The sequence below is a fragment of the Martes martes genome (genome assembly GCF_963455335.1).
Source record: "Martes martes genome assembly, chromosome: 10".
Lineage (NCBI taxonomy): Eukaryota > Metazoa > Chordata > Mammalia > Carnivora > Mustelidae > Martes > Martes martes.
The window spans coordinates 74,500,765-74,789,122 of NC_137898.1; positions in this window are offsets into that span (position 1 = coordinate 74,500,765).

Here is a 288,358-nt window from a genome sequence, read left to right on the forward strand (position 1 = left end):
AAATTTATGAAGCACTGGGAAGAGAACTGGAAGGGAACTGGGAACACTGAGGCTTTAGATTCAGTTCTGCTTAACTCCTTGTGCAGATCTTGTTCTACTACACCATCGTCATCCTCTGACTCTGGAAAAGTTGTTTATCTTTTCATATATATACATATATATAGTGACAAATGGGGTCAGAGATAGCTGTTATATTTGGTAAAAAAAAAAAATTCTGGTATAATAATGAACATGTGACATTGTTTTGGAAAAATTAAAAGTACCATACCAGCCTATTGTAATTTTTCGAAGCAGAAAATTTGTTATGAGATGAGGGCTATAATGGAAACCTTATTACTAGCTGAAGAAAAAATGTGTATTGCCTTGTTGCTGCAATGCAAGTCTTTTAGTGGTAATAAGCATGAGAAACTGCCACAAAAGGGAAGGGTAGCACTTTGGTACCTGAGGCACCCAAGTTTAAAGGTTTTATTTACTAATTTGAAAGAGAGAGAGAATGAGCAGGGAGGAAGAGCAGAGGGAGGAGGAGAAGCTGACTCTCCATTGAGCAGGGAGCCCAACGTGGGGCTTGATCCTAAGACCCTGGGATCACCACCTGAGCCGAAGACAAACACCTAACCAACCGAGCCACTAACATGCCCCAAGACACCCAAGTTTAAATCAGTTTATTACTGAGAACATATGTAATCCTCAACACATTTCTTAATCCCTTTAACGTTCAGTTCATCATCTGTGAAATGGGGAAATTAATAGCAATCTCTTGGCATTGTATTGAGGATTAACTGGTGCTTAACACAATGCTTGGCATATTGCTAATCCTCAACATGGTAGTTTTATTATAATTAAAATGATGGTATTTAATTCATTGGTGTTGCAGGTAAGAGGATGAAAAATAATTTAATTTTCTTTCATTTCTATGGGAGCATGAACATATTCAATCAGAGAATCATGAATCTCATCAGTGAAAGAACCCCAAGAGAACACCCAGTTCAATTTATATCCAGGTATAGAAGTTATTATTATTTCCAGTCCAATCTAGATGCAGGGACAGAAGTATTCTTGCTTCTAGCATACGAAGCAACTGATGCCTGAAGATGGTGAGATTCGGTTACGTAACTGCTGGCAGTAAAACTGAGACTTGATTCCAAGTCACCTGCCTTTTAATGTGTTTCATACATTTCTTGATGTCATTCTTATTATGCAAATGAGGTGCCATTTTGCTGATGGGAAATGTTGGCAGCCTACGTGGTTAGATGTTGCAAAGTTACTGAAATGGTTTTTTAAATAGGACACAAGGTTCTCATGTGCCATTCAAGTATCACCTCCCCCAATTTCGCTCTTCAAATGGAATAATTCTGTCTCTGAAATCGAAATCAGAGAAGTGCCATTTGATGATGATGCTGTTGTAACATTGTCAGTCTTCAGCTGTTGCCTCTTCCTTACTGAACAGGAATCCTCTAAGTAGCTGTAAAGATCATTGGACCAATTTCTCGCCTCTCACTCAGGAAACTTATTGTATCAAGGTACAGAAATTATGGTATCAAGGACCCACGGCTCTTATTCATTTGGATTTCAAACCAGTGTGTTAGCTCTACATGGCCTTAAAAGTTGGTAATTTTATATGAAGTAAGATTATCAATTCTTTCCCAGCTAGGATTCTGGGTTGAATAACATCCTCTGTCTCATTTAGCTGAATGTGCTTGATTGCTTGAGAAAAATGATTCTGTGCTGTTGCAGTGAACTGTTAAACAGACTACATGAAGGAATTACTATATGCACATGAAGTTTCGGAAAATTGAGCAGAAACTTTACCTGAAAGGAGTTTTCCTCCACAAGGTGATTGTATAATATTTCATCTGCTGACAACCTCCTTTCTATGTTGCTAGCAGATTGCATATTGTAATGCTAAACTCAGACAATAAAAGAACCACTAGTTCAGTGAATAGCAACCTTTTAAGTATTGTTATTGCTATTAAGATTTTATTATTCTGGATTCCTAGTTAGCCCTTTTATGGAAAACCAATGGCTTGGCATGGGATGAAGTTAAAAAATATTTTCTTATTCATTTCTAAGTGGTCATTCAAATCCTTTCCTCCTTAAAAAAAAAATCCTTTCCTTCTACTTGCTTGAAGAATTAATACATTAATTCACTTGAAACGTACCCTCTTCCACTGTATAATCCTCTGATAACTTTCACTTTCCTGGAAATGTTTCAGCATAATTAAACATCTCGTGATGATGATCATATATACACTGGTGACTTACCTGGACTCTGATGTAATTAGTCTCCACATATGCAAGGTTGGATGGTCCATATTGTGTCTGTCCACTTTCTATCAAGATGAAAACATGTGATCTAGTCAGCCATAGTATTCAGAAATGACATCTGCCCATTCTCAAGCTTTTTTTTTTTTAAATCAATGAATCATCTGCATTCCAGCATATATGAAATATAATGTATATAATATATGACAGATTTTTCCAGAATATGGCTTCCCATGGCTGAAATAGAGATATGACAAAGAAAATAAGGCTTATCATCTACAACTAAATGTCCTACTAAATAACTCACCATTCCCCAGTAGGTTTCCCTGCCTCTGATCCTGCCTTTGTTATCTTACAGGTAAATTTTCTCCTACTCTACTTCACACAGCCATTTTTATTTGGGGAAATCCTTCTACTATGGGGAATGTTGTTGAAAAGTGGTTACTGATAAAAATACTACAGCAAAATGACATTACTAGGATTTATTTGAGTATTTATTTGCAAAGAATCATGATTTTAAAAAGGATTCAGAATTTTAAATCAATAAACTAAAAATTTAATACATACTAAAAACAAAATGTACTAACATTTTATAAAACAATCAAAATTACATTAATAAAAGCTGTATATCCTAACCAGTATTTTTACGATAAAATTGTATATATGAAAAAATACATCAGTTAAGGAATTCAAACTATGAATAAAAAATATAATATGAAGTTATCTGATTTGAGGATTTAAAAAACCTACAATCAAGTGACAAAGTGTATCAGTGTTAGATCATTGTTGAATCTGTGGCATGTTTTTCATTATAATTTTTAGTTGGTCAACAAGGTTTCTGATTCTAGTCTAGTCAAGAAAATGGTGAAGAAGTTGTTATTAGATAACTCTAGATTTTTACTCTATTTAACAAGAAAATAAACCATTGTTTGAGAACTTTAAGGGCATTATTTTTGAACAACAATTTCCTTACTGATAGTGAGCTTTAGTTTCACTTCGAAGATAACATTTCTAGTTTGTCTTTGTCCTTCAAATTAATCATGGAAACACAGAGATTACAGAGCAGAGGTTCAGGCATAAATTTCGATATTTCACTTTTATATTCTACATGTTCAGAAAATCTTTGAACTTGCATCATCCTTTTAGAGAAACTATATATTGTGAATAGCTATTTTCTGCTTCTGCTGAGTATTATGTAGGCAATGGAGGATGCCTTTCAAATGAGTATTTTCTGATCCAAAATATCAATGTCAAGTATATCTCTCTGGTTATGATTCAAAATATAAATTATTCAAGGTTCACATTTTAAAAAGTACTGAAAAGTCAGTCTTAAAAAAATCAGTATTTTAGTACATATAAATAGCATAATATTCCAAATTACAAATTACTATAATTTGATATCCAAATCACTAGAAGCAATATTTATTTTCTCACCCATGATATTACAGGGCAGGTTTCTTCTTTTTCTCACTCTTTCACTTCCCAATTCCTAAGTCCAGACTGCTAGTCCATGACCTAAACTAGCTGAATGGATGCTTCCAGATTATCCCTGCCTAGGATATTGACTCTGGTGAGTGATATGAAGATTAAAGGCATTTACAACTTACAGTTTTTGTTATTATTAATATGATGATAGGTTAATGGTATTCCAGATGCTTTCTGGCTAGATTTTTCTTGTTGCCTAGAAAGATTCTAGCCAGTTTTCTAAACTGCACTTTTTCTTCCCTGTTTCCTGAGTGGGGTCCTTTGTCTCCTACTGATTCTCTCAGTTCCCAGTAACTTTGCAATATATTTACTTTTTTGCTTAAAGCTACATGGTCAGTTTATATGGTTTTTAATCACAAATCATAGCTCATACTGTTCCAGCTCTCAAATTCTTACTAATCCTTTAAGATCCATATCAAAAATCATTATCTTCCTTGAGAGCTTTCTTCATTTTCAAATTGAATGTGGATGATCCTTGTTCTGAATTCTCCCTGGTTCAGTTGTGCTTTTGTTTTACAATTTCAAATTATGCTATATTTTTACAGATGTCTTTTTTTATTTTTTTTTGCAGTTGTGTTTTATAGCTTTTCTACTACATTTTAGTCTCTATCAAGGAAGGTATTTTTTTCTTTTACCCATTTTTTTCCCCAAACACATACTCAAATTGGTCCTCTACTTTTACAAGCTGGTTTTTAAACACAATCATTACAATTTAAATTATATAATTTACAATTAAATACATTATTTAAAAAATCAAGGTGATATTTACTTAGAACTCTTTTACTTAAAACTCATCACTTCTCAATTAGTACATCTTGCTATAGTCTATGCTCTTGAATTTACGTCTGTCGTATCTCCTGCGGGAAGAATACATGATGCTATGTCACTACTGCTCATCTCCTCACAGCTTCACATAATAATTTCACCTCGGGGCGCCTGGGTGGCTCAGTTGGTTGAGCGACTCCCTTCGGCTCAGGTCATGATCCCGGACTTCCGGGATCAAGTCCCGCATCGGGCTCCCAGCTCCTTGGGGAGTCTGCTTCTCCCTCTGACCTTCTCTCATGCTCTCTCTCACCCATTCTCTCTCAAATAAATAAATAAAATCTTAAAAAAAAATAATTTCACCTCAGTGCTAATTATAGGACATTGTGGGACAATCAATACCACAGCTAACTGGCAAATACTTTAAAATAGTAGGAGATGGGGAACAACCACACCTGGTTGCCACATACTTAACAGCACACTACTGTTTGGATTCTATCTCCTCTGGTATATTCTTAAACTCATTATTTCCAGGGGCGCATGGGTGGCTTAGTCTGTCTAGCATCCTGCTCTTGATTTTGGCTCAGGTCATGATCTCAGGGTCTTGCTGGGCTCCATGCTTAGCATGAAGTCTGTCTGAGAGTCTCTCTCTGCCTTAGTACCCTCCCCATCTAAATAAATAAAGAAGTACACAAATAAATAAAATCTTAAAACAAAAAACACAAACAAAAAACATCCCTCAATATTTCCGGTGGTGGTTCCTGATTCTCCATGGTTCTGGTTGTGTCAGAGGTAGTAACTTCACTGGACCTCAAGTTCTATGGTATTCTTGGTGTTCTACTCAGAATCTTCAGCTTTGAAGTTTCTCCGCTAGTCCTGAAGCAGTTATAAGCATCATTCTTCTGTGTTGAAATCCGCGCTGCTTAATCCATCCAAGGCAGTGTGTATTTCCTAAACTGAGCCTCCATTAATACTGTTTCCTTAGTCATCACTTTGGTTTTCCTGTTGCCTTATTTGCTTTCGAGTCCTGCTAGTGTCTTCTCCCCTGTGATCTGATAGGAATGAGGAGTGTTGAAAGGAAAAATGTACATAACTTGGACTCTTCAAGGACACTGTTAATTTTACTCCTTGTTCAATTTTTCGTGAGGTAACAAGTTTCTTAACAAGACTTCCTTAGAATTCCATCCATGATGGTTGGAAGAGGGGAAGGTTGCAAGACAACTGTGGAGGGGGTACTATAGCATTATTGAATTAAAACTGCCTCATCAAAATTTTTTTCTTTTCTTTTTTTTATCGAGTTTAGATTGGGACACTGCCTGATTGCAATGGGACAACAGGTTTGTAGTTTTAAAAATTCTCCTAAGATTCTTAGGGGTATCTGGGTGGCTCAGTTAAGTGTTGGACTCTTGATTTTGGGCTCAGATTGAGATCTCAGGATCATGACCTTGCAATTCTACAATGGGCTCTGTGCTCAGCACAGATTCTTGAGACTCTCTGGCTCTCTCTCCCCCACCACAACCAGTGCGCACACTCTCTCTCAAAAATAAAAAAATCAATCTTTTAAAAAAATCTCCTAAGATTCTTAGTGGTAAATATTCTTTCTAAAGAGCTACAATACTAAACATATTTTACATCTTCTCCACAAACAACAACAACTAAAAATGAGAATGATACATTCTGGTTAACAGCGATATTCTGGTTAATGACATTTTCTAGCTGGCAGGGAAGGCATGTTTTAGAACCACACTTCTACCTTCTTAAGTGGAATTTACTAAACATAATTTCTAATTTAATAATAACTGATTTATTGACATATGGCCATTATAATTACGATGTTCTCAAAATTGCTGTAATTATAGTTATTGTAAGACTCAGACCTGAATAAATATTAAACACAATAAGAATCCAGGAAATTAAATTCTTAAAAGTATCTAATTAATCAACTTATAGGCAAATTAGTTACTTTATGAAATCTAAAAAAAATCAATAAGTTTTGATTAATTATGTTGGCTTTGTTATTATAACCTGCTAATGAGGTGCATTTTTACATATTAATTAATTGTCACCTTGTAAACACCTCATTATGAATTATAAATGCTTACGATCATTGAAGGACAAGTTTAACAAATATTTGTTGATCCCTTCTTATGTGCCACACATTTTTCTAGGCTTATGGTGTACCGCACTGAACAAAAAGTTTCTGCCTTCATGGACGTTAACTCTGACACCGAAGATAATGTCCAAACAGAGGAAAATGTGTTTTGTCACAAGGTACTAAACAATATAAAAAATGGCACATGAAGATGGAATGTGACAAGGTATTCTCTTTTATAGAAAAGGATTAGTAAAGGAGCCTTTCATAAAATATTTTTTGAGCCCAAACCAAGGAATTTGCAATAGTTTGCCATGTAAATGTGTGAGTCAAATATCTTATAGATAGAGAGATTTGCAAGTGGATTTTGCTGGCATTCTTGGTAAACAGCTAGAGACCATCAAGCCTGGAGCAAATGAACAAGACAGAGGGTGATGAGAGATCAGACGGTGACTGGGGACCTACATCACATAGGGTCTTCGACAACAATGAATAACAATTAATGGTTACACAGCACTTTGCGCCAGACATCATCCCAAGAGCTTTACCAGTTTTAAGTCAATTAACCCTCACAGTAATATTATGTATCTGATGCATCAATTATTAACATTTTACACATGGGAAATCTGAGACAAAGAAGATTTAAATAAGTAACTTAACCGAAATTGAAGGGGAAGACAATGAATGCCACAATTCAGACCTACAAGCCTAGCTCTAGAAAATATATATATGTATATACATATATATATACACAATCAGTGGCTGTTTTATGAGAGATATCAAATGTTTTACAGGCTTTTGAGCTGAGGAGAAATTGATCAGACCCCTCTTTATGAGGATTATTTCATTATGGTTGCTGAGTGGAGAACAGACTCCCAACAGGCAAAAAAGCACAGTGTGATTTACAGGGTTATTGCAGTATAGTGTTCCAGGCTAGAGATGAGGTTTGCATCGTCTAGGGTGGCACTGATGGAGTGGAGAAAAGCAGTCTACTTATAGATATAATCTAAAGATTTGGTTGATGGATTAAATGCTGTGATGAGAAAAAGAACCGTTTAGAGTGTAACTAAGGATTCTGGCCTCAACAACTGGACGAGTGGGGATTCTATCTACTCTGGTAAAGAATATGGGAGAAGGAGCAGGTTTGTGGGAGCAAAAAGACTTCAGTTTGGGGCAAGTTCAGTGGAAATTAAGGATTCGTAACATTAACTAGAAAATCAATGGCATTAGATATTGGGACTAAGGGTATGAATTGGGGAATAATAAGCTTATTAGGGAGTGAATGAGGGCCTTCAGCTTCGAAACTTTAGAAAGACAAGAAGGAACTGGCATGTATAGAAAAGGAAAATCAATGAATAGTGTGGTTTGGAGGCCATGAGCAATGCCTTTAGAAATGGGGTCATCACTGAAAATGCTATTGATACATTGTTTAAGGTGAAGTCTGAAAATTGGTATCAGAATTAGAAATGTGGGGTCATTAGTGATCTTGACAAAAGCAATGTCCTCAGAGGTTGTTTTTTTTTTTAATTTGATTTTTTTTACAAAAATTTGATCGATAAAGCTGTAAGAGAAAATAGAGAGAAAGCAGACAGAAGTACAACCAACCTTTTAAAAAACTCTGCTGTAAAGGAACGCATGGACTAGGGTGACAGCTAGAAATGAATGTGGTGGTAAAGGAGGGATTTAAAATAATTTTAAGATGATCTATATCACAGCATATTTACATATGGATAAGGATTATTTAGCCCCTACAAATCAAGAGAATACAACACAATAAAATAAATCAAAGGGTTCTGATAGAACATAGAATGCTCTAGAGACACAGAGGCACATGAAACCTGGTCTAATGAGTAAGGAGAAAAAGTGACTAGTCAGAGATTCCTAGAAGTAATACCCGAATTCAGTTTTGAGGAACAAGTGTGAGTTAATCATGCAAAGAAGAATGTAAAGAGCTTTCTAGGCAGAGGAAATCATTAAAAACATGTATTTACTGTACCTCTGATTTGCTTTGTAATATTCAATCTTTATTTTTCAGCCAAATAACAAATGCTTAGGCATAACATTTTATGCCTGGCCTTGAACTACAGTGAAGAAACCCAAAGTTTGCCTTTGTGGAGATTACATTCTGGGAACAATGAAATATGAACACACAGACTATGATAGTAAGATGGTGTGCAGAAACATCTTGCCAAGGCTGGCTAGACTGCTAAAGAAAACCTGCTCTGAAGAGGGGATTTGTGTTGAAACCTAAAAACTGGGACTGAGCCAAACCATCAAAGGACTGGATGAGAGGCACTCAAAGCAGAGGAATTAGCAATTGCAAAATCATGAAGAAAGGCTTGTTCAAGGAATAGAAAAAGGATCAGCAGGGCTGGAGTACAGGGTGAGGTTTGAGAGTAGCTTGCACTTCCTAAGAGCAAAGGAAAGCCATTCACTGTTTTTAATCAGGCTTGTGGAGCTTCCAGAATGCAGAAACATGCAGAAGCTCACCCCCCTCTCCCAGCCCATGCCTCCACCATTCCAACATATGAAGGCTATGTTCCAGGCAAAGCCATACCCCTCGGTTGAATGAAGTTGCCCCTGGCTCCAGCCACCTCTTTATCCCTGTCCTCCTGAATTATTTATGACTGTGAACTTCTACACTTAACTACATAACTGATACTAAAATTACTTTACATGACTTAAATGAAGTTAATTTTCTTAGTACTATACCCTAACCCCTGAAAGAGTTATTCTTTGAACAATATGCCATATTGAGGACTCTTAAGAGTTCTCTTTCACTTATTAGAGATACAAGTTATATGAAAATAACACATTATTCATTTTCTCCCTCATGCCAAACATGTTCATCATACTGCCTTTTCTCAGTAAAAAAATACCACTATTATCTGGCTGGTGGGAATGATTTTTTGTTTCCATTTTCCCTTCACTTCCCAGCAAATAACCCATCACCTATATATGTTATTTCTTCACCCAAAATGTATCACAAATCCCTCCTGGTCTTTTTATTTCTCTTGCAACCATGGTCCAAGCCACAATCTTCTTTCACACAGATTACTGCAAATAGTCTCCATGTGGTTCACTGATTCCATCTTTGACTCGCTCACCCATGTGCTATAAGCAGCCAAGGAAATCCTTTAGGAACACAAACTAGAAAACCGTACGAGTCAGGAGTACAGTTAATATATGTGTTATTGGTGTCCTCTGCCTAGAAGACAGTACTCTTCTTTGCCTGATTAACTCTTACTCATCTTTTACAATTAAATTCAGATATTCTGTCTAGAATCCTGACCATGACTTTTTCTTCTTTCTCACAAGAGACTAGGTTAGATATCAGTCTGTGTTCCTAAAGCATTCTATTCTTCCCTCCATCAAGAGCACTTTATTTCCTTTACTATGTTAGGTGTTGACTTGCCTACACACCTGTATTGCTCACTAGACTATGGGTTGCTTGAGGACAAGGTCTGTAACTTTTATTTATATGTGTATCTTATTACCTGAGAAAAAATTAGTGCTTAGTAAACGATGTTCATTCATGGCACTCATGAATGAGCACACAAATGCATGTGATCTCAGATGATTGGAAAAGGCTTCATGAAGAAGTTGATACTAGATTTCCCACTACCATTTATTGAAGAAACAGTCCTTCCCCCATTGTGTATTCTTTAGCCCTTGTCAAAAATTAGTTGATTGTCTATGCATGGGTTTATGTCTGGGCTCTCTAACTGCTCCACTGTCTATTTACCTGATTTTATGTGAGTGCCATCCTTTTCTGATTGCTACAGCTTTGTACACTATCTTGAAATCAAATAGTATAGTACCTCCAGAATGCTGTTGGGAAAACTGAAGAAACAGATGTGAAATAATGAAATTGGATCACTATCTTATACCACACAGAAACAAAACAAAACAACAATAATAAAAACCTCAAAATGGATGAAAGACTTAAATATAAGACCTGAAACTGCAAAACTCCTAGAAGGAAAAATAGAAAAAAAAAGATCTTGACATTGGTCTTGGCAATGATTTCCTTGATAAGACACCAAAATCACAAACTACAAGAACTAAAATAAACAAATGGGACCATATTAAACCAATGAACTTCTGCACAGCAAGGGAAAGAATCAATAAATTGAAAAGGCAACCTATAGAATGGGAAAAAATATTCACAAACCATATATCTGAAAAGAGGATAATATCCAAAATATATAAAGAACTCATATTATATTTCAAAAGAAATATAATCATAATCATAATCATAATCGTAGTCATCCATGGAAAACTGGGCAAAGGACCTGATAGAGATTTTTCCAAAGAAGATATACAGATGGCCAACAGGTATATGAAAAGTTACTCAATATCACTAATCATCAGGGAAATGCAAATCAAAACCACAATGAGGGGGCATCTGGGTGGCTCTGTCAGTTAGGCACCTGCCTTCAGCTGAGGTCATGATCCTGGTGTTCTGGGATCAAGCCCCATATCCGGCTCCCTGCTCATCAGCGAGGCCTGCTTCCCCCTGTCCCTCTGCTCCTCTGTCCCTTTCCCTACTCTGCCCCAATCTGCTTGTGGGCACTCTCTCTCTCAAATAAATAAATAAAATCTTTAAAAAACCCACACAATGAGATACTACCTCATACCTCTCAGAATGGCTAGTATCAAAAAGACAAGAGAACAAATGATGGTGAGAATGTGAAAAAAGGGAACTCTTAGACACTGTCAGTGGGATGTAAATTGGTATAACCCTTATGGAACACGGTATGGCAGTTCCTTAAAAAATTAAACATTGAACTACCATATGATCTCGTAATCCCACTCCTGGGTATATATCTGAGGGAATTAAAATCAGCATCTTGAAGAGATATCTGCACTCTCATGTTCGTTGTAGCATTACTCACAATAGCCAAGATATGGAAATAACCTAAATGCCCTTCATTGGATGCCTGGGTAAAGAAAATGTTTTATGCATGTAGGTATGTATGTATGTGTATAAGTATAATGTATTTATATATATAAAATTTATATATATAAAGAAAATGTTTTTGTATGTATGTATGTGTGTGTATCTGTATACATAATTTATATATTTAAAACTTATATATAACACACATGTATGTACATTATACATACATTATATATGCACATTAATATACGCATGTATTATTTATCCAAGCTACCTCCTGGAATAATGTGGATGAGGCAAGGGAATATTCTGATCAGATACTCCAGCTGCACAGTTTTTCTGAGTCATGTCTGTATCATGTTCTGGCCAAATTTCTTGCTGTGGGAGTTCAGCATCTTAAAGTAATTACCCTCAAAATATGTTCTACAGAGTGATTAAAATACTCTTCAGAACAGCAACCAGTGCACAAGAAAGCCTCTGGATAGGTAACAGCTCAGCTTCTTTCATGAGAGAGAAACTGTGCATTTTAAACCTTCATGATCAATGAGAAGATAATAAAGCCCACGAAACTGAATATACCACTCCATCCTTAGAGTAATGAGATTAATTTTCTGTATCTAATAGAGATTACAATTTACTACATCATATATATTTATTATCCCTAGAATTTGCTTCACCCTTAGGGAGAAATACTGGCAGTATGATGCAGGATTGCACAAGCAGAAAACATACATCTCGTAATTAAAGACAACATTAGATGTCTGAAAATAGGTACCTATGTGAGTTTTACTAACACCCTCAAAGGGAAAAGATCAGAAAGTATGGACATGCATATATACATGCACATAAATTCATATATATGCACGTTATCTATGTACACGTATGTGGACATGCATAGACAGATGTATGTGTGTACATACATTTCTATAATTTTTGATCTCTTAATTTGTAGTAATACATGTTCCTGACTTAAAATTTCAAATAGTAGAAAGTGGCATATGTAAGATTAAGATGCTTCCTGCTTTTCCCTCCATCCCACTTCCTTGAGGGGCACCCTACCCACTTTCTGATATAAATTTTTAAAAATTAATGTTATAGTTATAGCCATAAACCAAAATGTTATTACACCTTTATTTTTTTGGTCAGTATCATTTCTTCAATTGGATGCTGTATCCAGGCATCTTTTCATTGTAGCTGAAATTTAGCACAGTTACATTGTCTGCTACTTCTAGTTTCCTCTCCTTTCTAAGCTTTGTTTTTGTTTTTCTACTTTTTTGTCCTTCTTGTAGTTACATTTCTTTACTGTAAAATCATACACATTTCTACTTTTAGTCCATAATTGTTAAACACTATCTACTGATACGTTGCTATGTAAGAGGAGGAAGTGAACTAATACATAGCTTCCCTCCTCTGCTTGTCTTTATTCTGCCTTTTATCAGTTTTGACATAACTAGATATTTTCAGGGTCTCATGATTTACAGCATTCATGTTCTGTAACTAAACTTAACTCTCTTGAATATTTAGCCCACTCTTCATTCTGAAGATAGGTAACTAATGAAAACAATATTATGAATAGGTAAAATATATATCGAAACAAAAAATACTGTGATTTGACAAAAGAAAAGAAATTCAATTCTGTTTCCCGAAATCTTGTCATTCAGATAAGGATTTTCTACATGCCTAGCTATCTCTTCTCTTATACTCAAGTATTTGCTCAAAATTATATCACCTTTCTGCTTATTTCAAAATTACATACATAATTTTAATTTTTTTTAGTTTTTTAAAAACTTATTCTTTCTTTCTTTCCCTTCCTTCTTTCCTTCCTTTCTTTCTTTTCTTTTCTTTTTTCTTTCTTTCTTTCATTCAAGATTTTATTTATTTATTTGACAGAGAGAGAGAGCCCACATAGTCAGAGAGGCAGGCAGAGGGAGAGGGAGAAGCAGACTCTCCACTGACCAGGGAGCCTGATGTGAGGCTTGATCCCAGGACCTTGAGATCATGACCTGAGCCAAAATCAGATGCTTAACTGACAGAGCCACCCGGGTGCCCCAGGTTTTGTTTTGTATTTTGTTTTGTTGTTGTTGTTGTTTTTTATATTTTAAACGTTTTCCAGAGTTCTATTCTTTTATTTGTTTCTTGTTAATAAAGGAAATTTATGAGATCTTAATTTCCCTAATAACACAATCTACTGATTAAACCCAATTTCTTCCTATAAATATTCTTGCTGGTCTAATTTTGTAATAATCAGGGCATGCTAAACATTCACTATGTTAAGACCAGACCTACTTCTTTCCTTAGGTCTGATTTTATAAACACTGGTGATAAACCAAGTCTCATTTATATGATGTATCTTATGTGGGAAATGTCTGTGACTCTAGGTATCTGATCACTCTTGAGAAATGACAGCACTGCTAACGTAGTATCTTTCGAAGATAACAATTGCTAATTTAATGATTACCACTTGCCATTAAATGAATTATGAAAAAAAAAAAGACCACCTTCTTCTTACAGACAACTTCATGAATTCATTATTTGGTTTAGTTTGGACCTACTACTTTCTAGGCCTATTGCACATTGTCATCTCTGGTTTAAACTATTCGGTTTCCTGCTTTAGTTCCTACCGCCCTTGTATTCAATATCTTTTTATATCTCAGATGCATTTATCATTTTGTTCAAATATATATTCAAGGAAATTTTTTGAAATAGGTATCTATGAGACAAAATATCTGAGTCTGTCTTCTTTCTTTTTAAACTAAAAATTGGACTTGGAATCAAAAATTAAAGATCACTTAACTCTGAATTTTGAAGGCAAGGCCCCATTATCATCAAGCTTGGTTTGGGTGGCAGCCAAATGTGATCCCAATCTGAGTTCTTATTCCTTTGGAAGCAACTTGTTTATTTTTGCCATTCTGAAAGCTCATGGAATTTCTCTTCAAATTCGTTAATTTTTCTATAATATGCCAAGTTTAAATCTTTTTATCCTATTCGATTTGATGGTTAGCAAATTCTTTAATATAGAAAATAGCTTAAGATCACTGAAATTATATTTTTTATAATTTTATAATTTTTATAACTTTATTTTTTCTTAAAATTTCTGTGTTGTTTTAATTCCAGAATTTCTATTTAATGCATGTAGGAAAATCTGCATTGATCCTTTGTATTCCTTAATTTCTCTCATTTTCTCCATATTCTGAGAAAGTTCATCATTCTGTCATTTAAGATGGGCGATTTGATTTAAACCAGATCTATTGTATTATTTAGCCATTCTATGGACTTTTATAAATTTTAGGAATCACATTTGAAATTTCCAAAAAAGTTTAGTTTTATGTAATTACTTTTTCTCCCATTGCAGTTTTATGTAATTACTTTTTCTCCCATTGCAGTATTTACTTTTTATTGATCGTCATAATTTTTAAAGTTCTCTTTTGTTCCTTAAAATTTCTCTGGTTCTCTGTGTGTGTGTTTGTGTGTGTGTGTGTGAGTTCTTTTATTCATCTTTTCTCTTGCTCGCTATTGCATTTCCTCAAATGTTTGATGATGTTCGATGATTCTTGGTTAGACAAATTCATATTTATAAACAAGGGACTCAGCAGCTAAGTAAAGGGAGGTGGGTATTTCCTTAGGTTTGCTGGTCTGTTTTTCTGAAGTCCTATCCTCTCTGTGGGTAAGTTGCATATAGAATATGTGTGGCACATTGAACGGCAGGCGGCACATCAGGGTGATCCAGGGCAATGGTCAAGTACTCTTGAACCAGACTCTGTTTATGCTCAGCTCTAATACATTCTAGCTGTGAACTTCGGCAAATTACTTAATATTTCTGTGCTCCAGCCAGTTTCCTTCTCTCTTAGGTGATGATAATAATGTGACATACCACACAGCTGTTGTGAGAATGAAATGAACTAATTTAATTTACATAAGAATTCAGAAATGTATTGGCAATATCATTAGGGGGCAGGGAATGCCAATAGCAGTCAGATCAACTATCACACAAAAATAAGAAGGGCGAGATCAGGAATGGAGTGGTTGGCACCATTGCCTCACCTTTGATCCTCCACTGTCTCCCCACCCCCACTCCATGTTAAGTTTACTTTAAGTTACTTTGATCTTTTTTGCTTTTCTTTTAGGCAAAAAGACTCACAGCATTTTTTCCCCAGGCAAACTATGTAGTTTCTACAGAAAGCAGTCTTATGGGTTTACCTGGGAAAAATGCTAGACACCCCTTCCTCTGTTTGTGGTCACCCGTAGGAGAGGAGATACTCCCTGAGGAAGCTATTCGATTGGCAGTCACTAATTATCTTGACTATAGGCAAATATTTTATTTTTTTCTGCAGTTGCAGTTCTGGCTTTGAGCTTCTTTCAAGAGCCCACTAGGGAGAAGAGTTCCTGCTTTTGCTGATCATATTTTAGGTTTCAACCCTTTCTGCTCTGGTTTCTCCGTCAATATAATTGCATCCAATTATAGATTGCTCTAAAGAACCAACCTCTCTGATGTGCTAATGAGAGGTATTTTTGTTTTCAGGGTTGCTTATGATTATATACATCTATGCATCCTTACTACCATTTCATAGTTAGGAAGAGGAAAAAAAAAACCATATGTTCAGTGGGCCAGAACTCCTACACAGATGTAAACTTAGGCAAAAATACATTGCTTCTTAAGAATAAAAATAACATTTTGATAATTCTAACACTTTTTGTTTCCAGTTTATAGTAACACCCCCAAATAAATCTATTTCTTTCTTCTTTGTCATTTCCTTTTTGCCATAAAATTATATGATTTAAAGACTTAATACTCATTGTAGTGTGAGAAATTATTATGCCCTCATACAACTTATAATTCTGAAAATAGTGCCTACAAACATCTTTGAATTTAACTGAAAAGATGTGTGATTGACAAAATCGGATGTTATCTGTAATCAATCCATTTCATTCTCTGGAGAAAATATTATCATTGTGGAAAGTTCATACAGGAAGATACCAGGAGAAAAATAAAAACAAAAACAAAAGCAAAAAACCCTGAGATTTCAACCTTGCAAGAGAGAATCCATGATTCCATATAAGAATATAAGATAAAATAAATCTTTGGTATTAATATAAATAAACAATTAAGCTGACCACTGAAGATCTTAAAGATACAGAAGGTAGAGTAAGAGTGTGTACTAGCAAAGTAAACTTTGCATTTCTGTTCCATGCATGTGGTCAGCAAATATGATTACCTCTGAATCTTATCAGTGAGTCAGTGATATCTGGGTAATGTCTCCTTGTCACTCTGCATCATGTTTTCACTTTAGGAATCAAAGGCAAAGACGGCATATAGTTTCAGAAACACTGGAAAGTACTAAGTGTTATAAAAGTAGCAGTATAGGGGTGCCTGGGTGGCTCAGTGGGTTAAGCCTCTGCCTTCATCTTCAGTCATGATCCCGGGGTCCTGGGATTGAGCCCCCACATCGGACTCTCTGCTCGGCGGGGAGCCTGCTTCCTCCTCTCTCTCTGCCTGCCTCTCTGCCTACTTGTGATCTCTCTCTCTCTCTCTGACAAATAAATAAATAAAATCTTAAAAAAAAAAAGTAGCAGTATACACACACACACACACACCCATTATCACATACTTTTACTACAGCAAATAATTATACAGAAGTTAGTTTGCCATATTACAAAGAAAAGAGTTTTGCAATATTCAGGAGACATTTGCTTTCATATGCCCCTTCTCTTAGCACACACACCCTGCTGCTTAAGAACAAAATCATTGTTCCCATGAAGAATTCAAATGACATTAACTGTTTTTGTTTGTTTGTTTGTTTTTTTAGTTAATTGACCGATCCTGGTTACAAAGGATTAATGGTGCTGGACAAGCATAAAGTAGATTCAGTCAGCTGTAGAAACAGCCTTGCCAACACAGAGAGCTGGCCACTGAAGCTTCTCCCCTCCTCTAGCCCATGAAACAGGCACTGACCTTTATAGTAAAAACTCAACATGGGTGGAGGACTGATGCATTTAAAAAAACAAAAACAAAAGCAAAACAGGATGAATTCAACAAAAACATGTCCAATTGTGCTAGAGGTGGAATTTTCATCTCTATTCCATATTTATGATCAAGTGGTTTAAGTGAGCTTTATGAAAATAAACAAATGCCAGTATCCCTACATTATTCAAACCAAGGAAGGGGGAGGGGAGAACTCCAGGTGCTGCTAATTATGCTGATGTTTCAAGACATTAAGGTATACAGAGGATGGAGACAAGATGGCGGGGAAGTAGGAGGAGGCGCCTTTTCAACCTGCACCCTAAAGTGAGCTGATTACCTACCAAAGAACTCCGATCACCCATGAAATCAGCCTGAGATCAGAATTATACACGTCTGGATCTCTACGGGGGCCAGAAGACGCCAGTGGGCAGGTAAAGTGGAGTGGGAACGTCGGACTGATATCGGAAGATAAACAAAAGGGGGAGGGAGCCACCAGAGGCGACCGACTGGAAAATAATACCCCAATATGAGAGTGCCCGGCATCTGGGGACCAGCATTAACTTGGAGTCTTGTTGAAAGCACTCAAAAGAGCAAAGACTTGCGCGGGGAAATTGTGGGAATCGGGGCGGATAGGGATAGGGGCTTAAGTCCCCAGACCCAGGGCAGCCTCCCCTGGCGCTGAGCCAGAGAGTGCGGCGGAGAAACCTGGTCTTTGTCCCGGAGCCACCAGTGCGCCCGAGAATGGGTGGAGTCCGGCTCCCGTGAGGGGCTGGGAGCCACACCAGACGGCAGAACGCGCACCTTACTGGAGATGCTCGCGTGCCTCAACCTCCCCTGAGAGAGGTGCACGAACGCCCAGCCTGGTGTTCTGGGACCCACGCGGCGATAGACCCACGTGGCGATAGAGCCGATAGAGCTGGAGGCGCCGCGCCCAAACCATCCCCTGGGAGAGGTGCGCGCAAGCCCTGCACTCTTAGCCCCAGCCAGCGGGAAAATCTCAGTGTGCGATTGCTGCTTGGAACCTCTCTGGCGGTCTGGAGCTGCCCAGACAGCCACAGCTGCCTTGGTTTTGCGTACAAGCAGGAGATCCTGCGTCCCCAGGGACCGCGACTCAGAACCTGCTCTGCCAGCGGCCCAGCGGCTGCAGCACCTGCAGGGGAGCAGACTGAGGCTTCTCTCTGAGAGGGAGGTTGGGGTGTAGTTTTCTTTCCTCTAAACCTCCAAAAACCATCAAAAGCTGTCAAGGCGAGAGAAAAGAAGTGAACAAACATAAAAACCTCCAGAGAACAAAAACCTGAAAAAAACGTTTTTCTCAGAGCCCACCCCCTTGAGGGGGTCGGGAGGACTTAACTCAGGGAACATCATTGACTGAAAACCCACGTGGCAGCCCCCTCCCCCAGAAAACAAATCAGGAAAAAAAAAAAAAAGACTACAAGAGAACAACCACCACTACTTCATAGATACAACTTTTATTTTTAATTCTTTCCCACTATTCTGGTTCATTTTTTTTCTTTTTTTATATAGATAATTTTTTAACCTATTTACCATCACAGTGAGATGTCCAGTACATCAAATTCCATGATAAACTTCTAACCTGAATTTTTTGATACATACACATGTGTTTTTCTTTTGCTTTTCTATTTTCTTAATTTTTAAAAAAATTTTTAATTTAGTTTAGTCCAGTTTATTCCTTTTTTATTTTTATTTTCTAATATTCATATAGAGTTAAACTTCAAGGTAACCCCCTTTCTCCAAGCAATGCTACCCCTATAGGTGAACCAATTTTTAATCCCCCTTTTTCTTAGGAAAGTTGAGTCCTTTAACAAAGATATCAAGATACATCCAGGAAGAATCAAAATAACCTTCCTCGCCCACACCGAGAATCTATAACCATGCTCCCATCTTTTTCTTCTGCCAGTGTCTCTGTGTATTTATGTTTGTCCTGATAGTATATAAATCTTATACTTGGGGTTCTTCTTGACGAGGCTCCTCCTTTTTTTTGCTTATATATATATATATATTTTCTCTCATCATATACTTTTATCAGTCTTTTTGTTTGTCTGTTTTTGTTTGTATACGTCATAAACCTTACCCTGGGGCCCATTTGGGCTGAACCTTCACTTTTATCTTCCCTTTTTTTCCTGTCTCTCTCTCTCCCTCTTTTTTCTTTTTCTTTTCTTTTTTCTCTCATTTGGGTGGGGAATCCTGAGTGCTCAGAAGCGTTCCAGGGTGCACCTTGACTGCACCACGGTCAATACATCCAGCTACATCTGTCCAGTCATCTCTCACCAAAATGACTAGGAGGAGGAATCCCCAACAGAAGAAAAATACAGAGGATGGGCCTTCTGCAACAGAGCTAACGGCTATCAACATAGACAATATGTCAGAAAGAGAATTCAGGCTAACAGTTATCCAGGCAATAGCTAGGTTGGAGAAAGCCATGGATGACCAAACGGAATTGATTAGGGCAGAATTGAAAGCGACCAGAGAGGAGGTTCATAATGTTAGGGCAGAGCTGAAGGCCACCAGGGATGAGGTTCACAACGCTCTCAATGAGTTCCAATCTAATCTAAATTCTCTAAAAGCTAGGGTAACTGAGACAGAAGATAGAATTAGTGATCTGGAGGACAAACAAATAGAGAGAAAGGATCAGGAGGAAGCCTGGAACAAACAGCTTAGAAGCCACGAAAACAGAATCAGGGAAATAAATGATGCCATGAAACGTTCCAACGTCAGAATTATTGGAATCCCTGAAGGGGAGGAGAAAGAAAGAAGTCTAGAAGATATAGTGGAACAAGTTTTTCATGAAAATTTTCCCAATCTTGCGAATGGAACAAGTGTTCATGTACTAGAAGTAGAAAGGTCCCCCCCCAAGATTATAAATTAAAAAAAAAAACATCCAGGCACCTCATAGTAAAATTGAGGAATCATAATTGTAGATACAATCTCTTGAAAGCCGCTAGGACAAAGGAGCTCCTTACATACAGAGGAAAGCCCATCAGAATAACGTCAGACCTGTCCACAGAGACCTGGCAAGCCAGAAAGGGCTGGCAAGATATATTCAGGGCACTAAATGAGAAGAACATGCAGTCAAGAATACTTTATCCAGCAAGACTGACATTCAAAATGGATGGAGAGATAAAGAGTTTCCAAGACCGGCAAGGCTTGAAAGACTATGCAACCACCAAGCCGACACTGCAGGAAATATTAAGGGGGGTTCTATAAAAGAGGAAAAATCCTAAGAATAGCATTGAACAGAAATATAGAGACAATCGACAGAAAGAAAGACTTCAAAGATAACACAATGTCAATAAAAACGTATCTCTCAATAATCACTCTCAGTGTGAATGGCCTAAATGCACCCATAAAACGACACAGGGTTGCAGATTGGATAAAACGACAGGACCCATCCATATGTTGTCTACAAGAGACCCATTTTGAACCTAAAGATACACCCAGACTGAAAGTGAAGGGATGGAGAAGCATCTTTCACGCCAATGGGCCTCAAAAGAAGGCCGCGGTAGCGATTCTCATATCAGATAAATTAGATTTTAAACTAAAGACGGTAGTCAGGGATACAGAAGGACACTACATCATTCTTAAAGGGACTATCCACCAAGATGACCTAACAATTGTAAATATCTATGCCCCCAATATGGGAGCAGCCAATTACATAAGAAAACTATTAATCAAGATAAAGAGTCATATTGATATGAATACATTAATAGTAGGAGATCTTAACACGCCTCTCTCAGAAATAGACAGATCATCGAAGCAGAAAATCAATAAAGAAATAAGAGCATTGAATGACACATTGGACCAGATGGACCTCATAGATATATACAGAACATTCCACCCTAAAACAACAGAATACTCATTCTTCTCAAGTGCACATGGAACCTTTTCCAGAATAGACCACATACTGGGTCACAAATCAGGGCTCAACCGATACCAAAAGACTGAGATTATTCCCTGCATATTCTCAGATCACAGTGCTTTGAAACTGGAGCTCAATCACAAGGAAAAGTTCAGAAGGAACTCAAATACCTGGAAGCTAAAGACCACCTTGCTTAAGAATGCTTGGATCAACCAGGAGATCAAAGAAGAACTTAAACAATTTATGGAAACCAATGAGAACGAAGACACTTCACTCCAAAACCTATGGGATACAGCAAAGGCGGTCCTAAGGGGGAAATTCATAGCCATCCAAGCCTCCCTCAAAAAAATTGAAAAATCCAGAATACACCAGCTGTCTCTACACCTTAAAGAACTGGAGAATCAACAACAAATCAAACCAACTCCACACATAAGAAGGGAAATAATCAAGATTAGAGCAGAGATCAACGAGGTAGAAACCAGAGATACAGTAGAACGTATCAACGAAACTAGAAGCTGGTTTTTTGAAAGAATCAATAAGATCGATAAACCATTGGCCACACTAATCCAAAAGAAAAGAGAGAAAGCCCAAATTAATAAAATTATGAATGAAAAGGGAGAGATCACAACTAACACCAAGGAAGTAGAAACAATCATCAGAAGCTATTATCAACAGTTATATGCCAATAAGCTAAGCAACCTAGATGAAATGGATGCATTCCTGGAAAACTATAAACTCCCAAAATTGAACCAGGAAGAAATTGACAACCTGAATAGACCGATATCTAGTAACGAGATTGAAGCAGTGATCAAAAACCTCCCAAAAAACAAGAGCCCAGGACCTGACGGATTCCCTGGGGAATTCTATCAAACTTTCAAAGAAGAAATAATACCTATTCTCCTGAAGCTGTTTCAAAAAATTGAAGCAGAAGGAAAACTTCCAGACTCTTTTTATGAAGCCAGCATTACCCTGATCCCCAAACCAGGCAAAGACCCTACCAAAAAGGAGAATTTCAGACGGATATCACTGATGAATATGGATGCTAAGATTCTCAACAAGATCCTAGCAAACAGGATCCAACAGCACATTAAAAAGATTATCCACCATGACCAGGTAGGATTCATCTCTGGGTTACAAGGATGGTTCAACATTCGCAAATCAATCAATGTGATAGAACAAATCAATAAGAGAAGAGAGAAGAACCACATGATCCTCTCCATTGATGCAGAAAAAGCTTTTGACAAAATCCAGCATCCGTTCCTGATTAAAACGCTTCAAAGTATAGGGGTAGAGGGAACATTCCTGAACTTCATCAAATCTATCTATGAAAAACCCACAGCAAATATCATCCTCAATGGGAAAAAGCTTGCAGCCTTCCCATTGAGATCAGGAACACGACAAGGATGCCCACTCTCACCACTCTTGTTCAACATAGTATTAGAAGTCCTAGCAACAGCAATCAGACAACAAAGAGAAATAAAAGGTATCCAAATTGGCAAGGAAGAAGTCAAACTCTCTCTCTTCGCAGATGACATGATTCTTTATATGGAAAACCCGAAAGACTCCACCTCCAAACTACTAGAACTCATACAGCAATTCAGTAATGTAGCAGGATACAAAGTCAATGTCCAGAAATCAGTGGCTTTCTTATACACTAACAATGAAAATACAGAAAGGCAAATTAGAGAATTGATTCCATTTACTATAGCACCAAAAACCATAAGATACCTCGGAATAAACCTAACCAAAGAGGTTAAAGATCTGTACTCGAGGAACTACAGAACACTCCTAAAAGAAATTGAAGAAGACACAAAAAGATGGAAGACCATTCCATGCTCTTGGATGGGAAGAATAAACATCGTTAAAATGTCTATACTGCCCAGAGCAATCTATACTTTTAATGCCATTCCAATCAAAATTCCACCAGTATTTTTCAAAGAGCTGGAGCAAATAATACTAAAATTTGTATGGAATCAGAAGAGACCCCGAATTGCTAAGGAAATGTTGAAAAACAAAAATAAAACTGGTGGCATCACGTTACCTGATTTCAAGCTTTACTACAAAGCTGTGATCACCAAGACAGCATGGTACTGGCATAAAAACAGACACATGGACCAGTGGAACAGAGTAGAGAGCCCAGATATGGACCCTCAACTCTATGGTCAAATAATCTTTGACAAAACAGGAAAAAATATCCAGTGGAAAAAAGACAGTCTCTTCAATAAATGGTGCTGGGAAAACTGGACAGCTATATGTAGAAGAATGAAACTTGACCATTCTCTTACACCGTACACAAAGATAAACTCGAAATGGATAAAAGACCTCAACGTGAGACAGGAATCCATCAGAATCCTCGAGGAGAACATAGGGAGTAACCTCTTTGATATCAGCCACAGCAACTTCTTTCAAGATATGTCTCCAAAGGCGAAGGAAACAAAGGCAAAGATGAACTTCTGGGACTTCATCAAGATAAAAAGCTTCTGCACAGCAAAAGAAACAGTCATCAAAACAAAGAGGCAACCCACGGAATGGGAGAAGATATTTGCAAATGACAGTACAGACAAAAGGTTGATATCCAGGATCTATAAAGAACTCCTCAAACTCAACACACACAAAACAGATAATCATATTAAAAAATGGGCAGAAGATATGAACAGACACTTCTCCAATGAAGACATACAAATGGCTACCAGACACATGAAAAAATGTTCATCATCACTAGCCATCAGGGAGATTCAAATCAAAACCACATTGAGATACCACCTTACACCAGTTAGAATGGCCAAAATTAGCAAGACAGGAAACAACGCGTGTTGGAGAGGATGTGGAGAAAGGGGAACCCTCTTACACTGTTGGTGGGAATGCAAACTGGTGCAGCCACTTTGGAGAACAGTGTGGAGATTCCTCAGGAAATTAAAAATAGATCTTCCCTATGACCCTGCAATTGCACTGCTGGGTATTTACCCCAAAGATACAGATGTAGTGAAAAGAAGGGCCATCTGTACCCCAATGTTTATAGCAGCAATGGCCACGGTTGCCAAACTGTGGAAAGAACCAAGATGCCCTTCAACAGATGAATGGATAAGGAAGATGTGGTCCATATACACTATGGAGTATTATGCCTCCATCAGAAAGGACGAATACCCAACTTTGGTAGCAACATGGACAGGACTGGAAGAGATTATGCTGAGTGAAATAAGTCAAACAGAGAAAGTCAAGTATCATATGGTTTCACTTATTGGTGGAGCATAACAAATAATATAGAGGACAAGGGTAGATGGAGAAGAGAAGGGAGTTGAGGAAAATTGGAAGGGGAGGTGAACCATGAGAGACTATGGACTCTGAAAAACAACCTGAGGGTTTTGAAGGGGCGGGGTGGGAGGGTGGGGGAACCAGGTGGTGGGTATTAGGGAGGGCACAGATTGCATGGAGCACTGGGTGTGGTGAAAAAACAATGAATACTGTTACACTGAAAATAAATAAAAAATTTTAAAAAAAAAGGTATACAGAGGATTATAGGAAGCAAAATTATCAAGTAAGCAAGTACATTAAGTGGACAAAGATTTCCACATTGTATATGTACAAAATCTGATTTACAAAATGTTACAGTCTGTATGTTTAGAATCTAAAATGAAATACAAACAGTGCTGTTTTTGAGACTGTACTTTCCCACTGCACAAAGCAAATTAGGTATCTTTTAATTGTAGTGGTATTTACTCTGTTCAAATAAATTAAAGTTTTCATCCACTGGTTCACTTGACATAAGCATGCTTCACTGGGCAAAATGAAATGGAGAAGGGAGAGGAAGACCGAGGAAGAGAGGAACGTTCACAGAAGTGTCAAGGACAGGGAAAGTTACCTCATTTTACAAACACACACACACACACACACACACACACACACACACACTTGGACATCCTACCAAACAACCATAAAGACCATAAAATCTCTTTCTTTCCCTTTCCCTCCATCCTTCCTCCCTGCCAAATAAGATTATTATTCCTGAAAAAAAATTATTTACATCAACGAATTAATCCTTTGTATACTATACTCAAGGAACTGGACAGGGAAGCCAAGAAAAAATAATTTTCTAAATAAATACAACTACCAAATGTGTTATTTTGTGTATACACGCATGTTGGGAAGGTGCCCTCTCTGTGTAGGCTTCAGGTTTGTACGAAAAGCAAAACATGCAAGGCATCTTCCAGCTTCTGCTGACAGCAGGAGTAACAGTTAACAAAGCAAATGTTCTGCTGATGTTGGAGAAATCTAAGAAAGACTGACATTTCGCTCTGGAAAAAAAAGGAAGATGTGGATTATTTTTCTGATTTTGTGTCAGCATATCTGTGAGGAATCCACTTACATGGGGCTCATGCCTTTAATTGCTTGAAATAGAACATCTGGGTTGTCTATCACATTTTATTATACAGACGGCTATCAATCACCTCAAAGAATTACACCTAGTAAAGGTTTATCTGTGGACAGACTGATTAAAATCAATTCCTTGGAGGTCACTAAATCTGCATATGCAAGAGGTATATCCTTGGACAGAACTGCATTACAGTTATCATCTGGTTTTGCATATACTAATTAAAAAATTGCAACAATAACAGCTGATGTTACTGAGAACTTACTTTGTGTCAAGCACTGTGTAAAGTACTTTAAATGCCTCATGTCACTTCGTCTTCAGATCCACCCTCTGGGGCAAACATTATTATATTCCTCATTCCTGATGATGAAACACAACTGGAGTGGGTAGTAATTTGCATGAGCTTAGGCAGGCTGTAACTGGCAGGACCAGGATGGGAACTTGAACTCTTTCCTCCCAGTGCCTGCGTTTTAATACACTGCATAATACCTTGTCCTAGCAAATTTTGGCCAACTTATTTTACTTGTCTCTCTAAAAGACACTATAATTTTTATAATTTATCATAGAGGAGTTCTCTGCATTGGGGATTTTGCTGTTTCAGTAAGATCTAAAGCTATATTGAGTTCTCACTACAGAAGGCAGCCCTAAGAAGTTCCAAGTATTGAATAATGTAGGCAATTGTCAAATCACTATGAAATTAATTAATCACACTTCAAATTAATATATCATTTTATGTCAACTATACTTTAATAACAAATTTTTAAAAATGCATCAAATAAAATGAGATTAATTGGCGGGTGGTGGATAGAGGGATGGTTTGATGGGAAGCTGTGACAAAGCAAGTTTAGTAAAACATTAATTGTAGGATCTAGATGATGCATAAATGAGTATTCACCTAAAAACCTCTGGGTTTGAAAATGTTCTTAGTGAAATTTCAGGAGAAAATAAGTTATTAGGGGTGAGGACATCAAGCAAGGAAGTCACAAAAAAGTCCCCCACAGAAACGGATTTTGAAGAACAATCTGAGAAAGGACAGAAGGACTACGTGTCAATAACAGGAGGCAGAAATGTCTTCTTTGAGTGAGAATTGTAGAGATACTGCAAACAGAGATCTCCTATGGAGAGTGAGGGTAATTAAAAGCAAGCATCAGACAGTCATTTGACAAAGTGTTGTATTTCTAGGTGGTAACAAAACCAATGTTCATTCTATCAAAATATCTTGTCATTTTCTTTTACAGCATTTTGGTTACATATGTTTATACAGAGATTAAATATATGTTTGTGTAAAGGGTTTTCTATGGGTTTGTATAAAGGGTCTATATTTTATGTACAGTTAGTATGCCTTCGTATGTTATATCTATAACTGTATGTTGCTTTACAGGGGGAATGTTGGTGAACAATAGGGTTCATATACAGAATTCTCTTTTTAGCTATATTTAGAATGTTTTGTATTTCTAAGTAAAAGTCTGTAATTAAACTATCTTACTTGTTTTGTTACATCTCTGCATAAATGTATGCAGCAGTATTATATTTAATATGTGTCCATCTTTTGCTCCAAGATGATGTCGACAATGTTATCCTTTCTTCTGGCATTAGTCTTTGCACCCTGCATGTGTTTGCATGCAGGATCTTTCTACCTCCAACAAAGCCAGTAAATTATAATGCTAACCAGATCTTAGTGTCTCTGACATTGTCTGCTTTTGCAGACAAGAAGCTCAGAATAGCAGTAATTTGCTAACTCCCCGTGACTGGCTCACAGAGTCTTTGGCAGGGATGAGTGGAAGTGAGTAGGGGGAGGGGGCTGCTGTGGAGAGGGCCCAGAGGGAAGAACTCTTCCCCCATTGCAGGATTCATCACGTGGGAAACTAGTCATTAAACTGTGTGCACACTGCATACTTAGGCAGGACCATACTCCTTTTCAGGAGAATTTTCCTTGCTGTTTTTTTTTTTTTTTTTAAAGGATTTTATTTATTTGGCAGAGAGAGGTCACAAGCAGGCAGAGAGGCAGGCAGAGAGAGAGGGGGAGGCAGGCTCCCCGCCGAGCAGAGAGCCCTATGCAGGGCTCGATCCCAGGACCCTGAGATCATGACCTGAGCCGAAGGCAGAGGCTTAACCCACTGAGCCACCCAGGCGCCCCTTTCCTTGCTGTTTTAAGGGCACAAGTTCACAGTCACTCTGTGTGTAGTCCTAGAGAAAGAACTGTTGGACAAATGGCTGCATTCTATCAAGTGGGCAGAACAGGTACCAGCAGAATCCAAAGAATTGCCAGTGTCCTCTGAGGACCCTGTGGTATAAGGGAAATAACTTGAAATAATAAACTCTATCATTCTGGAGTGTGAATCAATGGGAAAACTCAACACGATGAAGTCAAAGAATAACTCTTTGGATATTTGTCATCATGAAAGCTTAAGTGATGGAACTCTGTGTTCCTTTTACTATCAATTCGAAATACTTGAATACCTAGCCATTTTGTGATTGCTATATGCTATTTCATATTATCCTGATTGCTTAGAATAATCCTGAGGTCTACTTATATTTTCCACATTTTATGAAGAAGTTAACTGAGACTCAGAGTGATGAAGTCATTTGTCCCGGGTCATAGTTATTAGTAGTGGTGGGATCCTTACATAAAACCTAGAGTCTTTTTATTATGCCATATTATTTCATTGCTAAAAAGAGAAGGAAATTATTTATTAACTGGGCTAGCTGCTTGATTTTCCTTTTAAGATCTTCCCTGTACAAATCTACCTGATACACTGCATGAGTGCACTTTTGATAAATGCTTTGCATTTCTGAGTAAAACTTAACCCCTCTTTGTAATTAATACTCTGACCTTATTTAAATGGTACATATAATGTTAGGGAGTCCAGTTGTCTTAGCTGGAGCCTTGTAAAGGTATAGCTAAATTTCTTTCTAATATCTCAAGAACTAAAACATTTGAGGCAAATCAGTGATTTTTATGTCAACCCCAAATTTTGAAATAATCGGTATTGCATGGGCATGATTTATGTTTCATTATATGGACCTTGGCACATTTTAGCAGCTCTTTTGTTAGGTACTGGTCTGCTTGCCAGCCCTAAGAAAGAAAAGACATGCTGATTAAAAAATTAAAAAAAAAAAAAACAACCCCCCCCCCCAATCAATCCTGGAAGTATGTGGCCAAAAGACACACTTGAGCATAAATTCACAATGAAAATATTTTCAAATGTCATGGTAAAATTTGTCTGTCATGGGATTTCACTGATACTATTCCTTGTTATTTAAGTCTGATTTTTTTTTTCCTTTTATTACGACTCTGTTTCAACGGGAGTTAAGACATTCGGCATTGCTATCACTCTCCCTCTTCTTAGGACAGGTAGCCTCTTATGCAGATCTCTATGATTTTCAAAAGAAGAAAATGAAAACCAAGAAAAGAATGTGGGAAGGCATTAGGGACTGTGAGAGTTCTCTGAACTAGGCAAACTGAGACAGAAAAAGAAGGAAAGAGAATCACAGTCAAGTACTCAGGGTTATTCCATTCTTCTAAGATTAGTTCTTCGGGTTTTGAAATATGCACTTCTTATCTTGCAAATTGCATGAGTACAAAAGAACCAGACATTTGTCTTTCAATGTGACAAGAATTTCGGAAAACATTACCTCTTGGGAATGCGGAGCAAAATTATTAATATTAAAACACAACTTTTTCTGAATCTAAGTTTTTTAGTTTTTTTTTAACTGAAATGCCATCAGCACCCCCTTTTGAAATTCATCTTTTTTTGCAAAACCCAGCTTCTATGCTATAATTTCCCATGCAATGCTTCCCTCATTTGCCATCCCCACCCCCAGTCTACTTCCACCAGACAGAATTAATTATAAGTTCTTTTTCTTTTTCCCAGTATGTAACTACTCCTTCCACTGAGTACTATTTAACTCTGCTTTGTATTATAGTCAGTTGTAGGTCTGTTTTCTGTAGTCCTTGAAAGCCATCTTTTTACTTAAGTCCACCCACCCCCAAACCTTAAATGCCTGGCATACAGTGGCTGCATGGTTTTTGCTAACTTTAAATTGAAATGAAATATAATTTCCAGCTAAATCTCAGGTCATTCTTAGAAAGCATAAAATGCAGAACTGAGGTTATTTAGCAAACCTGGGTGTTAAAATTCTGTGTTCCCATATACTCAAAGCCTCCCTGCAAATTAGTTGTGAAACTACTTCAAAAGCTGCCTGGGAAGCTTTTTAGCAACATATACTCATGGACCTCGATCTTCATTGCACCTTCTGATGCTTGTATTTTCAATAGGATCCCCTTTAGCTATTGATACACATCCAGGTTCGTCAACTAAGCAAAACACACACACACACACACACACACACACACATATATATAAATTTCTGCTTGCCAACCTAAAACTCCCTTTCTCTCACACAGTAGTTTTTCAAACTTTAATATGCATGAAAATAACTTAGGGAGCTGGAAAATATATTAGTTTATGGGTTTTCCTTTTCATTTATTTGATCTTGGTTGGGGAGAGCAGGGCAGCTCTGGAAGTAATTCTTAATCACAACCAGTGTTGAAAACATTCTCTTCAATTAAAATAAGATAGTCAAAATATCTGATATGGCACTCAGTATATTTCAAATTTGGACCCCAATTATTGCCCCAGTTTTTTCTCTCATAAGACATTAAATGCTATGCATGAGTCTGATTAGGCTTCTTATAATTTCCTAAACAAGAAATATTCTTCATTCTTCCCAGTAATTATATGTAATTCTCCTTTCCCAGGATACTCTTGTATCTCATCACCTGTATTCAATGAAGGTATAATTATGGCTCAAGATCTGGCACTAAAGGATATCCAATGCTATAACACCATTTCCTTCCATTAGAATTAATTACTCCCTTCATTATGCTCCCAAAGAGGGAGCATCCATTTCCTGAAACCATAATGTTTTTGTTGGCCCCTCCTATTTAAAGATCGTGAACTTGTTGAAGCACATATACATACATATTCACACGTCTCATTTTTATACCACTGTCTTTTTGAATACTAACAGGCACATGATAAATGTCCAATAAATATTTGTTGAATTTCATTAAAGATGTTTTACAATCTAGTACATGCACATATTTAACAAGAGAGTCGACATTATAAGTGCTAATTATGAGTCTATAATAATTAGCGGTAAGTTTGTAAGTATCAGACAAATGGATCTTAATTATGATAGTATGCATATTTTAAAAATAATAGTTTGGTAATTTTTGCATCTACTTTCCCAAATAATAGCTGTATATCTCTAATTGATTACTTTAATTCCTCTTATCAGTCAGCCAAGAGAGCAAGAGCATCCATTTATATTTTAAGTCATCTATGACATATATTTCCATAAAAATCAATCAAATTAGAAAGGTGAGTCTAAGTGTTAAATGTTTTAATTGGCACTTCATAAATGTTTGCTAAATGGATGACTGAATAAATTACTATTCTGGAACTATGTCTAAACTGATAAATCAGGTGGTTGCAAAGAAAAAAAGATCTGTGAAATGTTTTAAGCTTTAAAAAATTTTAATGTAGGGGTGCCTGGGTGGCTCAGTGGGTTAAGCCTCTGCCTTCAGCTCAGGTCATGATCTCAGGATCTTGGGATCGAGCCCCGCATCAGACTCTCTGCTCTGCGGAGAGCCTGCTTCTCCCTCTCTCTGCCTACTTGTGATCTCTGTCAAATAAATAAATAAAATCTTAAAAAAAATTTTAATATAACTTTCTGCTATGTTCGTGTTTTCCAAAAATGTGATTTAAGATGCTTCATAATAATTCAACCTATCTTTGGTCATTTTTAAGGGGGGAGGAATTCTTACAGCATGGTTTATTAAAAGTAATGGAGACGGATTATATAAATTATTTTATGATATTAGAAATCTTTTGAGGTAATGTATCTTTTTTTTTTAAGATTTTATTTATTTATTTGACAGACAGAGATCACAAGTAGGCAGAGAGGCAGGCAGAGAAAGAGGAGGAAGCAGGCTCTCCGCAGAGCAGAGAGCCCAGTGCGGGGCTCCATCCCAGGACCCTGGAATCATGATCTGAGCGGAAGGCAGAGGCTTTAACCCACTGAGCAACCCAGGCGCCCCAAGGTAATGTCGTAAATGTTTTATAGCCAATGGCAAAGTCTTTGTTTTGTATAGAGATACCATTTATAATGCTAGTGAAATTGAATTTAAAATATACATTGTTGTTATGTTTATCTCCTTTGACTCATGGTTTAGAGTGAATGTCATTAAATCGTTTATCATCTAAGATCACTACCTTTGAAAACACTATTTCTAATAATCCCCAAACCTATGAAAGATATAACCCAATTTATCAACTTGAAGGAATAAAATTTCTAACATGTACCAGTCATTAATGTTGAGTGACCATAGTGATCTCCTAGCAAATCCCACTCATTTTATAAAAGAGGAAACAGAGATCTAGGAGATCTGTGATTCACCAAAGGTCATACAGAGAATGTGGCAGAGCTGGGATTGGAATTCAGGATCCCAGTGATTCCTGTAGTGCTCTTTCATTAACTGATGCTATCTTTTGTTTCTATCCCACTTGCATGAGAAAAACCATTGATCTAGGTGGTACTCCAGTCTCCTCCATAATCAGTGTCTTGCTATTCTGTGGCCTCAGAGTTTTCTTGAAACTCACTGTTCAAGGAAAAAATCTTGTTGACTTTTGTTGTTACTTTTACTTCAAAGTTTATGTTTGGGAGGGGAGTTTGGCAACAAATATTAGCTTAAGTTAACTCTTAGAGTATGCCTGGGAGGGGCTTCCAGATTTTATATTATGCATACCAGTATTTGTTGCATATTTTGTAGCAGTAACTACTATATTACTTTAGGAATAAAAGTATTTAAGCTGAGATAAAGTTTATTCTTGCTTGGAACCCTTACCACGCCCACTCCAGGTGTTCTCTAGGTTAGTTTTTGTTATACGTTAGATGGCTTGCTTCTTGTATGAACTCATGGAAGAAATAAGCATTTAGGAAGAAGCCCTCTGTTTTTGCACTGCATTTTATTGTATGAAATCACAAATACTCCATAAACTATATAAATCTCTCTCCTAAATTCTCAATATCTTTTTGTTGTTGTTGTTGTTGATTATTTCCACTCAACCTGTAAACATAAGATAGTCTCATCCTGCAACAATTAAACCAAGCACCCACTCCAGCTCTTATTTGCCCCTCCCCCATCTCCTTAGTCACTCTAGCTGTCATGGGATCTGTTATGACCTTATGCATTTACACATCTTTAGAGCATTCAATGATGCCTAGCACATAGTGGGCAAACAGCAAACACTTCATAAGTACTCTCCTACTTAACTTTAGATTGTTTGATTTCTCTGTGCTGTTCACTTCTGCTAAATAACATGAACTTGCAAATAAATAATGACAGTGATGCAATTAATCAGAAGCTCCTTGTAAAGTAAGCACAAGTTTCAGATCACATCTATGAATTTGAAAGAGTTTTATATTTATTAAGATAAAAAGAGAATTCCAGATTTCCTATTAGGTACTCTCATAGAACCACTGACTTTCTTTATCAGAAACTATTAATCTGAAATTTAAAATGTTTTGCAAGAATCTTTGGTTATAATATGAGCCTCTCTAGGCAGGATGAAAGCTTTATGAGGACAAAAAAAACCATCCAACTAGTTTCATGTTTGACTGAAATTTCCTTGGGGAGAAGGACTCTACGAGGCACAGAGTAGGAGCTCAATAGTTAACTACTGAATGAATGAATGAATGAATGAACATATTGAGAAGACTTCAGGAGCTCACAGTACTAAAGTTAAACACTAAATTCATTTTTTTAAACTATTTTTCAAAGATTTTGTTTACTTATTTCAGAGACAGAGAGAGAACAAGCATGAGGGGTGGGTAGAAGGAGCAGCAGACTCCCCTCTGAGCAGGGAACCCACTGCAGGGCTGGACTCCAGGACCCTGGGATCATGACCTGAGCTGAAGGCAGATGGTTAACCGACTCTTTGGGGCACCCAGGTGCCCCAAAAATTAAATTTAGAAGCGGATATTCAGCATATCTGCCAATTAGATTAAATGTTGTATAGGTAATTTAGGAAACTTCCTAATGACTCTTGTGAATTGGAAAGTTGTTTTACTCTTGAAACTGATTCATTTGTAAATAAATTTATTAGCAAATAATTTCAAATATCCAAAAGCTTTCATATGGATAGCTTTTCAACAGGATTGTGTAAGCTTTTGTAAGCTTTCCCTTTTTCATTTCCTTTTTAAAAGATTTTATTTATTTATTTGAGAGAGAGACTGAGAGCATGGGGGGGGAGGGGCAGAGGGTGAGGGAAGCACACTCCTGTGAGTGGGAGCAGTGAACCCACAGACACAGGGCTTGATCTTCCGACCCTAGGATCATCTATGGGAGCCAAGGGAAAAGGATTAACTGACTGAGCCACCAAGGTGCCCCTCTTCTTTTCATTCTTTTAAGCTAAAGCTGAAGAGTGACATAGCCATTATTTCCTTACGTCTTAAACCCCAGCAAGTTACATCAAACTGTACTTCATTCAAGATGGAAAATAAATACTTTTACTCTGTGCTTTAGATTTACATTAAAGCCACAGAAACAGCAAGATTTACTCTGGATCTGTAAATTAAACCAAAAGCTCTTCCATCCTGTTTTTAGGATTGGTGTTTGCATTCGTCATGTTTCAGTCTATTTCATCTCATACAGATCTGGGAGTCTGTACTAGTGAAAATACACAAGCACTCTTTTTGTTTTAGGACGCTATTATTTTGCCACAGTTCTGTTAGGATTTCTACGATGTTCCTTTTTTTTTAATTTAATTTTTTAATTAACATATAATGTATTATTTGCCCCAGGGGACCAGGTCTGTGAATCATCAGGCTTACACATTTCACATCATTCACCATAGCACATACCCTCCCCAATGTCCATATGTGATGTTCCTTTAAATACAAACCACACACACACACACACACACACACACACACACACATACACATATTATTTCATGTTTTGAAAATTGTATTCCCCTCTTAATGCATAGGAGTTGCCTTCATATCTTTACTTTTGGGGTCTTAGTGCTTTATTTTCACCTTTAAAATACTTTTTTCCCCTTTTTATTAATTTATTCTGAAAGACATATGCAATTGAGAAATGTTCTTAATAATATCCAAATACAATTATTCTTAGTTGTGATAGTAGTCTTGTTGGTATCCTAGAATTTGACTAAGAAAATCTAGTACATAAACTGCATTGATTTCCACAACGTGCAAGTGAGAAGAATATTTTTTCACTGACATTTGTACCTATGATTTTCTGAGCCTTAAAATGTTTGCAAAAATCTTCAGAGTAATTGATCTATGTCTTTCCGTCTTTATTCAAGTGCCCTTCTTGTAACATCACAATACTGAACACTAGTATATCTCTTCATGTAAAAGACCCAAATTTTATTCATTATAGCATAATTCTTACACTGATAATTTTAATCTGGGATATTGGTGGCATATTGGGATTGTCAAGGCAGATGGTTAGCTCCAAGAACCTGGAGAGAAGATTTGAAAAATTTTTCCTGGAGTTAAATAATTTAGATAAATCTATAATAGCTAGAGACAAAATTTATGCTAGATTGCCAGGAATATTTTCTTGAGCTACAGTTTTGTTGATGATATTAACAAAGCTAAAGGACACATTTATCAATGAAGAACTATAACTAGTCTAGGAAAACATGTTACAGGGAAGGCAATTTCTTTTGATGTATGTGCATCAGGGTCTAGGACAGAGAAATATGGGACAAAGGCAATTCTCTGCCTATCATCTTTCATGATCAGTTAATGAGTTGTATCTTGCCTGATTCATCAATCTTACGTGAATTTAACTATTTATAAGAACACCAAAAAATAACTGATCTCTTCTACATATACTGATAAATTTTAGATTCTAGATTTTTAAGGCTTGGGCTACTCATTGTACTACTGAACTAGTGCATGCCTCTATTTAAAATTAAAATAGAATTACAGGTTATTAGAAATGAATAAATACAGAATAAATACAGAATTACAGGTCAAATAAATAAATCTTTAAATTTTTTAAAAAAATATTTCATTTATTTATTTGACAGAGAGAGAGAGTACACAAGCAAGGGGAGCAGCAGAGGAAAAAGAAGCATGCTTTCCACTGAGCAGGGAGCCTGATGCAGGGCTTGATTCCCGGACCCGGAGATATGACCTAAGCGGAAGGTAGATGCTCAACTGACTGAGCCACCCAGGCATCCCATAAATAAATCTTTAAGAAAGAAAGAAAAAAAAAAAAAGGAAAAAAGAAAGTAGAAAAATGGACAAAATAATTTTCTAACCTCCCACTTTCTTATATATTTTGGTCTTGATGGTGGCTTTCTCTGAAGGATCACTTACCAGGTAAATATATACTAATTGTGTTATTATTAAGAGCTCTTTAGTTATTTCTTTAAAAGTTTAAGTTCTTAAAAAAGAAGGGTGGTATTGGCCATAGCAGAGTAACAGATATTGATTTACTCCAGATTTAAACAAGTATAAAATTAAGTAAAGCTTATAAATGTTTTCCATTCACTAGACAACAAACAGCAGAAAGCTATAATTTTTGATAGAAGGGAAACACAAAGTGAGTTCCAAATTCAGCCTGACCTTCTTCCTGACCTTCTGACCTCTCTAAACTATGGCACAAAGCTGTGAACCAAAACAGATATCAGTAGTCTGTTTTGGTGAAGAGAAACTGAAGCTCAGGGCTACTGAGGTAGGTGGTATTTGTGAGGCAGGTATCAGAAAAGAGGAAGAGGCAGAGAAGTAGTATAAAGTCTGCATGGAGATTTTGGCAGAATACTAAACTGCATATACTTAAATGAAAATCTTTGAGGCTCAGCAAAGAACAACTGCCAGGAATCTTTGAGACAAGCATATATTCTGGAGGTTATATCGTCCTTGGAGATAGTAGACATCTTAGAAGCAGAGTGTAGAGATTTCACTAAAGAGAGTTGATAGCTCAACAATTCCATGCCTTAGCAATAGTACTAGTCCATATATACTTTAACAAAGCCTGAAAACAATCTTTAGAGGATCAAGTTGATCTATTACCAAATTTATTCCCAGAACAAATACCAAAATAACTGATATCAGAAAGATATGCAGATCTATATGCGTAAATAACTTGTGATAGATTGGAATATATGTGTACAAACATAAAATTTATTTCCTGTCTCTTATTTTTATAAAATACGACTATAGAAAAAAAAATAAATGAAAATGTACTGTGGGGTTTATAATGTGTATAGAAGTAATGTCTGATACTGTAACATAGAGAATGGACAAGGTAAATGGAAGACCTCTGTTTTGAATTTTTAAATTATATTAATTTACACAATATTCATTCAAATTGTACTTTAATAAAGTAGGGGTGCATATAGCAATTCCTAGAAAAAACATTAAAAAATAAGAAAGTAGGAGTGCCTGGGTGGCCCAGGGGGTTAAGCCTCTGCCTTCGGCTCGGGTCATGGTCTCAGGGTCTTGGGATTGAGCCCCACGTGGGGCTCTCTGCTCAGCAGGGAGCCTGCTTCCCCCCTCTCTGCCTGCCTCTCTGCCTACTTGTGTTCTCTGTCTTGCTGTCAAATAAATAAATAAAATCTTAAAAAAAAATAAGAATGTAGAACTGATAAGATAAAAGTAGATTGCTAAATAATGAATAACAGGACAGTTAAAAGGCTCTATATATTTTAATGATGGATACATGTCACTACACATTTGTCTAAGCCCATAGACTGCACAACTCCAAAAATGAACCCCAATGTAAACCATGGACCTTAGGTCATTATGATGTGTCAATAGATTTTATCAGTTGTAACAGATGTAATGCTCTGATGGGGGATATTAATAATGGCAGAAACTATACATGTGTGGGGCAGGGAATATGTGGGAAATTTTGTATTTCCCCCTCAATTTTGCCATGAACCTAAAAAAAAATGATCTAAAAAAAGTCTTAAAAATGAATAATCCAAAAGAAGGTAGAAAAGAGTGAAAGAATTAAGAAGAGTTGGAATAAAGAATATATAAGAACAATAAAATAAATTACACTCAATAATATTGAAGTAATCCCATTAAAAGCAATAAACTAAACACACAAATTAAAAGAGATTTTTATATTAGTTAGTAAAAAGCAATATCTAACTACTTCTTAAACAGACAAATTTTAATTGTAAAGATATAGATAGATGAAAAGCAAAATGATAAAAATAATATACAATAAAAACTCTCATTCTGAGAAATCTGGAGCGGCTACATTATTTTCAGAAAGAGATTTTAAAAATAAATTATTACCAGAGATAAAGAGGGCATTATAATGAAGGGTCAATTAATCAAGAATACGTAACAATCCTTGCAATGTACATACTCAATAAGAGAACATCTATATGAATAAAAATAACACTAACAAACTAAAAAGAGAAATGACTGGATCCTCAGTTATGAATTTTAATAGTCTTCCCTCAATAAATAATAATAAATAAAGCAAATAAATAATTAGTACAAATATAGATGATTTATACAAAACACACTAATCTAATCAAGATTTAAGGAACTTTATAAAATAAAAACTGAAAAATATATATTATTTTCAAGTTCACATGGATGACTCACCAAAACGGACCATATATTGGGCCATAAAGTAAATCTGTATACTTCAAAGGATTGTATTCATATACAGCCTGTTTTCTGACCATAATAGAATTAAACAGTAGACAATGACAAAAACATAATGGAAAAACATTACCACATATTTTGAAATTAAGTAACACATTTCTGAATAATCCACAAGTCAATGAAGGAATGACAGATGTAATTAGAAAATATTTTGAATAGAATGACAATTTAAAGACAACATATCATAATATTAAAATACAGCTTCAGCAGTGCTTAGAAGTAAATCCAAAGCTTTAAATGCTATATTAGAAAAGAGGGAAGTTAGAAAATCATATCTATACTTCCATCTGTAAATGTTAGAAATGTACATAATGACCTAAAGCACCTAGAATAAAGGAGATAGTAAAGGTAAGTCTTAAAATGAAAGACATGATTTTAACGGTAAAACAGCAAAACAATAAGAAAACAAAGTAGAACATTTTTTTTAAAAAAGCTGCTTTTTAAAAGATCAACAACATTAATAAAATCCCTGATAAAGGGGAGAGAAAGAGAAAGGGAACGAATATTCTAAATTACAAATCAGGAATAAATGAGGGGACATCTCTCAGCAAATATTAAAGAGGGGGCATCACTACAGATCATATAGGTATTAACTGAATAATAAAGGAATACTATGAACAAATTTATGCCAAAAGTTTTTGACAATTTAATTAAATGGATACATTCCTTAAAAGACACACATTAGTAAAACTGACTCGAGGAAATAGCAGAGCTGAATAACCACATATTTACTAAGAAAATTAAATTCATTATAAAAAACCTTCTCACATTCATACCAAAAAAAAAAAGAAAAAAAAAAAAATCAAAGCCAGATTGGTTCACTGGTGAATTCAATAAAACACTTAAGGAATAAATTATATTGGTCTTACAAAATTCTTCAAATAATAGTACAGAAGCTTATTTTTCAAAAGATTTTATTTATTTATTTGAGAGAGAATGGGAGGGGTGAAGGTCAGAGGGAGAAGCAGACTCCCCGTGGAGCCGGGAGCCTGATGAGGGACTCATACTGGGACTCCAGGATCATGACCTCAGCTGAAGGCAGTCACTTAACCAACTGAGCCACCCAGGTGCCCACAGAAGCTTATTTTTATGAGACCAGCAATACCCTAATACTAAAATCACACAGAAATATTTTAAGAGGAGAAAACTAGAGCTCATCATATGTTGTTAATACAAACACAAAAATTATTTTAAAATACTAACTTTTTTAGTCTAAGAAGTGGGGTATATCCCAGAACTGCAAATTTTATTCAACATTTAAATATTAATTTAACTAATCTTTTCAACAGAATAAAGGAGAGAAACACATTAAGATAACTTAAGTTAATGCAGAAAAAATATTTCACAAAATCTAACATCGAGATTAAGCAAAAGAAGGGAAACAAGAGGGGTACCTGGGTGGCTCAGTGGGTTAAAACTTCTGCCTTAGGCTCAGATCATGATCTCAGGGTCCAGGGATCAAAGTCCACATCAGGCTCTCTGCTCAGCAGGGATCCTGCTCCACCCCTCCCCAACCTGCCTTTCTGCCTGCTTGTGATCTCTGTCAGATAAACAAATAAAAGAAGGGAAACAAGAGAAATCAGACCAGGAAAAATGAAACAAAATAAAACAAAACTAGAAAGCAGAGTAGATCAATAAAATGATAAAGAGGTTCTTTAAGATGATCGATAAAACTGATAAATTTCTTAGAACAATGATCATGAATTAAAAAGGAAAGATAAAAGTTACTAATATCAGGAATTACTGGAATAACAATATAACATCCTACATATATTAAAATGTATATGTATACAAGTATTACATATATTATACACATATCATAAAGAACAGTATGACAACTTTTTGCCAATAATTTTAGCAAGCTAGATAAAAGAGACAAATCGCTTGATAGATACTGACAAAATATAACAAACTAGAAAGGTAAAGAAATGTACTCAACTCAGTAAAGGAAATCCATGAAAAATCTACAACTGACAGTGTTTTTTCCAAAGATCAAGAAGATAGCAAAGATCTTCATTTTCATCCTATCAGAGGTTTTAACCAGTGTAGTAAGGCAAGCAAGCATAAAAAAGGCACCTAGGTTGGAAAGGAAAAGCAAAACTATCTTTATTAGACAATGCCATTTTCATCTATGTAGAAAATCCTATGGAAATGAAATAAATAGTTTACCTAGATTGCATAATGAAAGATTATTATGTGAATTCAAATGTTTTTCTACAGGTAGTAGCACTTAACATTCAGTAACTGAAATAGAAAATCAGTACCATTTATGATAACATGAAAATACTTAGGTATATATCTGTCAAGAGACACATAACCTGTAGGCTGAATGAAACAAATCATTTTTAAGAGGTATTAAATGATGAAGGAGCAGGAGGCTGGCTGAGGGCAAAGCAAAAGCTGGCACCTTGCACCCCCTCTCCATCCGCTCCCCTCGGTGATGTGTGTGGCATTCCTCAGGTACCCCTGACTGCCAAAACAAATAGTTAACTTGCTGACATCACAATCCCGCAAGACAGGAGTCTCCCTTGGTTTAACAAAGAAGTTACATTATCAATAGCACAATTTCCAGAGGCAAATAACTCAGTTCCTCAAGCCTTAATGTCACCCTCCCCTCCATAAACAAAACTGAAGGAGGCTGGGGTAGAAAGAAATGTAAGTGAAGTTGTTTCTTCTATACCTAAATCTCACTAACAAAGACGCTTGATAGCAGGATTGTGACATTTCACCAGGAATCTCCCAACCATCTTGATGTTAATGGCTTGCCAAAAGATAACATTGATCAAGCCTCCGGTATCCCTGCACCTTGGAGGCCTCCTTTAGCATATGAAAGCTCCATCGAAACCTCCCTTTCCCTCACCTTCCCCCAACCACAGGGTACATAACCTGCCATCCCTCACAACCCGGGGCAGCAGCTTTTCCTGCCCACAGGTCCTGTCCCCGTGCTTTAATAAACCACCATTTTGCACCAAAGATGTCTCAAGAATTCTTTCTTGGTCATCGGCTCCGGACCTCAGCCCACCGAACCTCACCCAGGTTCTAGAACTTCATCATTAAAGACCTAAATAAATGTACAGATATACCAAATGTAGGGTTCAGAAGACTCAATATTGTAGTGATGTCAGTATTCTCCAAGCTCATCAACAGATACAAAATAATGTAAATCAAAATCCAAGCAAGGGTTTTTTTTTTTTAAGATTGTATTTATTTATTTGTCAGAGAGAGAGCACCAGCTGGGGGAGTGGCAGGAGAAGGAGAAGGAGACTCTGCAATGAGCGAGGAGTCTGATGAGGGGTTCCATCCCAGGACCCTGAAATCAGGGCCAAAGGCAGAGGCTTAACCCACTCAGCCACCCAGGTGCCCCTATTAAGGATATATATTAAGACAAATTCTCATACAGTGCTGGTAAGAATGTAAAATGGTACAACTACTTTCAAAAACTACTTGGAAATTTCTTTAAAAAATTAAACACAACATCTGCTATATGACCCAGCTATCCAACTCATTTTCCAAGAAAAATGAAAGTGTATGTCCAAGCAACAATTTGTATATTAATGTGCAATGCAGGTTTACCTATAATTGTCAAAAACTATAAACATTGCAAATGCATATCAGCTGGTGAATTGATAAACTATGGTTTATTTATACAACAGAATTATCAGCAATAAAAAGTAAACTACTGATATGAGTAACAAAATACATGAATCTCGAAATACTGTGCTGAGTAGAATACACATTGATGATTATATGTATAAAAATTTCTAAAAATTATCAAATTAATCTACAGTGAAAGAAAGAAGATCAATGGCTGCTGGAAGCCACTGTGGAGATACTAAGTGGGCAAAGATTAATGGACTTCAAATATGAGGAAAGTGGGTCTTATAGATATATTAATTAACTTCATTGGAGTAATATTTTCAGAGATGAATATATCAAAACTTATCAAATTTATATATTAAATATTATAGTTTTTAATGTTGCTATTTCAATAAAGCAGTAAAAATACAGTTAATATAGCAGCAAAACACAAAATTCTTGTGGATAAATTTAAATTTTTAAACAAATGATTCTATAAAATGCTCTGGAATGCCATATATTTATAACCTCAATCGCTATCACACACAATGTATAAATATTAATATGAGGTGGTTCATAGACATAGCCTAGAAGGCTAAAATTATAAAGTTTCTAGAAGAAATCATAGGACATTATCTTCTGGGCTTTGTGTTAGGCAAATAGTTCTTAAACAGAACAAAGAAAGCACTAACCATAAAAATAATTTATTAGATATTACACAAAATAAACATTGTCATAAAAGAAATAGTTTAAAAGATGAATAGACAAATGACAAATTGAAAAAAAAAATGTTCTCAATACATACATATGACACTGGACTAGGCCTGAGAAAAAATACCCTCCTAAATGTCAAAAATAATAACTATTTTAAAAAATGGATAAATGTTTGACCAGATACTTCACGAAGTACTTCAAATGAATGGCAATAAAGCCATAAAAAAGTGTTCATTAGTCATTGGGGAGATGCAAATTAAATCAATGAGATACCATACATTTATTGCTAAGACAAAATAAAATTAAACTAAACACCTACATCACCAAATTTGGCAAGGATGTGAGTGATACAATTGAGATTATTTTTTTAAAAGATTTATTTATTTATTTTGGAGAAGGAGAGAGAGAGAGAGAGCAGTGGGAGGAGCAGAGGGAGAGAGAGAAACTTAAGCAGATTCCCTATTGACCATGACCCCGGTGTGGGTGTAGGGGGCGGGGGAGGGGTGGAGGAAGGGGCGGGGGTAGTGGCGGTTTCAATCTCCTGACTCTGAGATAGTGACTTGAGCCAAAAACAAGAGTCAGATGCTAAATTGCATGAGCCACCCAGGTGCCCCTACAACTGAGATTCTTATACACTGATGGGTAGGAGTCAACCAACAGTAAACCAATTTGGAAAAACACTGGCAGTTCCTTATAAAGTCATACATACATCTATCTCTCAATCTGGTATTTCCTTTCCTGTGTATTTTCTTTTGATAAATGAAAAGGTATGTCCAAATAACATGGACACAAATTTTCATGGGGATTTTATTCAAAATAGTCAGAAACTGGAAATAACCCAAATGCCAACAAGAGACTGGATAAGACTGGGGTGTAGTCATATAAAAAATAGTTTTCATCAACAAAAAAAGATGAACTACCATTATATACCATAACATGGGTGAATATGTCAAATAAGGAAAAGCAAAATAATTCATACACAAAAGATTATATAAGTTATAATTTCATTCCTTTAAAATTCTAGAACAGATAAAATTAATCTATGGTGATGATATCTTAATAGTGTTTGTCCCTGGAGGGATGAATGATTAACTGGACAGGAAGGCTATTTCTCTTGTGATTTGAATGTTCTATATCTTGATATGAATGTATGCATTTACAAAACTTATCAAACATCAACTATGGTCTCTCTGGCTAAAAATAAATTCTACTCTGGGAAAACAGAGGGATTTTTCAAATATTATATATTTTTTCTCATATATAAAAGAAAAATTCTTACAAGTTTAAATGGAGTTTGAGATTTTAATCATGAATAAGGAACTCACAAATCAGATGCTTTCTCCCTAGCTCCAATTTGTGTACATCAATAAGTCTTATCACATAATTTTGTGCTTCCTAATTAGAGTGTACAAGTAATTGGAAGTATAAAAAAATAATTAGAATATTGATTTAAAAGTCTGTAATACTGTTATGTGTCACAACAGGAAACATATTTTTCTTCAAATTGACTTAAAATGTAATTGACCAAAATTCTTTAATATTTTCTTCATTGTTTTTATTTTTTTATTAAATAATACATATACATATTTCAAGAACTCAAATAATACTAAAAGCCTTCCAAGATAAAACAGTGGTTTCTTGCCCACTCTGTCTTGAAAATATGTATGTATTGCTCCTTCTTCAATTACCTACTGTAGATACATTCTATTGTCTTTTTAAAATGCTGGCCGAGAGGGTCTCTTTCTTGCATACGTAAGCCATCTGCACTTTTCCTATTCTCACTTTCCCACCATTCTTTATAAAGTTTTTTTTTTAAAAGATTTTATTTATTTATTTAACGGAGAGAGAGAGAGATCACAAGCAGGCAGAGAGGCAGGCAGAGAGAGAGGGGGAAGCAGGCTCCCTGCGGAGCACAGAGCCCGATGTGGGTTTCCATCCCAGGACCCTGAGATCATGACCCGAGCAGAAGGCAGAGGCTCAACCCACTGAGCCACCCAGGTGCCCCTAAAGTTTTATTTAATAAAGTGATAGTTAGGACTTAGGGTAGAATAATTATACATCTATTTATAACTACTGAATAGGTTTTCTCTTGAATTATTTTACTTTATTCTGTAGATACTTATTTTTGTTTGTTTAGTTTTTTATATACTAGTTAGTAATCCCTCCTGTATACTTTAAAATATTTTTTTCAACAGCTAGCAATGTTTTCTTTTCAATGTCCAAACACACAGGTGAGTTTTTAAAATTCTATTCCCCATACAGCTTTCGCCACTTCCCCTTCCTCTATCTGTCTGTCTTCCAGTAGCAAGTTTGGAAAGATTGCTCTTAATGTCCAGAGGACACTTGCTACCCCAGAAAGTTGCTGTCATTCTCCTTTGCTGGCTTGCCTAATATCATGATTTCCAGGTCTTTCTCTGTCTTCCCCTCTTTCCATTCTCTTTATTTTTGTTAACAGTTTTTTTATTCCCTTCTGTGATTTCAATAGATTTCAAAAAGATAAGCACATTGTGGTCACTATGCCATGTTTTAGACAAACTTCCTGAACATGTGTTTCTTTCATCCTCTAACACTGCTCTCTTAATGAGTAAAATACCATATCTAGGAACAAGTGGATAAATTATTCTGATAGATTTTGATATATGAAAAATAGCAGTCAATTAATGTTATTGAGTCCAAGGACATGGAACTACACATTATCTCCTAAGCCAACCTAAAAAGTGTCCTGAATCCATTTTTATCTGCACTCATTATTACACTATTAGTACTTTATGTTAAAGGCAATTAACTTAAACACAAGAATCTGGGAAGAGTGACCCACCATGCTATTTTTGTAGAGAAATACTTATGATTAAAAGTAATTGGGCAATTACCAGCTACATGAACAGAAGCACATTCTGTTTGTTATATGCACAATTAAACTAAAAGTTCCTTTATTGTTATTTTGAAGAGAGGTGAAATTTTGTTTGTAAAATGATTTTAAATGATAAAGTATCACTCAAAAATGGAGTTTGCTGGTGTTCAACACTGAACAAAAATATTAGTGTCATTAGCTGGAGTGATTTGTCTATAGCAAATGGAAAATAACAAGCTAAACTTCTTTTTTTTTTTTTTTTTTCCTATTTGGCAAAGAGATGGGTATGACAGATAAGGCTCAAAAGGTGGATAAAACCGAGCTGCTTCATGGGAAAGTGGTGGAGCACCTCAACCACCTCCATTTTGACCTCAGTCTGTATTTTCTAAGTGATTAAATTCTTTCCAGCAGGCAAAAGACCTGGTGGGCATAGCATCCCGTAAGGGAACCAAAACTGATGAGGGAACAGAAGGCTGGCTGAGGACAAAGCAAATGTTGAAACCCTGCAGCCTCCCCCTACCCCCACTCCTGGGTGGGACCTGTGTGACTTTCTTTAGGAATCTCCCAACTATGTGAATACCTTCTTAACAAGGGAAAAACAGCCCAGACAATGGCAAGGCCTCTGTTTTTGGTATCCTGTAGGTCTTCTTTAGCATATGAAAATTCTACTGAAACCTTCCTTTTTCCTTACCTACCCCCAACCCCATTGTATATAGTCAGGCACCCCTCACAACCCCTGTGCAGCAGCTCTTTCTGCCCACGGGTCATATCCCTGTGCTTTAATAAACCACCAAATTGCACCAAAGACGTCTCAAGAATTCTTTTTTGGTTGTCAGCTCCAGATTCCACCCCACTGAATCTCGCTTATATTCTAAAATGTCATCAAAACTAACCCCTCAAGCAACAGGAAGGTGTTGACACCAGCAAGATCCCCAGGGACTGACCTCAAGACAATGGTTGACCTGACCTTCACTGTCCACCTGCACGTCACCACCTATCTTTGCCCCACGTTTTCCTTATATAAACCCAGAAGTATTTTCAGCACTTTTGATGAGGGAGCAGAAAGAAGGCTGCCTGAAGACAAAGCAGAAGCTGACACCCCACATCCCTCCACCCCCATGGAATATATGTGACATTCCTCAGGCACTCCTGGCTGCCCTAAAGCTAAGGAAAAGAAAACAAATAGTTAAACTTACAGAAATCACAATCCTGCAAGACCCAAGTCTTCCTTAGTTTACAAATATCTTAGTGATCTACAAGAACAAAGCATTTCTATCAATAACCTGGCTTCCAGAAGGAAATGTAGATACAATTACATGTCCTTATAATCTGCAGCCCATTGACAAGATTCTTGAAGTGGGCAGAGTGCAATGTTTCTCCAGGAAGTTCCCAACTATCTTCAGGTTATGCCTTGGTTGAGGGAAAAACCACCTTAACTTGACAATGGCAAGGCCTCTGGTATCCTGTGAGTCTTCTTTAACATATGAAAATCCTTTTGAAACTTTCCTTTTTCCTTACCTCCCCTGACCCCATAGTCTGTAATCCGCTGCCTCTCACAACCCAAGGGCAGCTGCTCTATCTGCCCACGGGTCCTGTCCCCATGCTTTAATAAACCATCATCTTGCACCAAAGACTTCTTGAGAATTCCTTCTTGGTTGTTGACTCTCTAAGGGCCTATTTAGCCAGAGCGATTTCATCTCAGTTGAACAGCCATTTTGTTGTTTATGCAGTAAAACTTAAACTGACCCTGCCCCACCTCCCCCACAGGAACTTACTTAAAAGCAAGTCCGGGAAACCAGTAAAATGTGGTCAACCAGTCCCTGATAACAGAGCCCTAATACAAGGGCGGGTCTGGTCAGGTGGAGATAACAGAGCCCGAATGCAGGGATGAGTCAGGCCAGGTGGAGACATCCAATCAGTGGAGCGTGCATACTGTCTCCCTAGCTAAGAAGGAGTGTGGGCCCCGCCTTTTGGGCGCCTTTTGGGTGCCAATTCTGACCAAGGTGGTAGGCTAGTTCAAATAGCTACTATAGGGTGAATTGTAATTCAATTGGCCAACTGTGTGTGACCTAGCATGACTGTGCAGCTTTTTCTGTGTGTTGCAATCTCATTGGACATCTGTGTGTGGCCAGGCTCAACCACATGGCCTTTGCTCTATAAAAGTTACTCTGTGAGGCTGGGGGTCATCTACTCTGTAAGAGGTGGCCCCGAACGGTCAGTTTGATTCTCGATGCTTGGCGTGAAATAAAGCTCTGCTTGACCTTCGCTTTGTATCAGTCTCACTCCTTTGATTATGGAACCATCAGGCTCCACATCCACCCCACTGAACATCACCTATATCCCAAAACCCCATCATTTTGATGGGATTAGTTCACTGTCTTCCCAGTGTTGACCATCCTGCAATAAATTCCTTTCTCGTTTCACTACCAATCCTTTCTCTATCTTTGGATTTTATCAGCAGAGAGTAGCCAAACCTGGCCAGATGTTCTTGTTCCCTTGGGCCTTGGTTACAAAATGGATAAGTGGAGGTAAATAGGAGCTCAGTAATCTAAAAAGAAATGAGGACACCAGTTCCAAGTCTTCAGGAAGTTCTGGAGGGAGGGGTGACTGCAACTTGACAGTAAGTAGGCTATTGATAACTACTAAAATTTCAATGCTTTTCAAATGTATTTCCATTTTATTTATAAAAACAAGAAATTGATTTGTTGATCAAAGGCAGTTTTGAGATACATGACATTGTCTGAAATAGATGGATATGCAATCACCAGTCCTTTTCACGACTGCATGCAAAGCTGTGTGCTATTTAGAAGTTAAAATGCTAAATAATAAAAATCCATAAGTTGATGCTGTCTCACACAATACTCATTGGTAGTATATGGAAGTGTTATAACATCCATGTTATTGTATGTTTTTAGAATTAATTCTCAGCTCAGACCACTGAAAAAGAAGTGTAGGGGCTTAGGGCAGGTTGCCCCAAGGTGGGGCACTTGGGCATACAGATTACACTTGAGTTGAAAACAATCAAGGCCTGAAAGACTGGAAGAAATTTTGACCACCCCATCCCCCATCACACCAGCCTAAAATAATTCAAAGGACCTGCTCCAGGAAGAGAGCTACTTCCATAGGTAACTATACTTTTTTATTTTATTTTATTATTTTTTAAAGATTTTATTTATTCATTTGACAGAGAGAGCATGAGCAGGTGGAGGGGCAGAGGGAGACAGAGAAGCAGACTCCCCACTGAGCAGGGGACCCCAAGGGCAGGGCCGGATCCCAGGACCCTGGGATCATGACCTGAGCTAGAGGCCAACACCCAACCATCTGAGCCACACAGGTGCCCCTGTAACTACATTTCAATATGAACTAGGGGTGGGAGACAGGAAGGAATTTAGCAAAGTCGTTTTGTTAAAATTCCTCTCCCTATGCCATTGTTTCTGTATAACCCAGCAAACACTTGCTTACCAAACATGGACTCTCTTTCATCTTCCTGGGAATTGCATTTCCTCCCTTAGAAGTCTCAGACCCCTACTGTAAGCACAGAGTTGAGTTTGGGGAACTCCTTTGAGCTCCCAGCTATTTTCCATGCTCTATGCCTTACTGGTTATACCTGCCCTAGCACACTTCTTGCAGAACTTTCTAGGAGATGTCAGAATTACAAAGAAATGCAAAAACTTCAGTAGTTAAGGGTTTTAAGGGAACAAAGGGAATGCAAAAAGTAATAGTCTAGTAGGCTAGGAAATAGCCTAACTAGATTAGAGACAATAAATCAGTAGTAAAAGCTCCCAGTGTTGGTCCAAGTGTTCTTTCCTTGCCTGAGATAACAAGTGCAAGACCTCATTCCAGTTTATATCAGAACTTGAAGCATGCGCAGCACCTCTTTCCCTTGCAGACAGTTACCTCTGCTTCATTATAATGTTAAAGTCTCTGCCCTGGGAGGACACAAACTTCATTAACATAATGTAGGATGCACGTTTTTTAAGTATGCCTGCATAACCTTCTGACTACCTTTACATGCAATGAGAAAACTCCCCTTTCTGAATATTCTTCCTCATCCTAAATAAAAGAAACTCACTCACCCCTGCTCAGGAGTCACACCTTTGGCACCTACCCCTGATCTCCTTACTTGCACTAAATAAAGTTTCTTTGGTATGACAATACCTGATATAGTCAGCCTCTATCTGTAATTCACCAGGGAGCAAATTCATGTTATTTGGGTTATAATGCCCTCTTCTTAGTTCAGGATGACATATATACATTATTTTGCTTGTCTTTGGAATATTATGTCTGTGTGGATTCTCCTTACATGTGAAATTAAATTTGATTTTCTTCTGGCAATCTGTTTGATGTCCATTTCATTTTTAGTCCCACTAGAACTCTGAAGGGCAAAAGGAATTCTTCCTCCCGCACAAAAATATTGCTCCCTTTTCTGCAAATTTAAAGTAGAGATACAGAAGAGAGAAATAGCCGACCAGAGTACTCAAAATGAAGACAAGTAGACCGACATTCAATGGGCAGAAAGACCATTTCTAGGAACACATAACAAGTAACTAGTGATAGCATTTTGTGGAGTATATTGGAAGGATCAAATATATCTGCTGAAACTGCTTAACTAAAAATTAAGCAATTGCCAATAGTGAATTAAAAAATGTAGCGGTGGGCACCATTATAAAAGGCTTATCTAATGTAGAATTGTGTAGAACAAGCATATCTAAAACACATGAAACACAAAAATACGTCAACAAATGTGGGTAATATAGAGAAATTAAAAGTGGACCTAATAAAATACAAAAATTCTTTTATTCTAACAGTTTTATAGATTCCTTGGAGGAAGAATAGAAATTCCTTTTATATACTATATTATTGCTTTGTATCATTTTGAATAAGTTAATTATATAAAAAAATAGATATAATTATCAATGCCTGGAGATCAGACATTCTCAATTAGTTCTTAAGTCCATGTTCATTTATTTCTGAGATACTGTTAGAGTCAGGTATCTGTACTAGATGGATGGAATATGCTTATTGGCATATACAGATTGTGGTACCAAAAGTGGGCAAAACTAGATGCAATCTCATATATAGGAAATTGCCCTGATGAGATTTACTTCTGACTGGACATGTTCTATGTTGCATAGACAAAATTTGTACTTGTTTTTAGAGTCACAATTAGAAGTCAGAAAACTGGGGTGCTAGGCAAGAATCTCAGGTTTGGTGATATCCCACAGGTTGTCGTTATTGCCTATGTCTTTCTTTCTTTCTTTTTTTTTTTTTTTAAGATTTTTATTTATTCATTTGACAGACAGAGATCACAAGTACGCAGAGAGGCAGGCAGAGAGAAAGGAAGGGAAGCAGGCTTCCCGCTGAGCAGAGAGCCCGATGTGGGGCTCGATCCCAGGACCCCGGGATCATGACCTGAGCCGAAGGCAGAGGCCCCAACCCACTGAGCCACCCAGGTGCCCCCACCTATGTCTTTCTTTTATAGGTAGGGTATAAGAGTAGTGAATCACAGTCAATCTACAAAAATTGCTGGACTCAGAGAGACAGGCAAAGTCAGAATATAGGAGAAAATGCTAAGGCTAGGTTCTAACATTGAAAAACTGAACACTGAGACTGAATACAATCTATACCTGGAGGTGTTAGATGGAAATCTGAAAGCCATAGAGTCAAGAAACAGGATAAATAGAGGGAAACTATGCAAAATTGGGGCAAAAACAAAGGACAGGTGTTCTTAAGCAAATGTCTCAAACACTGCCTGGCAAATCTCAGTTTCATACATGCCTGGCAAGTACGCGTTCAAGGATGTTTTAGATTAGCTCTGATAGATATCACCTAGAACCCATTAGGGTGGGTATTATGAAAGAAAGAAAGAAAGAAAGAAAGACAGAAAATAATAAATGTTGGCTAAAATATGGGGAAATTAGAACCTTTATGCATTGCTGATGGGAATGTGAAATGGTGTCATTGCTGTAAAAAATGGTCTGATGATTCCTCAAAAAAATTAAAAATAGAATTACCATAGAATCCAGCAATTCCACTTTCAGATATTATGCATCCAAAAGAAATGAAAAACAGGGATCAAAAAGATATTTGCACAGTCAGTCACAAAAGGACAAGTATTACATGAGTCCACTTATATGAGGTACCTTGAGCAGTCAAATTCAGAGAGACATAGAATAGAAGGGTGGTTGCCAGGGGCTGGGGGAAAGGAGAAATGGAAAGTTAATGTTTGATGGATACAGCTTCAGTTTGAGAAGAGGAAAAAGTTCTAAAGATAGATGGTGGTGATAGTTGTACAACAGTGTGAATGTTCTTGATGCTATCGAATTCTACACTTGAAAACAGTAAATTTCATGTTATATATATTTTACTACAACATGAAAAAAGAAAACAAATAGCACCAACATTCAAAAAAACCCAAACAAACATTAGGTAGATCTAAGTTTATAGACATGAGGATTTATAATATATAGTTTAATATTTTAAATTGTAATACAATATGCTGTGATCTTATTTATTGAAGAAAAGACCTCTGCCATATGTTTGTATGATAGATAAAAATGTCCGTAATGATACTAATTAAAAATTAAATTAAAAAAATCCTCGGCTATAAGTGCTAAAAGCCAGATAAAAAACAAAAAAGGAAAGAGAAAAACAGAAAGAAATTATGTGAATAGAAGTTAGTATAGAAACATTAGTTGCAAATGGCAGCCTCTGACCCTCCCATGTGACTACATGGCCAACTGACTATGACTCTCTTCCCTTTGACTCCTTTGCCTACCGGCACTGTTTATTAACTTTATACTCTGACCAAGACTTCCTTTGATATTTTGATTATAACCAGACTTTTCTCTGTAATTATGTAAATTAATGGGTGGAGGGGCCCCATGCAGTGAGATGTATTCCTTACTTCTGCTTCCTACTAAAGCTGGTTGGGAAGTGCCCAGATGGCTTACAACTTGGTCTTTTCAGTGCCTATGAGATCTGTTGACCTCTTTGTTCAGAAAGAGCTACTTTGTTTTGCTTTTAATAGGTCAATGTCTGTTACTGCCTGACCAATTAGATGCCCCTGGGAAAAATCTAAAGTAACTCTATTTTAGCACACTCGCTTATTCTGGCAGTCTAACCCCTCCCATATGACCATCCAAGTCTTTTTCCCTTACAAAGGACTGTACTCTAAGTAGTTACAATTCTGGAGCCCCTTGGTGTGTGTGTGTGTGTGTGTGTGTGTGTGTGTGTGTGTGGTGAAGGGAAGGGAAGGAACTGTATAGTTACTGCTGGGGAATCTTGTCAGCCTTTCTCAAGAGACATGCTCCAGGTGGATGTGGTACTTCTACATCCTTCTGTAACTTCTATCTGGTCAATTCTCTCTACTATTTGATACATAAAAAGCAACTAAGTTATACCACTTAGAAAGAGGACATGGTAGGTACAGTGCATGAAGCCATATTGAAATTCATTTTATCAGTGTGCATTTAAAAACAGATTTTAGTGCTCTGTGAGTTATTTCCTGACTACCATTTCTCAAAAGAGCATTTAAATAGTTTTTGAATTTGTGCATTAAGGAATTGTCCTATGCACAGCAAGGAACAAAGATTTAGGATTCTGACTACCTGAAGTGTAGACTCTATTGGAAAACATGGTATTGAATAATAATTTACAGAAGTAATTTAATCTCATGAAAGATAAAGGATAGCATTTGAAAAGAGTAATCTGATGGAGCCACCTAGATAATACAGAGAGTGGGAAGTGAGTCTACATGAGGAAATTATATCTTCCACTCTCAGAAATGGAACAGTCTCAGGAGTTAGCCAAGGACAGGGATTGTGGTTGGAGATGGGGAATGTTACAGACTAACAGACTGGCAAGAGAATACATGAAGAGAACAGATTCACATGGATCTAATGTAATTAACAAAATTACCCGATGAGATAAAAAGTAGTAATATTCTATAGAAATCTTCATAGAAATCTAAGTGCCAGCTATACCCATTTACTTCTTCTGATGAAAGTATTCTGAGGGGTTCTTCCTTCATGAGCTTGGTGTATCTTATGCCATTGTGGTGTGAGTGACTACTACTGTGATCAGTGCTATCAGATAGCCTAAGGGACAAGGGAGAGATCAGCCACCTAAATGATCTGACATCCTTCCCAATAGAAAGATGACATTTTTAGAAGTTATCTGAAGGCACTATTTAAGATGGTTCTTGGCTGGAAGGCTCAGGAATGCCTAAAACTCTTTTCAAGCAATGGTGATACCCCCAAAAGACTTCTCAGAGAAATATAAGAAAACAGGGCATGCTTTCATTCTGATATGAAATATTTATTGAATTTTCACTATATACCAGGCACTCTTCTAGATGCTGGGGATAAAGAGCTGAATGAATCAGCTAATCACAAATGTTAAGTAAAGTGTCTTGTTATTCTTGGGCACACAACACATAACCCAAAAAGTGGAGCTTTCTGATAGTCTGATGAAAAAACTTTTGATAATTAAGGTTATTTGGCTGCATGCAATAGATCATTATTCTGATTAACCTAAGGAGATGCTGAAGGGGAATCATTTGCACAGCTTTCAAAAATGAAGGGAGAGAGATGGACCATCACACCTTGGGAAGATGACAGATTAGAGCAACTCCAGGGATCATAGTAGCAGAAGCTTCTGAATTACTTCTTTAAGAGGCTACTATCAAATAACTGAGTTTTAATTGTGTTATGCCTCTTTATACCTATATTCAAGATTTAAATTTTCCAGGAAAAATAAACCTAATTGGCTCAGATTGGGTGAACTCTGTGTTCAGAAAGGCACATCTCTGGGCTTAACAACTGTGTTAGAATCACATGGAATTGCTAGAGAGCTCTTATCCAAAAAAAGGGGTATGCGGAAGTAAGGGGAGGAGGAAGGAAAGCTAAGCACACACAAACGATTGATGTTCACTGCAAAACAGCATAGTATAGAGGTCTACAGAGTGCTACAGAGTGTGGTTTTCCTACTTCACCTCCTTTTGCTGCCAAGACACAAATACCTAGTGGAGTCCAGTACATACATGAAAAATTGAGAAGATTCAAAGCAGATACCTGGCTGAATGGACCTGCTTAAAGTACTCAGGCCTGGACTGCATATCTAGTTACATGGAGAGAGGCATCAGAAGTCATTAGCATTAAGTCAGACATTCATTTACCCTTTCAATGAATTTATGGAGTGATTAGTCTTTGGCACTGGGGTTGTATCTGCCAACAGAATGAACAAGATGCTTAATGTCAGGGAGCTTCACAGGGAGCAGAGAAGGTTCTTGGGCCATCTCCAAAGCTTACCAAGCCCTGTGCTCTTATCCTTTTTTATAGTAAAAGGGTAGAGAAAGCAGAAGAGGATGATTAAGAATGTCTTGGCCATGGAGTGAAATGGAAGACACTAGGAAGGAAGAAAAAAACACTGTTCAAATGTATGTTCCTTTAGCAGTTACTGTACCTGGTAGTAAATATGACCAAACCAGCCGAGGGGGCAGAGTGGATATTGATAATGATGGATATTGATAGGCTTACCTAAACAGATCCCTTTTGGAAGGATGGGGGTGTGGGGTTATGAGTATAAACTATACACAGAAGAGTGCATCATTATCACACACAGGTTGTACCCTGAAAGTTAAATTCATTTTCTTTCTTCCAGAGTCTAATCTCTTGGAAAAACAGAATCCAGTGTCTATAAGGTTCTAGAACTATTTTTAAGGATATTTCACTTCTTCTTTTTATTTTTAATTTTTTAAATTTTTTAAATTTATTTGACAGATAGAGATAGGCAGAGAGGCAGGCAGAGAGAGAGGAGGAAGCAGGCTCCCCGCTGAGCAGAGAGCCCGATGTGGGGCTCGATCTCAGGACCCTGGGACCATGACCAGAGCCGAAGGCAGAGGCTTTAACCCACTGAGCCACCCAGGCGCCCCGGGCTATTTCACTTCTTTACTCATCCTTATGTAACTCCCATTGTCACCAGCTTCTCCAGTCTGATCCTGCCAAACATCCTCCAAGCAAATTTCTGAGTTTTTCAGATATTGCCTAAAGATAATCCTAATCAAATCCCAAAGCATCCACTGCTCAGAAACTCATCTTGCCCCTGCATGGTTATCTCTGCCATAACCATAAGTGATTCCAGATACTAGTTTTCATTTGGACAGCTCTGACTCCTGCTGGTCTCCTTGGCTCCCACCCTACTATGCTCTGGGGAACAGTGGTGCCCATGTTTTCCCATAGAACTAATGAGACCACATTTTACCTTGTGAAAAAACTTACTTATGGTTTAGAAATAATAGAAATATAGACAAAAGACTTATTTATAACATTACTCAAAGTCACTAGAGTTAGAGGCCATGAGCTCAAACCTAATCTCAGAGTCCTAAACCAGGCTGGCTGCTTTTCTAGCTCCTGAAATGTCTTCAAATAGCAGAAATCAAGTTACTACCATGAATGCTGTACCACCTCTACTCCTCAGACCCCAGGCCCAACTGGACCCAAAGAAAGAGGACATCTTTCTACCCTTCAGTCTAAGGTCCAACACTTCAATGGACCAATAATTTGCTACTTTCTAGAATGATGATGGTTGGAGCCTTTAGAAGAAATCATCATCCTCATAAATGTGTAATTGAGTTTTATAATCTGCAGAAACAATAGTCTGATCCCACTTTTCTCATCCTTGAACTTATTAATTGTCAATAACACCAAGTATGAGACCTCACAGTATAAATTTCATAATGCTGAAGCCAGTTTTGAGGAGGAACATTGGATAAGGTTAAAGGACTATGAAGTCAGGTTGCTTAGGTTTGAACCCTGTCTCTATGACTTTTTAGATGTGTGACCACACAGACCTTGCCTCTCAGTTTTTTCACCATAAAATTAGGGATGACAGTACCTACTTTATAGAGTTACTGTGGGAATTAAGAGGATTAATGTATGAACTTACTCAAATTGTACTTAGCACTGTGGTCCAGTATGTTCGACTGTATAATAAGCACTATGGAGATGTTAGCTATTATTATCATTATTGTTATGAGTGTTTTCTTCTCTTGCATGAATTGATGAGGAGTTTAGGATTTACACATTTCCTGGTCCTGCTGTAGTCCAGTTTGTTTTCTTTTTTAAGAGTTATTTATTTATCTGAGGGAGGAGGGGCAGAAGGAAGGAAAGAATCCTCAAGCAGATTCCTCGCTGAGCCCAGAGCCCGAGGTGGGGCTCAATCACAGGACCCTGAGATCATGACCTTGAGCCAAAATTAGAGTCAGCTGCTTAGCTGACTGAGCCACCCAGGCACCCCTGCTGTAGTCTAGTTTTGGCTCTGACTACTCCTGTGCAAAAGTTCAGACATAAATTCATACATATATCCCAGAAAAAAATAATAATTTTCAGGTATAAAAAAACTTAAGCCCACATTTTGGAAAAGAGAAAAACAATTTTTTTCCAATTATGCAGAAATATAGTTATCAAACTACATTTAAATCTGAGATGTACTAGTATTGGGAGGCTGTGCAACCCTACAGATTTTTCTTGTAGAAAATTATGTAAGGAAGTATTTGTCTCACATCTTCATAAATAAGGGAAGTCAGCAGTTCAATATTTTTAAGAATCAAGGAATGCTCTGTCCCAAAATAAATTCCATTCTACAGAAACTGATTTGCAAACATCTGCATCAATAGAATTATTCTCATCCAAAAGCCTTAGCAGTCTCCCTAGCTTTGAGATAACTTTAATGTGAGGTCCCCTCTGGGCATTCAATGCAAATTACACAGTTTCCTTATCCCATCACCATCTGTGTATGTTCCTTCTTTGTAACAGAGAAGGCCCTCAGACTTTTAATACCTCTATTTACACATAAGGAAACTAAGGCACAGAGTGGTTAAAATGAGTTGAAATGATGGCATTCTTATCTATGTCTTCTGACTCCAAATTCAGTGATCTTTATCCATAAGACTCCCCTTAGGAAGGCTTGGATTCTTATTTTAAATTGTAACCCAGCTGTTTTTTGTTTTTGTTTTGGTTTTTTAAATATTTATTGATTTATTTGAGTTGGGGAGGGATGGAAGAAAAGGGAGGGCAAGAGAAAATCTCAAGCAGACTCCCTGGTGACCCTGGAGCCTGATGCAGGGCTCAAAGCATAGACTGATCTGCAACACCAAGATCATGACCTGAGCCAAAAATCAAGAGTCAGTCACTTAACTGACTGAGACACTCAGGCCCCCCATAACCAGGCTTTGTTTGTTTGTTTGTTTTTAAAGATTTTATTTATTTATTTGACAGAGAGAGATCACAAGTAGGCAGAGAGGTAGGTAGGGGTGCTGAGCAGAGAGCCCGGCATGGGGCTCAATCCTAGGACCCTGAGATCATGACCTAAGCAGAAGGCAGAGGCTTAATCCACTGAGCCACCCAGGCATCCCAACCTAGCTATTTCTTATCTTAGTTCTACAGATGAGAAAAGTGAACCTGATGGAAGTAACTTGTCTAAAATCCACATGGTTGGTAAGCCTTCAAGTGAAGTATGTGTATTCACTCATATATTCTCTTTCAGTGTCCCTAAATGTATGTGAAAGTTATCCTAGTTAGGGGAAAATTATTTGATCTTGGAATAGATTTACTCTTCCCCAATATATGGATAAGACACATGATTTTGACTTCCTGAGTACAGCCCTCTGATTGAATGACATAATCAGGGAAATTCTTCATTGATCATTACTGGTGTGAAGCTGCTATCAATTTATATTGAGCCCAAACCAGGCACAGAGACTGCTTATTAGTTGGGTGACCATATAATTTACCATCTAAATCAGGATGTTTTTGAGTGTAAAAGTGATGCCATTAAGATACAGGGATGGCAGAATTATCTGGACTGTCCCAAGCAAACAAGAACGCATGGCTGACTTTCAAGCAGCTTATGAACATGACTATTCGCTTGCAATGACTGCTTCTTGTAAGGAAAAGGCATGGTCATTGCAGGACCAAAAAATGTAAAGAATCCTACATTATGGAGGCAGACACTCCCTGGCAAGTTTCATCAAACAAGCTTTATTTACAAAAAGAGCAGGCTTCATATTTTAATCATAAGTACTTCCATTCATCACTAATCCCCGGAAGAACAGAAAGCTCCTGAAACGTGTTTTAATAATAAATATTTTCATGTAGCTTCAATCTCCTCACTGCTCCATTTATCTGGTCAGTGGAATCATAATGCTTGCCTTGTTAGACTGAATAGTTTCTTCTAGCCTGTCTCCAGCTATGTACTTACTAATTTCTTCTTGCTAGATGGCCTGCAGAGCTGAGCCCTGATTTCAAACACTATCTCCAAACAGAATGGCAGTGGGGGGGGGCCAAAGGAATCTACCAAGGAAAGCATATCTGCAGGATGTTTAAAAAAATTGTAATGGTCTCTCTTGATTTTGATGCTAATCTCATGTTAAACCCTACAGTGTTTTTTGAAAATAATGGCATGGAAATGAATTAAAGGAATTTTACTCTCCCTAGGACCTTCTCTTCCTTGTTAATGTATTTATTAGTACTGAACACTTAGGATTTATTAAACTGTTTTAAAATATTAAGCTGAAAAGACTGGTCTGTCAATTAACTGAAAACTTGAACAGCAGGCAGCTTTTATTTCAATGTTTATATCACTATTTCTTTCATTCAAGTTTAGCTGGAGGCAAAATTGTGGATTCAGCAAGGCTTTTCTTTCATATCCACCTAACCTCTTTCAGTGCCTGTTTCTTCCGTTTTATGTCTTCTGGGGCTCTTACTATTACCTATTATTGCAAGGTCTTGGTCTCTTTGCATTATCATGTGATAATTTCATTAATTCTAACTAATATCAGTTGAAGGTACTTCTCTTTCTTCACGTTTTTACTGTAGGCTCTTCAAGTTTCCCTCCCCTACCAGTGAAATCTGTGAGAGCAACATTTCAGACACTGTAATAAGCAATGTCAGTAACCTCTGGAAAGCTGTTACAAACTATCATATTTATACCGTGGAAGTGATACTTGCTCATGAAACAGATTTGTGTAATTTGTGAACAGAGATGATTTACAGATCAGAGGAAGAACCATACAGGTGACAGAGATGGCTTTCTACCAAGGGACAAATTGGCACCTCCCTTCCCCAAAATATTAATCCAAATCAGATATGAGAGACACAAACCAGAGATAAGACAGTTTATTGAAGGGCAGAGGCTATGTGTTATGTTGGCTTTCTATCTGTCTTTGCAAGATAGATGTGGCTCAACGGCAAGCACACCTAATTCACTCAGGGTTTTTTGTTTGTTTTGTGGAAAGACAGAAAAAAGGAAAAATAAGTGGCAGAGCTGAGATTTGAACCAGAGCTGCAGTTTTTGTCATGAAATTTCCATATAAAAGGTCTATTGTGGATTGATTGCTTTTGTTGTCTCCCTCCTTTTTGTTATCTCATTATATACTTGTGAAAGAAACCAAGATCAAACCTCATCACTGAAACAAGGTGATCTATAAAAACTGTGTGTTCTTTTATATATATATATTTTTTAAATTTTTTTGTTCACTAAACACGGTTTTTGTGTTTTTTTTTTTAAGATTTTATTTATTTATTTGACAGACAAAGATCATAAGTAGGCAGAGAGGCAGGCAGAGAGAGAGGAGGAAGCAGGCTCCCTGCCAAGCAGAGAGCCCGATGCGGGGCTCGATCCCAGGACCCTGGGACCATGACCTGAGCTGAAGGCAGTGGCTTTAACCCACTGAGCCACCCAGGCACCCCTATGTGTTCTTTTATAAAGAACTTTTCAAGTAGATGGTCTAAGGAGTTTCTATACTGAGTATCAACTTGAATCTTGAGATCTTGAGCATCACTTGTCTTGTAAGAGAGGTCTGAAATGGATAAAGAAGTGGGGGAATGAGTTATTCTAATACACAAACTCTCCAATTTCATCAAGAATAACTGTAGTTGGTTCTTCACTATTGGCTGATGGTTGAATGAATAAATACATGACAGAGGTTGTTATAAAAAATATGATATTCATTCTGCTCACTGGAATTTGCACTTTTACTATTTGGAGGTAAATTTCAGGATTGTCCTTCTCCACTTCTTAAAAGATGTGGCACTTTGGCCACTGAAATGTGACCTAAAATGATATGTTCCATGGTGACACAGGCACCTTTAAGATTCACTGTTTCTGGAGGGCCTGGCTGGCTCAGTCTTTTAAGCATCTGCTTCTTGATTTTGGCTCAGGTCATGATCTCAGGGTCATGAGACTGAGTCCTGAGTCCCTGTTCTCAGTGTGGAACCTGCTTAAGATTCTCCCTCTCCTTCTGCCACCTCCCTCCCCACCTGCCTCACATACGATCTCTCTGAAAGAAAGAAAAAAAAAAAAAAGATTCACTGTTTCTTCCCATTATCACAATGTTAGAGAAAGGGAAAGATGCCAGTTGGTGGGGAATCTATCATCTCATATTCCTGAGTGAGGATGATGTGAAACATTCAAACTGTAATGAAAATGTAAATCTGAAAGAAGCTTTTGCCAATTCAAGCCACTATGATTTGGAAGGTGCTTGTTATTGTAGCATAAACTATTCCAAAATCCAGTATAGATTGAACAGAAACCAAAGTTGACTGCCTTTAATTTAACTACCAAGTCTTTTCTAGCTAACTCCAAGAGGAAGAGAAATTCTTGCTATGATGAAATGAGCTAGCAATTTAATTCCAATGTTCTTCCAAATGTTACCTACACTATTTACTTGTATGGCAACTACAAAAAAAAAAGAATGCCAAGTTGCATTTCATTATATATATGGCATATTCATCTTATCTGAATCTTATAGCAACGCTAGAGATTATACCTGATAGGTATTTTTTAAATGAACATCTTATTTTAGAAGAATTTTAGATTTACAGAAAGCATATAGAACATACAATTTATAGAAACTCCTTATATAGTATGGTACAGTTTTTTTTAACAATTAATGAAGCAGCACTAATATATTATTATATTTTATTCATATGACCTTAGTTATTACCTAATGCTATTTTTCTTTTCTAGGATCCCATCCAGGATATTCCATTTCAATTAGTTCTGATGTCTCCTTACAATGCCTCTCAAATCTCAGAATATCCTTGTTTTTGATCACCTTGACAGTTGAGAGGAGTTAGATATTTTGTAGAATGTTCCCCAGTAGAAATGCCCCTGATGACCTAAAGTTTTTCTTATGACTAGACTAGAATTGTATGTTTTACAGAGGAAGGTTACAGAAGTAAAGTGACATTATCATCACATTATAACAAGGGCACATTCCACAACATGACTTATCATTGTTGATGTTGATTTTGATCATCTAGCTGAGGTGATGTTTGTAGGTCATATATAACTCCTCTCCTTAAGGAGTGAATTTCTACATAAATTTGGAAATATTTTGCATGGGAAATCTGTCTATTCTCTCTCAGTTATTTATCTGTTAAATGCTTTAGTTCTACCAGTTTAATACACTAGAGTAATAGCAGAGTAATAATCCAATATTACTTTGTCCTGGGGTGAAATCATTCCCACTTTGGCCATTACTACTCTTTCAATTGGCTCTTGTGTCCTTTCACATATATAAAACACTGTGGATTGTAGGTTCTATTTTATTTATTTTTTGAGCACTTCATGGCATCTGCAGAATACTCTAAAATCATCATGCACATTTCCTCTAGTCCTATAATCAGTTATTTCTCCAAGAAGTCCAGATTCCTTATATCAGAGAATGGCATCAGACAATAGGAACTAAGTCCTAGATGTACTTATTGCTACTAGGTGTCATTGATTTTAAGTCATCTCAAAGGAAAGAATAAGGAAATATTTATTTGTACACAAGCTCATGCATTCACACATATTGAAAATATTTCCATTATCATTTGTATTTGATATTAAGCTAAAATGAGTTCACACTAGTGTCTCCAACTTTCATCCGTTGCCAAATGGTTAATTCTAGTCCTTTTTACTTATCTGTAATATCTCACTCCAAGAGTGAGAAACCCAATTTCCAACCTAAGGTGTATTTTTAGTCTCATATTATAGATATGGACACTGAAGGCTAGAGAAACATTATGACTCACCTAAGATCTATAACCAGTTGGATCTAGCACTCAAAATCAAACACAGTCAAACTTTTTATGCCAAATCCAGTGTCCTGAATCTCTTCATCCTATATCATACTTTATAGGATTTGTGGATATTATGTGCAAATTGGGAGGTATCTTTGATATCATCTCTAAATATTTAAAATGAAAACATTTTAAATCTTTTATGAAATAAATAAAACATCACATAAATGTATATCATGAAGGTATTCAATCATACACAAAGTATCTATTATGGGATACAACATTTCAGGTACTCTTTGAGACGCTTTGGATACATTTGACATCATATAAAAAACCCATGCCCTCATGGTCAGTTATATATGTTCTAACTTGATATGTGAAAATGAACAAACACATCAGGATGGATTAGTATGCACTGATTAGGTTGCTTTGTCCTTTTGAGCTAACTAAAATAGAATGCTACCTGATTAGCTTTAATTTTTCTCTTTTAGTTGCCAGTTACTAATAATATTCATGAGATTAGGCCCTAGCTTAATTTTCTATGCATTGGCAATTTTTCGATACCACATGTTTTCAAAGTCTGACATATGTTATTTACACCTTTCTATCTGTATGATAAATAGATATTGTAGTTTTATTTTCCCTAGAAGATTGTTAAAGCTCTTTATTTCAGTCTATCTGAGTTAAGAATTCCTGTGATTATAATCTTCTTATTCTAGTGGCATCTTTGCATAAATTTCGGGCCTCTTTGGATTGTTATATCCACAGTCATCTGTCTGGCATGACTTGAAAGCAATTCTGGCAAGAGGCAGTGAGACTAACCTTTGGAAATCCCTTCAAACTCTGGGTTAAAAAACTGAAAAAAATGTTCTGGTGGATTATTTTTAAAGGGTAGTAAATTCCTTTCGTAAAGTTTATCAAGACCAGTCTATGGATTTAAGCTTCACCTCTGACTGAATGATACCTGAATATGAACGAATGTTCCATTAATCTCTAATTGCTCTTTTTTTCAGTTAGTTTGTAAGTGTGCTCATCCTCTCAGTCTTGACTTGTTCTCACACTGCCACTGCCATTATTCCTGTTGTCACCTTGCCTGTTTCTTAATCTCTCATTTCATGACATCTCTGCACCAGATTAATCTTTTTTTTTTTTAAAGATTTTATTTATTTATTTGACAGACACAGATCTTAAGTAGATACACAGACACAGATCTTAAGTAGGCGGAGAGGCAGGCAGAGAGAGAGGAGGAAGCAGGCTCCCTGCCGAGCAGAGAGCCCAATGTGGGGCTCGATCCTAGGACTCTGGGATCATGACCTGAGCGGAAGGTAGAGGCTTTAACCCACTGAGCCACCCAGGTGCCCCCAGATTAATCTTTTTAAAAAATGACTTTCATGGGGCACTTGCGTGGCTCAGTGGGTTAAATGTCTGCCTTCAGCTCAGGTCATGATCTCAGGGTCCTGGGATTGAGCCCCAAATTGGGCTCAGCAGGGAGTCTGCTTCTCCCTCTGCCTGCTGCTCCTTCTGCTTGTGCTCTGTCTCTCTCTTTCTCTCTCTCAAATAAATAAATACAAAAATTTTTAATTAAAAATTAAAAAGAGACTTTCCTCATATTGAATTCCCATGCTAAAACACCTATGATTCTTCATTTCCAGAATCTTGACCTCACTTCAGTTCAAAGTAAGATTTCTGTTTTCCTCCCATAACTTTCCATCTGATTCACTGAAGTCATTGAAATGGTCTCTTGACTGTCCCCAAACTTCCCGTCTTCTTATATTCAAGTCTTCCTATGCTCTTCCCAACCATATTGTAAATTTGCTACATGCCATATGCTCTCTGATTCTTGATCTTTACACACTGCCTTGTGAAAAGCTGAGAACATGACAAGTACTCAACCTAGACAATCCCCAATTTAAAAGTCCTTGACATTTGTCTTCACTTCTAATAGCCTATTCATTTGCTTCTGTGCCTGAGAAAGCTACTGTGAATTAATTGAGAGTTTGAGAGAATATCTGGCTCACAAATTTAGGGAAAAAAGCAATGTTTCCAAGTTATGGTATGGCATCATTTATAAAGACTTCTGGACTGGACTAATTATGCAGTATGTCACATTTCCTCTTTTTTCATTGTACTTAGTGAAAAGCATATGAGTTTCAGAATCTAAAAGACTTGGGGAATAAATCACAGGACCTCTTTCACAGTTGTATGGTTTTAGTTAATTTGCACTATATAAGGGGAAGTATTGTGAGTACCCAAACACAGGCTATTAATGTGTAAGTACTGTTTCTATTCATCATATCTAATATCTATCCTTCCTACTTTTAGTCTTTATGTTAATATGGATACTAAAACATTCTGAAAAATATTGAAAAAATTATTAAAGACTATTTAATCTATCCTCTATATTTTACAAATATTTTTTATATTTTACAAATGAGAGTCTGAAACAAGAGAGGTTAAACGACCTGTTCACATTCATAAAAGTAATTAGCCAGTCAGTATGCAAGCCAGATCTCTGGAGCCCTGGATCACTCTTTTCCTGCTGCTGTTTCCTTCCCACCATACTGCTCATTACTCTTCTCTCAGTTACTGTCCATGCCGCTTCCTCTATTCTACCCTCACATAGTGTTGCGGATCAAACTTTTCCCTCGCTTTGGTAGTGTTTAGGGAAAGGATCCTCATCACTCTTACTTTCTGTGCTATACATTGGCTTTTTTTTTTTTAAGATTTTATTTATTTGATACAGAGAGAAAGCACAAGCAGGGAGAGTGGGAGCAGGAGAAGTAGGCTCCCTGCTGAGCAAGGAGCCCCTTGAGGGACTTGATCTCAGGATCCTGGAATCATAACCTGAGCTGAAGGAAAACACTTCACTGACTGAGCCATCCAGGCGTCCCTATACACTGGCTTTGATGGGGTTTTATAGAGCAGTTTCTAATACTAAAACTAGGAATTTCATTTATATAATAGAATTAATAATGGAAAAAAATTAATAATGGACTGCACTGTGAATGAGATAAGAGAAAAGCATTTGAGCAATAGAAGCAATTGATACAATTATTCCCCAGAACCCCATCTCACAGATAATGTTTAGAACAGAACACAGAGTTACGAAAGATGCTTCCATGATTTTGTGTTCTGTAGTTGATAATATCCAGGTTTTAATTGTGTTTGGCACAAACTTTATTTATTTACTTGACAGACAGAGATCACAAGTAGGCAGAGAGGCAGGCAGAGAGAGAGAGGAGGAAGTAGGCTCCCGGCGGAGCAGAGAGCCCAATGCGGGACTCCATCCCGCATTGATCCCCGGGATCATGACCTGAGCCGAAGGCAGAGGCTTTAACCCATTGAGCCACCCAGGCGCCCCAGGCAGGAGAACTTTAATCAGGTCTTTCTGCAAAGGTATTTAAAGAAAATTTTGTAGTTTCTTGATAGAAAAGGAAATCATTTCGCAAGAGTAGCAGAATTATAAACTAAAAGAAACTGGAGGGGAAAAAAAAAGCACACTTGAGATTAGTATAATAGAAGCCATGAGCTACCAGCACTGGGATGACTGTGACCACTTTTCTTTAGATTTACTTACATCTCTTGGCTTTGGAGACCTTTTCTGTATGATGTTATGGGTAGAGCCCATGCTTTCCTGGGCATCGTTATTCTAATTGTTCTCATTAGTGTCTCCTCCCTCTTCACCTCCTACAGCACCTTTCTGGGTGAATTTCTTGATCTTTGTAGCAGTCCCTTTACTTGCTGCATACTTCACCACCCCAAAAGGTTTTCTCTCCTTCTGCTCTGATATTTCACATTTCTCATATTTCTAGTGCATTCATGAGTGAGACTAAGGAAATGCAACATAGATTTAGAGCTTATCTTTGCTTTTACAGTGATCATTTTAATGCCAAAGAATAGGCCATTCACAGGTCACTGGCAAACTAATGTACAAAGTCTTTTTTCTCTCCTTAGATGTGACGGAAGTTTGTGTACATGTGTTAGTGTAATCCTCAGTATCCTATCCGTCTCATAGGAAGCATATGGCATCTAAGCACTTTAGAGAGGCAAAGGCCAAATAAAATGACTACTCATTACCAAACTGTAATTCAAGACTCCTTACTATGTCGCTACTATTAGCAGTTTTCTTACACCATAATGTTCTCAAAAATGTTCAAGCAATAAATAAAAACCTTTAAGGGGAGAGGTGCGATGGCAAGGGAGGTAAGAAACCAATGACACTCATGAGGGACCGAGGAAAACATGTTAGAGGTTACACCATCTGAATGAGAATCCCAGTTCATCATTGACTACCTGTGGGAATTTATACAAACCACTTCACTTTTCTGAACTCCATTTTTCTGCCCACTGGTAAAATGGAAATGCTAATGTCTCCTTTGATGACTGGATGAGGTCAAGCACTGGACTCACTAGAGCAGGCGTGTAATTTATGATAGTTCACTGCCTTTACACCCCAATGATTAGGCCACTGATGAAATAAATACAAAGTCATAGTGTTCATGTAACCCTCAGGTTCCCTTTCACCAAATGTCTAGGCCTATTCTACTTAATGCCTATTTTCCAAAATACCATGTTTTTAACTCCTAAGTATTATGAATTAAAACACATATATGAAAATGTGACAAAAACAAGTAGGTACAATTTAATGAGTTGTCAAGTGAACAGCGAAATGACCTAACTCTGTTCAAAAGACAGAACAGAACTAGAACTTCAAATGTTTCTGCGTATCTCTTCCAAATCATAGCCCCTCCTTCCCTAGCAGTAACCACTGTCTTTTTTTTTTTTTTAAGATTTTATTTATTTATTTGACAGAGAGAGAGATCACAAGTAGGCAGAGAAACAGGTGGGGGTTGGGGGAAGCAGGCTCCCTGCTGAGCAGAGAGCCCGATGCGGGGCTCGATCGCAGGACCCTGAGATCATGACCTGAGCCCAAGGCAGAGGCTTAGCGCACTAAGCCACCCAGGTGCCCCAGTAACCACTGTCTTGACTCAATGAAACTTGATTTCTTACCTTCCTTTATAGTTCCAATTATGCATGCATACGTGTGTGTGTATGTGCACACATAATATATATTATTTTGGAATGATACAGACTATATTCTATTGATTCTATTGAGCTTGGCTTTTCCTCCTTGAGTCTTCTTAAGATTCAATTATATTATTAGTGTAGCTTGTTTCCATTACTATGCACAATATTTCCTTAATGTATAACACATACATTTTATGTCTTTATACAGTTGCATTTGGGTTGCTTCAGTTTGGGATTATTATAAACAATGCTTCTATGAACATTTACATATACATGTATATATTTATATCATATATTCCTGAGTAAAGTCATACTTTTCCATTGGTTATAACCTAAGAGTGGATGTGTATGTGTAGTGTATGCAAATATTTGTATTTACTTAATACTGCCAAGTGTTATTCCTAAAGTATTTGTACCAATCTATACTCTTACCAGCAGTAGATATATATTCCCACTGTTCAAAATCCTTCCCAACATTTAGAATTGCCATGCTTCTCAGTTTTATCATGATTATATATTTTTTTGTTTTGCTATTGTAGTATTTTTTAAAATCTTTTACTTCTTTATGGTTTTATCTACATTTCTCTGATTATAATTGTGCTCAAACATTTTTGCACATGTTTTGTGACTACTTGGATTTTCTCTTCCATGAAGTACTGATTGTCTTCTTATTGATCTGTAGGGGATATTTACATATTCTGGAGATGAGTCTTCCATATATTATTTATGCTGCAAATAACTATCCCATTCTGGGGCTTCCATTTTTTACTAAGTGATTTATTTTGATGGAAAATGTCTTAATTATAATGTAATCCATTTTCAAAATTTATTTCCTTTAGAGTTACTGTTTTTTAGGTTTTGTTTAATGAATCATATTCTACTCCAAAGTTATAGAGCTTTTCTTTTCTGCTATTTTCTAAAATATTTATTATTTTCCTTTCATATTTAAGCCTAATGCCAATCTGGTTTTTATTTTTACATGAAGAAGAATCCAAAAGTGTTTTACCATTTGGCTTCCAGTTGTCTCAGGTTCTTCATTAAAAATACCACTACTTTCTTGCCTTCTGTAGTGCCAACTTTAAATGTCCATACATGTGTGTTACATTTCTGGGGTTGCGATTCAGTTCCTTTGGTATATTCATCTATCTCTTCTTTAATACTATTGTGTTTATTGTAACTTTCATTTTTTAAAAAAATTTATTTTATTTTTTCAGTGTGCCAAGATTGTTTATGTACCACACCCATTGCTCCATGTAACACGTGCCCTCCTTAATACCCACCACCAGGCTCACCCAACCCTCCACCCCTCTCCTCTCCAAAACCCTCAGTTTGTTTCTCAGAGTCCACAGTCTCTCATGGTTCATCTCCCTGTCCCATTTCTTCCAACTCCCTTCTCCTCTCCATCTCTCAATGTCCTCCATGTTATTCCTTATGCTCCACAAGTAAATGAAACTATATGATAATTGACTCTCTCTGCTTCACTTATTTCACTCAGCATAATCTCCTCCAATCCTGTCCATATTGATACAAAAGTTGGGTATTCATCCTTTCTGATGGAGGCATAATACTCCAGTGTATATATGGACCATACCTTCATTATCCATTCATCTGTTGAAGGGCATCTTGGCTCTTTCCACAGTTTGGCAACCGTGGCCATTGCTGCTATGAACATTGGGGTACAGATGGCCCTTCTTTTCACTACATCTGTATCTTTGACCCTGCAATTGCGCTACTGGGTATTTACCCCCAAAATGCAGATGTTCCTATAACTTCCTAATAAATTGTTATGTTTAAGAAAGCAAGTACTCCCTTTTTGTTTTTGAGTCTTTACTCTTTTGGGACCTTTTAGCACTATACACACATTTAAAAGTAATTGTTCATTTCCACTGTAAAATCTCTGCTGGGCTCTGCGTTGAGTTCATATTGAATATCTAGATCAATTGAGAGATAATTGCTATTTTATAATATCGAGTCCTCTACTTTTTATAAGTACATCATTTAATTTTCCTCACTTCATTTTTATAGATTAGTCCAAAGAAGACTTTACATATCTTTTGTTAGATTTAGTTCTCAGAATGTGATATCATTGATGGTATTATAAATAACATCTATTTAAAATTACATTTTTAAACATTTTTTTATTTATAAAATAAAATGGATTAATGTATTTAATCTAGAAAAATTAATACATCTAATTTAGTTAATGTTTGGACTTCAAAATGTATCATCATAGTATATGAATATTGGCTTTTTATTTATTTCCAATTAAGACTTATATTTTATTTACTTAGTGTGCTAGTTAGGATTGTGACAATGTTGAAGAGCTATGGTGATAGCTAGTTTTATTCCCCTTCTCAGAGAGAAAGCTTTCATTATTTCAACATTGTATGATATTTCTACATATGTGTGTTTACATATATAGCTGTTCCTCATTATTTGCAGGTTCTGTATCTGCGAATTTGCTTAAGCGCTAAAATTTATTTGTAATACCTAAATCAATATTCACTTCACTTTGACAGTTATTCCCAGAAATGTGCAGAGTGGTGAAAAACTTGTCACCCAGCATGCAGGTTCCCAGCAGAGGCCGAATGAGGTGATTTCTACCTACATTTAGCTCTCCTATTGTAAACAGTGCCTTTTTCACAGTCAATTTGGTATCATGTTTCTAGCATTTTTGTGAATTTTGTTGGTAATTTTACTATTTAATATAGCTTCCAAATATAGTGCTGATGTGCTATTTAATGTTCTTTAACACATGTATTACTTTGCAGAGTACATCTGTATATTACATGTGCAGAGAAAATACATGTAATTTTGTAAACTTCTTTAAGGCACGAGTTATAGTGCTGTTATCTGTAACTTCAACGTTAATGATTCAACCATATATATTTATAAGGTTGTCCTTAAACTGAAACACACAATGCTTTGATGAAAATATTATGAAGTGAGGCTGCAGAAACAAACCTTGTATTTCCCCTAGGAGCAATAATTCAGTGTTCACTAGCTCAGCATTTGCAGTGACTTTATAGCACATAACTACTACAGATACTGAAAACTAACTGCATGTATGTGTGTGTGTATACTTGTCCATGTGTGTTTGTGTAGGCTTAGTAAATGACATTAAACAGAATAAAAAGGTCTCTTTCTATTCCTAGTTGGTTAAACTTTTTTCACCTTGCTTGTCTTTTGCCTTAATAATGAATGACTGTCAATTTTGTCAAAACTTCTGCCTATATTGAAATAATCATTTAATTACTCCCTTTGATATGAATGTGTCAAATTACACTGGCTAGCTTTTTAGTGTTAAACCAACTTTGTATTCCTGATATGGGCTCACTGTGGCTTTATAATATACCCTATTTATATTGTGCTAATGCTGAGCACAGTTTACACATATACATAGTTGGGGGCTGGTTCATTATGTGTTTTTTAAAATTTTATTAATTTCTGCTCTTATCTTTAATACTTACCTCCTTTTACTCTGAGATTATTGTGTTTATTTTTCTAATATCTTACACTGGACGCTTGATTTATTCGTTTTTAACCTATCTTCTTTCCTACTACATGCCTTTACATTATTAAGTTTCCCTTTAAGAACTGGTTTAGTTGCTTTTCATATTACTTGATAATGCAGTATTTAAGCATTTACTCAAATTATTTCTAAGTTTCATTATGCTTTCTTTTTCACCCATTTACTGCTAAGAAATGGCCCTACTAATTTCTGAGTATATGTGGATCTTTTGTTTGTATTTTTGTTATTGATTTACAGTATAAGTAGACTATTATCAGAGAATATTTTCTTATGAATTCCACCTAAGAAATTTTCCAGAGGGTTTAACTTTTTCTTAATCAATGCATTATCTTTAATCTTAAGAGCTGGGAGAAGCTGTGAATGTAAACTAGTAATCCAGGAACACTTGCAGAATCAAACTCTGAATCTGATTCTTAGTTCTATCAGACTTTAGCTACCAGGGATGAAAGATTTACTTTGTCAGTCATAAAGAAGATGGCTATTCCCTGGTGTAAACCCTGAGGTCTCCTGGCATTTGGAGCTGCTTTGCCTACACTGCAGAATTTAAGGATGACTTCAAGGGGCTATCAGTTACCCACAGCCTCACTCTAAACAGCCCTCCTTGCCTCCAGATCCATAAATGGAGTTAGATTCCTTCAGGATCAAGGGAAGGCAGATTAAAAGTCAGAATAGGATGAGTGTGCTTTTTATTTGTCTGAAGATGCTATATGAATTATATATTCATTCATTCATTAATATATATTCACATAGTATATTCATATACATTAATTAATATGTATTCATTATATGAAGAGGAAGCATGCCAGTATGCCAGTATGGTTATTCTCCCTCACTTTTTATCCTAATAAACACACAGGAATGCAATTATTTCTCTCACCCGTATATTCTGATCCTCCCCCATTTCACTCTCTGTCTACTGTTCATTGCAAAACCCTCAGAAGAGTCATGTATACTCAGAGTTTCTAATTCTTTTCCTCTCTATTCTCTTTTGAGTGCACCTCACCCTGAGGTGCACCATCCACCTTGAGTGTATGTCCCAGCTCCTGCCCACCATATGAAATCACCCTGTTGGGGTCCAATGACCCCTATGTGACTATTTTTAGTGATCAAACCCAATCTCAGTCCTCATCAATTTTGAACTATCAGCATCATTTGGCAAAAGCTGTCACTCCCACCTCCTTAAACACTTTTTCACTTGGTGTAGGGGTTGAATAGTGTCCTCCAAAAGTTTATGTTCACTTGGAACCTCAGAATGTGAACTTGTTTGGAAATAAGGTATTTGCCTGTGTAATTAGTTAAAATGAGGCCATACTAGATTAGGGTGGGCCTTAATAGAATAACTGGTGTCCTTATAGGAAGAGGAAAAACAGACACAGAGGCCCTCACAGAGGTAAGATGGCCATATGAATACTGGAACAACTGGAGAAATTGTGATGGAATGTAAGCTAAAGAAGCCAAGCATTGTTGGCAACCCTCAGAAGCTGGAAAAAACATGCTAGGATCCTCCCCCAGGGACTCTAAGGCAAACATAGCCCTGTCAACACCACCTTCATTTCAGACTTACAACCTCCAAAACTGTGAGAGAATAAATTTCTTTTGTTTGAAGCTAACCAGTTTGTGAGACTTTGTTAGGTGAGTCTAAGACTCTCATACATTTGGGCCTCTAGGACCTCATACACCACTGGGTGTGTTGGCATCCCATTGGCATTTTCCTCATCTCCTTGGCTGGTCCTTCCTCTTAGCCCTGATCTCTCACAATGCTGTGCTCCAGCCCTACTCCATGACCTCTACTGGTATGTGTCTACACTCACTTTAGTGATTTCACCAGTCCCATGACTATATGTGCTCACGAAAAACTCCCAAAGGTACATTTCCAGCATGGATCACTCTCTCCTCAAGACTGCCTGTTTGACATCTCCACTTGTATTCCCAGATAATGGAATATATTCTAGCTAATTTAAGGAGGTATATATTTAATATGGGCAATCCACACTGCTCCTCTCATCCCATTTGCTTCAGGTCTAAATCAGAGTCCTCTATAAGTACATCTGGTAAAATTTAAATTTATTGAATTATTTGTGCATTAATTCATCTAGTATATATCCATTATATGCCAATTTTGTGTTAGGTGTTTTTGTTTTTAGCAACTTCTGGGCTTTATTCTCTGGCATTTCCATTTATTGATCATAAGTATTTCCTTATATCTTCCTATCAAATTATTATTATTTTACTTAAATTAGCTAACTCCTTGAACATTTGGAAATGAGAATCCAGGTGCAACATTTCTTGAAAGATATCCAAATCTTATACAGATTTCCTGCAAATGAACTTTCAGCAGCAATAAATGGGATAAAATCTAGTTATATTCATATATACGGAAAACACGATTTTTCTAAAACTGCTACAAATAGGAATAATTTTGTTGATTTTTCTTTCTCAGTTTCCATAAGCCACCACTAAGAATATAAAATAATTTTCTTTAGGTAAGAGTGGACAATGATTTAAGTCCTGGGACATTAAATATTAATAGTTCACAAATTTATTCTACTTCTGAGCAAGCATCTTTATTGATCATAAGCATTACAATAAGAGTTAGGGTATAAAAAATGCATGTAGTCAGAGAAATGGTGTGCTTAGGGACACTTAAATTATTGTAGACCTTTTCAGCAGTCATATGGCTTTGTATTAAATGGAAATGCAGTGATAAAATATTGTGATGAAAAGTTTAACCCAGCAGTGCTATAGAAGTATACAATAAATGAAGAAGTAAACAAAATTGGCTGCAAAATCTTTTAAGACTAAAAGTGCAGATTAGAAACAGCTATTTAACTAGAGAACCCTTATTTTTAAAAGAACATAGCATGCTGAAAGAGGGCGATCTATTATTTCTGCAGACTAGAAGGCTATACTGAATTTTTGTTCTCATCCATATTCTGAGGACATATATTCTTTGTATTTTTTTGAAACCTATAAACTGCTGCATTTTTGGTTAGCATGCTGACTTAGGCCTAGTTTTGTGGTAAGATCAAATAATCTTGGTATTTGCAGAACAGAAATTAAAAATCATTTTTTATGATTTGCATAAGACTAAATAACCTAATTTTACTGACCTATCATAATCAGTTCTAATCTTTCTCTCTGCTAGGAAGGGAGTTGGCAATGTGTTCATTGTTCTGCTATACTGTCAATAACCTAATGTAACTTAAAGAGAAACTTCAGTAATTAATGTTTGTATGCACATACAGATTGATTATTGAATGGACTCTACAGAGAAGGACAGAACCAGGAAACAGATTAATTCTTTTTGTGTTCCATTCTGTGTCTCTTTCAGCTGTATGGACGATATCTACATCAGTTGTTATACAATATACTCCAGCTTAAAGATTTTTTATTTATTCATTTGAGAGAGAGAGGAGAGAAAGCACAAACAGGAGCAGGAGTGGGAGGACAGAGAGGGGGCTCAGGGGTGGAGGGGCAGAGGGAGAGGGACAAGCAGACTCCCCACCGAGGAGGGAGCCTGACCCAGAGCTGTGTACCAGGACCCCGAGATCACAACCTGAGCCAATGACAGATGCTTAACCGATTGAGCCATCCAGGTGCCCCCAGTATATTCGAGTTTAAACCAAAATTTTAAACTTAAGTTTCTCCTTCTCTCTAAATAATTCCTGGTCTGAAGTTTAGGGGGAAAAAGAGTCAATTGACTTGTTCTTTTATTATCCATGTTCTACTTCCTCTTAGATCTTCCCCTTTGATCTCAAGTGGAATATAGAGTTGTGACAGAAAGATGAGAGAAAAACAAGAAAATGAGCCTGCTTCCTCAGCTGTTGCTGACTTTGGCACCTGAAGGACTCTGTCATTACATCAAAATAGGCATCAAATGGAGGCTTGGGGATTCGTTTGGAAATCCTCCTTCTCAGGGTTTTGCTCCCTGACAAGTTTCATGAATATTTCTCTAGCTGCCTTCATGCTCCTTGCTAAGTCCTCTTCCCCTAGCTACGCCCTATGGCTTCTTTCTGTTGGGCAAGAGGCCAAACCTTTGGTGCTGCTTGGAACCCTGCTATAGTCCCATTTAGCCCGCAGGAACCCCCCCACATCTGAGATGTGGCTGACCCATGGACTGCCAGGGAAGTCTCTGCCACTGAAAAGATCTTAAGGACAATGCCAGAGTCTCCCAAAGGTTTCTTGTGCTTGGTCAGTTGAGATGCACACAGCTGGCATTCACATTTCTGCGTCTCAGCAAGTAGCTAGAAGAAGGTGGAATGTCCATGTTCTTTCTTGCAAACCTTAGTATTTACAATCTGATTCCTGGGAACCTCTTTATTTGGCTAGGATTAAGAAGAAACACTACCCTTTTCCTTATAGGAATTGCTCACTATTTTCTAAGAACAGTTTTAAGTGTATTTTATATAAGTTTTAATCTTGATGATACCTAATAAGAATGATCTCTGTCCCCTAAGTGAGTTATGAACCAATTTAGAAATATGACAGAGAACCAAGGAGACAAAAGTCTAAATTAAACCTTTATTAGTGACAAAGGCTGAAGGATATGAGTAATGTGAGAGCCCAATGGGTCCTCCTAATACCTGACATTGAATCCTAGAGCAAAACAGATGTACTAACTTGATCATGGACCACAGGATTGGGCCTCTGCATATGTGATGATGTTCCCCAGAGGAGCAGAAGAAGGAGTGTGCTCTCAAAGGGCATTTACTTCTCCAAGTAGGAACTGAAGTCAGTATCTTGGGTTCAGTAAAATGGTAGAGAGAGGCCAGAAGTGAGGTGGCAACTGAGTGTCCTCTTGGAAAGGATTATCGGAGGAAGGAAGAAGCATTCTCCTTAACGATGACTTAATGCATTTGTGCCTAATAATGACAAGGAAAGCTGAACAATTAATATGCAGCATAGTAAATGGTATTATAGGGGTACATACAAGATACCAGGAGAGTGCAGAGCATCTATTCTAAACTGGGAGTGAGGGTAATAAGGATAGAATAACATAATATTTGACTGTATTATAATTATCTTTGATGCCAGGCATATTTTATCCATGAATAAACTAAAGCTCAGACAGGATAACTTTCCCCAAGTCTCAAAACATGCAGAAAGTGGTAGAGTCAAGATTCAAATTCACATTGGTCTGATTCCAAAACCAACGCCTTTAGGTTTTCTGAGATGATGCTTCCACTGGATCCTAAAGGTTAAGTAGGAGCAGTAAACGAGGTTGGGAAGGTGGAAAGAAAACCATAATAAAATCAGTGTATATTTTAGCTTTTGCTATGTAACAGAATATCCTAAAACTTACTGGTTTAAAACAAGGATCAGAAAACTATGGCAATAATACATTTACTAGAATTGTAAATTAAGTTTAAATAATATTTTATTGGCACACAGTTATACCCATTCATTTATCTATTGTCTATTGCTGTTCTCTTGCTACAGCTATAGAACTGAATAGTTGAAACAGAGATCGAATGACTCTCAAAATCAAGAATATTTTCTGTATGGCCCTTCACAGAAAAAGTTTCTTGACCCGTGGTTCAAAGTAACACATCTTTATTCATTCTCACAATTCTTTGGCCTGGTTGGGTGGTTCTTCTCGTCTGATTCAGCTCATCTAGGGCTACATGGATTAAGCTAGTCTTGCACGTGGAGCTGAAGAGTTGAAAAGGTTTCAACTGGACAGGCTGGTCTCTGGTGTGGTCTGATCTCTAGTAGGTATGTTTGGATGTTTTCCATGCAGCAAGCTCAGGGCTCCAATGAGTAGCAAGAGAGGGTATGTCCCAAAGCACAAGAACATTTCAAGCCTTATCTCCCATCCGGTCTGTTAATGCCCATCTACTGGTGCAAGGCACATGGCTCAACATTTGCTCCATCTGCTTCCTCTCTTTTAAGCCTAAAGGGTTCAGAAAGAGACTTAATCTCTTTGTGGAAGTTGGCACAAACTCATATTTCATAGGGACATGCATCGAGGGATGGAATGAATTTATGGCTATTCTTGCTATTTACCACAATGGTATTTGGGGAAAGAATAAGAGGTATTCAGACACGGAGCTGGCTGTGCCTGGGTTATATATGTGTTTGATGGGACAAAAATGTTAGGTGGTATGTCTAAAAACCATGAAAAATTTCTAAAGTAAGATATTTATAAAGAAGGAAATGGAAATGAAATACTTCTTTGTAGAATGGGCACCTGACAAAATGCTTTACAGTTACCCACAGGCCTTTGTGCAGTAGATTCCAAGGACTATTATCCACCTGACAGGATGGTCCATGAGAAAACAGCCTCCCATCAGAGCAGAAGAGCTTCACCACGTTCCTGGAGTTGCAGTGGGCACTGAGGGGGGCTGTGGAGAAGGTGGCTTTTGTGTTGCTTGATGGGTGGTGAATAACAGTTTCCCAGGTGGCAGGACAGGAATAAACTCAGGTTTGATACACAGGGAGGTAAGGAAGAAGAGTGAGAGCTGTGATGAGGGCCCCGAGACTGTGTGGGAAGAGCAGGGCCTACCAGGGTCCAACATCAACTCTCGTGGGCTGATAGCATCAAGAGCAGTGACTAATAAGGGGTGCCTTAGGATGAGGACCCGTTCTTTCCTTCTCAAGGAAAGGTGTCCTAGTCTTTTTTTCTTTTTTTCTTTTAAAGATTTTATTTATTTGAGAGAGAGCATGAAAGGAGAGAGGATCAGAGTGAGGAACAGACTCCCCGTTGAGCAGGGAGCCCAACACAGGACTCGACCCCAGCACCCTGAGATCATGACCTGAGCTGAAGGCAGTCACTTAACTGACTGAGCCACCCAGGCACCCCTGTGTTCTATTCTTAAGGTAGTCTGCCCTTTTCAGATGCTTTTCGACTCATTTGTTTTCCTATTCAGCTTTGATATGTTTTTTCCTCTGTCTCTCTCATGGCTTCTCTTTACCCATGTTTTCTGCTCCCTCATAAATTATACTGCCTTTACTCTGAAAGACCCTTCAAGTTTTAAAATTTTCATTTTAAGTATTCTCTAGAAGTCTCACTCCAAACTCCTTAAGAGGGGATATAGTTTAGTTAGCCAGATGCCATGAGTGTAGGATATCTTTTTTTGTTCAGTTCTCACACTCCACACCTTCATGGCTGTGATTCTGCCTCTAGGTTGCTGCTGTCTGGTCCCACGGTGTAATCCCACAGTAAAACAAAACAAAACAAAACAAAAAACTAAAAAGCAGGATGCCTTTGAAAGGAATGCCTCAGAAAGGTGTTATTTTATATATTGGCCATTTCCAACAAATATGTTCCAAATAGGTTTAATTGTGCCCAGACTGAAACCTTCAGGCTGGGGTGTACCTGGACAGGGCCAGGGAAAATGCAATGCCTTGGGTGGTTACCTCTGGCCCTTAAATGCTTTCTCAGTTTGCACTAGGAAGTTTCCAGATATTCTGTGTGTGCCGTATGAGGAAGAAGAGTAGAAGCACCATGTGTGCTGAGTTGAGGGTTTCGCTGCTTTACCTGCTCAGTCAGAGCGTCTGTCAGCAGCCCAGACCTCAAGACCAGTGATATATATTCAGTGGACAATTTTCATATTTTTATTCCTGAAATTTTGTAACACTTTTAATATTTAGCATTTTATTTAAAACTTCTTTAGTGTGTTCCTTAATTGCCTCACTTAGTTACATAATTCACGGCTGTATTTCCACTAAAACATGTTTTCTTTCCTCAAGGAAAATGCAAGTGTTGAGAAAACAAGAACATTTCCTTCTACTTCCCTATATCCCTCAGAGCTCTTAGTGTAGTATTAGGCACAGGCTAAACATTTACTAATTGCTTTTTGAATAGAATTAAAAGTTTGGAAATAGGATAGGGAGGACTATAAATTTTGCAGACCATATGGGAGCATCAGTAAGTAAAACAGCATAGACCTGCTTTAGTAATTTGAGTAAGTAATTTGTCAACAATTGTATAAATTATGTAAATAAAACATGTTTGAATATTAAAACAAATAAACAAAAAAAAAAAACCTCTCGCAAGTCCTCACTCTAGGACAGAGTGGCTTTCCTAAACTCCTGAGAATTCTCAGATTTCAACGTAAGCAGATGATGCTCTCAGAGAGTAAATTCTTCAAGCAGGAAATTCTTTCACTTGGTTAGCTTGACTTCCAGTTCATTCTGAAAAGGTTCCTTACTCAGAGGTGACATGATGACATGGGAGACGTTGTATCTAATCAGATTCAGATTAACACCAGCTCTTTTACTGCCAATAATCTTATTTTTTTTCTACCACTATCAATCGAGCTTCTCCGGGGTCTTCTCATGTTTTAACAATTCATATTTCATAGTTATGATGTTATGACTATGAAATATATTCCCCAGATTCCCAGATGGTGTGATCTTGAAATTAGGTGGGATATGCAAAATTGCTCAGCTCTATGGTCAGGGCTACATTATGTTGCTTGAAAAATACCGTGCGTGCATATAGTTTTTGAAGAATGAAGAAGACCAAGAAAATCTGTACCCTTAGGAGTCCCACTTTAAGTTAGGTAGATACTATAATTACAGAGACGTTCTTCTAATCTGAACAAATACTGAGTATGAAAAAAAAATGGTGAAAAAGCCAAGAAGAGATCACTTTGGGAAGTACTAGAATGTTTAAATCCCTTACTTTCCTGTCCTTATTTTTGTCTTGGCCCGGAAACCTGCTGAAAATCCCAGGACAGGAATTCTGTCTTTTTCATGCTCCCAAATAACCAGGCTGATGTGGTGATGGTCAACATTCTGTGATAAACATTCTTTACTTGGGCATATAAATAGTTGCAATACAGCAGGGAAAACCTTAAAACTATATTCATGCTTTTCTTTGGGGGGGCACTTATGTCATTTTATTGAGAAAGAATCCACAGATCACACCATACTCTCTGAACTAAACATATTAAGAATAACACTTTATAAAAGTGCTAACCAACACAAAATATAATGTGAGCCAGAATCCCAAGTGACATACATGATTTTATATTTTATGGTAGCTACACTATAGAAATGGTAAAAACTGGTAAAATTAAATTCCATAATCATTTTATTTAGTCCAAGTATATGAAAAATATAATTTATATATAATCAATATACCATGTTACCATGTTACCATGTTACCATGGCTAACAAGATATTTTTCATACATTGGGCCACCAAATGAGTCTCAACAAATTAAAAAAAAAAATCGAAGTTACACCATGCATTTTTTTTTTCAAAAAACGAAAGTGATCACAAAAAAATATCTGGAAAGGGCACAAAAAAGTGGAGGTTAAATAACATGCCACTAAACAATGACTGGGCCAACCAAGAAATTAAAGAGACCAGAAAGAAAGGAAATGAAAACACAACAATCCAAAATTTTGGGAATGCAGCAAAAGTGGTTCTGAAAAGGAAGTTTATAGCAATACAGGCTTATCTCAAGAAGCAAAAATAATCTCAAACACCATATCTGACACCTAAAGGAGCTAGAAAAAGAACAACAAACAAAACCTAAACCTAGCAAATGGAAGAAAATAATAAAGTTTTTTTTAAATAATAAAGATTTTTGCAGAAATAAGTGGTATAGGAGTTAAAAAAAAAAAAACCCAATAGAACAAATCAATGAAACCAGGAGCTGGTTTTTGAAAAGAGCAAGAAAACTGATAAATCTCTAGCCAGACTCATTAAAACAAACAAAACAAACAATATCACCACAATACAAAGAACTGTAAGAGAATATTATGAAAACTTATATGCCAAACAATTGGACAACCTAGAAGAAATGGATAAATTCCTAGAAACATATAATCTACTAAAACTAAAGCAGGAAGAGATAGAAAATTTGAACAGATCCCTTATTAGCAAAGAAACTGAATCAGTAATCAAAAAACTCCCAAAAAACCAAGTCCAGAACCAGATACCTTCACAGGTGAATTCTACCAAACATTTAAAGAAGAGTTAATATCTATTCTTCTCAAACTATTAAAAAAACACACAAAAACAAAAACAAAAACAAAAAACAAAACAGGACAGGAAGGAAAACTTTCAAATTTACTCTGAGGCCCCTATCACCCTGATACCAATACCTAATAGAGACATCACACAAAAAAAGAGAACTATAGGATGATATCTCTCATGAATATAGATGCAAAAATTCTAAACAAAATATTAGCAAACCAAATACAACAATACATTAAAAAAAATCGTACACCATGATCCAGTGGGATTTATTCCTGGGATGCAAGTGTGGTCCAATATTTTCAAATCAATCAATGTGATACATCACATCAGTAAGAGAAAGGATAAAAACCATATGATCATTTCAATGGATGCAGAAAAAAACACTCAACAAAGTACAACATGCATTCATGATAAAAACCCTCTGCAAAGTAGGTCTAGAGGGAATATCTCAACATAGTAATGACCTTATATGAAAACCCACAGCTGAGGGGCGCCTGGGTAGGTCATTCAGTTAAACATCTGTCTTCAGCTCAGTTCATGATACCAGGGTCCAGGATCCAGTCCTCCATCAGGGTCCTTGCTCAGCGGGCACCCTGCTTCTCCCTGTGCCTGCTTTGCCTGCCACTACTCTGCTTGCGCTCTCTCTCTCTCTCTGATAAATAAATAAATAAATAAAATCTTGGGGCACCTGGGTGGCTCAGTGGGTTAAAGCCGCTGCCTTCGGCTCAGGTCATGATCCTAGCGTCCTGGGATCGAGCCCCGCATCCGGCTCTCTGCTCAACAGGGAGCCTGCTTCCTCCCTTCTCTCTCTGCCTGCCTCTCTGCCTACTTGTGATCTGTCTGTCAAATAAATAAAATTAAAATAAATAAATAAAATAAATAAATAAATAAATAAAATCTTAAAAAAAATAAGAGAAGAAAACCCCACAGCCGACATCATACTCAATAGTGAAAAACTGAGAGCTTTCCCCCAAAGGTTAGGAATAAGACATGAACGTCCAATTTTTAAAAAATTTTTAATATCTTTATTGGAGAAATATAAATTTCAAAATGTAATGTTTCCAACATTTGAAATGCATCACATTTGTTTTTGCCTCATGACATATTTTGGCATAATAATATATTTTCTCTTCATGATGATACTTTTCAATTCATTTTCTGACTTGAAGTCATTTTTTCTTTTTAGAACTTGGTTCAGGATATATGATTTGTTAAATGCTAATTTGCCATCTACATGTCTGGAAAAAGCATTTTTTTTTATCCTAAAATAGATGTCCACTCTTGGCACTTTTATTCAACATTGTACTGGAAGTCCTAGCCATAGCAATTATACAAAATAAAGAAATAAAGTCATCTAAGTTGGTAAGGAAGAAGTAAAACTCACAATATTTGCAGATGACATGATTTTGCAAATAGAAAACCTGAAAGACTCCACAAAAAAACTACTAAAACTGATAAATGAATTCAGTAAAGGCACAGGATACAAAATCAATGTATGGAGATCTTTTGCATTCCTATTCACAAATAATGAAGCAGCAGAAAGTGAAATTAAGAAAATGATTCCCTTTACAATTGCACCGAAAACAGTAAGATACCTAGGAATAAACTTAATCTAAGAGGTAACTAGCCTGTACTCTGAAAACAATAAAAGACTGCTGAAAGAAATTCAAGATGGCACAAAGAAATGGAAATATATTCCATGCTCATGGGTTGGAACAGCAAATATTGTTAAACTGTCTATAACACCCAAAGCAGTCTACACATCAATCCCTATCGACATGCCAACAGCATTTTATTTTATTTTATTTTTTACAGAACTAGAACAAAGAACTCTAAAACTTGTATGAAACTAAAAAAGACCCCAAATAGCCAAAGCAATCATTAAAAAGAAAAAAAAACAAAACTGGAGGTGTCACAATTCCAGATTTCAAATATATTGCAAAGTGGTAATAGCTAAAACAGTATTGTATTGGCATAGAAATAGATCAAGCGAATAGAATAGAAAAGAAAACCCAGAAATAAACCCATGAGTATATGGTAAATTGATCTTTGACGAAGGGGAATGAACATGCAATGGGAAAAAGACAGTCTCTTCTTGTTTGGTGTTTTAAAAATTGGACAAGAATATGTAAAATAACGAAAATGGACCACTTTCTTTCACCACACACAAAAATAAACTCCCAATGGATTAAAGACCTAAACATAAGACCTGAAAGCATAAAAACCCTTGAAGAGACACAGGCAGTAATTTCGCTAACATCAGCCTTAGCAACATTTTTCTAAAAATGTCTCCTGAGGCAAAGGAAACAGAAGCAAAAACAAACTATCAAGACTACATCAAAATAAAAAGCTTCTGGCACAGTGAGGAAAACAATCAACAAAATGAAAAGGCAACCTACTGAAATGGAAAAGATATTTGCAAATGATACATCTGATAAAGGGTTAGTATTCAAAATATATAAAGAACTGATACAAGTCAACCCAAAAAATGAATAATCCAACTCAAAATGGGTGGAAGATATGAACAGACTTTTTTTTTCCCAAAGAAGACACACAAATGGTGAACAGACACATGAAAAGATGCTCAATATCACTCATCATCAGGGAAATGCAAATAAAAGCCACAATGAGATATCACCTCACACCCATTAGAATGGCTAAAATAAAAACATAAGAAACAACAGATGTTGGTGAGGATGTGGAGAAAAAGAAACTTTCTTTCTTGATTGGTGGGAATGCAAACTGGTATGGTCTCTGTGGAAAACAGTATGGGAGATTTCTCAAAAAATTAAAAATAAAACTACCCTATGATCCAGCAATTGCACTACTGGGTATTGACATCCCAAATACAAAAACACTAATTCAAGGAGATATATACACCCCATGTTTATTGCAGCATTATTTACAATAGCCAAACTGTGAAGCAGCCCAGGTGTCCATCAATAGATGAATGGATACAGAAGAGGCAGTTTATAAAGATGCAATGGAATATTACTCAGCCATTAAAAAAAATGAAATCTTGGGGTGCCTGGGTGGCTTAGTGGGTTAAAGCCTCTGCCTTCGGCTCGGGTCATGATCCCAGGGTCCTGGGATCGAGCCCCACATTGGGCTCTCTGCTCAGCAGGAAGCCTGCTTCCTCCTCTCTCTCTATCTGCTTGTGATCTCTGTCTGTCAAATAAATAAATAAAATCTTTAAAAAAAAATGAAATCTTACCACTTGCAACAACATGGATAGAGATAGAAGAGTATAATGCTAAGCAAAGTACGCTAGTCAGAGAAAGACAGATACCATATGATCTCATTCATTTGTGGAATTTAAGAAATAAATGAGGAAAAGAAAGAAAAAAGAGAAAGAGACCAACCAAGAAACAGATTCTAAACTATAGAGAACAAACTGATGGTTACCAAAGGGGAGGTGGGTGGGGGGATGGGTGACACAGGTGATGGAGTTTAAAGAGTACACTTAACATGATGAAAAAAAAAAAAAAAGATTTTTCATTCTGAGTTTTTAGAACCTGGCATATAGTTTACACTTACAGCACATTCATTTGTGAATAGTCAAATATCAAGTGCTCATTAGCCATTATCTGGCTGATAATTAGCTATTATCTGGCTGAGGTCTACCAAATTGGACAGCGAAGCTCTCTAGTTTCTGTTTTGTGCTATCATTCCTCATGACATGGTTTCTTGGTTTTCATCCCACCCACAGGCTTTCAGTACCTTCTGATATCATACTCTCCCCTCTCCCTTCCTGCATGTCCTCCCTCCCTCCAAACTTGGAGAGGTACCACAGACAGCTTCAAAGTGCCCTGGCTTCAAAGCGGTTGCTTCAGAAAAGCACTCCAAGAGACTTCATGCTGCACATAACAGCCTGGATGTTCAAACTATTAAGTTATTATAGCAAAAATGTTACTAATATATTCTATGCAATATAATTGAGACTGATTTCCCTTCAGGTCTGCAACAGTATTACTCCAGATTCTTTCATTCATTTAAAAAATACATTGGGATTTCTATTTCTGGCCACAATGGAATTTAACAGGGGACAGATTAATGCTACCACTTGAAACAACCCCAAATTAAATAGTTTGCCAGACATTGACTATCTGGCAACAAAGGAAAATAAGCCCTTACAGGTGAAAAACAAATGAGCTCTGCCATTGTCCTGGCTTAACATCATGAATTTTCAGGCAGTGGCAGACAGGCAGCCTCCGAGGTATAGCTCACTGACTTCCCGAGTTGAGCAGACAGAGCTAAGAATCCAAAAATAAGAAGGTGGCTAGTGTTCTCAGAATAAAGAGAAGATAGCTACACAGAGAGAGAACTCTGGAAATCTGCAGAGAACATGCATCAGGTACATCAGGTCATGCATCCGCGATTATAGAAGGCCCGAGAAAGAACAACGTTAGACAATGTCATTAGAGGTAAGGGTGCCTAGCGCTAAATCAGGTCTGGGACAAATGCCTGTTCCGAACAGATTCAAAAACTTCATGACGCAAGGGGCACTGAGTAGAGGACACAGAAGTTTTTGCCTCAGAACGAGGAGAATATAACTCTAGGCTAAGTGCTGGATAGTTTCTGCTTTCGCAAGATAAAGAGCGAGACCTATAAGGATTGAACTCCTTCCCAGTGACTTAAGTGAGTCCCCAAATGAAGATCTTGAAAATTTGTAGGCATTTAAAATATCCAACTCCCAAGAAGGCCAATTCATAATGTCTGGCATCCAATCAAAATTTACGCAGCAAGCTTTACCAAAGATATTAGTTCTAACGTGTGTGTGTGTGTGTGTGATATCTTTAAGGTTTTCTATATATAACATCATGTCATTTGCAAAAAGAGACAATTTTACTTCCCAGTCCCAATTTACATGTCTTTTACTTCTGTTTCTTGCCAAATGCTGCTAGGGTTTCCAGTATTATGTACAATGAAAGTGGTGAAGTAAATACCCTGTTCTTGATCTTAGAGGAAAACTTTCAGGTTTTCACTGTTGAGCAGGATGTTAAGTTTGGGCTTTTCTTCTACATGGCCTTATTATATTGAGATATGTTCCTTCTATCCTAGTTTGTTGAGAGTTTTTATCATGAGAGGATGCTAAATTTTGTCAAAGGTGCTTTCTGCAACTGAGACAATCATGTACATTTTATAATTTACACTGTTGATATTTTGTAATTTTCATATATTGAACCATCCTTACATCTCAGGGATAAATCCCACTTGGTCATGGTGTATGATATTTTCAATGTGCTACTGGATTCAGGTTCCTCATATTTTGTTGAATATTTTTACATCTTTATTTATCTAGGATATTAGCCTGTAAGTTATCTTTTCTTGTGGTATCTTTGTCTGGCTTTGGTATCTGGAGTAATATATATACATGGATATTGGAGGAAAGTGAATGTGACAAATACATAATATTCTAATAAGGGTCTTCTTTGAGTATGAGATTCAAGGTGTAAATCAGTCTCTTACTGAGAAAATAGGAAACTAGTATCCTAGAAAACTGCACTGCTTCAGTTGAACTTGGAAAACATTGACACACATTTTACATTTTTTTTTAAAGGGATCGTTATGAGATTTTAAAGGGATCATTATGAGATCGTTATGAGATTTAGCCTTCAAGTCTTCATTTATAAATTGGAGATAATGAAATGTGCTTTTGCTAATATTTGCAGAGCATCTCAGAGACTATACTTTTTTTCTTCTCTGTACTTCTCTTTTTCATGCACATTTGTGTGTGTGTATATTCATTTTTCTGTTTGTGAAATACCAAGTGTGCCCCTGTTTTGTTTTAGAAATGACCTCCTGACGTGTGGTGATGATAGACTAGGCCATTTTAAATGCTCGTCTTGCATGGAGCACTGGGTGTGGTGCATAAACAATGAGTTCTGGAACACTGAAAATAAATAAAATAAAATAAAATAAAATGTAAAAAAAAAACGACCTTTTCTGGGCTCTTCCTGAAGGGTTCCTACTTGCTGTTTAGCATGGCCATCAAAATGTTAATTCATTATTTGGGTTCCTAAGAAAATGAAGTTCTTTGTGTCAGCGATTTATCATCAACTAGTATTTCTTTTTCCCAACTGTAGAGAGACTAATCCTGTTTCTGAGTGGAAAAAATTTACTAATAAGAGTGTAATATTTTTATCACTTTTATTTATTATAAATCTTCCCAACTAATTAGCAACATTCATACAGCCAACTTCCCACTTTGTACTCATGTTTTAGGGACTCAATTTCTGCCCTATTTCTTTGATTTTTGTTATATTATTTTATTCTGAGTAGTAATTTCTCTCAAAAAAATCTATCTAATTTGATACTGTGCCTCAAAAATAAAAATCTAATCCCTAAACTGTGATTATTTGTTTCTGGCCTCAGTGTTTAATGCAGGATATCTGAGGTGTCCATATTTGGAGAAGATTATTTCTTTTTTAATAATTCAGACAGGATATTTTAAAGTAAGTCACTTGATAGAATATTTCATTTCTCTTAGGTTTCTCAATTATTTGTACTTTTGAGGAGTTTCTTTTGAGCTTAAAAAAAATTAACAATTTAAAACATCAAGAAAACAAGCACAATAACAAAATGCAGTCCTATAAGAATAATTGAAAATGTATAAAATTTTGGATGGCTTAGAAGACTACTACATCTGTAAAATGGGCTTTTTTTTCACACATTATCATTTGTTAATTTTTTAAAAAGATTTTATTTATTTATTTGACAGAGACACAGCAAGAGAGGGAACACAAGCAGGGGGAGTGGGAGAGGGAGAAGCAGGCTTCCCATTGAGCAGAGAGCCCCAGGCAGGGCTCGATCCCAGGACCTGGGATCATGACGCCAGAGCGGAAGGCAGACACTTAAGGACTGAGCCACCCAGGCGCCCCTCATTTGTTAATTTTTATAAAGGGGCAATGTTAACCTCTCTGATTGATCCCTGGTTCTCAAATACTATAAACAACTTTAACCTTTATTGGAAAACCTTTATTTCAAACAAATCTTAAACATTTCAAACTCTCTAAAAACCATTAAGTGTGTATATATTTCTCCCCAGAGAAAGATTATTGGAAACACAGATAAAATATGGTTTTCTGACAAAAATATTTTACAAATGAGGTATAAAGTTTGTCAATTCTTATTTTCAGTCATTCCCAGAGTCTAAGTACTGAAATCAGACAAGGACACACATTTTACAATTGTGCATAACACTTGACTAGAAATTTACAGTTTACAGATCACTTTCTTTGGTTTGTTGGCCATGGAGCTTCTATGACATGAGTGAGAATATAATTAGAAATCTTAAATTACTTTAACAAACAATTTAGTCAACAGTAACACCCTAATTTAGAGTGGATGAAATAGAAGTTTCATCTAAAGAGGTTAAGTGAAATGGTGGCCTTGCTAAAGAACAAAAAAATAATCAACAAAAACAAACTATTTGTAATGTTGCTAATTAACTTCCTTTGATGCCTAAAGAAAACCAAATACCAAGAGGAACCTTTACTTTCACTGCGGCAAATGAGATTGTTCAAGCTCAAAACAATTATTCAACAGAAATTACAGCATAATATTAAAGATATGTGTGATAAAATAAAATGATAATAAGAAACATAAAGACATACAAAGGCAATACAATATTTGAAACAGGACTGGAAAAAAATAAAATGTAATTAAAACAGATAATGTATATTTTTAAATGTATATTTCACTGGAGATACGGTTGAATCTAGTATAGTCTTGGAATCCGACATAGATTTAAAGAGCATTTAATACAATAGTGCCAATGTTTTCTCAACTTAAGACTTTATCCACATAGTAACTAAGTTTTTTTTCCACCCCATGGCAATTTAGACTGCTAGAACTAAGGAATCTAATATCTTGACTACTCTAATGGGTATTCAATTGTATATTCAATATTATAATACTGTGTAATTGTAATAATTTATAATATTAAGGTAATTTATAATATTAACTTCTGTATTGAAATTAAGATACTTTTCTTATCTTTTTAATGGATTTTTAGAGCTAGAAAGATAAGTTCAAATTCAGTTTCCTAAAAACAGTCAAAATCTAAATTTTAATTTTCACTCACATAAGACAGTACAATACTCTGAAAATACCATTGTCTTAAATGTGGGTATTCTATTTCTTTTCTGTTACACAATTTTTGCTTTAGCTTCTTCAAATTCACTCATGAGTAATTTCCTTTATGACACTTATCCTGAAAGGAACTACCTGTATCCAAACAATATAATTAAAATCGAATCAAGAACTTTCATAAAATAATAAGGGCTTCACACACATGAAGTTTAAACTGTATCTTGTCTTTCACTAGGATTACTGGATTTGTAAGACAACCCTGACCACTGCCTCAATTTTTCAGGTAAAGAATAAAACTGCTTTTGTGGTAGACAGAAAAATGGGTCCCCACAGGTCTAATACCATCTCTAGAACCTGTGAATAGGTTAGGTTGCATGACAGGGGGAATTAAGGTCCTAATCAGACAGTCTTGAAAGGAAGAGATTATCCTGGATTATCTAAGTGGTCCTAGTAGAATCATAAAGATCTTTATAAACATGTGAAGGAGATGTCAACATGAAAAGGGGCTGGCTGATTTTGCTAGCTTAAAGATGGAGGAATAGGGCCACAAGCCAAGGAATGTGGATGCACCCTAGAAACTAGAGAAGGCAAGGAAATGGATTCTCTTCCAGAACCAGTAAACGATTGCAGCCTTGTCTACTGACACCTTGACTATGGCTCAGTGAGATTCTTTTCTGACCTCTGGTTCTGTAAGATTATAAATCTGTTTTGTTCTAAATCACTGAGTTTGCAGTAACTTGTTACATAGTCATAGGAAATTACTAACTGAATCTAAACTGTATCTTGTCTTTTTTTTTTTTTTAAAGATTTTATTTATTTACTTGACAGACTGAGATCACAAGTAGGCAGAGATGCAGGCAGAGAAAAAGAGAGAGGGAAGCAGGCTCCCTGATGAGCAGAGAGCCCGACGCGGGGCTCGATCCCAGGACCCCGGAATCACGACCCGAGCCGAAGGCAGAGGCTTCAACCCACTGAGCCACCCAGGCGCCCCTGTATCTTGTCTTTGATGAAGGTAATTTGAATTGTAAGAAGAACCTAAATGATGTCCTCAGTTTTTAAATAAATGAAAAAAATGATGTGGTAACCATGAATTTAGCTCTAATTTAGTAATTAATCTAGCAATTGTTTTGATGCTGCCATAAGCCTATAAAAATTTCAAAACATCAAGAAGATAAATATAATCAATAAATTACAAGTATCTGAGCAATTGTTTTTCAAAATGGTGTTTTGTTCTTTCCATAAATGAGGAACTCAATAAGACATGGGTGGAAAGAAATGACAGTGCTAAAGTATCTAAAAAAACATGCTTTGCTTTGATTAATTAATTAATTAAATAATTCATTCATTTAATTTTTGAGAGAGAGAGTATGAGTGGTGGTGGAAAGGCAGAGGGAGAGGGAGCAAGAGAATCTTAAGTAGGCTCCACTCAGAGTAGAGCCCCATGCAGGGCTCCATCTCAGGACCCTGATAATCATGACCTGAGCCAAAATCAAGAGTTGAACCCTTAACTGACTGAGTCACCTAGGCAGTTTTGCTTTATTTTAAAGGACACTTATATTTATTTTTTAGTGGCATTTCATCATTTTATATTTGTGTCTTTGGTTTAATTCATGTTTTCAATACGTTTTTTCCTGACAGCATTTTCAATAAATGGTGCTGGAAAAACTGGACAGTTACATGCAAAAGAATGAAACTGGACCATTTTTCTTACAGCATGACCAAAAATAAATTCAAAATGGACTAAAGACTTAAATGGGAGACCTGAAACCATAAAACTCCTTGAAGAAAAAATAGGTAGTGGTTTCTTAGATATCAGCTTCAGCAACATTCTTCTAGATATGTCTCCTCAGGCAAGGGAAACAAAAGCAAAAACAAACTACTGGGACGACATTGAAATAAAAAGCTTTTGCACAGTGAAGGAAACAGTCAATAAAACAGGAAGGCAGCCTACTGAACGGGAGAAGATACCTGCAAATGATACACCTGATAAAGGGGTTAATATCCAAAATTACATATAAAGAACTTATATAATTCAACACCCAACAGTAAATAATCCAGTTAAAATGGGCAGAGAAGGGGAACCCTCCTACACTGTTGGTGGGAATGCAAGCTGGTGCAGCCATTCTGGAAAACAGCATGGAGGTTCCTCAAAAAATTGAAAATAGAGCTGCCTTATGATCCAGAAATTGCACTACTGGGTATTTACCCTAAAGATACAAAGGTAGTGATCCAAAGGGGTATGTGCACCCGAATGTTTATAACAGCAATGTCCACAATAGCCAAACTACGGAAAGAACCTTGATGTCCATCAACAGATGAATGGAAAAAGAAGATGTGGTATATATATATATATATATATATATATATATATATTGCAGCCATCAAAGGAAATGAAGTTTTGCCATTTGTGACGACGTGAATGGAACTAGAGGGTATTAAGCTTAGCGAAATAAGTCAATCAGAGAAAGACAATTATCATATGATCTCCCTGATATGAGGAAGTTGAGAGGCAATGTGGGGGGTTTGGAGGGTAGGAAAGGAATAAATGAAACAAGATGGGATTGGGAGGGAGACAAACCATAAGAGACTCTTAATCTCACCAAACAAACTGAGGGTTTCCGGGGGTAGGGGAGTAGGGAGAAGGTGGTTGAGTTATGGACACTGGGGAAAGTACATGCTATGGTGAATGCTGTGAAGTGTGTAAACCTGGCGATTCACAGACCTGTACCCCTGGGGCTAATAATACATTATATGTTAATAAAAAATTTTAAAAAAATTAAAAAATGGGCAGAGGACCAGAACAGATATTTTTCTAAAGATAGACAGATGGCCAACAGAGACATGAAAAGATACTCAACATTACTCATCATCATGAAAATGCAAACCCAAACCACAATGAGACATCATTTTACACCTGTAGGAATGGCTAGTATCAAAAAGACAAGAAATAGTAAGTATTGGCAAGGATATGGAGAAAAAGGAATTCTAGTACTCTGTTGGTGGGAATGCAAATTGGTACAACCACTATGAAAGACATTTATGGAGGTTCCTCAAAAAATTAAAAATGGATGGGGCACCTGGGTGGCTCAGATGGTTAAGCATCTGCCTTTGGCTCAAGTTATGATCCCAGGGTCCTGGGATCAAGCCCTGTTGAGCAGAGAGCCTGCTCTCCCTCTTCCTCTGCTGCTCCCCCTGCTTGTGCTCACTCGCTCTGTCTAATAAATAAATAAAATCTTTCAAAAAAATTAAAAATGGAAATACCATATGATCCAATAATTCCACCACTGGGTTAAATATTGAAGAAAATGAAAACACTAATCCAAAAATATATTTGCACCCTCACGTTTACTGCAGCAATATTTACAATAGCCAAGATAAGGAAGCAATTCAAGTGTCCACTGATTGGTAAATGGATAAAGAAGATGTGATATAAGTATTACTCAGCCATAAAAAACCATGATATCTTGCCATCTGTGACAAAAATGGATGAACAGAGAGAGTATTATGTTATGTGAAATAAGTCAGAGAAAGACAAATACCAGATGACTTCATTTATACGTGGAATCTAAAAAAACAAAACAAATGAATAAACAAATAAAAAGCACATATAGACCCATAAATATAGAAAACAAACAGATGGTTGCTACAGGGGTAGGTGCATGGGCAAAATGGGTGAAAGAGAGTAGAAGGTACAGATTTCTAATTATGGGATGAATAAGTCACATGGATAAAAGGTATAGCACAGTCAGTGGTAACATAATAGCTTTATATGGTGACTGATGGTAGCTATACTTGTGATGCGCATAGCATGATGAAAGTGATTGCTGCATCACATTATATACCTAAAAACAATGAAGCATGTATCAACTATATTTTAATGAAAACATTTGTAAAAAAACAAGAGAATATGCCTTTTTCTCAAATTATCTTAAAGAGATAAGGAGAACTGTCATTTATTTTTGCAACTTTAAAAATGTTGGGTGGTCATTTCTTTTCTTTTCTTTTTTTTTTTTTTTTGCATGATACAAGTAGACAGTCTATGCAGAATTTCCATTTCCTCTGATACAATGTAGATGACTTCACCAGGTTTCTCTTTCTACCCTCTGTGAGAACGATTCCCTTTCCTCTTTGAGCTATAATTTGAGTCCTGGGTATTTCACAACACACAATTTTTACCTAGCCCCAGTAAACACAAACTTTAGGCTGTGTTGAAAAGTCTGTGCCCTATGTTCATAATCTATTTTTCCTCTTCTGCAAGGCATCTCCCTTCCCTCTTCTTCCCTCTCTAATGACACACATTCTAATTAGAATTTTCTATGGTTTGCATCAGATATTACTCCATAGGTTGTTTGTTCTATCTTAACTATTTCTCAGAAAGTGTTTCTAAACAACCCAGATGAAATGGAAAACTTAAGTGCTGTAACAGACTTCTTGGGGATTCTCAGCTAGAAAAGTAGTAATGCCTTCTAGAAGGATTTCTGGAAATTTTGATGGGCAGTTCTGATTTTCTCAATGACTGGAATGCTATTGGCATTTAGCAACCCAAGCCCAGAAATTCAAAACTTCTTATAATGTCCTAGACAGTTCTGCATGGCAAAGAGCTAGTCTACAAAACATGGGAATAGCTCAGAAACCCTGAAATGATTCTTTTTTTCCCTCTTTCTTTTCTCTCTTCCTCCCTCCCACCTCTCCCTCTTCATCCCTCCCTTCCTTGCATCCTTCCTTCTTTCTTCCTCCATACTTAGTACTTGGTACCTATTTATTTTCAAGATAATTAGTTCTGTGTTAGTATTCAGCCTTTGCTCTTAGGTTTCTTCTAGACCACTGAAGTGCTGCCTTTGCAGAAACTTTGAGGTGGCAGGAGTTTCTTTGAGTTTGAGGGTCTTTCTGCAGCTGTGAGCTCCTTACTCATGACCTTGGTCAACTTCTTTCCAATTTGGAGGGTTTTATTGAATATATTTAGGGCTATGTCTATACACGTTCTTTTTCTTCTTTTTTTTTTTTGTAGTTTCTAAAAAAACTTTTTTAGAGGGGGTGAGGGGCAGAGAGAAAGAGAGGGAGAGAGAGAGAGAGAGAGAGAGCGCGCGAGCGAGCGCACGCACCCACAAGGGAGCATGTGGAGGGGGAAGGGCAGAGCGAGAGGGAAAGAGAATTTTAAGCAGGCTCCATGCCAAGTGTGGAGCCTGACATGGGGCGTCATCTCACAATCCTGAGATCATGGCCTGAAATGAAAGTAAGAGTCAGGTATTAATAGTTAGCTGAGTGAGCCACCCAGGCACCCCATAATGATTTTTTAAAGCCCTGTTGAGCTTTCTAAATCTCTTTAACAAAGCTGCCATTTATGCGCTTTTCTTTGGAAAATGTCTGCTTGTGACATGCCCCCCCCAGCTTCAACTATTGTTTTTCAGTAGGTCTTTGTGAAGAGAATTTCTGTAATCCCGACTGCCTCTTTCTTCCTCACCTAGAAGATCTCACCAATCAGACATTGCGCAGTGATGGAAATGTCCTATATTCTGCACTTCCAATACCCTAAACAACAGACACAAGCAGCTCTTGAGTAAAAGCGGCTGATGTGACTGGGGAAATTATTTTAAATTTTAATTGATTTTAATTAATTAATTAATATTTAAGAAGCCACATGTGCCTAATGGCTACAATATTGGACAGTAGAAACTTGAAATCACATTTCTTCCCAGCCTAGCATGCCAGAACTCAACTGTAAATCATGTAGTGTTTGCTCACAAGATAAAGTCTCACTGCCATGCATAAGCCACACTATACTGTATCTTTCTTAAGAGTGGAAACATTATCTTATTTTCTGGTGCTCTTTTATCTGTATGTGCTGCTTATAGTGAATGCCATCTTACAAGAACTTCAGAGAGAGTTTTTAAATGAATGAATCCACATGTCATAGGCAATTGAAATTTTAATACAAAGGCTCATAAAAGGCTTTTTCAAGAAGCTGCATTTTATTACAAAGGAGCATACTTTAACCTGGTTTGCTTGTCAATTTTTAAGACTGTTGCATTCTCTCTTCCTCTGACTTTCTTCCTTCACTTGATTCTAAGGATGAAAAGAATACAGGAGACTTATTGAAGACATAAACCAACAGTCCTCAAAGTGTAGTCTCAGACTAGCAGCATCAGTTTGACCGAGGAATTTTAAGTTCAGGTTCTCAAGCCAGACCCCTAAGACTAGTGATTGATAAACTTTGGGGGTAGAGACCAACAATCTTTCCTGTAACAAGTCTTCCAAATGATTCACTGATGCATACATACTATTAACCCAACTACTGCTCTGATACAATAGCAGTAGTATATGAAAAACTGAGGAAAATGCAAGCAAGTTGAGGCAAGGTGTTTTATAAAAAACAATTTCCTATTTTTTTATGCCTTTAGCAGATATGTCCTGAAGACTGACTATGCCCCAGGAGGCCCTGGGTTCAGTGGTTACCGACCTCCTGTAAGTGGCTAATGGAAATGTGTTTGCCACTTGGAGCTTATGCTCTCAGCCTGGTAGCAGTTCTAATAATAATGTATTGCTTAAAATTAACCTCATAAACTCCTTCTTAAAGGGTAGAAACATAATTTGTCTAATAATAATGTGATCGTACTTTACATCTCAATTTTAATTGGTGGTAGAATTCCTATGCTTCTCAAACTGTTTTAGTCAATAATATGATAATATAAATATTATACACCCAATCTGTCACAGTGCCCACCTACTGGTTTACCTTGAGACCAAAATACATTTTGCTTGAAACCCCAACAATCACACATTTACTCCTATATTTTATTCTCTTTCATTTTTAGATTTTTCACTTTTTCTTTGTTTCTGTCTCCATCCAAGAAAAGAAGATACTGTGTGAGTTCCTTTATTTGTGCTTTTCTTAAATTGGGGCCTGTTAAACTCAAAGAAAAACAACATATATATTATACACACACACACACACACACACACACACACACAGTTCTTCAGTTCTTAGGAATCCATTCCTCATTTTCCCTTATCATTTCAATGAGATCTATGTGATTTTCTCTGTCCTTTCTAATCACTTCAGGCCTAAAAACACCATTCCGCAAATTAAATGGTTTTAAGCAATGGAAAAATGGCAAGAAAGAAAAAAAAAAAAAGGAATATTGAGATATTGAGATAAATATATAAAGTGTCACATATAGTTCTTGGCATGCAGTCAACATTCAATAAATGTTCTTCCTTTCCTTGACCTTAAACAGAAAGCATTTTGCAGAGTGTATGAGTGTAATGCATTTATATTCATGGAAAGCCATACCTCCTCAATTTCCTGCATTAGTAAAGATTTGTTCAATAGCAATTAGCCTCAGAAATTGGTAAAGTAATAGAAATATAGTTGCCGAGTTGCTGTGGTTAAGTCAGAATATTTGGTACTTTATGCACTGAAGTGTGTGTCATTGTAGACAGTGAGACTCAGACCTTGCCATAAGAGAGACGAAGATGAGGCATATTTTGTATAGTCGGTTCCAGTGTAGGGAAGAGGACTGAAAGAGATAAAGGAGGTTTCCTGTGAGCAGCCAACTGTCTATATTACCCATCTAAGATAAAACACCATATTCAAAGAATCCAAATTAAGAACAAAGTTACACAATAGGCAAGATTTCTATGTGGCAGTCTTTCTCAACAATATTTGGGCAGCTGTGAATTCAGAAGATGCATACCACTGAATTCGAGGGACTATAAACATGAGAACATTGTAGGGGAGGGATCTGTCATGAACTACTCTCATTTTAACTGGAAGTAGTCTAGAACCAGGAATTAGGGGCAGAGGCAATATGTCATGAGGTCAAACTTGTCCCTTGCACCATGAATCACAAGTAGGAAAGCTAAAATCCAGTGGGACCTATAACTAGCACGTCATTCATTTCAGATTCCTTTTCATTTCAGATTCCTTTTCTAGGGTAATAATTACACTAATTTTACCACAAGGTATATTTCTCTTTAACACAGGTGCTTGACAAGAGTGAGTCTACTGCTAGCTTGTGAAAGACGGACCAAATTGGGAGTAGCACTGAGATTTCTGGCTAAGAGATTCATAATAGCCTGGAGTGATGGTTCTTAAACTTTAGTACACATCAGAGCTATAGAGGTTTTTAAAACAGAAACCCTGCAATGCAGTCCTAGAATATCTGTTTCAGTACATTTGGGGTATGACCTAGATCTATATGTGTAACAAGTTCTCAGGTAGTGTTACCAGAATTAACGAATATGAATGCAGTTAAGCTGAATTTTAGATGAATAAAAAAAATAAACTTTTTTATGGTTCATGCAGTATTTAGGACACACTTATACTAAAAAAATTACTCATTGTTTATCTGAGTTCATACTGAACTGGGTACCCTGCATTTCATTTGGCAACCCTATTCCCATGTCATATTGTTGTCATTGTTCCTGGGATCACACTTTGAGAACAACTGTTGTAACTACACTTATTCACTGTAAGTGCTGGTTGTTCAGTCTAGAATTCTCTATAGATATTTTCTTGTAAGTTATTTAAATGGTAATACACACATATGCATAACAGTATCTTAAAGTGGAAGTTTTGGTTGGCACATAAAAAGGAAATTAGTATAACATTTTTTTTTAAAGATTTTATTTATTTACCTGACAGAGATCACAAGCAGGCAGAGAGGCAGGCAGAGAGAGAGGAAGGGAAAAAGGCTCCCCGCTGAGCAGAGAGCCAATGTGGGGCTCGATCCCAGGACCCTGGGATCATGACCTGAGCTGAAGGCAGAGGCTTTAACCCACTGAGCCACCCAGGTGCCCCTAGCATCACATTTTTAAAAGAGGCATTGGGCCATATGCAGAAATTACAAAGAGAATTCTTGAAACATAGTTCTTTATGTTTTACTACTCTTTAATCCTCAATTACATGCAGTGTACAAAAAGACTCAGTATTGGAAAATCTGGGGACAATTTTTATTGAAGTTTTCTTTAGAGAGAGCTTCTCATGAATCCAAATAACTACTCGAAGAGGGAAATATGAAGCATTATACCTCAAATCAAAGGCATCAGAAGACTTTCAAGAAAAAGGACTCAAGAGCACATAGGGATAGAGCTTTTGGTGTGCCCAAGTGTATTTGGCTTGTTACATCTATAATAGAAATAATGAATTGAAACTGTGACCTGAAATGACCCTAATGTGTTTTATTTCATAAGATGAACTAGACAAGTCATGGGGTTGCCAAAACTTGTTCTGGGGTCTATAAAGGAAATAGTTATCCAAAATAAGTAAACTTAAGTAAGAATGGATAAGAAAATTAAGTTGATTTTAGTGTTAAATCTCAAGCATTATTATTGTTCAAAGCAATAGTTATAGATATTTACTGCGTCAGCTTTGTTTATTCTTCAACATACATATATTTTGTGTATCTGTGTTATATGTATCTGTGTATCACAAACACACATATACACATAAGCCTACCTAGCCTATGCATCTACCTGATATATTTTATTCTATAATGTATACCAGGATACTCTCCAATAATTATTTTTTGTTGGCAATATAAAATCTGATATGAATTGTCTTCATTGAGCATTATGAAGAAGATAAAACTTTCTATTTCTGCCTGTGTTCTTGGACTCCTCAGATTCACCTTCCACACATGCCATTTTGCTTTCAGCATCTTCCTGCTGTTTATATTCAAGGGCATTGTATGATATATTTAAGCATTAACCTCACTGTTTCGGAGAATTTTAGATGTACAGAAAATTGGCAAAGATAGTACAGAGAGTTCCCACAGATCCAGCATACAGTTTCCCCTATCACTGACATCATATATTAATATGGTATATTTGTCACAATTAATGAACCGATTTTATGTGTTATTATTAATAAAACCCCAAGCATTATTCAAATTTTCTTAGCTTTTATCTAATGTCCTCTTTTTCTGTTTCAGAATCCCACCAGGATCCCATGTTACACTTAGTTGCTATGTCTTCTTAGGCGACTCTTGGATGTGATGGTTTACTAGACTTACCTTGCTTTTGATGATTTTGACAATTTTGAGGATTATTAGCCAGAAATTAAAAAAAAAATCTCTCACTTGGGACTTATCAGATGCTTTCATCATGATTATATTGAGGTTATGTATTTTGGGGAGGAGGACCACAGAGGCAAAGTGCTATTGGGATCACATTATGTAAAAAATATCTCCAAAAAATGTGAGCTATTACTGCTGATGTTGATCCTCATCACCTGTCTGAGGTGGTGTTTGTCAGTTTCTGCACTGAAAGTTACTTTTCCACCCTCCTTCCGTAATATATATCCTTGTCTTCGCCAGCAATTTTGCATAGGGTTTCTGTTGAATACAGATTAAAGTGTGTGGTGGCTGAATGCTTTTTTCTTTTTTTTTTTTTTTAAACAAAATGTGTGAAAGTAACTGAGCCTGGCATAGTTATTCAATGATCAATGATTCATTAACCTAAATCCATCATGGCTTCAAAAGATTATTTTAAAACTTTGGTGTACTAAGGGTGGCATCTTATAAGGTAAAGCGATCTTTCTCTGCAGTGTGATAACAGGATTCTCATATTCTCATATTCTGTAAAACTGTGCTCAACTGTGCTCATTTACTATGACACAGTCCTAATATTCAAACTGAGGACTTTCATAGTGATTTTACTTGTATAGTAGTTTGCCAACAGTTTTCTGTATTTAAAAGTAAAATTGATCTTCTGACATTGCTACCCTAGAGAGTGTTTAATAATTAGCCTTCCTTTCAGCAACTCATGCCTCCAGACTATTTGTTCACAGGTTGTTAATTCTTACTTTTAAATAATTTAAACACCAACCTGAATGTTGAGCATATTAGCTGCTGTTATTGGTAACAAGCAACTTTAAGAACATTTTGTATTTCCACAAATGCTTCCTCACACTTCCTGAGTTACTGAAAATATTTTCTTTATTTCATTAAGTTAAAAGTTCCAGTATTTTTCCTATGCTACTTCACCCTGAAGACAGGCAGCAACCTTATAACTTACTGGAGTTGTCAACAGGCTTCATGGAAAAAACACTAGAAATGGGTAAGGAAGGTGAAACATCAAAGTTTAATTGTGAAAAATGAATGAGTATTTAAAGGCTGAACACAAATCCAAAAGATAGAAACCCACAAAATTAAAGTGAGTAGACTTTTGAGTGGACTGAACTACATTCTAAGAAGGTTAATTGTCTAGAAATTTATTAGTGATTTTTACACTGATAACACCTGCATCAAATAATCTTATGAATTTAAGGATTAGACTGTCCAGATTCCTTACTAAGGTAATTTAACATTGAGAAAAGTTATTCTATGGGTTACTTAGAAAGCAAGTGCTTATTGAGTTTGTCTGCCAATTTTCTCACAATTTGGGGCTTAGGAGTTAACTTCTGGATAGAAAAACAAGCCAGTTAACAATATTAAATTTATCCTTATTTGCCAAAGGCCGACATGTTTTATAATGATCTCTAAGAGTAAGAAGGCTGCTAGAATAGAGTAGGCAGAATTTAAATCCCATAATTTCTTTTTTCTTTAGAAAAAATTAAAAAGGAAAAGAGAATGGGCAGGGGGTGCAAAATGGGCCATAAGTCATCAATGCAATATATGAGCCAAATTACGATAGGACAAAGTGTGGATCTTCACTAAATGGGTTTCTCTAATAAGTAATTCATACAAATAACAATATATTGCTCATCCCTTTTTGATTACCTTCTAGATGATGCAAATTACACATATGTACATGAGTGAAAGCTGAAATGATTATCTATTCCCAAAGATATACTCTTTTTTTTTAAAGATTTTATTAATTTATTTGACAGAGAGACACAGTGAGAGAGGGAACACAAGCAGTGGGAGAGGGAGAAGCAGGCTCCCCGTGGAGCAGGGAGCCCGATGTGGGGCTGGATCCCAGGACCCTGGGATCATGACCTGAGCCAAAGGCAGATGCTTAACAACTGAGCCACCCAGGTGCCCCCCAAATATATACTCTTAACACTTTTCTCTGTGTAATATGTGTGCATATGTACATGCAATGTGTGTGTGTGTGTGTATATGTGTGTGTGTGAGAGAGAGAGAGCGAGCCAACAGTCAGAGAGAGAAAAACAGACTTCTCTTGGTCAAAAATATCCTAAGAATGTGTATTTAATCTCAGTACTTTATTTGGAATAAATTATAATTCTAATTGTCCCTAGATTATTTTCCATAGATCCTTTAACTATTATCAGATGCTAGATACAGTAACAGTGTTAAATAATTTAAAGTAACATAATGCTCCTAGACTTCTGTTTTATAGGTTTGACATATTCAACATCCACGAACATTCAACAAATATTTATTGAATCCTCCTATGTTGCAAGCACCACACTTGATGTTAAGGTATAAAAGGGAGTATTCTAAACAGCCTGTCCAGGAGTATACAATGGCTGGGAGGTGACATTAAACAACAAATTACAAGTATAATTATAGTCAATGCCAAGCAAATACAGATGAATGAATGAAGAAACTATAAATAGAGAAGATAAAATACAGGTTATTGTAAGACCTGTGGCTGAGAAATTAAATTTATCTAGACAGTGAGGTGTGTCAATGGGAAAATGGTCTTTGAAGAGGTAACATTTACACTGAGAAAATAGAAACAATTAGCCAGGAGAGAAGATGAATGGAATAGGGTGGTCGATCTGGGTAGAAGAAATAGTTTCCTGAAGCAAGATAGACAGATGGTCCAAAATAAAAGTGATGGTTTGGAAATTAGAAATATAGTCAGAGGGGATGGTTCTAAAAGTTATAATTTCTTCTAAAATGATTGCAATCTCTGTAACAAAAAAGGGCTGAACAAAGCAAACATAACTGGTTTGGTTTTTTTTCAGGTGTTCTGTAATATGTTGTGCTGTTAAAATTTTAGTCCTCAAAATAAAACATCCTTAATAGGTTGATGTTAGGTACATTTTTCCGGAGGGGGGATTCAGAAGCTTGAAAATTCCATTTTCAAGATCATCTAGCTAGCAGGTGGCAATATGGGCATTTACACAGGATCTGTCTGATCCCACAATTTATTTTCTTCCCACTCTTTCACTCTTTAATTCTGGACAGTTATTTTCTGCTTTTTGTCTCATGAATTCAACACTCCTGACCCTTTATGTTGGCAAGTCAGTGTCTCTCTCCTTCCTGTTTGCAACTCACCTTCCCCTCATAATGAGGAAAAGATGTTATAAGAAGTCTCCTATTTGATTCATTTTAACTGAAATGCTTTACAATTGATTAATGCCATATGATTATGGAGAAGCAGAACGAACACTGAAACAGTTTAGTAAGTGAAGGCAGAAGACTTTTCCCAGAGCTCCACCTGCCTGAGATCATTTGATTTGTTCTAACCTGGAGGGATAGCTTCACGCAGATGATCTTAAGGGTCAAGGATTTATCTTAATCTTTCGATTCACTACATATTCACCTTAGTTTTTAAGGAGAAAAAAATATAAACGAAATTCACAGATAAGGTGATATACAATTGCTTGTGTGTATTTTTAGTTGATTAACGTGCTGAAGGATATTACATTCTTTGGTTGAGGAAAGGGAGGAACCTCCTTTATCTCCATGAGACTTCTCCACCAAAACAGTTCCTGATGTAACTGCTACCTGCCCATTAAAGTGAGTTTTATTGTCACATTTGTCAATCAAAATGAGCTCTACTAAGAATGACTGGATAATTATGCCTTTCTATGGGAAAAAAGAAATTGTAAAAAAAAATCAAGTCTTATACTTGATTTAGAAGCAATGGACGTTCTGTAGACTCCAAGGTGACCAACATATGATTAAGAATACTAATTAATTATAACATTTATTTAGATTCCCTGTGAGGTACCCAAATTGCTTGTGGGAATATAGGAATATTTTATATTGGCTTTAGAAAAAAAAGAAAAATCTTGTCATTTGTAACAATATGGATGAAACTTGAGAACATTACGTTAAGAGAAATAAGTCAGTCACAGAAGAATGAATACTGCATGATTTCACTTCCAAGAGATATCTAAAATAGTCAAACTCATGGAATAGAATGGTCATTGCTAGGGGGTAGGGGAGGGGAAATGGAGAGTAGTTCTGTGGGTATAAAGTTTCAGTAATACAATAATGAATGAATGAATGAATGAATGAATGAATGAATCAACTATAGAGATCTGCTGGAAAACGTAGTGCCAATAGTTAGCAATATTGTAATGTACACTTATAAATTTGTTGTAAGGGTGCACCTCATTTTAAGTATATTTACCCCAATAAAAAGTATTTTATATGCTCAATTTGTTTCGAGTTTTATTGAAAACTGTAAAAAAAAAAATTATGTTGGGTTTAGAAACTAAAAGAAGCAAGACAAGTTCTTGTTAAAACATTTTTCAACCTGAACATGTAAAGAAAGCTCTGGGTTCAGGCTGGTTTGGACAGTACATGGCAGTCTCAGGTTGTGATTTAATGTTTTTAAGAAAATATCCATACTAATGTGGAAAGACAAAAACCTCTACCTACAGTTTCATTTCAGTTTCTACTTTTGAGACATGAAGTTAATTCTGAGTTGGTTTAATAATCTCTGATAATTGAACAATAACCAACTTTCCAAATATGAGTATAAATTATAAAGGCAAGACTATGTATGTTTCCAAGCAGCATAAACAACAAATATTTTGAACGCTTCTCCTTGGACTTATCATAAAGGACTGAGTATAAACACTATTTTCTTTTTGTTTTCTGACCAAAATCAAGATCAAACAATTGTATATGGAAATGTCCTATCATGGTACTAGTTTTCTGTAGGTGTTGACAATATTATAATCTTAAAATCAGGATATGTGATCAGATATAATTTTTTTAATTTATAAACTAATTTGTCTGGAAAGTCTTAAAATATATAGAAATCAAATCACTTTAGTTATGCATTTAACAGACTGGTTTAATTGAAAAGAATGAAATTCTAGGAAACAAGACTGTCCCATAAAAACCAATACCTATGACTACCATCATTTTTATAGAATGATCCCCTGAAGAATAAGTTGTAGCCCTCTGCTCAATCTTATTTTAATTTTGTTAAGCAATGGGCCTTGTGCCCCTTCCCTTGGGGGACACAGTTTAAATGGATTCTTATGATTAAAAGGTTTTCTTTAATGTGATTCCTGCTGGCAAGTGGGCTCCCACTATATTCTGAATCTGGATCTTTCTGATGCCTAATAGTTGGAGGTGTGATTTTAGGAAGAGATAATTCAGTTGTGGTTAGAGGGCAAAAGAAAAGAAAACACACACACACACACACACACACACACACCTGCCAAATAGTACATTCAGGAGTAGTTCTCATGAAATTTTTAGAGCAGGTAATTCCAGCCCCCACACACTCCAATGGAGGTGAGACCCTAATGCACTGAGTAATGTTTTGAAACATGCATCATGGAAATACTTAAAACCTTTTCTTCAGCTATGGTATTAGGTCCAGTTATATTGTTATTTATGTAATGCAACTGACTGACGTCCCATAATTTCTTTCTCTATATAGGTCTTGCCTTTTGTAATAGCTATCAATGGGTACCATTTCTCTTGGACTAATCTTTATCTATAAAACTAGCCAGCCAGTCTGTCTGAAGCTCTCATACTCTTCTTGGGAGTTTTTATTATTTTGGGGGGGATCTCCCATAAGTTAGAGCCATCCTTAGAACAAAAGCACAGATAAATAAACTTATTAAAAATTCGAACTAGCTTCCATTTACTGAGCACTTACTATTGGATAAGCACATTTTTAGAAATGATCCTGAATTTTTATTGCAATGATAGGAGAAAGATAACAATGTTCCCAATTTTCTTGTTAAGGAAATTGATTTTCAATAAGATTAGCCAACCTGCCCAGGCCTATGTAGCCAGGGCATGGGAAAGCTAAGATATGGTTCTAAAATTTCAATTCTCTCTATTAGTCACAGGATCTCTTTTTAATAATACATTGTTACATGGAAACAACAGGAAACACATAGGTGGCAATCAGTTCTTTAATTATAGTTCTTTATCAAAAACAAAGCATCATGAAATAACACTCTTTTTAAAGAATGCAATAGAAAGAAAATAAGCCATTAAAACTGTGGTAAGTCACTGGAATTTGGAGCTTTTTTCTCTAAGCCTCAGTTTTTCACTTACAGAGAGATAAATGCTCACTTCCAAGAGTTGTTATAAGCTAGACATGCGTGCCTGCTTAGCCCAGTGCCTGACACACACAAAACATACATTTGAGATGCACTGTAGTCTAGTAGTTAACAGTATAGCACTGTTTGCATGTCAATCCTGACTATAACTTATTAGCGGAATATCTTTATGAAACTTACTGACCTCTCTGTAGCTCAGCTTTCTTACTAAGATGGATTTAATAGTAGCACCAATCTGATGGGGTTGTGAGGAGAAAATGAGTTTGGAAATATAAAACTCATAAAAGAGTTCCTCGTCCACTTTAAGGGCTCAAACTGTTAGCCACTAATAAATCACCATTGTTCAATGTAGATGCTTTTGTCCTGCTCTGTCTCAGTGCCCAACACCTCCTCCTCTTGTTTTTCTCCTTCTTCTCTTTCTCCTACTCCCCTTTTCTTATAATACAGCTTACGTACTACGTATTTGTATGTCTGTTTTACTTGTCTTTACCCGCCTCCATTTCCTTTCAGATACTAGCTGCCGCCACCCCCACTCCCTGCCCCGGTATTCTGTTATGTTTCTCATCTGTGTGGACGGGGTTTGAAGAGATGCCCAATAGATCAAGGTAAAGGGGAGACAGCCTTGCTCTACAGACTGTATAAATCTGTAGGAGCTGTTTATGGAGTCAGGAATCAGTCTCATTTAGTACTTTTCTTCTCAGTTAATTTGAAATAAGCTTTTCCTCTCAAAAACAAAACAAAACAGAAAAGCAAACAACAATAAAAAAAAGAGTCTCAGCATTTGAAAAATTTATTAAAAGAAAACCTCACTGCTATGTAAACCTTCAAATGGATTTGTTGCTGTTCAATTAAAAAGAAATAGCGACAAGGAAATGCTTTCTTTTAATTTTCCCTAGACTTTTAAAATAGTATTAAAAAGAAAAGGCAAGACATATTTTCATTGCTTGGCATGCTTATGCTTTCTTTTTTATTCTTTTGTATTGGGAGTTTCATTCACTATACTTTGGTGAATTTTTGCAGAATAAACCATATTTTAATATATCTATGGGGTACTGACAGAAAGTTTAATGTTTGGTGCTACACAGAAAAATGGATCTCTTCCATTTTCCCCCTCAATATGGGGAAAAAACAGAAATAATTAGAACCTATTTTTTATAATACATAAACCCGAGTGTCAGCAATGTCTGATTTTCTACACAAAAGTGTTGAAATCATAAGAGAAGCTAGTGGCACAAGTGTAGGGATCTTCTCCAAACTTCTTTTTGCTCCACTTGGAGAAAAGCACCTTGGAATTAGATTCTCACACTAACCAGAAAAAGTACCTGTAGTTATGCAAAATCAAAGCCAAGTAAACTGCCCAGACTCTAGGTAATTCATATGGTTCAAATTCTAGTTTTATTTGGGAAAAAAAAGAAAAGAAAAGAAAAGAGAAACATTCTTTCTACATTTATGCTATGGAATAAAATTCTTAGATTAGCTTTAAATACCTGTAAATAGTCAGGAAATGCTTTTTGCAATTTAAATTATCTTAACTTTAAATTTGTGCTTCCCATTTCATCATATTTCTCTAAGGTAGATATCAAATTTGTTTATACCCAAGCCATGTGAGTGAAATAAATTACATTTTAGAATCAGCTAGTTAACTATGCTAGAGAGAGGCAGCTTTTATTTTTGTAAGATGCACCATGTTCAAACTAATCTGCAATGCATGTAGATTCAATCATACAACAGCAGCTGTTGTAAAAATGCATCTTAAAATCAAAGTCATTTGTGCCGAACGCGTAAAACGAGTTGTAGTTTGGGAGGCAGAAATCAAATGTGATTTGTTTTGGTTACTTTATGAAAGCCATTTATTTAAGGGGGTATTTGATAAATAATAATTGTACTTGTCACCTTGAATAAAGGCTGGCAGCTCTGAATTAATTACATTTTGGTGGGTTTAGAAGAATCTTATGTGAGATATATCCTATTGACTATGTTTGCTGCTAGATGTCACTATTGTTTCAATGTTGTTTAACTGAGGGCTACTTTCTTGGATTGTGAAAAGGGAAGCATTTGGTTGGTCACCCTTGTTGGTCAAAACAAGATCACCAAACGAAAAAAATTTTAATACCATCTCTATTTGGTAAAAAAACAATTTAATACATACTCAGAGTGCACATGAGATTTAGTTGCCCTGGAGATTTCTTCATGACACTTTTGTTATCAACATGACAGAAGATGGTGGGGGCAGTAACTGGTGGGAAATCTACAGGTTTTTTTTGTTTGTTTGTTTGTTTTTTTTTTTAAGATTTGTTTATTTATTAATTTGAGAGAGAGTGAGAGAAGAGAGCATGAGCAGGGGGAGGCGCAGAGGGAGGAACAGGGAGCCCCAAACGGGATTTGAACTTAGGACCCCAGGATTATAACCTGAGCTGAAGGCAGTTGCCTAACTGACTGAGCCACCCAGGTGCCCCAGGAAATCTACAGTTTTGACTGTATTCCAGACTCCATGCTAATTTAGACTATCTTGAAATATCAAGCACAAATGTATTTTACCACTGTACCTGTTTGGTTGTTTTTTTTTTAAATTACCCCAATATGTTTATATATTTCATTTACATATATATGTATATATTAGGTATATATGAAAAGATGTGTGTGTGTGTGTGTGTGTGTGTGTATACATATACATCTTTTTTTCTCCTACACTGGGAGATTTTCATAGGTTATTAAATATATTGTTCTGACATAAGTTACTGAATGTTCCTCTAGTTCCCTCCGGTTGGAAACCATCTATAATACTTGGACTGTCAGTATAATGTCATTAGCACCTTGGGGGATAAAAATCTAAACATTAGTATATTTTCCAGTATTTATGAATAGAAATTTGTCCTACAGAATAGGAGTTGCACATAATTGAACACTGCTCATGACTTTAACCTAAAATCATTTGATTTCATTGCCTTGTTAACAGCTTACTACTTACTTATAGGGTTATGAGAAGAGTCATTTGGAGTTCATAGCACTGTCTTATAAACAATGGAGCACATCATTAAACCAAAATAGAGTTATTATTTTTTTTTTAGAAAAACAATTACGAACATTCATGGAAGGCTCCCTGCATGAATAAAGGAAAACACTACACTTATGGTTCAAGAAAATATTGTAATTTAAGGCAAAATGGGAATGATAACTCATAATTTTCTCTATGAGATCAAGAGCCCTCGATTCTATTAATCTGTAGTGTGGAAACTGTCAGACAAAACCTGCCACACAAAACACATTATTAAGCATTTCATTTATGCAAAATTATACAGAAATGGCACTTTTTAAATTGGATGAGGTAATTTGGTACAGGAATCATCTAAAATGACAGTTCGACATAATTAATTTGATATGTGGCTAGAGTTTCAGAGTATGAACAGCTCCACAGGAAATAATCCATGAGTACATAGGATTATACCTTTTTTCTAAATTAAGTAATTGTGAACCTATAGGTAATGATTCTGTTTTTCATGATTTTGTTTGTTGAGAGGAATGAATGATATAAGGGGAATTATTTTTCTGTTTTAACTTTATTTTAAGATGTAAATATGCAAAACATTTTCTAAGCCATTGTGTCAAATATACAAATCAAAAAACCAAATTTAAATCTAGCTCTGCTTTAATACTTATGCATTAAAAATACACAAAAAAGTGTTTCCTTTTTAGCTAAGACCTAGTATGATGTGTTTATGGCACTCGTGTAAGGGATACAGAAATTAGTGACTATATCTCAGCTTTTTGATCCTGCTTGGAAAAAGCTGGCCAGAGAAAGAGGCTTAATTTTCAGATCTGGTTAAGTTTGCTATAGAGGAAATCAAAAGAGTAAGTAGTGGGTCAACATTGATCTTCACAGGATTCCACCCACTTGTAAATTCAACCCCTGAATGACCTGAAACCTGACAGAGAACTATTTCCATCCTTTGGTTGTGAGAAGGTAGCAAAGTTTTGCATTTATGGTAACTTAAATGCAAAATCAGACTATTGATCTATCTCTGTCACAAGTTCTACTTTGATAGTGAGTCCCAAGAATACTTTATAGAAGAACAAGGCTGCTTTTCTCAATATACCCCAAATTTCCATAGAAATTTAATCCTAAAAAAGGCTTCTTATATTTATGTATAATTTTCTCCTCCAAATAAAAGGTTTTTGTCTTGGCTACCTTCATTGCAAAAGGAATTAAAAAGTAGATATTAAAAATTATTCCAGAAGCGCACTAAAATGCATTATTACTTCTACTTTTAAACTATCATAAAATAAATCTGTGTTCACTGAATTTGAGATAACACGTTCCTTAAAAAATGCTTTTGGAATTGAAAAGAAGGAAATGAAAGTAGTGAATAAAAAAACATTCGGTATTTCCAAACAGTATTAAGAATTATTATCAGACATAAAATTCTGTTTCTCGTAACTAGCTTTCCTCTAACAATTGCTTTTCCCCTCCCTTTTGGCTCTTCCTCCCATCTTGTATTATATCTCAATCATAAAGCCATTTTTAATAAAAATCATGTAGATTCATATAATTATATTTGTTAAAGTGTTGAGTCTACTGGTCAGATACCTCGTATTTTAGAAATAACATATCCTTAGCTGAACACATGTTTATAGAGGAAGAACTAGTTTGATTCAAATTAGCTACTGATATATACATTCAAAATGCTACTTCTCTCCAGGGATCTTCCACAATCATCAGATGATTTCCTTCTGGGTGTTGATGTAATAACCTAACTTAGTAGTTAAGTCACTCTGGTCTGACTCTATATGAACTGGGCAAATTACTCAACTCTTTGAGCTATGTTTTCCACAAAGTAAAAATGACACAACTATTAGGGCATTTTATTGGGTGGTTTTATGATACGGAGGTTAGGGAAGGTAACTGGGTTTATATGTAAGCTGTTAAACTCTGACAGTGAAATTTGGTAGTGAATCATAGTTCAAAGAGAAAGTACAGAATTGTTCTGTTCTACAGGTCTAAACAAGTTGACAAAGGAAAAGGCCATTTTTTGAGGCCAACCATTAATGTTACTGGTAATCTACATGGAGTATAATGGGAATTCACGGCAGAAAAACGCTAAAAAGAAACATTTTGACTTGAAACTGCATTCATTTAGAGATGCTTTGGTCAAAGAGACATGTTGTTAATCACATTGATAATAAGGTATAACTACATTGATCAGAATCTCTTGTTGAGTCTTGAGGCCAGCCCAACTGAAAAGGGTTTAATTATATGGTATAGGCATTTTGCATGTCTTTTCAGAGGAATTCAGTAGCTAAAATAAACTTCACAGTAATCCCGTGTCAACAGTGAATATTTCACTGCTTGTAATCCACTGGATGCGACATCTTCTGACACATTGAACTTTTTACACAATGGTACCAAACATGGCCACTTTTCCTGGATTCACCATTCAAGGATAACCCCAGAAGTCACTTTTCCAGAGTCTCTTCTTTATCCTATTTCCTCACCATCAAGCTGCATTGAGTGCTCAGTATTAGTCAGAATCTTATATACAGACATTAGAAACACTGTAGATAGTTTAAGAAGAAAAGAATTTATTAAGTGTTATCAACAGCTCACTGGAAGAGTTTAAAATATTCTCAGAAAAAAAATGAAGAAAAGGACTGCCAGCTAAACTTTCAGGAGAACTTCCAAAACCATGGCACAGAACAAGGTCAAGGGAGCTGCTGCCTCTACCATGATTTGCAGATCCAATAAGTTGCTCCCGTGACCACTGGCTCTATTACAAGCCACCTGTGCCATAACAGGGTGGCTGTCATATTAGAAAGCCAAGTGCTTTACTGAGAAACTGTCAACACTAGAATGACAAAACTTTTGCTGATGCACGTATCAAAATAGAAATTTTCTGCCCCTTGCCATGCTCCTCAAATAATTCAGTTCTTTTTCAGATTTGTATAAACATATATGACTGGTGGAACCTAAATCATGTACAGAATCCCAATTGCATGGGAAGGTGGAGCACTCAGGTTTTTAACTGTCCTAACTTTCCTGTTTTATCCATAGAGAATGGCATGTCCAAAAAGCAGTGAACCCAGAATCTGCCACATACCCTTTCATTTTGCTCAATGATAATTTTTTATAGTACTTACTATAGGTGATAATAATTGTAATACACTAGAGAGAGTTCTGTAATTTCTAATCAATATGGATAAATAGGGCCTGCTTCATAATAATTGTTATCATCTCATATAAAACAAAGTACATAAAAATACCTCAGCATAGTATAATCTGCATATTAGGAATGACAAAATAACTATCATTATGATTGCTACACTCTTACTTGTATATCTATGTATTCTAGACTATAGATTCCTTGAGGATAGTGACTACATCCTTAGTTTCATCTCCCAGCGCCCATCAGAGTATCTGGCACATCTACTATGTAACAAATAAATCTTAGTAGAAGGAAGATTGCAAAAGTGTAAAGAAGTGCATTCTGAGGGATACTTTAGAGATTAATGCCATAGGAACACTAAACATTGCCTTGGAATTTACTGAAGGGTCTTGAATTTTAAGAAATTAGGACAGTTTGCATAATGAGGTCAAATTACTCATTTTTGTTTATTTGCAAGTCAAGTAAAAAAATGAAGTGGTTAATGAGTATGCTTTTTAAAATACTAGTTATATATTAAAAATTGGGCAGACTCTTCTGTTAACTCACATATTACTTAATTAGCAATGTTAATGAAGGCTTTAAGCTAATCATCAATACATTTTTCTGCATATTATGGAAGCTACTTTCTTCAAATAAATTTAGTCTGCAAGGTGCCCTATTTTTTATTATTCATAAACTCAATAGAACTTAGTTTGGTTTGTAAGAGATAATATTATCTGTATCTTATTTAGAGGATTAGGTGGGGACATTTTTCACTTGATATTATGAAACTGAAGTTAGAAAATCTTAAAAATTTGTGTTTTTTAAAGATTTCCTTAACCAACATTTTATACTTTTCCAAGTTATTACTTTTGTTCTGGATTTTATTATTATTATTATTATTATTTTTTGTAAATTATTTTGTTTGGGTAGTTTAAATCATTCTAATGTCTTAAAGTAAAAAGGGACATTTGACCATTTATTGATGTCTTATGTTCAGAGCATTTATATAGTTTCTGTTGGCCAGTTGTCTAGTATCTGCTGGACTACCTTCCTGAAACATCCAAGACAGGGAAATTACTGTTTCACAATGTAGGCTGATTTCGCACAAAATTTCAAATTTACATAAGACTCTTTCTTGAAATACACAAGAAATCTGTTTTTCTGTGTTTCACATATGTTTGCCTCATTTTACTGAGAAATAAAGGCTTTGAAAGATTTCAGTTAACCTACACTGTATTTATCACTTTCATATGTTTGAAAATAGTTTCCACTATATCCAACATTTTCCTCTTTATGTTGATAAATTCTATATTTAATATTCTTTGAAAATTTATTGTTCACTTGATCCTATTTCCTGGCCCAAAACCCCCTTTCTCACATTTCAGACAAGGGCATTCTTTTCTTCAATAAGAAGTCCCCCTCTTCAAACCCTTTATCTAGGATGTTTCCTTTAGAATTTTACCACAAATCTACAGCTTAGTTCCCAGCTGTACTACTGTTATATATATATATATATATAAATTAGATGTTCTCCATTCAACCTACCTTGTGAAAATAATGTATTTAATTTTAAAAATTGGACAATATCCCTTCCTCACTGGCACAGTGGAAGCTGCCCCAGCAGGGCAAAGTCTTTTGACTCTCCTCCACCCTCCAGGAAGGGCCATAGAGAAGAAGCATCCTGAGAAAGGCATTTTTTAATCATTATAATGTCCAAGAACCAGAACAAAGCTGCACATGCTTGATATGAATAGGAAGGCCAACGAAGACTTTGAAATTTGAGCTATAGTGAAGAACAATGTCTATATTCTAGAATGACACATAGAAGGTGGTTAAGCAGTGAGACTCAGAAGAGCACTGCAAAAACTTTACAAAAACTAAAGTGATGTTTGACTGATTGCTCACAGAATCCAGGCCGGGAATTGTGCTCTGAATCCAACAGCACTGACTACTTGCTATAACAAAAACAAAACAGTCCATCAGAACTTTTTTTTTTTTTTTTCATTGAAAAAGTCTCAAAACATAGTATTCAAATTAAATAGGGTGGAATACAAAATTACTGAACATACAAAGAAGAGGAAAATCAAAGCAATTTTCAAGGGGGAAAAACTGAACACATGCTAATAATGGTATAATTAAAATGTTAGAATTTCTGGACAAAGATTTTTAATACAGCTATTACAATAGCTATTACAACTTCTCTGAGAAGAGAGAGAAAGCATTCTTGAAATAGAAAACAGAACTCCTCTGAAAAACAACAGGAGATATAAAAAGAACCAAGATCCATAACTGAAATTACAACAATAGTAATAAGCAAGTTCACTGAAGAGATTGAAAAACAGAATGGAGATAAAGAGTCAGTGAACTTGAAGGTAGATCAACAGAAATTATCAACCTGAATTAGAGAAAGAATAAAAAACTGAAAGAAATGAGCATAGTGTTAGGTAATTTCAAAAGGTCTAACTAACTTAGGCTTCACTGGCATTCCAGAAAAAGAGAAAGAGAGACTGGTACACAAAATAAATGCTTCAGGGGTGCCTGGGTGGTAAAGTCAGTTAAGCATCTACTCTTGGTTTCGGCTCAGGTCATGATCTTGGGGTCATGAAATTAAACTCTGTGTTGGCTCTGTGCTCAGTGTGGAGTCTGTTTAAGTTCTCTCTCCCTCTTCCTCTGCCCCTCCCCCTATGCCTCTCTAAAATAAACAAATGAATCTTTAAGAAATATTTCAGGAAGTAATGACATAAAACTCCCCAAATTTGGTGAAAAACCTGTTTAGTAACTCAATAAACTCTGTAAACTCAACAGAATAGATTCAAAGAAATCCACATCTAAATACATCAAAATCAGACTACTGGAAACCAAAGATAAAACAGAATACATACACAAAAACTATATATGATAAATAAACTATATATAATAAGTATACCCTATATATAAAATTTTCTGTAGGCATATAGAAAACATCTAGGAAAAAAGTAGCACATATCCTATTAAGGAATACAGATTCAAACTACTTCAGATTTTCCACCATGAAGACCAAAATTTAGCTGAAGAACTATATTTTAAATACTGATAACAATGATAGAAAGAAAAATGTTACCCTAATCCTACATCTAGCAAAATGATCTTTCAGAAATGAAGCCTGAAAACAAATATTTTGTCAGATGAAAAAACAGAAGCCTAAACTTTCATAAATGAAAAACAAAAGAAAATGTGCATATATGGTTAAATAAAATAGACTTTTTTGCCTGTTAAGTTTATTAAATTGTTTATGGCTATTGAAAACAAAAATTATAACACTTTCTCATATAAATTTTAAGGTAAGCTCATATAATATATATGACAACATCAAAAATGCAAGAAGATAAAGGCCTGTATTTAATGAGATTTCTTTATTTTAAGGTTAACCAATAATTCTAAGAGTTTGGGTAAATTTTTATATGTATGTTATAATCACCAGAGAAACAATTTTTTTTCAAAAGACAGTGGACATATTAAATTGGAACTCTAAAAATATTTCAAATAACTTTTAAACATTTTTCAAAGATTATTTATTTGTCAAAAAGAGGGAGAGAGAACACAAGCAGGAAGAGTTGCAGGCAGAGGCAGAAGCCAAATCCCTGCTGAGCAAGGAGCCCCATGAAGGACTTGATCCCAGGACCCTGGGATCATGACCTGAGCTGAAAGGAACACAAGCAGATGCTTAAACAACTGAGCCACCCAGGTAGCCCACCAAATAACTTTTTTTTTTAAAGGAAGAGAAAACAGAGGAACAAAAACAAAAGAGAAGGGACAAAAAGTAAACTCATAGACCTAAGTCCCACATATTAATAATTACATAAAAGGTAAATTATCTAAATATATCAAATAAAAACCAGAGAGCTCTAATATGATTTTGAAAAATATCCTTCTATGTGTTATCTACAAGAAATACACCTGAAGCACAATGGTATAAATGAAAGGATGGCAAAAAAAAAAAAAATGCTAAAAGCATTTTATTTTTTATTTTTTTTTAAAGATTTATTTATGGGGGGAGGAGTCAAGATGGCGGAGAAGTAGCAGGCTGAGACTACATCAGGTAGCAGGAGATCAGCTAGATAGCTTATCAAACCATTACAAACACCTACAAATCCAACAGGAGATCGAAGAGAAGAATAGCAATTCTAGAAACAGAAAATCGACCACTTTCTGAAAGGTAGGACCGGCGGAGAAGTGAATCCAAAGTGACAGAAAGATAGACTGCGGGGGGAGGGGCTGGCTCCCAGCAAGCGGTGGAGCAACAGAGCACTAAATCAGGACTTTTAAAAGTTTGCTCCACGGAGGGACATCGCTTCAGAGGCTAAACCGGGGTGAAGCCCACGCGGGGCCAGAGTGGCCCTAGGTCCCGCAGGGTCACAGAAGGATCAGGGGTGTCTGAGTGTCGCAGAGCTTGCAGGTATTAGACAGGGGAAGCTGGCTACAGAGACAGAGCCGAGGAGTGAGCTCTCAGCTCGGGGTTACCTTGAACCGGTCGCAGGCTGGGTGAGCTCGGAGCACGGACAGAGGCCAGGGAGATGGGAGTGATTGGGCTCTTTTCTCTGAGGGTGCACTGAGGAGTGGGGCCCCGAGCTCTCGGCTCTTCCGGGCCAGAGACTGGGAGGCTGCCATTTTCATTCCCGTCCTCTGGAACTCTACGGAAAGCGTTCAGGGGACAAATCTCCTGAAAGCGAACCCGAGCAGATTACTTAGCCTGGCCCCTGGTAAGGGCAGTGCAATTCTGCCTCAGGCAAGGACACTTGAGAATCACTACAACAGGCCCCTCCCCCAGAAGATCAACAAGAAATCGAGCCAAGACCAAGTTCACCTACCAAGGACAGCAGCAGAATTCCAGAGGAGGAGAAAGCAAAGCACAGAACTCATGGCTTTCTCCCCATGATTCTTTAGTCTTGCGGTTAATTTAATTTTTTTTAATTTTATTTTTTTTTCTTCTGCTAAATTTTTTTTAACTTTTACCCTTTTCTTTTTTAACATTTTTTAACTAGTTTATCTAATATATATATATATATATATTTCTTTTTTATATTTTTTCTTTATTTGTTTTCTTTTTTTAATTTTTTTTCCCCTGAACTTCTTTTTATCCCCTTTCTCCCCGCCATGATTTGGGGTCTCTTCTGATTTGGTTAAAGTGCATTTTCCTGGGGTCTTTGCCACCCTTTCAGTATTTTATTTGCTCCTTCATATACTCTTATCTGGACAAAATGACAAGGTGGAAAAACTCACCACAAAAAAAAAGAACAAGAGGAAGTACCGAAGGCTAGGGACCTAATCAATACAGACATTGGTAATATGTCAGATCTAGAGTTCAGAATGACAGTTCTCAAGGTTCTAGCTGGGCTCAAAAAAGGCATGGAAGATATTAGAGAAACCCTTTCTGGAGAGAGAAAAGCCCTTTCTGGAGATATAAAAGAACTAAAATCTAACCAAGTTGAACTCAAAAAAGCTATTAATGAGGTACAATAAAAAATGGAGGCTCTTACTGCTAGGATAAATGAGGCAGAAGAAAGAATTAGTGATATAGAAGACCAAATGACAGAGAATAAAGAAGCTGAGCAAAGAGGGACAAACAGCTACTGGACCACTAGGGGAGAATTCAAGAGATAAGTGACACCATAAGATGAAACAACATTAGAATAATTGGGATTCCAGAAGAATAAGAAAGAGAGAGGGGAGCAGAAGGTATATTGGAGAGAATTATGGGAGAGAATTTCCCTAATATGGCAAAGGGAACAAGCATCAAAATCCAGGAGGTGCAGAGAACACCCCTCAAAATCAACAAGACTAGGTCCATACCCCATCACCTGATAGTAAAATTTATAAGTCTTAGCGACAAAGAGAAAATCCTGAAAGCAGCCCAGGAAAAGAAGTCTGTAACATACAATGGTAAAAATATTAGATTGGCAGTGGACTTATCCACAGAGACCTGGCAGGCGAGAAAGAACTGGCATGATATATTCAGAGCACTAAACGAGAAAAACATGCAGCGAAGAATACTATATCCAGTTAGGCTATCATTGAAAATAGAAGGAGAGATGAAAAGCTTCCAGGACAACCAAAAACTAAAAGAATTTTTAAACACCAAACGAGCTCTACAGGAATTATTGAAAGGGGTCCTTTAAGCAAAGAGAGACCCTAAAAGTAGTAGATCAGAAAGGAACAGAGACAATATACAGTAATAGTTACCTTACAGGCAATACAATGGCACTAAATTCATATCTCTCAATAGTTACCCTGAATGTTAATGGGCTCAATGCCCCAATCAAAAGACACAGGGTATCAGAATGGATAAAAAAACAAAACCCATCTATATGCTGCCTACAAGAAACTCATTTTAGACCCGAAGAAACCTCCAGATTTAAAGTGAGGGGGTGGAAAACAATGTACCATGCTAATGGACATCAGAAGAAAGCTGGGGTGGCAATCCTTATATCACATCAATTAGATTTTAAGCCAAAGACTATAATAAGAGATGAGGAAGGACACTATATCATACTCAAAGGGTCTGTCCAACAAGAAGACCTAACAATTTTAAATATCTATGCCCCTAACGTGGGAGCAGCCAACTATATAAACCAATTAATAACAAAATAAAAAAAAAAAAACACATCAATAATAATACAATAATAGTAGGGGACTTTAACACTCCCCTCACTGAAATGGACAGATCATCCAAGCAAAAGATCAATAAGGAAATAAAGGCCTTAAATGACACACTGGACTAGATGGACATCACAGATTTATTCAGAACATTTCATCCCAAAGCAACAGAATACACATTCTTTTCTAGTGCACATGGAACATTCTTGAGAATAGATCACATCCTGGGTCATAAATCAGGTCTCAACCAGTATCAAAAGATTGGGATCATTCCCTGCATATTTTCAGACCACAATGCTCTGAAGCTAGAACTCAATCACAAGAGGAAATTTGGAAAGAACGCAAATACATGGCGACTAAACAGCATCCTTCTAAAGAATGAATGGGTCAACCAGGAAATTAAAGAAGAATTGAAAAAATTCATGGAAACAAATGATAATGTAAACACAATGGTTCAAAATCTGTGGGACACAGCAAAGGCAGTCCGGAGAGGAAAATATATAGCGGTGCAAGCCTTTCTCAAGAAACAAGAAAGGTCTCAAATACACAACCTAACCCTACACCTAAAGGAGCTGGAGAAAGAACAAGAAAGAAAGCCTAAACCCACCAGGAGAAGAGAAATCGTAAAGATCAGAGCAGAAATCAATGAAATAGAAACCAAAAAAACAATAGAACAAATCAACGAAACTAGGAGCTGGTTCTTTGAAAGAATTAATAAGATTGACAAATCCCTGGCCAGACTTATCAAAAAGAAAAGAGAAAGGATGCAAATAAATAAAATCATGAATAAAAGAGGAGAGATCACAACCAAAACCAAAGAAATACAAACAATTTTGAGAACATACTATAAGCAACTCTACGCCAACAAATTCGACAATCTGGAAGAAATGGATACATTTCTAGAGACATATAAACTACCACAACTGAACCAGGAAGAAATAGAAAACTTGAACAGACCCATAACCAGTAAGGAGATTGAAACAGTCATCAAAAATCTCCAAACAAACAAAAGCCCAGGACCAGATGGCTTCCCAGGGGAATTCTACCTAACATTTAAGGATGAAGTAATTCCTATTCTCCTGAAACTGTTCCAAAAAAGAGAAATGGAATGAAAACTTCCAAACTCATTTTATGAGGCCAGCATCACCTTGATCCCAAAACCAGACAAGGATCCCATCAAAAAAGAGAATTACAGACCAATATCCTTAATGAACACAGATGCAAAAATTCTCACCAAAATACTAGCCAATAGGATCCAACAGTACCTTAAAAGGATTATTCACCACGACCAAGTGGGATTTATTCCAGGGCTGCAAGGTTGGTTCAACATCCACAAATCCATCAATGTGATACAACACATTAATAAAAGAAAGAACAAGAACCATATGATATTCTCAAGAGATGCTGAAAAAGCATTTGACAAAGTACAGCATCCCTTCCTGATCAAAACTCTTCAAAGTGTGGGGATAGAAGGCACATACCTCAATATTATCAAAGCCATCTATGAAAAACCCACTGCAAATATCATTCTCAATGGAGAAAAACTGAAAGCTTTTCTACTAAGGTCAGGAACACGGCAGGGATGTCCGTTATCACCACTGCTGTTCAACATAGTACTAGAAGTCCTAGCCTCTGCAATCAGGCAACAAAAAGAAATTAAAGGCATCCAAATCAGCAAAGAAGTCAAACTATCACTCTTTGCAGATGATATGATACTATATGTGGAAAACCCAAAAGACTCCACTCCAAAACTGCTAGAACTTGTACAGGAATTTAGTAAAGTGTCAGGATATAAAATCAATGCACAGAAATCAGTTGCATTTCTCTACACCAACAACAAGACAGAAGAAAGAGAAATTAAGGAGTCAATCCCGTTTACAATTGCACCCAAAACTATAAGATACCTAGGAATAAACCTAACCAAAGAGGCTAAGAATCTATACTCAGAAAACTATAAAGTACTCATGAAAGAAATTGAGGAAGACACAACGAAATGGAAAAATATTCCATGCTCATGGATTGGAAGAACAAATATTGTGAAAATGTCTATGCTACCTAAAGCAATCTACACATTTAATGCAATCCCTATCAAAATCCCATCCATTTTTTTCAAAGAAATGGAACAAATTATCCTAAAATTTATATGGAACCAGAAAAGACCTCGAATAGCCAAAGGAATATTGAAAAGAAAGCCAAAGTTGGTGGCATCACAATTCCAGACTTCAAGCTCTACTACAAAGCTGTCATCATCAAGACAGCATGGTACTGGCCCAAAAACAGACACATAGATCAATGGAACAGAATAGAGAGCCCAGAAATAGACCCTCAACTCTATGGCCAACTAATCTTCAACAAAGCAGGAAGGAATGTCCAATGGAAAAAAGACAGCCTCTTCATTAAATGGTGTTGGGAAAATTGGACCATTTCCTTACACCACACACTAAAATAGACTCAAAATGGATGAAGGACCTCAATGTGAGAAAGGAATCCATCAAAATCCTTGAGGAGAACACAGGCAGCAACCTCTTTGACCTCAGCCACAGCAACTTCTTCCTAGGAACATTGCCAAAGGCAAGGGAAGCAAGGGCAAAAATGAACTATTGGGATTTCTTCAAGATCAAAATCTTTTGCACAGCAAAGGAAACAGTGAACAAAACCAAAAGAAAACTGACAGAATGGGAGAAGATATTTGCAAACGACATATCAGATAAAGGGCTAGTGTCCAAAATCTATAAAGAACTTAGCAAACTCAACACCCAAAGAACAAATAATCCAATCAAGAAATGGGCAGAAGACATGAACAGACATTTCTGCAAAGAAGACATCCAGATGGCCAACAGACACATGAAAACGTGCTCCACATCACTCGGCATCAGGGAAATACAAATCAAAACCATAATGAGATACCACCTCACACCAGTCAGAATGGCTAAAATTAACAAGTCAGGGAATGACAGATGCTGGCAAGGATGCGGAGAAAGGGGAACCCTCCTACGCTGTTGGTGGGAATGCAAGCTGGTGCAACCACTCTGGAAAACAGCATGGAGGTTCCTCAAAAAGTTGAAAATAGAACTACCGTATGACCTAGCAATTGCACTACTGGGTATTTACCCTAAAGATACAAACGTCGTGATCCGAAGGGTCACGTGCACCCGAATGTTTATAGCAGCAATGTCTACAGTAGCTAAACTATGGAAAGAACCTAGATGTCCATCAACAGATGAATGGATAAAGAAGATGTGGTATATATACACAATGGAATACTATGCTGCCATCAAAAGAAATGAAATCTTGCCATTTGTGATGATGTGGATGGAACTAGAGGGTATCATGCTTAGTGAAATAACTCAGTCAGAGAAAGACAACTATCATATGATCTCCCTGATATGAGGAAGTGGAGATGCAACATGGGGGGTTGGGGGGTAGGAGAAGGAATAATGAAACAAGATGGGATCGGGAGGGAGACAAACCATAAGTGACTCTTAATCTCACAGAACAAACTGAGGGTTGCTGGGGGGAGGGGGGGAGGAAGGGGGGGTGGGGTTATGGACATTGGGGAGGGTATGTGCTATGGTGAGTGCTGTGAAGTGTGTAAACCTGGCAATTCACAGACTTGTACCCCTGGGGATAAAAATACATTATATGTTTATAAAAAATAATTAAAAACAAAAACAACAACAACAAAAGATTTATTTATGTTTTAGGGAGAGAGAGTACAAGTGGAGGCAGCAGAGGAAGAGGGAGAGAGAATCTCAAGCAGACTCTGCGCTGACCATGGAGTCCAATGTGGGGCTTGATTTCACTACCCTGAGATCATGTCCCCAGCCCAAACCAAGAGTCCTATGCTCACCAACTGTACCACCCAGGCACTCTTCATGCTAACAGCATCAAAAAAAAAAAAGAAAATACCCAAGTGTCTTTATAATAGTAAAAAATCAAACTTCGGAGAAAGAAAATTATTACAGACAAGATTAGGAAATAATAGTCAACTCATCAAGCATATATTATATAACAATTCTAAATGAATATGCCTATAGAGTTCTAAAAGACACGAAGGAAAAGTTAATAGTGAAAAGATTAATAGATATATGTATAATTACCCTTGGAGACTTCAATACTTCTTTGTCAGTAATCTATGAAATGCACAGAAGAAAAATTAGCCAGGATGACCTAATTAAAATTTATAGAATAATCCACCCAATAAAATAAAATACATCTTATTTTCTAGTACTCAGGAAACATTCACCAAGATAGAACACACTCTGGGCCATAAAACACACAGTAATATATATAAAATAAGGGGACTTATTGAAAGTATAGTCTTTCAACATAAGGAAGTTAATCTAGAAATCAATAGCAAAATATCTGGAAAATGCCCATCTCTTTGGTAATTAAATAGCAGTAAACTAAATAATTCATGGGTCATAGCTCAAAGAAGATACCTTGAGGGAAATTAGAAATATTTTGAAAATAGAAATAGAACACATAAAAGTTTGTGGGAAAGGGGGTTAATATCCAAAATATATAAAGAATTATACAACTCAACACCAAAACCCCTTAATAATCCAATGAAAGATTGGAAGAAAACCTGAATAGTTGTTTTTTCCAAAGAAGACATACAGATGGCCGGCAGGCACATGGAAAGATGTTCAACGCCACTAACCATCAGGGAACTGCAAACCAAAACCACAATGAGATATCACCTCACACTTGGCATGAGGGCTAGAGTCAAAAAGACCAGAAATGGTAAGTGTTGGTGAGGATGTAGAGTAAGGGGACCCTTGTGCACTGTTAGTAGGAATACAAACTGCTGCAACCAGTGTGGAAAATATTATGGAGTTTCATCAAAAAATAAAAAATGGAAATACCATATGATCCAGTAATCCCACACTCAGGTATTTACCCAAAGGAAACAAAAACATGAATTCAAAGTTATATGCACCTCTATGTTTACTGTTGCATTATTTACAGCAGCCAAATGGATAAAGTGGTGGAGGATGTGCATGTGTGTGTGTGTGTGTGTGTGTGTGTGAGAAACACAATGGAATTTTACTAAGCAATAAAAAAAATGAGATCTTCTATTATATCACCTACATATGTGTTAAGCAGTGCTTCCTTTAAAGGTAACAGCATACAACAAGGCGTGTCTGAGCTCAAAACACTAGTGGAAAAGTAGTAGAACTGACTCTCTAAGACCATGTTGGTTAATTTAAGATACAGTATTATTGAATCTTTATTTATTTATTTATTTATTTGACAGAGAGACACAGCGAGAGAGGGAACACAAGCAGAGAGAGAGGGAGAAACAGGCTTCCCGCTAAGCAGAGAGCCCAATGCGGGGCTCGATCCCAGGACCGTGGGATCATGACCTGAGCCAAAGGCAGACGTTTAATGACTGAGCCACCAAGGCGCCCCTTGAATTTTTTTTTTAAAACACTGAATATTCACCCATATAGCCATCATCATGTAATATGCAGTTCTCCGTGCAGACCTCAAGAACATAAAGTAAAAAAAGAATTAAGTGCCTTCTGATTCATTATACTCTCAGCATTCTTCTGATATACTGGTAGAGGTATCCCATTTTAGAAAAACTTAGAATTAGCGTCCACATCTTCCCTGACTGCATGGGTGATGGTGTCTCTAAGATTGTAACACAGGGTGAAAATAATTGTGGGGGAATATAATGAGTTCAGTTCTATGTGAAAAGCTTAGATATGGGCCTATATCCTATAGCTAGATAGTTTAGAAATGTGCACTTAGAAGAGGCCTAAAAGAGACATGTGTGGGTATCATGACCTTTGCCAGGCTGTAGGTAGCTATTCTGTAAGCCTAATCAAGCAGTAATAGAAGGAAGGAATATGAGTCTAGAAGAGTAACAGTTTTCCTATGTGTGTTAACATGACTCCTACCTTTGCCTAATGACCCATGACAGTGGGCTCTGACCAACTCACTGGCTAAGCCCATTTATTAACACTCTGCTGAGATCTAGGGAATGGTGAAATGAGGAATCTGGTGCACTCTCCTGATTCCTTGGTCTTGTGTATATCATTTGCATTCTTTTTTTTTTTTAAGATTTTATTTATTTATTTGACAGACAGAGATCACAAGTAGGCAGAGAGGCAGGCAGAGAGAGAGGAGAAAGCAAGCTCTCCACGGAGCAGAGAGCCTGATGCGGGGCTCGATCCCAGGACCCCGGGATCATGACCTGAGCCGAAGGCAGAGGCTGTAACCCACTGAGCCACCCAGGTGCCCCTATCATTTGCATTCTTTGTATGTTGATCAAATAGTAAAACAGAAGTGAAAGTAGGTTTTGTTTTTTTGTTTTTTGTTTTAAATGAAGGCGGTAGTACAGTTTATTTATTTATTTATTAAGATTTTATTTATTTATTTGACAGAGAGAGAGATCACAAACAGGCAGAGAGGCAGGCGGAGAGAGAGGGGGAAGCAGGCTCCCTGCTGAGCAGAAAGCCCGATGTGGGGCTCTATCTCAGGACCCTGGGATCATGACCTGAGCCGAAGGCAGAGGCTTAACCCACTGAGCCACCCAGGCGCCCCAGAAGTGAAAGTAAGTTTAAACCTAGTCTGATTAGTCATTCTTGCCGAACTTGTAACCCAGGCCTGCTTCTATGGTCTGGCCTCGCTTCTCATATTTAAATTCCTAACTATAAACAAAATCATGTAGAATATGGAGAACAGTACATTGAAGACAAAACTCTTTATTTATTGAGTGCTATTATTATTTTTAGAGCTTAGATATTAATACGTTTATGGGGGATCCTATGGTGGTCCCAGAGGTATGCCTCTCAGATTCCCTCAAGGAAGGCTTTCTCTAAGGAACATAGCCAGCAGACAATCTCCAGCTACTGTTCCTTTGGACCTGGCACAGGGTTCGCACTGAGGTCTCCATGTGACTGCCTGCACCTCCACCCCTAAGCCCGGTCATGCTCCTGCACCGCTCCTGAACAATTACACACGGTGAGGGTACTAGTGAGAGTCCATCTCTGCGTGAATCAGGACAGCCGTACATGCACTCTTCACTCAAGTACCTTCCATGGGCCCGGCTTTCTCAGGGCTGCCCTGCAGTTGAAGCTCTTCTTACCCAGTGGATCCTCCTTCATTTTCCTCCTCCTTTCATAAATATCAGGCCTGCACTGCTTTACGTAGTTTACCACACCTAAACCTGCTTCAGGCCCCTTTATCCCTCACAGTCTTGTCTTCTCATCAATCACTTTCTGCTCAAGAAATGCTGTCTTGGCCTCTGCTTCCAGGAGGAATCAAACTGTGCCAAAATGTGGTCTTCATCATGAAAACAAAGGCAATGATGTTTCTTTAATCCTTATGGTTTTGTAATACAAAAGTCCATCTGCAACCACAGATTATCCATGACAAACAAGGGGATAGTGATTTTGGAGACCAAACGAAAATTTTATTTGTGTGATGAAATTATCCACTTTGCAGTGTTTCTTACATATAGAGTGGGGCTCGGCAAGACTGTTCACGAACATTGTTGTGAAGATTAAATGCCATGAAACAGTAATTACTAATTAAGTATCAAGCATTCCTCCTCTTCTCCAACTCTATGCTATGCTCCATTCTCAAGGTTTTTAGTTCTTTGAATTTTACCTTAGCTCTTTATTTAATTGTATTTTCCTAATATTCTGTACTAATCAGACTCTGGAACATCATTCTCCTTCAAAAGTGCAAAAAGATTGATGTAGGACCAGAACCCAGGAGTCTGAATTTCTGTCTTGGTCCCACAGATCTTACAAGATCCAAGACACACATATGTGAGCCTTGACGTTATCTTCACAGCAAGTTAATGCTGGATGAGGCAGGTCAATTTTCCACAGAGAGTGAATTCTAATAATATCAGATTAGTACAAAATAGTGGCATCTTAGTGAGCCATACCTTTTTTCCTCTTTGTTGCTGTTGTTGCTGAAAAACATAATCTGAGGGTAGCTATTCTTTTCCCATTATTGATTTTTCTGCACTTTCATTCTTTTGGATCAGGTAAATGCTGGTTTCTTTTGTTGGTTTACAGAAAGGACATATCAAACAGAAATTTACAGCTCCCTAAGAGACCAGCCTTAAAGATAATATTTCAATAGTGGTGAATAAACAGACAAATATCTAATGGGGTAAAGCCAGACCTTCATGTTCCATTTGATCAGAAAACTCAGTGTTAGTATTTGTAATAACAGAGGCTTGAAATATTTATTTCAGAAAGCCTGTGCCAGGCTGATGTACTTTTTTTGTGGTAGAATGATATAGTAAAAAGAGCAAATGCTTTGGAATTACTCAGACCTAGCTTTGAATGTGTGCTACACTTTTTTTTTTCTTTTCTCTATTGTTCTTTATTTTTATTTTTATTTTTCACTGTGTGATTGTGAGTGTTTTTAAACTCTACAGGTCTCAGTATTTTTACTTAGAAAAAGTAGATGATTACAGTGCTTATTTCACAGTTTCTGTGTAGATTAAATAAGATGGCATGTGTAAAATTTCAAATACTCTGCCAGAAATAGAATAAGAACTTAAGCACGTTTTTATCAATGGGCTATTGATCATTGGAAAAATGTCCATTCATTCTCTTATTCAACAAATACTTGCCAAACATTCCCTTTGTGCTAGATGATAACCCAGATGCCAGAGTCCAAGGATAAACAAAACAAAGGTCTTGTTCACAAATAAATACTGAACAACAATATGTGATATGAAAGAGTAAACACAGTAAGGGGTTATAGATTACACAGTGGTCTTCTAGATCCGGTGATCAGGTGATCATTGTTGAGGATGTGGCATTTGAATTGAGAGCTGAATGATGCAAGGAGGAGGCCAGTCATGCAAAGAGTGAGAAGCGGAATGTTACAGAGACAAGACCAAGGGCAAAGCTGAGAGACTGCAGTGTGCTGCCGGTGCTTCAGAATCAGACTGTGGTCAAAGTAAAGAGAGTGAAGACAGTCGTAGGAAATGAGGTGGAGACAGTCGCTGATCGGTCATTGAAGGCTATATTAAAGAATTCATTTTCAACGTGATCAAATTCCCTTCGGGAATTTTGAGCAGAAGGCTGCCCATTTAACTTACATTTTAAGATCTTGGTTTGAGAACAACTATCGAAGGGCAGGAGTAAAGGCAAGTAGGCTGCTGAAAGCCGTGGAAGTAGCCTCAGCAAGAGGTGACAGACGTTTGGTCTGGTAGGACTGATAAAGGATGGTAGAAATGGAGAGATTCTGGATAAATCTGAAAGTCAGGTGGGTAAGAATTATCTGATAGATTATATTCATGTTTTGAGAGAATAGACATACTGAAAATGAAGGTGAGGTGTGCCTGGGTGGCTCAGTAGGTTAAGTATCTGACTTCGGCTCATGTCATGATCCCAGGGTCCTGAGATCAAGCCCCACATGGGCTCCCTCCTCAGTGGGGAGTCTGCTTCTCCCTTCCTACTGCCCCTCCCCACCACTCGCTCACACACACACTCTCTCTCTCTTCCTAGCTCTCTTGCATGTGCACACTCTCTCTCAAATAAATAAACCTTTAAAAAAAAAGAAAGTGAAGCAGAGATCTTGTTTTCTGAACTTTGAAATACATACAGATTTCAAAAACACTACAGTGAATCTGATTCAATCATCACCCACGTTCTACTACTTGAACACACAGCAAAGCTTGACATCCACTCCCTATGAATTACTTTGATGCAAACTCCAGATATTTCATTATCTATCTGAAAATAATGTATTTCTAAAATACAAGGACTCCTTAAATATTTTAACCACAATACCATAAAATTAACAATAGTACTAAATCAACACAATACTGCTAAATTAACAATACAATCACCGAAATCTGGTTAGTGTTTACATTTGTCTAAATAGCTTATGATTTATTTTTACAGTTTATTTAAAGAAGGACCTGATAAAATACATACATTGCAATTCATTGATGTACCTGTTGAGTCTCTTGATCTAAGCTTACAATTCCCTCTTGTCTCTCTCCCTCTCTTTCCCTTTTCTTTTTCTGATTACAGCTCATTTTCAAATTATACTGTAGATTGATAGGCACAGATTGAGTTTTTCCTTTTTGTTTTTGTTTTTTTTGGCTAGGCTATTTCACAGATGGTTTGATTTATCACCATCAGGTGATAACCAATGTCTAGTTCTCCCTTTTTGTAATAGTAAAAGTCATCAATTATATCTATCAGATCCATTAATCTGAAAATTCAAATATCTTCTTCAATTTTGGCTAGAACATGTTTATAAAAAGATCCTGCCCCTCAGCAAACTTTGGTTACACAGTGGTACAGATAAATGTTTAAATCTTTCCTTTTATTGACTCCTAATGTGTCCTCTAAAGGTGACCGATGAGGTTTATGTTTACTCACTTGAATCATTAAGAACTGGTAGATTTAAACATACTTAATACTCAGATTGCAGACGGTCCTGTCTTTTACCAATGAGTTTCTTCAGTTTGGCTCTGGAGTCATTTTCACACAAACTTTGGATTGTGTCCAATGTGCCAAGCATGATAAAATGAATCCAGGCTTATCATTACCCTTCCTGCTGCAGACTGGGAGTTTGCCATTTCTCCACAGAGTTTTAATTCCTTTTAGTTGGAAATAATGTCGGAGAGCATAATCCAAAATAATATCAGAGAGCATAATCCAGCATCTGAAGATATCATTGCCCCTGGATTATTCACTATTCCTATAACTTCTTAGTGAGCAGGGCTAAAAACATATGTAATTTTTTAAAGATGAGAATACAATGAGGTGCTACATGAACTTTCAAAGTCAAGGCAACAGAATTTCTGCTTAATTGATTTTTCACTTTTTCTCCTTTTAATCACTCTAAATTTGATTTTTAGTGGTATCAATGCAGTTACCCAATACCTCCCATAGCATGAGTGTGCATGTGTGTATGTGTGTGCACACACACAATAGTCTTAGAATAAAAGTACAAATATAATCTTCAAAGATAAAATTACCAAAAGCAGTTTAAGGTATTTTTGCCTCTTTGTCCTTAAGGAATATACAATCAAATAACTGAGCTTAAAAGTCACGTGGCTTGTTTCTCTGGGTATCATATGCTACCAAATAGACACAAGTCAGGTTCATTGGTTTGATTTCTCTTTTGAGTTTTACTCATTGATTTAAAACATACATATATATATATATATATATATATATATATATATATATACTTTTTTAATTTTTATAACTCTGTCAAGGTTCTCATTACTCATATAGCTATATTCCATAAAGTCTTCAGGAACACTGAATTAGAGAATACAAATCATTTCTTCCAAGGGGAAGTACAGGGGTAGGTTCCTGTGAACCTCTGGTCACATTTTTTGTAAACTGATCAATACATAGTCATGTTTTATATTTGCTTCTGTTTAAAGACACCTTACTTAATATATAGTTGGTTCATTAACATTGAACTCATAGTCAATGCCAGTGTAACTCAAGCCTGAATGAGGTTCTTCTAACATATATTATCTGCATAAGGCACATTATAGTCTCCCTGCACATGGGGACACAGGACAGCACCGTAACACTAGGCTTGGGCCATTTTAAACCATGAAATCACCAACATAAAACACAAGAAGCAGAAAATATGGCACAAAATAGATCAAAAAAAGGACACTTGTTTCCAATATGAGAGCAGAAATACGAAGGCAGAAGGTTGCTTTGTTCTCATCAACTGAGAATGTGAGCCATCAGGCAACTCTGTTTTTGTGGCTCTGCACACCTCAGGCAATGACTAAGAAAGTTTTCTCTGAGTTAATCATTAAAATCTGTGCATTTACTGAGAAAAGGAACACTGGGGAGAGACGAAGACTTTGAGTGAGACAGCAGAAATTCAGTCCCTATATGTTAAGCTTCAAATGCTTAATTCATTTCCAATTGGAATAGTCAGGTGGAATACTGAACCAATGGAAGAGTTACTGCTAGGTGTAAAATTCTAGGCATCATCAGATAGATGATATTTAAAGGTATAAGACTGGGTTAAATTGCCAGTTGAATGATTAGGAAGTCTGAGAACTTATCTCTGAGATATTATAAGATTGAGGAGCTGAGAAGAAAATTGAGGAGTGAATACTTTAAATGTGGACCCATTAGGTAAGAGAGTAATCAAAAGAGTATGATGTCTCAGATGCCAAATGAAGAAAATGTCAAAATAAACAATTGCTTAATGTTGTCGAAAACTTGAATTGGGTGAGACCTCTTAGTTATTATTAGATTTGGCACCACAGAGATCATTACAATCCTTGACAAGAAAAGATTCTGTAGTGTGAGGGCATAAGAGTAATTCCTTTACTGAAGTATTTTTTAATAAAACAGTGGGAATGAGCTAGCATTGACTACGTAAATGTCTTTACAAGGATTGGGAATAGATCAAGAAAGCCAGTTCCTTATGTAGATTAGATATGTCAGAATTCAGTTTGTTGGGCGAGGGCTGACCTTAGAAAGGAGAATAAATTTTCATCCATGGAAGGAAGAAAGATATATAGGAACAAATGAGGGTAGATTTATATATGTTGTGGTTGAGAAATTTGAAATCATGTTTTTGTTTTACCTACTTTCTAAGGAAATATGAAATCCTATTGTCTCTAGGAAATAAGAAATTTGAATATAAGAAAGCATTAAGAGAGGTTGGGGGGGAAAAAAAAAAGGCAGGAAGACATACCACCCAAATGAATGGAAGAGTGGAGTGACCAGAGAAACATACTGAGGTCCAACTTGGTGCTTAACAGTCATACATTTAAGATGAGACGTCATTCATGGCACTATGTTTTCCTCAGACATTGTAAGCTGTTTGAGAATAATAAAGACTAAGTGAATGGTTAGGTTTATCCAAAATTGGAGTTTTGTGAGGTAAACAGAAATAAGAGAGAGTTCTTTACTATCAATATAGTGGAAGATACACACAAAGAAGTCAGTATATAAATGGATAAGTGAATCTAAGGTAAACTAAAAAAAAAAATGTGATGACATATGTAGTAATGGATGGTTTAAATTGGTAGGAATGAAGATTCTATTGTTATAAATGAGGTCACTTGGAGTGAGAGGATTTTGTGTTCAGAATACGGGATTCCTTTCCTTAAGATTTTAAGCTTCTAGTCCAAGATGGTGACATAGGAAGACCCTGAACTCAGCTCCTCCAAAGAACACATCAAATTATACCTATTTATAAAGCAAGGCCTCCTGAAGTACTGAGGGCTGACTAAACAGTTTCTGCACAACAAAAGATAGAACCACAAAAAAAAAAAAATGGCAAGAGAGACAGAGACATGATAATGAAGGGAAACTCCTCCCCTGATGTTGGGACCTGCAGTGGGGATGGACAGTACTGAGGGACTGACAGGAGATTTATTTGTCCTCAGGCACACACACAAAATTGTGGTTTACAGAGCAACTAGTTTATAAAAAATCCAGCCCAATGAAGAATTCCGCTCAATGGCGAGGAGCTGCTGGAACTCTCTCTGGGTTAGAGGGACTGAATGACAGGGTACACACTCCCCATTCCACTTTGAGAGGGCAGACTCAAGCAGAGTGCAAATGCCATAGCCAGACTGATGCTTCAATGAGCCTCAGGGCCCTAGCCCAAACCAGCCCTGGATGCTCTGGGACAGAGAAAAAAATGCTGTGATTTAAGAGACCAGCTAGCATATAAGATTCAGCCCTAGAACTACACTAAATGGCAGGGGAGCTGTTGGAACACTCTCTGGGTAGGAGGTCCCCGTAGACATGGTTTATGCTCCCGCTTCATCTTGAAAGCACAGACAGGGCAGGGTCCAAGTGCCCCAACTGGCCTGATGCCTCAATGAGCCCTGGGCCTCAGCCCCCACCAGCCCTAGCTATCTTACCATGGCAACCACAAAGTGGTACAACGTGGACATCCTTGGTTAGTGTTCACTACAGCTCCAGCCTTCACACCAAGGTGACACAGGGGCAAAGCACTCTGGAACACTCCAGGTTCATACCACTTTGGCTTCAGACATCTTGCTAGGGCACCAGGCACAGAGCACTTCAGGACCCAACAGATGACCCCTGCTTTGGATCCAGCCACCACAGTAGAGTGCCCTTTGCATGAAGTGCCATGGTAACCACTGGCCTGTGCTTGCCTCAGTTCCAGCCACCTTGTCAGGGAACCCCCTGTGGGAAGTGCTCTGAAACACCCTCACCCACACTAGCCTTAACTCTAGTTGCTGGCCAGGGCATCCCATGGGCTGAGAACCTTGGGATCTTCTGTTTTGTTCCCTCTGTCAGCTTCAGCAGTCCTGCCAAGGCACCTTCAGTGTGTAGAGCCCCCAGACACCCCAGCTTGTACCCATTTAAGCTTCCACCATGCTGCCAGGGCATCCTTTGCACAGAGAGCCCCATAATACCTCAGCTTATACTCACTTTGCTTCAATTATCCTGCCAAGTTGCCCTCTGTGCATGGAGCCTCAGAATGTCTGGCTTTTACATATTTGAGCTTTAGCTGTCCTGATGGGGCACTCACTGCATGGAGACACTAGGGACCACAATGACTGTGCCTACATCAGTACATCAGTTTTAACTGATTTGCCATAGTGCCCACTGTGTGGCGAGCCCCAGGACCCCTTGCTTTGCATCCACTTCAGGAATTAGAAAAAAAAAAAGCAAGCAAAGCTCAAGGTGAGCAGGAGGCTGGAAATAATAATATCAGAACAGAAATAAAAAACTTAGAGACTAAAAATCAATGGAAAAGATCAAGGAAACAAAAAATTGGTTCTTTGGGAAAAAAACAAAAAACAAAAAACAAAAAACAAAATTGATAAACCCTTAGCCAGACTCATCAAGAAAGAGAAAGGACTCAAATGCATAAAATCAGAAATGAAAGAGAAGTAACAACTAATAGCATGGAAATATAAAGGATTTTAAGAGAATAGCATGAAAAATTATGTCAACAAATTGGAGAACCTAGAAAAAGATGGATAAGTTCCTAGACACATATAATCTTCTAAAACTGAATCAGAAACAAAAACCAAATATGAATCAATTAATCAATAGTATGAAACAGAACTGATAATTAGAAAACCACCAAAAACCAAAAGTCCAGGACCAGATGGATTCATAGGTGAATTCTACTGAACATTAAAAGAAGAAGTGATACCTATTCCCCACAAACTATTCCAAAACATAGTGAAGAAGTTAAAACTTCCAAATACATTCTATGAGGATAGCATTATGCTGATATTAAAACCAAAGATACCATAAAAAAAAGAAAACTAGAGGTCAGTATCTCTGATGAACATAGATGCAAAAATCCTCAACAACATATTAGCAAGTTACATTCAACAATATATTTAAAAATTTATTACCCTTGATCAAGTGGGATTTCATTTGTCAATGTGATATACCACATACACAATATGAAAGATAAAAATTATATGATTATCTCAATAGATGCAGAAAAGCAGTTGACAAAATTCAACATCCAGTCGTGATAAAAACTCTATAAATTGTGTTTAGAGGGAACTTACTTCAACACAATAAAGGCCATATATGAAAAACACACAGCTAGGATCATACTCAATGGTGAAAATGCTGAGAGCTTTTCCTCTAGGATCAGAAATAAGACAAGGCATTCTGACTGATATGAGGCGGCATCTCACTGTGGTTTTGATTTGTATTTCCCTGAGGAAATGACAGATGTTGGCGAGGATGCAGAGAAAGGGGAACCCTCCTACACTGTTGATGGGAATGCAAGTTGGTGCAGCCACTTTGGAAAACAGTGTGGAGATTCCTTAAGGAATTAAAAATAAAGCTACCCTATGACCCTGCAATTGCGTTACTGGGTATTTACCCCAAGATACAAATGTAATGAAAAGAAGGGCCGTCTGTACCCCAGTGTTCATAACAGCAATAGCCACAGTCGTCAAACTGTGGAAAGAGCCAAGATGCCCTTCAACAGATGAATGGATAAAGAAGATATGGTCCATATATACAATGGAATATTATGCCTCCATCAGAAAGGATGAATACCCAACTTTTGTAGCAACATGGACGGGACTGGAAGAGATTATGTTGAGTGAAATAAGTCAGGCAGAGAGAATCAATTATCATATGGTTTCAGTTACTTGTGGAGCATAAGGAATAACACGGAGGACAATGGGAGAAGGAAAGGAAGGGAGTTGGGGGAAATCAGAGGGGGAGATGAACCATGAGAGACTGTGGACTCTGAGAAACAAACTGAGGGTTTTGGAGGGGAGGACAGTGGGGAGTTGGGTGAACCTGGCGGTGGGTATTAACAAGGGCACATATTGCATGGAGCACTAGGTATGATGCATAAGCAATGAATCTTGGAACACTGAAAAAATAAAATGAAGTTTAAAAAAAAGAAAAAAGAAAGAAATTAGTGAAGTCACTTAATTAGCCTGTTTTTATCCAGATGCTTTTACATGGCAGGCATTATGCCAGGTGTTCATTTAAGAACACAAATAAAACAAAACGAAAACCTTTCCTACAACTAGAAACTTTTAAAGACTTTTTAAGATAAATTACATTTTGTATAAGATAATGCAATGCCATTTTTATACTCCTTCTGGTGACCTCTCCCTTAAAGTAGATTGATAAAATGAATGCTTGTTATAGTGACTTCAGAGTTAAAATTACTTAGGGGAGGTTGCCATATTCATCAACTACTTCTCTATTTCAACAGTAGTTCAAACACATTCCTTTCTCTCCTCACACTGGTACCATTTCTAAAGTAGGAAAACTTCAGTTTGGAAGACGGATATCAAATAATTTCTTATTTATTATATAATTTATATATGATAAAGTATATATAAAATTACATAGACATAGGGATACTTACATATATAGATATCACATAACATTGCCAAGTTAAGAGGAGCAAGAGGGAGACATGAGATTTAAAGAAATGTAGTAAGAAAAGTCTTGTTAGCCACTGGAGGTCTATTTCTTTCATTGACACTTGGCATCTTCCCTCTGATGTGGATGGATGCAGCTGCAGCTCTCTGCCAACTATAATTTAGTTGGCAGTAATTCTACCCTAGCAGAGGGCACATGATTGCTACTTATCCAGCAGAAACAAAGGGAATGTGATGTATAATTCCATGTTCATGCTACTTCTTCATTACTATATTTTATGAATCATTTATTCTTTCTACTTTATGTTAAACTCTAGGTATTTGAGCCTGGCATGATACATTTTACTCTAAATTATCAACAAAGTACTCAGAGAAATCAACTAAAAATAATAGTCATAATAGTAACGATAAATTAAGAGGCTGATATTTAATGGGTGGTTATTACTATTTGCCAGACAGTGTGTAAAGCACTTTGCACCTATCAGTCATGTAAATACAGTAACCTATAAAATATTCATTAGTCTTGACATTTTATGAAGAAACTGAGGGTTAGGTAAATTAACTAGTGAGTCCAAAACCATGTACTAGAATGTTGTAGATTAGAGACTGGCTTTCTGTTGCTGTGTTAGGGAGTAAATTATGTTCCAGTGTTGTATTTTATGTCTCTCCAAAAGGATTAAGAGTAGACTGACAGGAGAATAAAAAATGCAGCACATAGTTATCTATTCACTCAATTGTTTAAATCTCAATTAGAATTATGACATTAATGATTTTTTAAAAATGTGACAGATAATTGATAAACATTCTATGATGATTTTTTAGGCCAGGCAATAGCATCTCAAAATACTAAGGAATTTGTATCAGAACTTTAGGATGCTATAGAGATCAGCATAAAAGGAATATTAAATAGTAAATCAATAAATTATTTTTTGAAAGGTCTTAGTGAGAGAAGATTTCTGAAAGTCTTTAAATGATAAAATACCTAGCAATTGGAAGCATTGATCAAATTGTTTTTGAAGACCGTCTTCATATGTGTATTTTCTACTCAGTACTCAAAATGAACATCAAAAATTAAAATTACTGTATTTCCATAGAGAAATGAAAACATGAATTTAAGCTCAGCAGCAGGATTAAATCAAATTTTATAATGTTGTGGCAAAATTGCAGTTTGCTTTGCATAATTCTACAGCTTAGTTTCTCTAATTTTTTTTCTTTTTTTTTTCTTTCCCCCAGCCAGGCAGATATATTTTCCTTTTATCCTCAGCTGCAAATTCTGAGATTGTAACTTTTTTCTTATACATTTATGTGTTCTTCACAGTCAATAACAGTCTTCTAGCTAAAAATAGAATTGCCCTAGAACATAACCTAGATGAAATATTATGGAATAGACTGATTTTGGAGGTTGCTTAATAGTACAAGAAGGCAAGAAAAATACTCTATGAGAGAGGTTAAGAATGAATTTTCAGTAAGTCTACTGAATGATGTTATAGTACCTTTTTCAACACTGTTCAACCTGTTTTGTTTAGTAATAGAGTCAGAAAGTTGGTATACATCCATGAAAGATTCAAAGTCAAGATCCATGCTCTGGATTACAAATCACTTTATTAATGCCAATGAACACTTACAACATATCATGTACTCATAATAATATATTTTAATCTGTCTGCCTGACTTCTACCATAGACTGAACCCCTGGGAAATATGAGTATAGAGATACCTATAGGATTCAAAGAATCCTAAACACATACTCCATGACTGGCATAAAATAGATGATAAATAAAAATTTGGTTTTCAGTGGATGATTGCACATGTAAGATAATAAATTTTGTCTGTACTTTGATACTTTTTGGGATGTATTTATTCAATATATAATCAAAGTATTATTGTTCTAGGTGATGACAGTCTTTTCATGTGAAACACAATTATTGGGGCTATCCATGTTAACTTACATTATTTTAGAAATCAAATTTGCATTTTTATTATTATTAAGATAAATATTTTTGAGAGTAATATTTGAAAATATAATGAAAGCATAAGATCATTAAAAATTGATAATCACTCCCAATATTTTGGAACATATGTTTTCAAAGGTATATAATGAAAAAAATATAATATATAAATATATATATACATATATATGTGTGTTGTGTATACATACACACACACAAAATAAGAATCTTTCACCCTGCTCTTTTTTCTTCTTATCAACATTCACTGCCTTGCCAGGCTACTATCTAATCTTCCTTGCACTTAGGGCAGCCATCATCACCTAGTCAAATAGTTTCCACTGCAACTGAAATTTTACTCTAAATATATATACATTTATTTCTTATATATATTTTATATATAGTCAAAATCTGTATATTCATTTACATATTCTAAATATGTATTCCTATATTTGGAATAAAATTAGGTATATAGAATATCTATTTATCTATCATCTATCTATCCACTGTAAAATATGAATTGCAGTGAATACTATTTGGTTAAGTAATGACCATTGCCCTAAGTGAAAGGGATATTAGAATTGACTAGTAGATTACTATAAGCTAGTAGGATAGTAGATTTAGTGATCTGGAAGGCCTTGGGTTCTTGCAGCTATAAGGAGGATGAATGAATCAGCAAGAGAAGAAACTTCAGGTATTTCAGAAGTAAGGCATTGACTAAGAACAAATTTGGGATGCGTTAATACAAAAGGAAATTCATTATCAAGAATGATGGGTCGCTATCATGAGGTAAATCTAAATATTGTTCAAGTTTTGTTTTAGAATATCAAGAACTCCCAAACCTCTATCAAAAACCTTATGAATAACCTCTAGGATTCAGTTTCTCCCTGAAATAAGAAAATACTTATCTCTTTTAAAGTGTGTTGTCAAAATTATTTTATGTTTATAGTGTGGCATAGATTAAAACAATGGGTTAAGTCATAAGTATTTCATCTTTATTGGATAACTGGCACTATTCTTGAAATATAAGCTGGGTTCTGGACACCTCATGATCAAAAGACAAAGTCAAACTCATTGGAAACTCAGAGAAGATTTTTAAAAATAATGATTAATGGACTGGATGAAATGGCTTATGGAGAAATAGTGAAAAACAAATGACCAAAAGCATGGCTTAGAATTTATGAAAAATGTGTGAATCTCAAGTTTCTCACGTAAAGAGAGTGTTTGATGTGTTTTTTTTTTTTTATTTAATTGTTTCCATATGCATAAGGGAAAAGTTGTTATCTGAGCCAGAGGTCTCAGTGTATTGCAAACACATGAATTGTTTTAAAAATGCAAACCAAATATGAGCAGAAGAAATTTCCAAGCCTGGGGAGAGGGATTATGATAGGAAACATTGCTGAATGTGAAAAAAAATAGAAATCTATTTACAAATCAATTAGACAAGTTGTCATTCTTTAAAAAACATCAGCAATGTTGTATCTGAAGAAATTATTTACCAAGGACCTTAAAAGGAATTGACAAGGAGGACAATTGCTACAAATTTCCTCCAAGTTAACATGAGCATCAGATCACATAATTAGAGAGTTCTCTGAACTCATTTCCTTAGTCTTTAAACTGTGAAAATACCAGAATCTCCTCCCTAAGATACCATTTGCAAACCCACTCTACAAACTGTTAATCATCATGAAGAATGGGTTACCATGAAGAGTCTCTAAGAGAGGTGGTAAGGCCACTGTAAACAAACTCTGGTTAATACTAATCACCTTTCAGAGTTGAGGACATTTGAATGAAATGGGGTAAATCACTATGTTGTGATGCCGTTTGGAAGGAAAGTGATGAAGGAGATAAAAATTCATTGAGTACCTACCATATGCAAACCATGGTGTTGGTGCCTCACGTAAGATTTATTTAAATTTCATAATAACTTGGTACTTACATTATATCACCTACATTAATCAAACAGAAAACTGAGGCTTAGCATTATATGAACTGATACACATACATTTACATATGGAACTCCCATGAGTTAGTAAGAAATTTAGGTGAGAAATTAAACTTATCCCAGTTTGATCAGCAAGTGACTGCAGATCTGATTCTAAACACAGCAATCTTCTCAATAAACCTTGCAAAATTGGTATATCTCCAAACATCTCTTTTATCATCACTATACCAAGTTGGAATGGTTTCAACTAATTACCTTTCAGGTTAAGCAATTAAAACTTTTTTTTTTCTTTTCTTTTCAAAATTTAATCTTAAGACATATCAAACTGTTAACACATTTAATGATAAAAAATAATATTTAAGCATTTTATAGATGGATTGCATTGAGGTAGGTGCTCTTTTCCTTCTCAGTATTTAAATCTTCAATCAGGAAAAAGTTATAAGAAATTCCTTTCTTTTCAAGTCTCAACATTTTACTTCTCCCAGAAATATTTCATTTTCAAAAGACATGAAAAAGGTGGGAGTGAAATGAAATCAGTTTCTTATTGTACAATATAAAATATCCCGGTTCGGATATGCGGAATCTGCTGCCGAAATCAGGTATGGAGGACGGCCTCTGTCTCTCTTCATTTGTAGCCTGCTTCCATTGCATTCAATTCTCTCTCTATCTCTCAGACTCTAATGGAAGAAATCTCTGCTAGAGATGGATTATTTGTGTTTTCCCCCCAAATTCCTATACTGAACCCTAAACCCCAATATGATAATAGTAGGAAGTAGCACCTTTAGAAGGTAATTAGGTTTAGATGAGGTTATGAAGGTGAGATCCTCATGAGGAGGTTGGTGTCCTTATGTGAGGAGACCAGAGACCTTGCTTTCTCTCTCTTCATAGAGAGAGAAGGCAGGAAGAAGGCAGCCATCTGTGAGAGCTGTCACCGTGAACTGAATCAACCAGCATCTCGTTCTTGGTCTTTCCATCCTCTAGAACTAGGGGAAATAAATGTCTTCTGTTTAAGCCACCCAGTCTATGGTATCCTGTCTGAACATCTCTAGGTGACTAAGGTAATTCCCTACCATAGGTCTAGGCTTACCTGGTCCCTAAATTTTACTGTCTCAGAGGGAGAGAGACTTTCTCCCAGTGATCATATTAATCCATGTAAAGGGACTCACACTTGTCTTCCTGAGGTTATGTGCCTGCCTATTTCTGTGGTGGTAGAGGCAGAGGCTCTTGAAGAGGTGAAAAGAAATAGTAAAATAACATGGTCAAAACACTGTCTTACAAGTAATGTGGCCAAGAAATGTTAATTCTCAGTATTTATTGTTACATTTTAGATGAGACCTGCTCTGCAGAGCTGCTAGTCTTAAGAGAGTCATTTGAGGTAAGGGTCTTTTCTATCACTTTTTGGGTCACTTAAAAGTAATCATAAGATTCTAGAAGAAGCATAATCCATATCAGAACAGAAACTATTCCACTTTATTTCTTTAATTAAATAATCTCTTTACCCAATGTGGGGCTTGAACTCATAACCCTAAAATCAAGTTATTCCAGAATACCTAGTAATTAGGTATTTCTACTTCTTCTTAAGAAATGAAGAATTCTTTTTATGAGAAAAAATTTTGCCATACTGATTTACTGGAAATATATTAAATGACAAAATACTAAAAATTTGTATTTACAACCTCTTAGTCAAGATATAATTTTAAAACAGTAGAAAATATAAAATGTAAGGCAGACAATTTACTTTTTACTTACAACTTCTTAGTCAAAATATAATTTTTAAAATAGCAGAAAATAAATAATGTGAGGCAGACAATTTACTTACAGTAAATATTTTAAGGTTGGCAGGCCATAGGGTCTCTGTTTAAACTGTGTAACTGTCATTGCAGTGTGAAGGAGGCATAGAAAATACATAAATGAATGGATGTGGTTATGTTCCAATGAAACATTATTATAAATTTAGGCAGTAGGCTAGATTTTGCCCAGGGGTCATAGCATGCTGACCCCTGCTACTAAGAGTAATGCTTCTTACACATATACAGTTCCAAATTATTGGAACTAACTCCATAGAATCTCAATGTGGGATTCATTGTCGTTGTTCAAAAACTATTCTATTTCTTTCAGGCCCATGGTAGGTAGGTTGTATTTACCAACTCCTTTTGAAATTAAGCATGGCCAATGTGTCTTGCTTTTGGGAAAAAAATGCGGGTAAGATTGCCAGTGTGTTCCTTCTGGGAAGAAACATGAGAAGGCAATTCATAGTTTGCCATGCTCTATTCCCACCACCCTAGTGACTTTGGAGGCATATGCTGAGATTCTTCTAATTGTTATGATGAGCAGAATCTTCCTGGTGCCTTTCATTGGGCACATAATATCTATGAGGAATATAATTTAATTATTTTAAATGACTAGGATTATTGTTTTCTTTTTTCAGCCTAGTCTAGCCTATACTAAATGATATCTCTAGTTCCATTGGCCCACAGGTTGAGGATCCCTAATTTTACCTCAGTAAATGGAGTTTCTTAGAAGAAATGGGTATATATCCTTAATTTTTTAAGTGTATTAATCAAAAACTCTTGCATGCAAATAAAATAGGACTAATCTGAACCAGTTTGAACTAGTTTATAGGGAGGTTTTTAAGAGTACTAGAATATCTCATATCAGGCAAACCTTCTTTCATTTATTCAGTTAGGTACTGAGTGTCCATAATGTCAGACACCATTCTAGGCACTGGGTATACATTGTTGAACAAAATATTTAATAGCATGTTAGACAGTAAGGGATGCTATGCAGAAAATAAACATGGATAATAGAAGAGGAAGTTATGGAAAGATGGTAACTGAAGACTATCCAACTCTGGAGGAAACCAGAGTGTGGCTTCATCTTACTATGAAGGAAATCAGCAAGTAAGTGCCTGCCGAAGCACAGGTTCTCTCTCCCTCTCTCCCTGTCTCTCTTCTATCTCTCTCTCATTCTTGTTTCTGTTTCTCTTTATATGTTGGCTTCACAGTCTCTCACTATAGGCCAGCTGCTCCCCAGGGCAGGAATCATGGCTCCTAAGAGTTGCCAATCTCACTTCATAGAGCTTGCACCACCAGACAGGGACAGAATTTTAGTTTTCAGTTTCAGAAATCCTTGGGAAGAATTCTGACCCACCTGGATCAGTTGCTTATCCAATCTCAGATTTCTCCTTGAATGTGAGTTGATTGTGGTTAGTGGTTGGGATAAAGTAAAAACATGCTAGCATCCACACTGAGGATGTGTATTGAGGGAGTGAGGGATCCTTTTCCAACAGGTGAAGGCCAATACTATAAATATCCACTAACATTAATTCTTTTATACTGATGCAATTAAATTAAATATCTCTCATTCTACTGTGAAGGCTTCATAAGTCTTGACTAATACTCTGATTTTCCTTAACATCACAAAAATTCCTCAAGAGACTCTTTTCACCGTATTTATGTCTTTGGTGGAGACTACTTGACATTAAGAGTTAGGATTCTGTTGCCTGGTTTGGGAAACCCAGGCAAGCATTCTTGTTACTGAATTTTACTTTAACAAAGGGTATCTCTATATGACTATGGCAATATTAGATTATTTGAAGAAGCACACTTTTCAATTTCTTAAATCACACCTGGAGAAGTAGAATCTGCCTTCAAAGTTGTGTGCCTAGACCTCAGAGTGTCTTCTAGACACGGAAACTCAGTGTCTAATATTTCTGGCACATCCACAATATTCTATCTACATGTGTTGATGAAACAACTACTCAAGAACAAATAGCAGATTTCACAGATTATTAAATATAATTTTTCTAAAACAGATTTATTGAGAAGAAAAATTCTGAAAGCTTTAATTTTCTTGCTAAGTGTTGAGATATCAGGGGAATGAAGAAAGTTAAGAGTAAAAACAACTCTTGAACCAATCTCAGGTTTCTCCTTGAATGTGTGAATGGAAGAAAAGGCTGGTGAGCAAACATCGTGTATATGTGGACCTGACTCTAGTAATACTATGTAAGCAAACCCTCTCCGATGGTAAACATATTTGGGGAATGCAGGCAAAAGCCTTGGGAAATATTCATTGGGCAGTTCTATCAAACCCACAAGCAGACATCTCTCTGTTTTTTAAATTAGCAAAGAAAGAAGGGCAGTTAGTACTATATATGGAAATGGAATTCTCGATAGAGATGGGTGAGTACAATCAATGCTCATAATTAGGGGAGAGCACTTCAGACAGCTGCGTGGAGTCTGACGCAGTTTCTGATGATCACAGAGCACTGAGGCAGCTGCCAAAGCTTCCTATTCCTCAAGGACAGCCTACCTCAGAAGCAGGCTATTATTGAACATGAGACTGAGCTATGTTTCTGAAATTTTTAAAAGCTTGCAGATCCTTTTCAAAGGGAGAGACTATCCGATAGAGAAATTTCATCTAGTTGGGTAAAATAAATAGACATTTTCTACTTGCTCCAGTATATCCGTAGCTTCACTTACTAAACTGTCAAGAGCTTGGAAACAACATTGTGTAGTTGCATTAAGGAAGATAGAATGGGATTTTGGAGAGTCAGAAGGCTGGCAGACATACCAGAAATGAAGGCCCTACAGATGAAGCATCACTGTTCTTTGTAATGTATGCTTCTCAGACACTGATTAAAGAAACACATTAAATAATAATTATAATTTGCTTACATTTCCATAAAATTGGGTGTTGGATCTCACGACTTGGGAATTACTCAAAAAATTACTCAAAACATTACTCAAAAATATCTCTCCGAGCCTTCCCACCTGCTATATCTCCTCCCCTTTTCTCTGCAGGCAACCATGGCATACAGACTTGTCAACTAATAAGTAACCCAATTTATTTGAAATGTGTCATATATAGTAGTCATCCTGAAATACATTTTCCAAAACACAGTAAGGAATGAGCCATAATGAAGATTTAAAAAAAAAAAAAAAAAAGATTTACTCATTTGACAGCAAACAAGAAAGAGAGAGAGAGAGAGCATGAGCAGGGAGGAGGGGCAAAGGGAGAGGGAGAAACAGACTCTGCACTGAGCTGGACATGGGGCTCCATCCCAGAACTCTGAGATCATGATCTGAGCTGAAGGCAGATGCTTAACCCACTGAGCCACCCAGGTGGCCCATCACAAAAATGCTTTTTAACTAAGATTCTCTATTGATTCTGATTTTCAAGTATGTTCATGTTCCTTTTCAAAGGGTTCCTCTTTTTCTTAGTTTATTTTTATTTCTTACCTATCTTCTTTTTTTTTTAAATGGACCATTCAATAGGAAGAGAAAAGAGTTACAGACTTTGATTTACATCCACCATACACTCTTATATTTAAGTTGTTTACATAAATGTGGCAAACTCAGTTTGTTTTTTAAAATATATTTTTCCATCAAGAGAAGAAGGGTTTGAATTATGAGCAATCAGGTATATAGTATTAAGAATATGATATAATTGAAGACAAACAAACAGGTCTATATGTTCTAAGCTTCATTACAAGAGTGATTTGCTTGTAGATGAACAAAAATCCTAGAGTTTGGTAAATAAGCAATATAAATTCAGGATTGTATTAGAGATAACATTAAGAAGCTACCCAAGCCAGCCATGAAAACAGGGATGGGAATAGCTTTCTCCCATAAACAACTATAAAAATAGCCATAATATGGAAAACAAATCATTTCATAAATTAGACAAGGCTTCTAAACCTGCAGTTCTTTAAAGAAGGGAATAAATGACACATGTCCCACCATCAACCTAGCTTTCTGCTTGAATACACTTTCTTGTCATTGGCACAGAGAAGTAGTGCCCAAATAAAGTACAATAGGATTGAAGAGTGGGAGGAGACAGAGACTGCAGTTTGGAGGGCTTAGTTCGTCATTTCAGTCTTTCAAACAAATGGTCCATTACATGTAAGTTATTCAAATTTTAGGGCATGGAGTTGTTCAGACTAAACCTTTATTATCATTTTAATGTCCATGAGGTCAGTAGTGATAATCCTCTTTCATTTCTGATATTGGTAGTTTGTGTTCATTGCTTTTCCATCTTGAATAGCCTAGCTAGAAATTTATCAATTTTATTGATCCATTCAAAGAAACAGATTCAGTTTCACTGATTTTTTTTTAAATTTCTTTTTTCAATTTCATTGATTTATACTTTGTTTTTTATTTCTTTTCTTATGTATTCTTTAGCTTAAATGCTCTCTTAAGTCATTAGGTAAACACTTAGACAAATGGTTTTAAATCTGTCTTCTTTTCTACTGTATATATTTGACACTATATATATCATGTAATTACTGATTTTGCCACATCCCCACACATTATGATAAGTGCTATTTTCATTTTCATTTGGTCAAGATATTTTCAAATTTTTCCTGAGACGTCTTTGACTACTTGTTATTTAGAAGTGTGTTGTCTTATCTCCAAACACTGGATATTCTGCCAACATCTTTCTGCTATTGGTTTCTAGGTTAATTCCATTGTGCTCAGAGGATATACTAGGTATGATTTTATTTTTTTAATTTAAGATGTGTTTTATGGCTCAGAGTGTGCTTTTTTTTAGTGAGTGTCCTGTGTGTGAGCTTGAGAAGATATGTTTGCTGTTATTAGATGGAATATTCCATAAATGTCAATTGGCCAGTCAGGTCACCAAATACCCTTACTTAGGCTTTGCTTGTTTAATCTATCCATTACTGAAATAAAGTTGCTGAATTCTCCAACTATAATAGTGGATTTACCAATTTCTCCTTGCAGCTCTATCAGGCCTTTCTCCAAATATTTTTGCTTTCTTATTAGGTGCAGGTATATTTAATTTTTTTTTTAATCCCTGGAAAATTGACCCTTTCATCATTTTGTAATGTCCTTTTCTTTCCTTGACAATTTTCCTTGATAACTGTTCTGAAAACTTTGTGTGAAATTCATATTGGTACTTTAGTTTTCCTATGATTAATGTTAACATGATATATATTTCTCTTTATTTTTAACTTATCTTTATATTTAAAGAGAATTTCTCATAGACAACATGTACATAGGTCTTATTTTTTTTAAGACTGACTCTATCAGTTTCCGTTTTTTAACTTGTGTATTTATACCATCCACGTTTAAGATCATTATTGGTTATACCGGCACCTACCGTGTCTGCTCCTTATTTTGTCACTTCTTTTTCTACCTTCTATGGTTTTAACTGGGCATTTTATATGGTACCATTTTACTTTTCTTATAGAATACCCACACTGCTTTTTGAAATTTTTAATGATTTCCCTAGTGTTTGCAATGCACATTTTTAACCAATTTAAGTCCACCTTCAAATAACATGATAATACTTCAGGTATACAAGTGCTCTATAAGAGGGTATGCCCAATTCCTCCCTCTCATCTCTCATGTCATTGCTGCCATTTATCTGTGTGCTATAATTACCTAATATAGTGTTATTATCACTTTAATAAATGCTTATTTGTTTATTATTATTTTTATTATGCTATGTTAGTCACCATACAGTACATCATTAGTTTGTCATGTAGGATTCCATGATTCATTGTTTGTGTAAAAATATGAAAAAAAATCTTACTATCATTATTCATTTGTTAATATCTTCTTCATATAAATCCAAGTTTATGACCTATATAATTTCTTTGTCTCTAAAGAATTCCACTGAAAATTTTTTGTAAGCAGGACTGCTGGTGATACATTCCCTTAGATTTTGTTTCTCTGAGAAAATCTTCATGTTCTCAAAGTTTAGGAGGTTAATTTAGCTAGAAACAGAATTCTAAATTTTTTTTTTCTTTCAACATTCTAAGTATTTCCTCTACATGTCTACTGCTTGCATGGTCTGATGATAAATCTCCTGGTATCATTATCCCTGTTCCTCTATAGTAAGTTCCTCCATTTAATCTGGCTACTTTCTAGGTTTTTGTGTTTCTTTGTTTTTCTATACTTTGAATATGATATTCACGGGTATAAATTTTTGGTACTTATCCTGCCTAGTATTCTCTGTACTTTCTAAATCTTTGGTTTGGTGTCTGTCATTAATTTTGGAAAATTTCCAATCTCTCTTCAGTTCTTTATTTCTTCTCTTTTTGTAAAAAAAAAAATTATATCTTTTGAAATTGATCTACAAATAATAGGTATTCTGTTCTGGTTTTGTTGACTTGTTTTTCTGTTTTCAATGATGTTGCAAGTTTTTAATGGCATAGTTTCAAGGGCACCGATTCTTCTCTCCATCCTGCTAGTCTACTGATGAACCCATCAAAGACATTAACAACAACAACAACAAAAATTCTTCATTTCCTATTATAATGTTTTAATTTATAGAATTTCTTTTCAGTTCTTTGCATTTCCTTGTCTTTGCTTACATCACTCATTTTTTTGTTGCATGTTGTCTACTTTTTTCTATTGGAGTCCTTAACATAGTAATCAATTATGTTAAATTCCCTATCTGATGATAAGGGACTAAAAGTTCTACCTACTTTAAGAGAAAGAACATGTAAAATATCTAAAATGAATGCACCAAATGCTATCAAGGCTTCTACAGTATTTTAAGTAAACACCATAAAATAGTAGAAACGTTCAAAATAGTTTCCTTTAAGTAGTAGCGAGAGCAAGAAAACTATGAAAGAAGGGGATGTTTGGTTTTATTTGTTTGTTAAAACTTTAAAAAAACTATGTCAATGTGTTACTTGGATGATAGTAAAAAAAGTTCAGTATAATAAAAAATGTTATAGGAAAAAAAAATTCCCTATCTGGTAACTCCAAATATGTGTCATATTTGAGTCAGGTTCTTTAGAAAGCTTTGTCTCTTTGGACTTTTTCTTGCCATTGAACATGCCTTGTCATTTGAGGTTGAGATCTGGGCATGCTGTATTAGGTTAAAGGAAATGAGGTAAATAAACCTTCAGTGTAAGCATTAAAGTTAATCTAGTTAGGAGTTGGTCTGTGTTTAACAATTTTTATAGCTGTAACTGCCAGAGACTTCAAATTCTTCAAAATTCTCCAAATTGTCTTTGTTTTTATCTCCCCCAGTGTCCTGAAAATTCCTTAAGAAATCCTCTTAAGCAGAACTTGCATCTTAGTTATCTTTTAGCTATAATGCCATTATTTTACTAGTGTTCTGTTGGTATGATGGTTAGGTGGCAGAAAGGAACAGCATTCTGCAATCTTATGACTAAATCTCAGTCTTTTAGTGGGCTTGTCTCTGGGTCATAATCTTCACAAGTGGTTAGTCTTTTTCCCACTCTTAGACAGAAAAGATAGAGTGATAGAAGGAAAGAAATGCCCTTTCTCCAGGTCAGAAAAGACCCTGGAGATAGGTCTTTGTATGGAGAAAGCTATGGAAATACTTCATAAGGTCTTCTCTTTCCCTCTCCCTGTCACAGTCATGAAGGCATGTTTTAGACTCTTCACCATAATCACCTGATGGAGTTCATGGAGATAAAATCCCCAGAACTTGTAAAATATCTATCAGACTGTGGCCCCAGGAGTTTTTCACTCTTAAGATAGTTCATATAATCCCCCAGCACCTCATGAAGATCACCATTTATGTGTCCCTCCTGGTTTATGACTCTAGTCTCTTCTCCTCTAGTTAAGAAGGATTTCACTGTTTCTCCAGATTGGGGCAGGGGTGGGTGCCCAGAAACTCCAATTTATCTAACGGTTCCAAGAAAAGTCAGTGATTTTCAGTTCATCATGCTTTCTCTTGTAAAAATGGGAGTGATGATGTCAAAGCCCTTCACATGGTAGAGCTAAAGCCAGCAGTCTGTATGTTGACTTTTTGCTTTCAAAACAAGACCACTGGAGAGTAGACTTTTTGCATTCAGAATATCCAAATATGCTTGACCAACTGCCAGAAAAACACATGTCATTGGTGTTGTGGGGACTATATATGTGTGTGTGTGTATAATAAATATTATCATATAATATAACAAATATATCTTACATATTATATATTATTTCTTTTTAATAAAAACTTCTATTTATTTTATTTTTTATTTTATATTATTTTATTATTTATAATATTATTTTATTATTTTATTTTATATTTTATTTTATTATTACAAGGTTCCACATAAGATCTATCTCCATTGATGGGGCGCCTGGGTGGCTCAGCGGGTTAAGTATCTGCCTTCGGCTCTGGTCATGGTCTTGGGGTCCTGGGATCGAGCCCCGCGTCGGGCTCTCTGCTCGGCGGGGAGCCTTCTTCCCCCCTCTCTCTCTGCCTGCCTCTCTGCCTACTTGCGATCTCTCTGTCTGTCAAATGAATAAATAAAATCTTAAAAAAAAAAAAAAGATCTATCTCCATTGAAGAAAAAAGAATATGAGAGACTCTTGGATATAATAAAACACAGTTTAGAATAATTTTCTTCATTTCTAGAACCATTCACAACCATAGATATTTAGCACGTTTTTCAAATATTTTAGTTACTTTTTAGTCAGGGCTGAATTTAAAAAAAAAATTTTATTTAAATTCTAGTTAGTTAACATATAGTGTACTATCGCCCCTTCTATCTTTTTTACCCATCCCACATTCATCTGTTTTGTTTCTTAAATACCACATGAGTGAAATCACATGGCACTTGTCTTTCTCTGACTGATTTCACTTAGCATAATATACTCTTGCTCCATCCACATCACTGCAAATGGCAAAATTTCATTCTTTTTGATGCTGAATAATATTCCATCGTGTGTGTGTGTGTGTGTGTATCTATATATGCCACATCTTCTTTATCCATTCACCAGTTGATGAATACTTGGGTTCTTTCCATAGTTTGGCTATTATTGATAATGCTGCTGTAAACATTGGGGTCCATGTACCCCTTTGAATCTGTATTTTTGTGTCCTTTGGGTAAATACCTAGTAGTGCAATTGCTAGATCATAGGGTAGTTCTATCTAAAAAAAATATTTTATTTATTTATATGAGAATGAGAGAGAGTGCATGGACAGAGGGAGGGGGACAGAGAGAAGGAGAGGGAAAGGCATATTTCCCACTGAGCATGAAGCCCAATGTGGGGCTCAATCCCAGGACTCTGAGGTTATGACCTTAGCCAAAGACAAATGCTTAACTGGCTGAGCCACCCAGGTGTCCCTGCATAGTTCTATTTTTAACTTTTTGAGGAAACTCCAGACTGTTTTTCAGAATGGCTGCTCCAGCTTACATTCCCACCAACAGTGCAAGCGGGTTCCCCTTTCTCCACATCCTCATCAACATCTGTTGTTTCCTGTGTTGTCAGTTTTAGCCAGAGCTGAAATTATATTTTTTCTTTCAGTATTACTTTTTTCTTTCTTACTTAATTTTTTTTACTTAAATTTTACTTTCTTACTTAAATTTTTCTTTCAGTATTACAATGAATAAGGCATTTGGTTCATTTTGCTTTCTTTTCTCTCTTAATTTTTTTTTTTCCTTAAATAACAGCTCTGACTTTGACTTTAGACTTTGGAAAGGACAGTAGGGATATGAATATGTATTGTCTTTCCACTAAATGGCCAACATGAATGTATAGTTTTAAGTGACATAGTTAACTTCCATGAAGTTCAGTGTAACATTGCAAAAAGACACTATGGTGCCTTAAGTACAATGTCAGGAATCACAAGGGAACAACTGTTACAAAATCTGGATATCTCAGTTCGACTGACTTCTTGAGATGGACTTTCTATTATTTAATTGATAGGTTACAATCTCTGTCAATTTTTAAATTTAAGACAAAGATCATGATTGAGAGATGAAACTGTCAAGGTGGTTCTTCAAAGTAAATTTCCTCTTATTGGGTCAAATCCACAACATTATAGGACACCAATAAAGAATACCTATAATACCTGTATTAGAACTCAAAAATGACCACAGAGGAGCCTGATTTCCTCTTTCCAAAACAAAACAAACCTCAAAACCCATGGCAGTCACAACAATAATGTGTGTGTGTGTGTGTGCACGCACGTGTGTGCACATGTAGGATGACCCCAGTCCCAAATAATACCACACCGGGGGTTAAGTCTTCAATATATGAATTCTGAGAGGGCACAAATATTCAGTCTATAATATGTACTATTTTTGGAATTAGGGAGAAAGACTAATGAACATTACAAGTTATTTTATGGCAGGCATTGTTAATTATTCTGATTGGGGTGGATAAAAGTATCTGATACATGGTATGTAAAATGATGTTGAATGCTATGAATTAACATAAAGAGAGGAATAAAATGTAACTAAATGTGAGTGTTTTGTACAGGGGATTCAGGGCAGGCCATACTAATACGGTGACATTTGAAGAGACACATGAAAGAAATGAGAGAGCAGGACGTATGTGTATCTGCAGGAAGAAACAGAGGGAATAAAATGTACAAAGACCTTGATATAGAAATGTATTTCTTATGTTAGAAGAGCAAAGACACCACTGTGATTAGAAAGGAGGAAGAGTGATCAGCAATGAGGTCAGAAATATTATAGATCATAGTAAAGAGACTGGATTTTATCCTCAATTAGATGACCAAAGAAACCTTTGTAGAGGATTCTGGGCAGAGGTTGAGAGGAATTGGCTGCTGGGAAGAGAATAGATAGTAGGTGGGAAAGGATAGAAGCAGAAATAATAATGAGGAATTTGATGCAATAAACTAGGTTGAGGAGTGGCTGTGGCTTGGGGTAGAGTAGTAGCACTGAAGGCAGTCAGAGGTGGAAGGATTTGGGGTATTCAGTAAGGCAGAGGAGGTGGTGTGGGCTCTTTGAAAATGTCTGTGTGCTGCTTAAGGAATTCCCCAAGGCTTACCAGAAGAGATGTTATTTGCATTGGATATTTTATTGTCTCCACTTTACCAAGCAAAGTCTACTGTATTTTTCAAACAGATCATAGCTCCCTCTTCTTTAACTTATAGATAACAATTAGTACAATCTTACTTAATATCCTAGGCATCATCTTCCTTTGGAATTGCTGACTTTTCTATATTCCACCTTTAGTCCATAGCCCCTAAATATCCTCTAGAAAACATCCCTTAGCAATCATTCTCTTCCCTATGTCACCTTACTTCATGCATGCGATTTATCATGTACATCTTTTCTATCTCCTTGTATATACCTAATCTGCACAGTTTTTTATAAGCTATTCAATTTATTCATATGTAGTAATTGTATACTATCTAAAGTTACCTTCATCATTATTTTTGAATTTTGTTTTATAAAATTCAGTATCTTAAAAATGCTGTCACTTTTAGCTCATAATACAATAGTCTTTCATCTTTCTAAAACCAGTATGCATCTAGGTATCTTTGTGTGTTCTCATGACAGCTATCACTAAGGCACCTATCTGCATAGAGAGATTCATATAAGACCATACCAAATTATATTCATTCTGGGTTGAACTAGATATTGCAGTGCCATATTAAAGTGGGAAAAAGACAGCAACAATATTGCTATCTTCTATTCCTTTAAAATGTAATCCCAAACTCAATCAAGATGAACTACCTTATTTTGTTTGAGCTGGTTTGCCTCTTATTTTAATATACATTAATCTCAGACTCTTTGTAAATATCTAGGTATATCCTGTGTCCATGCATTAGACCTCATTTTATAAATCAAGCTTGGAATATAGAACAAAATTATAAATAATCCATTTGTAGGAATAATATGGCTTTGATATCTCTGTGTCTTTCTCAAGACATCTCCATACTCTTATTTCTTACTGAGTATACTGTTCTCTTTCTAGTTTATTTTAAAAAATAATTTATTTTTTAAAGATTTATATTTATTTGAGACAGAGAGAGAGAGAGAGAGCACATGGGCAAGGGGCATAGCCTATGGGTACCCTATCTGACTGCCCGAGGATTTCCAGGATGTAGCACAATGAGAGCATGCCCAGGTGGAATAGAACAGACAGTGGCGGGAGCCTAGTGAAGCTAAGGCAGCTAGAGATCATATGGAGGAATACTGAAGAGGAGAGGACTGCTTGAAGAGGGAGCTCTTAATATCTGTAGAACATCCTTCTTAAGATTTGGGCAGAGCTCTAGGTCAGTGAAGGCACGAGAGAGAAATACCTGATGCTGGAAACGGGAGATAAGAAAGGAGCAGGAAAAAAAAAATCCTAGGCATTCCCAGAGGACAAATAATAAGTGATTTTTTTTCCAGTAGTCAAATGGAAAAAACCTCATAATTTAAGGAGCACTGTGTACTCAGAAGGATATTGTCCCAGTGGTGGGAAAATCTAGCCTAAAACTAGAGGCTGTTTTGGTCCAACCTAACTTTAAAAGCAAACCCTGAAAAGATTCAACTCTTTCGAAGTAATGGAACTGTATCCCAGAACAAAGATCAAGAACATTGCTAGAGCTGCAAAAGTATTCAATACTCAAAATGCAAACATCAGAATATCTGGCTCCAGTAAAAAATGCTCAGACACAGAAAAAGAATGAAAATATCTTCTAAAAATGAGGAAAAAAAATGACCAGAAATAGTTTCAAAATGACAGCCCTAATATAATAGTCCTATATTAAAACAACTATTTTAACTATATTCCATATATATGATATATACATATCATATATATATATACATACATATGTGTGTGTGTGTGTATATATATATATATATATATATATGAAAGCTTGGGATTGTTGAGAGACACAGAAGATATAATGAAGACCCAAATTGAATTATTAGAGATGAAATAAATGATGTCTCCAAGTTTATCAGCATGGATTAATGGAGACTAGAAACCAACAGAGAAAAGCTAGGTGAATTTGAGGACACAGCTATAGAGACTAGTCAAATGAAATATAGGGAGGAAAAAACAGAGGTAATGATGAGCATCAGTAAGCATTAGATCAATTTCAAGTGAACTAAGATAGTTATAACCGAAATCCCCAAGGGAGAAAGGTAGGAAAATAAACAAATTTGAAAAAAATAATGGGCTGGGCACCTGGTGGCTCAGTGGGTTAAACCCTTTGCCTTCGGCTCAGGTCATGGTCTCAGAGTCTTGGGATCGAGCTCCACACCGGGCTCTCTGCTCAGCAGGGAGCCTGCTTCCCTCCTCTCTCTGCCTGCCTCTCTGTCTGCTTGTGATCTCTCTCTCTCTGTTAAATGAATAAATAAAAATCTTAAAAAAAGAAAAAAATAGCTAAAATTTATTGAAGTTTATTGAAAACGGTAATGTCAAATATCCAAGAACTTCTACAGAACCCCCCAAATATGGAAAGGAATACAATAAACCATATGTATTAATCAAAGAGCTTAAAACTAGTGATTAAAAAATAAAAGTATCTAGCAAAAAAAATACATGTTTCCATTGATGAGATACATATTTGCAAGATGAGAATGATAGTAGATATATTGGTAACAACACAATTCAGAACACAGTAGAATATCTTTCATGTATTGAAGAAAGTGTAACTGGTCTAAAATTGCATATTTAGTAATTTCAGTCAAAATTGAAGGCAAAAGACTTTTTCAGTCTCATAAAATGAAGACTTCATCACTTGCAGATATGCATTACCAGAAGCAATAAAGAAAATTTTTCAGAACAAAATGAAAATGTACCAGAGTGAAACCTGAATCCTCACAGAGGAATGAAGAACCTGACAAACATCGTTCACAGAGCAAAGTTAACATCAACAGTGACCGGTCAATATCCACCCTTGATATGATGTGATAAAAATGGCGCTGTACCTCTAGGGTGTCCTCTCCAAACTTCTAACTCCAGTCTACTTGTGAGAAAATTATCAGACAAATCTCAGTTGAGGGATGTTTTTAAAAATACCTAGCTATTACTCCTCAAAACTATCAAGATAATAAAAAACAAGGACAGTTTGTAACATCCTGGGGAGCTTGAGAAGACATGACAACTAACTGTGATGTGACAAACTGGAGGGGACCTGGGAATATAAAAACTGAGTAAAAAATATAGATTTTAATTAATAAAAATATGTCACCATTGGTTTATGAATTATAACAATGTACAATACTAATACAGCATGTTAATTTAGAAGAATTGAACACAGAGTATTTGGGAACTCCGTACAATCTTTGCATTTTTTTCTATACCTTTAAAATTGTTCCAAAAAATAAAGCATATTTAAAAATTCAAAAAAGGAATATCATAAATGTAGTTACTGATACGTATTTACTACTGAAAATAAAAAACCAATTTTTCCTAATTTTAATCTCTTTAGAAAGTAATTTACAGTGTAGTGTAAAATTACTGTATATGAGGTTTTAAAACATATGAAGAAATAAAATTTATAAACAATAAAATAAACACTGGAGAGATAGAGGGATTTATATACTACTGATTGTTTTTATTATATGTAAAGTTATGTAATATTACTTGAAAGAAGGAAATAAAAGAGATAGCTAACAAGTCAATACCACCAGTGAAATGCAATCATAAAAAAGTACCTCAAGGTGGCGCCTGGGTGGCTCAGTGGGTTAAGCCTCTGCCTTTGGCTCAGGTCATGGTCTCAGAGTCCTGGGATTGAGCCCCACATTCGGCTCTCTGCTTGGCAGGGAGCCTGCTTCCCCCTTTCTCTCTGCCTGCCTCTCTGCCTACTTGTGTTCTCTCTCTGTCAAATAAATAAATAAAATCTTAAAAAGAAATTACCTCAAAATTTCTTAGAAAAAGAGTAAATAAAAAAGTAGAAAGAAGTATACCTGTCTTTACTTACAGACATGTACAAAGTTCTATGTAATCTACAAAAAATCTTCTAGAACTAGTAAGTTAATATAGCATGATTGCAATTTACAAGGTCAATACTAAAAATTAATTATATTTCTGTATGCTAGCAATGAATAAGAAACTGACATTAAAAATTCCAGACAGCAAAGACTGATTTGCAAAATATTATCTAACCAGAGACTTGTATTGGAATAGATAAAGAACTCTCATAATTCAATAATAAAGCAAAGATGCCAATTAAATAATGTACAGTCTACTTATAAGGTGTAAGAATGAGAAACAAGTGCATGAAATTGTATCTAACCATCACAGTCATTAGAGAAATGCAAACTAAACTTCAAGTAGATACTACCAACACTCCCACGGGCAAGACAAAACCAACAAAAGCCTTAACTATTTCAAGTGTTGGTAATATGAGGAGGAAATGGAATTCCCATGTACTGCTGGTAGAAATGTAAAATGCTAGAGTCACTTTGGAAACAAATTTGAAAATTCTTAAAAATTTAAATATATGCCCACCATATGACCTGGCCTTCGGCTCAGGTCATGATCCCAGGGTCCTGGGATTGAGTCCTGTAACAGGCTCCTTGCTCAGCAGGGAACCTGCTTCTCTCTATGCCTCTGCCTTCCACTCTGCCTGCTTCCTCTCTCTCTCTCTGACAAATATATAAATTAATTAAAAAAAAAAGAAATGAGAAAATATATTCATATCAACCATGAATATTCATGGTTTTACTTGGAAACAACCCAAAGATCCATCAAGAGATGAGCAGATAAACAAATGGTGACATAACTTTTTTTTTTTTTTAAGATTTTATTTATTTATTTGAGAGATACAAGCTGGAGGAAGAAGCAGAGGGAGAGGGAGAAGCAGAGTCCCCCTGAGCAGGGAGCCCAACACAGGACTTGATCCCAGGACCCTGAGGTCATAACCTGAGCAAAAGGCAGACACTTAACTGACTGAGCCACCCAGGCACCCCGTAACTATTAAAAGAAATATTACTCAGCCATAAAAAAGAACTAGGCTATTGCCACATGTAACCACATGGATGGATATGAAAATAAGGATGCTGAATGAAATAAGCCAGACAAAGAAGAATGCGTATTATAAAATTCCATTCACATACAATTCCAGAGCTTACAAATGAAACAAAAGATCAGTGTTCACTTCTGGTTAGGCAAGGGCATGAAGAGAAGGAGGAAGTAAAATGGAACATCAGGAAAGTCTGGGAGTGATGGATGTGCTCATTACCTTGATTGTGTTTGTTGCACAGGTGAATGGCTTTTGAATTATATTCTTCATATATTTGCAGTTTAATGTATACAAAATATGTATTAATAAAGCTATAATAATGAACAATTCAGTGCCTGATTTCAAAAATGGCCTGTTTATAGTACATAATATAAACTATGACAAAACACAAGGTACTTTGGAGCCAAAGATAGAGCAGATAGATATCTTACATGAATCTAACCTAAAATACTATTAATAATACTATTGGGCTATTTCTTTAAGCTTTTATTTCTATATAGAGAGTAGCTGAATTGTACCTTTTGATTCCATACTCAATATTTTACAGCAACTAATTTACTTGTCAAACAATTTTTTTCCCTAATATTTCCCAGTAATATGATGAAGTTTGGATAATTTATTTAAACATTAGAATATGACAGATTCCATCTTTAGCTGGAGTTTTCATTGATAGCATATGCTTAAAAAGATGACCATCCCTACAAAATCTTAAAATATGCAATGATTACATAAACCTATATTCCCAAAGCCATTGTAAAGGAAATCTATTTTTTTGGAAAAGAGTGGAATATATTATAAACACTGTGAACTTGATAGTTAATAAAGTTTTTTGGAGGAAATATGAATGCATGTTAGGTTTCCTTTACTTACATTTGTTTGCTGTGTTAATTAATTCTCCTGTATCTATATTTTCCTACTGCTATAATGCACAATGATCACTACTGAAAATGCAACAGCATTATTGCCCAAAGTGCTGCTCTAAGGAAGCAAATTCTATCACTGTAAAGAGGCATGCAAAAAAATGCTGAGTATCATTCTCTTCTATGCTGTATTGTTTCTGAAAAGTGGGAAAACTAAGTTTAGTTGACTAGTGAATATTCTCTTAAAAATTTAAAAGTGTCCTTGAGAATATTAAATATAAAAGTAGAATTAATGTGTGCTTTTGGGCATTTATAATAGGACAAGTCTTATCTCATTGAAAATATGCTTTATTACTATTCAAAGATCTATATGACTAGAATCAGTTCTCTGAAATCTTTTTGGTCACTCATTATTTCTGACATACATATACATTTTATATATATATATGCATATATATATGTATATATATATCACAATCTTCTTAAATAGCAGGTCTGAGCAGACTATATTTTTAATGTGGTAGAATCCATACTGTAAAGTATCTTGGTAAGTCACTTTGGAAAACACAGAACGCTTAAGAAAAAGCCTATGTTAAAACATTCACAATGTTCAATGTCTCTGATCTTTAAGAGAAAGGGTACATACATAAGGAGATTGTGATTACATACTTCAGCATTACACAGACACTCATGCACACACTCAGACTAACCTGGTTAATGAAGATAAATCTTGGCATTCCCAGAAAGTATGCCAGGGTTGATTAGTGATGTCTGTGGTGGTCACAGAACAGAGATTTGGCAATCTTTCTTTCTTTCTTTCTTTCTTTCTTTCTTTCTTTCTTTCTTTCTTTCTTTCTTTCTTTTTTAAGATTTTATTTATTTATTTGACAGACAGAGATCACAAGTAGGCAGAAAGGCAAGCAGAGAGAGAGGAGGGAGCAGGCTCCCTGCTGAGCAGAGAGCCCCATGTGGGGCTCAATCCCAGGACCCTGGGATCATGACCTGAGCTGAAGGCAGAGGCTTTAACACACTGAGCCACCCAGGTGCCCCTCTTTTTTTTTTTTTTTTTAAGACTTTATTTATTTGTCAGGGAGAGAGAGAGAGAGAGAGCACACAAGCAGGAGGAGTGGCAGGAAGAGGGAGAATCAGGCTCCTGCCCAGCAAGGAGCCTAATGTGGGACTTGATTCCAGGACCCTGGAATCAAGACCCGAGCCGAAGGCAGACGCTTAACTAAATGAGCCACTTAGGTGTCCTGAGAGATTTGGCAATATTTCTTTTTTTTCTTTTTTCTTTTTCTTCTTCATCTTCTTCTTCTTTTTGAGATTTGGCAATATTTCTACATACAACAGTATTTAAAAAGAATTATCTGTTTTGACTTGTGAGTGTTAAAATATGTCAAAGGAGTTAAATATTTTTTCTTTATTTCCTCAGAAAAGAGGCTTCAATAATTCATAATGTTGAATTGTGTGTTACTGAAAGTTGTTGTAGTTCATATAAAATTAGTGTGACTTCCAATTTTCTTCTGTATTTACACATGTTTAGTGTTTTAGAATTCTTATGTACTGGAAAGGATTCTTTTCTGTCATTTCTTTCAAAGAAACTAGAATTAAGTGGTAAAACATCTAGGTTTGGAAGTCAATATTTATAGAACTTGATCTATTTCTTATTTTCCCCAGATAAATGTCTCCCACCGAGTTTTGACTGAAGAAAAACAGAAATTTTCCTTTTCTGCCACGAGATCAGATTCTGAATACAATATTGGCCTTAGAGTCTCAGTTAAGACCAAAGCCTTTGTTCAAAAAGAGGAGTTAATAGTAAATTATGGCATGTTTAATCAAAGAACACACCTATACCCAGACTTAAATTCTGGTTCTGCCTGATAAAACTATGTGAATTTGTTTTATTTTTTAAAAATTTATTTATTTAAGACAGAAAGGGCACGAGTGGGTAGGGAGGAGTTGAGGGAGAGCGCACAAGAGAGAATCCCAACCAGACTCCCCTGCTAAGCATGGACCCTGAATGGGGGTTCAATCTCAGGGCCCTGAGATCACAACCTCCAAAGCCAAGAGTGGGTGCTTAACTGACCGTGTTACCCAGGTGCCCCCAAACAATGTGAATTTAAATGACTTTACTTAGTTTATCTGAACCTCTGCTTTCTGATTTATAAAATGATGATGATAAGCTTACCTCTGAGCATGGCTATGAGGATTAAATAAATGAATTAAAGTATATAAGATTCTTAGCTGAGAGCCAGGTACCTGGCAAGCATTTAATAAAAGTTACTTTTTTTCATCTGTGTTTTCAAAGTGCGACAGCTCAAATAATAATTATTCCTTGAAGCTTTACTTTCTTAACTTTTCCTTTACTAGGAATTAAAATTTTTTTTCTCTGGGCCTTCAGGACATATTGTTTATACCGCTGTGCTAGCAAACTTACAGTATATTCTGCCTGTTCTGTCTTGGCTTGTGATAAATTCTATAAATGGTCATTTTGTCCAGAACTCTGGGTGCTAAGCTCATATCACATGTCTTTTTACCTCACGCAGGTCTGTCTATCCTTGTGATGGGCACAGACTAGGTATTCGATGAATATTGAGTGTATTGCATTAAAATCATAATAACCCCATGGATCTACCAGTCTTTTTTTTTTTTTTTTTAAGATTTTATTTATTTATTTGACAGAGAGCAATCACAAGTAGGCAGAGAGGCAGGCAGAGAGAGAGAGAGGAGGAACAGGCTGCCTGCTGAGCAGAGAGCCCGATGTGGGACTCGATCCCAGGACCCTGAGATCATGACCTGAGCTGAAGGCAGAGGCTTAAACCACTGAGCCGCCCAGATGCCCGGATTTACCAGTCTTTAAGACTGTTTTTTGCTTTCAAATATAACACTGGATTTTTAGGCAGTCATCAGTTTTACAAAACAAATTATGTGTTTGCTTGATAATTAGTTCACTATTTCTTTAAAATGTGGTAACTTGGGGAATGAAATATAAATTTCCATAAGCAACTGTGTATCTGAGGCTAAACATACTTGGTCTAAATATAAAAATAAGCAAACTGAAAAACTCTGAGTTGAAGCTAATTATAAACATTCTCTTTTTGCCACAAATGTTAATAAGGGAGCATGGCTCAGGCCCTTACATCTTGAAGTTGACCGTTAATCCTTCCTAGTTTAATGTGAGTCTAAGGTTTTGTACTGCTGCCAAGGGACACTATGCTCAGGGAAATGGTAGAATGATATTCTTCCCAGTGGAAGAAAGCAGAATGGGCTAATTTATCTATTTATTCACTTGACCAGGGAGTAATTGTTGAGAACTCACTATGTGCCAAGTATGCAAGGGGAAACAAAAATGGATGAGACATGGTACATACTCTCAAAGTCTAAAGAGGAGAGATGGGAACAAGCAATGACTATAATATACTGTGACATGTACAAAGACAGAGTTCCATGGGAAGTGAACAACTAGACTTGTTCACATGTAAGATGAGTCTGAGCTTAAGAAGCACTAGACTTGGGGTGCCTGGGTGGCTCAGTCAGGTAAGCATCTGCCTTCAGCTCAGGTCATGATCCCACTGTCCTGGGATCAGGCCCCTGTAGGACTCCCCGCTCAGCGGGGAGTCTGCTTCTCCATATCCCTCTGCCTCTCCCACTGCTCGCTCTCTCACTCTCAAACAAATAAACAAAATCCTTACAAAAAAAGAAGCACTATACTTATGGAGAATTATGAAAAGACCCATTTAGAAACAATTCTGAAAGTATGGTGGGTATTGTTTCCATTGTGGTAATATAAAAATACAGATTATTAAAATGAAACGTCTTATCCCAAAGCAATTCTAGTTAGGGAGGCTGGGATTGAGTTTTATGTGCACCACTTTTTGAATCTCAGACGTTTTACACCTTATTATATATCTTTTATATATATATGTGCTGCCAAAATGAGCACTATATCTTTTATATGAATTAAAGTTATTACAAGTTTGCAATTTAAAAGTGTATCTAAAAGGCCACGTTCATCCATCAACCGGTGAATGGATAAACAAAATGTGGTATAGCCATAAAATGGAATACTAATAAGCCACGTAAAAGAAATACTAATATGTTTAATATCCTGGATGAAGATTGAAAACATGCTAACTGAAAGAAGCCAGACTCAAAAGACCACATACTGTACAACCATACTGTATGAGTGTCCTAGGGCTACTGTAACAAAGCATTCAAACTAGATGGCTTAAAACACAGAAATGCACTGCTTTGTAGCTCTGGTGCCTAGAAGTCTGAGATCAGTGTATGAACAGGCCCATACTTTTTTTTTTTTTTTTTAAAGATTTTTATTTATTTATTTGAGAGAGATCACGCAAGCACAGGGAGGCAGAAGGGCAGAGGGAGAAGCAGGCTCCCCACTGGGCCGGGAGCCTGACGTGGGGCTTGATCCCAGGACTCTGGGATCATGACTTGAGCTGAAGGCAGACACTTAACCAACTGAGCCACCCAGCCGCCCCAGACCCATACTCTTTCGGAAACCTATTGAGGTAGAATCCTTCTGTGCATCTTCCTAGCTTCTGGTGTTATGGAACCTGAACTGGATCCTGGTGGAAGAACCAAGCAGCACTTGGAGGCTTTGGAGGATTGGAGGTTTATTTAATACTGGTGGGCTCAGAGGAGGTTGTTCTCCAAAGGTCTGAGCCCTGAGCACAAGCAGGGAGGGGAATTTATACCCTTTTACTTCCCCATACTTGGTACTTTTGGAGTGTGCAGGAAATGGGGTAGGAAAGAAGAACCTGGAGGGCTTTGAGACAGGGACTGGAGTTCCCTTGCTGGTTTGGTCGGCCATCTTAGAGTACAGTTTTTCCCTATCACTGGGGATTTGTTGCCAATTCTTGCCTTGCTGCCGCAGCCCTTTAACCTCTACCTCTGTACAATCACGTGGCACTTTTCCATGTATATCTGTGTATCTTTTCTTTTTGCAGGGATAATAATCATATTGGGCTAGAGTCCATTCTACCCTAATACTGATGAGGGAACAGAAGGCAAGCTGAGGACAAAGCAGAAGCCGACACCCCGCAAACCACCCCCCATGGGATATATGTGACATTCCTCAGGCATTCCTGGCTGCCCTAAAGGAAAAACAATTAGTTAACTCATAGAGATCACCTGTAGGACCTGAGTCTCCCTCAGTTCACAAATTTCCTAGTCATTTACAAGGAAGAGGCTTTCTTATCAATAGTCTAATTTCCAAAGACCCGTAACTCAGTTCCCGAAGCCCTAACATCATCTTTCCTTCCATAAAATTGAGGGAGGCTGAGGCACAAGGAAATGTAAATAAAGTTAAATTTCTTCTAAACTTAGAGCTCATTGATAAGGATGTGTGATAGCAGGAATGGGACATTCCTCCAGGAAACTCTCAACTATCTTACTGTTAATGCCTTACTAAAAGGAAAAACAACCTTAACTTGACAATGGGAAGGCCTTAGGTATCCTATAGGTCCTCTTTAGCATATGAAAGTTCTTTCAAACCCTCCCTTTTTCCTTACCTCACCTGACCCCATAGTATATAATCAGCCACCCCTCACAACCACCGGACAGCAGCTCTTTCTGGGCACGGGTCCTGTCCCCATGCTTTAATAAACCACCATTTTGCACCAAAGATGACTAAAGAATTCTTTTTTGGTCATCAGCTCTGAACCTCACCCCACCAAACCTCACCTATATTCTAAAACTTCATCAATATGACCTCATGTTAATTATATATGCAACAACCCTTTTTTCAAAGCAGCATGCATTCTGAGATGCTGGGAGTTAGTTCTAGAGCACATATTTCTGAGGGACACAATTTGATATGTAGCACTCATTTATACAAAATATTCTGAACAAGTAAATTCATAGAAGCAGAAAATAGTGGTTGTTAGGGGCTCAGGAGAAAAGGGAATGTAGAGTGACTATGGATATGAAGCTTTCTTCTGGAGTGATGCAGCTGTTTTTGGAGGATCATAAGGATGTCACAGCACTGTGAGTGTACTAAATGCCACTGAACTGTATCCCATAAAATGGTTAACATGGTAAATTTTAGGCTATTTGTATTTTTTTTTTGAGATTTTATTTATTTATTTATTTATTTATTTATTTATTTATTTATTTGAAAGAGAGAGAGAGAGACAGCACACAGAGGGAGAGGGAGAAGGAGATTCCCCACTGAGAAGAGAGCCTGATGTGGGGCTCGATCCCAGGACCCTGGGATCAGGATGTGAGCCCAAGGCAGATGCTTAACTGACAGCCACCCAGGCATTTCAGGCTATTTGCATTTTACAGAAAAGAAAGAAGGAAGGAAGGAAGGAAGGAAGGAAGGAAGGAAGGAAGGAAGGAAGGAAAAACGAAAGAAAGAAAGAAAAAGGAAAGAAAGAAAAGAAAGAAAGCAAAGCGAAAGAAAGAAAGAAAGAAAGAAAGTCAGTCATGGCAGGTTATTCATGTTTCCTTCGATCACACTGTAAATATACTCATGCTCTATTTCACATGTTCTACCCTTGCTAGTATTCCCCATCCTATCACTTCCTTCCATGAACCTGGAGTCAGCTGATTGCCTCCTTGCTGAAGTTCTCTTGCTTTCTTGGAATATTCTCCACTCCACATGTTTTATTCCCACCTTGAACCCAAATTACTCTAACTACTTTGTTCACTTCAGTTCCCACTCTTAGGTTTCATTAGAAATGATGTCTCCTTGTGTACTAATAACCAAAGAGCAGTGTGTTTTTTCCTACTCCTATAAGCAGCTCTCCCCCATCCTTCTCCTGCCACAGAATTTTAAATCCACACGTAAAAAAGTGGTCAGTGGTAAGACCTTCTCATCCCTGAAATGAAAGCACATGGCCATTTTTCTACACATCAGCTTTAAGGTCTCCCCTATGTTAAGCAAGTTCCACTCTGTTTTGCTTGCTTTGCTCTGGGAACTCATTCACACTGGTAAGGACCAATCCCTGCTGTACCATGAATCTGGGCAAAAGGCAACTGGGGAGTATATAAGGAAGGTAGCTAGCAGGAAAGGGTTTGTTTGCAAATGGTGCAAAAAATAACAATGAAATAACACATGCAACAGGAGTGTTAGATCTTCCTTGCTTCCAAGGACAGTTCCTACTAAACTTCATGAGCTCACATATTTTTTGTTTTCCTTACTTCTAAATCTATAACTGAACAAGCAAAGAATGGCTACCATAAATTTGTAGTAGCAGCAATAATAATAAATAACAATTATTAATATTGGGGAGTGGGCCTTATTTCCCCTTAGTCTGCTATTTCCATATGGAGGAATGTTGCCTAGAGTTACATTCCAGCAAACTGGTGAGTGAAATTCATTGGTCCCTGTTCCTGAATTATTTTGTTCAACTATGGCAATCACTGGGGATTCGTTCTCTTTATTCCTTTTCTATCTGTCTCAAACCAACATGAGACAGCATTCCTGGGTAAGGAGATCTGCTCTGTACACTCAAACTTTTCTTGAATGTGCTTCCACAGTATATACTTATAGAGGGCCTTAGAATCATGCTAGCAAGCTCTTTGGCCTGCTGGTCAAAGCTTCATTCACATTTTAGCTTATCAAACATAAGGCTGACATCCCACCCACCTCCCCTACTTATTTTGTATACACTGGTTGCAAATTAAGAAGGTGCAAAAGGGGGGCGCCCGGGTGGCTCAGTTGGTTAAGCGGCTGCCTTCGGCTCAGGTCATGATCCCAGCGTCCTGGGATCGAGTCCCACATCGGGCTCCTTGCTCAGCAGGGAGCCTGCTTCTCCCTCTGCCTCTGCCTGCCACTCTGCCTGCCACTCTGTCTGCCTGTGCTCGCTCTATCGCTCCTCGCTCTCTCTCTCTCTCTGACAAATAAATAAATAAAATCTTAAAAAAAAAAAAAAAAGAAGGTGCAAAAGGGAATATGGATGTGTGTTAACATTCTACTATTTCAGGCTCTTATTAGGGTACCTTGTGATGGGTCAGTCATTGGGCTTAACTCTTTACTCTTACTTTTCACAAAGGACTCTATGTTACACTGGAGGTAAAGTGAGAATTTCTTTCTTGAACAATCCCCCTCAGTCTTCAATTCATGTTTCTTTGACTCCTTTTGTCTGTCAAGGATACTTTTTATTTTTTTTTAAATATCTTATTTATTTATTTGACAGAGAGATCACAAGTAGGCAGAGAGGTGGGCGGAGAGAGAGGGGGAAACAGGCCCCCTGTTGAGCAGAGAGCCAGATGTGGGGCTGGATCCCAGGACCCTGGGATCATGACTTGAGCCAAAGGCAGAGGCTTTAATCCACTGAGCCACCCAGGTGCCCCAAGGATACTTTTTAATTAACCCTACTTCAGTTGGTGAAACTTATCACACCAATCTGAATTCCATTCCCAAGTATGGAATGGTTTAGGAAAGCAGATGGCTCAGGACATCTCAGAGCAAAGTTCAGATTTATAGAAATTTATAGAAATACTTAGATGCTCACTAGATATGAAATCATTTGCCAGTTTTAATTATTCAAATGATTCTTTGTCAAGTCACCCATATGCCAAAAACCTCTTGCCCCACTTTCTGTGAGTTTAGTAGTTTTTATTTGAGTTGATATTCTGCCTAGTGCTCTCTATAGCACTGTTCCTAAATAAGTAGTAACACAAATTTATATTCTTATACACTGGAGAGACTTCAGAATTGTTTGACTAAAGATTTTTTTAAATGTTTTTCGATAAAAGCAGCCATAACAACATTTCCACCAATATGTAAATATCCAAACTCTTAAGAAAGAAAGCATTATTGCAAATTCAAGTAATGTGTCAATATCTACTACCATTTTGTCAGGCTGATGTTAAAATACTGGAGACATGAAAATTAATACCTCTTTGCAGGGAAACAAACAAACAAAGAGACAAAAGAACCATGGTGGTAGAAAAATCTGAGAGACGCTCTTGATAATGAACCAAAGAACACCATAGCCAAAAACTTGAAGGGGGCTAGCCTGTCAATATCATTTTACCTTCAGAAAACTCCCACTCTGCCCACTCCTCAAGTATTTCACACTCAACTCCTAGGGAATATAGCAGTAACATTTGGCTCCCAATGAGTACACCTGCATAGATTTTTTTTCTTGTGGGTGATTTTATTAATTTCTCTGCCTGGTCTTCCCTCATAGTGAGCATTGATGAATGATAACAGCCCAGTGGCTTTTATAAGCTGTCAAGTCTAAATTGGAGTTTTCTTTTAAAAAAAATGTGCCACTACCTGAGAATAGACTCAGAACAAAGCAAGCAAGCAAGAGACAAAAGGAGGACAGGGCTTTTGTTCACCTAACTCAGGAGTTATGGAGGGCATTATGAGCTTATATGCTCATTATATAATTGTAATATGTGAAATCAGCTGTGCTTAGATGAATAACATATGCTACCACAGAACTCAAATCTCAAGAAAGAAGGTAATTCATGCCAGCTGCATAGCATTAATGCTTGCTCTCTGGAATGGAACCAATATGCCCTTTTCCATTTGCATCAAGAGGCACAAAAAGAAGGGCAATTGTTTGCAAGTGCCAAGACTGGTATTTTGGTGTTCTTGGCTCTAGGTCATGGCAGAGCCTGCCTGGAAGCCTCCTGGTCAGTCGGTAGTTGCCAGGATCTCTCCACATGCTTATGATAGAGAGCCAAATAAGGAAACTAAGCTAGATCTCTGGTCAGAAGGAAAGGGAACATTTCCAGGCTGTTTTCTTTTTCTCATAGTGAAGCAGAGCAAGTTGCAACACTAGAGGGAGTTCTGATTTTGTTCAGAATCTTAAATTAAGTACTTTGAGTATTAAAAGAGCAAAAGTCAACTTACTTTAAAGGACACAACAGTTTTTATTGCAGGTGACTAATGAATAAGGAAATTTATTTACATTTTACTGGAGGATGAGAAGAGGTGTCACTCTCTCGTCATTGCAGAATAGGTCAGAGTACAGACTTCTGGCTTTTAAAAATACTCATAGAGATGGATATACATGAGAGATGTCCCCCAATCTCCTCAGCTTGAACCATCCTCAGCCTCCTAATAAATGCATTAATCCCATGATGGATTTTTTTTTATATGTTGTCTGAACCAAGTACTGAGCTTTTTAATATTTATAGAATTGGAACAGCAATTGGAAGGATTGGGAGTTTGCCAGTTTAGAATTGTTATTTCATCCGGAGAAGAAAGAATAAAGCAGGTATTATAGGCTTTTCTCTTTAGATACATTAAGCTGACCCAAATTATGAATTATCCGTGTGATAATAATTCCACAAAATGAACTTAATTGTTTAAGTAAAATTTTATTTAAGTAGTTCCTTGTTATACAGATAAAAATATGGAAATTAAGCTGAGTTCTGAGAGCATACTTGAAATCCACGCTTGCTTTCATTTACTAATGGCCAATAATGGATGTGAAAAAAGGACAGAGATTCTCAAACAATATAGTCCAGCCATATATTTTTTGCCCTCATTATACAACTATAAGAGACATATCTTTGTGAAAAACACTCTACTTAATTTTTTCAGCTTATACTAATTTTTGCAATAAAACTCTTTATCATTTTCAATTTTTTTCAATGTATTTTAGTTTTAGAACAGTACTAGATCCCTGAATCTTAAAATTTATATTTTGTTCTGCATATACAGAGAGTACATGGATATTACTTCACAAATGCAAATATGAAGAAATATCATTTATTTTAATTGATTGGAACCTAATTCCAAGTTCTATTCCTGGCTGATGAAAAATTCTCTCTCAATTACTATTGCCACCACAAGCCACTACAAGCTGTGTGAAGGTCTGCGGAGTTTGGTATACAAAGGTAGGAGTAAGCGATCTGGTATAAAACATTGGAGAAGCGCTTCCGGTCTTGGGTTTTGTTAAGATGTCCATTGTGTAAGTCTCAGTAGTGTTTTGCAGTCAGAGGGCTCTGTTTTTCTCCCCTGTGGCTTCAGAATACTTTTTTGAAGACTTTATTTATTTATTTGAGAGAGAGAGAGAGAGAAGAGTGCATGCAAGCAGAGGGTGGGGCGGTGGGAGCAGAAGCAGCAGGCTCCCCGCTGAGCAGGGAGCCAACTGCATTCAGGGCTCAGTCTCAGGACTCTGGGATCAAGACCTGAGCCAAAAGCAGACCTTTAACCTACTGAGCCACCCAGGCGCCCCCAGAATATTTTTAAACCACGGTATTTCTCATTTATATCCCACAACCCCCTATACCTACTACCTTTTCTTAAGGACAGCAAATAATCATGCCATGTGTCCCAATACCTTTCAAACCCAAGAGTCTGCATCCCTTTTACCATCCTTCCTAGTCATAGGCCCATTGCAGCTCCTTCTTTCCGCCAGAAAGTGCTCATTGGTCCTTTCCCAAGAGAAACTTCTTGCCCCCGGGCCTCAGACTTTCAGAAAACTAGATCCAGGAAAGGAAATTATCTGCAAACAACTTCTGCTTTCAGCTTAGTTATGGAAATCTTTCCTGAGTAATGAAAAACAAAGAGTTCTAACTTGGAACATGGGGTGGAAAGATATTTTAAGAACAAAATACAAATTAACATCTTAATATATGTGATTGTGCCACATATGTTTCTGTGTTTTCTGACATTTGTACAATAAAGGTATATTACTTTCTTAATTAGGAAAGTAAATTTTTTATAAAGTATACTTCCTTTTGAGTTACTGTAACTGGAAGTATTTAAGTAAAGAATGTAATAAAAAGGAGTTTTTCAAAAGTAGAGCTAATCAACAACATGGTCTTTAGACTTGTTAAACCATGCAGGATACTGTTTTCCAATTCCATTGTCTCAATGGTCTATCTTTCATATATATTATTTTAAAAAAAAGTACAATCATTCTCCTTTTGGAAAATTTGCAGTTTTAAAGCCTTTTTGAACATCTTCAATTTTTCTAGGTATTAATTTTTATTTCCAGAATTCTGAAAAAATACAAGGAAATCAACATTCTAAAATCCAGGTATCTGGTAAATCACTAGGCGTTAACTTAGGGTTTTCTACAAATGGACTCTTGAGCAATGATGATATTCACATGATGGAATTTAATGACCAATATGGCAGGAATGTCAATCAATTAGAAAAAAAGCGTGCTGTATTCTTTAAGGTTAAATAACCACCCACATCCTGGATTGTATCACCAGAGTTCTTTAGGTTGAGTGAGATGGTCACTAGATACTCCATCCAAGTTTGTATTAAATAATTAAGTTGAGGAGAGCATATTTTTCCAGTTTATTGCAGCTGATAATTTGCTCAGTATTTGGAGCAATGAGATGCCAGTGAAATTCACAAGTCTCCTGATACAGTTGATGCTTTTTCAAGGTCTCTAATTTGTGCCATGAACAAGCTTGCTGACACAGTTAAGAAGCATCGGTCTGGTGGGGAATTGAATAGTCTGAACCAAATTGATTCCCCCAGGAAACAACATGTCCAAACACTTAAAGAAATAGGTACTTACTGGGTGTCCTTCCTGTTTGCTAGGTCAGAGCCCTTGTAAGGCCAATTTCCTTTACATTTGGTTTTATGTCTGTTTTGCACTATGCATTTTTGAGGGTTTTAATATAGATAACTTAGAATATTGGTTGCTTCTCTCTAAACTAGTAGTATCCAGTAGAACTTTTGTGATGATGGAAGTGTTTTACACTGTTCCATTTAATAAATGTAGAACCTACCCACTTCTGGTGACTCTAGACTTGAGTGTGGCTAGTGTGACTCAGGGACTGGTTTTTGTTTTCATATCCTTTTAATTATTTAAATTTAAATTCAAAGAGACATATGCAGCTGCCCTAATGGACAGCACAGCCCTAGACTCATGAAACCTTTCTTAAGCAGATTTTCAATTAACAGGCTATTTTTTTTATATTGAGGTTGTATACTGTGAAAGTCTGAAGTTCCAAGAAGACATCCAAAATGTATTTTATGATTGAATGAATGCCTTCTGACAACGATGTTAACTCAAAAACAGAATATTCCAGTTAATGGTGACCATTAGTCATTAAATATCTAAAATCTGTATTGTGTGCCTGCCTGTCATTTAGATAAAATCTAGGTACTGCCTACCATTTCCTTCTCAGACAAGTGAGATTTAATGGTAGAACTATGAACAGAATTCCATCAAGTCCAAGACAGAATCAGACAGGAGGAGGCAGCCAGGTGATTAGAAACACAAGGGGGCTTTGGTGGGAAACTTGCTGAGATTTGTATCAGCTGATACTCCATAAAAAGCACAGCTTCAGATGAGGCCAAAGTGAATACTGCAAAGGTCAGGTCTGAGATATAAAGAAAATACTATTACTCATAGAAAAATACTAGTAATAACAAATATTTATTTGGGAGAATTATAGTGGCGGGTTCCTGTGCTAAGGACTGTTGACATTTCAGAAACAGCAGAAACAAAACCTCTGGATCACTGAAATAGTGATCAGTAAAAGTTTATTTTAGTGTGCACACAAAAAGCAGTTCATGAACTGGGAGCTTTAAATTCAAAGACTGATAGGCGGCACCCGGGGTGTGGCATTACAAGATGGTTTGTGAAGTGAAAAGAAGGATGTTATTTAACCTTTACAATGATTGGAGTTTCCAGAAGACAAGGGATTGTTTAAAAGCGATTATGGTAAACCATTTTTAGGGAGATAATTTATATTTCTTTTATGATTATCAGAGGCATTCACAAGATGTGGCCGAAGTTAAGTTTTGTTCGTTTTGCAGAATAAGCTAAATTAAGTTTCACTGTGTGGCTCAGTTTTGTCTGCTTGGGGAATTTCCAAGTCCACTCTTGGAATTTTATTATTTTATTTAATTTTAACCATACCTAACATGCACCATTTTCTCTTGTCTGACAACTCAGTGAAGCAAGTGCTAATAACATCCTCATTCTACAGATTTTAAGTATCTTACTCCATGCCATGATAGTCAGGAAACAGACCAGATAAATTGGAATGGGGTTAAGGAAGCTGGAGTCATGTAAGAAAGATGTGCAAGAAACTAGCAGATGGAGACAGAAAGATCTAAAACCAGGCAAGTGGGGCAATGAAATATGGAAATATGGAAATATTGAAATGGAACAATGAGGTGTTGGAGCTAGTCATAATTAGCAGAACATAGCAGCAACTCCACCTTTAAAAAGATATCCAATTAAAGAGATGGTTCATCTGGTACCAGCCGATCCATAAGGAGTTACTCTGTGGATTTATACCAACCTCAAAACTTTTTTTCTATAAGAGGAAGGCAGAGTGAACCTCCCAAGACTATATGTATATATATATATACACATACACACACACACACATACATACGTACATATATAGGCTACTGACTGCTTATATGGGCTGCTCAGTTTGTTCAGAAATATAGTGGCAAAACATGCATCACCTTGTTCATTTGTAAATTGCACTGAGGTGCTCTCATATGTTAGCTTTTGAAAACTACCGTGTTTTAAGATTTAATCCCAGTTAGATTCATTCTGCTTCTATTTTCAATAACTGTGTCCATCAGAAGCAATCACATATTCTGTTGTTCAGAGGAAGGAATTGGAAACAGTATTAAGAGAAAGTCACCAGAGCAAGTCAGATTGACAGTTAGGTCATCTGCAGCAGTGGTTCTTACAATGCAGAGGGACGGGCAGAGGGTCAGAGGAGAGGATCCCTGGGCTGCTATCCCTCTCCACCCCGTACACATGCACAGAGTCTGATATTTTCTCCCTTGGCCACTTGAGTTGAGAATCATCAGGGAATTTAGGGGACAACCACTATCAAGCTATTGGAAATCCCAAAGACTTGATTTCCAATCAAGATTTTCCAATCTGCTGTCTATAAAATTTGTATTTTATAATATCTCCAAACACTTGGACGTCAAAATACAGTGATTCAAATTATCCTTTAAAAAGTCAAAAATAGGGGCGCCTGGGTGGCTCAGTGGGTTAAAGCCTCTGCCTTCGGCTCGGGTCATGATCCCAGGGTCCTGGGATCCAGCCCCACATTGGGCTCTCTGCTCGGCAGGGAGCCTGCTTCCTCCTCTCTCTCTGTCTGCTTCTCCGCTCCTTGTGATCTCTGTCAAATAAATAAATAAAAATATTTTTAAAAAATTAAAAAGTAAAAAATAAGGGTGCCTGGGTGGCTCAGTCAGTTAAGCATCTGCCTTAGGCTCTGGTCATGATCTCAAGGTCCTGGGATGGAGCCGGCATCAGGCTCCCTGCTCAGCAGGGAGTCTGCTTCTCTCTCTCCCTCTGCCCCTCCCCTTTGCTCATGTTCTGTCTCTGTCTCTCTCTTTCTCTCTCAAAGAAATAACATCTTTAAAAAAAAATAAAATAAAAACAAACAAAAAACTTTCTAGATCAGATTCAGATCTCCTGGCAATAAGTTATTTTGGGGAGAACTCTGTGGGTGGCTTTTTGATTCTTGCACTAGGAACACAGCTGTCACTTGTAACAAAATCATGGACAGGAACGTCCTGCTAGAGCTGGCCATTTCGTCCACAGCCAGGAGGCAGCTCTGCACAGCGGATTCCCTGGTGACTCTTCCAATCTCATTTAAACTGACTAAAATGATGAAGCCAGAAGCACTTTCCCAGAGACACTGTGAAACAGTCTAATAGAACTTAATTGCTCCTATAGTTTTACCAGCTTCATCATCTGGTGCAAAGAAGTAAATTTTGAACATTTAACTTAGAAATATACATTTTTTTAAAAATACACACAGGACTTTGATATTCCCAAGAGTCAACACAAAAATCAGCAGTTTGGAATATTTAACTTTAGAAATCAAGAACATAACTGAAGACAGAAAATGTGTTGAAAGTGATAGGGGCTATTTCTTTGGCCCTAGTAGAATCATAGCAAGAATACTGTGGCTGTTTAATATGAGGCTTCACATTTATTTCTTCACAGACTAGACACAAAGTAGCAAAGCTAGCTCTAGACAAGATTTTTAAGTAGGTGAAAGTACTGTCCATTAGGCTTCATTCATTTATTTCCCTTTATCTTTTCTTCTCCACTGACCCAATGACTGCTGCTACCTACCGCTCTGCCATTTATCACTCTCTGCTCTTAAATCCTACCCCACAGCCCGGTGCCTGGATGACTCAGTTGGTTAAGCATCTGACTTCCGCTCAGATCATGATCTGGTGGTCCTGGGTTGGAGTCTGTGTCCAGCTCCAAGTTCAGCCTGGAGTCTGCTTTCTCTTCCTCTGCCCTTGCCCCCTGCTCAGGCTCTCTCTCTCGCCCCCTCTCTCTGGTATTGCTCTCTCAAGTAAATAAATAAAATCTTTAAAAAAAACAACAACCAAAAAAAACAAAAAAATCAACAAAAAAACCCTAGCCCATACCAGAATCCCATACTGTGTAGACATTTCTTGCTTTCTTTTCTGCACAGCTTTGTCCCAGATTCTTCAAATATCAGTTGTCCTTTTTTCACTCTCTCAGATATCCGCTCCCTCTCAGATGACCAATGAATAATCTGATAAGCAATTTAATGTTTATGGAAAACAATTTAGCTTCCACATACAGGTTTTCTACCCTTGGTAAGATACTTAGAATTTAACAAGCTGATTATCAGAAAAGGGAGTGGCAGGTAAAGTCAAAACTGCAGACCTCATCTAGAAAACACATAATTTCACAAGAATTCATTTGGAAATAATGGGCTTAAATCCCAGAATGTATTACTCATGCAATCAACTTTGTAAATTCTGGTGAGGTGACAAACTGCCCAATATAAGCCTAATTAACCCATTAGACTTTTGCATACCATTACACTGTGTTCTGTTGTTGCTGAAAGAAATCCTCAATTTCAAAAAACAGTGCTTGATTACTGAAGTGAGCAAGTGGTCATCTCCCCAGCCTTAGTGCCGTTTTCCAGAAGAGAAGCCCCCTTTCCCAAGTAAAACTTTTCTAACGTCTTCAGCTTTGTGGTTACAAAGGTTTAACCACAAAGGTGGTGAAACGGGTGGTAAGGGGTTTTTACTAACAGGAGGTAAGAGGGGCTTGGGCCAGAGGTCATGAAAGCCTTTTGTAGTTGAGAGAACAATGAACCCGTTCTAAAAAATATCCAAAAGAAAAAAAATGAAGTTTCTGTGTATGTCATGATTAAGAATTTTATCATGTTCCTCTGTTCACCAGGGGCTTAATGGAATTCTAAATTGATCCTCATTTTGAATATTCTCTGCATGTCCCAATTTTAAAAGGTTGCCTAGGTGATGTGTGTGTGTGTGTGTGTGTGTGTGTGTGTGCAGAATATAGTTGGGTTTGTTTTTTTTTTTTAAGATTTTATTTATTTATTTGACAGAGAGATAAACAGCTAGAGAGGGAACACAAGGAGGGGGTGTGGGAAAGGGAGAACCAGGCCTCCTGCTGAGCAGAGAGCCTGATGTGGGGCTCCATCCCAGGACCCTGGATCATGACCCGAGGCGAAGGCAGATGCTTTAACCCACTGAGCCACCCAGGCGCCCCCAGAAAATAATTTTGATACATATTTCTGATTTTACTAATAACATGGGCAGACTAAAATATATCTATATTTGCCACCACCGGCTTTATTTAGCTTACTCTGAACACAAATATCCTGAGGGAATTTGAAATTAACTTAAAAACTTTGATGACTTTTCTAAATAAAACACAAAATTTGCATTTCTTGTTAAGTGATAAATATACTAAAGATAAGTTAAAATTACAGACTTTTAAAATAAATACACATTGACCTACAGAAGAATTTCTATTTTTTTATAGACATTTATTATCTTGCCTTCATTTGCATAAGGCAAATGTGGTCCAATGTAATTTTGGGTCAATAAATTTAGACTCTGCTTTTTACTGCGTCTTTGCTTTGATTACATTACGCTGTTAAACATGAAGAAATGTGTAGAATAGATAGAAAGGGGAAAGTGGGGATGGGAGCAGTTTGGAGTGGCTCTGCAATGGTTTTAGGTTAGTGTCAATAAAGAGACTCTTCTCTTGTTAAGGCTTTATAGATGATTGACGCAGTCATTCATTGAAGAAGTCCTCATTGGCCACCTCCAGAGGTAACACGGCCTTCCGGAGCATATCAGCCTGGCGAGGGGGTGATGGCTCTGAGAGATAGTTATGTTTGCTACAAGTTCTGTGGGAGCCCTTCATTTAACAAGACGCAAGTTCACATACAGTACATTCAAAAACAAATTAGTTTTCTTAACTAACCTATGAGTTAATGAACTCATCAAAGGAGCAAGACTTCTAAATATTTAAGTTACTTAACAATTTTAAAGGCGCTACATAATATGCTGGATAAAATACGTAGATTTTATTACAAGACGACAATTTACCTATGTTACTTTGCTATGCCCTGAGCAAACTTATTCAGCATTTTTATATTATACTTAAACAATTTCATATATTATCTAATAGCACCTCATTAGGCTGATTATTATGTTAAATTAATAGAGCTTCCTGACCTGCCCTTGGTCACACAATTAATAGTAGAGCAAGTACTAGAAAATCGGTTTGAGTTCTAGTACTCTCTGCCACTTTGTTAGTTTTTTCCTTTTCTCTTGAATTCTTCCTCTTTTTAAAAAAATTCATGTATCTTACTTTTATTACACAGATTTACAATTACTAGATAGTACTTTCAGAGACGATATTGGCAGGGCTCTAAAGAAGGGAATGCCACCAAAAGACATCCAGCCCTTTGACAATCTGTTAGAAGGAAGGGATTTTATGCGCCACAGTTTTCCTCGGGCGGCCACAGGTTAATAGACTACTTTATAGAGAGCCATCATAGCTAACTACACATGCCCAGAATTGCAGTGCTTTCTCTTCCTTTGCAAGTGTGAAAAATCAAAAATGCAAAGTCCAAAGCTTCTTTACAAATGCACATTACAGCAATGAGGCAGAGGGAAATCAGAAGTTTGCGACTGGACCTTCCCCAGCTCCCTTTCACCCAATGACTGTCCACAACAAAACGTTCTACTGTCACCTGCTATTACCCAAAACACAGAATAAACCCAGATGATGCATAGAATTATTTTTGCTTACTACATCTCTACTTGAAAAATGAACCAAATGAAAGAAGGAACAAAGAGAATCTGTAAAGAGGACAGCAATATCAATGTATTACAAACACCAATTTAAAAAATTGAAATCTTTATATCTTTCATTGCCTGTCTACAAGTTAGAAAAACTATATAAAAAAGTTAAGCAAAGAATGTGAAATATTTTATATTTATATTTTATATTTATATTTTATATATATATTTATATTTTATATTTATATTTTATATTTATATTTATATTGAAATATTAAGTGAGCATTTTGAGTTGTAGAAATAAGACTCCACAAAGCTGGTGTTAACTGCAAACAAGGTTACAGGTCATGCAGGCTGCGACTGTTCCCGAATTTACACAGACATTATATTCTAAATGACAACGGCTCTCATCACCCTTTGGCCGATTTCTTAGGAAGTGGAGCGCTTTCTTGAGATTTAATTTCCCCAAATCTTTTTTGAGAATCATGAATTTTCTTGACTGTATCTTTGAATCAATCAGTGTTGACCTATTGGAATAGAAACAAAAACTTGAATTTTCAAATCTGGTTCTCCAACAAAAATCTATTTTGGGCCACAGCCACCATCTCTCCTATCTCTTTTTCTGTAGGGTACAAGACTCTCTTCTGTGGATGACCTCACCACCCTCCCTTATTAGAGATGTTTCAGTAGCTCAGCAATTTTGAAACAGGAAGAAGAAGGGTTTTTTTTTAACCCCCTCTTTTAATGCTCAGACATATGCAACCTGTTGCCAGCTGGCCTGAGCCCTAAATTATGAACTAGTATAGTTCTTGCTATGTAAACACATCAATCATAACAAAACTTTAAGTTGTCTCTCTCTACATTTACTTCCTAGGTGATATCATCCCATCCCATGGATTTAATACGCTGAAGGCTTCCCAATTTATAATCGCAGCCTCAGTCCCTCTTCTGAACTCCAGACATGAACATTCAACAATCCCCTCAGCCTCTCTTGCATGTCCAAGAATGCCGTCAATGTCAATGTTTCCAAACAGGCTTCTGAGCTTCTTTCCTCACCTGTTATTCTAGGTCTCAGTAATGGTACCTCCATTCTATTCCAATTGTTCAAACCCAGGCTCACTGAGTTTCTGGACTACTTTCTCTCTCTCACTTACCAATTCCATTCCTTCAACACATCCTATTTGGAAGGGCTTTAAAATTTACCCAGAACCTGACCACTGCTCACCTTCCCACCTCTACTGTTGTCCCCCCAGTTCAAACCACATGAATTATTTATTGTTCTAGTCTTCTCACTGGTCTCACTACTACTGCATTTGTTGACTATCCACAAAATTGCCCGAGGTGGTGTTTTTTCAAGGTTAATTTGGATATTGTACTTACCTCTTCAAAACTCTAAGGGTTCCCCTGTTATTCAAGATACTTGCTGGGGCCTCAGGTCCCACTTGCTCTGACTCTTGTAGCCTTGCCCCCATTTCTCTTACTTCAGCTTCTGCCATTTTTCTCTCCTACTCCTTCACATGACTATTTACTACTACTACTATTTTTCTTACTATTATCGTTACTTTTATTATTCATAGCATTTACTGTCAACTAGCATAGTATATATTTCTTTGTTAACATATTCCTTCATTAGAATATAAGTCCACAGAAGTAATTTGTTTTGTTTACTGAATAACTCTCAGCACCTTTAATAGTATCTGGAGCACAGGGAGTACTCAATTTTGTTGGATGAATGAGTGAGCGAAGGTGACTGTATTGGACTACATTTCAGCTTTACTTACAGGCTAGTCCCAGAACTAGTATTATTCTTGATAAGAATAAGCTTTCCGCTTGAATGCAACAAGGGCCAAGGCAAATAATATGTTATATTCATATGGCATTTATTCTTTACCAAGAAAATATCTCCAAAGTATGTGGGAAGCAAAAACACAAAAATCATGAGTGCAGCAAATCTTTCTAACCCCTCAGACCTTTATAGTCAACATGCAGAAGGTTCTGAGCTAGAAACCTTTTGTATTTTATTGTAAATTTTATTGTAGACATATTATTATAAAATATTCTTCAGAAGCCAATGTTACCCTGAAAATCTTAAAGCAGGGATGATTTTACTGTGATAACTTTAACTTTCTACTTAAGGTATTCTCTGAGTTAGAGGCCAGCTTATGAATGCATAATTCCCATTTCAAAAGCAAGCTTACTAGTGTTCAATCCATTTATTATGGTCTTTCCTGTATCCTTTAGGGACTAAAGAAAGGGAAGGTATGTCTCCACTAGCAAGGCACAAGAGACAGCACAAATAATTACACAGCTCTACACATCCTGTGTGCCATCTACCCTCCCCTAATACATCTGTATGTATCCTCTCTGGGGTCTGACCACAGTGGTCTCTTCATTTTTCTATCTCAGCACAAAGGGTTATCTTAGTTCATTCATATATATTATCAGCATATTATAAAGTTATATAACTTTTCTGAATAATTGATTATACAAAGTTCAATCAGCTTCCTATGTCATTGATACCTCTCTCTCTGCCTTAAAGACATCTGTAATTATGCTCGATCTTATCATGGGATGCTGACCTACTTTCTTATTCACAGCAGCTGACAGTTGAAACAATAATAAAAATCTCTTGCCAGCTGGGGCACAGTATTAATACTGATATAGGTGGAGTTCACTGCAGATATAGAGACATCTAGGTCCCAGGAGGGCCATAGACTTAAAACCACTGAGGCACTCTCTTTATGAGTAGGCATATCCATAATGTCGTAGATTCGAGTAGATAATTCACCAGGTGAGAAACTTTCTCATTTTACTTGGTTTTCTCCATCACACTGAGTTTTGTTTTCTTTTAGCACAATCATGGTGAAAGGAATGTTCAGATAATTAAATTTCGGTTGGATTCTGTCGCACACAGTTCTGTACCCTTATCTCAAAAGGCAAAGAACTGGTTTTCAGGGACTCAGTGTCCTGTTTTGACACTGGATACCCTATGGAACTATTGCATCTAGGAAATACAATAGTACTTAACACTCAATGAATTCATGAAGAGAGGCTAGAAATCAAATCACTGCTCATTGTGTTTTTTTATTTCTCAGAGGAAATTTTAAAGATTTCCACTTACACTCTGAAGAATCTTAGAACCTAATTTATAGGTGTGCAAATTAGAATAAAAGTTATATGGATAGCTTTTATTTCCTAAAATGATGTTTAATATTCATATAAGTATGTGAGTCTCAGATGCCTTTAGTGTCCCAGGAGATAACTTGCAATTTGCCTTCTTTCTAATAGAAAATAGGTTTAACATGATCTCTGAAGGAGCCATTCATTGTCAGAAAAATGAAACTCACCCTTCAATCAGAAACACTGTAAGATGTCAGAAAAATAAACAGAAAATCCTACTTTGAGTACTTGTATAGATCTATCCCAACTATATTACCTGTTATTAAGTCAAAAGTCACTTTCTAAATGCCGTAAATCACTTGGCCTTTTCACCGTGAAAAAGATAAATTAGGAAAGGATCTTTTGGGGCCACTTATAAAGCACTTTCTGGTGAGGACCACACAAATTAGAATTTTTCCTAAGTAGGCATGGATTGGTACATAGGGATTTTTTACTCACTCTCAGATAATTAAAATTTTGAATACTCTGCATTTTTCAACTTAATCTGATGCAAACACAAACATAGCATATTTTCTTAAAAAAAGTTAATTAACGGGGCACCTGGGTGACTCAGTGGGTTAATCCGCTGCCTTCAGCTCAGGTCATGATCCCAGGGTCCTGGGATCGAGCCCCACATTGGGCTTTCTGCTCAGCAGGGAGCCGGCTTTCCTTCCTCTCTCTGCCTGCCTCTCTGCCTACTTGTGATCTCTGTCTGTCAAATAAATAAATAAAATCTTTAAAAAAAAAGTTAATTATCAACATTTCACAATAAGCAGGTACTATAGGGTATCACATAACTGTCCCCAATTTCACAGGTGAGAAAATTTCTCAGAAAGTTTAAGTAAGGTTAGACTAGACTATTGGTCAGACTGGCTTTGAAAACACTCAATTGCAGAGCCCAATACACATATCATATTATAGTATCTCTCTCTATATAATATGTTCCTGAAAAGGCACATATAAATCCAGTATCTCATTATAAAAATGGAATCAGTTATTGGCAAAAATGCTTTGATACCAAGACCAGGATCATCATCTCAATACTGTGATTATCTTTTTAAAATATATGCTTCAAAAGACAACTTTTAAATGAGAAAACAAGATGTTAAAACTCTTAGACAAATATTAATAAAATTCTAAAATTAAATCTATTCCAAATTGCTGAGGAAAGTGTGTGTGTGTGTGTGTGTAAATGAAACTCTATTTCTGAGATACCTGTAGATTCTGATGTTAGATTTCATGTGCCCTTCACCTAGTTTCCCCCAGTGGTAACATCTTCCAAAAACTTCCAAAACACAATCAAGATCACCTCAGGAACTGCTGCTATAAAAAAAGAAATACCACAACTTAGGGGCTTAAAACAAACAAAACTATCATCTTACAGTTCTCAAGGACGGAGGTTTAAAATGACTCTCAATGGGCTAAAATCAGGTGTCAACACCGCTGGAATCCTAACTAGAGTTTCTAGGAGAGAATCCATCTTCTTGACTTTTCCAGCTTCTAGTGGCTTCCTTCTTCCTTCTTGAAAGCCAGCAGTGTCCTTTGGAATTTTTCTTTCTTCACATCACTCAGAAGCAGACTGTGCTGCTTCCCTCTTCCACATTTAAAAGACTCTTGTGATTGAAAAGCATTTGTCATGCAAATGAAAGTGAAAAGAAAGCCTGAGTAGTAATACTTATACAGAACAAAAATGACTTTAAGCAAAGACTGTAACAAGAGACACATAAGGATACTATACAGTCATAAAGGGAACAATACAACAAAAGATTTAATAACTGTAAATATTTATGTACCCAATATGAAACATCCAAAAAGATACAACAATTAATAACAAGAACATAAAGGAACTAATTGATAGAAATACATTAATAGTAGGGAACTTTAACACCCCACTTACATGAATGGACAAATCATCTAAAGAGAAAATCAACAAGGATACAATGGCTTTGAATGACACTGGACCTGATGGATTTAACAGACAGATTCAGAACATTTCATCTGAAAACTGCAAAATGCACATTCTTTTCAAGTGCACATGGAACATTCTTCAGAACATATTACATATTAGACCACAAGGCAGGCTTCAACAAATTAAAAAAAAAAAAATTAAAAAAAAAACACAAAAAACTAAAGTCCTACCATGCACCATTTTGACCACAACACTGTGAAACTAGAAGTCAGTCACAAGAAAAAAAATCTGGAAAACCACAAAACATGGAGGTTAAATAACATGCTATCAAGCAATGAATGGATTGACCAGGCAATAAAGGAAGAAATTTAAAAAGTACATAGAAACAAATGAAAATGAAAACACAATAGTTCAAAACCTTTGGGATGCAGCAAAAGCAGTTCTAAGACAGGAGTTTACAGAATACAGGCATACCTCCAGAGGTAAGAAAAATCTCAAACAACTTAACCTTCACCTAAAAGAGCTAGGAAAAGAACAAACCAAACCTAAAACTAGCAGAAGGGAGGAAATAATAAGAGTTAGAACAAAAATAAATGAATAGAAACTATAAAACAATAGAGCAGATCAATGAAACCAGAAGCTGGTTCTTTAAAAAATCAATAAAATCGATAAACTAATACCCAGACTTATCAAGAAAAAAAGAGAAAGGATTCAAATAAATAAAATCACAAATGAGAGAGGAGGAATAACAGCCAATAGTACAGAAATACAAAGAACTTTAAGAGAATGCTATGAAAAATTATATGCTAACAAACTGGACAGCCTAGAAGAAATGGATATATTTCCCCAAAACCTCTCAAAACTAAAACAGGAAAAAACAGAAAATTTGAAAAGACTGATCACCAGCAATTAAAATGAATCATCAATTAAAAAAAAAAATTCTCAACAAACAAGGACATTTGGGTGGCTCAGTCAATTAAGTGGCTGCCTTCAACTCAGGTTGTGATCCCAGGGTCCTGGGATTGAGTTACGCATTGGGCTCCTTCCTCGTTAGGGAAGGAGCTTCTCCCTCTCCTTGTGCTCTCTCTGTTTCTGACAAATAAATATATAAAATCTTGAAAAAAAATTCTCAACAAACAAAAGTCCTAGACCAGATGGTTTCACAGTTAAACTCAACCAAGCATTTAAAGAAGAGTTAACACCTATTCTTTTCAAACTATTCCAAAAAATAGTAGAGGGAAAAATCTTCCAAATTCATTCTATTACCCTGATGCCAAAACCAAATAGAGTCACTGAAAAAGAGAGAGAGAGAGAACTAGAGGCTGATATCATTGATGCACATAGGTACATAGGTGCAAAATTCCCTCAACAAAATATTAGCAAACAGAATCCAACAATGTATTAAAAAATCATTCACCTAATCAACTGGGATTAATTCCTGGGATGTAAGGATAGTTCAGTATTTGCAAATCAATCAATGTAATATACCACATCAATAAGAGAGAGGATAAAAATGATATGATAATTTCAATAGATGCAGAAAAAGTATTTGACAAAGTATAACATCCACTCATGATAAAAGCCCTCAATAAAGCAGGTTTAGAGGAAACACATCTCAGTATAATGAAGGTCATCTATGAAAAACCCATAGCTAACATACTCAATTGTGAAATACTGAGAGCTTTTCCACTAAGTCAGGAATAAGACAATATGTCCACTCTCACCACTTTCATTCAAAATAGTACTGGAAGTCCTAGTCAGAGCAATCAGACAACAAAAAGAAATAAAAGTCATCCAAATTGGCAAGGAAGAAGTAAAACTTTCACTATTTGCCAATAATATGATACTTTATACAGAAAATCCTAAAGATGCCTCCAAAAAACTACTAGAACTGATAAATGAATTCAGTAAAGTAGCAGGATACAAAATTAATGTACATAAAATCCATTGCATTGCTGTACACTAATAATGAATCAGCAGAAAGAGAAATTAAGAAAACAATCCCATTTAAATTTGCACCAAAAATAATAAAATATCTAAGAATAAATTTAACAAAGGAGGGAAAGACCTTTACTCTGAAAACTATAAAACATTGAAGAAAGAATTTGAAGATGACATAAACAAATGGGAAGATATTACATGCTCAAAATTTGGGGGAACAAATATTGTTTAGATGTCCATACTACCCAAAACAATCTATAAATTTAATGTAATCCCTATCAGATACTAACAGCATTTTCACAGAACTAGAACAAAAAACCCTAAAATCTATGTAGGATCACAAAAGACCCTAAGTAGCCACAGCAATCTTGAAAAAGAAAAGCAAAACTGGAGGGGTCACATTCCCAGATTTCAAGTTTTAATGCAAAGCTTTAGTAATCAAAACAGCATGGTACTGACACAAAAAAGAGACATATAGATCCATGGAACAGAATAGAGGTCTAGAAATAAAAAAATGATTTGTGGTCAATTAATCCTAGACAAAGGAGGCAAGAATATACAATGGGAAATCATCTCTTCAATGCATGGTGTTACAAAAACTGGACAGCTATTTGCAAAAAGTGAAACTAGATCACTTTCTTACACTATAAAAAAATACACACAAGATGGATTAAGGATCTAAGTGTGAAACTTAAAACCATAAAAATCCTGGATGACAGTACAGGCAGTAATTTCTTTGACATCAGCCACAGCAACATTTTTCTAGATATGTCTAGGGAAACAAAAGCAAATATAAACTATTGGGACTACATCCAAAATAAAAAGCTTCTGCAGAGCAAAGGAACAACCAGCAAAACTGAAAGACAATCTACTGAATGGGAGAAGATATCTACAAATGACATAGCCAATAAAAGGTTAGTATCAAAAACATATGAAGAACGTATTTATACAACTCAAAATCCTCCCCCTCAAAGTAATCCAATTAAAAAGTGGGCAGAAGAATGAACAGACACTTCTCCACAGAAGACATCAGATGGCCAACAGACACACGAAAAGATGCTCAACATCACTCATCATCAGGGAAATGTACATTAAAACCACAATGAGATATTAACATGCATCTGTCAGAATGGCTAAAATCAACAACACACGAAACAACAAGTGTTGGCAAGGATGTGGAGAAAGGGGAACCTTTTTGCACTGTTGGTGGGGATGCAACTGGTGCAGCCACTACCGAAAATAGTATGGAAGTTCCTCAAAAAATTAAAAATAGAACTACCCTATGATCCTGTAATTGTGCTATTGGGTATTTATCCAAAGAATAGAAGAACACTAACTTGAAAAGATATATGCATCCTTGTGCTTAATGCAGCAATATTTGCAATGAACAAATTACAGAAGCAGCCTGTGTCCATAGATAGAGAATGGATAAAGAAATGTTATATATACACAATGGAATATTATTCAGCCATAAAAAGAATGAAATCTTACCATTTGCAACAGTGTGAATGGATCTAGACAGTATAATTTTAAACTAACTCAGCTAGAGAAAGGCAAATAACTTTTTTAATTATACGTGGAATTTAAGAAACATAAGACCAAAAGCAAAATAAATAAACTAATTAATTTAAAAAAGACAAATCAAGAAACAACCTCTCAATCATAGAGAACAAACTGATGGTTACAGTTAAACTTTTTCAGAATTACAATTCCAATAGCAACATATGAGTGATACAGTTTCTCTGCATCTTTGCCAATATTTGGTGTTGTCACTATTTTTATTTTAGTTATTTTTATGGGCAGTTATATCTCATTGTGGTTTTAATCTGCACTCCCCTAATGGTTTAGGATGTTGAGCATTTTTTCATGTGCTTATTTGTTGTACGTATATCCTTTTAGGTGAAATGTCTCTACATATCTTTGCCCATTTTCTAACCAGATTTTTTTTCCTTTCGAGATTCAGGAGCTCTTTACATATTCTATATATTAGCCTTCTGTTAGATATGCAGTCTGTAACTTGTCTTTTCATCACCTTAACAGGGTCAACAGAGAATAGGTTTTCTTTTTTAATTTTAATGAATTCTAGCTTATCAATTTTCTTCTTTTATGGATCATGCTTTTGGTGTCATCTAGAACTCTTTGCTTAGATGTAGATCCTGAAGATTTTCTGTTTTTTTTTTTCTTTTATAGCTTTATGCTACATTTAAACCATTGATTCACTTAGTTAATTTTTGTGTAAAGTACACCATTTAGATCAATATTCTTTTTATTTTTTTCCTGTGGATATCCAATCGCTTTAGCGCTATTGGTTGAAAAGGCTATCTTTTCACTCTTGCATTGCTAATGCATCTTTATCAGAAATCAGCTGGCATATTTGTGTAGCTCTCTATCTGGGTTCTATTTTGCCCCACTGGCTTAGTGGTCTGTCTCTCCACCAATTAATTACACAGAGTCTTAACTGGCCAAATGTATGTGTGTAGAGTTGATCACTTTATTCACTTATTCTTTTGATGTTTGAAGAGTCTCTAGTGTATCTCATGTTTCATTAGTGATGTTGGTAATTTGTCTTTTCTTTGCCAGTCTTGGTGGTTTGTCAAGTTTATCGATGTTCTCAAAGAACCAGATGTTTCATTGATTTTCTATTATCATTTGCTCTCTTGTATTTTTGTTTTAAATTGCATTAAATTCTGCTTTCTGCCTTTACCCTTATTATTTACTTCTTTCTGCTGATTTGGTTTTGGGTTTGGGAATTTTTTGCCCTACTATGTTCTAGGTAAAAATCCTAACTAGACACTCCATAATTAAACACTCATTTTGCCAGTCATTTTGAAACCTAAAGGTTGCAGAGAATCTAAAGTGCTCCGGTGCTGGGATGGCCTGTGATTTTGTGGCTGATCATGTGGACCTGGATATCAGGTCCCATTTAGGACCCAATTTAGGAAAACTCAGGTCATTTTTAGCCCCAGGGCTATCTGTGGGGTTAGTCATTGGACTATATTGAACTCGACTTTTTGGTATTCTCAAAGCAGCTTTCTTTCCCTTGTAGAGCTCTTATCTCCAAGGGCTTTCCATAATAAACATCCATGCCAAATCTCTTCTTGGTGAACTCAACCTGCCACACAGTTTGATAACTGTTCTCTTCGAGCCAGAGCAGTCAGTCCAATTTTTATATTGTCGTACTGATATACTTTGATTAATTTTTACCATCTTAGTTTGTGCTTTCATTTGATTTGTTTTCTTGCTTTTGCCTTGTTTTCCCTTCTTTAGGATGATAAAGGTATCCCCCTCTTTTTTTTTTTTTAATGTGGGTGATAGGCAGTCTGATTCTTCTCCCTTTGATAGTCTGACATTATATTCTTTTTCTATTTATGTGGTAGTTATTCTAGAGGTTTCACTTTATATACTTAAAAATTCTGAAGTTACTTAAATTTCTTTCTCTTCTATAAAGTATTACAAGGAACTAAGAGCATTATTACTTTAATATCTACATTACCAAACATTATCCAGTATTTTAGCTTTATTATTAATTTCAGTCTCAAAAAATTATGATGCTTTAATAGGGGTAGTATTTGTTTTCATTTAGTCACATATTTACCAAATAAGGACTAGCTTGATGTTATTGCTATCTCCTAAAAGAGCTTACTCCTTTCCTTTGTACCCAGCACCAAAGGTGATACTATTCAGTATCTTAATTTCTCCCTCTACTAGTTTTTTCTGGGAATCTCCTATCAAATTTCCCATTGAGGAATACCCTCTTTTTTTACAATGAACTGTATTAGCATTAAAGCAGAAACTCTAGGTAGTTGGGGTTCTCATGTTACCCCATGTTGAAAGCTACCTGCGTATTGGCTTATACCTCAGGATTTCTGGGTTCCTTTCATTTGGACATCTGTGGATGCCATACATTTTTGTCAATGAGCAATGTATTGAAAAGTTACACACACCTACAGACAGATATATCTTTTTCTTGGGATTTCAGTGGCAGTGTTGTAGCAAGTATAAGGAATGGCAGCATATATGGTAATAGAGTTTGTTTTTAGCTCTTATATCTAGAGGAGTATTTTTAGACAAATGTGAATATTTATCTCAGGTTAATGAAGTTTAAGATGGAAAATCTAAATATTATTCTCCATCTCACTCTTGGTCTAAGACCCATACTATATTAAGTTATGATAGCAAAAGCTCTGAGAAATGCTGTAATGATGGAACATCATTTTTACCTTAACACTATTTTTTTTACCTTAACACTATTTCACCAGAAACTCTTTTATTTTATTCCACATATGGTATCTTACTGAATATACTGATATATATGTTGAAGTTATATACCAAGTTACACATAGAAGAGGCAGAAAGGCACTAAAACAATCAGGGGGGAAAAACACCAATTCTAATGTCTCCAATCTAATCGCAATCCGGCAGACCTATGTTGTGGATTTTATAAAAGTTTAGCTTTTTGACCCTGAGGAAAAGACTAGGTATCTTTTATTAAAAGATATTCAGAAAAGGAGCTCTATAAATATCTTCTATCTGTTAAAAGTACAATTTTTCTCTGATGAAAAAACAGTTTCTGTGGCTCACCAAAGGAGATCTATTTTCTGTCTCAAAGAATTCTTTCTTTGATTTGTCTGAATTCCAAAATGTTTTAGTTTATGTAGGTCACTTGGTAGGTTTTAAAGAGTTTAACTTTTGTACTTTATTGAGAAATTCAAAGAACACATCAAAGCAACTCTTTACCTTTCCTGACTTAGAATACTTCAATCAGATGTACAGACATGGATATGAGAAGGTAAAAAAGAGAAAGATAATTATTTTTGGTCTAAATATTTTGGAGTTAAAGAGAAACTCTAACAATTGACCTTTCTGGTAATGGCTTAATATAACATCACAATTGTAAATGCCTCGATGGTCTTTTGTTATCTGCTTTTGATTGTAATGAGCATTAAACCAAGCTTCGCTGACTTGTATAAAAAATAACAATTTTGCCCCCAAATATATAAAAGCATGGAGGAATGAAAGCTTAATAAAAATTAAGGATTCAAAAGAACCTTCAGTATACCCATATTTTAATTAATGTTCTATATACCTCATTTTCCTTTTATCTCCTTGAGCTGATACAGGTTTGGGCACTTGGGGACTTACCCATGTAACCAACTACATTTGTAGTGAACATATTTTAATTACATTTTACAAAAGAGCAAAACAAACAAAAAATTATTTCTTCTCAGTATTGTACAAAGGGAAATTATACTAAAGGAATGGTAACATCAACCTGCTGATAGCTATTTTTCTCTGTGTTGAACTTCTCTTGATAAAATAAATTGAAAGTTTTGCAATAAAGTTAAAAACAAATGTAAACTTTAGGAGTTTTACAGTTTTAGGTTTTTTTGTGAAAGTCTTTAATCTATTTTGAGTTGATTTTTGTGTATAGTATAAAGTAGGACTAAAATTTTATTTATTTATAGTTTGCATCTGGATATCCAGTTTTCCCAGGACAATTTGTTGAACAATCAATTCCCCATTGTGTAGTCTTGATTGTTAAATAAAAATGAAGTTTCAGTTGTGCTAAGTGAGTAAGTTCTAGACATCTGCTATACAGCACAGTGCCTATAATTAACAATTTGGCATTATGTATTTCAAAGTTGTTAAGTGGAACTACAGTGGTGAGAGTGGGCATCCCTGTAGTGTTCTTGACCGTAAGAGAAAAGGTTTTAGTTTTCCCCATTGAGAATGGTATTTGCTGTGGACTTTTCGTAATGGCTTTTATGATATTGAGGTATGTTCCCTCTATCCCTATACTTTGAAGAGTTTTAATTAAGAAAGGGTGCTATACTTTGTCAAATGCTTTTTCTGCATCAATTGAGAGGATCATATGGTTCTTGTCTTTTATTAATGCGATCTATCACTGTGATTGATTTGCAAATGCTGAACCACCTTGCATCCCAGGAATAAGTCCCACTTGGTCCTGGTGAATAACCCTTTTAATGTACTGTTGGATCCTATTGGCTAGTATCTTGGTGAGTATTTTTGTGTCCATGTTCATCAGGGATATATTTTTTTAAAGATTTTATTTATTTATTTGACAGAAATCACAAGTAGGCAGAGAGGCAGGCAAAAGGGGGTAGGGGAAGCAGGCTCCCTGCTGAGCACAGAGCCAGATGCGGGGCTCGATCCCAAGACTCTGGGATCATGACCTGAGCCGAAGGCAGAGGCTTAACCCAGGATATTGGTTTTAAATTCTCCTTTTGGGTGGGGGTCTTTGCCTTTGTGATCAAGGTAATTTTGGCCTCATAGAAAAAGTTTGGAACTTTTCCTTCCATTTCTATTTTTTGAAACAGCTTCAGTAGAATAGGTATTACTTCTTCTTTAGATGTTTGGTAGAACATCTGGCCCTGGAATCCTGATTTTTTGGAAGATTTTTGATTATTGCTTCAATTTCCTTGCTGGTTATTGGTCTACTCAGGTTGTGTATTTCTTCCTGCTTCAGTTTTGGTAGTTTATAAGTTTCCAGGAATGCATCCATTTCTTCCAGACTGTTGAATTTGTTGGCATATAATTGCTCATAATATGTTCTTAAAATTGTATTTCCTTGGTACTAGAAGTCCTAGCCTCAGCAATCAGAAAACAAAAAGAAATAAAAAGCATTCAAATTGACAGAGAAGAAGTCAAATTCTCACTCTTCACAGATGACATGATACTTTATGTGGAAAACCCAAGAGTCCACCCCAAAACTGCGAGAACTCATACAGCAATTCAGCAATGTGGCAGGATCCAAAATCAATGCACAGAAATCAGTTCCATTTCTATACACTAACAATGAGACTGATGAAAGAGGGAATCAATCCTGTTTACAACCACACCAGAATCCATACGATACCTAGGAATAAACATAACCAAAGAGGTAAGGGATTTCTACTCTAAAAACTACAGAACACCTAAGAAAGAAATTGATGAAGACACAAAAAGGTGGAAAAATATTCCATGCTCATGGACTAGAAGAATAAATATTGTTAAAATGCCTATGCTACCCAGAATAATCTCACCTTCAATGTAATCCTTATCAAAATACCATCAACATTTTTCACAGGGCTGAAACAAATAATCCTAAAATTTGTATGAAACAATAAAAGACCCCAAACGGCCAGAGGAATGTCAAAAAAGAAAACCAAAGCTGGAGGCATCATAATGCCTAACTTCAATCTATATCACACAAAGGTGTGATCATCAACATAGCATGGTACTGTCTCAAAAACAGACACATAGATCAACGGAACAGGAGAGATAACCCAGAAATGTATCCTCAACTCTATGGTCAACTAATCTTCAACAAAGCAGGAAAGAATATCCAATGGAAAAAAAGATAGTCTCTTCAATAAATGGTGCTGGAAATATTGGACAGCCACATGCAGAAGAATGAAACTGGACCATTTCCTTACACCGTATACAAAGATAAACTCAAAATGGATGAAAGACCCAATTGGGAGACAAGAATCCATCAAAATCCTAGAGGAGAACATAGGCAGCAACCTCTTTGACCTCAGCCACAGCAACTTCTTGCAAGACACATCTCTAAAAGCATGGGAAACAAAAGCAAAAAATGAACTATTGGGACTTCATCAAGATAAAAATATTCCTCACAGCAAAGGAAACAGTCAACAAAACTAAAAGTCAACCCATGGTGTGGGAGAAGATATCTGCAAATGACAGATCAGATAAAGTGCTGGTATCCAAGATCTATAAAGCACTTATGAAACTCAACACCCAAAAAACAAATAATCCAGTCAAGAAATGGGCAGAAGACACAGAATTTTTTCAAAGAAGACACACAAATGGCTAACAGACACATGAGAAAATGGTCCACATCACTTGGCATCAGGGAAATGCAAATCAAAACCTCAATGAGTTACCACATCGCACCAGTTAGAATGACCAAAATTAACAAGACAGGAAACAACAAATGTTGGTGAGGATGTGGTGAAAGAGGAACGCTTTTACCCTGTTGGTGGGAATGCAAGCTGGTACAGCCACTCTGGAATACATTATGGGGGTTCCTCAAGAAGTTAGAAATATTGCTATGCTAGGGCCCAGCAACTGCACTAGTGGGTATATACCCCAAATATACAGATGTAGTGAAATGAAGGGGCACCCGTACCCCAATGTTCATAGCAGCAATATCCATAATAGCTAAACTATGGAAGGAGCCAAAATATTCTTTGACAGATGAATGGATAAAGATGTGGTTCATTTATACAATGGAATATTACTCAGCCATCAGAAAGGATGAATACCTACCATTTCCATAGACATGGATGGAACTGGAAGGTATTATGCTAAGGGAAATAAGTCTATCAGAGAAAGACAATTATCATATAGTTTCACTCATATGTGGAATATAAGAAATCGTGTAGAGGATCATAAGGGAAGAGAGGGAAAACTGAATGGGAGGGAGAGACAAACCATGAGAGATTCTTAACTCTGGGAAACAAATTGAGGGTAGATGGAGGGGAGATAGGTGGAGGGGATTGGGTTACTGGGTGATAGACATTAAGGAGGGCACATTATATGATGAGCACTGGGTATTATATGCAACTGATGAATTATTGAACACTACATCTGAATATCTGAAAGTAATGATGTAGTATATATAGTATGTATAGAACTGAATTTAAATTAAAAAAAGTTATTAAGTGGGTAATTCTCATCTTAAATGTTCTTACCACAAGCAAAACAAAATAAAAATGAAAAGGGCACATGGAAATTTTGGGAGGTGTTGGATATGACTATTACCCTGATTATAGTGGTGGTATTTGCATATATCCAAATACCTCAAATTGTAGACATTAAATGTGTGAATTTCTTCATTTATCAGTTGTACCTCAAAAAGCTGTTTAAGGAAAAACAAAAATAACCTTGCTTTTCAGCTAATTGCAAAGAGGATTTTATCTTGAAATGATCCTTTGTGTTCTGACTTAAACAAAATCTTTGGGTTAACCTGGTAACTTTAAATCCATAATTTATGCAGAAATATCCACCATTATAAAAAGCAGACAATCAAGAAGGTTCATCCACATGTTTTGGGCTTTTAAGAAAGAAAGAGCATTCCTTGGCATTTTCTATAAAAATAGCCAACAGCCTCTGGGACTTCCAAAAATTTAGGTTGAGAAATAATAACTCAGAATTTTAGGTTTGTTTAATGTTAGAATGAGACTTAAAAATAATTTAGTCAAGCCCCCAAATTATAAGATACACCAACATAGCCCATATAAAACTATTTTTATATATAAAGTAGTTACACTATTCTGAATGCTGACAGTAAAACAGAGGCAATATTAGTACTTCTATTACATCTCCATACTAAAAACCCAATTCAGTCAGTTTGTCTCTATGTCTACTCTTAATACTTGCTCAAGTAGATGATTTTATAGTCATTATGAAACTGATGAACGTTTTTGGTTTGATTCCCATACTATAGGACCTCGATCAGAGTAAGTCCAAGGGAAGAACAAAAATCTGATGTGTTTCCTCTGTATGGGCAAAGGTAGACTGATCACAGACAAAAAGTAATTTACCCAGTTTATTATTCATATGTCTGTTAAGGAAATTCAAATTTTCTCACCAAATGTATTGTTTATGAGATCATGACTTACTCTTTGTGGAAGTAAACACTTCTTGAAAGTGTAAGTCAGGAAGATGTTTGAGAAAAATTCACAAGTAACAGATATCAGCATTATACAAATAAAAAAGCCTACTTTCTATAACTATTTTTGACCTTTCTGTAGCAAATATTTATTTTCCCAGAAATTAAATTACTTGGATTTTACTACTCTCTTGTCCTACATTGAAATTATCTGCTTGGTGTTTCCCTTTCTCAACAGATATTAAGTTCTTTAAAAGCAATAATTTTCTCTTATTACATATTATATCTTTACCTTCTCTATAATACTTGGTTACAAAGGAGTTCACTAATAATTTATTTTACTTAAACTCATATAAACATTGATAGAGAAACTATAACCTGTAAGACATTTTTCTTCACATATGGGGTGTAAAAAGAAAGGTGAAAAAGGCACTACTGATCTTCACAATAAAAATCTCTATTAATAGCATTTTTTCACATGCAATTTTTTAATTTAGCTGTTTACATTTCTTTTTTTAAACAGCTGTTTACATTTCTGTCACCATATTCTAATATTCTAGTCACAAGAAACAGATCCCCATGCAATGCAGCTAAAGAAGAGAAGGCTGATTCTGAGGACCTCAGAGACATCTCAAATATACCTAAGGGTAGTTGAGGGGAAAATGACAGACTATATAGAGTTAGGAGCTATAGTGAGGATCTGCATTCCAGACCACTCTAGGGTCTTTAGAAAGACTTTATCTTTATCTTTAACTTTATCTCCCATGTCTAATTTTATTTACTGTCATGCTACTAACTTTCTCTTCTTCCTTCATGGATTTTACACTTCTGAAAATTTGCATTACATGCCTTTGCATTATTAAGGGCTTTCCATATGACTATATTCTATTTCCATATTGTTTCAACAGCTTGAAATGGAGAGAGAATTCCTTTCTCGTTAAGAGACAGCATCTAAGTCAGAGCAATAAAGAGTATCTAATTAGCCCACGACATCTGTCAGAACCCACTTCCTGCATCCCCTTGTCTGACTCTTTCTTCAATGCTGACTCCTCACTTCCCATAAGATCATACTCCTCCAGCTTCCGCTCAAGAACAACAATTTCTTCAGGTTCTTGTTTTACTTTCTGTGCAGTCATTTCACACTGCATTGAAACTGTTTATGTGACTTTTTCTTCATTAGATTGTAATCTCCTTCCTTCTTTTTTACTGCTATGTTTCATGTCATGGAGATTAAAAATTAGACTCCTGGTAAATGTTTGTTAAGGAGGTGATAGATATTACAATTGCAAGCATGGAGGTGGGGATTAGTAGAAATCAAGGACTTCTGCAGGGATAAAGTGATATTTGAAATACAGCTTATAAACAAGCAGGAAGGTGATGAAATTGATGATAGCCTCCTAAATGGGGGAAAAACATGAGGGAAGAGCATGTTCTTGGATGCATATGAAAAATCCATTTTTATGATGAACAAATAATATTGACATTCTCACATGTGCCTGTAGCTATCATTTGAAAAGGCAGAACTCATGATGAGGAAGAAATAGGAAACCCTTTCATTTTCTCCCCACCACTAATAATATACATTCTGTTGGATAACCTTTCCACACCCATTGATCATATCTCAGACAGTTACATTGCTTTTTGGTAGTTCTTGATTATAGCAATGGTCTTGCTTCCCTTATTAAGAGTCATTCCTAGGTATTATGAAATTTAAACTCAGAACAAACCTTCAATTTTATCTTGAGGTAAAAGCTTGTATTCTCCCTTGAGATAAAATCTGACCCACTGTTTGCAAATCTGCATTGGGGAAAGTGGAAGCAGTACATTTTTTCATTTTTTTCTACCTTGTCCTGTTCTTCATTTTGGGACTGTTCTAGGGTTGCTGTATGGGGAGGACATATTGGATGGAGAGAAGCAAAAAGTCATAAATCATCAGTGCAGTTGAAGTTCTTTCTTAGCTAATAATGTTTGAACTGGATCATAGTTAAGTATTGGCTCTTCCCTGAGATACACCCTGGTAGGACCTCTGAAGGATTCTCTTAGAGTGCCACTCACTTGTTCTCAGGGGTCTTCCTTTCCCTACTGTGGGGTAGGAAAGGAAACTGTACTAAGCACTTTCACCTAGGCTAACAGTTATTATGTCAAATTTCTAGAATGTTTAATTTGAAAGCACATGAGTGGGGTAAGGATAAAAGGAGCAGTCAGCTGTATCTTGGGATCTCCATATCCTACAGGGATATGGCTTTTAGTGCCTTTGTGGGAATACTTATAAACTAATATTGTTATCATTAGACCTCTACTAGGAATTCTGACACAGCAAGATTCACGTGCCATTTCACTGTTTGTTTCATGAGAATCTCCCCTTGCAATTAAGGCTGAACTCAAGTATCTCTCTCTCTCTTTTTTTTTTTTTTTTTTTGCAAGAGCTTCAGTAGTGTCTATTTCAGGAAATAAATACTAACAGGGTTTACAAGACAGTGTGAAACCCAGTTAATAATCTGTGTGATCCACACAGATGCAGGGTTGAAATGTTCACAACAAGAGTTATGAGAGAACACTTCTAGAGAATTCCACTTTTGTGGAGGGCAAAAATGAGCTTGGTTTGAACCACAACAATAATCACATTTGCCCGTATTTCTAGCATATGAGTGTGACTGACTATATGGCACAGCAGGCCAGACACAGAAATAATTATAAAGGCTACTTGGCATTATTAAATAAAGATAACTTTTTATTGTTTCTAGAATTTTCAATTTATCAAATACAAGGAAAATGCCAAGGAGCTCATGAATACTGACTGTGAGTAATTTTTATTATGTGCTCTCTCTACATGAGTATAAAATATCTACAGCATTGTTAATGCCTTATCAATTAGGGTTAGGACTTAATGAATATTATCAATTCTTCTATCAAATTCCTATTGAGTGGCTACTTTATGATGCATGCCTAGTGCTATTCTTTGCTCTAGGGATGTAAGAGCGGATAACTCATACACAAAGTCCCCAACATCACTGAATTTATTGTCGAACAATATGCAAAACAATTAAGTAAAATACATCATATATTAGTAATGACGTGTTGATTAGTAAGCTGAAGAGGTATATTTCTAAGAAAAATTCAGTTTTCTGAACACTGACTATATCTCTTATGTTAGTATATAGAACAAAGTGTCTAGTTTCCAAAAAAGTGGTAAAACAGAGACTTGATTAGAGAGGATGTGGCATTTTAAAAGTCAGAAACAAAACATATCACACAAACTTAAAACACAGAGATGAGATATTAGAAATGATATCTGACATTTTAGTCAAAAAATGGAATACATTGGCAAGGGAAGTCAGTAAAACTTCAACCTGAACCCAGAAATTAATATTCTCAATTGTTACTATGCTCAATAATTATAGTCATGCCTTCTTGGAAACAGACCAAATAAATGACCTCTGTTGCTCTTATGTTTATGATTTCCTGTCTTAGGACACACTTAGTGCAAAGACACTTTTGAATTATTAACATAAAAGGTGAAATTAAAATGTTGGAGGTCAAGAGAAAGGGACAATTGTTTCCCTCAGAAAAAAACAAAACATGATTATTAAAGTAAAAAGAAATATAAACTATGAAATATAATATGACTTTTACAATGACTACTTACTGGCTTCAGGACTTTTAGAAAAGAAATATCAGCACTAATACATAGGTTAGAACAGAGAGACTGTTCCCTCCAGTTTTCAGTAGGAGAACAATGCCAAACAGGACAGCAGGTGAAATTGTTTTGCTGGTACTTTATATTTTCCTCTGGAAGGTAGTTGATCTGAAGAAAATCTAAATGCCTCATTTGTCTGATACAAAGATGGCACTTCAATTCCGGGCTTTTCCTTTTTTTTTTTTTTTTTTTTTTTTGGCAGCTGGGAAACAAAAACGTGATGCTGAAAGCCTTTGCAAACTCTATTACAACTTCCTAGCACCCACCACTTTCTACTGTGGAAAGAGCCTGTCCAAGGAACCTATTTAATTTGCCATGGCTTCCGTTTCCCTCAACACTGGCCCACACTCCTGGATAGAACTTTCACTTGATCAACAACTCTAAAGGGTTTCCATTAACATAGACATGTATGCTATCTTTCTCCCCATGCAAAGCATCCAGCATGATGATATTTACCTATCATTTCTAAGTTGAAGAGACTGGGGGAAAATGACAGGTAAGGATGGTATTTAACATATAGCATACCTGTGTTACATAAGAAAACCGATGCTGGAGAATCACCGGAGGGGCTGCTTAGAACAAGGATTCAGACATAAGCATTGTTATGGTTAAGTCTTGGTCTACCATATACTGGCCATGAGTTTTGTTTGTTTGTTTGTTTCACTCTTATTTCCCTTAGATTTAGTTTTCTTATTTCCAAAATGTGGTAAGAAATGATGGAATATATGCATGACATAGGCCTATATATCTAGACTATATTTAGTGTAACTAGACTTCTACCTGAAAAAAAAATAATACTATTTTGCAATTAGAGAAGCAAACAGAGTCTAGGAGAGGGCACACAACACCTGTTTTGCTGTTCCTAGTGAATCATCTCAGAAGGAAATCCATGAGTTATTTTCTCTTGTCTCTCTTTTTGTTCCCTATTTTTCCATGATCCTTTCTTTCTTTCATTACCTCCAACCTCTCCTTGATCCTAGCTCCAGCCTACAGAAGCAACACAAGACTTAATGGTTCTGTGTCTCACTCCTGTCTATTCTGTAAGCAGGTGTAGATTTTTCTTAGAAAGCATTTTAGTTCCATTAGCACCTTTCAGGTAAAATATCTACCAGACAAGAACAAGCAAACATAACAAAATCTTCTTTTACTAGACTGAACAACTTTCACTCTATTATTTTCTTCCTATTATTATGCCTTCAAAATATCTTTCTCTTTTCTCTGATTTTCCATTGAGTTTCTTTCATCAGTACAATGCACAAAGAAAGTAGAAGGAGAAAATAAAATCTAGGAACTGCCATGAGATATACTAGTTAGCAATCAGAATTGCAAAGGATCATGGATAGACAGAAATCTTAAAACAGAAGTCTGGAACCAGAGTGAACAAAGTACCATCAGAGAATAGATCAGTGATCAGAAAATGGTAAGGTGTTCAGGAAGATGGAGAAAGAATAAATTAAGAAGAGAAAATATGTTTTGCCCTGGAAAGTTGGAGTGGGTCCTTTGAAGGTGTGTGCTACTTCTACTCACTATAGCCTACAGTTAAATAAAATCTGAAAGATGAATTTTTCAGAACAAAGGACTGGGATACCTGAGGGCAAATGGCAGGGAGAATAGCCTCAGAGAGGCAGGGCCAGTGTAATTGTAGAAATCTACTGTAAGGAACAGAAGAAAATTGTTGACCCATTATGGCATGTGCTTTATATGATGAAGTCTACTCACAGGCTGGGATACTTAATTCTGACATAAGAGATGCCTTCTACAATTATTTTTAGGTGGAAGTGAATAAATCCACTACCTACAGTGCTCAATAGGGCCAATTTTTACTGCTGCAATCAGGTCTATGATCCTATTGTACATAAACCATAATATATAAATGTGCTTAATGGAATGCGCTTGCATGTCTGAAAGAGTTGGGTTTGGAGGTGCCTGGCTGGTTCATTCCATGGAGTATGCAACTCTTGATCTTGGGTTTGTGAGTTTGAGCCCCATCTTGAGTATAGAGATTACTTAAAAATAAAATCTTAAAAAAAAAAAAAAAGAAAAGAAAAGAAAAGAAAAGAAAAAGATTTGGGTTTGAATTTTCACTACTTCCTAGCTACATATGAATGGCCAGCCTGCCGATGTCTTGATTTCTCACCTGTGAAATGGTGATGCACAGAGTCAGACAACTAATCATATATATGCAAAATGAACAGGGCATGCCTGGGCTGATGTATTTCTATATGACAATATTAATATAATGGTGAGTTTTAGTCAACAGAGCCAATATGATTCAGGTGATGAACAAGAACTGTCGATACTTTCCTTCAGTGGAAGATGCTCCAACGGCCGGTTTTGCTTTCATTCCCCCTGAAACTGCAAATGGATAACTTGGCTAATGTCTTCACAACTCCTGGGCACGTCTGACGGCCTGATTAAGATGTAAACGGAGTTTCTAATGGACGATCATGTCACAGCTTGTTCTTGTTTGGACTGTCACAAATGAGAAATCGGGCAGTTATTCTTCTACAGATCAAGGCTTTCCCTTCCAACGTGGTATAACACCTAAGTGCGGACAGAGCGGTGGAAAGAAACTGCTGCTTCCCACTCATTAGCAAAACATTTTCTCTGCAATTATGGAGCGGTGATTCACGTCGGCTCTTCTGTGGATGGCCCCGGTTCCCGCATGCCGTGGATATGTGTACGTGTGCGCACGCACCGGTGTGTGAGTGCAAGCGTGCTTATGCTTGTGCACATGCGCACGTGTGTGCGTGCGTGCTGAACGGGATGCCAAGAGGCATTAGTCGTATAACCTGCTTGTATCCAAGAGAAAAGAGCCGTGGCTTATTTGAGGCATGGAAATGAATCCTAGACTTGGAATCAGGAAGAGCATGGGATTAGCTCTTCACATTTTTGTGGCACAGCCAAGGGACTTAAATTTTAACCCTCATTTCTTTCAGCTTTAAAGTGTGCGTGTGTGTGTGTGTGTGTGTGTAGGAAGAGATTAAAGTAAGAATCTTCTCAGCCTATTTGAAAGAGCTGTCATTGGTATTCATGAGACATTTGCTAAGAAACACTAATGTAAAGCGCCTTACAAATGTGAGAGGCTTGGTATCATTGCCGTACTACAGACGAGCCCATTCTCAGAATGCACAGATTACTCACAAGGCATGGGCTTGTGCGTCATCACTGAACATCTCCGGATGTCTCAGGAAAGGCCTCATGTCCAGAAACTTCAGTTCTTAGAATCTGTCACTCCACTATTAAGGTTCCGGTGTATACATTCCTCTTGACGTTTAATGCACGTGAAGCAAACAGAAAATGCTGTATGGACTATTTTATATCCAATAACAACTCAAAGAGGTCCTCTTTTTGTTATCAGTAAATAACCTCAGAGGGCTGGTTGGCCTCTGAATTGGGAGTTAGACTTGAATGTATATCTGGTGGAGAAGAAAGGGGCCAGGCAGAAAAAGGGGGTGCTTGGAAAGGGGAAAGGCTTTTGGAAGAGAAGGGGGTAGCAGGAAAAATGAATATTCATGGATTCTCATTTTTGCCCCCTTTTAATCTTGAAGCTAAATTTGTGTTCATTCATCTAATAAATATTAATTAATCATGAACTGCATTTAAGGCACTGTGATAGCTCTGGAGATACCATTGCAAATAAGACATACAAACTCTCTGAAAGGAGCCCACAGCCTCAGTGGGAGATGTGTGTCATGATGAGTATAAAGGAGGCCCCAGAGGAACACATAGGAGAGGTCGTGGGGACATCGGGAAGCTTCCTAGAAAAATTGACATGCAGGTTGAGATTTGAAAATGAGATAGGAACTAACTTGTTGAGAAGAAGGGAAGGATATAGTGTCACTGGATCAAGAGAACATGGCATCCAAAGGGACCTAGAAGTTCAGGAGAAACTCCTCTAGCCTTCTATCACTTACTGCTATTGCTAACTTCCTGCCAATTTTAGGCTGACACTGCATAGCAAGCAAACTATTCTTTACTGTACCAAGCCCATCTGCTTCCACTGACTTAACTAACGAAGCAAATACGTAGTTCACAAGAGTCAAGCGTAGAAGCTTCTAGAGTTACTGGGTACCTATAAAGGGTAGAAAATGCATGTGTTTGGCATTAGGAGATGACGTGCAAAGATGAGAAAATATGCAATATGTAGCATGTGAAGTGAGAGATGTGGAGAAGAAAGCAAGGCAGGCCACCAAATGTGATTCAAATGCTATGGCAAGGAGTTTGGATGTCATCCTGAAAAACATGGATAAGCTTGCAAAGATTTTAAGCAGAAGAATGATATAATCAAAATGGTGTTTTAGACACATCACTCTGGCTTTGCCGTGGTATTCAAATATTTTTGATCAAGGAGTTCAATTAGTAAATCATTTTGGTCATTCCCCCCTTAATAAATAGTGTGGGTACCTGTATAGACTCTCACATCTCTTCAGACAAATATATACAATATAAACCATTCAAAGTGTGCATTAACAAAAAATGAAATAAGTTCAACTAAATAATAATGTTTTAATATCTTGTTAATCCTTCTGGCCTCTTCCTTTTAGTATCCAGTATTTCAAAGCAAAGTTACATACTTGTGGTAAGATTCTTTGGTAATGAACATTACCATATGTAAATTCATATGTAATTCATATGTCAAGTCTTTTTTTAATGTTGGTTTTTGGGACCCATTTCTTTTAGAGATGATTAAATTATCATTGTTTGATGCCATTGTGTAATATAGCTGATAAGCACTCACAAGGAGTAAGGAAAGTGCCCATACAGTCTTTGTCCTTGCTTCTCTTATTTCATTAACATGACACTGGCTCTAGGAAGAGATACTTTAAGCCATCTGTCCAACCTGTGTGATATTTTTACACAAAACTAGGCAGTATAATCCCATAACCATTTAATGGAATACATATATATTGTGTTAAGTTACAACATGATGAAAAAAACAAGACTAAAGGCACAGTGTTTCCAGTGACCCAAATCTGTGGTAGAATACCTATCCTCTCTTCAGGGTACCAGCTTGATGTGACAGCTTGAGGAACCAAGCAAGGGAACTAGTGTCATTGTGGACATCAGAGAGTAGTAAAAATATTTTTCTTTTATGTTTGTAAAAAATTAAGTCAAGGGACCTATTAATATTTTTAAATGCTATTAAGATTAATATTGATTTTCTTCCTATACACTCATAGATCATTTGGGGATTGAAGGGGAGAATGGTAGAGAAAATATCAGAATTCATAAATCAGAAGTCGTTATATCCATTCAGGATTATGTTGGTATAATCCTGGTAAAACCTGATGACATTCAGGACTACAGTTTGGCAATAGAGATGGAAAAATACAGACATATGTGGAAGATTTAAAAAAAATTTGGTTTCGTGCTTGTAGTAGAGGTGGGAATCTTCAGACAGAAGCGTGAGGATCAGATGAGGTTCAACTGTCCATGCGCTGAACAGAATCTACTATAATTAGCCTGTGGCAAAAGAGAAACAGGGGCTAACCTCTGTTAGAGCTCCATCTGCCTGCCCAACACTTTGTATTCTTTGTTTGGAGTAATTCTTGTGGGCCCTCCTTTCCAGGCCTTCTCTGGACTCAAGTAGCCTACCATTTCCTCCAGTGGGGCCCCCCTTGGATTACCCCAGTCCATATAAGATATTATTCTGAGCAAGCAAAAGGCTCCAGCCTCCACACAGAAAACCTGGATGGTTTTTAGTCTCATGCTGGAGGTCCAAGTCTTTGATTTCTTACAAAATACTTATTTTTTTATTGATATACTTTCATAAGTCAGCATGTCCCTTCCTCTCAAGGAATATATACTCATTATAACAGGTACCACATGAATATAATGCCTTGACCCAAATGAGTATCTCTGGGTAAGAATGTTAGAGCTACCAGGAGAAAGGTTAGGGAGGAGAAGGGTGTGTGTGTGTATGTGTGTGTGTGTGTGTGTGCGTGTAAGAGAGAGAGCGAGAAAGAGAAAATTGAGTATGTCTGGCAGCAATGAAATTTGCATAAGCAAAGATAATCTGGGGTGCCTGGGTGGCTCAGTCTGTTAAGTGTCTGACTTCAGCTCAGGTCATGATCTCAGGAGCCAGGGATCAAGCCCCACATCCGGCTCCCTGCTCAGCAGGGAGCCTGCTTCTCCCTCTTCCTTTGCTGTCCCTGCTGCTTGCGCTCTCTCTCTCTTTCAAATAAATAAATAAAATCTTTACAAAAAAAAAAAAGAAAAAAGAAAAGATCTATAATCTATTTGGAAAGAATCCCCTTAGCTTCTTCTTAAACTATATAATTTATATTACAGAATGAATAGTAAAAACTGAGATAATCCATGTCATAAAATGGAAAATTCCTGTTCTATGTAATTTCCTATTCAAAGCAAAAATACTTAATAAATATTAAAATTCTAGGTTTTTTTTTTTTTTTTTTGCAAATTAGTCATACTGAGGTCCATTATACAGGAAGCAATGCTCAAAATAAAAATGATATACAAGGACAAAATAAGATCAGTGAGGGAAAATTAGTGTACCTTGTTATATTACTTCATCCTGAAATATTTACAGTATAGATAAGCAAATCAAAAAGCAAAATATTATTTTAGGATTAAAATTAATTATGTGTATTATCAATGTACAATGAACCTAGAGTACCTAATCCTCACCACTGAAGTGGCAGTAATTTCTAGGCCTGCCTCAACATGGAGTTACAGTTGGATATAGTGAAGTCACATGTCTTCTACATTTCTACAGTTATTTTTAAAATTATTTTACTTCATTTGATAATTTTTTAAATTTCTGAAACTCTAACAATTTTCTGACCAATTTTGAATGTCCCATTTGTATTTACTGCTCAAAGTAAACTGCAAATAATAATAGCAACCTAAGTTGGTCAAAATCTTAGAACCTGTCAACTGTGTTTTATTAGTAATGAAAAGTGTTCAGTCTCTGAGTGCTGGGATTTCACTTGCCACTAACTCTTCAAAGGTTTCAGTGACATAGGTACCCCATCTGGAACTTATTTCGGTCTAGATTCCTCCCTGCTATAGCTGTTCATGAGCTGAAATCAAAATAAATCAAAATTAATTTTCTCCTGTTTCATTTGTCACCAATATTTTTTAAATATAAGTTTAATAACATGGAGTATTGGGGTGTATTTTGGAAGAAACTTCTAAATAGGTTTAGACAAAGAGGTTTAGTAGCATATTCTTCATGGTCTTCTGAGCACAGAGTTTAAAAATAAATCCATGAGACTTTTTTTTGCCATGTGAAATACAACACCATTTTTTAAAAAAATCATATTCCTGAAATCAGAAGATCCAGTTGGGTCAAGTTCCTCTCTCCTCACAGTGTCATATTCACAGATAAACCTGAGTTAACTTATATAGTAAGTGATAAATCCAACATATTATATTCCCAAGTGATGCTTAATGAGACTACAGGGAAGTATTATGGTATTAATAATATGGAAGATCTATTTCCAAATCTGGTTTAAATCAGGAGCTTGTCCCCCCCCCCCAAAAGAAGTTGAAAAACTCCTTCACTATTCCTAAAAATGATGATTCCAACAACGAAACTGAGTCTAACAGGTGTTGGGCTCAAAAAATCAGGACTTCATAAAAAGGATGTAGCTAGTTGATAAATAATAGTAATGGAACCCTTTGATTAATAAGGCAGGAAGCTACAACATATAAACAAACATGAAGACATTACCACTCAACAAAAATGACTTAGAAGCAGGGAGTATTATATGGCATAGAAACAACACTGGGTCTCCCAGGAAAGAACCCCTTTGTAGCCTCCACAGAGCTTATTTCTTTAGCATGCTGATCCAAGTGTCATTAACAAGGAAAAGCTGAAAAATTTGAAGCCAAGTAAATATACTTTATTTTATTGCATAACATGAGTATGGTAGATAGCATAGAAAAAATACTATGGTCTACAGAATTTTTTTCTTACCATTCTCAACTCATCTCTGTTATCTTTGTAAAGTGTTGGGATAAACAAACAAACAACGCTGTCCAGCTATTGTTATAGAAACTATTTGAAAAAAGCCAGATCTAACCAACCATTAAAAAAAGAATAACCAACCACTAGAATCAAAATTCTTAACACTAAGCAAAATTGGTTGAAGCAACCACTGTGGTCCCAATACCACCCTTATCCACTATCACCACAAACATACCACGAATAGAATTCTGATTGTGTGATACATTACAATTCAACTTTATTTTCTTACGTGAAAGCATTTCTAATTTACCCTGTGTTAACTGTCAAGGTAGGTATTGTCTCCCCACTTAACAATCAGTTGGTACTGTCAGTGTATCTTGAACTTTATTGTTAGCAGGAAAGTGTCCCATGCTACTTACTTCTCCAACTGTGGAAATGCCTATTTCTGATACTTGAAATCTCTTTCAATGTCAAAATTAACTATATTACTGGCCAAATGGGCTATCAGTCAGGCAATTCACATTTCGGTCACAAGTAGATTCAATTTCAAAGAACTGATGAAATCACAAAGTAGCAATGCTCTCCTCAAAGATAAATAGACTAAATTGAAATGGGAAAGAATGAACCAAAAGCAATTCTGTATAATATCTTTTCATTTACAGTTGATGTGGACATGTTTCTCAACAATGCAATGTTGCCTAAAGCAAATTAAGTACATTGGAATTTAAAGTATTGAAAAATAGGTAACACTCAGAGGCCCACTCAGTGAATTATACATTCTAACTTGGCATCAGAAGGATAGAGAAACAGGGGCTAAGAGAGAAGAAAGGAAAACATATATTTTAAAGGCCTGCCGGTGGTGCTTTTCAAAGGCAAAGAACAGATAAGAAGAAGGTTATAAAGAGGAAAGAGCTAAACTATCAGGTGAGCGGACATGGTTTTTTTATGAAAATAACCAGAATTGGGGACAGAAAACCTTGGAGGAGTAACTAAAGAACATGTATTGCCTCTTCTATGATTTTAAACTGTTCTGAGAGGCTGTGTCCTGAGGTAAAAAAGATTTGTTTTTGGAAGAGGGCCGATCTAGTGTTGAATCCCAACCGTAGTGTTAACTGGGTAATTTGATTTGAATTACTTCTCTGAGTCCCTATTTTCTTTTATGCAAAATGAGGATAATGATTTTTTCCCATTTATTTATAAAAGTTTTTGTATTAATTCCAGGACAGTTAAACAACAGTGCTATGTTAGTTTCAGATGTACAATATAGTGATTCAACACTTCCACACGTCCCCCGGTGCTTACCGCAAGTGTACTCCTTCATCCCCATCACTTGTTTCACCCATCCCCCACCCACCTCCCATCTGGTTACCCTCAGTTTCTTCTCTATGGTTCAGAGTCTGTTTCTTGGTTTGTGTGTGTGTGTGCATGCATGCACGTGCGTCTCTTTTTCCTTTGTTCACTTGTCTTCTTAAATTTCACCTGTGAGTAAAATCATATGGTATTTTGTTTCTCTGGTGGACTTATTTCGCTTAGCATATTCTCTGGCTCCATCCATGCTGCTGCAAATGGCAAAATTTCATTCTTTTTCTATGGCTGAATAACATTCCATCATACGTGTATGCAAATCTACACACACACACACACACATAACCCACTTCTTTTCCATTCATCTATTGATGGGCACGTCGGCTGCTTCCATAGTTTGGCTATTGTAAATAATGTTGCAATAAACACAGGGGCACATGTACACCTTTGAATAGTGTTTTTGTATTCTTTGGGTAAATACCCAGTAGCGAGATTGCTATTTTTTACTTCCTAAAGAACCTTCATGCTGTCTTCCACAGAAGCTACACCAGTTTGTATCCTCTCCAACTTACGCGAGGGTTCCTTTTTCTCCACATCCTCGCCAACACCTGTTGTTTCCTGAGGATAATAATGTTTGCCTCTTAGATTGGAGGTGAAGGTGTAACATTATGATACATGTGTAAACAGTTATCCGAGAGTATGAAAAGTGGTAGGCACATGCACTTATTTCCTCCATTTCCCAACGACAAAAGGAGCATCTATAATCTCTCCAGTTTTCTATCTCCCTGCTTCGTATCATCATGAAATAAATATCACAGCTGAACAGATATTAGAAGCCTGGGGATGTCAGCTCAGTTTCATCTGTCCCCAACAAGGGGCCTATCTGGCATAATATGCTTTTCATTTGGAAATTTGTATAATACACAGAGCACCCCAATAGCTTCTGCTTCTAGTCGGGAAACAAACACAAAGTTATGGCAAGGCAAAAGTACTAGTTAAATTACAGTGAAGCGTTAAATAAAAATGATGTAACACACAGTTTATAAAAATTGGTAAGAGAAACAGTAAATAAATATATGTGAGCCACTTTGAGCCAATTCAACAAAGTTTTCTGAGCCTCAACTATGAATAAAATGCTGTAACACATGATACAGAGAGGAATTCAACACTGTTTCCTTCAAGGAGCTTAAAATCTGCTAAGGAAAAAAGAATTGAACATAGCCAAATATAGTACGTAGCCAAGTGGCCACTGTGAGAGACTGGTTAGTATCCACATCTGTTTGATCTATCAATAGCATTTATGGAATGCCTGCTGTGTGTAAGTGAAGGTTCAAGACCGGCTTCTGTGATCAGGGCGGGGGTCAGGGCTGTTTCTGGGCCTGGAGCTCCAGAGCTTTTTTTTCTGGCTGTACAGGACTCTTCCGAAATCACATAAGGCAAGGCTTTGACCTCCCTCTATTTAGATTTTGGTGTTATTTTCTCAGGCTCTCATTTAATATTTCAAAATAAAATAAGCAAAGAAGCGATAGATTAAATCTACCCTTGAAGAGCCGGCCCATCCTAAGTAACTTGAATTTCATGTGTGTTCATCTGAGCTCCCTCATATTATAAATTAGATAGAAAAAATAATGTGAGTGAGTGATGGAAGCCAGTGGGACTATGTGACGACTGCATACATGACAACACTTTGATACTCAGTCCTGCTGAAATGACAAGTGAATCATGAGCATTTTTGGTATTTGAAGGCTTTTGAGACTCTCTGTGAATATCTTGCCTTCTGGAGAAGCAGCAGAAGCAGGCAGACCAGGGTTCATCTAGGACAAAATTATGACAGAGGTAAAGGGAGGCGGTCCTTGGGAGGTGCTTGCTGATTTCCCCGCACTTTTTTTTTTTTAAGATTTTATTTATTTATTTGACAGAGAGATCACAAGTAGGCAGAGAGGCAGGCAGAGAGAGAGAGTGGGGAAGCAGGCTCCCTGCTGAGCAGAGAGCCCGATGAGGGGCTCGATCCCAGGACCCTGAGATCATGACCTGAGCCGGAGGCAGTGGCTTAACCCACTGAGCCACCCAGGTGCCCCTCCAGGCACTTTTATATATAGGACTCCACTGAATTCTCACAACTGTGACTTAAGGATCATTATCAGTATTTTTTGATCAGCAAAGAGAGGTGAAGAAAAACATGAGGATGACCATTTTGCTACGTCCACAGAGTCTCATGTCCTACCCCTCTCATGACCTCAGTGTTTCAGAAAAATGGCCTGATTAAAAGAAAAAACAAAAACAAATACCTCTCTTGTATACAACATAAAATTCTTAGGCCGCTCTTAGAAATTCTGGCTTGATATTTCTGGTTGGAGGCCAGGAATCTGGGATTTTAGCAAAATTTATCCTAGGTCTTTTTTCCACCAGGCGACTTTTGGAAGAATACCGTGTCATGCCATGATGCAAAGTGGCCCTGGATATCCCTTTCCACGAGATTTGCATTTGTTCCGTGCCCCGCACCCTATTTTTGGTGTATTCCCTTTGGATTCTCCTCATGTCAAAACCCACTCCCTAGGAAATAGTTCTATATTAGTCATTGACACCTAAGTATGAATTTAATTTATAGTGTTTCCTCTCCTGGGAGTTTGCATTTTTAGCCTGAGCTGAGGATGCGGGAGGAGAAGCTTTGCCTTATGGTTAGAGAACAAAATACTCAGAAAACTGTCAGGTGAGGAATGTGGGAGGAATGAAAAAGGAGCTATTTTAGTACCCTTGAAATCACAGCCGACGAAAGGCAACCTCCTAGCCCCGTGTTTAAAACTGTTCTGAGTTAAATTGAGGATGTGAAGAATGATTATGGGAATATAACATTTTTTGTAGGAATTCAGGTGTTCACTTGGAATTTATGCTTTAAAATGATTGTGGCTGAAAGTGTAATGGGAAAGAGGAAAGTCATGATGCTGACAGGGGAAAGCAGAGAGATCTCCCCTGCTTCCACCTGATCTGTACAGCAGCACACGTACTTCTGATATAGTGCAAAATTCACCAGTTAAAATGATAAATGGCTCTTTTGGTTTATGGTAAAGCATTTAATCAGCTCAAGAGTTTTCATTTGCCAGGGCAGTAGGGACACCATCCCTTGCGTTTTACAAATCAATACGTTGTTCATCTTTCCCTTCGCCCTACAGAGTAAAGCTAGATATACTTATAAAAAAACAAAACACTGATGGGATAAAATATGCTTTGATGTAGCATGCAAATACTGCCCAAGGAGCTGAAATAATATAGGAAGTAGGAAAATTCACATTCAGGCCTAGCCATAAACCTTAGGTGCCACATCAGACCACAAAGAGATATTTTGTTACTGCAGACGCCATAGTTCATATTGAAGTAAACTAAATTTGGTGGCTCTTTTTTCCTTGCTATGCTATACTACCAGGGATACATGGAAAATGCAAAGCCATAATGCTAAGCAAGCAGTAGCCTAGAAAATACAGTTATAAGTTGCTGATGTATGTTGTTGGTGTTAATACTGTGGCCACAAAAAATGCAATTAAGTATTTATTTCTCAGGGTGATAATCTGGATGATATATTCCTAAATACAATTTCTGTGTAATAGAACGACAGTTATTTGGATTGTTTGCCTAAACTCTGCAGTGATTCTGTCTGCATTATAAACCTGGCATCACACACTGACTCAGTGTCCTAGACATAATTACTTAGCTTTTGTGTGTCTTATTTTCTGTTTCTGTAAAATGAGACTCAAAGGTATGCATTTCATAATTACTGTATATGTTACATGAGAGATGAGGAGTATGGTTATTTAGTTGGGGGTCTCAAAAGAAATATATATCAGACATTCAAATTAGGATAACTGAAGAAGAGATTACTACCAAAAGGATCTGTAACAAAGATGTGGGTGGAGTTTTGAGAAACTACGAGGAATAGTGCAGGAATTCTGAGCAAGTAAAGGGAACACTGTCACCACCCTAAAATCCAAGAGACAAGAAGAAGGGATTTCTGGGACCTGACAAAGGAGTTATATTATCTAGAGAGGAGTAGTGACCTCTGTCAAGGGATGGTCAGTCTCAGGACTGAGAAATGGTTTTAGAAAGGAAACTGCTGTCTTTTGAGTACCTGTGTTCCAGAAAGAAAAGATTCACTCTGCTTGTTTATGGCAATTATTCTCATTCGAGCTTTATGGTCTCAGGATCCTTTCATGGTCTTAAAAATTTCTGAGAACGTCAAAGAACTTTTATTTATGCAAAGTTATCTCTCTTGATATTTACAATCTTGGAAAATAAAACAATTTTTAAAAAAATGTGTGTTAATATATTGAAAGATAATCATCTCAGGGATTAGCACACTTTTTCTATGAAGGGACAGATAGCAACTACTTTGAGCTTTTCCCTCTTGCATCTGAGTCCTACTGTTCTCTACTCTTGTTCTCAGTTGTACTCAATTTTGCTGTTGTAGAGTAAAAAAAGCCATAAGTAAAATGTAAATCAAAAAGCTTGGGTCTGATCCCAGGAAAACTTTATTTAGAAAAACAGCAGGGGCACCTGGGTGGCTCAGTGGGTTAAAGCCTCTGCCTTCAGCTTAGGTCATGATCCCAGGGTCCTGGGATCGAGCCCCCCATCGGGCTCTCTGCTCAGCGGGGAGCCTGCTTCCTCTTCTCTCTCTGCCTACTTCTCTGCCTGCTTGTGATCCCTCTGTCAAATAAATAAAAAATAAAAATCTAAAAAAAAAAAAAAAGAAAAGAAAAAGAAAAAAGAAAAATAGCAGGCAGGGGGTGCCTGAGTGGCTCAGTTGGTTAAGTGTCCAACTCTTGGTTTCAGCTCGTCTTGAGATCAGGTCTGATCTCAAGATCTTGAGAATGAGCCCCACGTCTTGCTCTGTGCTCGGCAGGAGTCTGAGATTCTCTCCCTCTCCTTTTGCCCCTCTCCTTGCTCTCTCTCAAATGAATGAATGAATGAATGAATGAATGAATGAATGAATTCTTAAAAAAAAAACAATAAAGAAAAATAGCAGGCAGGCTAGATGTGGTTTCATCATGAGCTTGAGTTTCGTAACTCCTGATAAAGCCACTAACATGAACCTGTTAACCAGTTAAACCTGTTAATATAAATAGTACTTTTTAAATGATACATATTTTCCATATGGAGACTCCTTTTTGTTAATCTCCAATGTCTAGTTTAATAAGAGAGCTCTGATTCTCTTATCTGCTTCATCATTAATTTTATTACAATGTTATTTTGGTTTAAACGCACAAAGAATATTTACCCTTATCCAAATATATAGTTGGAAATACGAGGAACATTTTAATAACCTTTTTGAGATAACTGTAGATATGCTTTTTTTTGATACTGTGCCAAAACTCAACTAGTTGTTGTTTTTAAAGAACAGCTGCAATCTGGAACCATAATACTTTTTTCCCATTAAAACCAGTGTTTTTTCTTTCATGTTAAATTATTTTGTAACACCATGCATTGGTCATTTAAAAATATTATTTGATTGGGGTGCCTGGATGGCTCAGTGGGTTAAAGCTTCTGCCTTCAGTTCAGGTAATTGTCCCGGAATCCTGGGATCGAGCCCCACATCAGGCTCTCTGCTCAGCGGGGAGCCTGCTTCCTCCTCTCTCTCTGCCTGCCTCTCTGCCTACTTGTGATCTCTGTCTGTCAAATAAATAAATAAAACCTTAAAAAAATATTTGATTTAAGTAGTGACTCAGGGCTCCAAATATTGTCATTTTCCATTTTATAATATTTTAATGATCATATTTATTGATATCACCATTTATCTCATCAAAAGTCTTTAACTGTTGGGAAGGTGCCAAGCTCACAGCAGCAGAAAAAGCTTTTCCAATATTTTTGCTTGAAAACTAAATTCATCACTTACAACAAATACTATCCATAATTTTCTTTGAAGTGGCCATTTTTGTTCATTTTCTTTTTTTTTTTTTTTAAGATTTTATTTATTTATTTGACAGAGAGAGATCACAAGTAGGCAGAGAGGCAGGCAGGGAGAGAGGAGGAAGCAGGCTCTCCGCTGAGCAGAGAGCCCGATGCAGGGCTCAATCCCAGGACCCTGAGACCATGACCTGAGCTGAAGCAGAGGCTTAACCCACTGAGCCACCCAGGTGCCCCATCTTTGTTCATTTTCAAGACAATCTCTGTCAAAAGCCTAAGTTTGAATAACCACAATTTGTAACTCAGTTCTTTTCAAGGAAAAATGTTATTCCAGAATAAAGCATTCAGTTCAGCTTGCTCATCATACACTTGCCCAACTGCTTTTCCTCAAGACCGCCTGCAAAACATTGGTATGCAACCAAAGTGTTTCATGTGTACCTATTATTTCATTACAGGGACTATTTAAAAAGCTATGTATTTAAAGATAGAAATTTACCATATTGTTGTGGGTTTATTTCTAAGTTCTCTATTCTATTCCATGGATCTGTGTGTCTGTTTTTGTGCCAGTACCATACTGTTTTAATCACTACTTGTAATAGAACTTGAAGTCCAAAACTGTGGTGCGTCCAGCTTCACTTTTCTTTCTCAGGTTGCTTTGGCGATTCAGGGTGTTTCATGGTTCCATACAAATTTGAGGATTGTCTGTTTTATGTCAGTGAAAAATGCTGTTGGTATTTGTTTGGGGTGGTGTGAAATGTGTAGGTTGCTTTGGGTAGTATAGACATTTTAACAATATTTGTTCTTCAAATCCATGAATGGAATGCTTTTCCATTTCTTTGTATCATCTTCAACTTTTTTCATCAGTGTTTTATAGTTTTCAGAGTACGGGTGTTTCAAATCTTTTGTTAGGTTTATTCCTAGGTACCTTATTATTTTGGTGCAATTTTAAATGGAATTGTTTTCTTAATTTCTCTTTCTGCTGCTTCATTATTGGTGTATAGAAATGCAACAGATTTCTGTATGTTCATTTTGTATCCTGAAATTTTACTGAAATTATCAATTCTAGCAGGTTTTTGGTAGAGTCTTTCAGGGTTTTCTATATATGGTATCACATTACCTAAAATAGTGCAGGTTTTACTTCTTTGTTGATTTGGATGCCTTTTCTTTCTTATTGTTGTCTCCTTGCTGTGGCCAGGATTTCCAGTACTATGTTATATTAACAGTGGTGAGAGTGGGCATCCTTGTCTTGTTCCTTCCTGAAGGGGAAAACCTCTCAGTTTGTCTACATTGAGGGTGATGTTAGCTGGGGTTTGTCCATATTTGGCCTTTCCATATTTTTCCATATTTGGCCTCTAAACTTACTTCGTCGAGGGTTTTAATCATGAATGGATGTTGTACTTTGTCAAATGTATTTTCTGCATCTATTGAAATGATCATATGTTTCTTATCCTTTCTTTTATTAATGTAGTGTATCACCTTAGGAACAGCAGACAGCTACATGCAAAAGAATGAAACTGGACCACTTTCTTACACCATACACAAAAATAAACTCAAAATGGATTAAAGACCTAAATGTGAGACCTGAGGCAATAAAAATCCTAAAGGAGAACATAGGCAGTAGCCTTTTTGACATCAGCCATAGAAACTTCTTTCTTCCCTTGAGGCAAGGGAAACAAAAACAAAAATAAACCATTGGAACTACATCCAAGCGTAATAGCTAACTTTTGTTCAGAGTCAATAATTTCATGAACAATGCTCAAAAAAATGGTCAAAGCCAATGGTTTCCAAAGATGATAGTTAAACAATGATCATAGTCAAAGATTTAGAAAGCAGGAAGATTCTGACTGTGGGTGGTCACTTTTATCTCTCAACTTTACTAGATCATGGGGTACCCAGATATTTGGTCAAATTTTATTCTGAATTTTTCTATAAGAGTGTTTTTAGATGAGATCAACATGGTCTAAAATATATGGCCCTCCTTAAAGTGGGTGGCCCTCTTGCAATCAGTTGAAGGCCTGAATAGAACAAAAAGGCCTGAGCATCAGGGAAATTTTTTATGTATGTATGTATGTATGTATATATATATATATATATAGAGAGAGAGAGAGAGAGAGACAGGTTGAATGGCAGGTAGAATGTTCTTATATATCTCAACATTTTAGTTTAATTTGAATTTATTAATGGGGCATGTTAACCTTATTTATGTTACCAGAATAATTATAATTTTTCCTTTATTTGAATTTTATTACTGCAACCCTTGGAGTTCACACATGGTCATTTGGCTACAACTAGGAGCAATCCAAAATTCATTTATATAGATCAAGAAAAAAATTACTGCTGATTTCCAAATTAGACACCAGAGTATGATGGCTAAAATTTGATGCTGCTGAGACTGGACACACACACACCCACCCATAATATATGTATATATACATACGTGTGTGTGTGTGTATGTGTGTGTGTGTGTGTGTGTGTGTATATATATATAAATACATACATGTATATAATACACTATATATATCAACATATGTATATATCATATGTATGTATATTTTTTTATATATATATATAGCACATCAAAGAAATATTCTGATGACTTGGGGTTCTCTACAATATAAACAGAAGTTTTAGTTTCATTGCCTATGACAGATCTGAGGAATTCATTCAGCAAAAGAAGCCAAGTGTAGATTCCAGGCACTGGAATAAGTAGAGTAACTGCAAATTTAAATTCTTCAAGTCACGTGTAATTTGGATTGCATTTCAGACCAATTTTGTGAAACTACAATTTTACTTTCTGAACTCTTTAACTATTATATCTTCCTACAAAAAGCTTTAATATTTTGAAAGTAAAAATTGATGTTTTTCACAATGATACTACATCTCTATTACTTTAACATTTAGTTTTCTAACTGTAAAAGTAATATCCCATCATAAATATTCTAACATAAGGGAAGGACATTAAAACTACATGAATCTACCATTACAAACATTTACTGCTATCATTTGAGTGCTTTTTTCTAAACGTTCCTCCCAAACAATTTCTTTACATAGTGGTAATACAGCATGTTATAATGTCTGTTCCCAAACTTCCATGATTAGGATACCATAAGCATGAGTCATGTGCTTATGATGTATAGGCTTAGTAACCATCAGGTTTTTTTTTAATATATTTTTTTAAATTTGTTTTCAGAGTAACAGAATTCATTGTTTTTGCACCACACCCAGTGCTCCATGCAATACGTGCCCTCCTTAAGTAACCATCAGTTTTAATTCTATATAACATTCTGCTGAGTAGACACACCATAATTTTAAAATTTAATATTACATTTTCAAATAGAGATTGGCTTCTCTGAAAAAGATTTTGTAGGAAATGGAAGTTATGAAGCAAGTCAGAATATTAATTTATCTTTATCTGATTTATTTAGCATAATATATACAACAAAATAAGTGACCAACACTGGTCACATGACAACTTCTCTTTGTGTAAAATATAGCTGTAAAGATTTGATGGTAGCCAATTTTTATCTGTGAATTCAGTTTGACTCAGAATAAAGTGAAAAATGATAAGGACCATAGATCTCTTCACTCAACAAAATGTACTGAGTACAAACTAAATTTAAACTAAAAGATTGAGCTATCTGACAATAAGCACATCTCCGAGAGGGGAAACGAAGAAACAGACAAATCTTGCCCTTAGAGCTAGATATGCAAGAAAAACACACCCACATCTACACACCCACGTTCACACAACTGGAAAATCTAATAATTAAAAATGGAGTAACTAGTATACTGTGTATGACCCACATCATAATATTGGTTTTCAGAAAAGGAAGAAAGAACTCCCAATTTGTGTGTAGCATTTAAGCAAATGCAAAGAGCTATATGAATGATATTTTATACTCAATCTTTGAGTTTTTGCCAAATTTGGACATGGGGAGATAGCAGATGGAGGGAAAGTGATTTCAGATGGAAAAAAAAAAGAAAAAGGAAGAATAAATACAGAAAAGAAGAAAATCTCTGGAGACAGGTAAGACAGTTCATAGAACTTAAAAAAAGAAGAAAAAAACAGTACGTTTTGTTAAAAAAAATGGTGACTATAAGAACTTTTCTGAGGAAGAAAAAGAATAAATGAATAAATGCATGCATGAATGAATGAAGAAAAATATAAGCCAGAAGAAAATAAAATAGGGATGTTTAGGAATTATGAGAAAGCAAGTTAAGATGTGAGAGAGATGATATCTCCAACACAATGGGCATTGACAGTAAATCCCCAGTTCCTTCACCAGCTTGTAAACCTTAGCAGCAGAAATTACAGGTCTCTATTTTACCGCTTATCTTCTGCCTACTCAAGTATCTAGCACACTGTAAAAGCTTAGTACTTATTGAATGAGAATGATACTCAATAAACAACTGATGAAAAACTTTTCAGATCTCTACCAATGAGAAGAAGAAACAACAGAAAAATATAATGAAGGAATACAAATTACAGGAAAAGATAACTGGATAAAGTAGTTTTATGTGATAATTTTAGGAAAAGAGAGGTAGAAAGCAGTGTTACGTCTTTCAGAAAGAGAGCAAAGTTAAAACCCTTATATTTATTTAAAAGGTTATTTTTAGTTTTATATACAACTACATAGTTTCCATGGGAAGATGATGACCAGGAGAATCAATAAGGATCAATAGTTATCAGCAACATATTGTAAGTAAACAATCTCATATGAGAAAATATGATATAAATGATAAAAACGTATTTATTTTACCATGATAGCATTACAGATTAGAATGAATGGACTGAGTGATGATGCTTGCAGATTATGGGCAGGGGAAGGGCTGACTTTAAATTTTTGGTTATGATGCTGGTGACAGGGTGATTTATAAGATTTCAAGATTCCTCTGTCTGCAGGACACAACCTAATGGTACTTTGATAAAAGAAAGGCAGAATTCGGTTACTCACAGCTCCAATGAAGAGTCAGCTACCAGCCTGGAGCACATTCACAGGGGCTTCTACCCAGGGAGGGACAGGACAGCAGCAAGCAGGAACCCCAAGGGGCAGCATAGGTATGGCAAGTGGAGTGGGGTGAGCTAGATTTTAAAGGCTCCCTGTGCATTGACTAACTTGAATAACTTCTCTGGATCCAAGGCATGGGGTTCTTCCTAGTTGTCTGGTACCTGGTTCTGGGAAGATCAGGGCTGGTACACAGTGGCCTAGAGTGTCAGAAGGAAGTTGCTGGGGGTGCCGACTTCATCAGTTGATCGGGAAGAGTCCTGTCTAGCCCCTAACCAGCGCTTCAAAACTGGATCAGGACAGTACAAAAAAACAAAACAAAACCAAAACAACAACAACCAAAACCCACATTATTTTATACAGGGGCTACCTATCAGTCACAGGTCACTTTGGAAGAGGCAGATAGAACTGTCTCCTGTGTTATGGATTATAGGGAAAGGGTCCGTACATTAGTTTTGGTTTAAATGTGAAAGGAAATTTCTTGTGAACCATGGTTTATGAATGATAGAGAAGAGCTAGGCCCTTGAGCTGAGGTTAACAAAAAAAGGTGGCCAAAGTTTCCTAAGAGGAGTCTCTTTTTATAGGGCATTTGCTTAAAGGTGGAGGAATGCCAATCTTGGATCAAATCTTTCTCACATTGGAAATCATCAAAACCATAGGGAGATGGGTCATCTGGGAATAACCAGACACAGTTTTATGGTGACTGGTCTGAGAACAATGGGGTACCCAGCCCAGTGTGGACTGTTTGAGAAGTACTTAGGAGACTTTTCAAGGTCTCTGCTCTTAAGGAGTTTACAACTTGGTTCTGTATTGTCATAAAATCCTTGATGGCAACTGTCATGGTGGAAGCGTTTCCCAAGCTCTGTAAAATCTACTTTATGGTTCCCTGAAACTGCCCCATGTAATATTAATTATTGGCCTATAATTTTCCTTTTCTTTCCTAAGAGCTCCTCACAGTTAAAGCAATTTTAATAGTATTGTTTCTCTGACAAGTCTTATGGGTATTTTATGGAAGTTAATATTGGTTTTCTGAAAATCACCTAAACACTATTCCAAAATAAATAAAAGAGCACCTTCTTTCTTGATAGTCTATAGCTCTTCTTAGTGCTGGGGAATCATTGCTGCTTCATGTGTCTTGCCAGGGAAGCACCTACTTACTTGTCCTGACGGCAGTGTTAGGGAATGGCAACCTCAAAGTGCTACTACTGTAGTCTAAAGACACTGGTCACTTTGAGGATGCCTAATATTTAGAGCCCAGCAAGGGAAAAATCCAATATCATGCAAATAATTCAAATAGATCAAATGGTTCCTGACAATGGATTTTGAATCAAGATTTCCTCTCTGTTCCATATCACGATTTGAGTTAGAGAAATAGAACATTGCACTATGAATACTACAGGACATGGCCACGTGCACAAATAATGTATATATAATTCATGGAATAGGTTGATAATTGTCTAAGAACACAGTTGGTGGCTACTCTGTTTAGGGTAGACTAATGAATTTCATTGGCGAAGGAAATTTTATGAAAGTACTTATCTTTATTCATGAATAATAAGCTTTTCTCCTGAACTTACTGGATAGGGATGCATATGATTCAAACTTGAGTGCAGGATGCGTGAGCTAGCTGGGAGACATCTGAGTTTAGAGGTAAAGCTAAGGATTTGTCAGTTTGCATGAATATAGCATCTTTCCCGGTATTTATACCACCCACCGTCTGTCATAATGAATCAAGCTCAGATTAGATTCTGTTAACTTCCAAATATATTAGAGTTCACTCTTATTTTTTATTTTTTGTCAAAGAGAAACAGGAGGGGAGGAGAAGTGCTGGGTTTCCAGATAAGATTGTTGCTGAGGAAACCATTCAGTTGGACTCTTCCTCCATGGCCTGCCTGCCTTCCTCTGTATGTATGCCACGAAGAGTCACCCTATGGCTTGCTTTCAAGTTCAAATTGGAAATTATGATAAGAGTCTTAAAATAGTTTCTAGAAAGAGAATATTATCTGATTTCCTTTACAACATCACAGTCCTTACTTACTGTTGAGCTAGTTATTTATTTATAAGAATCTACTGTCCTAGATTCTAAGAAAGGTGAGCAAATTTATAAGCCTATGAGGATTTGTTTCAGGTTAGCCTTGCTATTTTCATCAAAAACAGAGATTTCATTAAAAATACAGAACAAAACCCCCCAACTTTTTTTTTTAACCCCCTTAACAACTCCCCACAGTCAGCATGTTCCATATACCCTGTCATTTAGCCGTATCTGTGAGTAAGGTCTGTTGTCACTGCAGGGCAATTCAATCTCTTCCTCTTTCTACCCCTGCTTCCTTTGTCTCTCAGTGGTGTTGTTTCTCAGAGAATTTCCCCCAAAGTTTTGTACACAGGGAGTCCTAAAACTGCATTCCCACAAACAGTACTCATTGGAAGAAGGTTCTACCAAAAAGGGAGCACAGTCTCAGACAAAGCAGCTTTTTGGCTGAGGGCAATGCCTGGCTACAGCTTTTAACCCTCATAAGCAACATCCCTTCCACAGTCCCAAATAGAGTAAGAGTGGCTATGATGGGTCAACCAGGATAGTCTAAAGTCCTCAGCTATTTAATCAAATATTACTGTAGCTATTGCTCTGACGATATTTTGCGGATGTTCATAATCAGTTGATCTTAAGGGAGATGATCCACAGTGTTCTGGGTGGGCATCATTGAATCACTTGGAAGTCCTTAACAACAGAGCCAAGGCCTCCTTGAGGAAGAAGACATTCTACCTGTGGCTGGCAGCTTCAGCCCATACGCAACCATTAAGAATGATGGTAAGTGAGACAATTCCTATTCCTACTCCCTGAACATAGATACTACTATTGGAAACACTGCACAGTAACTGTTGATTTCAGGTGTATTGTACATCCTGGGAGGCAGCTCCCCATCCTTTCAGTGACCATTTCTGAGATGGCACCTTGTCTGTACTTCTAAATGATCATTCTATTGCTCTATCAGATTGGCAACTTTGGGGTGTTTTGGTATGTGTAGATAGAACCAGTGTATACTCTGGTCATGTATCCCCTGCCATACTGCTTTGTCTGTAATATGGAACCCTTGGTCTGATGTGAGGTTATGTGGTATCATGTGCTTGCAGACCAAAAAATGTTTTAAGTTGTCTGAGGGTGGTGCTACTTGAGGCCTGGGTGGGGGTGGGGAGGGCAGGGAAAACTATGCTGAATATAGTCAAGATGGACTACTGAGACTTCAGGGTGAAATGATTAATTTAGTCAGCTTGCCTCAACATAACTAGTTGGTTTCCCTAAGGAATGGGTTCATTTCAAGGGTATAGCGCTGTTCCTTTTTGTTGGAAGTTTGGATGTTTAGCAGCAGAGCTAGAGAAATCTTGGGGGGGGAGGGCTGTGGAAATACATATCAGTGGGCCTATGCATAGCCTCCATTCTTGACACAATGGATACTGTGTTGATAAGCCTAGTGTGTGAGCACTGGAGAGCCAGATGCTAAAATCAACTTGTTGAGACGTTTAGTTTACTTGGATATAAAATGCCTTTTCCATGGTTACCTACTACCACTGTCCCACCAATATGCATCTTCTCCCAAACTCTGTCCTCACCCTCCCCATTTTTCTCCTTCTAAGTCCTTGAGTCTTCAAGGACCAAACCACTGAGAACTAGGAGTCTTCATATATTATGTTAAAATATTTCTTTTTCACCACAATTTGGATAACCAGGTTCACTGACCAAAATTCTGCCTATTAAGATGGTATTCCCTCAACCCTGTCTTTCAAAGACACCCATGAGTAAGGCTGAGTGTAGCCACAGACTTCTTTTCAGCTTCCACTCACATACTGACCTCCATGACCCATCCCTAGCTTTTTTTCTCTTCTGCAAGCCACTCATAAAGGAACCTTCCCACAAAATGGCTTTATATGTGAACTGCAGGGGAGGCCCAGGTTCAATTGTGGTGGACAACACAGAAGCTCAAGCTACCTAGTCATGCAACTACGTTTGACCTTCATTCCAGATGTACTACTTCCATCTTATGAAGGATACTACTGGGCTTGCTCAACTTATAATTCAGTGGGACTGACAGAATCCATCCCACAGTGACCATTCCAGCTGCATGGCCTCCGGATGTCTAATGGCCAGGCACTCCATTTCCATCGGGTCCAGCCAATGCTACAAGCTATATTCTGTCTGGTCTGAGATGATCTGTTACAGATTGCATGGCCCCACTCCAGAATCTTACAAGTTTACATTATGATTCTTCTATTGGTGCTTGCTATAAATTCCACGAAAGGTTTTTCCCCATAACAAATATCTCAAAGCTATACAGAAGACTAAGTCATCTGGCCCATGAGGCAGAGTGTCCTGCATCACAGCCTGGGTATGCTTCAGAGACCAATTTACACTCAAACCAGGCAATCTTTCATATCATTCAGTCAATGGGTTTGGGCAAGATTCCAAAGGGTAGAATTTCATGCCTCTAGAATTTGAAGTGGTCTATCAGGCATGGCCTTTAATTTTAAAGAGGATGCTCTATAAAGTCTCAGACCAGTGGACATGTAAAACACTCTCTGATATGACAGGACTCTGAATCTTCTTAGTATCTAGCAATATCACCCTAGTCCTAGAGATCATGTCCTATCAAGTTCTCCAATGTTCTTGCTACATTTCCTATAAAGCATTTCCATACTTTTCTGTGGTTCTGACACCTAAGCTGCCACTCTGTCCTTGTTATTTGTTTTGATAACAACACTAATTTCTGTTAGGTAAATGACTAACATTCTGTCAGGTAAATGTCACCACCTGGCTTCCATTATTTTGCAATCCTATGATCTTTATTGTTATTAGGAAGACCACTCCTACAACAGCATTTCCTGTCAGTTGTCGTGGTCTCCAGAGAAGTTTCTGGAAGAGTTTTCATGTTTCTGAAGAGTATTTCTGTCCAGTTCACCAATGTGCCATGATCACTTTGGTAGATGGAGAATCTTCTGGATTCTTCCATAGTCCATAATCATTTGTTCTGGCAATACTATGGTAGGCAGGGTATGTCCATCTCTCTGAGTCTCTTGATCATTGATTCACCTGTCTGCCATGGCAGCTCTGAAATTTCTATTTCATTTTGTGTGGGTCTTTGCTTTCTCCAAACCTTTAAGACCATGCCAGCAAAGAATTAGTGCCATCTTTCAAGGTCCTTTCCAGAATGATAAATTGTGTATCACTGAAGAGTGTTCCTATATCAATATACTCTCCATCCAACTTTATGTTCTGGCCCATCATCCTGTGTCCTGACACCCTAAGATCTAGTCCCATTGTCAGCACATGGTCAGCCAGTGCCATTTAGTCAATCTCTGTACTTGACTGTACCTATTGCCAAAATTAAGCAGCTCCTTCAAGACAAAGTCCCTTTCCTTTCTTAACCAAGCACGTCCCCAGTCAGGTTATATTATAACTTAACTTGGTGTCATGTTCTATTTTTTATGGTGGTGAGGGGAAGATATCATGAGTGGGACATTTATTACCTGCTTCTATGATGTACCAGGGTTGGCTTGCTCCAACTCATGAAAGACAATTGCTGAATATTCCAGGAATTTTGTGAGCCACTGTTCAAGCTGTTGATAGCTTGAAATGTATCATAGAGTGAGTGTTTATATCATGCAAGTTAGCAAATGCTACCAAGCAGGGTTTTGCTCATTTGTTGACTTGATTTTCTTCTCAGATGGTGGTCAAACATTGGCCAGAATACCACTGGGATTAATCATTCTTTAGCAACAAGCAGTGAGTGATTTCAAAAGTCTCAGAGGATTCAAGACTAATCTGAGGATTTAAAATTCTTAGCATGTTCACCCAGATGTGTTCACCCAATGTCTCAGAGTTCCATTACTTCCCAGTCCAGTCCCGGACCTTGGTGTCTCTAACTTTTAGAATCTGAGAATTCAACCTCTTCTGTAAGTCTTCTATAACTATAATTAAGTCCCAGACCTGTTCTGAAGCTTTTCTGTCCTTTAGCTAAAGGAGATAAAAATATCTTTATTGGAAAGATACTGGAAGACTAAGTTTGGAATTGATGACTAATCACCCTCAATCTCTCATTTTGTTTCTGTAATGTATCAGTTGTCCCAGCAACAGCAATATGGTCCTTATAATTACTACCTTCAGTATTTCTCAATTGCCTGAGAGTGCAGTTCCTTTTCTCATTGCCTCACCCCAGTCCATCATCATTAATAGTTTAATTCATTTTCCTAATTATCATCCAACTTCAAAAGGTCATTTTAGGGTCTGCCTCCTACAACCACTTTTTGATTTCTCAGGGAAACAGACTTTGAGATCTTGAGATTTGCATGTAGCAGGTTTACTGAGGAGTTATTAGGGAGTTATCTCTAGAATAACCATGTGAGGGAGGGAGAGAGGAAAGCAGGATTTGGCAAAGGCAGAAGTTGAACTACATATACTTGTATTGGTGATTTCAGTCAAATGTAAGGGGATCCATACATTTGATTCATCCCCTATGAAATGAGGATGGCCTGTAGAACTGTGCTCCATCAAACAAGGATCTGTTCATATTGCCTCAATCAGTCATTTGATAGAAGAGGATGGCTTTCCCAGTAAGGGACTCAAAAGTGATACATCAATAGCCAATACATTTGGCAGCTGAAAAGCTGAGTTCTGCAGTAGTATTCAGGTGGCTTTCTTCAATATCCACTACAAAACAAAAAATCAAACTGACATTAATTTTGGAATCTTTTTCATAACACTATGTCCCTTTATTTATAATAAGGGCTTTGAGACTTCAAACTGATGAGGTTTTAAAACAACGTTTTCCTTTTAGGATCCACAAGACCTTCACTTCATTAGGATGAAAAGATAAAGGAAATGAAAGCCACAGAAATCAGTCAGTGTCAGTATCCTGGGTAGAAACAAATGGATCTTAGAATATATGCCTTTTCTTCTGAATAAAGTGAAAAAGTCAGAAGCTGCTTGATGTAGATCCAAGCAGAACACAGTCCAGAATGAAGTTTTTGGTGTATTAAATTAGGAGAAATGGGACTCCAAGCTCATACTGGTCAATATATTTCCCCTATTTAAGTAAGTCAGATTTGCCATGGAAATAGAACTCCGAATAGACCTTTCGAACTACTAACATAATTAATCTTTTTGCTATAATTTTAACAGTTATGAATCTCTGAACAGAACTCATTTCCTATATCAACATTTTCACAAATCACAAGGCATACTGCAGTAAAAAGCAGCTTGCCAGAATTTTTTTCATCACTAAAACATCACAATAAGATTTACTAATTTTACTGAGATGAATAACTTTTATAGAAATTCTAAGCATTTCTCTCCCCAAGTCCAATAATTTTTTTATTTTGCCATTTACTTATGGTTAGGCTTAAATGAGTGTTTAATCAAAAAACAGTACTTGCTGCTGTTGGGTATGTGAAAAGAAAAATTTGATTCATGTACTTCTTATCATGTAATTTTGTTTGTGAGAAATATTTATTGAGAAAAGAGCTATTTAGTTTCATATAAAGTGTGTTATAAATGATCAAAATACAGTGAAATGATTTAGACAGGTACGTCTTCTAAGAAAATTCACTTCTAACAGAAGGTTAACAAATGGGTAGATTGGAAACTGTTCTTAATTTGCTAATGAGGAAAGAACAGGAGAAACAGACATGTAACTGTACATTATGTAACGAAGGAAAAAGTTTTCTGGTGCCTTGATGGCTCAGTCGGTTAAATGTCTGCTTTTGGTTCAGGTCATGATCCTGGGGTCCTGGGATGGAGCCCCACCTTGAGCTCCCTGCCAGTGAAGAGCCTGCTTCTCCCTCTTCTCCTCCCCTTTCTTGTGTTCTGTCAAATGAATAAAATCTTTAAAAAATTTTTTTGTTTCCTTCCTTCCTTCTTCCTCCTCTCTCCCTCCTTTTCTTCCTTTGCTTTCCTTCCTTCCTTCCTTTCCTTTCTCCCTTTTTATTAAATACATACTTACATATTTAATCCTTTCAAAGACAGAATAATTCCTCTTATAAATACATATATGTGTTAATATATTTTTCAGTTTCATATGTAATACAATACCCACAGTTCCAAAGGTATTAATAAACTAGTGTAAGTGCAATAATCATTTATCCATCTATGGTAAGCACTGCCTTATTGGAATAAGTCATAAATGTTTAGGTTCACTGGGAGAACAAAGAGTAATTTTTTTTTAAACCTTTTCTAAGCAGGTTCTAGAGACAGTAACAGGGTAAGCCCTCCCTCTAAGAAGGCTGCAAAGGGTTAATAACTGGGACAGATGCAGGTAAAGGAGCACATGGGTTTAGGAGGTGGTCTGTGTTCATCTCACGTAATCTCTGCTCTCTCTAACAGTGAAACAATGCCACGTGACCCTTTGGCAGAGATGATGGCAGGAGGCTGCAGGGGACTTGAGGAAAAGTGAACATTGGGAAGAACCGTTGAGAAGCATGGAGAAGAAACGGTCTCCTTAATTATTAAAATCAAGATCGTCAGTAATATTGAGGATGTGTCCATTATGGGATACCACAAATGTATACCACAAATGTATACTATTCTTCCTGATACTTTTTTCCCTGGATAAGTGCCGAGCAACTGCAGTTTAGGGCAGAGTCCATGCTTTGTTATATGGATGCAGCAGTGGAGAATTTCTGGACAAGCGAAGAGACTGAAATTACAGGTAAAAAAAAAAAAATCAATTCACGCTACATTAACTCAGCTTGGAGAAGGTCTAAGTAAGGTTAAAAAATGAGTGACGCCCACAAGGTGAATACAAAACTTAGTAAGAACTCCAAATGGCCTCTAAACATACAAAAAAATATTTTTCTTTTTTACTTTAGTTTTAGCCTAAGTGTTGAAATGCATAATTAGGTCATGGTATGTATGTATTCTAATGGCCTATTAACCTAAATATTCAATCTACCAGATCACTGTATTCCCTGACCAGTCTAGATAAACAGTAGTTTGATTTATGCCTCTGCTCAGAAACCTATTTCAGAACTCATTTAAATCCAGATAAAATCCTAAGTTTCTTTCCATAATATGAGTCACCAGAACTCTTGAGATTTACAATACTTTACACATACCAGAGGGCAATTAGCGAGAAGGCAAAGCAATTGAAAGATGATCTACATTTAAATACCAAATACAATTACTGCTGAATTCTATTTGAATTTATTCCATTAATTACCAGAGTCACTGTGCCCCATCTTTCAAATACTTCCTAATTCAAAGTTATTACTCTCAGAAAGTTAAGTTTGATGAGACCTAATCAGGTCATACACAGGCCAAGCTTTCATGAAAATGACTGATTTTATATATGGTTCCATCTCATATTATTTTCTCTTCCATAATAATACTAGTATTTATTAATAGTTGGTATATGTTAGAAACAGTACATAAACTGTTGTATTTTATCTAATTTATACCTCACGTAAGCATTATTTCATATACTCAAATTTCACATAAGGAATCTAAGGAGAGATTAAATAACTTGCCCTAATTCATGTAGCTGATAACCATTGCCCTTATCTCAACATGTCTATTTGAGTCTTCAATCCAGGATTTAATCATTCTGCACTTGTGCTCACATCTCATCCCACACGCATGCATCTCCGCTGTCTCCAGGGTCACTTACCATGTAAGCCAAACCATAGATTCTGAGCCATAAATTCCATACACTGATTCTCTCAAAGTTACGCAGAGAGATGCTTCTACTTACTATGTTCCATATGTGGTCTGCTAAACTGGTGATCTTCTGAACTCACTGCCTGTTTATCACCTCCTCCTTCTGTTCTAGAACTGGCATATAGATTTTTCAAATCTTTTTAAAAGACTTAGCATGAGCCAATCCTACTAATATCCCAGAATCTATTGTTTTGTCAGCAGCTTCTCCAGTCACCTCCACTGAGTTTCACTGAGTTGGGATGAGGAAGCATCATATGTACATAAAACCTTTCCTGTAAGAATGGGATCATTGAAATGAAGAACCATTCTTATTTACCTTTATATCCTGTTGCACTGTACAAAGTCTTGAATATAACCATGTCTTAAATAAATGGAAAATCTAGGACAAATGCTGCACGTGAAAGAACACTGTGTCAGCAGGTATACATGAAAACTAATCTGGGCTCATTAGAATATGCATTCTCACAGTTCTCCTGCAACTTGAGAGCACACACTGCTTAGTATCATGAGACTATTCGGTTGGAATAGAAAAAAAAAAACAAAACAAAACAGTTCTGGCTCATTTCTCCAAGTATGATGTTCTTATGATTGGATTGCGTGCCACCAAATGCACTTCCAAATTTTTCTAGAATTATTAATTGAAGAATAAATGAAGAAACTTTAGTGGCAAACTAGAGAGTGGTTACAAATTCAGATTTGTTAAGCTTTATTCTGGAGAGGGAAATAAGTTTTAATTCTGTTCCAAAAGAGAACCTAGAAAGAAGTGTGTTAAATAGTCACTAAAACAAGACATTGGAGGAGTCCTACCTTCTGAACTACTTTGTCTTTTTTTTCTGACTGGATATCCCTGGAAAACAAAGATCAGGTGGTCTGTGGTTATTGATAAGCCTGACATTCTTATTGCTGCAAACACTGTTGCAAAAAAACAAAGGGGGGGGGGCGCCTGGGTGGCTCAGATGGTTGGCGTCTGCCTTCGGCTCAGGTCATGATCTCCAGGTCCTGGGATCGAGCCCCGCATCAGGCTCCCAGCTCAGCGGGGAGTCTGCTTCTCCCTCTCCCTCTGCCTCTCCCCCTGCTTCTGTGTTCTTTGTCTAATGAATAAATAAAAATCTTAAAAAAACAACAACAACAACAACAAAAAAACAAAGGGACTGTCTGTATGATAGAATGCACTGAGAATGCAATGGCTGTGTTCTTCATTCCCAAATGTTTACATGAAGTCTATAATATTTGAAGTCTTTCTTTTTTTTAAATTTTTTTATTTTAATAAACATATAATGTATTTTTATCCCCAGGGGTACAGGTCTGTGAATCACCAGGTTTACACATTTCACAGCACTCATCATAGCACATACCCTCCCCAATGTCCATTTCCCCACCACCCTCTCCCGTCCCCCCTCCCCCCAGCAACCCTCAGTCTGTTTTTTGAGATTGAGTCTTTTATGGTTTGTCTCCTTCCCACTCCCATCTTTTCATTTTTTCTTTTCCTACCTCCCCCCAACTCCCCCCGCCTTGCATCTCCACTTCCTCATATCAAAGAGATCATATGATAGTTGTCTTTCTCCGATTGACTTATTTCGCTAGCATGATACCCTCTAGTTCCATCCACATCGTCGCAAATGGCAAGATTTCATGTCTTTTGATGGCTGCATAGTATTCCATTGTGTATATATACCACCTCTTCTTTATCCATTCATCTGTTGATGGACATCTAGGCTCTTTCCACAGTTTGGCTATTGTGAACATTGCTGCTATAAACATTTGGGTGCACGTGTCCCTTCGGAGTACCACGTTTGTATCTTTAGGATATATACCCAGTAGTGCAATTGCTGGGTCGTAGGGTAGCTCTATTTTCAGTTTTTTGAGGAACCTCCACACTGTTTTCCAGAGTGGTTGCACCAGCTTGCATTCCCACCAGCAGTGTAGGAGGGTTCCCCTCTCTATGCATCCTCACCAGCATCTGTCATTTCTTGACTTGTTCATTTTATCCATTCTGAGTGGTGTGAGGTGGTATCTCATTGTGGTTTTGATTTGTATTTCCCCAATGCCGAGTGATGTGGAGCATTTTTTCATGTGTCTGTTGGCCATCTGGATGTCTTCTTTGCAGAAATGTCTGTTCATGTCCTCTGCCCATTTCTTGACTGGATTATTTGTTCTTTGGGTATTGAGTTTGATAAGCTCTTTATAGATTTTGGATACTAGCCCTTTATCTGATATGTCGTTTGCAAATATCTTCTCCCATTCTGTCAGTTGTCTTTTGGTTTTGTTAACTGTTTCCTTTGCTGTGCAAAAGCTTTTGATCTTGATGAAATCCCAAGAGTTCATTTTTGCCCTTGCTTCTGTTGCCTTTGGCGACGTTCCTAGGAAGAAGTTGCTGCGGTTGAGGTCAAAGAAGTTGCTGCCTGCATTCTCCTCAAGGATTTTGATAGATTCCTTTCTCACATTGAGGTCCTTCATCCATTTTGAGTCTATTTTTGTGTGTGGTGTAAGTAAATAGTCCAATTTCATTTTTCTGCATGTGGCTGTCCAATTTTCCCAGCACCATTTGTTGAAGAGGCTGTCTTTTTTCCATTGGATATTCTTTCCTGCTTTGTCGAAGATTAGTTGACCATAGAGTTGAGGGTCTATTTCTGGGCTCTCTATTCTGTTCCATTGGCCTATATGTCTGTTTTTGTGCCAGTACCATACTGTCTTGATGATGACAGCTTTGTAATAGAGCTTGAAGTCTGGAATTGTGATCCCACCGACTTTGGCTTTCTTTTTCAATATTCCTTTGGCTATTCGAGGTCTTTTCTGGTTCCATATAAATTTTAGGATTATTTGTTCTATTTCTTTAAAAAAAATGGAAGGGATTTTGATAGGGATTGCATTAAATGTGTAGATTGCTTTAGGTAGAACAGACATTTTCACAATATTTGTTCTTCCAATCCATGAGCATGGAATATTTTTCCATTTCTTTGTGTCTTCCTCAATTTCTTTCATGAGTACTTTATAGTTTTCTGAGTATAGATTCTTTGCCTTTTTGGTTAGATTTATTCCTAGGTACCTTATGGTTTTGGGTGCGATTGTAAATGGGACTGACTCCTCAATTTCTCTTTCTTCTGTCTTGTTGTTAGTGTAAAGAAATGAGACTGATTTCTGTGCATTGACTTTATATCCTGACACTTTACTGAATTCCTGTACAAGTTCTAGCAGTTTTGGAGTGGAGCCTCTTGGGTTTTCCACATATAGTATCATATCATCTGCAAAGAGTGATAGTTTCACTTCTTCTTTGCCAATTTGGATGCCTTTAATTTCTTTTTGTTGTCTGATTGCTGAGGCTAGGACTTCTAGTACTATGTTGAACAGCAGTGGTGATAACGGACATCCCTGCTGTGTTCCTGACCTTAGCGGAAAAGCTTTCAGTTTTTCTCCATTGAGAATGATATTTGCAGTGGGTTTTTCATAGATGGCTTTGATAATATTGAGGTATGTGCCTTCTATTCCTACACTTTGAAGAGTTTTAATCAGGAAGGGATGCTGCACTTTGTCAAACGCTTTTTCAGCATCTATTGAGAGTATCATATGGTTCTTACTCTTTCTTTTATTAATGTATTATATCACATTGATGGATTTGTGGATGTTGAACCAACCTTGCAGCCCTGGAATAAATCCCACTTGGTCATGGTGAATAATCCTTTTAATGTACTGTTGGATCCTATTGGCCAGTATTTTGGTGAGAATTTTCGCATCTGTGTTCATCAAAGATATTGGTCTATAATTCTCTTTTTTGGTGGGATCCTTGTCTGGTTTTGGGATCAAGGTGATGCTGGCCTCATAGAATGAGTTTGGAAGTTTTCCTTGCATTTCTATTTTTTGGAACAGTTTCAGGAGAATAGGAATTAATTCTTCTTTAAATGTTTGGTAGAATTCCCCTGGGAAGCCGTCTGGTCCTGGACTTTTGTTTGTTTGGAGATTTTTGATGACTGTTTCAGTCTCCTTACTGGTTATGGGTCTGTTCAGGTTATCTATTTCTTCCTGGTTAAGTTGTGGTAGTTTATACATCTCTAGAAATGTATCCATTTCTACCAGATTGTCAAATTTGTTGCCATAGAGTTGCTCATAGTATGTTCTTATAATTGTTTGTATTTCTTTGGTGTTGGTGGTGATCTCTCCTCTTTCATTCATGATTTTATTTATTTGCGTCCTTTCTCTTTTCTTTTTGATAAGTCTGGCCAGGGGCTTATCAATCTTATTAATTCTTTCAAAGAACCAGCTTCTAGTTTTGTTGATTTGTTCTATTGTTTTTTTAGTTTCTATTTCATTGATTTCTGCTCTGATCTTTATGATTTCTCTTCTCCTGCTGGGTTTAGGCTTTCTTTGTTGTTCTCTCTCCAGCTCCTTTAGGTGTAGGGTTAGGTTGTGTATTTGAGACCTTTCTTGTTTCTTGAGAAAGGCTTGCACCACTATATATTTTCCTCTCAGGACTGCCTTTGTTGTGTCCCACAAATTTTGAACCGTTGTGTTTAAATTATCATTTGTTTCCATGAATTTGTTCAATTCTTCTTTAATTTCCTGGTTGACCCATTCATTTTTTAGAAGGATGCTGTTTAGTCTCCAAGTATTTGAGTTCTTTCCAAATTTCCTATTGTGATTGAGTTCTAGCTTCAGAGCATTGTGGTCTGAAAATATGCAGGGAATGATCTCAATCTTTTGGTACCAATTGAGACCTGATTTATGACCCAGGATGTGGTCTATTCTGGAGAATGTTCCATGTGCACTAGAGAAGAATGTATATTCTGTTGCTTTGGGATGGAATGTTCTGAATATATCTGTGATGTCCATCTGGTCCAGTGTGTCATTTAAGGCCTTTATTTCCTTGTTGATCTTTTGCTTAGATGATCTGTCCATTTCAGTGAGGGGAGTGTTCAAGTCCCCTGCTATTATTGTATTACTGTCGATGTATTTCTTTGATTTTGTTATTAATTGGTTTATATAGTTGGCTGCTCCCATGTTAGGGGCGTAGATATTTAAGATTGTTAGGTCTTCTTGTTGGACAGACCCTTTGAGTATGATATAGTGTCCTTCCTCATCTCTTATTATAGTCTTTGGCTTAAAATCTAATTGATGTGATATAAGGATTGCCACCCCAGCTTTCTTCTGATGTCCATTAGCATGGTACATTGTTTTCCACCCCCTCACTTTAAATCTGGAGGTGTCTTCGGGTCTAAAATGAGTTTCTTGTAGGCAACATATTGATGGGTTTTGTTTTTTTATGCATTCTGATACCCTGTGTCTTTTGATTGGGGCATTTAGCCCATTAACATTCAGGGTAACTATTGAGAGATATGAATTTAGTGCCATTGTATTGCCTGTAAGGTGACTGTTACTGTATATTGTCTCAGTTTCTTTCTGATCTACTACTTTTAGGGTCTCTCTTTGCTTAGAGGACCCCTTTCAATATTTCCTGTAGAGCTGGTTTGGTGTTTGCAAATTCTTTCAGCTTTTGTTTGTCCTGGAAGCTCTTTATCTCTCCTTCTATTTTCAATGATAGCCTAGCCGGATATAGTATTCTTGGCTGCATGTTTTTCTCGTTTAGTGCTCTGAATATATCATGCCAGTTCTTTCTGGCCTGCCAGGTCTCTGTGGATAGGTCCACTGCCAATCTAATGTTTTTACCCTTGTATGTTACAGACTTCTTTTCCCGGGCTGCTTTCAGGATTTTCTCTTTGTCGCTAAGACTTGTAAATTTTACTATCAGGTGACGAGGTGTGGACCTATTTTTATTGATTTTGAGGGGCGTTCTTAGCATCTCCTGGATTTTGATGTTTGTTCCCTTTGCCATATTGGGGAAATTCTCTCCAATAATTATCTCCAATATACCTTCTGCTCCCCTCTTTCTTTCTTCTTCTTCTGGAATCCCAATTATTCTAATGTTGTGTTGTCTTATGGTGTCGCTTATCTCTCAAATTCTCTCCTCGTGGTCCAGTATTTGTTTGTCTCTCTTTTGCTCAGCTTCTTTATTCTCTGTCATTTGGTCTTCTATGTCACTAATTCTTTCTTTTGCCTTATTTGTCCTAGCAGTGAGAGCTTCCATTTTTGATTGCACCTCATTAATAGCTTTTTTAATTTCAACTTGGTTAGATTTTAGTTCTTTTATTTCTCCAGAAAGGGCTTTTATCTCTCTGGAGAGGGTTTCTCTAATATCTTCTATGCCTTTTTCGAGCCCAGCTAAAACCTTGAGAATTGTCATTCTGAACTCTAGATCTGTCATGTTACCAATGTCCATATTGATTCGGTCTCCAGCTTTCGGTAGGGCCCCTTGTTCTTTTTTTTGAGGTGAGTTTTTCCGCCTTGTCATTTTGTCCATGTAGGATTTGCTTTCTCCTGCTGTGGAATTCTGCTGTTCTTGATGACTGAAGTTGGTTTTGGATGGGTTTCTTGTTGATCTTCTGGGGGAGGGGCCTGTTGTAGTGATTCTCAAGTGTCTTTGCCAAAAGTGGAATTGCACCGCCCTTGCCAGGGGCCGGGTAAGTAATCCGCTCAGGTTTGCTTTCGGGAGCTTTTGTCCCCTGAGCGCTTTCCGTAGAGTTCCGGAGGATGGGAATGAAGATGGCAGCCTCCCAATCTCTCGGCCTGGAGGAGCCGAGAGCTTGGGTTCCGCTCCTCAGTGCGTTCTCAGAGCAAAGCGCCCAACCGCCCCGCCTCCCTGGCCTGCGGTCGCACCTTGAGGAAAGCAGTCAATTGCTGGAGCTGGAGAAAAGCGCCCGGTTGCTTCCGTCTCCGTGGCCTCTGGCCGTGCTCTGAGCCCACCCAGCTTGCGACCGGTACAATGTAACCCCGGGCTTAGAGCTCACTCCTCGGCTTTGTCGCTGTAGCCGGCTTCCCCGCTCTAATTCCTGCAAGCTCTGCGGCACTCAGACACCCCCAGTCCTTCTGTGACCCCGCGGGACCTGGGGTTATGCTGACCCTGCCTGGGTTTCCCCCAGGTTTGGCCTCTGGAGTGATGTCTGTCAGTGGAGCCGACTTTTAAAAGTCCTGATTTTGTGCTCCGTTGCTCCGCCGCTTGCCGGGAGTCGGCCCCTCCCCCCGGGGTCTATCTTCCCGTCGCTTTGGATTCACTTCTCCACAGGTCCTACCTTTCAGAAAATTATCGATTTTCTGTTTCTCGAATTGTTGCTCTTCTTCTCTTCGATTTCCTGTTGGATTTGTAGGTGTTCACAATGGTTAGATAAGCTATCTAGCTGATCTCCTGCTACCCGATGTCGTCTCAGCCTGCTACTTCCCCGCCATCTTGACTCTGAAGTCTTTCAATAATACCAATAACATTGTTTATAGAGCAGAGTGCTTTCAACATGTTATTTTAGTTAATGCTTACTTTTTTCTTATTAGACACACCATGGAACAAAAACAAATATTTGCAGGTACACTAAAATGCTAAGGGATATTAAACTTCCTTGATAAAATTTAGTCATTACCTGGTATTCCTAATCCAACTGACCTAAAGATGAATTTACTAATGTGATTTAAAAGATGATTCTAAAAAATGTTTATTTTGTCAAACTCAAAGATATGAGAGTTAATACTTATTGTACATCATGGTAAAAAGTTTAGTTTTGCCACTAATATTTTCCATAGTGTGAACAAAAAACTTAATTATTTCTTTTTTTAATAAATGGGGCAAGTTAAATACATTTTAATGACTGGTAACTACATAAAGACAAATAGAACAAATCTGTATTTTACAGCTATACAGGGTGATGAGTGGAAGGAGATTTAATAATGTTTTGTGCATTCCCTGTAGTCAATAGAAATCTCCCTCATGGGAATGCACAACATAGAATGACATGGAGAAAGTAACAGCCCTTGAAAATACCAAGAGATAAGAAGTAAAGTGAACAAAGAATATGTGTAAATATATAATTAATGATATATTTAATGTACTTTTAATATTGAGATTCATTTTTTTACCAAGCATATTTTGTGGGATACATAATATTATAGGCAATAACTACTAGTGTTGTAATAAACTATATCAAATGAAACCCAAAATCTCAGTGGCTTCATGTAACAAAGATTTGTCTCTTACTACCCTATACATCCATGGTGGTTTGACATGTACTCTCCCTATATGTCCAGTGGTGATCTGATCCACATGGCCATTCAAGGACTCGGACTGATTGAAATTTATCATCTCTGTGGCAGGAAATAGGGAGAGAATGGAGGAACATAATTGGATTTTGTTTTTCCTCTCTCAACCCAGAAGTAAAACACACAGAATGTAGTATTTATGAGAATTATAGTCTCTGTGCTCCATAGATATAATCAGGTAGCTTAATCTGATTTTCATATACAAAAGGATTTTCTGAAAATTATAAAACTAGTAAATCTAGTGAATGGTGGAGCTAACACTAAAATTCAAGTCTTCCCTAATATAGATATATTAGAGATATAATAGAGAAGACTCAAGTCTTCTCTAATATATCTCTAATATATCATACCCAGCAGGTTAAGAAGCAATTCCAAATGTACACTTACATGTCAACTTCCTGTGCTTATTTAGAATTTTAAAGGAAAATCTTTAAGAAAGGACTAACTCTACTAAACAAGTAGAGCTGTGTCACTAAGTGAAAAAAGTAAAATACAAAATAGATTCTAAGAAGAATCTATACTTGGATATGCATTAATGCCATATGATCAAGTCTTTTTTAGTGAAAAGAGGAGTATATTTTAAAAAATACATTTTAGGGGCACCTGGATGGCTCAGTTGGTTAAGTGTCTGCCTTTGGCTCAGGTCATGATCCCAAGGTCCTGGGATCAAGTCCCACATTGGGTTCCCTTTTCAGCAGGGAGCCTGCTTCTCCCTCTGCCTCCACCCACCGCTCCCCCTGCTTTTGCTCTTTCTCTGTCAAATGAATAAATAAAATCTTAAAAAAATACTTATTTTAAACAAACTGATATATACGTATATAGTTGATTACTGTGAGGCTATTCACTTAAACAAAATTAATTCTGCTTTCTAATCATGCTCTTCCTACTTGATTTGTTCCAATATTTGTCACATTACAGTTATCTCCATGGTGATAAAATGTGATATTGCAAACATTAACTAAATCAGGCCAGAGGGAAAAGATGATTATAGAATAAAGGACTTCTTGCCCATACACAAATAACCTGGTAATCATCAGTTATGAGAAACTTTAGAGGAAAATGAAAACACATATAAAAGGGAGTCTAGTGATCACATATGATTTAAAAAAAAAAAAAAAAGAGGAACTTGATAATTTAGTCTTTCAAAGGCCCTGGATATAATCAACTAAACAATCACTTTACACCATAGTAAGCCACTACCTTCTTCAGCTATTGGATTGGCAGTGCTTCAGAGATAAGTAGCATAATTTTGATAGGAAATGATGTATTTCTGAGCACTTCCATGAAGTAAATCAAATTATTTTAGCTTTCCTCTCTTAAACTGCACAGGGTTAATTTTCTAACACTGCTTCATTTGATGGATAAGGGAAATTCATGAGCATTTATCTGTTCACCCTGCAGAACGTATCATTATTGGGAAACTTCTTTCTTTTTGAGGATTACTATATTCCTGTCACCTGCAGTAGAATTCTATGTACACAAAATGTATTGTATCATGTGTTAACAGATGAATGTTTCTCATTCCTTAATTCCTTCTGGAGAGTACTATGAGTGACCTTGCCAGAGAGGGAGTTGGGCAAATTTTCCTGATCGCTAGCTAATCAAGTGTGCCACTCTCCATTCCAATAAACAAAAAATCCTGAAAACAATGCATTTATTTATTCATCTATTAAATAAATATTGCTGAGTTCTTACTGTTTGCAATCACAATTCTTGTTTTTATAGCCCATAGTTTTAGGAGAGTTAACAAGTTGGCATTGAACTTAAAAGTCTTGTGGAATATCATTCAAATATATCTTTACACAATATGTTTTCTCTCCACAAACACATGCTCACACAAAAATATGCAATCGCACCCCAGAAACATCCTTTAGAGTCATTATGTACTCTGAAATGATGCTGGATCAGAAGATAAACTAAACCAAATGGTGTCCAAATTATGGGGATTTTCAAGGCAGTTTTTAAAAAAAGTGAATGTGTCCAGCATATTATTGCCAATATTTATCAATTAAACAGTATTAAAGAAAAGCTATCAATTCTCAGTACTATTTCATTTGTGTGTGTGTGTGTGTGTGTGTGTGTATGCATGTGTTCACGCTCAAAAGAGGGAATAAAAATAAACCTCAGAATAAAGACCAGACCTTTAATAGAATAAATCTGTCTTTTTTTTTTTTTTGAAACATCATTAAAAACCAACATCAGTCCATACATTGATATTTTGAAACCACTGATACAGAGGTTAGAATTTCAGGTCTCCTAGACAAACTTTTTTCTTTTTTTAAGGATTTTATTTATTTATTTGACAGACAGAGATCACAAGTAGGCAGAGAGGGGGGAAGCAGACTTCCTGCCGTGTGGAGAGCCCGATGTGGGGCTCGATCCCAGGACCCTGAGACCATGACCCTGAGATGATAACCTGAGCCAAAGGCAGAGGCTTAACCCACTGAGCCACCCAGGCACCCCAACAAACTTTTAACTGTAGAACTTGGGATGAATTTTTTCACCTCTAAAATAATCACACACTATTTTGTGATTTGTAAAGAATATCACATATGTAAACGTCTAAGTTTTGATAAGTGCAATTTCAGTACATGAAATGTTAACATCAAGAGAAGCTAGATGAATTGTATATCAGAAATCTCTATTAATTTTTAATTTCTAAAACCTAAAATTATTTTTAAACAAAATGCTGTAGGTCGTGTGTGTGTGGCTCACAACACATTGAAAAACTGTAATGAATTGCTTCTATTCAAAAATCAGACACACCAGAAGCTATAGAAGTGAATGCAGATCAACCAAAGTATGTTACAAACCATATCAAGCCAGTGGCCATTTCTGTGCAGCACATAACATCTCTGGTAGAATGAAGCAATCCAAAAAACCTAGGCTTGTTTTCCTATTCCTTCTCTTTCTCAGGAATCATTCAAGATCAGTTTTTCCTTTTGCCATGTGTGTGTATGTGTAATATATGTGTGTGTGTATATATACCCACACATGTATACATATACATATTCTAGTTTTCTTTTCCTTAACTGAATCCTTCCCATAGGCATATAGAAACTCCCATATATCTCTCATCTTAAGTATGCAATGAAAAAAAAATCCCATTTTTATATCCTATCTTCTACCCACTTCTCTGCCTTTCCTTTTCATCATCAACAAACTTCTGGGAGGAATTTTCCATATATAATATCTCAATTTACTCACATCTCATTTACTATTAAATCCATTCAATTCTAGCTTCTGTTCCCAATGTTCTTCCAAAATAGCTCTCAATACAATCCCCAGTGACCTCCGTATTGTTCAATCCAATGGACATATTTCAGCTCTTAATTTTACACAGGTCTTCCTTACTGAAAGAGCTGCCTTTCCCTTGGTCTCTAAGGTGATATGTTATCCTGCCTCCTTTTGTATCTGCTACTTCTCCTTCTCTGTTGCAGGTTTATTAGTGTTGGCATTACTCAACATTCAATCTTAGGACCACGATACTTTCCATTCTATACACAAACAATTCATAATCTAATATGTTTAGCTCAAAGCCCCCTCTAAGACCTGGCCTATATTTTCAAGTATCTTCTCAACTTTAATTGTTCAAATGTACTTTAAACTCAATATTGTCTTTTCAGAGTCTGTTACCAATTATTATTTTAGGGCTTCTTATCTCAATGAATGATGACTTGATCTATTCAAACAGCAGATAAGAGACCTTAAACTCTTCTTTGAGTCTTGTTTTTAACTTTATTCAATATACCAAATCTATCCAATTCCTATTGGTTTAATTCTCATATTCAAATTCAATTGCTTATCTCCATGTTTTTAATGATGAATCCCCTAATCCAAGCTGCCATTAATCTTGGCCTAGAGTTCAGCAATAAAATATTAGCTAGTCTTCTTGCATTCATTCTATTTTCTAATATGCTCTCCATACTGCTCCTAGAGTAGTCTGTTCAAATACAAAACATGTATTTATATCACATTCTTATTTAAAATGATTCAGTACTATTTTGAGAAAAAAATAAAATTTATAACTTAGCCCATGAAATGAAGCTTGCCTCCTTTTCAGCATCGATATACATTACTTTCCACCATGCTTTTTTCAAATTTAACTTCTTCGACTTCCTTGGACTTGCCATGCTTATTCTCTATTTCATATCTTTGGTAATCTATTCTATGGGAGGTTGTGATCCCTGAACACCATGCCTAAAAACATGGTATCAAAGAACAGAGATATTACGTAGGAATCTCTGATTATTTATTTGCTCTAATGATTAAAAGGACATTTAGTTATCATTTTAAATTTGTTTCTTCATCACTAAAATACTATGTGCTTTATAGGCTTTCCAAGTATATTAAGTAAAATGTAACAGAAAAACTGGTTAAAATCCAACATGTAAGTCACTGGCCTTGTGCCTTTTAACAAGTCATCATTTTTACACGTTAGTCTTCACATCGATACAAGAATATATTGGGCACTGTATGCTATACAGTGCATGTATAATACTGATATGACGTGCTTACTGATGTTTAAAATAGGGGATTAATAACAGGAAATAATCCTTTTCCCTTTAGATTTTTGTTTTTGGAAAAGAGTTATTTTTGAGTAATACCATTAAGCAAATGCTGTAAATATTCTGTATCCCGAGTAGTAAATATTCTATATATCCTGAATATTGTAAAATTTAAAATTCTTGAGCTTCAGTTTTATCAGTGCTCCATAAACTTAATATACATGAGAATCACCTGGGGGTCTTTTTTTTTTTTTTTTTTTAAATTTATTTATTTATTTGTCAGAGAGAGAGAGAGAGAGTGGGAGAGAGAGTGAGCGAGCATAGGCAGAGGGAGAAGCAGGCTCCCCGCCAAGCAAGGAGCCCGATGCGGGACTCGATCCCAGGACGCTGGGATCATGACCTGAGCTGAAGGCAGCTGCTTAACCAACTGAGCCACCCAGGCGTCCCAACCTGGGGGTCTTTTAAAAATACAACACTGATTCAGTAGGTTTGAGATGATTTCCAAAATTCTGCATTTCTAATCTCCCAAGTGCTGCTGCAATTCTCACCTTTAATTTACCTTTTAGACATATCAGCATGGATGGCCAGAGAACACTATCATCAGCATAAACCAATCTATCAACATGAATTTGAAGTGCTATATATTTTTTAAGTTATGCTATGTACTCTGAAAGAAAGACATGTTTGGCTCCTTTCCATTATGGTTTTTAAAAAGTAAGGTTAGCATTTCAATACAGAAATAGAGAAAACCCTATTAAACATATTTAAGTAGTGCTGGTTGATACAAATCAAACGGGCAGTCAGAGCATGCTTTATACATTACAGATGTACAATAAATACTTAAAATGGGAATTCAATGAATGAACAGATTTCACTTGCAGAAATGATTCGAGGAAGGTTAAGGAAAATAAGAGAAGGTTTGAATTGTGACTGGAAGGATGGATAGATACTGTATTCTTGTCACAGAGAGGAAGGAGGCTTAGGATGGAGAATGACATTGATCAGGGTCACAGGAGCAAGAATGAAAATGGTAAAGATAGAGAGACCATGAGAAGTTCATTTGGACTTAAAGGATTCAGAAGACTTTGGTTCTGAGCAGTGGAGTTTGACATGCTAGTCAGTCGTGGCATGTCATGAGCAATTTGTTACTAATATGATTTTAAGTATCTGATATTCATGTCATATAAGTTACAGTAAGGTCAATATTCAATATTATTTGTATAATAACAATACTCAGTTACATCTTGATACTCTTTCTTGAGTGCCAGAGGAAAATGAAGCAACAGCGGACATATCATGTGTTGCACACAGGAGGTGTGTCTTACAGGCCAGTGCATCTCTAAGGTACGCCATACCAGTGTTCAAGCTGAGCATTTTCAGGCTGAAGATCAGTGCCTGACACATAGCAGGTACTCAAGAAAATACCTGCTCTTTGACCAAAAGGATATCTGACCAATGCAAAGGGTGGGCTGTGATTACAGAAATCCTTCATGCCTGAACAGATTATTAGTGGTAACCCTTTTTCTTAGAAGTAAACATGATAATGCCTCATTTTCTCAAAGATAGCAGAAAGAACCATACATATTTACTCAGAATTCAGTCTTATTATCATCCTCATTTAATAATCAGGAGACTGAGGTAACTAAGCAGGTAAATAGATGTTTTTAGAGGGATAATCCTTGTTTGGAGCCCCTGGATTTGTGACATAAATGAGATAGATACTTTAACAATTAACTTCTCAAATACTGGAGGTCACAAATCATCCAAAAGACAATCCTGTGCAACACTTTAAGGAAATAGTGCTATTTAGAACTGTTTCAGATTCCATGAAGATGACATTAATTGAGCATTATCAAATTTATCAATAAGTTCTTCTAGCTTGAAATACAGGGATTTATATTGTCTTGTAGTTATACATAGCTGTCGTTCCAAATACCGTGATGCTGTTCAAATTAAATTAGCATTCTAATATTGCAATCTTTAAGTTTTTATGCTAATCTTAAACTAGCAATATGGTCTTATATATACATATCTACCTCCTGATATTTATTATTAATAGGAAGATAATAAAGTGGGTGATTAAACATTTGCTAGTTACTCCTGTAATCACTGGACCAGCCTCCTGAGGAGGCCAGGTTAAATAACATGTCACCAAAATGATAAAATCTTAATGAGTCATTAACTGGTTGTGGAATTGTTAGGTACAGAGCAGAATTATTTTGTTGATCATAAAAGAGGAATTTGAGGCTAAGAAAAAGATATAACAATTTGGGTGGCATTTATTATGACAAATAATCCATATCACCTAATTCTGAGTTTACTTTCTCAATTTCAGAGGCTTTGAAACATAGACAGATTACTTCCCTCTTCATCATGACATACCTCATACAAGACTCATTTAAGTAAAACATTTCCAGGCCTCCTGGTACCTTTGGATCTGCATACATAATTTGTTTTAATTAATTCAAAAGTTATAACTCCTTAGTTTCAAAGTTATGTTTTATATTTTTTTGTCTTCTGTTGCCATGCAGATGGACGACCACAGGTAACAGTGACCTCACTATTACTTGCCCATCTAATTTGTGTAGGTTAGAAATATATTTATAACATTTATCAAGATGGTTGATATACTACGGATTCTGTTGTGGCCTCTACAACTCAAGCAACTTAAGTTATTGAAAGATGACTCCTTCCCAGGTGGCAAGAAGGATGTAACCTGTGTCCCTGTAGCACACAACTGAATAGTAGAGCTCTAGGATAACCCCTGAGATAGGACTAGTCTTTCAGGCAGTCAGCCAGCCCTGTATGAGGCTTCCATACCCAGCCTTACACAGCAGCTGGAGGTTTTAACAGATCCTGATTCGAAGAGGGTAAAAAGAATCACAATGAGTCAGATTGCCATGTTATCTGAGAAATGTCTGTAAGGCCTAGGCAGGATTATCGCAGAGAGGGTTTGAAGAGTGGCATGATGGCAGATTTTAAGTATTTTACCTGAGATACTTTACTCATTACAGTAATAAAATCAGTACTCTTGAAAACATACTGGTAAGAATACTTACTCAGCTTGAGGAAAAACTATCTAAAAAAAATAAAGCCTTCAGAAATGAATGGTCTTAGAAGATAACATAGAGGATAATCTATTTGATATAGGTCTCAGCAATGATTTTTTGGATTCGACACCAAAAGCAAGAACCAAAAAAAAAAAAAAAAAAAAAAATAAATAAATAAATAAATAAATAAAATAAACAAGCAGGATTGATCAAGTAAAAAATTTTCCTTCTGCACAGCAAAGGAAAGCATCCACAAATGAAAAGGCAATCTATAGGAGATGATATTTGGAAATCATATATCTGATAAGGGGTAAACATATATATAAAGAACTCATACAACTCAATAGCAAAAAAAAAAAAAAATCCAATTTAAAAATGGACAGAGGAACAAAATAGACATTTTTCCAAAGAAGATGTCCAGATGGCAAACAGGTATGCGAAAGGTGCTCATCATGACTGATTATTGAGGATATGCAAAGAAAAACCATAATGAGATATCATTTTATACCTGTGAGAATGATTATTGTCAAAAAGACAAAAGACACAAATGTTGGCAAAGGAGTAGAAAAAAGGAAACCTTATGGACTATTGGTGGGAACACAAATTGTTACAGCCACTATGGAAAACATTATGGAAGATGCTCAAAAAATAATAAAGAGAAGTACCATATCATACAGCATTTCTACTTCTGGGTACATGTCTGAAGGAAACAAAATTACTATCTTGAAAAGATATCTGCCCTCCTATGATCATTGCAAGATTACTTACAATAGCTAAGACCTGGAAACAACATAAGTGTCCATCAACAGATAAATGGAGAGGGGCTTCTGGGTGGCTCAGTCAGTTGAGTGTCTGTCTTCGTCTCAGGTCATGATCTTAAATTCCTGGGATGGAGCCCCATGTTGGGCCCCCTGCTTGGCAGGGAGCCTGCTTCTCCCTCTCCCTCTGCCTGTTGTTTCCACTGTTTATTCTCTGTCAAATAAATGAAGTCTTTAAAAAATTAAAAAAAAATGGATAAAAAATGTAGCATGCATATATAATGGACTACTATTTCTCTGTAGGAAAAAAAAAAAAAAAGACAACCTTGACATTTACAATATGAATGGACCCTGACAGCATTAGGCTAAGTGAACTATGTCAGACAGAGAAAGACAAATACTGTAGGACTTCACTTATATGTGAAATCTGAAAAAACAAACTCCTAGAAACAGAGAACAGACTAGTGGTTGCCAGAGTGGGGGCTGCGGATTAGGGGAGTAAGTGAAGGTGGCCAAAAGGCATACATTCACAGTTATAAGAAAAATAAGCTTTGAGAATTGAAGGTATAATATGATGACTACAGTTAACAGTACCATATTGTATATCTGAAAGTTGATAAGGCAGTAAATCTTAAGAGAATTCTCATCAGAAGAAAAAAAAAACTATAATTGTGAGGGGATGAATGTTAACTAAATTTATTGTGATATCACTTGGCTATATATATATATATATATATATATATATATACACACACACACACACATATATATATGTGTGTGTGTGTCACATCATTTTGTCACATACTTTAATACAATGTCACACAGCTATATCTCAATAAGACTGAAAAAGAATAAACAAATGGATTCAGTGTTTACAAAAATACATGGTGTGCTATGTGAGGTAGTGTGCTTCCCTGCTTTTTAAAGATTTATTTATTTGAGGCAGGGTGGGGGAGGCAAAGGGAGAGGGAGAATCGCAGACTCCCCGCTGACTGCAGAGTCCAATGCAGCGTTACATCCCACTACCCTGAGATCATGACCTGAGCTAAAGCCAAGAGTAGGACATTTAACCTACTCAGCTACGCAAGTACCCCCTGATTTTTTATTTTTTTAAGTATAAGTGATTACCTCCAGAGAGGTAATAAATGAGATTTTTCAATTGGTTATATTTAATAACATGTATTCTTCATAACAATGGTTACGATAATTATTTAATTCATGCAAATCACCTAAAAATCATCTCTATCACATATGTGCTTAACAATTGCTGGTTATCGTCTCTATTCTTACAAACAATGTGGTTACTTTGTCTTCTCAATCATGATGCACCAGGTTTTCACTCTTCACCTTCTGTCAAACTAAATTGCGTTTTAAGCAGCAGCATGGTTTTGTATGTCATAAATACATAAATGATCATGTGCCTTAAAATCAAGGATATATAAAATTAAACATGACACTTGCTTTATTCATCACAGTATGTGCAATGTTCACCTTTGCTTTCCAGATAAAAGTGCCACCTGTTTAAGGATTCTGTTGTTGACTGGTATGTGTTCAAAGTGGCCCTGAATTATTCTGGAAATTACACCTGGCCCAGAGCCAGTCACTCCATAACTTGGCCAGTTACCACGAGATGGTCAACAGGAGAGACCTCTGTTCTGTGTTATCTGTTTCTATGAACTTGACTAGTGCTCTCTACAATCTGTATCATAGAATCTAAGTAAAGACTGCTCAGAGGGAACAGAAAAGTTTTGGGGAGTATGCACAGAGATGAACATGAATGCTATGAGAAAGACTATGATAAATCACTATAAGACTACGATAAATTAAATGAGAAATAAATTATTATCTCTAGAGCTGGGTTCTTTCCTGTTCTAAGGACCAATAAGTCTCTAATCTTCAAGATATTTCTAACATCTGCCCAGTTAGGGTAGACTGTCTCAATCCCAATCCACAAATGTAGTAGTATCTGTGTCTGAGCTTGAAAAGGCCTTCAAGAAGAATTCAAGATGTGGCAACATTAAGAAGACCAACTTAAAAGTAAACCTCCTTTTAGACTGGAGTGTTTCATGTTGGCAAGAAAGTTCTCAAGTATTTGTCCTTACATTTTTTTTTTTTTTCATGAACTGAAAGTTTAAAACTAGTATTTGAAACATTATCACTAAGATTTTGTGATGACTGAATCACTCATATGGAATTATTATAAAATGTTTTATCTACTGTTAGCGGGATCTTTAGAAATAGAAATATTAGACCATGAGGGACGCCCAGGTGGCTCAGTCGGTTAATTGTCTGACTTTTGGTTTTGGCTCAGGTCATGTCTTATGGATGGTGGGATGGAGCCCTGATTTGGGCTCTGAGCTCAGTGGGGAGTCTGCTTGAAGACTATCTCCCTCTGCCGCCCCCCACTCTCTCTGTCTCTCTAAAATAAATAGGTCTTAAAAAAAAAAAAAAAGAAATATTAGACCATGATATCTCTGTAGGAGAGACTGCTAAAAAGCCCCCATATTCATTCTCCACTTCTTTTTGTAGTAATAGAACTTTTGATAAAAGCATATTGCACGGCCATCCAGGCAGATTACATTTCCCAGCCTCCCTTGTGGTTAGGAGTGACCATGTGAGGAAGCTTTTGCAATGACACATGAGCGGAGTGATGTTTGAAACTTCTGAGTCACTTATGTATTAAGACGCTGCTGACTCTATATTTTTCAGCTGGAGAAATGTGCGGCTGGAATGAAAGCCACCCAGTGATGACCCAAGTAGCTGGAACATTCTAATGAATGCAGAGCAACAGGACAAAGGAGCATAGGCCTTTAGACGACCTCATGAAATACATATTCCCTTTTAATGATGACCACAGCCTTGGCTTCTGACAAGTTTCCTTTTGCCTGCTCTCTTCACCACACCCATGCCTTCTGCTCATGCTTCCTGCTAACCTAGTTATTAGGGACAGAAATTTCTATTTTATTTGATCCACAGTATTCCTTACCTCATATTTCTTGAGAAGCTTAGCATACACCATAACTAATACATTCTCTATAACTAATACATTCTCTAAGGTATTTTAAATGAACCTGGGATGATTATTCTTTCCTCCTTTTATAGATTGTCTGACGGGTTGTTGTTGATTTTTCTCAAAATAAATGTGAATCTTGCCAAGGTCTTTTGTTCACAAATAAGATATATGCTGAAAAAGAACCTTCAACATCATGGTACTAACTCCGTCCTTGAAGATGAAGATGGCTTTAAAGATTCCAAATAGAATAAACCCAATTTACAGTTAAATAAATAAACATATAAATAAAAATGAAGAGATTTTAAATTGAGTACTGCCTACTTTAACCGTAGAAGTCTCTGGAAAGGTTGGCTATGGAGTTAAGGTATGAAATCTGCCCAAACAGATCAAGAAATCCATGAAAAGAAAGGATAATCATGAGAGAATATTATTTTATAATCTTAAAGACATAACTATTTACATAAGAGAATATAGGGAAATATTTAAATATATGTTGTTTTGACTATATAAACACATACATTTAATATTTGGATTTGGAACTCATTTTAATAAAATGACCCTGGTTTTAAAATGAGTTGGATATAGTGGGGTTTCAGAATAGTGTAATAATCACAGGAAAATTCTACATAGATTTTTTTTTTTTGGATAAATAATTATCCTGCTCTCTGCAACTGTCTTACCTCTCTCAGCAGAAATTTCAAGAAAGCCCAAGTAGCATTCGTGTTGTAGAGACAACATGTATCTCTATAAAAGACGACAGAAAGGAAAATCATAAAAAAATTCTGGTAGTTGGGTCTACATGCTCAACACAAAATACAGATCAATTACTTTTATCCCTTCATTGATAGTTCGAGCTGGAAGCAATCTCAGCTCTATTCCCTAGACTCACAAATGAGAAATTAGAGGCCAAAAGAGTTAGACAATGTAATAAGATTAATCAAGGTCACAAAGCTAATTACAGACAGAGTCAAGATTAAAACATTGGTTTCCTGGTTTCCAGTCTTGGCCTTTTCCCACTGAGCCATATTGTCATTAAGGCTCTATTTAAAAGTAATCTGGTTAAAAATACAGCTAAAGAGAAGAAGCAAGTCTTTCCAGGTTGTTCAATCAAATGTAAAATTCCTCAAAGTTCACTTGCATAAAAGCACATCTGGCTGGAGCGCTAGTCTTTCGCTAGAGCAGTGCATGTCCAGTCAAAGAAACTGGCGTCTGAACATGCCTAAGAAGGGCTGCAAAGTGTAACACTGTGGGCAGCCGGACTCAGGCCACATTTTGAACTGCTGGAAAGGGGAGGATTTAAGCCCCCAATGGGGCTTAAAGGAAGAATAAATCTGTTAGCAGAGCAATTACTCATGTCCTCAGTAAACTGCCTCCTTCAAGGATTAGCAGATAAATCTAGGCCTAGGCATTAGTGTTTTCTTGGCACATCTTCCTCCTTCTGGACATCAATAACAATGTATTTACCCAATTATCAGATAATCCCACTTAAATTGATCAATTGATAGCTCCCCAGTCCTTTCAAAGCGCTGCTTTGTTTTCTTTGGCCTCAAACACCTAAAAATATTTCTAGAGGTCAGAAAAGTACAAATTGCAAATTTATTATTCTTGGGAGTCGCAGGATGACCTTTAACCTAGTTTTTCAGAACCAGCACGGTGCCTTGGAAAAGTGATTTCCATTAAAGTAAATAGGAGTCCTAGGGCTAAAGGCAGCTTTAAGACTTAACCCCTTCATGTGCTCAGCCCACCCTGAGAAGAGGAACTGGCAGTCACAGAAGGCACTTGACATTTGTATATCACTTCTCTCTGAAATGGGGCGGTGGGGGGTGGGGGGGACAATTGTTTTCTTTCTCTTTCATTTTTTCCCCTGCCTTTGCAACTAAACAATACTGTACAGAGTTTTACACAGTGATAACTCCTATGGAGAAATCATTTTCCCTTCACACAAGTGAAACATTACATGGGCTTAATTTAAACAGGGATATCACAGATCCTCAACTTCTCATTTGAAATCCTTAGAATGAACAGGGTAAGAACTGCTCAGAGTCCAATTTCTTTCATAATTCTAAGAGGAGTTCACAGATTCTTCAAATGAAAATACAGGATATCCGGTTACATTTGAATTTAAATTTGAAATTCAATATCAACGGATATTTTTCAGTGTAAGAATGTCCTAAATATTTCATGAGACAGACTTAAAATGAAGAGTGCATCTGTTGGGACATCTGGGTGGCTCAGTTGGTTATGTGTCTGACTCTTGGTTTTGGCTCAGGTCATGATCTCAGGGTCGTGAGGTTGAGCCCCAGGTTGGGCTCTGCATTGCCTGTGAAGTCTGTTTGGGATTCTCTCTCTACCTCTGCCCCTCCCCTTGCTTCCTGTCTCTTTCTCTCTTTCTCTCTCTCTCTCTCTCTCAAATAAATAAATAAATCTTAAAAAAAAAATGTATCTGTTGTTTATGAATCCAGATATAACTGGTCTCTGTGTAGTCCCACATTTTGTTTGGCGACATCATAATTAAGATTTATTTATTTATTTATTTGTCAGAGAGAGCAAGAGAGCGAGAGCGAGCACAGGCAGACAGAGTGAGAAGCAGGCTCCCTGCCAAGCAAGGAGCCCGATACGGGACTTGATCCCAGGACACTGGGATCATGACCTGAGCCGAAGGCAGCGGCCCAACCAACTGAGCCACCCAGGCATCCCGCGACATCATAATTAGAGACTCTACATTTCAGCTACCAATGATGTAGTGGTTGCCAAATAGCAAAGGATGGCAGAGGCTGATGCATGATGTCATTTAGGGCTGGCTGGGTTCAGAACACGCTACCTCAACTGTGGTACGTTGGCAGCTGAAGGAGTTTGAGAAAATGGTGGAAGCAGGAAGAGCTCTCTGACCTCCCTCTGTCCTTCTCTGAAGCAGGTCCTAAGACCCTCAGTGAGAGATGTCCTCCCCATATCTTTCCTGGGAGGAAAGGAACATCCTTATCTCTGAAAGGAGAGAGAAAAACCTGAACTAACAGGCCTCATGGTTTCCTCAGTTTACTACATATGGCTCATATTCTTTCCCCATCAGATATTTCCACAACTGCCAACTGTGCATCCCACCTGGCATAAAAGCACTCAGGTCTAATTGTTTCATCAGGTCTTTATTTCCTTCCAAAGACCTTCCTCACATAAAATTTATATTAAATAAATTAAATAAATGTATATGCTTTTCTCCTGTTAATTCCTCTTTAACAGTTTGATTTTCAGACCCAGCCAGGGACCTAAAGAGAGCTGAGAAAATCTTCTTCTCTCCTATAGGACACAGTCTGATTTATCTCAGTCTAAGAATAAAGAAAGGGGAGGATTTCAGCAGGGTTTATAGGAAGAAAGTCTCTCTTCATCAACACCACCTTTGCAATCTGCCTATTTCATTTTCAGCTGCATCTCTCAGTTCTCTCTGGAATCCTCTTTCCCCAGACTAGCTTCCTTCTGCTGCCCCAAGAATGGACTTGGTTATTCCCCACATTTTCCACATGTATTTTGATCACATTGTTCTCCCATCTGGTATGCATTTTCCCATCTGTAGCTTCTGTAATCATTTAATCCCGATCACCATTTAAATCCTATTTCATCTTCAAAACTTCCTTCTTAGCATATGGCTCTCTTACCCAGTTTGAAGCACTAGAGAACATTCTAGGTCCTTTATTTGGCATTAACATTTCAACGTGGTTAAGTTGCTAATTCATTCTTTCTCTCCTCTCTTCTCTCTCTCTGACTTTGTATATCTCTCTGTCTCACATACACACACCTTACCTCCTGTTTTTTTAGACAGTAATGTCCTGAAGGGAGGCATAGAAATGTATTTAATTTTATTTCTCCTCCAGTGATAGTAAATGTGCCTAGTATATACCACATCTGGGTTAAGGTTTCAATATTCAGTCAATCTTCTTACGTGAAGTCATTCTCTATCTCCTTGAATTAATCCAAACCTTCTATTCATTCATTTAATAGTATTTCCTACACACATATCAGATGCTAGATGTCTCCTTAGTTTTCAGATCACCAAAACAGAAGTTGCAGGAGGGAAGAGATTCTATTTAGCTAAATCTCTGAAAAACAGAAAATGCCTGGCACAACATAGATGCTCAATGAATATGGATAAAATAAATAAAATAGGACCTTCCCAAGACTTCACCTCTCTCTTTTAAACATTTGCATCAGCATCTGGTTCTATCGACTTCAATCTCTTTAGTTCTCTATTAAGCAGGTTGCTACCAGGATTGTGGCTCCCAAATCAGTTCTAAGGTCTTTACTTCTCAGCTTAGGTACCTTCTAAGACATCCTGTTCCATGAAAGACAAGATTCCCCACTCTTAAAAGTGGCATGCTCCAACTTCATAATCTGGGCCTAACTGAAGTTTCCAGATTTACCTGTTTATTCTCTAACTCACTGTCATGCTTTAATCAAATTCAGCTAATTCCTTTTGATGAGGTTGTAAACAGTTGGAGTTGTGTGGGGTCAGGTGTTTGGTAAAACAAGGGGGGTTGGGGGGATGGGGAGTTGGGTGAGCCTGGCGGTGGGTATTAAGGAGGGCAGGTATTGCATGGAGCACTGGGTGTGGTGCATAAACAATGAATTTTGAAACACTGAAAAAAAAATAAATTTAAAAAAATCTAAGGAGGCATTTGGATGTAAACAAACAAACAAGGGGTGTGGGTCACTGTACATTCTCTTCATTTTTAAGTTCACCTGGCATTTTGTGTATGATGCTATGCACAAGTTGTCACTGTCTAAAAGGTTCCATGCTCCGTCTTTGCCCAAGAATCCCTATACTTCTGTTCCTTCGCTTCACATATAACTCTCTATGTTACTCCCATCTGTCTTCCTGATTTAAAAAGAGAAGTTCTACACTGTGTGTTCCTATAATACTTTCCTTTGTCCGTATGTCTGCCAGGGTGAGCATGCTAAGTTATAACTTGACTAGTCTCTGAGTTCCTTGTAGCCAGAGATCCTGGCTTGTCCTTCTTTGTATATTAGTTCCCCTAATACGTGTTAAATAGAATACAAATTATTTTGATAAGGGAATTCCATTGTGTAGAGTCTTTCTCTTTTCTTAATGTCCATCATATGAATACATTCCCTCCCTGGTTCCTTTACATTTTGCTCGGCATCAGAGTGATCGGCAAGTAATCCTTTCCATAACTGTGCAAAAGCAAAGAGAGATAGCCAGCACCCTCATCCAGATTCACAGACGTGAGAAAGCATTTCAGTGTGTACTGATCTGCCAGGGTTGAAACTTTGGGGATGGAAATGGCAATCCCCCAAATCACTGGAATCTTAGATATCTCACAAAGTCTTCATCTAGAATGTAAGCTCTGGGAAAGAGGGAGATTTTCTCTCTCATTCACCTCTCTATTCCCAGCATCTGTTACCATAGTCGGGACATAATAACCACAAAGTTAACAGTTAAATTAGTTAAAAACCACTTGTCTAAAGCCACATACCTGGTACACATCAGAATTATACCTGAACATTCGGAGGATCGTTCTCTTACTAGCCCTGCTTCTGCTTAGATGGCAATCTAAACTCAAGTTCCAAAATATGCAAGGTGGAGAGTGTCCCACCTAGGCAGTCTCATCTGTTTATTCAGATTTGATTATCTGGTGCTAAGTGCTTTGTCATTCTTTCTTACGCAGATAGTATTTCTTAATCTTACACTATTAGTAGGCACCACTCTAGGCCTTTTAAACACATGACTGTTATTAATGTTAATAATGTTAATGAATATTAATCATAAACATAATGCAAAAAACTAATCAGTAACATTTTGTAAGTGATGAAACTGAATTACACTGAGGTTAACGAATAGGCTCAAGATCAAATACTAGTAGTTTCGGAGTTAGCCAATCTAGCTTCACATAGGAGACACTTAACCTCTACGCTCTACAAAAGTCAGAGTAACCAGCATCTCTAAAACTGGGTATCATTAAGGGAAGAGCTATTAGCTTGACTCCAGCACCCCACTTTCTGAAGGTTTGCCAGTGTCTTCAGAGTAAAATGTGAACAGACCCCTGCCGTGAGACTGTCACAAACGATGTGAGATGACATCCCTCACAGCTTCCTTGTGTCAGCAATGACAACATTTTTACAGACCCCTCTACTTGACCATAAGTTTAGGTGTTGAATCTGTGAAAGCAGCCAGGAAAATAGCATAAACAGAGGACAGGAAAGCATTTAACATACCACTAGACATGAGCCCTGGTACTAGAAATACAAAAATGCAGGTTGAGGTAGAATGGCTAACATCCCGAAAACACGTGACTTTCAAAAAACATTCACCGCTTTTTAAATAAGCAACATTTTATTTTTAATTAAATGTATGTGGCATCTTTTACCACTTAGTTGTTCCAGAGACAGATATGGAATCACAACTGTTATAGGGGGAAAAGGATGAAAAATCAAAAAGCTCTAAATTTGGATAATTTACTTGGCAGATTTTTATGCTATGTTATTGAAGAAAATGAAGCTTATATATAATATTATATACACTGAAACATACAAACATAAACTACCACAGGTACAAGAACAGAATGTGTGTATACCTTTCTGCATTTATAAGTAATGAAAACATATAAATAGAATACTTTTTAATTTGCAGTATTCCTGAGCCAATCCTTACTTCCCAAATTCTCCTTTTTGCTTAGGAATGGTAGGTTGAGGCTGACTACCTACCTGTCTTTGGGGATGGATTAAGGTCAGAGTCATTACCTCAGAAAGAAGGAGCCCTTTACTTAGATTGAAATGGTTCTTCTTCTTCTCCCATATTCTCTCTGTGTTTCAATTTTCAACCAACTATTCTCTTCCTTTCAATCCATCAGACATCTTCAAAGTGTTCTCCTTCCATAATGAGCTGTCTGTATTGATGTTTACTCCTTTTTTCTGTTGATATTTTTTGTATTTATTTTTTGTCCTCTTTATGCACTGAACTTTTTAAATTTATCTCTATATACCAATCATGTATGTTATGTAAAGTATTTATGTATTTGTATACATGCATTTAAATTTTTTGACTCAAACCAGAATTTATATTGAAATTATGAGAAAAAAATCTAAACTTAATTTCTTTTCTAAATGACTACCCAATTGTTTGAATGCCATTTGTTGATTAATTCCTATTTTCCCATGGATTTAAAATGTCTTCTAAAAAACTAAATATCCATATATACTTGAGTTTGTCCTAGATTTTCTCTTCAGTTCCACTGACCTATCAATTCATGAGTTTTATTTCATATCACTTTGCTCTTTATTGCTTCTTTAAACATTAACACTTGGCTGCAGTTAACAATTTTCAGAGTACGGTGATTTAAGACTTTTGTCATCCCAACATACATTTTTAATAAGGATTCATGGCTTGGAGGGATTTTCCAGGAGTATTGCTGATTTGTTTATACTTTTTTATGTTTGTTCAGTTTATATAGAAATGAAGACTAAGTCAGGTATCTGTATAATACAAGAACACTGGAGCACAAAAAGTTATATTTTCATAAAAAAAGTTTTGTTATGACTTTATACACATTTAAACATTTTACAAGAATAACTTTCCATTATTACCCCCCTTGCTACTTTTACTTTAATAAGATAAACTGAGAATCAGTTTATTTAATTAATAAAAAAAAATCTGTGTATATTTTTACGTTTCTCAGAGTTCAACTCCCTTCCAGAATGCAAAACTCCACAGGTTCCTCTACTCTTCTCCCTTTCAGGGGGCCTCGTCTTTAAACCAGGACCCCAGGCAATGATATGTACCACCTTGAAATCGGCTTATTCTGAGCCTTCAATTAATATTCCATAACACTCCATTCTAAAACTTTCACAAGCATGTGAGAATCAAATCATTAATAAACTGCTTAATTACTCCCTCTAATTGCTTTTTCTTGTCTATATTCTGAAAAATATACAACTTTCTTTTTAAGTGCCTGGGCTGCCGGTTGATCTTCTTCTCCATGAAATATGTCACATGACCCACCACAGGGCACTTTTTCCTGTTTTTTTTTAATATATTTATTTTTAATATTAATAATGTTTTCAAGATAAAATTCAGACATCACACAATTCACCCATTTAGAGTATATACCTCAATAGTTTTTAGAGTATTCACAGGTTTGTTCAACTATGACTGTCAATTTTTTTTACTACTGTCAATTTAAGAATATTTGTATTACCTCAAAAAGAAGCCCCATACTCTTTAGATACCACATTTACCTCCCACCCCATAACTTCAAACCCTAAAGAGAGTCACTAATCTATTTTCTGGTTTATAGATTTCACTTCTCCAGTTATTTCAAATAAGAGGAATTATGCAATATGTAGGTTTTATATGGCCAGCTTCTTTCACTTTACACAATGTTTTCAAGGTTCGTCCATATTGTAGCGCATACAAATATTTCATTCCTTTATGGGGCTTAAATATATTCAATGGTATGGACATACCATGGATTGTTTATCTGTTCTTCAGTTGTTGGAGATTTGGGTTTTCCACTTTTTGGCTCTGATGCTGCTATGAACATTCCTGTACAAGTTCTTTCATGGACATATATTTTCATTTCTCTTCAGTATATACTTGGGAGTATGATTCCTGAGTCATATGGTAACTTTGTTGAACAATCTGGGAAATTGCTAGACTGTTATCCAAAGTGACTGAATTGTTTTACATTCTCAACAGCAGTTTGAGAGGGTTCCATTTTTCCACATTCTCACATTATTATTCTCTTACTATTCGATTATGGTCATACTAGCGGTATGAAGCGGTATCTCACTGCAGTTTTGATTCATGTTTCCTTGCCAACTAATGATGTCAGATAAGAAGATGGGTCTTCCAGAAACTGCCACAGATTCTGCTCTTGGGACTGTGTGTTTACTTGGGATCCTGTACTGTGTGATTGGGAACCCTAATACCACAGAATCATGAAATCTACAACCAGATTCTTGGAAATGGACAGTGTTTATTTAGCTCAATCTCCCTTAATTTTGTATAAGTCCATGATTCTCTGGTCAGAATGCATTATTTTTAAATTAAGTTTATAATTTATCAAATACATGGATGTGACAAAGACAAGTAGGAAAGAATTTATAATGAAAGCCATCCATTCCTTCCTCTACCCTCCCCATCCCAAACACCAAATCAAATTCATCTTTAAGTTTTTCTAGCTTTAGTTCTTTGGATTAAATTTATATATTTGTAAGATTATATAAAATTGTCTAATTGTATGGACAGTTAATACACACAGAGATACAATGTATACACTCCTATTTACTTCTTCTCAATTGTAACAATTACTGGTCGTTTTGTACTGTTTAAAATTTGTGTTCTCTTCTTTGCTCAATAGCTCTACTCAATAAAGAAATACTGGTGGCAGAAGCTGCTTGTCTCTATAAAAAACAGATCTGACTTTCTCTGTAACTCTGGCAGCAAGGGGATACACATGTGAACTTAGCTCAGCTGGTCAGCTCCACCAGCCTGGAGTTTTGATTCTGAGGTTAATAAAGTTAGGAATCAGAAAATGGAGAGTTTGTTCTTGGAGGCTTCATCAACCTTAGCCAGCAGGAGCATCAGGGCAGCCCTGGCATTTGCTGCTCAGTGGTAATATGACAAGATTGTACTTATTCTGAGAGAACATTCAAGATACGTTTCTGTGGTTCTAACTTCTTGGGATTTTATTGTGCTATTATCCTCCCCCCCCCACATTTTTTGGTTCTCCAGCCTTCTCAGAGATTCTATCCTACACATTCATTTTCTACTTAAATCAGACTGAGAAAGACTGTAGTTAAGAAACTTGCATAAAGTACATTTACAATGAAAATTACATAAGTTAACAACTGATTTCCTGCTATGTTGATATTTAATTATCCTGTTTTTAGCTCATTTTCTCTCTTCTGCCTTTCACCACATGCACAGATTCCCAGTCCAGAATCTTCAGATCGCCCCTTCCTATTCACCACTATTTGGACATATTGACGTGGTAGCTTTCGTTTCACCTTGACAATATTTTTTATTTTATTTTTATTTAAAAAAATATTTTATTTATTTATTTGAGAGAGAGAAAGCAAGTGAGAGAGAGAACACAAGAAGAGGGAGAGGGAGAAGCAGACTTCCTGCTGAGAAGGGATCCCAATGAGGGTCTCAATCCCAGGATCAGGACCTAAGCTGAAGACGGAGGCTTAACCTACAGAACCACCTAGGTGACCCTCACCTTAACAATATTTCACCGTTCATCTCAATGTCAAAACATTTAGTAAGTAGTCTTATTCCTCAGAACTCTCTTCTCATTTCAGGTGTACATTTATTGCCCTTAAAAAAAAAATCCAACAATGTAAATTTAAAGTGAGAAAAGAGAAAACTGCTTAAGCTCATGTGGCCATCTTGAACCATGAGCTTAAAATGCTCTTTCAGTTTTATAGCTGCTAAATCCCAGGGTTACAGAATTTTACTAGAGGAACTATCTTTTACTCTCCTGTATCTATAGCTGTGTCATTATTCTATACTTCTAAATTAGTATTTCACACCAAGTATCACCAACAACCATGTTCCACGAACAATTTGCATATTCATCTGATGAACCAGGAGTTCTGTGGCGGTCACTGTGTCTTTGCCTAGTGAGTTCTGGCAGTAAGAGAACACTAGTGTTTACCTGATACCTATACCATCTGAGAACTTCACCACAGAAGCTATTGTGCCACTCCTTTCCTAACAGAAATCATAAGATTTTTGAAATTTAATTTTTTCTTTTCTTTTTTTTTTTTCTCCAAAAGAAAGCACGTCTGGTCTCCTGCTTTAAGATCTTCTTATATAATTCTAAAATACTAGTCCAAATATACACTTTTCCTTTGCCATCATGGCCTCAAGGTTAAATAATGTTAAACTAATAATCTCTCTGAATGGTGGTCTGCTTTGAGTAAGCATTGTCTGATTTGGACTTTAACAACTATTATATGCTTTAATATGCAACTATTGCCTACTAAACTCAAATAACATTTTTTATTGCCATTGTACCACTCAATGTTAATTTAGCACAGCTCATAAAAAACTCAATAGAAGTGATGAGAATAGACATTTAACCACTGACCTTCACCGACTGAATCAAGTCTAAGCATCTTTTTTTTTTTTTTTTTTTTTGCGCTCAGGGACACCTCGGCTTGATTCAGCTAACAGTCCTCACGAACTAGGATTTCCTTTCTTTCTTATTAGTCCTGGCACTGGCGCGCTGTCACTGCCTTATATCCCCTTGAGTAGTTGGTTGCCTACTATCTTTGATATGTTTTCTCATTGGTAAAATGCATACTGAAAGTATTTATATTAAATTAATGTATTCAAACAGAATTTCTTGAGTGCCTACTATGGGCTAGGTACTCTTCTAATAGCTGAAAATACATTGGAAAACATTCTTCCCACATGGAACTTTAATTCTGCTCATGCAAAAAGGTCAGCAAATAAATAAAATATATTGTTTTTTGGGTAGTGAAAAGTGCTATGGAGATGAATAGAATTAGATAATTAGATAGATTTGACTCTGAGGTTAATCATTTTAATAGGACAGTTAGGAAAGGCTTCACAGATAAGGTGATATCTGAACCAAGACTAAATGAAGGTGAAGAAATAAATGCTGAGCATATCCTGGGAGGTAAGGAAGTAAATCCTGAGCAGTCCATTCAAAAGGAACACGTGTAAGTGTCCTAAGGCAGAAATGTGCTTGGCTTTTACTAAAAGAGAGGAGAGGTCACTTGGGGGTTTCTCCATACAGAATTGACATAATCATATTTTTATTTCAAAAGGATCAATTTAGTTTGGAATTGAAAGTGAACTAAAGGTGAGGACAAGGGTAAAGTGGAGAGACATCTTAGAAGATCATTGCACCCACGTGTGAGATGATACTGAATTGTACCTGCATGGTACTGGTGTTACTGAGAAGTAGATTGGGAACTGAATATTCTGATGATCTCACAGACAGAATTTGTGGTAAATTGAGGATATAGTGTGAGTCCATCTTTGGCCTGAGTACCAGGTCATGGAATCAATGTCAGTAGAATCAACATCAACTGAGACATGGGAAAAAATGGAAGAAAGGCAATTTTGGAAGTGGATACATTCCAGAGGTTTGGTTTTGAGGCATTTTAATGTTGAGATGTTTTTAAATGTACAGTTAGAGTGTCACTTAGGCAGTTGAGCATACAAGTCTGGAGTTCCTGGGTGTTGGGGCTAAGAATATACTTTGGTGTATTATTATCAGAGAGATGATATTTAAAGCTGTGAACCTGATGTAATAATCCAGACGATGAGTGAAAGTAGGTAAGAGAAGGTATTTGCTTCTTCTTCTTCTTTTAAATTTATTTAAGAGAGAGAACGAGAGAACACACTCTCACATGTAAGCATGGGGAGGGGCAGAGGCAGACAATCCCAAGCGGACTCTAGGCTGAGCATTGAGCCCAAAGTGGGGCTCAGACTCACGATCCTGAGATCATGACTTGAGCCGAAATCAAGAGTCAGATGCCTAAGTTACTGAGCCACCCAGGCACCCCAGGGATTTGCCTTTTGATCTAAAAAATTAGAGTCAATTTCTATCTTGCCTAGTACATTTTTCTGTCATTAAGTTTTTCTACATTCCAAATGCTGTGAAGCTGGGGATAGAGGACCCATTGAACTAGATTTAAAGATTCAGACATAGGGGAAAGAGATGATTAAGAAAAATAATAATATAGATCAAAATACATCATTAGGGTTAGAAAAATTAGGAGGAAGGAACCCCAATTCTTCTTTGTGTCCTCACAAAGAATGTGGCTGACTCCAACCTGCTCTCCCTGAGAGATGTGCTTTCATCAGGGACACTGAACTCCTTTTAGGAAGGTTATGACCCTAACTACAGCCATAAAGCAGTCAAGCATGCTTGCACAGTGGAAATAGCAAGGAACATGGAGTTAGAGGAAAGGTTTCATGCCCTGATCAATTTATTAGCTCCATTACTTCATGTTAGTCACTGAAATTTCCTGGGTTGAGATTATTTGTCATTAAAATGTATACAGTAATTTCTGCCTTGAGCATCTCAGAGAACCACATTTGAGGATCAAGTAAAATAATATCTTTGAAAGAGTTTTGTGAATTATAGAGGTCTTAATAGATACAAAGTTTCACTACTGATCTTGGGATCAGTAGAGTTTGGTAATCCTGGTCCAAAGCAAATAGGCATTAAGGAATAGAAAGCTAAAGCGCCTGAATATTACTGCTATTTTATCACTAGTTGGGCTTTATTTATTTTTTTCTGCATACAGTTCAATACTAGAAAATCAACATTACTAGTGTGTTTGAGAAGACGCAGGGGCAGGACTTTGGCAGGAACAAAAGACAGTGAGATTTTGAGAAGGGGAAACAGGGCTATTGTTTTGAGAGCATTAGAAGCAACACTGAACCCTTTGCACTTTGAATGCTTAGCAAAAAGACTGGAGGGAATAAGAGAATTGGGGGTAGACAATTGTATATTTTCCATACTACACTTTTCTGACTGACTACAACAATTTTTTGTATAGCTATTTGTGCAAGCATGTTTCCTATGTATTTTCTGGTGTGGCTTTCTTAACATCACATCTTAGTCACAATTAGTAGAAAATGTCAAAATAGTATTCAAAGTAAGAACTTTAGAGCATAGTGTATAAGTAATAAAAGTAGTAATAGTTACCGATTGCCCAATGCCTGTAAGTTTAGGTATACATGACAAACATCTCTATATTCTTCACGTTAATCTTATAAGATAGGCAATGTTGTTTCTTTTATAGATGAACAAATATTGACATTCAAAAATAATAGGTCATTTTATCGCAATGATAATCCTAACCAGGATAAAAATATAGTTGGGTTAGACTCCACAGCTTAGAGGCAAAGTAATGGGATATTCCAACTTACTCTGAAACTGCTCAGATAGATATTTTACATATAAATATGTGTGTGCTTATATGTGTGAACATGTGTGTGTGTACACGTATAAAGAAAGAGAAGGACAAAACAAAAAGGGGCAGAATATGGTTAATTGATGAATCTGGGTAAAAGGTTTATATATATGTTGTTTTGTTCTTTGCAGCCTACCTGATATTTGAAAATATAGACAAATTAAAATGTGTAGAATAAAAATAAATAGAACAGCTACCACTTAAATCCGCTCATCAGTATAAACAATGAACAGTCAACCATCATGTGCCTCCTATAATACAAAACAAACTATACAGAATCACCTGTTAACTATTTTTGACAAAACTATTTAACTTGAAGTTAACAAGGTCTTCAGATTTGATTCCAATTTATAGGAAATACAAGAGACAGAAGTACAAATGAAATGACACTGCAAGAAAACAGTCATCGAGATTCAGGAATTGGATCATTCTGCAGGAAAAAACTGACTAGTGAAAATCAATGTCACGAAAACTGTAGATCTGTTTTAGATTACACATGACTCAAGAAGCATAACCAAAGGCAAATCACCTATGATAATTGAAAAAAATTTGGAGAAATTTGGGTAGGAAGTTTTTATTAAATCATGATAAGAACTATTATTCATTTTATTTGTGTGATAATGAAATTTTGTGTGTGTGTAGGAAAATTTAACTTAAATTTTCATTGTATTTTAGAAAAGTATAACAAAATGTTTATAGGTGATTATCATGATGTCTTCAATTTTTAAAAATTAATTTAAAATATTTTAGAAGAAATAGATAAAAATATGGGTACTATTAATAAATTTAATACCTAGGTGATGAATGTATGGATGTTAAACCATTCTTTAAAAATTTAGTATAATTGCATATTTTCTAAAAGATTTGCTATAAATTAAAAATATAAAAAATAAAATTGTGAGTTATTTACCAAAGAAGACACGTAAACATCAACTTTTGTAGGCAGAAAAATCAGAAGGAAGACATTTGAGAAGTTAGAATTGCAGACCAATGAGCATGGTACATAATAATTACAGATCAGACATAGGTAGCTACTGTGTAAATATAGTTATCACACTGATATGGGTCAGAGATAAAATTACAAATTGTAGCAAGCTCTCAAAATAACTGAAGCCACACTTGCAGTAGGTCCTCCTTGAGGAATTTGCTACTTTCCCCATCCCTGGATTTTGATAGTTAGCAAATGGGTCATCTTAAGTTGACAATTTTTCCAATAATGTAAGTTGCATGCTTATTATGTCATGGAAAAAGAACTCTCTCTAAAGCAAAATGAGGATGCCATTAAGAATCACTAACAGACCTCCTGCTGGCAAGAAGTAAAGAGAAGAAAAGTACAATGAAACCATAAAAGGTTACTGTACATTGGAGAGAAAGAGCAAAATAGAATTGAACTCATATTCACCAAAAATTTAGAATAATAAAAGAACTTTATTTTTATTTCACTTTTACAGATACCTAAATAGAAAATAAAACAATTGTGCTGGCCCATATTTTTAGAGATAAGTGAGATGTTACTACAGGTAGAAGAGACAATATAGGCAATTCTGAAGACATTTTAATATGTAGCCATAAAAGCAAAAATGAAGATATTAGAGATACAGAATTATAATGAGGGGGAAACTATGATAGCTACTAGCCGGTATAATTATCAATTCAGAAGGAAAGATTTAAATTTGAGGAAACTATGAAGTTGAATTACAGGTTTACCAAGAAATGAAGCTGAAAGCTTGGGTTTGCAATGGGATATCCCTGCTACCATTCTAACAAGAAGGTAATTAGATGCTGAGGAGTTTTAAGGATTACAAGTGACAAATTAAACATTAATGATATGCTTATTCATTCATATTGTCAGTAATATTTTAGTAGACATACTGCTAAGGCTATAGAATAAAGACAAAAGAGTATTTTTAGAAACTTAGTATCTACAAGAGAGAGAGACATGTAAATAATCCCCATGAAATTAATGAATTCCTATTTAATGTAATTCATTTATGCCCTGTGCTTCTGGGAGCTAAAGACAATATAAGCTTTTATAAGATTAAAGCATTTAAAAAACAAAAAGGAAGTTGGACACTAATAAACACCACAAAAAAAAAAAATAGATGAGTTCAGAAAGGCAGACAGGAATTCACCCTGTAGATTATTATAGACTCTAAGAGGGAATTTGATTTTATTCTAAGTCATTAGCTAAGGAAAGTCATTGACAGTTTTGAAGCAGAGGAGTGACATAATCTGATTTTATTACCCTAGGTGCTATAAGAAAGTATTGTAAGGAAAGCAAGAGCAACCATGGAGAGAACAGAATAAATACTATCGCAGTCTTCTGGGTGCAAACAAGTAACAGGACATAAGACAAAAGGACTTTACCTGGGAAATCTAGAAAAGGGTTTTCAAAGTAGATGTTGAAGGATTGACTTGAATCGTGAGTAGGAATAGGAACGTTTCCGGGAGCTACCAAGATACTTAGTCTTTGTTACTTTGTGCTCTGAAGAAAAATTAAACATAATTTTTAAGAGAAACTTTAGGTTAACAATAAATTTGAGAGTAAGTTACAGAGATTTCCCGTATAATCTCTGTTCCCACACATGCATAGCTTTTCCCATTATCAGTATCACTCACCAGAATGGTATGTGTATGTATGTATGTATGTATACACACACACACACACACACACACATACATATATAAATATAATTTTTTTTTATCAAGGATGAACCTATATTGATACATTCTAATCCCTCTGAGTCACAGTTAACTTTAAAATTCACTTTGGGCAGGGTGTCTGGGTGTCTCAGTGGGTTAAAGCCTCTGTCATGCCCTGAGAGCATCGGGCTCTCTGCTCAGCAGGGAGCCTGCCTCCCCCCTCTCTCTGCCTTCCTCTCTGCCTACTTGTGAACTCTGTCTGTCAAATAAATAAATAAAATCTTTAAAAAAATTCACTCTGGGCCTTGTACATTCTGTGGAGCTGGACAAATGTATAATGCACAACTGTCCATTATTTTCATGTCATAGAGAGTATTTTCACTGACCTAAAAATCCTCTCTTCTGTTCCTGTTCATACTCCTTCACTCCCACCCCTGGCAACCACTGATCTCTTTACTGTCCCCACAGTTTTGTCTTTTCCAGAATATCATATAGTTGGGATCACACAGTAGGTAGCCTTTTTACATTGGTATCTTTCACCGAGTCACAGGCATTTAAGTTTCTGCCATGCCTGTCTTTAATGGCTTAGGAGCTCCTTCCTTTTCAGGACTGAGTATTCTATTGTCTGGATGTACCACAGCTTATTTAACCAGGCACCTAGTGAAAGACGTCTTGGTTGTTTCTGAGTTTTGGCGATGAAGAACAAAACTGCTAGAAACCTCATGTGAAGGTTTCAGCTCATTTGAGTACATACTGAGAAGCAAGATTGATGAATTGTATGGTAAGAGTATGTTTAACTGTGCAAAAAACTGCTAAATTTGTCTTGCAAACTGGCTGAACCATTTTGCATTCTTATCAGAAATGAATGAGAGCCCCTGTTGCTCCCCATCCTTGCCAGAATTTGGTGGTGTTACTGTTCTGGATATTGGTTCTGGATACTGTTCTGGATAATAGGTATGTCCTGGTATCTCATTGTTTTACTTTGCACTTTCCATGTCAAATGCTTATTTCCCATGCTTTTCTGAATATCTTCTTTGGTGAAGTGTGTCTTCTTTGCTTTTAATAGTTTTATTAAGGTAAAATTTACATATATAAAACCACACATATTTCATGTATATAATTTGATAACTTTGATACATGTTTATACTTGTGAAATTATCGCCACAATCATGATAATGAACACATAGATCTCACCCCAAATTTCCTAGGGGCCCTGCATGCTCACCTTCTCCACTATCTCCATTCATAAGCATCCGTTTATATAAAGTGCTTTCTGGAACTAAATATTAGCCTTTTCGAGAATATGTATACATGGAATCATACAGCTCTATTTCATCTGGCTTCTTTAACTCAACATAGTTATTTTCAGATTCTTTCATATCATAACCTACAGTCTTTTTTAATTTTCTTTTTCACTCCCTCTATTGCTGGCTTGACAATCTTGGTCCACCCACATTCCAGAAGGATGTTTCCTCCCTGCTTAGTGATTGTGGGCAGGTTTTGGCACAGGCACCCAGTGAACTTCCACGAAGTGGACTATAACCGTGTCCCCAATAGTGTCTGGTTCGCAGTCTTACAGGAGGGCCCCTGTCTTTTGCTGTCCCTTCCTTGCTTGCTCTCCCACTCAGTTCTAGAATATTCTTTTGAGTTTTTTTTTTCTTTTGAGTTTTCTTTACATCTTTACAGTTATTCCAATATTACAGTAAATATTTATTTATATTAAGCTTTCCCTACTCAAATTATTCTAAAGTTTATTTCCCTTAATTATTTACATTTTCTACAAATATGTTTTGTTTGTTTTGTTTACTTCTGCATGTATTATGTTAACCCCCATTGCCTGAAAACAGATATCTCCAAATGTCAAGGATTCACTACCTCAACAAGAACTGTAAAATTTAAAATGGTGTTCTTATGGACCCATTTAACTCTGCTCATAATACCTAGAGGCTTCTTAATATAGCCTTACATTAAAAAAAAAGACAGTAAAAGAAATTATTGTTGTTAGCCAAATTAACACAAAGATATTCTAAGATAGAAAGTATGGTTCTTTATGTCAGACACCAGTTGCAAAATGCAATTTCTAGGACAATAACTTTGGAAGAGGGTTTAGGAATGGCACTTCTACCTTACTCAGTTTTTTCCACTTGTACACTTGTATCTCACTTGTTCTTCCTGGAGCTTTTCACTCTTTTTCTGAGTACAGGAGTGACTTCCGAAAGGAATGCTACTTCTTCATTATTTCCTCATGAAATACCCCCCGCCCCCAATCCCATGCCTTCTTCCCCAAAATCTCAGGATCCTAATTCACTTTGCCCCTCTAATTACGTTCCAGACATTCCGTTTTTTTGTTTGGTTAGTTTGTTTTTTCCTGATCAAAACTGAAGGCAACTTCAGGTTTCTGCTAGAGAAAGAGAGTAGTATGATACTGAAAAAGAAAGTAACCCTGAGTTTCGGCATTTGGGTTGAACTCAGTAACTCCTGACTATTGTGATATTAAAAAGGTTTCAAACTGCTACTCCCACACTGTATCTCCATGGGCTGTGTGAGTGCTGTCCCTTTAAGGGCAGGCATTCAGCTTCCTGTCACCCTCCCTGCTCTCCCAGAGCCTAGCCCCCGGTTTTTAAAATTCCAGGTCTGAAAGTCCTGCTGGTTCATATTTTTTCCTTGTTATTAATAATATGTCAGATGGCTCCTTCTTTTAAAAATCTCTTGGCTTATGATGAATCCCAGAAATAAGGGTCTGGCAAAAGTCAACAGAAGGAGTGAGCTGTGTGGTATTTCTGAGTGGGAGAGAGGCTTCTTCACTAGTAGTGAAGAAGAGTGCTTCCCCTCCAGGCTTCTTGTCAGTCGAGTTTTCACTTAATTCCCCTTGATGACTCTGTTGGGCTCACTTTGTATGAAGCCTCCTTACCTGTCTAGGGAGATAGGAGCTTACCTGTGTCCCTTAGTGTGCTGCTGGACTGGGGTGGGGGTGAGGAACATGAGGTCTGAGGCACATTCTTCTGTTGAGTAGGAGGCTGACCTACTGCTATGCTGTTCCTTCAGATCTGGAGTCCCTAACCAGTTATATTTTATTTTTTCCTCATTTTGTGGTTTTTCTATGGTTGCATCTTGATTAGTTATGAGCTTCATATAAGTATATATCAGAGATGATCAGAGAGAGATGGGCCTATGCCATTTTGTCTGGACTGAAAGTTCCCAATTTATTTTATAATGCTACCCAAAACAAAACAAAGCTACAACAAAAAAACCCCAAAGGCAGCTGAGAAGAAAAGAGGAATGAAAGAAAGCTAAAGACTGCCATCCTTCATCAATATAGAGGCAAATGTTTTTAACAAAATAAAAAATAAATTTCAGGGGTGCCTGGGTGGCTTAGTGGGTTAAAGCCTCTGCCTTAAGCTCAGGTCATGATCCCAGGATCTGGAATTGAGCCTCGCATCGGGCTCTCTGCTTGGCAGAGAGCCTGCTTCCCTTCCTCTCTCTCTGCCTGCCTCTCTGCCTACTTGTGATCTCTGTCTGTCAAATAAATAAATAAATAAATAAATAAATAAATACTCTTTTTAAAATAAATAAATAAATAAATAAATTTCAGCAGCATATTAAAAAAATTATATACCATGAACAAGGGGGATTTATTCCAGGATTTATGAGTGGTTCCACATTTACAAGTCAATCAGTGCAATCTATAACAACAAGCTAAAGAATAAAAATCATATGATCACATGAATTGATGCAGATAAAAACAATGGGCAAAATTCAATACCTATTAATGATACAAACACTCAGAGGACTAGGAATAAAGATGGAACTTCCTAAGCTTTATAATGAATATCTACAAAAAGTCTACAGCTAACATCAAATGTAATGGTGAAAGATTGGATTTGTTTCCCTAAGACTGGGAACAGGGCTAAGATTTCCATTCTTGTAACTACTATTTAACAAGTACTGGAAGGAAATAAGACACAAGCAAGCCAGAAAAGAATAAATAACACAATCCTTATTTGCATAAGATATGACCTAAAAAGAAAATCCTAGAGACCCTTCTTCTAAATTCTGGGAACTGAGTTCAGCATGATCTCATTATACAATGGCAACATGCAAAAATCATTTGTTATTTCCGCACAGTAATACTTAACATGAGAAACTAAAATAAAAAACACAATGTCATTACAAAATTTCTCAAAAACAATGAAATGCTTAGAGATACATTTAACAAAACACACATAGGACTTATATGCTGAAAATAACAAAACACTGATGAAAGGAAACAAAAAAGCTCTAAGTAAATTGAGCAATACACTGTGTTTATAGATTCAATATCTTGTTACCTCTTGTCAAATTTATAACCCAGTAATATTTTTGTTGATATAGATAAGATTATTCTAAAATTTATATCTGCTTAGAAAAGGTAAATATTCTGAAAGAAAAATAGTAAAGGAGGAGAAATCATTGTATCCAGTTTCAAGACTCCCTGTATAGTTAGCCATCAAGACAGTATTGGCATAAGAATAGACCTACATACAGATTGACAGTAGAATTGAGAACACATATACAAGCCCACACAAGTAGAGGAACCTTTCTTTTTTCTTCTTTTTATAAAAATGTGCAAAAACAATTTAATGGAGAAAGGATAACTTTTCAACTAATGGTGCTAGAGAAGGTGGACATACAAAAGCAAAAGAAAAGGAACTTTGACCCAAACCTCACACTTGACACAAAAATTAACTCAAAATGGGCCACTTTGGGTTCTGGTTTGACTCAGGTATAAGTCGATAAGTGTCACTCATAAAAACAGGTAATAAAAGTAGTGAGTATAGGAAAGGATGTGTTAGTATACTGTACTGGCATCTATTTTTTAAAATGATGCTGACTTATGACTGCTTAAATTAAGTCAATAACTTGCTTCAGCTACAGCAAACTACTTACTCCTCACTTTTCCTATTAATAAAATGATCTGTCTACAAGAATGCAAACTACTTTGTAAAGACAATAAATGTCAGCAATTATTGTTTTTTGCTACTCCCATATCATAAACCCTTGGAGGACTGAAACTGTATTGTTCACTTTTTTGTATTTCCACTACCTTGTTTAAAGCCTAGTAACATAGTATTTGATCAATAAATGTTGGGTTGAATAGATCATACTGAGATCTTTTCATTAACGTTAACTCATGTTCCAATGTATAAGTTTTCTCATTTAATTTTGCCACCAAGAAATGTTGATTTAGTTTATGTGGTTGTCTTTTTCCATATTTGTAAGTAAGATAATCTCTTTAATAATGTTCCAAGCAACAGTCCCTGGCCTGCTCAAGTTAGTTATTATCCACATGTCCTATTGATCACAATAAATAAAAAGGGTACAACAAAGGAAGGTTTGGAGAAGGCATTTCACAGCTTAATCGGGAAAAAACAATTATTTTCACTATTAACTTTCATTGAAATGAACTTTTTGCACTTTTAATTTCCATTAAATTAGTTGTTATAAGCTAAGTAAACTAAATACAAACCAACAAGAAAACACCTGCATAAATTCAATAAAGATATATATTTTTTACATCAGGTAATTTTTTTTTCTCCATAAACAAACTAAAGGAAAAGGAAACTATAAATATTTTTCTATCAGACAATTGAAAAATCAAGGCACTTGGAAATTCAGGGTAGTGATTTTCCCAAAGAATAATACATTTGAATGATACAAATCTCATTAATTTAAATCTAAAATCTTCCAGCTTCAATATACCAAAGGGTTTTGATAAAAATGCACTTTCATTGTTCATTCTTTTGAATGATTTCTTCCTTTTGTATGGAAAAGATACTAGCTTAGCAAAGCTAATCAATTTGGGTCTTTCAAGCAAAGGGAGTAAAAGAAAAGTTAAGAATTTCAGATACAAATTTAAATTTGAGAATGTGGGGGGGCAGGAGGGAAACAGTGTGAAAAGGGATATTACTATTTGTAGAGGTTATTTTTTAACCATAGAACAATTACCATTGTAAATAGTGTGACTCTAATCCATTTATATATATATTTTTTTTTCTGAATGATAGGATGCAATAGTTTATTTAAAAGATAAAACATTACTGAAATAAGGTTTCAAAAGTTATTTCTTTAAAATCATTTTAAAATTATTTCTTGGAAATAAAACCAGTTTAAAATTGCTACTATAGTTCATGCTGTTAATGTTCCAACAAATAAATGTAGTTGGAGAAACCCTGCATCGATTTTCTATTGGAATAATCACAGTCACTTAAGCTATTAGTTCTCTGTTGGGCACCTGTGTTGGTGTAAAATGCTGGGAATCAGATTTTGAAGCCTTCTTTATATAACTCTTAGAACACATTCAGTAATATCAAAACAACTCATTTTTTTAAAAGATTTTATTTATTTATTTGACAGACAGAGATCACAAGTAGGCAGAGAGGCAGGCAGAGAGAGGGGGAAGCAGGATCCCTGCTGAGCAGAGAGCCAAGATCATGACACAAATGGAAGGCAGAGGCTTCAACCCACTGAGCCACCCAGGTGCCCCAACACAACTCATTTTTGATAGTGTTACACTGTGATTACAGGTGGATCTGGCCTTGTTATACACTAATTTTGCTTGTTTTAGGCATGTAGTTCTGAGATCTTCCTAATGGTAAGTAATAAACTATACCTCTGAATGTTCTGCCTTGTGGTTTCCTCTGAAGATCGTTTTTCCATTCACTAGACTCATGATACAAGCCTTTGTTATAACTAGTGTATCAAGACAATAATGCAGAGATATGATAAATTAGGGATATTGGACTGACTAAACAGAGAGTTCATCTGAGAATGAGTGGACAGTGAAAAATGACTCTTCAGGAAAAGTGATGAAGAGAAGAAATAAGGAGGTAATGACCAGCAGGAAGATTGTGATTCTGCCCTTCCTTGTCCTCAGATTCCAGAGAAGGGTATCAGATCCCTTGTCCTCAGATCCCAGAGGGGTACCCCACCTCTGCTATTCCCATAATTTAAAAGCCTGTGGTGTATTGGCTAGAAAGTCACAGGGTACTGCTTGGACATTGCCTTTTGAATGACAGGAGATAAAGAGATCACAAATCAAATGCAAGAATGTGGAAGAAATAGCACCACAGAAAGGAGAACTCACAGCAGGAGCTGAAAGGGAATTCCTGACAGTTTTCTGAATACAGTCTATGCAGTAAACTTTCAGAAAATTCCATGAAGCTGTGAATTGAAGAAACTAAACCTTAAAGTCCTGATTTATGCTTATCCCCACCACCCACCCCACCAAGAAACTATTCAGTGTTTATGGGTTGTTTGAATGACTTTTTATACTTAGGTCATTCTGGCATATTTAAGGCCTTTATATAGCCTGAAGACTCACTGTCTGATATACATACATTATATATAATATATATATTATATTATACATATATATGTATAATATAATATAATATATTATTATATTTTAATTAAATACACTTATAAAGCTTTATGACAAGAACACTTATTTTATAATTCAGACATTTTCAAGAATACCAACTAGGAAAGGGAAATATATTCTACCTATGAAAACTCCATGAAACTAATTTTCTGGGGTAAAGTTCAGGAAAGATCACACAGAATATCATACTACTGGTATCTCTGACAAGACAAGACAAAAAAAAATAAGAAAATTATTAATATATATCTTCAAAAGAATCAATAGTCAAAGCTTTTTTTTTTCAGTCCCTTTGACACCTGTTTCTTAAAACTTTCTCTCATAAAACCTGCATTTTGGATATATTGTGGTGTGAAGGGAGAGTCAGGGAGGGGCTCATTAGGAAGAAGGACTAGACATTTATCAAAATCCTAAAGTAGGGTTTTTCAACACTGATGCTGTTGACGATGTGGGCCAGACAATTCTTTGTCTCGAGGGCAGATGTTTTGTAGGATGTTTAGCGATATTCCTGTCCTCTACCCACTAGGTATTCTGCAGCCTTTTCTCTCAACCCCAGCTAACTGCAACAACCAAATTGCCCTAACCAAATATCCCAAGTGTTCCCTTGTAGGCAAAATTGTCCCTGAGGGAAAACCACCGGCCTAAGATAATTAGAGCAATCCTATTTTACTCCTTAATGATCGGAAATAATACGCCATAACTGTAGTTATAATCGAGTTGGTAAAGGATTCAAAAGCAAGGAGGTGAAGAAGGAAAAAGGTATGAGTCAAGTACAATCGGATTCAAGATATGATTTTGTGAATTTTATCAAGTTGCTTAACTTTGCAGAGCCTCAGATTTTTCAGTTGTAAGTAAAAATGCTAGTATCTATGTAGGAGAGAACTGCTATGGGGATTAATAAAAAGAGTCTAAGTTCCTTAACAGATTACCTGGAATATAGTAAGCACTCTCTTATTAAACACTAATAGCTGGAATGACACTAACATGGCCATGGAGGATTCAAGTATGAGAATCCAGTAGGAAATACTTTTAAAAAATATGATGGGAAAATATAGATATTGCATCAAAATTTAAATTCATTGAGGTCTTACAAATAGATATATTTTATTAATATTGAAATTCTAATACCTATTAGATTTTATAATTAACACAGAATCTCTAACAAATGCAAATAATATAATGTTAAAAGAAACATATTACACAGTATAACTAACACTAAAATAAAAAAAAAAAAAGAGAAACATCAGAGAAGGGATGTTTAAAGATCTGCATTTTTAGAATATGAGTTTCAGACTGACATAAAAAATTGAGAAGCTCTTCCATGTGCATGGATTCGAAGAATCAACATTGTTTAAAAGTCCACACTGCTCAAGATGACCTACAGATTCAATGAAATCCCTATCAAAATCACAGCAACTCCCCTGGGGCAAATAATACATTATATGTTAATTTAAAAAAATAAAAAATTAAAAAAAAATAAAGAAATGCTACAGCAGAACATCAAGTTCTAGAAAGTTTGGCTGGCAGCCAAATCTGGCCCGCCATCTGTTTTTGTAAATAAAGTTTTATTGAAACACACACACACACACACACACACACACACAAAAATCACAGTGACATTTTTCATAGAACTTGAATAATCCTAAAACCTGTCCAAAGTAATCTTGTGAAAGAAGAACAAAGTTGAAGACATCATAATCCCACATGGTAAACTGAACTACCAAGCTATAGTCATCAGAACAGGATGGTACTGACACAAAAATAGATATAGAAATCAATGGAACAGAATAGAGAGCTCAAAATAAACCCATACTTAGACGGTCAATTAATCAATGACAAAGGAGGCAAGAATATAAAATGGAGAAAAAATAGTCTCTTCAATAAATGGTGCTGGGAAAACTGGACAACTACATGCAAAAGAAAAAAAAAATCCATTTTCTTACACCTTACATAAAATAAACTTAAAATGGATTAAAGAACTAAATGTGAGACCTAAAACCATGAAGCTCCTACAGGAAAACACAGGCAGTAATCTCTTTGACATTGGCCTCAGTAACATTTTTCTAGATATGTCTTCTCAGGAAAGGGAAAAAATGGATAAAATAAACTATTGGGACTACACCAAAAACAAACAAACAAAAACCAAAAAACAAAAACCTTCTGCATATCAAAGGAGACCATCAACAAAACAAAAAATGCAATGTACTAAATGGGAGAAGATATTTGCAAATCATTTATCTGATATAGAGTTAATAGCCAAAATATATAAAGAATGTGCACAACATAATACCAAAGGTGGGGGGGCTGGCGGGGGATAATCAGATTAAAAATGGACAAAGGACCTGAATAGACACTCTTCCAAAAAAGACATACAGATAGTCAACAGACACATGCAAAAATGCTTAACATCACTAATCATCAGGGAAATGCAAATCAAAAGCACAATGAGATATCATCTCACACCTGTCAGAACGGCTAATATCAAAAAGGTAAAAAATGATAATGTTGGTAAGGATATGAAGAAAAAGAAAGCCATGTGCATTACTGGTGGGAATGTAAATTGGTACAGCCACCGTGCTGAACAGTATGGAGATTTCTCAAAAAATTAAAAATAGAAATACCATACTGTGTAGTAATTCTATTACTGGGTATTAACCCAGGAAAGTGAAAATGCTAATTCAAAAAGATATGCACACTCCTGTTTTTAATGCAGCATTATTTATAATAGCTCAGATACAGAAGCAAACAAAGTATCCACTGATAGATGAATGGATAAAGAAGATATGATACACACACACACACACACAGTGGACTACCACTCAGTCACAAAAAGAATGAATTCTTGCCTTCTGCAACATCATGCATGGATGTAGAGGGAATTATGCATACAGGGCAAAGACAAATACCATATGATTTCATTTATATGTAGACTCTAAGAAACAAAACAAAACAAACAAAAGCAGATACAGACACATAAATACAAGAACAAATTGGTGGTTGCCAGTAGCAATGGGGTGGGCAAAATGGGTGAAGTAGAGTGGGAGAAATAAGCTTCTAATTATGAAATGAATAAGTCATGGGAATAAAAGGTACAGCACAGGGAACGTAGTCAGTGGTGTTGTAATAATGTATGGTGACTGATGGTAGCTATACTTCTGGTGAACTTTGCATAACATATAAATGTGTCCAATCACTGTGCTCTACACTTGATACTAATGTAACATTGTATGTCAACGATACTTCAATTTTTAAAGAATATGAGCTTCAGGACATTGTGAACAGAAACTTTTCATAGTATCATAAACTGAGATCAAAAGAAGCCAGCTTTATAAAGTTTTTCAACTCTGCTAAAAATCAATGATGATGTGTTACATACTCGCACTCTTCCAATCTAAGAGGCAGATGCCTTTGAGATGCCTTATGGCTGTACTTTATACCTCTGTGCAAAAGTAGTTATTTGTACTTTATACCTATACATAGGAAAAAAGATCCATTGCAGGTCCTGGATTCACTAAGAAGGGAAAAAATGTAGCTGGGGAATATACCCACAGCAAAATGAACCAACATGGTATGTTGAATATTTGTCAAGTTCTGTGCTTTTAGCTCCTCACATATGTAAGTAAAGGGAAGCTTTAGAAAACTTCTGGAATTTTATAATTATCTATTTTTCAAGTTTAGAAAAAAATGCAATAACCTATTTTGTTAAAATATTAATTCTTTTAACTTTAAAAGTAGGAGCTTTAAAGAAAGGGAAGAGAAAAAAAAAAGGGAAGAGAACTGAAATGTTAAAGAATGGGAGCAGCAACGAAGAGGAGATGAAACTGATGATGCAGGAAAGGCAAAGGCTCACAGAGATGGAAAGAACCTGAGAAAAGAAGTCATTAAGGAAGGAGAAGCACGAAGAAGATTTTCAGCAGATCTATATAGTCATTGTAGCCATTTATAAATACTGCTGCCTGTTAGTCACTCACAAGATTATGCCATGGTTCTTAAAGTTATATTTACAGTTGGACCACCTATGTCTTGTCACTTGTCTCAGCTGCTAGATGAAACTAAGTAGCAGTTTATTCTGGCATAAACGGTGAATCAAGCTAGTCTGGAATTTGCAAATAGGTCTTTCCTCTTTGGGGCTTATACACACACTCATCCCAGCAACACTCCCTCCCTGCCTGCCACAGAAAGTGTGTCAAAGACAGAGAAGTCTTTAACTGTTGTTTGCCTATAAATCCTTCTTTGTTCTTTTCTTATTACAGTTTTATAAATATGAATGCTTGATAATATAATCAATACAGAAAGCCCAGAAGCCTCACAGATAGTCAAGATTAAGTGTTCTGGTAGAACCTGGGTTATTATTAGCTGTATAGGGACTGGTTATCAAGTAATGAAGTGCATAATCTGTAATTACCCAAACCATTTGGAGTCACATGTAAATTTGAGGTACCAAAGCTATCATAATTTTTTTTAGCTTCAACTTAACATTTTTATGAAAGCAAAGAATATAGATTTAGTAAAATCTGGAGGCAACAGCTTCATCAGTGGGCCCTAATTACTACACAAATGATCTAGACTTGTTCTCATAGCTAGCAACATGTAAGCCGATTTTGGTTAATTATTATTAGATGGGAAATTTTTAAAAGTCTTGCTTAAGAGTTCTTGGTTCATGTGGCATCAGATTATTGACTTTTGGGTGACTTGTGTTCCCAGCTTTTCTTCTTCTTTAAAGATGCACATAGGTGTGGATCTTTGGGAAATTATCTCCATATTTTACAGTATAACACTATGTCTTAAAAGGGAAGGTTAGAAAAGATAGTGTAAAAAATTGTATGGATAAAAATACCTCAGCTATGCAACTATACTAGGTCATTATTAGGGTTCATTATTTTTTTAAAAGATGGAGATTCTTCAGTGATTATATTGCATAGTTTAACCAGATTTGTTAATAGAGATGCATAGAAACATAATCCTGAGTAAGTTTTGCAGTTCTTCTCTATTACTTAATTTTGTCAACTAAAGGTGCAATTCTTATTCATTTTTACTGCTATATTAAATTGGCAAGAGTTTGCAGAGATGTTTCATCTCTAACAGATGCTAAGAAATTGTTCACATGGAAACATAATATAGCCCATACTAAAATCGTAAAGTTCATTAGCATTTGCTTCAGGTATATTTCACTGACTGAAACTGGTTGAAAATATTATATGATTCATGATACGTGAATCATGATATATAATTTATAAGCAAGCATTGATTCTCTTTTTGAGAGACAGATGTTTATATTCTTTTTTGGACAAGACTGAAATTTTAGATCAACAAAAGTGAAGTGAATGATTTTTCTTGAAAATGGGGAGAGCAGAAGGAGAAATAGGAGAAAGGGAAAAGACCAGAAAGAGATGAGGAGAGGAGGAAGCAAATGGAAGAAAATAAGGAGAGTTGAAGAAGGTGGGGAAGAGGTGAGGAAGGGGAGAGGGGAGGCAGAAGGAGGAGGAGGCTAGACAGGAGGGAGAAAGAGGAGGTGAATGGGGAAGAAGGAGAAAGGAATTAATGGCAGAAGAGAAGGGAAGGGTGAACAGGGAGGAAGCGGAGGAAGAAGGCAAGGCCAGCGAGGTAGACACAGGTAGGCTGGTTGAGAGTTCTAAGGGGAATGATGACACTTTTAGAGTGCCCAGAATTGTCACTCTGGAATCTTGATCAAACGGCTTTTCTTGTGAACCATGAAAATAGATGAATAGGGGAAAAAAGCAAGGAATAGGTTTTCAAGGTAATCCTCCAAAAATTGCCAGCCAGTTCCTTTTGTGTTTGAGTTATTTCTATGTTGAACTAAATGTGTAGAATAGATTTACTGGTAGAGAATATGCATTCATTTCTCTCTTTGCTCTCTTTTACTTTGCTAGGTATTTCACGATCTTGGCTAGCAGTGGAAAAATTCTACTTTCCCAAACCTTAATTTCTTACACAGTAGACTACTGGTAAGCTAGGGAGATTCTGTCCAGACACTGAGAATAGTGGCATCCAGAGAGAAGGCTTCAGTGCGAACACAAGGGCTTATAGCTATGTTCTGCCACTCAAATATCAAGCTACTGCTTTTCTCTTTTAGCTTATGGAGGTTTTGATTGTATTCAATGATATCATGAATACAGATACAAAGATGCACAAAGCATAACCTACTCCACCAGGAATTACCCAATACTAACTATACATGAAACAAGAGAATGTAGATGATTAAGTACCCTTTCATTAATATCTGAGATAGTAGTCCAAAACAAAGCAGGTTGAGTTAAAGTCTACATATAAAGCCAGACACCTCAGTAGAGCCTGTTAATTCCATTTATATCTAAATCTTGGAATCTGTATACTCTCTGGTCAGTGGCATGTGGAAAAAAGTTGAAAACCAGGTGGGTTGTGGCATGGGGATTTCAAGAAGCAAGGTCTGGAATAATTCATATAATTAGGCGCAAGAAACCAAGGGAGGGATGATAAGCCCTCTGAGTCCAAAAGAGGGTACAGACCCAGTGTACTTATCCAGATGTATCAAGTAGAATGAGATGAGCATTAGTAAGACTAGAAGATGCGCTTCTGTTTCGAAGGCATAAAAACTTCACCCACTAGAAATGATAGCCCAATGAATGTCTGAAGCATTATTAATAAAACAGCTAGGGAACCTGGAAGTGGGGTAGCCAGAATCTAATTTGGCATGGAAAAATTGAGCAAACAGTTTCCCCATTTCCACATTCTAATGAAGCTGGGACTTCTGAGATGGTTCTTCCTCGCATAACTTATGTATAAAGCTGGACTCCCCATGCTGTACTGAACTGGACCGGGTCTGGGGCAAAACTTGAAGACTGACTTTCAGTTTCTGTGACCCAGAGACAGCAGATTGAACTGATGGCTGTTCTGGAAATTTGAGAGCCCACTGTGAGCTTAAACTGGAATTTGGAATTACAGGGTGATAGGGAATGGTTCCAAATTATTATAACGAATTGTTACTTTTTAAAAAGAATAATATGCGACACAGAGTCACAGCAAGCACTTACACACTATCTAATATAATCTTCACAAACAATGAGAAAAATGGAAGAATTATAAAGGACTTAAGACCAGCCCCTTTGTTCATTACTCAAAGCAGTATTAAACAACATTTAAATTTAACAGAATTTTTGCTTTCAGTTTTTAGCTTTTGATAATTATTTTTTATGCATTCAAGCAGATCTAGGTCACCTTGAATTTTTGGAGTCAGGCCCACAGGGTTTTAATCACACATGAGAAACTGCTTCAAGGGGCAAAGGTGTTCTCACCCATTTCCTCATCTCTCTGGGACAGCCATATTGCAATTTTGATGTCCAAACAAATTCCATTACCTCAGTGAGAGAGTATAATGTGCCAGCCCCTCTCTCTCCTTTAGCAGCAACAATTGGCAAGCTGTTCAACAACTTTTGAATGATGATTTTTAAAAAATATTTTTAACTGTCCATGTTATATTCATTATAGTAATATAAATTTTATTTTTCTGAGAACGATTACCACAGATCTTGGGAGAATTCCCATAACATAAACAGTCATAGTTTCCCCAAGAGAGAAGAATATCGTTAAATGTGTGTGTGTGTGTGTGTGTGTGTATTTTTTTTTCCAAGAGGTTTCATTTTTTTTTTCCAAGAGGTTTCAGGCCCCAAAAGGAAAATTCAGCCAAATCGCCCTCTGAATAGAGGTTAAATGACTTAGGGAACATAGTAGAACAGTGACATCCAGGACTCTATTACTAATAGAGTAAAGCCAGTAGTCCTGAGTTCTGCAGGGGCTACTGTTTTACCATATATGAAATTTTGCTAATTATATTTGTGTAGAATATATGAATGATTTGTCAGCATAAATTGTTTATATTATAGTTAGGTCTATATTATATTAAATTGCAGGGCTGTTCACACTCAAAATGCTGCCTATGCATTATTTGGGGGTTCTTCTGAAAATAGATTTATTTCAAAGGGGCAACATTAGGATCAGAATCTTTATCCTCTTCCACATCCCCAAACTAGGTCAACATAAATAAACGCATTAGAGTACTGGGAGAAATACTTCAGAAACTACATTGCATCTACTGCTTTGTTTTCTTTTCAGAGCATTTTCTGTTTACCATTATGTACAGGCCTCAAAATTCCTTCTACCTTACCTGGTTTCATCACTTGTGTTTGCATTTTGAGCACAAACGGGAAGTACTATACAGGAGACTTAAGTATCTGCAAATAAAATTCTGTCTTTCCTTCAAACTCAAATTTCTAACCCACTTAAAAAAGGAATGTGATAGAAAGTGAGGAGTAGCCTGATGCCAAGTTTGAAAAGTGAAAAGAGAAAAGAATTGTGGGCAACCTCAGAGAAAAGGCAGAAAAAATTAGGATGTAAAGAACAGGTAATTGATCAAAGAGACAAAAGAGCAGGAAAAATCAATAACCAAAACACATGCTTAAATGCATATAAAGATAGAATGCATATACTTGCATATTGTGTTGCCATTTACTTCCTCTGGGAAGAGTTACAGTAGTCACATCTGTTTACAAGATCATGGTTCCTCATTAAAACACTGGTGTATAATCATCAAAAAATATTAAGTTCCCTAATATTATTTTACATAGGTTCTTAATATTTTTTTTTTATTTTAGAGCAGTTTTAGGTTTCCAACAAAATTGAGAGGAAAATACAGGGATGCCTAGCCTCCCCCTTTACCAACCTCACTCAACAGGTACATTTTTTATCAAGCACAGACGTACACTGACATATCATAATCCCCCAAAGTCTACAGTTTACTTTAGAATGCACTCTTGGATGTCATACATACTATAGATTTAGACAAATGTATAAGACATGTATCCATCGTGATGGTATCATACAGAGTATTATCACTGCCCTAAAAAAATTCTTTGCACTGCCTATTCATCTGTCCCCACCTACCCCTAACAACCAGTATCTTTTTACTGTTGCCATAGTTTTGCCCTTTTCCAGAATGTCATAATGTTGGATTCATACAGTATGCAGCCTTCTCAGATGGACTTCTTTCATTTTACACACTTAAGATTCCTCCATGTCTTTTCACTGCTCAATAGTGCATTTGTTTCTAGTGGAGAATAATATTATCTAGATGTACCACAGTTTATGTACCTAACCAAGCTAGTGATGGATATTGTGGCTGTTTCCAAGCTTTAACAATTGTGAATAAAGCTGCAGTAAACATCCTTGTGCAGAATTTGTGTGGACATTTTTTAACTCCTTTGGGTGAAACTACTCCTAGTGAACTACACTAAGGAGCGTAGTTGCTGAATTGCATAGTAAGAGTAAGCTTGGTTTTTTTTAAGAAACTGCCAAACTGTCAGCCAATGTAGCTGAAGCATTTTGTACTCTCACCAGCAATGGATAAACATTCCAACTGTTCTATGTCCTTGCCAGCATTTGGTGTTACCAGTGTTCAAGTTTTGGTAATTCTAATAGGTGTAAATTGGTATCTTGTTGTTTTTTCTTTCCTTTTAAACAAGATTTTATTTACTTATTTGCCAGAGAGAGAGAGAGAGAACAAGCACAAGCAGGGGAGCGGCAGGCAGAGGGAGAAGCAGGCTCCCTGTTGAGCAAAGAGCCCAATGTGGGACTCCATTCCAGGACTCTGGGATTATGACCTGAGCTAAAGGCAGAGACTTAACCTAATGAGCCACTCAGCTGTCCCTTGTTTTTCTAATAAGATTCCAATGTGTGCTTCATCTCTGGTCCTTCTGCAAATTTCCTGCTAAAGTTGCTTATAAAGAGTTACATTAAAATATCATTCCATATTAATTAATAGTCATTGACCTTAATTAGTCCCCTTTAAAAAGGGTTCAACCTTACAGATTCCACTGAGAGAATGAAAATAAAAGAAGAAAATTATCAACATGTATTACTTATAGTGAAGTCTTGGTCACAATAGAACTTTGTACACAAAACAGATATACAATTAATAGTCGATAAAGATGGGTGGGAGGTTGGGGGAACCAGGTGGTGGGTATTAGGGAGGGCACAGATTGCATGGAGCACTGGGTGTGGTGAAAAAAACAATGAATACTGTTACGCTAAAAATAAATAAAAAATTAAAAAAAAATAGTCGATAAAGAATGACTGTACCATGATTATGCAGTATGCAAAGAGGTCATTTCCTGGACTTTCAATATTATTATTAGGATTTACTGCTTCATGGCCATGAGCAATTTTTTTGCAATTCTTGCAGAGTAGATACTTTTTGCAATGTGGCTTTGAAGCTCAAGGATGGAATCTTTTCCTAACTTCCTTGAATCTGGACCTCTTAGGGACTTTTATTGGCTAATAGAAAGTGTCAGGGGGAGGGGGAAAGGTGTGGCAATCCCAAGCCTCAAGAGGTTATGTGTGTTTGACCTTCTTGCTTGGATCTATATGACCACCAGGTAAATAAGTCCAGGTTAGCCTAGTGGAGGATGAAAGATTATATAGCACAGAACTAATTTATCCCAGATGAAGCTACCTTAGAGCAGTGAATCCCCTGTCAACCAACCAGCGGACTGTAGACCCATGAGCAAGACTAGTCAAGATCAGGTAAACCTGAAATAACAGACCAACAGAACATCCAACTGACCTATATACAGTCTTGTGAACTAAAGCTAAATAAATGCTTATTGATGCATTAATGACCCCATGAATTTGGGGGGAGGTCATTCATTAATGAAACAATTGGTAATTAATATAGCGTACTAGAAAGCTTAACATAAGTGTCAAATTGGGATAATCCTCCTCCACTACCATCCTGCCAAAATAGAATAGCTTCAAGTCCACATTCAAGGTATTGGTGTAGATGAGGTTTGTTGTCGGCATTCATGATTCCAAGTACACTAATTCAGCAAGTATTCTTTACCAGGTGCTAGTGATAAAACATTTAGCTGTTCAGATAAAAATATCTATTCATAGAAAATGATGTGGTAAGAATAAATAAATAAAGCAGATTACAATAGGAAAATTCAGGTGTTGCAATTTTGGATAGGAATTTGGGAAGGCTTCACTGGACAGGTGATACCTGATGAACACTCCAAAAGATGAGAGAGTAAAGCATCAGACTATCTCAGGAAAGGGCATCTCATATACATGCAAGGTCTGTGTAGGGTATATGGTAGGAAGATGCTTGGTGTGCTAGAGCAACTGAGAAGAGTCCAGGGAGGAACAGTGGGGAGAGTAGAAGGCGATAGGGTCAGAAAGAAAAAAAAAAAAAAAAAAAGACAGCTGGGGACAGGCAACAAAAAGATTTTCCAGGTCATTCTAAGACCTGCCTTTTATTCTTTATTTATTACACAAAAAGCCACCAGAGAATTTTTAGTAGAGTAGTGGCAAGATTTGGCTTTCATTTAAATAGCGTCATTCTGGTTTCCAAATTGAAAATCTGCTTGAGAAGCAAGGACAAAAGCAGGAAGATAAAACAGGTGTCTGTCACAATAATCCAGGTGAGGCACAGAGGCCTGGGCTAAGATTGCATCAGTAAAAATATGATCAGATCATGATTATGTTTTACAGACAGGGCTGAGGGATGTGGGATAAATTCAATATGCAGTATGAGGAGAGAAAAAAGGTATTTGGCTTGAATAAGAACTTACTAGTATATTATTCTCCAATGACATGAGCTTACAATGTCAAATCACAAGAATAGACTTGATTTTGTCTACCACGGGTAGAGCTGTTATTCCGTTGTTTGATATGGTAGGTGGTTTTCAGAAAATTAGTCTTTAGATGTAGCTGAAAGGTAGAAGATTTATAAAGGGAGAAGATGAATCTCCATCTCTTCCCCTCCCCCATGAGGGTTCAGTGACTGTAAACTGTTAATAATTCATTTTGATCATTTGAGATACTTTACATTTGAAGCCTGCATATAATGTACTGATTAAATCACATTATGCGTAGCTGGGTGAATATATTATTAAACAAATTACCCCTTTCCATAACCATGAACTGTGCATCTGTAGCAAATGGTTGAACATTTTAATAAGGAAGAGTGTAATTATATTACGGTCATTGCTTTTTGCAGGTTTATTGGCCACATTTTGGAGGTGAATATCTTCCAATGAAGATATTTATTGTAAAGGAAGAATTTTCAAGTTCTAGTCAGTACTCATAACTCACTGCAAATATCCCCGCTTGGAGAATAAGGGAGCATGGGGGTGGAGCTTTTGGAGAAATTATTGAACTTAAAAGCAATAAATCACCAAATGGTCTTTTTTTTTTTTCTTTTTTCAGGAATCAGTCCTTGCCGTTTATCTACTTAGCTACCTAGTTAATTTGCACTGAAAGAAAAACAACGCAGAACAAACACAACAACAACAAAAAAATCCTCTTTTTATTGTTAGATGAAAAGAAAATACTTCGGCAGGTGGAAGGCTCACTTGGAATTCTCTGGCATTCGCCTTTAATCAGTTGTAATGTACTGACTCAGTCCTGATCCAAGAGGAGGGCTCCAGACAAGGCTAGTAATTAAGAAAAATTCAAAGGGATTTTTTTTTCTAATAACTGAAAAAATAATTTCGACCATCCAAATTTTGACCTCACTACAATTAATGAGTCCAAAACAAGCACATCAGAATCAAAGAGAATAAGTTGTGTTTCAAAAATAATTAGAAGATAAAACATAAGGAATTCATGTTGACAAGATGTTTGGGTTTTGTCTATGTAGAGTTTAATGAGGGTTCTTCAGTGATACACTCAACCAAATCTCAGAAAATGGCAGTTATAACAAGAGAAAGCATTTTTGGTTTATAAGGAAAAAGGAAGAAAATCATCTTATTAAACATTAAATCTGCATCTGAATAACTGGTCAAGGATATTATAAAGTAAAAAAAAAATCAGTCAAGATAATTACAGTTTTGTTTATCCATTTACTCAAATATTTTATTTAAAACTAGGATAACTGAACCAGTTTCCTCAACTTTTTTTCTCTGAAGAATATGAAAAAACTTTTGTCCTCTTAGGATGGGTATAGAGCAGTGGCTGTCTCTCAGCTTGGATTGTATTTTATAATCACTGCAGTTGCTTCAAATTCTATCCATGCTCAGGCCCTACTTCAAAATAATTAACTAGAATCTGTAAGTGATGGGGCTTGGGCATTAATAGTGTGAAAACACAAGAGATTCTGATGTGCCACTATGGTTGGGAAATAGGAAAATTCTGTTCAAAGTAGCTTCATATATCCAAAAATTGGACACCACTCAGCCTAACAGGTTTCTCTCAAAATTTACAGAGGAGGCTTGAATCAGAGTCATGATGACATATTTGCAGATTTTTTTTTTTTTAATTAGAAAAGGCTTCCTTTTACATGTAGTAGAGTTCAACAGACTTAAAAGGAGTTCATCTCGATTGGAGTTGGGTTTTGGGGGTATGATGATTTTATGTTTCAACTTGACCGAACCATGGGGTGCCCAGATATCTGGTCAAACATCATTCTGGGTGATTCTGTGAGGACACTTATGGATGATATTACCATTTAAATCAGTAGACTGAGTAATGTACATTGTTCTCCCTAACATGAGGGAGAAACTCATTCAAGTTATTAAAGACTTAAACAGAACAAAAAGGCTGACTCTTCCCGACTAGGAGAAAATTTTTCCTGTCTCAAAGCCTTCAGACTGCAGCATCAACTATTTTCCTGCCTTTAGACTTAAAGCTGAAATACTGACTCCTCCTGGTTCTTGATATGCTGACCTTCAACCTCGAACTACAGTACTGACTCTCTTATTCTCATCTGTTTGGACTTCGACTGCATTTGAACCATTGGCATTCCTGGGGGTCCAGTTTGCTGACTCACCCTGAAGATCTGGAGACTTGTCAGCCTCCCTAATCCTGTAAACCAATTCCTTACAGTAAATATTTGTATGAATATACATATTCAGAAAGGGGTAATGGAAGAAGGAGGTAACTAGTACCTATGACCAGAAACAAGGTCTATTAATACATAATATAGACAGGTAGATAGATTGACAGGAGATAAAGGTGTGTGTGTGTGTGTGTGTGTGTGTGAATGACATATGCACATCTATCAATTGAAAGATTAGAGATTTTTTTAAATTTATTACCTCTCCCATTTCTCTACTAATATGTGTTAACAATAGTTAACACTATATCTCAGTATTTATGTTATAAGCTGTCAGGAGGGAAAGTGACTGCTAGAAGAGGAAGTCATCCAAAGACAGATAAATGGGGTTTTGGGGTATCATGTTTGGGGAGTGCCAGAGTGTCTGTGATTATATAAAAGCAGAGATTGTTGTGTAAAGTTAAAAAGAAGCATGAGTTTGCTAGTGCCTTTTTGGGGAAAATATGTATGGTTAAAGAGGTATGTTGGGGTATCAAATTGACAAGGGGAAACTAAGTTTGACTGCCTATTGTCAGCTTCATTATGTTGGGAACTACATTTCCTAGACTTTCCTTTGATCTATGGTTTCAAGCTGGAGTTGGTAAAAGTTGTAGTTGTGTGAGTTTGGGCAGGTATAGGAAAAGTAACATCTTTGTATTCTGAACATTGTTGGTTAGGGGCAGAGTTTCCAGAGGATTCCAGTTTTTCCTTGCTTCTGCCCTCTCCACAATCATCTCTCCTTTGTTGAGTTCCAGCCCTGCTTATCCACAGTGACCTCAGGCCCCCATCACACACTTAACTGAACACTCAAATGTAGTAACTATGTAGAGCTAGGTGCCTGCCATCAACTGATACTGATGCCATCAACCTACCTTCATGGTTCCACTCTAAGCAACAAATGTGTCCATTAATCCAAATTTTCTTACTGACCTGTGCCAGAGTTGGTTAGTGACTTCTTCCTGATCCTCCAACAGTTCTTTTCATGGATTTATTCCCCTAGTTCCTCCTATAATTGTTTAGCTTCTAATTTCTATGATGAACTCCTTATTCCACACTCATAGTAGTACTGACTGAATCCTGATACATGGAGAGAACAAACAGACTTGAAGTCCAGACTCTGTGGAAATGAAGATTAAGAACACTAAAAAAGAATACTGGACTGTATTACACAAATAGACATTATGGATGAAAATCTCCAATTAACTCCAATTAAAGTAGATGGATAGGACATGGAAAATATGAGTAAAACTGAACACTAAAATGAACTTGGAAAATGTCTTGAGATGGTGCTTACATTTCACTCCATTTAGTTCAGTGCTATTCAAACTATTCAGTGTTTAGGAAAATTATTCCATCACCAACTAACAAGTCACAGGGACACAATTCTGAAAGAATTTGTTCAATATTTCTTAAGTTAGTTTTTAATCCTTAATATATTGCTAAAAAAGTATTTTTGTTGAACTCTTATTAATATGTGAAACAAATGAGTTTATTATATGTATTGTTGAGGAAATATGTGTTGATATATGCAAGTCTTACTATTTATACATAACTATTAAGAATTTAAAGAACATTGGGTCAATCTTATGTTAATAAAACTGGGATGTTCTGTTTGTATATGGCTCAATTTTTTTAAAATTTTTTATAAACATATAATGTATTATTAGCCCCAGGGGTATAGGTCTGTGAAACGCCAGGTTTACACAATTCACAGCACTCACCATAGCACACACCCTCCCCAATGTCCATAATCCCACCACCCTCTCCCAATCCCCCTCCCCCAAGCAACCCTCAATTTATTTTGTGAGATTAAGAGTCTCTTATGGTTTGTCTCCCTCCTGATCCCATTTGTTTCATATATTCTTCTCCTACCCCCCTAACCCCCCACGTTGCATCTCCACTTCCTCATATCAGGGAGATCATATGATAATTGTCTTTCTCCGATTTACTTATTTCGCTATGCATAATATCCTCTAGTTCCATCCACGTCGTCTCAAATGGCAAGATTTCATTTCTTTTGATGGCTGCATAGTATTCCATTGTATATATATACTACCTCTTCTTTATCTACTCATCTGTTGATGGGCATCTAGGTCCTTTCCATAGTTTGGCTATTATGGACATTGCTGCTATAAACATTCGAGTGCATGTGCCCCTTTGGATCACTATGTTTGTATCTTTAGGGTAAATACCCAGTAGTGCAATTGCTGGGTCATAGGGTAGTTCTATTTTCAACTTTTTGAGGAACCTCCACGCTGTTTTCCAGAGTGGTTGCACCATCTTGCATTCCCACCAACAGTGTAGGAGGGTTCCCCTTTCTCTGCATCCTTGCCAACATCTGTCATTTCCTGACTCGTTAATTTTAGCCATTCTGACTGGTGTGAGGTGGTATCTCACTGTGGTTTTGATTTGTACTTCCCTGATGTATGGTTCAATATTTTTAACTAAACCGAACAGCACAAAACATTTTTTTCCTTCATTTTTCCCCCCTTTCATTTGTTATGATTAGATTCAGAGTTCTAGTGGCAGTTTTCAAATATTTTCAGGAGTTGTTCATTTGATGGCATAAAGAAAGGTCTCCAACACCATGAAAAACAGCAAAAGATATTATTAGAAAGGCTTCCAAGCGTTCGGAAATCAAGAAGATATAGTATTTTCTTTTCAGGAGCCCAGATTATACAGGGAAAGATATACAAAGATGAGTAACTGAGACAACTGTTCTAAAATACCCTTAGTTTTTTTTTAATAATCCAGAATTTAAAAATAAAAGAATAAAAAGTACCAATAGCTACTTAGCCCAACAGCTTTTTTTGTGGCCCAATATGAAACCAAATTCGTAGATTTTTTTTTTTTTTTGGCTTCTATCCAGATATTCTTAGGTCTCACTTCAATTACTCAACAATAATCTCCGTATCTCTGGCAATTATTATTTTTTAAGGAATATTTGCTTTTCTGCTTCTGTTATCTTGTGGACAAGAAGAGGGAAATCGATGTGGGGAAACTCATCATGTCAGCTTGAGGCTGTTTATATTAATTATGTATTATAAGTTGTGTTCAGTATTAGGGAGCTGCTTCAATAATTAAGTAATAGTTTAAACACAGAGAACTACACTACAAACAAGTAACAAGACTTTTCAAACACCCAGGAGTGAATAGGATTTTTAATTGTTACTTTTTGTTGTGAAGAGAAAATAATATGTTCAATGGAAATTGCAGTCACCATATTGAATTAATGCAAAGAATGAATTTTCAGTTATCAGCCATTCAGTTCTGCTTTGGAATATTACCAGTCTTGGAAAAAGCATATTGCTTTGCATAGTGAGTTATCATGAACATTGTCCCTGAAATATTATTTTTTTTTGTTTTTTAAAGATTTTGTTTATCTATTTGACAGACGGAGAGCACAAGTAGGCAGAGTAGCAGGCAGAGAGAGAGGAGGAAGCAGGCTCCCTGCTGAGCAGAAAGCCCAATGCGGGGCTCGATCCCAGGACCCTGTGATCATGACCAAGCCGAAGGCAGAGGCTTTAACCCACTGAGCCACCAAGGTGCCCCCCTGAAATATTCTTTATACATGTTCAAAGCACACATTACAACATTCCTTCTGCATTTGAGTGTCTACTAACAAGGCACCAAGGTGCAATACAGGGTTTTAATAAAGAATACCAGAATGACCTTATCAAAGAAATTTTGCACACAGAGATGTTGGGAGAAAAGTGTTGTCTTCATTAAGCTTCAATAAACCCATTTGAGAAACTATAATTGAAGGCAAAAATTCTTTGTATGATAGTTCCCACTCCGAATAAATGTTTCCTGAAATACCACCACCTTACCAATGAGCATGAATTGTATTTTGTGATCTGATGGTAAACAGGAGTGAAAATACACTTATAAGACATATTGATTTTTCAACAAAAAATGTACTGATCTAACCTCTGAAAATAAAAATATATGTAAGTTCACCTAGTGCTCCATGCAATATGTGCCCTCCTTAATACCCACTACCAGAAGCACTGGGTACTGTACATAAACAATGAATCTAAGAACACTGCGTCAAAAACTAATGATGTATTTTATGGTGACTAACATAACACAATAAAAGTATATATATGTAAATTCTTTGCCTTCAAGGAAATGAAGGAGTAAGTGGTAAGTTTCAAAGTTAGGTACTAAAGTTCTAAAATGCAGCAACTAAATCTTTATGAGAAGTTGGAGCAACTTTCCCAAAATAGAAGGTACTTATAGATGCCACAGGCACAGGGTAGAGGAAGTATAGCATTTCAGAGGAGGAGATGTATAAAAACATGTGTGACAAATATTGTTAAGTACCCTCCAGCATCCATTCCCACTTCTTTCTT